General features: G+C 39.2%; 4 protein-coding genes and 1 long non-coding RNA gene across 18 annotated transcripts in view; 2 read left to right on the forward strand and 3 right to left on the reverse strand.

The window, feature by feature from the left end:
• Window positions 1-27,289, forward strand: part of ARL6 (ARF like GTPase 6) — a 51,682-nt gene extending 24,393 nt beyond the window's left edge. For 3 of the 4 annotated variants that reach the window (XM_027102885.1, XM_027102894.1, XM_027102874.1), the window contains 6 exons: window positions 1,025-1,086; window positions 1,506-1,574; window positions 5,336-5,430; window positions 14,934-15,063; window positions 19,004-19,059; window positions 24,063-24,208. In XM_027102885.1, coding sequence (XP_026958686.1) covers window positions 1,025-1,086; window positions 1,506-1,574; window positions 5,336-5,430; window positions 14,934-15,063; window positions 19,004-19,059; window positions 24,063-24,088 — 438 coding nt within the window. In that variant the 3' untranslated portion in view covers window positions 24,089-24,208. Of the gene's footprint in view, window positions 1-1,024; window positions 1,087-1,505; window positions 1,575-5,335; window positions 5,431-14,933; window positions 15,064-19,003; window positions 19,060-22,185; window positions 22,261-24,062 lie in introns of all 4 variants that reach the window. The other variant, XR_003432107.1, reaches the window with a different exon arrangement.
• Window positions 27,290-55,193: 27,904 nt separating this feature from the next.
• CRYBG3 (crystallin beta-gamma domain containing 3) lies at window positions 55,194-170,100 on the forward strand. Of its 4 annotated transcripts, XR_003432111.1 has the most exons (23): window positions 55,231-55,552; window positions 72,285-72,351; window positions 87,270-87,703; window positions 94,319-100,442; window positions 102,410-102,454; window positions 102,693-102,808; window positions 104,362-104,509; window positions 109,563-109,699; window positions 110,965-111,079; window positions 112,233-112,268; window positions 114,441-114,574; window positions 118,020-118,146; window positions 125,896-126,038; window positions 126,144-126,270; window positions 127,183-127,215; window positions 132,653-132,765; window positions 137,402-137,528; window positions 152,477-152,616; window positions 155,659-155,782; window positions 166,030-166,188; window positions 167,372-167,531; window positions 168,321-168,655; window positions 169,961-170,100. XR_003432111.1 is itself a non-coding variant. In XM_027102914.1 (22 exons), the coding sequence occupies exons 1-22, from the start codon at window positions 55,404-55,406 to the stop codon at window positions 168,407-168,409; spliced, it is 8,847 nt and encodes a 2,948-aa protein (XP_026958715.1). In that variant the 5' UTR covers window positions 55,231-55,403; the 3' UTR covers window positions 168,410-170,100. The 4 variants fall into 4 exon arrangements, 3 of the variants coding, with proteins under 3 accessions (XP_026958733.1, XP_026958724.1, XP_026958715.1); XM_027102914.1 differs by having other exon boundaries at window positions 168,321-170,100; XM_027102923.1 differs by lacking the exons at window positions 125,896-126,038; window positions 126,144-126,270; window positions 127,183-127,215 and having other exon boundaries at window positions 55,227-55,552; window positions 168,321-170,100.
• On the reverse strand, window positions 140,653-157,575 carry LOC113618799 (uncharacterized). The gene is made up of 3 exons (XR_003432128.1): window positions 156,878-157,575; window positions 153,106-153,189; window positions 140,653-141,020 (listed from the first exon to the last, which is right to left on the reverse strand). It is a non-coding gene; the product is annotated as an uncharacterized LOC113618799 (long non-coding RNA).
• Window positions 169,938-196,933, reverse strand: RIOX2 (ribosomal oxygenase 2). 8 transcript variants are annotated; one of them, XM_027102973.1, is made up of 10 exons: window positions 196,822-196,933; window positions 191,201-191,669; window positions 186,290-186,463; window positions 184,744-184,872; window positions 178,959-179,062; window positions 175,497-175,599; window positions 174,563-174,734; window positions 172,576-172,664; window positions 170,964-171,050; window positions 170,028-170,509 (listed from the first exon to the last, which is right to left on the reverse strand). In XM_027102973.1, exons 2-10 carry the CDS (start codon window positions 191,630-191,632, stop codon window positions 170,351-170,353), a joined length of 1,449 nt encoding a protein of 482 aa, XP_026958774.1. In that variant the 5' UTR covers window positions 191,633-191,669; window positions 196,822-196,933; the 3' UTR covers window positions 170,028-170,350. The 8 variants fall into 8 exon arrangements, 7 of the variants coding, with proteins under 7 accessions (XP_026958757.1, XP_026958774.1, XP_026958781.1 ...); XM_027102980.1 differs by lacking the exon at window positions 196,822-196,933 and adding an exon at window positions 196,480-196,625; XM_027102989.1 differs by lacking the exon at window positions 196,822-196,933 and adding an exon at window positions 193,349-196,413.
• Window positions 196,934-212,678: 15,745 nt separating this feature from the next.
• On the reverse strand, window positions 212,679-254,527 carry GABRR3 (gamma-aminobutyric acid type A receptor subunit rho3). Its single transcript, XM_027116784.1, is given in 12 exon segments — window positions 212,679-213,313; window positions 213,315-213,478; window positions 218,230-218,405; window positions 225,122-225,274; window positions 229,304-229,444; window positions 230,466-230,548; window positions 233,963-234,186; window positions 238,227-238,274; window positions 238,276-238,295; window positions 244,823-244,935; window positions 253,001-253,165; window positions 254,349-254,527. Coding segments are annotated over 12 exon segments (1,602 nt in total). The 3' UTR covers window positions 212,679-213,177.
• Window positions 254,528-275,878: the final 21,351 nt, after the last annotated feature.

A 275,878-nucleotide genomic window follows, 5' to 3' on the forward strand; every position in this document is an offset into this window, starting at 1 on the left:
GAGGCCGCGGCAGTGAGAGGCCCGTGAACCGCAAAAAAAAAAAAAAAAGGGGGGGAGGAGTTGAGAATAAATCCTAGGCATCTGGGTTAGAAAGTGAATGGATTTTTATTCAAAAGGAGAAAGTTTTGATGATAGAAGTATTATGATGCATTTGATGAGCTAACTTGTCCATTTAAGACCTTTTACTTGCCTGTGGGATGTGTCAGCAGGTCTCCCACTATACTCTTGCCCCCTTGTAATCTCTTTTCCACACAGTTCCCACCATGGCCTTCAAGGCCCTACCTATCTTACTTGGTTACATACAGCTCTTTCCCTCACTAAATATACTTTAGACATACAGGCCTTCTACTTTTTCTGAGTGGTGGTGAGTTCCTCCCCGCCTTGAGGTCATGCCCTGGCTAATTCCTTTGACTGGAATGTTCTTTGCCAATATCTTGTCATAGCTTTTCCCCTTCTTAACATTCACTCCTGGGTGAGATGTCCCCTCATCAGAGAGGCTCTTCTATACTAACCCTCCTCTGCCCCATTGCCTCCCACCCTCAATCACCTTTCATAGCACTGAGCACTGCTCAAAATTGTGTTCACTTGTAACTCAGTTGTTTACTGCTGTTTACCTCCTCCAGATTATAAATTCCATGAGAGCAGGGACCATGTATATTCACCATCTACACATGAGCACAGTCCTCTGTAGCATATATAAACTCAATAAGTATGAAAGATTAGAAAGTCCTATATGTGAGCTGAAGGAGACTTTTGAAACCACTTTAAGTCCGTGGTAACTTGCAGCAAGCCACAAAATGTGAATGTGAAGACACACATGCAGATTTATAATTAGTAAACCTTAAACTTTATAAAGAATTCACATGCAGTGATCTCATTGCAAAATTTATAATTTTGTTTAATCCTGTCATCTCCTTAGTGGCAGATTTTAGAACTGGAAAATCTGGGTGCTTTTTTTTTTAACCTGAGGAAAAATTCATCTTTGGTCATTGCAATTTTCTAAACTTTGTCTTCTCTCTTAAAGGCTCAATCTCAAGATATAGTTCCAACAATAGGATTCAGCATAGAGAAATTCAAATCGTCCAGGTAATTCATTTTATTAAACTTGTGATTAAGAAGTTGTGGGTGAAAAGTGATATTGGATCTACATAGTTATTCCTCCTACTCTTAGAAAAAAGTAAGTTGCTATTTCAGAAGCCCATAGATATTAAAATACTTGTACCACTACCTCTGGATTATTCTAAAGAATTTAGAGTTTAGATAAACTCTGACAACGTCACTAGCAAAGGAAATATCTTTCTTATATGTTACTAATTGTAAAATCATATTTATATTCAAAAAATTCATTCTATGGCACTTGTACTTGAAAGCTGGCCCAAGTTGAATATTGTATATTAAGGGTGGTTTCTTTGATTGAAAACAATTTAAAATTTTAAGTAAAAGTTAGACTTTTACTACCTTATAATGTAATCATGTTTTTTCATTTTGTTTGTTTTGTTTTATAGTTTGTCTTTTACAGTGTTTGATATGTCAGGTCAAGGAAGATACAGAAATCTCTGGGAACACTATTATAAGTAAGTATGTTTGTGAATGTTGGTAAACTAGATGGTTATATTTTAATAACCAGTAATGATTAGAAATCCAAATGATTACATGGGCTAGGTTGCAATGTTTATTCTTTATATAATTTAAGTATACTTCCTAATTTAAAAAAAAAGTATAATCATACTTCACATTATTTCTCAAATGCTTCAGGTTCTTCCTGACCTTGCATATGTTGTTCTGTCTGTTTTTAATGTCCTATTCTACCCTACTTCTCTGCAACTTAAGGTTAATATATTTGTTCTTTAAGGACTAGCTCAAAAGTCACCTCCTCTATGAAGGATTCCACTGTTTTGCCCAGTTATTCTGTCCCCCATGTTGACACGGTACTTCGTCCATTCATATCTCTTGAATCGTACTTATTACATCTTAAACTCATGCACCATAGCTGCCTCCCTAGTGGGATTATGAACTCCTCAAGGGCAGGGATTTTTTTTTTATTCAGTATTTCTTCAAGACCAAGTATGATTCTGGCCAGATAGATCAGTAAATACTTACTGTATAAATTTAGTTAAAATAACAGCACTAATAGTTGATCCATGTGTTCTACAAGCAATTCTAAACAAGATATCTTTAGCATGTGCAAATCAAGTGCTCACCAATTTCTTCAGATTAATAGCTGTCAAGTTGCTAGGATCCAAGTGTGTTACACTTTCTCAAGATTTGCATGCGATGTTAAAATAAATTCATTAAACTTGTAATATTGCTAGGACTTCTTCATTTAAGATGAGTGTAACTCACTTTTGGAGTCTGAAATTTATAAACAGTATCTCTTCACTAAATGCACTTTTGTTCTTATGAACTCTTGTCTTGAAATGGTGTGTGATGACTGCCAGATCAGATTTTAATTTTCATTGGCTAATTCTTTCATGCTAATGTGGGGACAAATGTTGTATTCCTTGGGTAGGAACCAAAGGAGATTTATTCCAGATATTCTTTAAATATTGAGGGCCTATTTAAATCATATAGAGCCAGAGGACCTCTGAGGTAGAAAGAGAAGAATGCTTCAGATTTGAGGGCCAGTTTGGAAAAGGAGGGGTGGAATGTTTGTGGTATCCTACAATAAATTCTCTGGGGGAAATGTGAGGCGTTTTTGTTTTTAAGGAAACCTCAGTTTTCAGTATAGGATTTTTTTATTCTTCTTCCAATTAGTAGGTAAACAATTCTTTTTTCTAAAAAAAAATGTATTTAGTTACTTTAAAAAAATGTAACATTTATTTTAATTACGGAAAACAATACTGCATAAAAAAATAGTACTTTAAAAAGGAAGCTTTTTTTCTGACTTTAACTTCTTTGTCTTCAAAATCTTTTTGGAAGAAGTTAATGAATTCAGGAGTATTATAGGTACATTGTAGGTGGAATGCCGAATATGGTTACTGTTGAGAAGTCTACAGTAATAGTAAATTTATTTCCTCTATCTCTATACTTTTCTAATTGTGAAAGAACAAGTGCATTTTAATCTATTAGACTGAAAGAGATTAAAAAGATTAAGTCTACTGTTGGCAAAAATAAGCCACTCTTGTAGTGAGAATGTAACATCTTTCTTGGATAATTTATCAATATCTGTTAAAATGAAAAATGTTCATGCCCTGCAGCCATAATTTTTGCTTTCAGAAAAGTACAGTATGACTAGGACTACTGGGCAAAGATACACAGAAAAGAATGTGTGTTGAGAATTATTTATAATGACATTTTTTCATATCAATTATATGAAGAAAAAAATTATTCTTAATAAAAGTATGTGCTTAATATATATGGAGAGAGAAGAAAATTCTTAGTAGAATATACCGTACCATTAATAGCATTTGTTTTGGGAATAAGATTATAAAGGAAGTTTAGTTTGTCATTTGTATGACTCTGTAATGTTAATTATTGTATAACTTTTGCATATTACTCTTAGAATATAAAAAAAGTAATAAAGCATAAAATATAAAGAGTGCATATTTGGAAAGGAGTTAATATTTGGAAAATATAGAAAAGCATATTTAAACATTGTTTCCTGTAAATCTCACTAATAAATTTACCATTGTTAATCTTTTGGGTATGTTTCTTCTATTTTGAAATATATAATATACACTTTACATAATTGAGAAAGTAGCCTTCTAAAGTATGTACCGGGTACTATATAGTTTTTCAGTTAACATTTTATGATAAGGGTGAATCAGGAAAAACATAGAAAGGATGTAACTCTCATGGCAGCCTAATATTTTTTCATATTCCTGTGCCCAAATTTGCTTAATCATTTCTCTATTTTTGGACATAAAGACTGTTTTCAGTTTTTGAAGATTATAAGCAGTTCTTCAGTTAACATATTACTGTATAAATCTCTGTCATACTTCATGTTTCCTTAGTATAAATTCCAGAAATGAAATTACTGGCTCAAAGTGAACATTTTTAAAGCTCTTGATAGGTATTTCCAATTATATCAGTTTCCATTTCCACTAATAATATGTGACTGTGATAATCTGCATTCATTTTTTAAATGATAGGAGAAAATGGTATTAAAAATTTGTTTTATTTTTATATGCATGTGGTTACTAATGGCATTGAACTTTAAAATCTTAATTTATGATTACACTGAGTCACAAAACACATATAAATGTCCAATAAATATATGAAAATATATTGAACTTAATGAGCAATTAACAAAATACAAAGTAAAATAATATGCTGTTAGGATGGTAAAAAATTGAAAAGAATGATAAGAGCCATGCTGGCAAGGGAGTGGGAAAAGTGCTGGTAGTAGTATAAATTGATATAACATTTCCAGAGGATAATTTATCAATGTTTATCTAAAACTTTAAATTTTGTATGTATTTCTGGAAATTTTATTCCTAAGAACAGATCTTAAAGTATCAAGAAATTTTTAAAATGTATTTAGGAGGATGTTTATCCCAAAGTTTTTCATAGTAATGAAAATTGGAAGTAACCTATGAAGTGCAAAAATAGAAGTTTGGTACAATATTCAATGACACGTCCATTATACTTTATAATCATTAAAAGAAAGATGGGAAGGAAATCAGTGATTTTTGAAATGCCACTGTGATCTGTAAGTGAATCCTTATACAATTGCAGTGGCTGGTTATCAGCTTAAAAGTCAAATAGAATAAAATAAAAGCTCTTTGTAAGTATTGTCTCAGGAGACTATTTCAAATATATTTACATATACTTATGTGTCTAATGGCATCTTAATGTAAAATGTATTTCTCACTATGGTTATGGTAAAAAATATTTGAGAAACACTGGTGTAGAGCTTTAATGTTTCATATAAAAGTAGTTCAAACTATACTGCAAAAAAAGATCAGGGAAATGTACATATATTTCAGAAAGGCAGTATAAAACAGCAGGATTCCATTTAAATACAGATGTAGATATTCATATATGAATGTACACAAAGGAAATGTTGAAAATGATTTACATGAAAATATTAATGGTTGTATCTGTGTAATAGGATTATGGTTTTACTTGTTATTTTTTAAAATTATGAAATGTCACTAAATTTACCATATTATGATCCAAATGAAAAGAAATTATTTTACATGAAATATGACTAACATGGTTAATATATTAATTACTCATATAAACTAATAAGAAATAGCACCAAAGCCTGTAATGTATAAATGGACATAGGACATGAAGACATAATACACAGGTTAGGAATTGCAAATGGAGAGTAAACATAGAAAAATGTTCAAGTTTATCTTTAATATTTCTCATTCTTTATATTATACAGAGAAGGACAAGCCATTATTTTTGTCATTGATAGTAGTGATAGATTAAGAATGGTTGTGGCCAAAGAAGAACTTGATACTCTTCTGAATCATCCAGGTACATGTGTGTGTCTTTCAGTCTGTGATGTCTGTGCTTTGGGGTCTGTTTATGTATGATGTTTTGTTCTTTGGTGTAAGCAAAACGTGTTGTTTACGCTGTGTGATCTTTTATTTAAAATTTTTGAATTTTAAAACATATTAATTATGCAGAATTAACAATATCTTTACTTGCAGTACCATATATTTTTTAAATTTCAAAGCTTTTTGCAATGTTTTTATTTCCCTGAAAATGAAAATGCCCTTTTTTTCTGATTATATAAGTAATGTGTCAATAGCAAAATATGTGGATGGACAAAGAATAAGGAAGAAAGTAAAAATCGATGTTTCAACACATTAAAATTTTTTTGGTTACCATCTTTTTACGTGTGTGTGTGTGTGTGTGTGTATGTGTGTGATCACAGCATTTCTTAGATATTTATTGTGGGAATTCTTTTAAAACAGATCTTTTCTGTTTTTAAACTACTCCCAGCCCTCTTTGAAGATATCAGTATTAACAATTTGGTACTTTTACTTTCATACCTTTATCTATATTTCATATCATATATACATACACAAACATATACAGGTACCAAAGATACATATAGTCGCCCTTGGTACCTATGGGAGATTGGTTCTAGGATCCCCAAGGATACCAAAAACTGTGGTTGCTCATGTCCCTTATATAAAATGGTGTAGTATTTGCATAGAATCTATGCGCATCCTCCCACATACTTTAAATAATCTCTAGATTGCTCATAATACCTAAGAAAATATAAATGCTATGTAAATAATGCCAGTGCATGGTAAATTCAAGTTTTGCTTTTGGAAACTTTCTGTAATTTTTTCCTGGCGTATTTTCCATTCACAGTTGGTCGAATTTGTGGGTGTGGAGTCCACGGATACAGAGGGCAAACTGTACAGGGTTGGGCGCTATGAGAATTGTCATCGTTATTTACTAGACGGGATCATTTTCTGTACACTCTTCTGCATCTTCCTCTTCTCAAATAACACTGCATGATGGAAATCCTTTCAAGTCAAATTGCATATATATAATTATTCTTTTTAATGATGCCTAATACGCCATACTGTGAATGTACCATAGTTTATTCAGTCATTCACCTGTTGCTAGATATTCTTTTTTTTCCCACAGTAAGTTTTCCAGTAGTATTGTGAAATTCTGCATTTTTAGCCTTACTCATGGAAAAACATTTTAAGTGGCCTTTGTACCTGTGGTTTTAGAAAAGGACTTCTAACAATTCTTGCTGCTTAACCATAATATCTTTGGTATTTTTATTGGACAACCTCAAGTTTATGCAAGTATTTGGGGGGGAAATTATCCAGCCTGTACTTTTTATGTGACTTTTTCACTTTTAAAAACTTAGTCTTTTATCTGGGTTGAGAAGGCACTTGATTCTACATTCCCTTTTTTGTTAATATTTCCACTTTCTCCCCCAAAAGTGTTTTGACGTTGACCAAAAAATGAAATAGTTCCTGCAAAATCTGCTTTAAATACCGTGGGATCCTTGGTTTCCTCAACTGAAGCCTTGTCCATGTATCTTTATGTACTTACTGATGCATTTATTTTACCGTTAGATTCCCAAAGGAGGAATTTCTCAGCTGAAACGTATATGAAGGTTTTTTTAAAATTGAAGTATAAGTTGTAATACAGTGAAATGCTCAGCTCTTAAGTATATAGTTCTGTAATTTTGACAAATGCATACACTCATGTAACTACATTCCCAATCAAGAAACAGAACATTTTCATCACCTCAAAAAGTTCCTTCATGCCCCTTTCCAATCAACACCCCACACCCGGAAACAGAGGAACTACTAATCTGATTTTGATCCCCAGAATTTTGCCTATTCTACAATTTCATATAAATGAGGAGAAAGGGACATACATTTTTGTGCCTAGGTTTTTTCATTCAGCATAATGTTTTGGGGAGGCACCCATGTTGTTGTATCACTTGTTTACTCCTTTTGCTTGCTTTGTAATATTCTATTATATGAATATACCACAGTTTGCTTATCCAGTCTCTTGTTGATTAATATCTGGGCTGTTTCTAGTTCAGGGCAATTATGAATAAAGCTGGTGTGAACATATTTTTGAGATATAATTCACATATAATATTATATCAGTTTCAGTTATTCAGCATAATGATTTGATATTTGTATATACAGTTAGCTCCTTGAACAACTGGGGTTTGAACTGCACACGTTCGCTTATATGCAGATTTTTTTCAAATAATGCTACAGTAGTACTACATGATTCGAAGTTGATTGAATCCACGAATGTGGAACCGCAGATACAGAGGGTCGGCAACGAAGTTATTCACAGATTTTTGACTGTGCAGGGTTCGGAGCCCCACCTCCACATTGTGCCAGGGTCAACTGTATTATGAAATGATCACTATAATAAGTCTAGTTAACATTTTTTTTTTTTTTTACAACACATAGGGTTTTTTTCATGGGATGAGAACTTTTAAGATCTGTTCTTAGCAACTTTCAAATACACAATACAGTATTACTAACTGTAGTCACCATGCTATACATTACATCTCATGAATTATTTGATGACTGGAAGTTTGTGTTTTTTGGACCCTTTCACCCATCTCAAGCTCCCTCCACCCCAGCCGCCTCTGACAACAGCCAGTTTCTTCTCTGCATCTATCGGTTTGTTGTGTTTTGTTTTCTTCAGATTCCACATGTAAGTGAGATCATATGATATTTGTCTTTCTCTGACTTATTTCACTTAGCATAATGCATTCCATTTTGTCATTTCCTATCTTGCAATGCCCCCCCCCCGATTTTGTATTAGGGCTGTAGAGACCTCATAAAATGACTTGAAGAGTATTTACTCCTCCTCTATTTTTTTATCTTTTGGATTTGTGTAGAATTGATATTATTTCTTACTTAAACATTAAAATAGAATCTACCAATGAAGCCATCTGGGTCAGGATTTTGTGTGTATGTCGGGGGCATGAATTATAAATTCAGTTTCTTTAAATGATGTAAGGCTATTAAAGTTCTGTATTTCTTCTTGCGTCACTTTCGGTAATTTGTGACTGAATTTGTTAATTTGTTAATTTATCTAAGTTGTGAAATTTATTGGCATAAAATTGTTTGTAACATCCTCTCATTATCATTTTAATGTCTGTAAGACCTGTATGATATACATATCTTCTTTCATTTCTAATAATGGCAATTTATGTTTCCTCCCGTTTTTCTTGCTCCATCTTTTAAAGAGTTTATGGTTTTATTAATTTTCCAAGAACCAGCTTTAGGTTTTGGTATTTTCCTCTGTGGGTGTGTCTTTTTTAAACTTCATTAATTTCTGCTCTCTTTTTATTAAGAACTTCCGTTTTTGTTATGAACTTTCTGTATTTAAATTGAATCTTTTTCAGATGTAAGTGGAAATTGTTGATTTTACACCTTTCTTTTCTAATAAAGCATTTTACACCTTTGTTTTATAGTAAAAGCATTTAAAGTAATACATATTTTCTGAGTATTTAGCTATATCTCACAAATTTTGATATATTTCTTTTCTTTATTATTTGGCTCAAAATATTTTCCAGGCTTAACCTTGTAAATTCTTCTTTGATGCTTGGATTATTTAGTAGTGTATTATTATTTAATTTCCCAAATATTTGGGAATTTTCTAGGTATATTTTTGTGATTGATTTCTGATTTAATTCCATGTGATCAAAGAACCTATTCTGCATGATTTTTATTCTTAGAAATATATGGCCTAACATATACGATTGAGTGTGGTGAATGTTCCATCTGCAATTACGTAGAATGTATATCTTGCTGTTCTTGGCTGAAGAGTTCTATAAATGTCAGTTGATAGTGTTATTCACTTCTTCCACATCCTTTCTTTATTGAGGTATAGTTGATGTGTTAATACAATATCATATAAGTTTCAGGTGTACAGCATAGTGATTCACAATATATTAAAGTTATGTTCCATTTATAGTTAATATAAAATATTGGTTGTATTCCCTGTGTTGTACAATATATTCTTGTAGCTCATTTATTTTATACATAGTAGTTTGAACCTCTTAATCTCCTACCCCTACCTTGCTCCTCCACCCTTCCCTCTCCTGAGTGGTGACCACTAGTTTGTGCCCTACATCTGCGAATCTGTTCCTTTTATGTTATATTCACTAGCTTGTCGTATTTTTTAGATTCCACATATAAGTGATATCATACAGTATTTGCCTTTCTCTGTCTGACTTATTTCACTCAGCGTAATACCCTTCAAGTCCATCCATGTTGCAAATGGTGATATTTAATTCTTTTTCATGGCTGAGTAGTATGCCATTGTATATACGTACCACATCTTCTTTATCCATTCATCTGCTGATGGACACATAGGTTGCTTTCATATCTTGACAACTATGAACACTAGGGTGCATATATCATTTCGAATTAGTGTTTGGGGTTTTTTTTTTGATAAATACCCAAGAGTGGAATTGCTGACTCATATGACAGTTCTATTTTTAGTTTTCTGAAAAACCTCCATACTGTTTTCCATAGTGGCTGCACCAACTTACATTCCAACCGGCAGTGTACAAGGGTTTCCTTTCCTCTACATCCACACCAACATTTGTTATTTGTGTTCTTTTTGATGATAGCCATTCTGACAGGTGTGAGGTGATATCTCATTGCAGTTTTAATTTGCATTTCTCAGATAATTAATGATGTTAAGCATCTTTTCATGTACCTGTTGGTGAGCTGTATATCTTCTTTGGAAAAATGTCTGTTCAATCTTCTGACCATTTTTTAATTGGGTTGTTTGTTATTTTGATGTTGAGTTGTATGAGCTGTTCATATAGTTTGGATATTAACCCCTATTGGTCATATCATTTGCAAATAAGTTCTGCCATTCAGTAGGTTGTCTTTTCATTTTTGTCACTGGTTTCCTTTGTTGTGCAAAAGCTCTTAACTTTAATTAGGTCCCACTTGTTTAGTTTTGCTTTTATTTCCTTTGATTTAGGAGACAGATCCAAAAAAATATTGCTACAATTTATGTCAAAGAGTGTTCTGCCTGTTTTCTCTTCTAAGAGTTTTATGATTTCAGGTAGGCTTTAATCAATTTTGAGTTTATTTTTAGATATAGTGTTAGAGAATGTTCTAATTTCATTCTTTTACATGTAGCTGTCCAGTTTTCCCAGAACCACTTATTGAACAGACTGTCTTTTCTCCGTTGTATATTCTTGCCTCCTGTGTTTTAGATTAAATGACCATAAGTGCATGTGTTTATTTCTGGGCACTCTGTCCTAATGTGGTGTATCACAAGGATCAGTGGATCCTTCCACTGATCCATGTGTCTGTTTTTTTGCCAGTACTATACTGTTCTGATTATTGTAGCTTTGCAGTATAGTCTGAAATCAGGGATCATGACTCCTCCAGTTCTGTTCTTCTTTCCCAAGATTGTCTTGACTATTCAGGGTCTTCTGTGTTTCCATACAAATTTTTAAATTATTTGTTCTAGTTCTGTGAAAAATGCCATTGGTATTTTGACAGGGATTGCACTGAATCTGTATTTTGTCTTGGGTATTATGGTCATTTTAACAATATTAATTCTTGCAATCCATGAATACAGTGTATCTTTTCACCTGTTTATGTTATCTTCAGTTTCTTTCATCAGTGTGTTATAGTTTTCTGAGTATAGGTCTTTTACCTCCTTAGGTAGGTTTATTCATAGATATTTTATTCTTTTTGATGCAATTGTAAATGGAATTGTTTCCTTGTTTTCTGTTTCTGATAGTTCGTTGTTAGTGTATAGAAATGCAACAGATTTCTTTACATTAATTTTGTATCCTGAAAATTTACTGAATTCACTGATGAGCTCTAGTAGTTTTGGGGGTGCATCTTTGGGATTTTCTATGTATAGGATCATGCCATCTGCAAACAGATCCTTGTGATAGTTTTACTTCTTCCTTTCCAATTTGGATTCCTTTTATTTCTTTTTCTTGTCTGACTACTGTTGCTAGGACTTCCAAAACTGTTTTGTATGAAATTGGTGAGAGTGGGCATCCTTGTCTTGTTCTTGATCTTAGAGGAAATGCTGTCAGCTTTTCACCATTGAATATGATGTTAGATGTGGACTTGTCATATGTGGCCTTTATTATGTTGAGGTATGTTCCCTCTGTACCCACCCTCTAGAGAGTTTTATAATCATTAATGAATACTGAATTTATTTCAAAGCTTTTTCTGTATCTATTGAGATGATCATATGGTTTTTATTCTTGAACTTGTTAATGTGGTGTATCACAATGATTGATTTGTTGGTATTGAAAAATCCTTTCATCCCTGGGTTGAATCCCACTTGATCATGATTCTTTTGATGTATTGTTGCATTAGTTTGCTAATATTTTGTTGAGGACTTTTGCATGTATGTTCATCAGTGATATTGGCCTGTAATTTTGTGTGTGTGTGTGTGCACGCGTGTGTGTGATATCTTTGTCTGGTTTTGGTATTAGGGTGGTGCTAACCTCATAGAATGAGTTCGGAAGTGTTCCTTCCTCTGCACATTTTGGAATAGTTTGAGAAAGATTGGTGTTAATTCATCTCTAAATATTTGATAAAGTTCACCTGTGAAGCCACCTGGTCCTAGATTTATATTTGTTGGGATTTTTTTTTTTTTTTTTACTACTGACTCAATTTTATTACTGGTAATTGGTCTGTTTATATTTTCTATTTCTTCTTGGCTCAGTCTTGGGAGACTGTACATTTCTAGAAATTTGTCCAGTTTTTCCAGGTTATCCATTTTATTGGCATATAGTTGCTCATGGTAGTCTCTTATGATCCTTTGTATTTCTATGGTGTTGGTTTTAACTTCTCCTTTTTCATTTCTTATTTTATTGATTTGGGCCCTCTTCATTTTTTTCTTAATGCGTCTGGCTAAAGTGGGCGGAGTCAGGGTCCAGGAGATCCTGGGGCTGTTGCCTGCCCACTGGTGGCTGAAGCCACATCCTGGAGCTAGTGCTGGCCTACTGGCAGGAAGAGCCAAGTCCTGGGTTCTGGTTACAGGGCCCAGGGGTCCCATAGCAGGTGTTGAATCGCTGGTGGGTGGGGCCGGTTCCTGACACAGTTGGGTATGGGGCCCAGGGTGTCTTGAAGCTTGCGTTCACCCACTAGTGGGCAGGGCCAGGGCCCAGCCAGTCCCAGAGCAGGGTCTGGGCAGGGCAAGGCTGAGATAAGCTAGAGAAGGATTCCAAAATGAGCTTACTGGCACCAGTGTCCACGTGGTACAACAAGTTCCCCAAAGTGGCTGCCTCCGGTGTCTTTGTCCCCAGGGTGAGCTTTACCTCTCCAAGATCAGCAAGTAGGTCTGACCCAGGTTCCTATCAAATTACTGCTTCTGCCCAGAGTCCTGAAGCCCATGAGAGTTTGTGTGCACCCTTTAAGAGTGAAGTCTCTATTTCTCCCAGTTCTCTGGGTCTTCCAAAAGTGAGCCCTGCTGGCCTCCTAAGACAAATGCTCTGGGGATTCATCTTCCCAGTGCAGGACCCCTGGGCTCAGGTGCCTAGCATGGGGCTCAGATCTGTCCCTCCTTTGGGAGAACCTCTGCAGTTACAATTATTCACTCATTTGTGGCTCGCCTACCCAGGGGTATGGGATTCGATTATATCACTACTCCACCCCTCCTACCCATCGTATTGTGATTCCTTCTTTATGTATTTAGTTGTAGGATATCGTTTCTGATATATTCTGGTCTTTTTCATTGATGGCTATTCTGCAAACAGTTGTGATTTTGGTGTGCCCATGAGAGGAAGTGAACTCCATTTTGCACCTGAGAGAGTAGAGAATAAACTGCCTGGGGACAGTCCGGGAAATGAAGGCTCTGTGCTGCGGTTTAAGATAATCATCTGGGACAAGCAGCAGCACAGCCAGGCATCAGATGTCAGGGGGTGTGGACAGGGAGCCTTTTCCTCCCACAGATGCCACCCAAAGTTGCTTCCTCATTCAGTCCTGTGGAAAACAATCACACATCTCCCACAATCTTACTGATTTTTTTTTTTGTCTACTTGTCTATCAGTTTCTAAAAGAGGGCCGTTGAAGTGTCCATTATGATTGTGAATTTATTTGATTTCCCTTTAATACTCTCAAATTTTGCTTTATGTATTTGGAAGCTTGTCTCTTAGATACACACTTAAAATTGTTTTGTTTTCTTGATTGCTTCACCTTTTTATAATTTTTAAATGCCTTTCTTTTTCTTTGCTAATACCTTTGTATATTGAATACTACTTTGTCTAATATTGGTGTAGCCATGCCAGCTCTCTTACACCTAAGCATACGCATAATATGTTTTGCAAGGCTTTTACTTTCAACTTGTTTGTGTCCTTATGTTCAAAGTGTGCTTCTTGTAAACTTCATATCTTACTTCATATCTTACTTTTCTATCTACTCTGAAATTCTCTGCTCCAGGATAAATTCCAGCTGGACTAAATATTTAAATATAAAAATTACACTATTACAGCAGTGGAAGAAACTATGGGAGAATTTTTAAATTAGAAATTTACATATCCTTTGACCCAGCAACTCCACTTCTCAGATTTATCCTATAGATGTTCTGGCCCCTGTACAAATTTTTGTATGTACAAGTTTATTCATTATAACATTGCTTATAGTTGTAAATATTGGCAACAATACAAATATATCTCAGTTGGGTACTAGATACATAAATTATGGTACGTAGTACTGAAAGACAGGACATTCACAACTGTTAAAATAATGATGAAACTGCTCTCTGTATGTACTGATATAGGATAATCTCCAAGCTATGAAATTAAGTGAAAAGCAAAAGGTGTAAAATAATGAGAATAGTCTGCTGTAAGAATAATATATAATAATTGTTTTCAAATATGTAAAATATTCATAAAAAGATGCCAGGATGCCAAGAAACAGATGATGATATGGGTTGCCTCTTGTAGAGAGGACAGGTGTATGGACTAGGACAAAGATGGGAGGGAGGAGATTCTTTTGCTGCATACAATTTTGTCTCTTCTGAATTTTGAACTATTTAAATGTATTATGTATTCAAAAGTAAAAAAAAAAATGCTCCCAAAATTGTAACAAGGTAAAAACATCTTGTTAAAGTATCTAGGTTACTTATAATGCTGCAACTAAAATATAAAACCAGGATCCATTTTATACTCCTACTTCTGTTTGAAGTTGACCTCTTTTTTTGTTGACAGTAAAAATGAAACCCAAAATGTGTGACCCTTTTCTAGGTGCTGTTCAGTAACTGTTTAATGAGCCCCCCACTCCCACCTCATCCATCTTTAGTTTACAGTTCCAACCAGAGGGCAGATAATCTTAAGAAGAGGTATTTTTAAAATTCTCCTGTCACTCAAATACATGCTTCACAGTATATGTCTTTAAATGTTTATGTATGTGTGATATGGGAAGAAGTGATTGGAAAACAATTTCATTGGATTACAGTTTTAAGGATTTGGGAGAAGATAACCCAAAAAGCTGGAAATGTGATGATAGCCTTATTTTCTCTTTTAGATATTAAGCACCGCCGAATACCAATTTTATTCTTTGCAAACAAAATGGATCTTAGAGATGCAGTGACATCTGTAAAAGTGTCTCAATTGCTGTGTTTAGAGAACATCAAAGATAAACCATGGCATATTTGGTAAAGTTTTATATTTACTTTTCATTTTATCATTCTGAAAAAAATCTCCAAACTTTAAGGGTTTTTTCCAAGCTCACTTTATAAGTGGTAGGATGTAAGGTAAAGATTTTGTTTTATAGAATCGTGGCTTGCAGGTATTCATTAATATATTACTGTTAAAACCTTTTCAAATCTTTTCAGGGATAGACAAATAAAAACAACTCTTTAAAAGAACAACTTAAACAACCTACTTACTCACCCAAGTTCAGCCACACTGATATCCTTCTGCACATTGAATCAGCCAACCACAGTCCCACCTGAAGGTGCTTGTACTTGTTACTCCCATTGTCGGAATCATTCTTTAAAATAATTTTCCTGCTTGTTATTGCACTTCCTTCAGGAAAGAGACCTCTCTTAATAACTCTGAAACATCACTATACCTTACCCCCATCTCTTGTTTTTTCCTTACTTTGCTTTACTTTTGTATTTCCTTATGACCCCTTCTTCTTTTATTTTTTGTTTTATAGTCTGTCTTCCTACACTAGTGCATTAGTACCATGAGAGCTGGGATTTCATTGATTTTGTTTACTCTGTAACCCCCAGAATAGTAATGGTACCTGCTACTTAGTAGATACACAATAAGTATTTGTTGATATGAATAAATAGAAATGCAAAAATTAATATTATTTGGACATACTAATAAGGTTGAACTCTTAAATAATTAGTGTCTGAAATTATTATACGTTGTTTATTTGGAAAGCAGTTTCTTACTAATATATTTAACTCCAGTGTGCCTTTCTACCAAAATATTCCAACAAGGATAACCAGAAGTTATATATTAGTATTTTAAAGCCTACCAATACCTTATGTTAAATTAACCTTCCTTCTAACCACCTGCTTACCTCTCCATGCTGGAAGATATCCTTCTCTTGCCATTTTTCCCCTTTTTATAAGAAGATATCTATAGAGCAAGGCTGAACACAAAACAAGGAAGTGGTAGAGCTCAGAGAAGAACTTTAAGAGCTAACCTTGGTGCTGAAAAGAGAAGAGCTTGAGAAAGCCCTTGAAACTTTTCTGTACCCAAGGCTTCATATCTCAAGTAAAACCCTCCTTACTTTGGAAATCAGAGGAAAAGTCAGTGTTTACTAAATGATTCTTGAGTTGGAATTTGAGGTTTTATGGTATTTGGTTGGTGAAGAAAGGAGGGACTTGGGGTAGAGAAATATCTTGAGATAGAACCTTTGTATTTTTGTATATCATACTTAAATTGATAACATCTGAAGTAGAATAATTTTTAATTTTTGCATTAAGTGTTGTGATTGCTTTGATAGAAAGTACAACATTCAAAACATAGGTCTAATTAGTAAAAGATGCAGTCCTCTTAATTTCGAAGTAGAAATTAATTTTACAAATGGAAAAATCTCTTTCTACTTAAAATAATTAGTAATTGAATTTTAACAGATTTATTGTGACACCTGAATATTTTTTAGTGAGAGAAAAAAGTAATACCTGATGCTAAAAGGATATGGACTTATAACATATTGCCAGTTTCTATATTACACAACTTATAGAAGAATACCAAGTTTTTCTTTTGAATTTATCTAAAATTTTGACTTCTCCTTAATTCAAACTGGACATCTCACTAAGTTCCAATTAGTGTTTCACTTGTTAAGTTTGTTTTTATCTTTTGCAATGTTTTTAAAGCATGTATGAAATTAAAAATACATTTATCCATTAATTTTAGAGAAAGAAAGTAGCACTCAGTGATGCAGAGATAAAATATTGCATCTCTCTTGTCTTAGGTACAAGTAAATTTGGTCAGTAAAAAAGAGCTCATAGAGAAATATAGTCTGGAAAATTAAAGGAAAAATTTTTTGGTTTATTTTTGACCAGTGTACTAAACATATAGTCAACTCTGATTTTCAGGTCTGATTGTGTTATTGTTCTTACAGTGTGTTCTTTGACTAAGTCCCTGGTGTGATATATGTACGTATTTGCTTTTTTACTATCTTGTGAGGGAGACAGATAATAAAACAGGTAAATAGATGTATAAAATGTCAGTTGGGAGGATGAAAAAAAATGAAGTAGAATAGTAAGAGAAAGAATAATGAATGTGGTCCCTCTCTGAGATCTAACTGAAGTCAGGGAGCAGTTCACACAAAGGTTTAGAGGAATAACTTTCCAGATAGAGAGGCCAGCAAGTGAAAAGCCTCTTGGATGAGAATGTGCCCAGTGTTTTCTAGGAACAGCAAGAAGTCCATGCTGGCTGGAACAGAGATCTAGGGGGAAATTGTAGATGAGGCCACTGAGAAATAACCAGGGGCCATGTCACATAGGGCCTTGTAGGAAATGATAAAGACTTTGGCTTTTATTCCAAGTACAAGTCTTACGATTTATTTGAAAGGAAAGGTAGAATTTAAACATTTGGGAATTATTAGGAAAAGATGCAGGGTTTTTAGTAGGGTAGTGACACCTCCACCAATGGGGAAGGATTTCTTCATGGTACTGTACTCTTGTTTGGGACTAGAAGTTTTTGATAAAATCAATACATTGATCTTACTTGATATAAGTATTTCAGTTACTGATGTTTTGCCATTAATATAGGTAATCCATAGTTTGCTTTGAATAATTGTGTATCTTATGCTGTTTGTTTCTGTCTTCCTATTTTAAAATAATTTTATGATAAGTCATATTCTTAGTCTAACAAGTAATTCCTTGGAAGTAATTTCTGTTTTGATTAGAATCCAATTAACAGCTTTAAGGTAATTGAGTACATTTTAAAATCATGCTTCAGCACACTAAAAGGAACCCTAATCATTCAGAAAATCTAATTACGTATACTAATTGTTATTATACGATTATATTTTGAAAGGAAATAACTATATCAGTAACATGTTATGAGAAGCTATTAGTCTGTGTCTTTTTTTTTTTTTTTTTTTTTTTTTTTTTGCTGTACGCGGGCCTCTCACTGCTGTGGCCTTTCCTGTTGCGGAGCACAAACTCCGGACGCGCAGGCCCAGCGGCCATGGCTCACGGGGCCCAGCCGCTCCGCGGCACGTGGGATCCTCCCGGACCGGGGCACGAACCCGTGTCCCCAGCATTGGCAGGCGGACTCCCAACCACTGCGCCACCAGGGAAGCCCTAGTCTGTGTCTTTGAAAAGGATTGTTTGATACCCTAAAAATCTTCTGCATTTTATTATTTTAGTTTATATAAGTTTTTATTATTTATAAAATAATGTCACAGTAAGGATTTAGGTTTACTCTCAAGAATGGAAAGACAATGAAAAGACCCTGTGTTCAGTGTTTTATATCCATATCTCAAATATTTAATTCTTACAATAATCACCTGAGGCCAATGGTGATATTCCCCCAGTTTACAGAGGCAGAAACTGAAGGCAGAAGAGTTAAACAACCTATCCAGGTTTTTGAAGCCAATAATTAAAAAACTATGGTTGATATCTCCTGGAATTTTTTTATTTTACTAGTTTACCAAAGTTACAATTACAGGTTTATGCCTTTTAGATATCAAACTTCATGTCAAATAAAGTCACTCCATCCTATGGCTAAATTACAACCGAAGTATAGCATTTCTAATAAATAAATGCTGTTGAATCATTGGGGCTGGTAGGGTGGTGTATTCTATAACGCTTTTCTGCTACTGGGACAATAACTCAAAGTGTATGTTTCATTAATGCCAGTCTGAGTAATATTCCTAGAATAGTAACTTTTTAGTGATACACTTTTCCAAATGTCCATATAAATTATGACTAATTTTCTCATGTCTTGCTCCTGAACACTTAGACTTTTATATCCTATATATATTCAGTTTCAGTGCTTAGCCAGTTTTGCTCAGATATGTTAGTAGAATATATTAATTTGCTATATGGCAAAATTGTAAGTATGTATTCTTGTAGTTTTATGATGTAATGAAATGGATTTTTTTTACGGATTTTATTGCAGTGCTAGTGATGCCATAAAAGGAGAAGGATTGCAAGAAGGTGTAGACTGGCTTCAAGGTACATCACAAAATACTGTGCATCTTCAGCCTTTATTTCCCTTCCATTCACGTTTTCTTTCCTTCTTTACATTTTATTTTTGTTATATCACTGCCTTTCTTCCTCTTGTTTCCATTTATTTCTGCAATCAGAAAAAACAATACAGTAAGTATCCAATACTTTGCTCCATTTACTTCAATTACATTTTTGTAAAGGATTTATTTAAATAAAGTGCTTACATCAACATGCATGACATCTCTAGAAAATAATTTTAATTTATGGCAACAAATTTCTGTCAGATCTAGTAATAGAAGCACATTTGAAGTTTGGGACAAATTTTAGACCTTACTGTCAATAACTAAAAATAAATCTTCATGGCATGTATCGTTCAAGAATCATGCTATACACCATATGTAGCTCCATTTATTCATGGCGTGTTTTTACAACTTTTAATACTCATATTTAGTATTATATATGCTGGTATTCTATTAATGTTTTGTAATCACAGTTCTATTTGTTATTCATCACAATAGCTATCATAAATTAAGATATATCATTTTTCCTAAGGTTACATTGTCTGCTAGACACAGGAATGGATTGAAGCACAGTGACCCACAGAGAGCAACAAAATGTGAATGTGAATGAAACCAAATTCTATAGGTCCTTCTTATTACAGGACCCTTGAAGATCAGGCCAAAAAATTTCCATTTTTGAGCAAAACAGTTGAGGATGATTTCTATTAGAATCTCCCTGCCCTGAACAAGGGTGAAATAACAAGAGATTATAAATTCTAGCCGTAGTCTTGTGGCCATAAATTTAATTTCTTCTACACAACCCTCTCAATTCCAGTTATTTGTGGGTTTTTTTCTCTTCTGTATGTCATAGTGGATCTAAGAGTAGCCTGCTTGTCCATACATAAAGAGACATAGTATTTCTTTGGTTCAAAGTACTAAATGTACTTCTGATAAATATTTCTATGTGTTATTAGTAAAATGTGGTGTTTTAGGTAACTGCACAGACCATTGTATTTTTTTCTCTTTCATGTTGTCATCATGACATTTACCATTAAACTGCAAAGAACCTTCTAGTTATATTTTACAATTAAGTGAAACTTAACTGAGAACCTCTAGTAGTTCTCAGAAGAGCTAGTGGGATTTTTCTGTGAACATACCAACTTCATTTCCTAGACTGTGCAAAGAAGTGGTCAAAGTGACCACTCTGGGACTGATTCCCACATAAAACAGATAGGTTACAGAGGAACATTATAGAGAAGACACTAGAAGCATATTTTCAGCCTTTACTTCTTATTTTACAAGTGCTTATTATTGTTCACAGTGGAGATATAGCATGGATGGAAACACCACAATTGCTCATAATATAGTAATTCAAAGCATAGTAACTTACTGAAAATAGGTTGATGGTCATCTGAATTTTAAATTGTAGATCTCTTTTTTTGGGGGGGGGGTGGTATTTTGTCTGTAACAATGAGGCCACTAGGTGTCAGTAACGATCCAACATCACAGTGCCACTTGCCAACTCTGGTCTTACCTAATTTTTGTGTCTTTGACTTTTCTGATCCATTATCTTTGCATCTTACCTCCCAAGTCTTTGTAAGAAGGATACTTTATAGGAAAAATTTTTGTGCCCTTGTGTTACCATATTATTTTATGTAACCTTTACAACAATTTTCTGCAAAGTAAGTAGTAGTATCCCATTTTATGTGGGCAGCGTGGAATAGTAGTAAAAAGCACTTGGGCTTTCAAGTCTAGCAGATTTATTCCACTACTTATTAATTATTAACTAATGTCTCTAATTATCTTATAAAAATAATTTTCTTCATCTGTAAAATTAAAAAATAAAATTTCAAAAATTGCCATACAGATTAAATGAAATACTGCATGTGTTAAAGTGCCTACCATAAGAAAGCACTCAAAAAATGTTAAATTTACCCTTTTACCTAACTTCTCCATTTAATAGAGGAGGAAACTTAGTATGTAGATTTAAAAGTATATCAGTTTGGTTTTGAGTAGAAGATCCTTTATTCATAATGTCTATGTAACAGTAAATAGTTTACATTTTTGATGCTCCTAACTGTCTCTCTGGATTTGAAAAGAGGGGAAAACCTATACTGCAAAATAGGTAGCAATAAATATAGGAGACTAGTCTGTGCCTATATCTGTTAACTTATTAGCCAAAAGTTTTTCTGTAAATCTGTGAAGGATGTTCTGAACTTATATCTCTTCATTTTCCTTGCAAAATTCTGAAATTTCCTAGCATGATAAACCAGAAGGCCTGTGGTTCATTTTGGACGAATTTAATCTTATTATTTTAAGTTTACGGTTGAAAAATTGTGGGTAAAACATTAAATGACACATTTTGTGCCATGATTCCATTCTCTTTTGGAAGGATTCTCAATAATTACCTATGCACTACAGCCAAAGACAAGAACCCATGAGTAGACTATGAAATATTTTTTAAAACCACCAGAGAATATACAGAAACCATTGCAGAGGTAAAGAGAGATATTTATAAAATGAAATCCTCTCATGTGACTAATGAAACTTATTCATTGTATCACTTTATCTGTATGTGAAAAGTTAATAATGCTTCCAGGTTTTAATATAAGAATTTTATAAACTATGCATATGAGTATTCCAATGAAAGACTGAGGATTGAACACACACTTAGTTTCATCCCCTCTTCAGATCTCACTGACAGTAAAGAGACTTTTGTTTAAAGCCATTTAACCCAAAAAAATGGGAGCGACAAAAATGGCAACCAGATTTTGGAAGCCAAATATCTGATGAATGTTGAATAACTTAACAGACCTGAGAAAGCGGAATTCTAAGCTAGCACTGGAGAAAGCTGGAAAGCATCCTAATTTACATTGCAGATCCCCTCAAAGGCTCAGAAATTGATGGAAATTGGAAATAAGGATGAAGTGAGACAGAAAGGAGAAGACAATTATACATCCTTGCCCCAAAAGAAGATTGAAGTTTCATTCTTTGCAGAGAGTCAAATAGTATCCCTGGACTGGAGAACACCAAGCACAACTGTATGTTGGCATGCTGACCTGAAAATGAGGAGTAACTGAAAGTTTCATACTGAAGGTTATAACCGTCTTCTGCCTTCTCCTATTTCTCCTAGAAGACACTGGCAACGGGTAGGAGACAGCAAGTCAACTTTGAGGAGTCAGACCAGACTAAGAGAAAAGACCTAAAGGTATTAACATCAGAAATTCTCAAGGAAACGGCTTAGCTAGATACACTAGACTGAAGATCACTTTTGACAAGCCTCACACATGTAACAAAATTCCAGTCAGCTTTATAGTGTTCACTCATACATATGAGAAGATAGCAAAAGATCACCAAGTATTTGAAGATCAAAACATTAGAATTATGGAACATAAACAAAAAAAAGCAGATTAGAAGAAGACTATTTAGGGAGAACATTTCAAAAAACTATTAGAGTAGCTTCAAAGAGATAAGAGAGAATGTATTACTTTCATGAATATGACAAGAATACTACTTGAAAAATAACAAAAAAAATGAGTTCTTGGAAAATAATAATAGAATAGTAGAAATGGAAAACTCAATAAAAAGAAGATAAAAAAGAGACAATCTCTCAGAAGGTGCAAAAAAGACAAAGAATGGAAAGAAAAGATAAAGTAAGGAGTCATTTTAGGAGGCTCAATAACCTAATAAGAAGTTCTAAAAGAGAGAACAGAGAAAAAAGAGGGGAGAAAGTCATCAAATAAACCATCAAACAGTATTTTCCAGAACTAAATGATGAGTTTTTAGTTGCAAGGCCCCTTGAGAGCCCAATGCAGTGGATGAAAATATTCCCACACCAAGGTGCATCATTATTAAAATCGACACTGTAAGACAGAGGAAGATTCTACAAGTTTCCTGAGAAGAAAATAAGAGGTTTCATCTAGAGGATAAGGAAACAAAGTAGCAACAGACTTCTCACCAGCAACACTTGGAAGCAATGCCTGGAAGAATCTAAGGAGAAAATAATATTCTCTGGCAGTATCAGTGTATTATAACTGTATAATTAAGACATCTTCAGCCATGTAAAGTCTGAAGAGTTCACTTTCTATACCATTTACTAAGGTAGCCACTGAGGTGTACTGATCAAAAACAAAAGAATAAACCAACAAGAAAAAAAAAATAAGGGAAATAGGAAAATCTGCACAAGAGAGTTGGGAAGGAATCCCTAGGATGATAGTGGAGATCCTAGAGTGATAATGAAAGATCTCATATGAAAATAACTGGGCAAACATGGAGAACAACTGGTTCAGATTAAATAGTTTTACACAAGACTAAGGGAGAGTTCTTTAAAAAAGTGAAATTGATTGACTGTGTATTATGCTTCATAATAGTAAAGGTTGAAACAGTGTGAGAGTAGTGGGATTGAATTAATGTTAAGTACATTTTAAAAAAAAGCTAAAGCAGGGTTGGGGATGAAGAACAATTAGTAACTGCAGGGAAAACAAAATGTAGTAGAAGAAAGGAAAAGTAACTGGGGTATATCACTCATTTCAGCTGTGAATAGCATTCATATAGTCATCCTATTGATGACTACATCACTGTGTTAGGAAAATGGGAGTATTGGTCACATGATGAGCGTGGCAGAAGAACAGTGTACAAGTGTGTGAGAACCGAAGCCCCTTATTACATTGAAGGAACTGATATTTCAAGAAGTAATAATAAAAGCATATTATTTAGAGATACACCGGTAATCACCTAAAAGGGAGTTGAAAGTAGTTGCCTGTGAAAGGAGAAAGAGGGGATGAGGCAAGAACTGCTTTTTTTAATACAAGCCTTGTAGAACTAGTTGATTTTAATTAGGTGCATGTACAATGACAGAAATACAAACTATAGTGTGAATTGTGCTTTTAAAAAGAAAAAAGCATACACATAGGTTTCTACCATGTTCTTATGGATATGTCTTGGATTACTTTAGAGAATGGGTTTTGCCCTGTAGAGACTGATAATTTTTTATTTGGTTTTTATTATCAGATCAGATCCAGGCTGTGAAGACATGAAAAGATAGTATTCGGAAACCTCAACAATTTTCAATTCAAGGAATATATATTAAGGCAAACTGAATACTTTAAATTTTTTGAAAGTTTTTACATCTAAGAATACTTGATAATCTTCTGCTTATATTTATGGACTCTGAATGAGGTTTTTAAGAACATAAGACTTCAGGTATGCTAATCTGGCCATTAATTATATAAAAACTAAATGTTTCCTGAAGGGCTCCCTCCCCAGAATTATCAACTTCTTGAAAGGTCTACATTTGATTGTAATAAGAATGTGTAAAGTCAGAGTTATCTCAGTATCTCATCTTGATTTATGATATCTTTAATGCATTTTATTTTTTTAATTGTCTTCTAAAAACTTAGCTTATGATATAACTTTGTAGTAGGATTATGCTTGTGAAAAAGAACTTTTAAATATTTATAAGGGACCATGGGTAATTAATATATATTGAAGTTTTGCTATATGTCACCATCAATAAAACATAAAATGTAATATACAAACTAGTGTGCTTTATATGCTGAAAAGAATAACGCTGTGTTAATATGGTGTTTGGTATTTTACTGTCAAACATTTGTAAATTACCTGAGTCCAAGTTAAGCTGAATTTATTTATTCAGTGAATAAAACACTGAATAAATAAATGAAACATCTCTGTACCTATACTAGTTTGGCATTGTCCTAGGCAATGGTGATACAAGGTAAACAAAACATATTCCTTATCCTCAGAGAACTTAAAATTTAATGAGGGAGAATTTGAGAATCTTTTCATACAGAGTATCTAATTTTATTTCATTGGCTGACTGAAAATATTGCATTTTAAGATTAAGAGGTATAAAAATGAATTAATGTGATTCTTCATAATTATTACAACTGACTTATTCTTTCTTCCTTTAAAATGTCTCCAGTTTACTGCAGTACTTTGTTAAAATAGACTGTGACTCACCAACTGTGTTTTTCCTGGGCATAAACTGCTACAAAAATGTTTTTTAGAATTTTAAACATATCTCTGCCATCTACTGTATGCAAATTGTGTTACTTCTCACAACTTAGAGACTGCTTATAATTGTAAACTCTAAATAGAAGCTTTCATTTTTAATTAATCACTGGGAAACAGTGGATAGAGCAATGGTGTAAATTCTGAAAATATTACATATAAAGAAAAACTGTAATATATAATGTGTAACATCATAAATATCCTTAGGTGTGAAAATGATGAAAACAGAAGACAAAAGGTAAGTGAGTAATAAAGATGTATTATGATAACTACAGTAGTGGTATGTTTCACAGAGATTTGAATAAAATATTTTTAAAACTTCAGTAAAAGTTCTATAATTCAGTTTCTCTTAGTCCAGAAATCCCAGTGCTTTCGAATTTGGCACATTGAAAGTCATCCAGAATATTCCAGTGATCCAGCATTTTAGCTAGCTTGCCAGCCTCTCATAAATTGTTTTGATGAAGATACAAAGTAAGTCTCATTAATCTAGAGGTGCCTCAAATATAAAAAAGACATGAACATGAAAACACTGTAATTCAACAAAAAAACCCTAATATGCTATAACTATTTTAGGAGGATGGAGAAAGGGGTGTTTTAAGAGAATTCAAATCCTCATCTACCGTAAGGTAACAATAACAATGATAAAAGCTATCACTATATTTTGAGCAAGATATTATTACATGTATGGGATTTTGCATCATATAATCCTCATAATAGCCTTATGTAGTAGATTCTAGTGTTTGTTTTATAGACAAGGAAACTGAGGCCTAAAAAAGGTTGTTTATGGTCACAGAGCTAGTAAATGGTGGTACTGGGATTCAGAACCAAACAGTCTGTTTAAAATGGATGATTCAAGAGCTAAGAGTATTACTGATTTTAGAAATATAGAGATATCTGCCATAAGAATAGCTAAAAGGATGGGAAAAATCTCTCACTGGGGTGGGAGACCAGGATTGGGGTGCTGGAGGTCAGGGACAAGGGACTACTGTTTTCTTCTTTTTGCTTGTTTTAAGTCTATTAACACTTCAAACTTTAAACTCTGGACAAGAATGACTATGATAAAAATAATTCTTGAAATTATGTTGATTTGTTGATTCTAAATTAGTATTCCACAAACTACAGTCATTTACACCTATGCAAATATGTAGAAGAGAGTACTAAATGCTTCCTTTGTTTTCATGATCTCCAGATCTAGTTTATAGTCTATAAACATCCATTCATACTCTACATTTTCATGTAAAGATTATGTAGAAGCAAGTTGGGCTACAGTGGTCACAGCATGCCATGTGTGCATACACTGAGGTTATTGCATTTGTATTTAACATATTATGCAATTAAAATTTATTGCATTAAAGCTCAAGCAAGTGTTTTTTTATGTTTAGACATCACTGTGTTAACAAAGTTTAGTTCATTAAGCTCCACATTTCAATGTGACACCTCATAAAATGTTCAAAAGTTAGCCTATTGTATGTTTTGCATTTAAATATTTATAATGTGGCCCTCTTCAGCCTGTGCCTTATAAATCACAAAAGAGCTGAGTTGTATATATTTTTCATTTATAGGTCGTCTGCTAAAAATTATGAATTGCCTTCTGATTACTTATTTTTTTCCCACCATATTGTGATTTCCATAAATATATGTAGTTACTCTAGAGAAAACTTAAGGCAAATACATCCTGCATGTAGCTCTGGTACATTAAAATACATTAAAAATGATTTGCTTTCTGATTTTTCCTTCTTGCTTCTTAGTTAAAAAATAAATAAAACCGATATTAAATGCTCACTTAAATGGATGTTATAATAGGTTTGTTCATTTCTGTGACTGGAAGGAAATACTTTGAGAAATGGTTATTGTGTTTAATTAAATGTTTCAAGTAACTTATTTATTACATTTTTATTGTGAATCTTTCTTATTAAGGATGTTCCTTCTGGGATTTACAAGGAACTGCCTCAGGACCATTACTGATTCTTCCCTCTGATCATTCGATTTTAATGCCACACTTGGCAGCTTCATGAACATATAGTATTAAGCTTTTCTCTGGTGATTTAGAATAAACCAAAAAGGAAAAATTTAATTCTTCACCAAATTTCAAGTCACCAAGTAATGCTAGAAGTCATAGAGGAATAGGAGGTACTTTGAAAATAAAATTTGGTTAGAAATATAGTAGAAATAATAAACATTTTTGTGGGTTTTACTATGTGCCAGGTACTTTCTAAGCATTTTATATATGTATATTACTTCATTTAATAACATAATATGTATAAAATGGATAACTAATAAGAACCTGCTGTATAAAAAAATAAATAAAATTCAAAAAAAATCATCATAACAGTTCTATGAGGTAGGCGCTATTATCTCTATTATGTAGGTCACGGGTCAGCAAACTACTAATCTGTCTTTGTATGGCCCTTGAGCTAATAATGGTTTTACATTTTTAAAGCGTTATTTAAAAAAAAAAAAAAGGCAACAGATACAGTATGTGGCCCACAGAGCATGAAATTATTTACTGTCTGGGGCTTTACATAAAATCTTTGCCGACCCCTATCATAGATGATGAAAGTGAGGCAAAGGAGGTTAAGTAACTTGCCTACAGTCCCATTGCAAATAAACAAAAGACCCCAGATTTTGAGTCTAGACTATCTGGCTCCAGAATTTGTGTTCTTAACCTCTACAAGGTTTCTTGAAAAGCTAAAGAGCATTCTAAAATGGAATAGAACAATTTGAAATTACTTCTTTCTTAAATAATTATATTAAAGATGAAAAATCAGATGCGAATAGCTGAAAAGTAATGCTCATTGAAATCCTTTTCCCCCCCCCCCCCCAGTTATATTGATGTCTTGGCCCTCTGATGTCTTTTTCCTTCCTTTTCTTTAAATGGGTGGCAACAGATGGGGCTGATTCTGAAACATCAGACATGTTAATGTTTCAAAGTTTAATCACACACAGATTATCCCCAAGCGTCTGGCGTGGTCTTCCAGATTTCTCAGTGACTTTTACCAATATTTTGAGTTAACTGATGACTAGTGTTGACAGTCTTGAAACGTGGTAAAATGTAGGCGCATTAATAATCCAATTTGTGGATATGCATTTTAAGTTGCGACCCCAAGTAACAACTATAGCTAAAAATATTTTCTTAATTGCAAATATTTTATGGCTTTGCCTCAATGTTCTAAATTTTTGCCATTTGACTATTGGAATAGCATATATCCATAAAGGCCTAGGCCCAGAAATCAGTGTGTGTGTGTGTGTGTGTGTGTGTGTGTGTCTGTGTGTCTCATTGTCTTTCGGAAAACTTTATAAACTCTTCCAATTATTTAATGAAATGTTATAATGTTACAGTAAAATATTACTGAGATAGGTTTACATTTCCTTTAATTGAGAGTAATCATTAATGTTGGAGTTAAAGCCAATTTCACATTAAGCTCTATTTAGGCTCAGTGTGTGCATGTGTGTGTATATCAGAATGTACCATCCTAAGGTCATAGGAAGCTCTCACTTCACTCATTTTAGTGATCACTAACTATTTCCCCAGGGCTTTCTTGGGAAGGTTTATAGATAAATCTTACAGATACGTTATTCTTTCTGTGTTGTAGGGTTTTTTATTTTGTTTGTTTTTGTGATGCTCTTAAATGATACGTCAGTTCTTGCCATTTCTGGAAACTTTATTATCTACTTGATAGAGTTTTTACTGCATTTTTTAGATGCTGGATTATTAGTATATTAAGTACTGTCCACTAATTCCATGAGCTTAATTTATAGATTCACAAAATATCACTTATTCCTTTTTACATTGTAAAACCCCCATACTGTGACTAATTTTATTTCATTTATACATAGCAGGACAAAATTTCTTAAGAAAAAATAAAATGATTTCCAAGACCCTGTATCAACATGGTATCTTGTTAATGTTAAAATCTGTTTTTCTAATTTGAAATATGTCTAACACAGAACTATTTTTTAAATATTAATGCTATGTTTGCTGATTAAAAAGTGTGTTGGTCTCTATAAAGGCAAGAGGCAGTATTTTTCTACTAATTAGACCTTCAGATGTAACAAGCAGATATATCAATACTTATCACAGGACTTGTCTATGTGGGAAATGGGTATAAACTTAAGAAATAGACTATAGTTCTTTCTTAAAGAGATCAGGACAATCCTGAGGCTTCGCCTCCATATCAGGAGGTCTTAGTCTTTTTTAGGAATAGGAATAGGGCTTGCCCTACTGTAGAAAAGGATTCGAGCAGCAACTTTGTCTAGGAAGCCTACAATTGTATTTCCTTTTAATATAAGAGAATTACTAGTGCCACAAAGAAGACTTTATTTACATTTAAAGATTATACAGTACTCTGTATTTAACTTAATACATCCTTATTTTTATTAGATTTATTTAAATATCTGTCTTATGTATCCTACCTTCCAGAAGGAGACTGAGGAATATCTGCATCCTAAGGTCACTTCATAATAAAATGAAAAACCGTAATGCTAAATGTCTTATTCTAAGGAAACTTAGAGGTTATTCACTTAACTCATGGTTAGTTTTTATTTTTTTCATCCTTTTTACTTTAGCCTTATTTCAAATTGTTCTTCAAAAGGCATAAGTTAATATTGATATATATGCATTTATTAAGACAATCCTTTAATCAACTACAATCAGAAAAAAATTTCATAGTGTAACTTAAGTGTAAACTCTCTAATTATAAAGGAGGTACCCAAATCCTTACCTTCTCTTCCTTCTTACAGAAAATAGTATGGAGTGGGAGGGTTCAGTGGTGCCCTGGATGAAACTCAGATCTGGGCTAACTCACAGAAAAATCATGATTTCAGATTACTTCCAAGTCCTTGTAGCTATCACTGAGTAGATGGCTCTCTAAAATTGATAGCACATTTGCTTATTCCAGTAAACCCAGGTCACAGCCTGGAAGCCAGAATGTGAACACATTAGGGATTGATGTGGCTCTGCATAATAATGTAAATCACTTCACAGACTATATTTTATTTAGAAAAATTGTTTCCCTCAAAATTATTCTAGAATTTGACTCAGTACTTATTTTAGAGACGTGTGCATAACCTTGATTTGCAAGGGCAATAATTGTGTCTTGAATGTTTGAGTCTTTACCATAATCCTTTATTGAGGAAGCTGATGCATTTCATCTTCCTTTTTCACACATCCTAGTCACTCTTGTTTTGAATATCCACTCACCACCTAAGATCCTTTTCTCTGCTGGTTCCTGTCTTAAGTGTTTTCTAAGCAAGTATATCAGTTCCTAGGGTTCCCTATGGAAAGTCTTAACATATTCTATTTAATTGAACCATATGACATTGCCATTTTGTAGTCCCAAAGCAGCTGAATGATAGCACTTTCATATGGATCAGTTAAGGTCACCTGGAAACTTCTGAACAGCTTAATTTTTCAGTAAGTGTCAAAGAAATCAATACCTAAGCAGCCACAACCTAGCCTGGCCCAAAAAAGACCTATGGTTTTTTTGGCCACAATACTTGGTAAGTTCCATGCCTCAAACCAAGCCAGTAATCTGAGGGATTTCTTAATTTTTAAGGTATATATCATTTCAGACACACTTTATGAGCCATTTCAGATTCTCTCAGACTCACCATCTCTTGTTTCAGCTGCCACTGCTTTTAGGCTCCAGCCAACTATGTGTAGGTGCAGAGCACCCTATTTTTGTTCCCATGCCCCTACCCCTACCATTCCAAAACGCACATAACCCAGCAGGGGAACCATTGACAAGTGGAAGACAAGAACTAGTGAATAAATTCTCCCCTCTTTCTATTGTTCCCATCAATCATGGACAGTCTAGAGACTCACCATCTATAGCTTCCGGGGTGATTACTGTGACTCTAACAATTAGTCACACTCAGCAGCAGCCAGCTCAGAAACACCTCACATTGCCACTCTCCTAACCTGCTTCATTCTCCTTTCCCATGACTTTACTTCCTAATAATACAGAATCTCTCTGCCTCAACAATACTTTCTGAGGAACCCAGGCTATATCCAACAATATTCTCAAATTTGCATCAGTCACCTATGGTAGAATACATGCTGAAGTTTGAGAAGTATTCCCCTAGGACTTTTCTTTCTTCATTTTTATATTTTAAATGTTTTTAATATTTATTTTATATTGGAGTAGAGTTGATTAACAATGTTTTGTTAGTTTCAGGTGTACAGCAAAGTGATCCAGTTATACAAACATCTATTCTTTTTCAAATTCTTTTCCGATTCAGGTTATTACAGAATATTGAGCAGAGTTTCCTGTGCTATACAGTAGGTCCTTGTTGGTTATCTGTTTTAAATATAGCAGTGTGTACATGTCAATACCAAACTCCCAATCTGTCCCTTTCCCCCCCCTGGATAACCATATGTTCATTTTCTAAGTCTGTGAGTCTGTTTCTGTTTTGTAAATAAGTTCATTTGTATCACTTTTTTTTTTTTAGATTCTACATATAAGTGATATCATATATTTGTCTTTCTCTGACTTACTTCACTTAGTATGTTCATATCCAGGTCCATCCATGTTGCTGCAAAGGACATTATATTATTCTTTTTAATTGCTAAGTAATATTCCATTGTGTGTGTGTGTGTGTGTGTGTGTGTGTATATATATATATATATATATATATATACCACAACTTTCTTTATCCATTCATCTGTCGATGGACATTTAGGTTGCTTCCATGTCTTGGCTATTGTAAACAGCACTTCAGTGAACAGGGGTGCATGTATACTTTCGAACCATGTTTTTCTCTGGATATATGCCCAGGATTGGGATTGCTAGATCATATGGTAGCTCTCTTTAAAGTTTGTTAAGGAACCTCCATACAGTTCTCCATAGTGGCTGTATCAATTTACATTCCCACCAACAGTGCAAGAGGGTTCCCTTTTCTCCACACCCTCTCCAGCATTTATTATTTGTAGACTTTTTGATGATGGTACTTCTGACTGGTGTGAGGTGATATCTCATTGTAGTTTTGATTTGCATTTCTCTAATAATTAGTGATGTTGAGCATCTTTTCATGTGCCTCTTGGCCATCTGTTTGTCTTCTTTGGAGAGATGTCTATTTAGGTCTTCTGCCAGTTTTTTGATTGGGTTGTTGGTTTTTTTGGTATTGAGCCACATGAGCTGTTTGTAAATTTTGGAGATTAATCCTTTGTTGGTCACATCATTTGCAAATATTTTCTCCCATTCTCTAGGTTGTCTTTTCGTTTTGTTTATGGTTTCTTTTGCTGTGCAAAAGCTTTTGAGTTTAATTAGGTCCCATTTGGGTTTTTTGTTTGTTCTTATTTCCATTACTCTAGGAGACAGCTTGAAGAAGATATTGCCGCGATTTATGTCAAAGAGTATTCTGCCTATGTTGTCCTCTAAGAGTTTTATAGTATCTGATCCTTCATTTAGGTCTTTATCCCATTTTGAATTTATTTTTTTATATGGTGTTAAAGAATGTTCTAATTTCATTTTTTTTACGTATAGCTGTCCAGTTTTTTTCCCTGGGTCTTGGTGCACACAAGACCTTGTGTGTGCCCTCCAAGAGTGGAGTTTCTGTTTCCCCCAGTCCTGTGGAAGGATTCCTGTGATCAAACCCCTCTGGCCTTCAAAGCCAAATTCTCTGGGGCTCTTCCCCCCGTTTCCAGGCCCCCAGCTAGGGAGCCTGATGCAGGGCTCAGAACTTTCACTTCTGTGGGAGAACTTCTGTGGTATAATTATTTTCTAGTTTGTGGGTCACCCACCCGGCGGGTATGGGATTTGATTTTATCACGATTGCACCCCTTCTACTGTCTCATTGTGGTTTCTTCTTTGTCTTTGGTTGTAGGGTATCTTTTTTGGTGGTTCCAGCATTTTTCTGTCAATGGTTGTTCAGCAATTAGTTGATTTTGATGTTTCCATAAGAAGATGTGAGCTCATGTCCTACTCTGCCATCTTGTCACCAGGATCCTCATTTCTTAAATAGACTTTATTTTTAGAGCAAATTTAAGTGCACAGCAAAACTGAGCAGAAGATACAGAGATTTCCTACATACTACTGCCCCCACATAACGCATATACCCTCCCATACTGTCCACATCCTGAAGCCCTAGGATTTTGAAGCACGTAAAAGTCACCCTCAAGTGAGCATAGTGATACCTTGGAAGTTCTGCCTCTGGGTAAGTTAGAGTAAGTACACTCCATCCTATCCCCACCAAATGCAGCCATAAAACCTGCATAGACCAGGTATTTGAATGCATGGTCCAGCTACTTGAGGACTCAGAGTGGCAGTCAGATTGAAGAAGACCAGAATTTAACATACCACAAGACCAACAGTGAGTTTACCCGTATTTTCCCCTTTGGTAGCCCCTCTACTTGGGCTTAAGGCTGCTTAAAACCCAGAATTGGGATTCTGTGCAGACAGAGCTCCAGAGAAAACCTAATTTTGGCTCAAAGAGTGGGAAGGGAGTCTCCTAATGACCAGCAAAAATTAAGAAAATACTCCATTCTCTTTTTCTATGTTTTCTTGCACACCAGCTCTCAAACAACCTGAGGGTGTCAGCAGCAACAACAGTGGCAGTGGCAAACCCACAGACACCTAAAATTCTGAGGAAAGGGAACCTTCGTGTACAATCAGAGGAGCTGTGGTCCCAAGAGGATGTGGTAAATCCCATTGCTTTTGTTCTCTCTGTCTTCCCACTGCTTGGCCCCAGACGGGCATATTCATAGAAAGTGTGTGGTAGAGCAGGGCACATAAAGCCTCAGCTTTCTAGCTGGGAGGTTAAAAAAAAAAAAAAAAAATAGTAGGGGGAGCCCCTGGAACTAAAGTACAGAGGAGATTGGGAGACGGAAGAGATCAGCAAAGTAACCCCATAAAGTTGCTTATGAAATCTCAGTCTTGCCCTCAGTGTGGGTCTGAGTCCAAACGGCATACACAGACTTGGAGAAGTAAACTATGACCCAAATCCAAGATTAGCCACTGGGTGGCTCACACATGGCCTAGATATGAATAAAACTCTGGAGGTTTTTGAAAACAGAAATAACATTGAACTATGACTCCCACAAGGCTGGTTGGAACTTTTGACCTGAATCTAACCAGAATGAAGGCCTGCTAAAGAAAAATTATCAATAATCTCCATAGAATTTAAAAAAGAGGGACTTCCCTGGTGGTGCAGTGGTTAAGAATCCGCCTGCCAATGCAGGGGACACGGGTTCGATCCCTCATCTGGGAAGATCCCACATGCGGCAGAACAACTAAGCCCATGCGCCAGAACTACTGAGCCTGTGCTCTAGAGCCCACAAGCCACAACTACTGAAGCCCACGAGCCACAACTACTGAGGCCTCTGTGCCTAGACCCCATGCTCCACAACAAGAGAAGCCACCGCAATGAGAAGCCCACGCACCACAACGAAGAGTAGCCCCCGCTCGCCACAACTAGAGAAAGCCCGCATGCAGCAACAGACCCAATGTAGCCAAAAATAAATAAATTTATTAAAAAACTAAAACTAAAAATAAGTAAATAATTAAGACTTAGACTCTCATTACATAATACTCAAAATGCCCAGGACAATCCGAAATTACTAAGTATACAAAACCCAGGGAAAATTCACATGGGAAAAGAAAAAGCTGATGCCAGTACCAGCATGACACATATTTGAGCTATCTAACAAAAACCTTAAAACAGCTACTGTAAAAATGCTCAAAGTAAGTTTGAACACAAATTTGGTGAAGGGCAGAGTGTACACATTTCAGAAGCTCAGCTTGAAAGCAGCCAGAGAAAATGACGTATTACTTATAGGGAAACAGCAATTTAAATGACTACTGATTTCTCATCAGAAATCATTGAGGCCATAAGGAAGTGGCACACCATTTTCAAATTGCTTAAAAAAAGAGAAGGAAGGGAAGGAGGGAGGGAGAAAGAAAGGAAGGGAGGGAAGGACTCTCAACCCAGAATATCTAGCAAAAATATCTTTTAAGGATGAAGGTGAAATAAAAACACTCAGAATAAGAAAAGCAAGAGCATTTGTTGCCACCAAAACTGCTCTAAAAGAAATGCTAAAGGAATTTCTTCAAACAGATGGGAAATCTTACCAGAAGGAAACTTAAAGAACATCTTATGTTCTTTAAAACATGTTTGACAATTGAAAACATTGTGTTATGTTTCAATGTATGTAGTTGTAACATATACTACAACCACAAAATAAAGGAAAATAAAGGGTCAAATGTGGTGCTTTTCTACTCTTGAAGCACAAAAATATTTTTCTAAGTAGACTGTGAAAAATATGTTTATTGTAATACCTAAAGAAGCCACAAAAAACTATACAAAAAAATTAAAATCATAAGTAAGTTAAAGTGAAATACTGAAATATATTCACATGATCCAAAAGAAGGCACAAAAGGGGAAGCAGAGAAACAAAATATGGAGGGAACAAACAAAACATAATTGTAGACCTAAATCTAAAAATATTAAAAGTAAGTGGCCTAAGCATACCAATTAAAGAAATTGAATGGATAAAAGCATTACAAAACTATATTTACTTGCTTACTAAGTTACTGTCTATAACCTCTCCCTCAACTAAAATGCAAGCTACAAGAGAGCACAATTTTTGTTTTATTCACTGCTGTGTGTGTAGTGCCTATAAAAGTATCTAGCATGTGGTAGTTTCTCAATAAATGAATGCACAGAGAGATGAATGGATGAACTGCAAGTAATTCAATTCAAATATAATGATATAGGAAAGTAAAAAGGTAAGAAAAAGTTTACTATGCAAACACTAATCAAAAGAAAGCTGGAGTGCCTATATTAATATCAGACGAAGTAGATTTCAGAGCAAAGAAATTTATCAAGAATTAAGATGGGCGTTACATAATGATAAAAGGGTCAAGTTACCAGGAAGACGATATTTTTTTATTTTGTTTGTATTTTATTTTATTTATTTTTTTATAAAGCAGGTTCTTATTAGTCATCCATTTTATACACATCAGTGTACACATGACAATCCCTATCTCCCAATTCATCACACCACCACCACCAGCCCCCGCCGCTTTCCCCCCTTGGTGTCCATACGTTTGTTCTCTACATCGGTATCTCAGTTTCTGCCCTGCAAACCAGTTCATCTATACCATTTTTCTAGGTTCCACATATATGCGTTAATATGCGATATTTGTTTTTCTCTTTCTGACTGACTTCACTCTGTATCACAGTCTCTAGATTCATCCATGTCTCTACAAATGACCCAATTTCTTTCCTTTTTATGGCTGAGTAATACCCCATTGTATATATGTACCACATCTTCTTTATCCATTTGTCTGTCGATGGGCATTTAGGTTTCTTCCGTGTCCTGGCTATTGTAAATAGTGCTGCAATGAACATTGGGGTGCATGTGTCTTTTTGAATTACGGACTTCTCTGGGTATATGCCCAATAGTGGGATTGCTGGGTCATATGGTATTTCTATTTTTAGTTTTTTAAGCAACCTCCATACTGTTCTCCGTAGTGGCTGTATCAATTTACATTCCCACCAAAAGTGCAAGAGGGTTCCCTTTTCTCCACAGCCTCTCCAGCATTTGTTGTTTGTAGATTTTCTGATGATACCCATTCTAACTGGTGTGAGATCATACCTCATTGTAGTTTTGATTTGCATTCCTCTAATAATTAGTGATGTTGAGCAGCTTTTCATGTGCTTCTTGGTCATCTGTATGTCCTCTTTGGAGAAATGTCTATTTAGGTCTTCTGCCCTTTTTTTGATTGGGTTGTTTGTTTTTTTAATATTGAGCTGTTTATATATTTTGGAGATTAATCCTTTGTCTGTTGATTCGTTTGCAAATATTTTCTCCCATTCTGAGGGTTGTCTTTTCGTCTTGTTTGTAGTTTCCTTTGCTTTGCAAAATTTTAGGTTTCATTAGGTCCCATTTGTTTATTTTTGTTTTTATTTCCATTACTCTAGGAGGTGGCTCAAAAAAGATCTTGCTGTGATTTGTGTCAAAGAGTGTTCTTCCTATGTTTTCTTCTAAGAGTTTTATACTGTCCGGTCTTACATTTAGGTCTCTAATCCATTTTTGAGTTTATATTTGTCTATGGTGGTAGGGAGTGTTCTAATTTCATACTTTTACGTGTAGCTGTCCAGTTTTTCCAGCACCACTTATTGAAGAGACTGTCTTTTCTCCATTGTATATCCTTGTCTCCTTTGTCATAGATTAGTTGACCATAGGTGCATGGGTTTATCTCTGGGCTTTCTATCCTGTTCCATTGATCTATATTTCTGTTTTTGTGCCAGTACCATATTGTCTTGATTACTGTAGCTTTGTAGTATAGTCTGAAGTCAGGGAGTCTGATTCCTCCAGGTCGGTTTTTTTCCCTCCAGACTGCTTTGGCTATTCAGGGTCTTTTGTGTCTCCATACAAATTTTAAGATTTTTTTGTTCTAGTTCCATAAAAACTGCCATTGGTAATTTGATAGGGATTACATTGAATCTGTAGTTTGCTTTGGGTACTATAGTCATTTTCACAATATTGATTCTTCCAATCCAAGAACATGGTATATCTCTCCATCTGTTGGTATCATCTTTAATTTCTTTCATCAGTGTCTTATAGTTTTCTGCATACAGGTCTTTTGTCTCCCTAGTAGGTTTATTCCTAGGTATTTTATTCTTTTTGTTGCAATGGTAAATGGGAGTGTTTCCTTAATTTCTCTTCCAGATTTTTCATCATTAGTGTATAGGAATGCAAGAGATTTCTGTGCATTAATTTTGTATCCTGCTACTTTACCAAATTCATTAATTAGCTTTAGTAGTTTTCTGGTGGCATCTTTAGGATTCTCTATGTATAGTATCATGTCATCTGCAAACAGTGACAGTTTTACTTCTTCTTTTCCTATTTGAATTCCTTTTATTTCTTTTTCTTCTCTGATTGCCGTGGCTAGGACTTCCAAAACTATGTTGAATAATAGTGGCAAGAGTGGACATCCTTGTCTTGTTCCTGATCTTAGAGGAAATGCTTTCAGTTTTTCACCATTGAGAATGATGTTTGCTGTGGGTTTGTCGTATATGGCCCTTATTATGTTGAGATAGGTTCCCTCTATGCCCACTTTCTCGAGAGTTTTTATCATAAATGGGTGTTGAATTTTGTCAAAAGCTTTTACTGCATCTATTGAGATGATCATATGGTTTTTATTCTTCAATTTGTTCATATGGTGTATCACATTGATTGATTTGCATAGATTGAAGAATCCTTGCATCCCTGAGATAAAGCCCACTTGATCATGGTGTATGATCCTTTTAATGTGTTGTTGGATTCTGTTTGCTAGTATTTTGTTGGGGATTTTGTTGTTGTTGTTGTTGTTGTTTGCGGTATGCGGGCCTGCTGTGGCCCCTCCCGCTGCGGAGCATAGGCTCCGGACATGCAGGCCCAGCGGCCATGGCTCACGGGCCCAGCCGCTCCGCGGCACGTGGGATCCTCCTGGACCGGGGCACAAACCTGCGTCCCCTGCATCGGCAGGCAGACTCTCAACCACTGCGCCACCAAGGAAGCCCTGTTGGGGATTTTTGCATCTATATTCATCAGTGATATTGGTTTGTAATTTTCTTTTCTTGTAGTATCTTTGTCTGATTTTGGTATCAGGGTGATGGTGGCCTCATAGAATAAGTTTTGGAGTGTTCCTTCCTCTGCAATTTTTTGGAAGCATTAGAGAAGGATGAATGTTAGCTCTTCTCTAAATGTTTGATAGAATTCACCTGTGAAGCCATCTGGTCCTGGACTTTTGTTTGTTGGAAGATTTTTAATCACAGTTTCAATTTCATTACTTGTGATTGGTCTGTTCATATTTTCTATTTCTTCCTTGTTCAGGATTGGAAGGTTATACCTTACTAAGAATTTGTCCATTTCTTCCAGGTTGCCCAGTTTATTGGCAAAGAGTTGCTTGTAATAATCTCTTAGGATGCTTTGTATTTCTGCGGTGTCTGTTGGAACTTCTCCTTTTTCATTTCTAATTTTATTGATTTGAGTCCTCCTCCTCTTTTTCTTGATGAGTCTGGCTAATGGTTTATCAATGTTGTTTATCTTCTCAAAGAACCAGCTTTTAGTTTTATTGATCTTTGCTATTGTTTTCTTTGTTTGTATTTCATTTATTTCTGCTCTGATCTTTATGATTTCTTTCCTTCTGCTAACTTTGGGTTTTGTTTTTTCTTCTTTCTCTAGTTCCTTTAGGTGTAAGGTTAGATTGTATATTTGAGATTTTTCTTGTTTGTTGAGGTAGGCTTGTATAGCTATGAACTTCCCTCTTAGAATTGCTTTTGCTGCATTCCATAGGTTTTGGATTGTGGTGTTTTCATTATCATTTTTCTCTAGGTATTGTTTGACTTCCTCTTTGATTTCTTCAGTGATCTCTTGGTTATTTAGTAACGTATTGTGTAGCCTCCATGTGTTTGTATTTTTTACGGTTTTTTTCCCTGTAATTGATTTCTAATCTCATAGCGTTGTGGTCTGAAAAGATGCTTTATATGATTTCAATTTTCTTAAATTTACTGAGGCTTGATTTGTGACCCAAGATGTGATCTATCCTGGAGAATGTTCCGTGTGCACTTGAGAAGAAAGTGTAATCTGTTGGTTTTGGTTGGAATGTCCTATAAATATCAATTAAATCTTATCTGGTCTATTGTGTCATTTGAATCTTGTGTTTCCATATTAATTTTCTGTTTGGATGATCTGTCCATTGGTGAGGTGTTAAAGTCCCCCACTATTATTGTGTTACTGTCGATTTCCTCTTTTATGGCTGTTAGCACTTGCCTTATATATTGAGGTGCTCCTGTGTTGGGTGCATATATATTTATAATTGTCATATCTTCTTCTTGGTTTGATCCCTTTATCATTACGTAGTGTCCTTCCTTGTCTCTTGTAACATTCTTTATTTAAAAGTCTATTTTATATGATATGGGTATTGCTACTCCAGCTTTCTTTTGATTTCCATTTGCATGGAATATCTTCTTCCATCCCCTCACTTTCAGTCTGAATGTGTCCCTAGGTCTGAAGTGGGTCTCTTGTAGACAGCATGTATATGGGTCTTGTTTTTGTATCCATTCAGCAAGGCTGTGTCTTTTGGTTGGAGCATTTAATCCATTCACGTTTGAGGTAATTATCGACATGTATGTTCCTATTACCATTTTCTTAATTGTTTTGGGTTTGTTTTTGTAAGTCATTTTCTTCTCTTGTGTTTCCCTCTTAGAGAAGTTCCTTTAGCATTTGTTTTATAGCTGGTTTGGTGGTGCTGAATTCTCTTAGCTTTTGCTTGTCTGTAAAGCTTTTGATTTCTCCATTGAATCTGAATGAGATCCTTGCCGGGTAGAGTAATCTTGGTTGTAGGTTCTTCCCTTTCATCACTTTAAGCATATCATGCCACTCCCTTCTGGCTTGTAGAGTTTCTGCTGAGAAATCAGCTCTTAACCTTATGGGAGTTCCCTTGTATGTTATTTGTCATTTTTCCCTTGCTGCTTTCAATAATTTTTCTTTGTCTTTAAGTTTTGCCAGTTTTATTACTATGTTTCTCGGCATGTTTCTTCTTGGGTTTATCCTGTATGGGAATCTCTGCACTTCCTGGACTTGGGTGGCTATTTCCTTTCCCATGTTAGGGAAGTTTTCAACTATAATCTTTTCAAATATTTTCTCGGGTCCTTTCTCTCTCTCTTCTCCTTCTGGGACCCCTATAATGCAAATGTTGTTGCGTTTATTGTTGTCCCACAGGTCTCTTAGGCTGTCTTCATTTCTTTTCATTCTTTTTTCTTTATTCTGTTCCACAGCAGTGAATTCCACCATTCTGTCTTAGAGGTCACTTATCCGTTCTTCTGCCTCAGTTATTCTGCTATTGATTCCTTCTAGTGTATTTTTCATTTCAGTTATTATGTTGTTCATTTCTGTTTGTTTGTTCTTTAATTCTTCTACATTTTTGTTAAATATTTCTTACATCTTCTTGATCTTTGCCTCCATTCTTTTTCCGAGGTCCTGGATCATCTTCACTATCATTATTCAGAATTCTTTTTCTGGAAGGTTGCCTATCTCCACTTCATTTAGTTGTTTTTCTGGGGTTTTATCTTGTTCCTTCATTTGGGACATAGCCCTCTGCCTTTTCATCTTGTCTGTCTTTCTGTGAATGTGGTTTTTGTTCCACAGGCTGCAGAACTGTAGTTCTTCTTGCTTCTGCTGTCTGCCCTCTCGTGGATAGGCTATCTAAGGCTTGTGCAAGTTTCCTGATGGGAGGGACTGGTGGTGGGTAGAGCTGGCTGTTGCTTTGGTGGGCAGAGCTCAGTAAAACTTTAATCCACTTGTCTGCTGATGAGTGGGGCTTGGTTCCCTCCCTGTTGCTTGTTTGGCCTGAGGCGACCCACCACTGGAGCCTACCTGGGCTCTTTGGTGAGGCTAATGGCAGACTCTGGGAGGATTCACGCCAAGAAGTACTTCCCAGAACTTCTGCTGCCAGTGCCCTTGTCCTCATGGTGAGACACAGCCACCCCCCGCCTCTGCAGGAGAGCCTCCAACACTAGCAGGTAGGTCTGGTTCAGTCTCCTATGGGGTCACTGCTCCTTCCCCTGGGTCCCAATGTGAACACTACTTTGTGTGTGCCCTCCAAGAGTGGAGTCTCTGTTTCCCCCAGTCCTGTTGAAGTCCTGCAATCAAATCCCGCTAGCCTTCAAAGTCTTGATTCTCTAGGAATTCCTCCTCCCATTGCCGGACCCCCAGATTGGGAAGCCTGACGTGGGGCTCAGAACCTTCACTCCAGTGGCTGGACTTCTGTGATATAAGTGCTCTCCAGTTTGTGAGTCACTCATGCAGCAGTTATGGGATTTGATTTTATTGTGTTTTTGTCCCTCCTACCATCTCACTGTGGCTTCTCCTTTGTCTTTGGTTGTGGCGTATCTTTGTTGGTGAGTTCCAGTGTCTTCCTGTAGATGATCCTTCAGCAGTTAGTTGTGATTCTGGTGTTCTTGCAAGAGGGAGTGAGAGCATATCCTTCTACACCGCCATCTTGAAACAATCCTCTATTTGTACTCATTCTTCAATCCAACTCAAGTTCTCAAATCAATAATGAGTCCTACAAAATTTGAGACATCCCTTTTTCATTTTCCTATGACTCATACTTCTTTCTTCCTGGCAGTTTGTTGGGGTGGGGGTACGAGGAGGAACTCTCCAAAATCCGGAACTCCACACCGAGAAGACAATAATTTTAAATGTGCATTCACCTAAAAAACATCTTCAAAATACTTGAAGAAAAATTGACAGAGCTGAAAGAAATAGATCCACGGTAATAGTTGGTACTTCAACACATCTCTGTTAGTAAGTGATAGAACCTGTAAACAGATGATCAGCAAGGTTATAAATGTCATCAAACTGCTATATTGAAATGACATTTATAGAACAACACTCAATCCAACAGCATCAGAATAGTACTTTTTTTGAGTGTATAGGGAATGAATCATCAAGATAGACCGTATCCTAGGTCATAAAACAAACGTTAAGAGACTTAAGACAATTGAAACCATTACAAAGTATGTTCTCTGACCATGAAGGAATTAAATTATAAATCAATGACACATTTAAAAATCTCTAAACACTTAGGAATTAAACAACACATTTCTCAACAATCCATAGTTCAAAGAGGATAATTCAAGGGAAATCAGAAAATATTTGTAACCAAACAAAATGAAAATGCACCATATCAAAATTTCTGGGATGCAACTAACAGCACTCCAAGGGAAATATATAGCATTAAATATATAGCATTAAATTAGAAAGAAATTATTTCAAGACAATAATCTATGCTTCTATGTTAAGAAAATTGAAAAAGACAAGAAAATTAAACCTAAAGCAAACAGATCAAAAGACATAATAAAGATTAGAGAAGAAACCAATGATATTGAAAAACAATAGAGAAAAATCAATGAAACCAAAAGCTGGTTCTTTGGAAGAAATAAACTACCATAGCTTTGAAAGGGGTTCTAGGCCCCTCACATATTCTCTTGTTTTCTGATCCTGATTTAGTTATTAGGTAAATCTCACTACTAGAAATAGAAAACACTTTATATGATAAAATCAGATTTTTGATGCAACCATGGGAGATTGAGGGATATTTTTCAAGGCCTTGACCAGCCATGTAAATCGAACTGTTTAGAAGATTGACTTAAGAACTGGAGACAGATAGTAAACAGCAGCATTGAACTATTTCTTATTCTGTGTTTTTGACAACTTGTTGTGTGTAGATATCTATGTAAATACACTATGTATGTATGTTTGAATCAGGACAGATTTAGGACTCTGAGAAGCTAGATAATTTTTCACAAAATTAATTTAAAAGAAGATTCTTTATATTTCTCCTTAGAAATTATAACTTATTAATACAAGTGATACCCTAAAGTTTCATAAAGCATTCATTCTCTGAAAAATACCAATACCTTTTAAGCTGTTAATGAGGTCTCCAAAATGTTTAAAATTTCATGCTTTTTGTTTCACATATGCACATTTTGGAAATCCTGGATGGTTATATTACAACAGTACTGATAATAAGTTTCATTTTCTGCTGTTAAATAAAGACCAAATGACATCATTTTGTACCCTATCCTAATATTTTACAGTAGGGTATGTAAAGAAAAGTGGGAGAATTGAGTAATCACAGTATTCACAATTATATAAACATGGCAAAATCAAAAGAACTTATCCATTATAATCAATATTCCATTCACTTTGCAAATAAGTATAGTAAGAAGATCCTATCTTTATATGTACCAACTTGCATGAGTTCATTTAGCCAATCAAAATAAGATATCAGGAATTAAAAATGGGTTCATTGATGGGACTTCCCTGGAGGTCTAGTGGTTAAGACTCTGTGCTCCCAATACAGGGGGCCCAGGTTCAATCCCTGGTCAGGGAACTAGATCCTGCATCCCACATGCCATAACTAAGAGCCCACATGCTGCAACTAAAAGATCCCACGTGCTGCAACTAATACCCAACACAGCCAAGTAAATAAATAATTTTTTAAATGGGTTCATTGATAGCAAAGTAAAATAATGACAATAATACTGAATGCAAATTATGATTCATTATGCCAATAATCAAATTGATAACGATTAAAATATGAAGAAGAGATATAATTTCTTCTCTCATGTCCCTCTTACAGTCCATCAGCAAATCCTGTTTCAAAAACAAAATCCAGAATCTGACCTCACACCCCCTTCACTAGAATTTCTCTAGTCCATACCACCATAGCCTCCTGTCTGGACCTCTAAATTCACTTCCTAGTCACTCCACTTCCCTTCTACCTCAACAACAATGTTCTCCCTTCGCAGCAACCAGTGTCTTTTTTCTTTTTAAAAAATAGAACATATCACTCTCCTATTCTGAACCTTCCAGTAGCTCCCCATCACATGTAAAATAAAATCCAAAACTTTACCAGGGCTGACAAGGGTCCCTACCTCATGTGTTCCAGCTACATCTTTAGTCTCCTTCCCAATAATTTGCTGCACTTCAGCTTATTAGTCCTCAAATGAGCCAAGCCCATTCTCTTCTCAAGACCTTTGCATTTGCTCTTCCCTCTACCCAGAATACCTTTCCCTGGATCTTTGCATGTCTCACTCCATTTCATTCAAATCACTTCCTCAGAGGTTTCATCTCTAACTATCATATTCAAACCAGCAAATTCACCCTCCTCTATTCTCTTCTCCTGCTATATTTTCCTTAAAGCACTTTATCATGACCTGATATTATTATATATATTTCTGTATTCATTGTTGGTCTTTTACACTAGAACATAAATTTCACAAGTGCAGGGAATTTATTCACACCTTACATTCCAAGTGCCTAGGACACTGCATGGTATATATTGTGCCCACATTTGTTAAATGAATGAATATGTAAGCCAATATTATATGTAATTTTTACCTGGTCCACAGATTTTGGGGGCATATTAAATAAATTTGGAATGTTAGTGAAGGGTTTTTTTTTAATTTTATTGAAGTAGTCTTTATTTTTGTAAAACAGAAAAGAATAAAGAATAAAACAAGCAAAAACACCAATTATCCCTGTACCCAGAGAGTGTTTGTTAACATAGAGAAAAATTATACATACATAAGATTTTTCAAAAATTAACAGTACAGAAATGTAAATATTAAACAATGTCTCTCTTACCCACCTCCATGGTTTCCCCCCACCATCTCTCTCCCAAGAGATGTACCTATCACATATTTCTTATGTCCTTACAAAGAAAAGAAATTAAATTTTATGGCATATATAGATCCTTTGAAAATGTATACACCATATTGTTACTCTTTATCTTCCTTTAAAAATAAAATTAATAGTTAACTATACTTACTGGCATTTTCCATTTCATCTCTATTCTTTTTAATGGCTGCATAGTTCTTTGTTAATATGTACCATTATTTGTCTAATTTGTCCCCTTAAACATCTCCATTTTTTCTACCACTTTTTGTATCATAAGCACTGTGGCAATGAATTTTTTTTTCTTTGCTTAATATTTGTAGATTTTTTTAAGTTTATTTTTTATACAGCAGGTTCTTATTAGTTATCTATTTTATACATATTACTGTATATGTCAATCCCAATCTCCCAATTCATCCCACCACCAACACCCCCACTTTCCCCCCTTGGTGTCCATACATTTGTTCTCTACATCTGTGTCCCTATTTCTGCCTTGCAAACCGGTTCATCTGTACCATTTTTCTAGATTCCACATATATGCGTTAATATACGATATTTGTTTTTCTCTTTCTGACTTACTTCACTCTGTATCACAGTCTCTAGTTCCATCCACATCTCTGCAAATGACCCAATTTCGTTCCTTTTTATGGCTGAGTAATACCCCATTGTATATATGTACTACATCTTTATCCATTCGTCTGTCGATGGGCGTTTAGGTTGCTTCCATGACCTGGCTATTGTAAATACTGCTGCAATGAACATTAAGGTGCATGTGTCTTTTTGAAATTATGGTTTTCTCTGGATATATGCCCAGTAGTGGGATTGCTGGGTCATATGGTAATTCTATTTTTAGTTTTTTAAGCAACCTCCATACTGTTCTCCATAGTGGCTGTATCAATTTACATGGAATGTTAGTGAAGGTTAATATTTGATTATGTTAGTCTAAATAAAATATTAAATTATTCAGTGATTAGCTATTTTTATTTTTATTTTTTATTTATTTATTTTTTTGCAGTACGCGGGCCTCTCACTGTTGTGGCCTCTCCCGTTGCAGAGCACAGGCTCCAGACGCGCAGACTCAGCGGCCATGGCCCACGGGCCCAGCCACTCCGCGGCATGTGGGATCCTCGCAGACCGGGGCATGAACCTGTGTCCCCTGCATCGGCAGGCAGACTCTCAACCACTGCGCCACCAGGGAAGCCCAGGACATCATTTTGAAAACATACTTTAAAATGATTCAGGGAATAAAAAAGTTCTTTGTACTATTCTTGTAGTTTTTCAATAAGTATGAAATAATTTCAAAATAAAAATTATCTTTACATAAAAATAATTTTATACAAAACAGTAATATAGAGTAAGTGGCATTTTACATAAGAAGAACCAGAATAGAATATAGTAGATTTGAATAATTAATTTTCAAAAAAGAAAGTCTAAAATTGGATAACATAAAAATCAACGGCCTGAATATGTTGACAACTGCAAACAGTATGGGAAATGTGAATATATTTATTATATGAGTTACAGATCTCTTGAAATTTGTAGATATACTATTAGACAATACAGCACTGCTGCCAATTTTTAGAGGAAAAAAAACACTTTAACCACTAATCATAAACATGGACCAGGTGACTTCCTGGATTTCACAACAGAAATAATAACAACCTGACAAGTTAGAGTGAATTCAGTGAGAAAGGCAATTTACAAGAATGCCAAACAAATGTCAAACTGTTTTGGTTCTTGTATACACTTGATTTTGGTCCTAAATTAGATATTTGGTTACTAGTAAGACTTCTCCATCCTGATTTACTGGTCTAACCTGTCTCAGTCAGTAATTGGCAGATATAACTCAGATTATGTAAATCGAGTTAGGATCAGTGCAGCAGTCTCTCTGCTTGCATATTTCTCATACTTTATTATTGTCGTCTACTTTTTAATTATGCTATTATTTTAAAGAATGAAGCAAGTAGTTCACTTAAAGGTAGTTTCATATTAACATACCAAAGCCCTTGAATATCCTTATGTTATACATATTATTTGATGATTCACAATGTAGTAGCACCCACTGACTGTAATGCCTCCTCACCAAATCAGATAGCAGATATTAATTATATGTCTATTGTTGGCCCAGTGTTGTATGCACTCCTGTTGGGCTTTGATACTGCTTTCTGACAAGTGCGACATTTCTAATATAAATGTTTCAACAGGTGTTTTAACTGGTTGTGGTTGCAGGACTTTCTGATCCATGTTTCTGGAGCCTGATTTGTGAAATCTATCCCTGACCTCAAGTACAGCCTGCCCAAGTGATACAGTTAGACACTTTCTTCTCCCCTTTTCCCATGTACGTATTTCTCACTTTTCAAATCTATCACACTGTCCTGTGATTTGTAACTGTCACTTAGTTCTGTTCTCCTTTTTTGAGACAATGTCTTGAGGTGGATCACATTCATATTCCAATCGCCAAACGCAGGGCCTGGAACAGGTAGAATGTTTATTGAACAGGTAGAAGGCCATAAAATAACTTTGTAGATGGGATATTGGTTTCTGGTTTTTCTTAATATATATTCCTCCCACCAACTTTCCTAATCGAGTTTGAGGCAGCTAACACTAGAAGAATGACTACTAGGTCAGTGATCTTGATTTAGACTCTATCTAGATCTTTATTTCAGAATTTTCCATTTTCTTATTTTTTGTTTTGTTTTTCTGAAATGTAGACTGATGAATAAACTTTTCAGTAAATACTTAATTTTTAAAAATTTCTCTGTCTACCTTTCTTACCTACTAAGGAAGAGTTTTCCAGTAGCTACTTTTTAAATTTTATTAAAAGATGCTTTTTATTTCTAACCTAGATTGTGTTTTATTTAAGCTGCAGAGACTACATATACCTACAGAATGTCTTTAAGTGGTAGGAAAAACTAGAATGAAAGTGGCAGAATTTAAGATGAATAAGTTAATTTCCATTCCCCTCAGACTGCATATGGTTTATAAAGTTGTGGTGTGGTCAGCTCTTTCATTTGATGATGTACATGACTGATCATTTGAAGTGGGGTTCCTGTTGAACCAGATAGAAATGGAATCATCATTTCTGGAGTTACTTAAATTAAGACCAACTGTGAAATTGATAAAAAACAATTTGTTCATTTGATTGTCTTCCAGACTTGATAATTCAAAGTCATATGTCAATATATTCACCTGTAGGAGAAATAAACCAAATGACTTATGATGGAAACTGACTACCCAAAAGTACTTATTTGGAGAGTTGGAAGAAAGAAAAGTAAAGTAGAAGATAGGATGTAGAAATGAATGAAACTTAAGAATGGTTGTTAATATGAAATCAATTATAAGAATTACCTTTTTACTTTGATACTGGAGTCAAAATATTCCTATTGTAACTTCTTCTGTTTTACCTTTTTTTCATAGGTAACTCCTTTTACTATTTACCAATGAAAAGTTGATTGGAAGAGGTGAGGAAGGAATTCAGTTGCTAACACAGACTGATGGAAATATTTGATGTAGGCTGCTTTTGTTCATTATTTGCAAAACCAATTAAGTTACAGTTTGATAAATTTTTAGAAATTTTTCATAATGAAAGTGGAGGCATTGAGAATGTACTTACTTCATTTCTAAAAAATCAAAATTGTATCCTCTATAGTAACACTTGATTTTATAAGCTCCATATGGATTTTTAACTACATTTAGCAATCTTTTTAAGTGAAATTTCATGAAAATTTGTTAATGATATTATTACTTCATAACGGACTATGTAAGATTTCCATAGGTAAGTATCAGTACTTCATCACTCCAGATTATAAACAAAGTGAATAGACATCTAGTCCATTCTATACAAAGAAAATTCATGTAAAGGAAATGATGCTAATCTCAATTTTAGATTAGGTAAAGTCCCCATTTGAAAACTGTGGCTTATCTTACGTGACAGCATGTATCATTTCCAGCTGCTTTCTCTCTCTAATCAAAACATTTGCTCACAATAACAGCTGCCTCTATGCCTTGCTTTTAAACCATTTGCAGCAAATCAAACTGGGAACATGTCCATAGTAAGAAAACTCAGGATTCTGGGATATGTCTGTTCTCCAACTTCAAAATAAAAACAACAAGAAAGCTAATTCACAAACCAATTATCTTTTTCCTCTGAAGCTTTGTTTCATGAGCCCTAATAAACAAAATTTACAATAAACACTAAAATAGTACAGTCCAGAAATTTATAAACAATTGTTCTTTTCAAAATAAATCCATTTAAAATTGTATATCAGATATGTACAATACAGTGCATAACTTCTGTACTCATCAATTATTTTGAGAAAACAATATAGGAACTGAGTTTTGCAAATAATAGTAAATTATTATTCTGAGCCATTATCTGTGTCATCTGTATGAAGCTGCATTACTAAAAGTTAATAGTCTACATATGACTTTATATTATAGATAGCTTTTGACTCAAACAAAAGATATATCAAACTGAATTGGTATGAATAACTATTTTGGAATAGATTTTATAATCTATGTTTGCCAAAGAAATCCTTCTTCTATTTATATACCCTTTAGAATACAGTGGTTTGGTATTAGCAAATTTTGCACTGTTTTAGATGAAAATATTTGTTAATGTTATAATTTTTTAAAGCATTCATTTCTCTTCATAAGTATCATCATCAATTTCAAGGGAAGAAAAGTAAATATAATTTAGGTCAGACTAACACATCTTAATTTAAGCATTAAAAGATGTGTGTTTGAAAGATGTCAATCTCCACATGTTCTGGAAATAAAAACCAGACAAACAATACAACAGAACTTCATGCATCCCATAGAAATCTGAATAACCAATTACTTAAAATTTTACCATCTGCTCTCATTGAAGCAGCAAGACTGAGGCATTTTCCCGTGTTACAAACCATGATAATCAGAATGTAACAGAATGAGAAATGCTAACATCATTTTCCCCCCTTCCTTATTTGCTGTTGTGTTTCTTAATGAAAACCTGGGCTATACAAAGGAAAGGGGAGGACGTTCCCCCGCCCCATCTCCTAACTGAGGGCTTATACCAAGTAATAGCTTTCTACTGCCCTGGGCAGCGTGACATTGCCTCATTTGGCCAGCTATTATTCTAGGAGGCAGCTAGTGAAGTGCCCCGATCCATCTGCTTGCTTTTCATGGACTGGTGCTTTCCTTGATGTTGACAGCTGTCTTAGTATTCCTGGGCCACCTGCCACATAGTAAATACTGTGCTCCAACATATATACAGAAGCTTATCCCTCTGGTGGACTTTTTAGAACAAAAAGCTTAACATTTCTAAACTACACTTGCATCTTTGTTGAAATGCTTCAGAGTCAGCACTTTGTCTTTTCTCATACTTTTGAGGAATACAGTGCTTGTGCATTGGGAATGGTAGTTCAGTTACAGTGTGATGAACTTCAGCTTTTCTCAAACATCAAATAAGTATTGAATTGCAGACCTTTTGTGGAAGTCATGGTGGTCACAGGAGGCAGAGGGGAAAAAAGTTATCTCCTCTAGTGAGCCTTCCTGGAACCTTTTAGACTAAGTTGGGGTCCATCCTATTTATACCCATAGAAAGATTTTCCCTGTCCTACCTGCTTTGCTCCTCCATTTACCCCATCAGACTTGCTCCTTGAGGGAAAGCACTGGTTTTTATTCATCACTGTATCTCTAAGAATGAGTGTGTATCTGACACATGGTTGGCACTCAAGGACAGACCAAGGTTTTAAGGTACGTGAAGATTTTTGCAATTTCTCTTTAAAGAGAAAGATTTAAAATTAAAAATAAAAATTAGATATAAAAGTGAATGAAGCCGCAACTACTGAAGCCCACGTGCCTAGAGCCCGTGCTCCACAACAAGAGACGCCACCGCAATGAGAAGTCCGTGCACCGCAACAAAGAGTAGCCCATGCTCGCCGCAACTAGAGAAAGCCCGTGAGCAGCAACGAAGACCCAATGCAGCCAAAAATAAATAAGTAAAAATTTTTTAAAGTGAATGAAAAAATAAATCATACAAATTACCAATTTTAAAAGGTTGGCTAATACTACAAATATCACGAAGTCTAGAAAAACAGTATTTTTTCCATTAACTGCCTGGTATACCTCTATAATATTTTTTTCTTATACCTTTGTTAGTATACTCTTTGATAGCATTTCATATGACAATGATTTTCTAGTGTCATTTTCTGTACATATAATGGAAAGAGAATTCAGTCTTTCCTCAAATTTGATTGAGTGTATTATTGATAGAAGGGCCAGGTAAACATACAACACTATACACTCACATACACACTCATTGTTTGTGGTATTGCCACAGGTTTTTGCCCTACAAACAAAAATTCTGAAAAATTCTATTTTACATGATTTTCATTTAAAAAAAGTTTGCTGAATTTATAATTATAAAAATTATATACACTCCATTATTGAACATATTACTGTTATGAGAGAAATTACATCAATTAGAAGTGATTCTTTCTGTTCTGGTTTTGTCTTCTGATGCCTGAAATAATTTTCTACAACTTACCTTTTGCTGTTGTATATTTTGAATCTTGTTTCACCTCCACTACCCACACATATTTTCAGTGTTAGGGGAATTAGGATGTGTTTATGTAGTGATAATGTATCCTGGGTGTAATGCTTGGTGAGTTGCACAATGGACAAATTGGAATTTAAGCAGTAACAACTATTCTTTGGAGAAGCTGACAACCAAAAAAATATATCCTACTAAATCCAAACTGAATGTATCCCCAGCGCAAATTTCCCAGCAGATCCCAAAGTGCCCCCAATAACTCCAATACCAACTGACTCTAGGCATAAGGTGATGGAGGGAAAATCCAAGTGGAAAGAGATTGTGGTCTTAATTGCAGTTTAAATGTTTGCTTTTGTAAATTTGTAAATTTCATAAACACACACGACCAAGTGATCACATTCCTGAGTTCACACTGGAAGAGACCGTACCAGTGGGATGCCCTGAAGCTTCAGCTTCATCAGCTTCACAGTAAATGTGCTTCTACTGCAGATACTCATTAAATGTCTTCAGGAAAACTGAATGAACAAATGAAGGCAACTGTGCTAAATTAGCATCTCTAAGATCCTTACAACTCTAAAATTCAACTTTTTTACAGACTTCCTAACGTAATCTTAGAACTTAGTATTCAGAAATTTGTTATTATGAGTTTAGAATAGAAGAATGGAGGACATCTAGGAACTGATAAGTACTTGAAAAGTAAATAAATTAAAATTCAGGAATCATTAATTTATGGTTTTAAGCTAATTTTTCATAGACGAAGTTTGCCTTAATGGAGGCAGGACACCATGTATACTTACCTTACAATTCATTTAAATGCTTTGTTCTACCACAGGCTGGAGATTAGAATATCGTTAGACATTGTTTCCTTCGTGAAGTAGTTGCTTTTGAGGAAAAAAAATATATACATAAATATTTACAAAATATAAATATAAATATTTATATATATATCATGGGTCTGTATTGGACCAACTGTTCATTTTAGGGGCCTCTAATAACATTTATATTATCTTATACCTTTGCAAGCTGTTTATTAATAGAAGGGATTCTAGCTGGATGAACATTAGCATTATTTCTACTACATATACTATCACCACCAATACTATAAAAAGTTTCTATATGAATGAAGGACTTTACCCATCATGATTCTATGCCTTCTCATTTACCAAGGATAGTGGTTATTGAAAGAATATGACTATCACAGCATTCTCCTTGACAACTATTTTTTAGAGAAATTCCTTTCTTTAAAAAAAAGCATTATTAGATAAAACCATAACTCGGTAATAAATCTTACTGTGCCCAGTAAGTTTTTATCCCCAGAAAGACTTCCTGAAAATCTACCCTCTGGGTAGGTATTAGGGTGTAGGGCTTGCTTTGGTCAGTACAGTACAGTACAAGTGGTGGACACATCTGGTAGTTATTTAACATTCCTTTGGGGAGATTAATTCTCTAGCCCTTCTAGATGGAGGGAATGGTTTGCTTCATACTTTCTTTGCTTTCATATTCTCTGGGCTTTCTGGTAAGCTGGCCTTTAATGGAGATTCTTCCCTAAAATAATAAGGCTCGAATTGGGAATTTTACTTGTCTTATTCTAGTGTATTAATCTAGCTTTTCCCTTTTTTCTCAGACTCACAGAGAGGGAAGAAAGATTTGCAAAAGAGAAGGTGCTGACTAGCACTTTTGATCCCAGACGATTCCAATCTTGAGGGATCATCTGGGATGAACCCAGCAGAAGGAAACTAGACTGATTTGACTTTGGTAGGTTAAATTGAGCCAGAACAAATTAGAGTGATTGGTTTTGGGCTCTGCTGCAGTTAGTAGGGGCTGGAGTGCTGCTGCGAGGCAGCTGTGGTGTGGCAGGGAGGCTCAACAGCCATCAGCTGGTGTTGAAATGACCTGGGGTGTATAGCCATCCAATCGACTCATCAGCAACCTTCTCTTCCTCCAGGACTCCAAAGAAAGAGGGGGGATGACCCCAGGGTACCTTCCTGCCCCTCCCCCAAGTCAAAACTGCCTTGGACATTTCATTTTTATCTCATTTACCTGTATAACATTTTCAGTGAACAGGTATAGGATGTTCACTTTTCTGATTTCTACACCCTCACAGGGGCAGCTTAGCTTTAAAACAAAACACCTGCGGTGTATGGGCCCCTTGATATTTTCTCTACTAGCCACTAGGGTATAAAAAACTAAAAAAAAAAAATCGTGCTACTATATTAGTGAAATAAGTCAGACATAGAAAGACAAATACTACACTATATGGATTCACTTATATTGATGAATCTAAAAAAGTCAAATCCATAGAAGCAGAGAGTGGAAAGGAGGTTGCCGGGGGCTGGAGATGGGGAAACAGGGCGGTATTATTCCAAGGGTACAAAGTTGATGTTATGTAAGACGAGTAAGTCCTAGAGTTCTACTTACAGCACAGTGCCTATAGTTCACAATACTACATTGTATGCTTAAAACTTTGCTAAAGGGCAGATCTTACGTCATAAGTGTTTATAATAATAATAAGTAAGAGGGTGGGAGGGAACTTTTGGAGGTGATGGATGGTTTTATGGCATAGATTGCCATGATGGTTGCATGGTGTATATTTATCTTCAAACTCATCAAGTTGCATACATTAATTATTACAGCTTTTTGTATGTAACTTCTTTTAAAAACTGAGAAAATCCAAACTACAGTATTTAGACATATTTAAAAGCAAATCTTAAGGACCTTTTTTGGTCTCCAGATTTCAGTGACGTCTGTGTAATAACTACAAAATATTTGTTCCAGCATTTACAAGTTTGAATTACACTTGTTTTTGATCAGTGACGTTTTGCAAGAGGGTTCGCCGGGGAGTAGTATGTAACACGGAGTGTGAGAAATACCAAAACACATCTGGGTTAGCGTAAGTTACTCCACACAGTAGTAAGCCAGCCGAACAAGAAACGAGTTGTTGACAGATCTAGACCAGGCACCTACGGAGCCCTCCACTTCTAAGACTCGGCCACGGGGTAACCTCATCTTCTGCAGCCCCGGGTAGCTGTTCTAGGAACAGCTGTTAGTTAGCTGAAAGGCAGCCCAGGCCATTCTGGTACCGCAGTTTACCAGGTGTGTTCACAAACTTTAGTTAATGAACTTCTTTCAAAAGTCTGAAAACTGTTCCGTCCATTGGCTGGAAGATAGAAAAACAAATCAGTAATAGGAAGGAAAATTTGAGCGAAAAGACAAACGGGCTGGAGCTCGTTTGGGCGGGAATCCCGGAGCCGGGCGTAGCGGGGTTCCGCGTCCCCACGGGTCTCAGGCCAGCACCGGCAGCGAGGGCCCGGCCGGCGGTGGCGGACGGCCGCGGGGCCCGGGCTCGGGGCGGTGCCGCGGCCTCTGGCTCCTCCCGGGGGCGGGCGGGCTGGGGGCAGGAGGAGGAGCCGCCGCACAGCGCAAGAAGTAGCCGCGCTGGGAGCGCATCGTGCCCGCGCTTCTCCTGCCGGAGATGGACTAAGCCGCACAGCCCGCCCGCCCGCGCCGAGTCAGTCCTGCCCTCGCCGGGTCCCGCGGCGCCGGTGTCAGGGCGCAGGACACCGTCTCACGCGTTCCCCGGGGACGGCCGCGGACCGGCTGCCGCGCCGGGGAGATGTCCGGCGGCCGGAGGAGGGGCGGCGCCCCCTGGCACAGCTTCTCCCGGTTCTTCGCTCCCCGAAGCCCTTCCCGGGACAAGGAAGAGGAAGAGGAGGAGAGGCCGGGGACAAGCCAGCCGCCCGCGCCGGGCCGGGGCGCAGCCAGGTGGGAGCTGCGGGGGGGACGTCGGGGGGCCCTGCGCCGACTCGCGGGACGGGGGGCTCCTGGCCCCGGTGTCCGCAGCCAGCCGCTCTCGGCCAGGCTGCGCTCGCCACTTTCTGTTCCTCCATTGCTCAACTTTCGTCCTTCTCGCCCAGTTTTCTTGCCGCATCGCTTGGTTTGTTAAATCCGGGTGAAGTTCGTGACCCGAGGCCGCGCCAGCCCGCGGGGCGCTCTGCCTCCCCACCTCCCCTCCCCGGATGTGATTCGGTTCCCGTCCCACAGTCGCGTCTGCTCTCCAAGTTCTGCGGCAAAAGCGAGTCCCCCGGCGTCCTGCCGACAGTAATGGGAAACAGTTGTGAGCCCAGCCATCCGCCAGGGCAAAGAGGGCGCGATCCGAAAACCACTTCTGTGGGAAAGGTAACGCTTTGGAGCGCCACCCCCTTGGCTGGGATTTTACCATTTTATTCATAGTTTCTCAAAATGATTTTTTTTAAAAAAAGAATGGTGATGCTGAGTTCCGAAGACTCCATCAAAATATAAAACCCTCGCTAGGCTTATTTACCATTGCCTGACATTTAGATGATGCCGTCCTTCTTTCCCATGTCTCTTCGGAAACATCTGCCTCAAGTTCCCAGACAGATTCCAGAAACCAGAACTCGAGCTGTCTTGGTTTCAGTAATGAAAACTTGCCCCTTCTCTGCAGTCCTTTTTCCTTCTCCACCTGCTGCTATAAAATCGAAATTAAAAAAAAAAAATTCATGTCTAATAAAACTACCTATTCCTGAGTCCTTTCATCTGAGTCCCGAGGGAGGAAGAGGGGTTAAGTGATATACAACTCGCTGTTTTAAACTTTTGATGGCAAGAGAGGCTTACTGCTCCGTCTTCCCCCAAATCGCACTGGAAGATCACTCATGTGATTGGAAGGACGCTCTCCAGAAAGCTGTGTTTACTTCAGATGTTAAAGCCTTCGTGGAGGCCTTCAAAGAAAAATGGATAGGAAACAGAACTGTAACTGTGACTGAGCTGATTCCATCAATATTCATTCAGGTCTTGTGATTTGATTCCAGTCATTTATGTGTTCCTCAGTTTCCCTATTTGTGAAACATTTCCATTTTGACCATCTGTTAATAAAATGCCACATCTTTCCAAGAAAGCTCCTATATAATATTTGGAAAACTTCTCCTGGGAAACTTTAGCTGTTATTGCCCTGTTAAGAGAAAATTTAAAATTCAGAGTTACACAGTAGTTAAAAATAGTTTTGAAGTCTGACAGGGCTCAACCAGAATGTCTGAATGCTGGTGTGGGCAGACAGCCTGTGGTGCCTGCCATCACTGTAACAGCACTAACAGCCTTGGATAATATGGAGGCAGTGTTTAAAAGAAATCCCAAGTAGACTCAGCAAAAGTTGGAAACTTGTGTCAGTGTTAGCAGGAAATAGGCAGGCCAATTTCAGGTTTATATCAGAATTGTCCTGAAACCCTGCCTGCTGCCCTGCGGTCTTTGGGCTTTTTAGGCACTTCTCAAATCTCTTTTCTCTCTGGAGCTAACCGCTACAGCAACTTGTCTCTTGTCTTCTTACCACTCCTCCATTCTCATCTCCAGAGAGGCACACACTGTGGCTTTTTGACAATGAGAAATTTAATTGTGCTTATATGAACACTAATTGTGTCCTTATCTTTTTTAGAACTTGCCAGATGTTAAGGGGATAGCAGATAATCCTTTGTGTGGGTGTTTTACCTTTTAAATGAGTTTAAATCTTTCTTTTCAAGGATATAAACAGACACAAAGCGTTTATTGAAAGTTTAATGAAACTAACGGAAACAATGTCCTAGTAACACAGCACCTGGTGTTAACAAGATTGGAAACAGAATTGCGATTTGTCACTGTGATCTTATTTCAAAATGAAGGGGGTTTTGGCTGTTTATTTTTAGAGGCAGTAAAAGCTTTTGGTTTTATTGGGAGCCTAGTTTACCTTTTGTACTGGTGATTTTAGATGCAGGGGAGTCCGTTCGGACACGAGGGGCTTGGTGTGGTAGGGATGTAAAGATGACTGAGAAAAAGGTCCTTTCTCTCAAGGAACTGGGAGAAGGGAAGAAGACCACTTGAAAACAGTCATCCTACCATCTATGGTGTGTCTGGCCCATTACAATTGACAGAGTACTTTTAATAATATTACACTTTGAGGTTGGACAGACCTGTACGATCAGTATTTTCATTTTACTATAAGAAACAGTTAAAGAAACTTCCCCAAAGTCACACAGCTGCTTTTCAGTTAATGAACAAGTATTAAGTCCTATGCAGTGCCTGCAACTCTGAGTCCTCTTAACATACATTAAGTATTAATCCCTGCATTCTGACTTTTCCATGTACTCAAAACAAAATGCATTCTCTCAAACTTGGGTTGTATAGTCTCTGTTTCTGCACTTCCAGTGTTGGCTTACGTGAATTTTGTGATGTAACTGTGTGTGTACAAACAAATGGGACATAAATTCCTTAAGAACAGAATTCCTTAACAATTTCTTAAGAACAGAATTAAAAATTAAACACAAACGTAACCACAAGACCAATAAAAGTAAAATTTACAGCATTATCCTAACAGCTGTTTTTTGGCTACTCACAAAATGCATATGGTACCAACTGGGACAAACACAAGTTTTTTGGGGGTTGCTAGGATTCTAGCACTGTGTACCATGCCATGATTCAGGTTGTCCAATATTTCCCTATTTGAACCATAGGAAAACTTTTGCTTTTATGGTGTGCTGTTAAGTTATTTGGGCATCATTTGCTGTGAACACATCATTTATATATTGTGTTCACTGCTGTTCTCATTAACCTTCAGCAGTTAAAGAAGGCCTGTTTGCATCAGCACTGTTGTATATGGGAATTCAGGTGTTGGCAATGGAATTACATTTCGGTACTTATGTCTTAGGTGGTTGACCAGATCCAGGAAGTGTTTATATTAATTTGTTTTAGGTGTTATAGAGATGAAAACTGCAACTGAATTCAATTCACTGCTATAATGTTTAGCCCAGTTTATGAGCATGCAGTGAATGGACTCATTAGAAGTGATAGGGGAGAGCAGGGAGGGCTTCATGGTGGAGGTAGTTTTACCTGGGCCTTCAAGGCACTGGTGTTTTCCACAGGTAGAGAATTTAGCCACGAAGAGAGAAATAGGGAGTGGGTCTTCTAGGCTGAGCAAAAGCCTTCAGAGGTTATGATCTCTTGGGGGCTGTATACATTAGTGGGGCAGAGTGAAAGAGGCGTTAAGAAAGCTAGATTAGTGCTGGGCCATAAAGAGCGTTTGGCTCTCAATTTAAAGCTTAGAGAATTTTTGTGAAGGTCTTTCAAACAGATACTGCTAAACTGAAATTTGGAGGATACCTGCCTTCTAATTTTTCCCACTTTGAGAAGATGATTGCTCAGTTTTGTTTCTTTGCTATATCACACATGATGGACGTGTTTAAAATGAGCTCTGTACAGCGTTCATAAACTCGGGAGGGGGATAGTAAGGCGAGAACAGCATTTATTCAAGGGCCCACTGTGCACTTCCTCCCGGGCTGGGTACTTTTACTTGCATTGTCTCATTTAAACGTCACCCTCAGCCTGGAAGGTTGGTATGCTTATCACTATTCTGACAGTTGAGCACACTGAAGATGATAGGGTTCTTAGGCGTGGACACTGTTGGCATCTTGGGTGGAACAATTCTTTGTTGAACTGGGCTCTCCTGTGCTTTGCAGGACATTTGGCATCTGTAGCCCCACCCGCTAATTGCCAGCTGCATCCTCCGGTCATTGGGAGAACTCGAAACACCTCTACCTGGGTGGGTGGCAGGGAGAGTGATAGCACTCCCAGTGGAAAACGATTTACTCCAAATCATGACAGGAGTAAGTTTCAGGGGTGAGATTTGGAATTGGGTCTCTCTGACTCAGAAGCTCTGATTCTTTTTCCACACCATTCTGCCCGCCACCCTGCTGAACTGTGCTCCTTCAAAATACATCTGAATATGTAAGTCAGTTGGACCTTTCCTTCCTTTATTCCAGAATGGGTAACGCTGTGGCCCATTTCACATATACTCTTTTTGGTTGTTCCTTTGAGCGTCCCAATATAGTGCTATTGATAGAAGGTAAGACAGGATCACTAGACCCAAGGCAGGGCTGTGTCTCATCTTGGTGTCCCCTTTACCTAGCTCAGGTGAGGGAGTGAATCTCTGTTGATGGAGCATTAAAGCACTTACTACTGGCTTTAAGCGAGGGTTAGTACACTCCTACCCTTAAAGTGGGCATTTTGAAACATGGGGGGACCATAAAGCTCTCTAGACAGAGTGTTTGGCTATTGATTTAAAGTTCAGAGAATATTTGCTTTGCACCATGGCTGAGTGTGATTGATAAATGGGTAGAGCCAGGATGCTAATGGGATGCAGTGCAGGAGATAGTCTCATAAAAAATGTCAATAATGCCCCTGATACCAGCATGAGAACTGTTGGCCTTCAAGTTAAATGTTGACCACAGCATCAGTTATGTAAGGAAAAAAAGCTTTGTTCTCCGAATTTTTATGATGATTGAATTTTCATTGATTTGAAAGCGCTATAGAGAATAATTGATAACTAGTTTAGTGGAATAAGAGATACCTATGTGGTGTTGAAGGACCACATCTGTAGTTCATGCCTGCAACAATAAAGATGACTGGGGGCTTCCCTGGTGGCGCAGTGGTTGAGAGTCCACCTGCTGATGCAGGGGACACGGGTTCATGCCCCGGTCTGGGAAGATCCCACATGCCGCGGAACGGCTGGGCCCGTGAGCCATGGACGCTGAGCCTGTGCGTCCAGAGCCTGTGCTCCGCAACGGGAGAGGCCACAACAGTGAGAGGCCCATGTACCGCAAAAAAAAAATAATAATAAAAAAAAAAAATAAAGATGACTGGAAAATTCCAGAAGTCCTCAGCCCTGTGTATTTTGTGAGAATCTTGAGCTTCCAGGTTAATGGAAAGCACAGAACCTACCTTTGGCAGTGGATTAGAAATATAGACTGTTTTATGGTATTGAAACCATACTTTTTTTCAAGTGAGATTTCTGACTTTTGGGCTTAACAGGGTGTCTGCCAGATGTCTACCTTGGGGATTCTGTTTCTTGCTGAGGAAATTCCTTGAAAGCTAACTCAATTGTACACTCTAAACGGGTTCGAGTTGCAAGTGTACCTCAAATTGGCCTGCAGTAAATTTAATCAGCACTTCTAACTTTGAAAGTTCTGATTAAACAAACATTTTTGTTTTGTTTTTTTATCTCAGTGGAAAATACGTAAAAAGGATAATAGCACATTCTGTAAAGTAAGAGGAAAATAATACTCCCTCGATAAAATATTTTATCTCCTAACCAGAGTTTTGATGAAATACACTGATGTGCAGATATACCAGAAACGCCAGTACAACTGTGGTAGCAAGAAAACAGGTTGACAGAAATTGAAACTGGGGAAAGTAATCCAAGCTCTCTACTGAAAAGAGAGTATCGGCATGAAGTAAAAGTTAGTTCTATTTTTTTAGTCTGTTCATTCCATAAATTTGAGTGACTGCTACTTGTTGAGTATGTCGCTAAGGAGTGGGATACAAAGATGAATGAAAGACCAAAACTGCCCTCAGAGAGTTCCTAAATTAATGGAGGAGATAAACATGTATGTCAGTATTTTCCAGATGAGCTCATTATGCGCCAAACAGGTATTTGGTGTGTGTGACATGTGGTTCAGAACGCATGTACTGTATCACGAGGGTCAAACATTGTATGAAGACTTTCTCATACAAAGTGACCTCTCGCTGCTCTGAACTTCTCTCTGAGCGTGGTTTGATGAGCAGCCTTGGCCAAGGCAGACTAGTGGGGAGATGTGGCAGTAACTATACCAGCAGGGATGGAAGTGCTTTCCCTCAGTCCCGCCTGCTCCTCCTTGACTCAGCAAGTCTTAGATGGAGGCAGAAAAGCGCATCCTTTCAAAAGTCAGCATGCCGGGCTTCCCTGGTGGCGCAGTGGTTGAGAGTCCGCCTGCCAATGCAGGGGACACGGGTTCGTGCCCTGGTTCAGGAGGATCCCACATGCCGCGGAGCGGCTGGGCCCCTGAGCCATGGGCGCTGAGCCTGCGTGTCCGGAGCCTGTGCTCCGCAACGGGAGAGGCCACAACAGTGAGAGGCCTGCGTACCGCAAAAAACAACCAAAAAAAGTCAGCATGCCAAGTAAGCGGAAATCCCTATACAAAATGGCTTGGTGTTGATAGAGAAATAAGTTGAAGTTTTGTGACCAGAAATAACCAATTCTTAATGTTTATTTGTCAGTTGTGAAGGCCAAGTACTGGTACAACTCCAGCAGGATTACCTCTCGGTGTTTAACCCCTGGGGGTATGTAATTGGAAATATCCCAAAGCAGGGAAACAACTGTTTGCTTAGTCAAGTGTTTCTTTTTGCCTGACAGATTAATGATGACAAAACTAAACTACCCTTAACCGGGAGATTGGGATTGAAACATATATACAGTAATATGTATAAAATAGATAACTAATAACCTGCTGTATAAAAAATAAATAAAATAAAATTCAAAAAAAACAAAAACCTAAATCACCCTTAATTGAGGCCCTAATAAGATCTAAGCCCTATGGTTGGGGCTTTAAACATATACATTCACTTAATCCTCAAAGCAACCTTATGAGAGAGGAATCTTTACTCCATTTTACAGATAACATAATTTAAGGCTTGGAGAGGTCCAATAACTAATCAAAAGTGTCAACATCTTGTGGTAGAGTAAGGAGTCGAATTTTCCTTCCTGAATTCAAAGCCTACAGCATTATGTGACTACATCCCCTGCTTAACTTGGGAAGACCCAAACAGAAGGCAGGCCTTAGAAAATGGTATTGAATGGCAATAAAAGACAATGGCATGCAGCTGGATGTCTGTCCAGATGGCCTGGATCAGTGCTCTGTACAATAAAGAATTTATGGTCCTGGAAGTTGAGAGAGGAAAATATATACACTTATACAACTTATAAATTTATATTTGAGCACGTAAAAAGAGTCAATCTCCTTCGGAAAAGATACAAATTAAGACTAGCAAGATACCATACTCCACCTGTTTGATAATCAAAACTTGAGTTTGTTGGGAGGAACTCTCATACACTACTAGTGGGAGTGTAAATTGATACGCCACTTTGGAGGGCAATTTGACAAGTTCTATCAGTATTACACATTCACATACTCTGATTTAACAGTTCCCTTCTAGGAATTCCATTGGGTGTATACAGTTTGTAAACAGGCCAAAAGTTGCCTCTACAAGTTTAGTCATTGCAGTGTTGTTTTAATTAGCAAGAGATGAAAAGTAAAGTGTAATCCCATCAATAGTGGACTAATTGGTAAATCATGGTATATCCATGTAGTGGAATATTATACAGCTGTCAAAAAGAATGATAAAGCTTTTTATATACTGATAAGAAACTGTCTCTTAGATACATTAAGTAAAAAATTAAAAAAGCAAGATATAAACCACTGTGTATAGTATGCTCCTGTTTGCATATGAAAATGGGGGAGTATGAAAAAAGTCTGTTACTAGTATTGTGTTAACTACTTAGGGAGGATGAGAGACTGGGTGAATTAATGAGGAACAGGAGGGAGACTTTTCATTTTAGACCTTCTTATACTTAAAAAAATTATGTGAATTATCTATTTCAGAAAAAAAAGACTGGTTATGACCTAGTGAATATCTCTGTATAAAAGAGGAAAAAAGAGAGAGAATTTATAATCCTGAGTTGGCAAAAATTCTCCAAAGAAAGAATGAACTCCATTAACTTGTTCAAGTGAGAAAAGTTATGATTAAGGCTATAAGTAAATGGAATATTTATAATGGAGAATAATTAGATATTTTGATACTTTCTGCAGGTATGAGGAAGGCTTATGTATTATTAGTCTGCAATGTGAAACTGGGTGGAGTTAACAGAGCATCAGAAATATCAACTGCGCTTCCCTGGTGGCACAGTGGTTGGGAGTCCGCCTGCCGATGCAGGGGACACGGGTTTGTGCCCCGGTCCGGGAGGATCCCACATGCTGCGGAGCGGCTGGGCCCGTGAGCCATGGCCGCTGGGCCTGCGTGTCCAGAGCCTGTGCTCCGCAGCGGGAGAGGCCCCAGCAGTGAGAAGCCCGCGTACCGCAGGAAAAAAAAAAAAAAAAAACAACTCATTTTTGTGAGATCACCTAAATCATCTGCTTTAAGTAGCAGTGTGACTCTGGGTAGTTCATTAGCTCTCTGTCTTTGATTATAAAGCGAGGGAGGTGGCCCTCATTGCTAAGGTCTCTTCCAGCTTTATCGTGCCAGCCAAAACTCCATAGGGTAATAGGTGTGTACAAAATAAAGAAGTATGCCTTATAGATTAGGAAGACTTTTGTTTTACTGGAAAGGTTACATATGAATATGCATTGGGTATTTCCCTCTGTGGTTCTAACATTTTCATCAGTTGATTTGAAAACCTCACCAATGTTTTAACAAGAATTCATTTGGTACCACTTGTGCCAGGCCCTGTACTAGCCTCTGGGAATCCAGTGCAACATGGTCTTTGGTTCAAAACACTCCTGCAGTTTTGTGGGGAAGGCAGACATAGCACAAATCTTTCTTTCCCTCTTAAAATAAGTACCAAGGGGGCTTCCCTGGTGGCGCGGTGGTTGGGAGTCCGCCTGCCGATGCAGGGGATGCGGGTTCTTGCCCCGGGCCGGGGGGATCCCACGTGCCGCGGAGCGGCTGGGCCCGTGAGCCATGGCTGCTGAGCCTGCGCGTCCGGAGCCTGTGCTCTGCAACGGGAGAGGCCGCGGCAGTGAGAGGCCCGTGTACCGCAAAATAAAAAAATAAAAAAAAAAAAAAAAAAAAAAAGTACCAAGGTGTCTCACAGGGCTGTGGAGGATTTAACAGGGGTAGGCCCATTCTTGAGACTCTCTTCTTAGAGGAAACGGTTTTAGTCTCGTTTAAGCTGTTTCTTCTGGCCTTTCTGTACATGTGTCTATTTACTATTCTTTCTTGATTTGTAAACTTTAGACAGTTTATATTGATTTCTGATGATGGTAGATGAGGACTTAGCTATTTTACACCTCTTCCCACTTCCCTTTATTCATTCAGTCAAAATAAGTGTTATAATTTTGGGACTAAATCAGAAGTCAACCTTTCCATGTATATAAAATACAGTTTTGTTTAGAGTAGTACAACATGCTTTTGAAGGAGCACACCTTTTATATTTTCTTTATGACAAGTAGCGCAAATGGTAGTGCCAGAAATGACATGAAAATGGTATTTGAATGCTCTCACAAATACTAATTTTGTGTGATTTCTACATGATATGTTAGAAATTTCTCCTTTACTCTTTGTGCTAAAATTTATACAAAACATGGATGCTACCTTAGTGGCAGATCGTAATTTTTTTTATAACTGCCATGCTTATGACAAGGAATGAAATACTTTGAATTTTAAAGTTTGATAACTGGGAACAGGTTGGGTGAGATGTAAACGCTCAGCTTTTTATTGTCTTTGTTGTCAGAGCACGAAGGATCATACCCTGGCTGGAGGGGTGGCATTGTGCTGTATTAGTCAAAGCTGAAAATATGTATGATAATTTTTTTTTTTTTTTTGTGGTACGCGGGCCTCTCACTGTTTTGGCCTCTCCCGTTGCGGAGCATAGCCTCCAGACGCGCAGGCTCAGCGGCCATGGCTCACGGGCCCAGCTGCTCCGCGCCATGTGGGATCTTGCCGGACCGGGGCACGAACCCGTGTCCCCTGCAGCGGCAGGCGGACTCTCAACCACTGCGCCACCAGGGAAGCCCAAATATTTTTGATTGTTCCATTGTTCTAGGTAGGCAGATAAGGATATTATTTGGCAATGTTGTATTTATTATGATACAGAGAAATTGCCATTATGAAATATTTGTACTGTTAGTATTTAGTTATTTGTTTACTTTAAATTTACTAGCATTTTTCACTAACTTGTTTTTGTGTTTTAAAATCAACTACAATACTTGTCTTTTCTTCCTTTTGATAGTAATATATGCTTTTCTAAAACAGCTCTGAAATTATAAGAAAATCAAAAATTAAAAAAGCACAGCTCATACATAACCCTATCCACCTGGAGACGAGTACTGTTCTTCTAGATCATTTCCTATGTGCTTATCTACATGTATACATATTTTTAGAAAAAGTGAAAGTTCTCTTCAGGATTTTGAAACCTGAATTTTTTTTTCACTTAACAATGGTGCTTTGTCATTTCCTACAATAGTACATATACTTTTACAAATTATAAAGATAATTTTAACCCTTTAAAAAATCTTAGATGGGTCATTGCTTTTCAGAATCTAGCTTGAATATCTAAATGTGTCTCTGCTTACAGAGGGTTTGTATTCCGATGGGAAAGTTATATAGATTTATATATAATGTTAGCTTTGAAGTAAAATAAAGCCGGGTGAGGGAAGAGGACGTGATGGAAGTAGTGGGTCTGTAATAAGGTACAGAGAGGATGGTCATGAAACGCCTCTCTATTGGGTACCATTTGACCCAAGACCTGCATGACATTTGGAAGTAAGGACATGAGCAAATCAGAGGAAAGGTCTTTCCAGGAAGAGCGAAGAGCCAGTTTCAAGGTCCTAGGGCAGGACCATGTTGGCACAGATGCCAGAATAGGCAGAGACCACAGAATGGAAGGGAGCCAGTGGCCAGTTGAGGTAGGTCTTGGTAAGGAGTTGAGATGATGAGATTACTTTTTTTAAAAAAAGGAATCACTGAGGCATGGGTTTATATGTACTAGTATGTTTGTATATTCTCACACAGTTTATCAGCTTATTGGTATCCAGAAGACTTGACAGAGGACGAAGAGTTTGAGTTGGAGGTAAGGTCAGCCTTGGTCGGCTCTGGGAAGGCCCAGTCTCACCTGTCCTTGCATCTCCAGTGCCCCTCCCTCAGGGCAGTTTGTTGAATGGTACACGAATGGATGTCCCATTTTAGACAGCAGCTAGAATACTGCTTTGAGTTCATGTCACAGCAAAAGTTCAGGGTATTGATTCTTTTTTTTCTTTCTTATTTATTTATTTATTTGGTTGCACCCGGTCTTAGTTGCGGAGGGGTATTGATTCTTGTGATTTGGGTCACAAATGTTCAGAATCTGAAGGGTATGAGGAAGAAGACTTTGGGAAAATAGAGCAGTTGCTGATGTCATGTGTAGCTGGACAGCTCAGGTCACATCAAACAGACTGAGCTTCTCTATAGCCTGTGATTAAACTGTAAGTATGGGTCTTGTTTTGGGAGCATGTGATGGGAACAGGAAGTAAATAAGCTTCAAGGTGGATACATAAATTATAGGAGAGAGTTGACATTATGGGGAAAGGACTGTCAGAAGCTCTAAGACTGCAAAGCCATGAAGCTTCATAATCATATCTATTACCTCTCCTCCTTGCTCCCAGTTTCTCTCCAAAGAGTTCTGAAATTTAGACGCCAGATGTTTGGGCTAAAATACATGCTGTTTGTCTTAAAAGTGCAGCATTTTGTTACCTTTTAATTTGAAACCCAGAAATAGCCATAACCACCTGTTTTATATTCTGTTAATAGTCATTAAAAAAAATACAAGTACTACTCTACTGCTGGCAGTCACTGTTTATGAATGGGGTTGTTTGGAAATTGTCGGTGTGGAACTGTCTTAATTCCCATAGAAGCAGGGTTGGAGATGCTGGGTGGGATTCCAGGCCAGTGCACAAAAGTCAGTCTAATCCATAATGTACCTGCAGTATAGCAGTGCACAAAGAGAACTCTAGAGCTTGTCGTGTGAAGATGTGTTTCTAAGATCCCCAAGGTAGTGTAGATGCCCCAAGGAATGAGCAGACCCTTTGGACGGTGTGAGGGTGCTATATTTAAGGACCCAAGTGAGGGATGAGAGGGAACAGTCCAAGGGAATAGAGGACAGACCCCGGCTTGGCCTCAGTCACTTTGAAATAAGGGACAGTAGAAGTTTCTGCCTCCTTTGTGATGCCCTGATATCAGTTTTGACTGAGTTGGTTTCTTGGTCACAGTCTTTTTCTTCCTTTACCACAGAAGCCTCAAGGTTAGTCTCCCTGTTCCTGTTTCCCCTCACTCTGCTTACTGAAGGATCATGTGGGATTTTAGATATGGCAGAGTGCTGAGCTGACACTTCCAATGTACATACTTGAAAAAATCAGATCCAGAAAGAAGCATTTTGACTGAAGTGCCTTTTGTCCCTAAGGTGCCATCCCTGAAACAGACCTATGTCCGTTTTGTTTTATTTTACGTCTGGCATAAAGTAAGTGGTTGCTTAATGACCGTAAGTTGGATTCCTGGTTTTCAGACATGGTCTAAATATGTTTGCTTCAAAAATGAGGAGCTTCTGTGTTGCTTTGACCTTGATATTTATCTGGACCATTTTGAAAGAGTAATTTCCAGAGTTCTGTTAGCTAAGTAAGATGAGGCTATTAAAATTCAAGGGAGTCTTATTTGTGCCTACGTGTGATTATGATTACTGCCCCTCACCCCCGGCCGTGAGCAGAATGTGTGCTTTCTAAAAATACTGCTGTTGAAATAATTCCCGGGTCCCAAAGGGGGTTAAATTGTGAAAGAACAATAGGAAAGGCTTGTCGTCTTTCTTAACGTTTGAGATCATCTGAATTGGAAATGTTTCTCTTTCTCTTGTATTTTTGAGAGGCTGAGAGTACCACTCCAAGTCTTTCGAGACTTTTCTGTTAATGTTTCTTCTTCTTCGTCCTCCTCCTAAGTTGACATCTAAGTATGCAGTATTTTGAGTGTCTTTATAGATTCTCTTCTAACTTTTTTGTGTTTTGTTTGTAAATCAATTGGAAATACCCTTGTTGCTATTGAGTAATTTTCTTCTCACAGCCCTACTCCCCTCTTTATACCTTTAGAGAAAGATGATGCAGGATGAGAGTGGATGGTACATGCTCTCAAGAGACTTATACTAGTATTTCATTAAGGAAAAAAGACTAATGTGTATTATTCCATTGTTCCCAAATGGAATAGTGTTTTCTGATTAAGCACACATAACTGGAGACTGTTTAATATCAGTTATTTTAAAAATTCATTTAACAAACAATATATGAGTGCCTTCACACTGTCAGGCACGATGCTAGGCTCTGGGATACAACCATGAATGATATCGTTCCTGAGTTAAATGAGTTCAAGTTCTAGTTCGACAAATGGACAACCAGCCAGTCATTACCAGCAGAAATGTATGAGGGGTATCAATGAGCGCAGTGGAAGCACAAAAAATACAGGTTAATGGACTTCCCTCGTGGTGCAGTGGTTAAGAATCTGCCTGCCAGTGCAGGGGACACAGGTTCGAGCCCTGATCCTAGAAGATCCCACATGCCGCAGAGCATCTAAGCCCGTGCGCCACAACTACTGAACCTGCGCTCTAGAGCCCACGAGCCACAACTACTGAGCCTGCATGCCACAACTACTGAAGCCCGCGTGCCTAGAGCCTGTTCTCTGCAAGAGGAGAAGCTACCGCAGTGAGAAGCCCGTGCACCACAACGAAGAGTAGCCTCCACTCTCCACAACTGGAGGAAGCCCGCGCCCAGCAACGAAGACCCAACACAGCCAAAAATAAATAAATAAATGAATAAATTTATTTAAAAAAAATATAGGTTAAGCTAGAACTAAATTGTAAAGGATTAAGAGTTGGACAGGGTGGGGCAGGATGTTGCAGGCAGGAGAAGAAAGTGGTTTGCTGGCATGTGAATTTGGTGCATTCTGAGAATGGGAATTAGTTCTATGTGACAGGTGTGTCTGCGACCAGGAAGTGAATAACTTTCTATATCTATATTAAGGACTCTTCATTTTATTCATCAGCTGATGGAGATTTACTGAAGGAGTTTTTGAACAGAAGAGTGTCATGGTCAGATTGAAAATCACTTTGACCAGGAAGAATGGATTGAAGCAGAGTGATCCTGAAGATGTCTGAAGATGTCAGAGACAAATGAAGAAGGGACTCTAGTAATCTAGGAAGGAAGTGGGGAAAGCTTATCTGAAGCAGTGATTTTTATACTTACCCCAAATTTTAAAATATTTGTTTTAAAATTCAACACATTTTAAAATTTTGATTTAACAGTAAGATTAGTGAAACAAACATAGAATGTAAGTTTCAGAAAGTTTTACGAGTGTCAAGTATTACTTCTTTTGGTGATTTCAGCTTTAAATTCTTCAGTTGTTTGCGCAATGCAAAATACTTATGTGCTGACTTAACAACTGTTTTTCTGGTATTTTGTGTGTGTTTATAGTGTGGAAATGATTATAGCTGCTTGAAAATACTGAGTTCTGCCTTAAATCCCATGGACGCCGAGCTGCATTTTCTGCAGAGTTTTTGTATTGGAAAAGACACTTTTGCCATTTTCATTTACAATTTCACTAAGGCAGTAAGTTTATAGAATACCCTGTAAACGCTCTAAATAAGTATACTTTCAGAAATCTTGAAGCAAGAACTAGGATACTAAAATGCCTATTGTATGTTTAGATAGTTTTTAGGTCATTCAAAATAGATTGTAGTTAGAGAATACACTTATAAAATCACCATAATCAGTAGTATTCATGATTATACTCCAGATTTTTATATCATGCTCTTTTTATGTGTATTCTGCCAGTCTCTTCCTTGATTTGAGCTTAAATAGACAAGTATTGACATTTAATTTAAAAAACCTGAATTGTAAATAACCTTGTGGCAAAAGATAAGCCTAGTAAAATAGGAAAAAAGAGATAAGAACCCACTCACATTTAAAATATTAACCATCTGAAACATTCTTATTTTATAGACATGTACATGTATATAGGTTACAATTCTGTGTTGTGCATTATTTTTTCTACTTTTGTTCCTGTTTTTTCCTGTGGAATTTCCATGTGTTAAACACATAGCTCACAGATTTATCTTATTCACATGCTTGCTTTTTCCTATTTGGCATTTAAAAGGCTTAAGACAATGGCTGTTTCTTGTTGGTCCTTGTATTCCTGCATAGAGTCTGAGACTAAATGAGATTTTAATCCATTATATTTTCCAGGTGTTCATGATCTTTTTATTCGTTCCTTCTGTTTTTGGGGTTTTTTTTTTTTTATCATCACTTGTTGCCTGGGTAGTCTGCTCAAGTGCACTGGATTGTATGGATAGAAAATCTAAGTAGCACAAATGTGGCCTCTTTGCATCCTGATGTGAGCTATCGACCCCCTCCTCCTTTCCATTCCCAACCTCCCCCCCACCCACCCCCCGCCAGTCACCACGATTCCATATGTTTTCCCCCACCCAGTCATTCTCCTGCCTGAAGGCTTCCCGGTGCTTCTCACATTCTGTAACTGGTCCTCTGGTCTCATTCTCATCTTTAGCAGGATTACCTCTGCCTGTCACAAGATCCTGTGCTCCCGTCTTTTTTTTTTTTTTTTTTTTTAATTATTTTTGGCTGCCTTGGGTCTTCGTTGCTGCGCGGGCTTTCTCTGGTTGCGGCGAGCGGAGGCTACTCTTCGTTGTGGTGCGTGGGCTTCTCGTTGCGGTGGCTTCTCTTGTTGTGGAGCACGGGCTCTAGGCGCGCGGGCTTCAATAGTTGTGGCACGCGGGCTTAGTTGCTCCGCGGCATGTGGGACTTCCCGGACCAGGGCTCGAACCCGTGTCCCCTGCATTGGCAGGTGGATTCTTAACCACTGCGCCACCAGGGAAGTCCCCTGTGCTCCAGTCTTATATTAAAAACAAACACACAGAACACGGTTTCCCCAAAATGCCGCATTCTCTATCACCTCCTGCCTTTGTACCTCCTCTGTGGGCACTTGACTGAGCAGGCAGAATCACTGCCTCTTGTTTCCTCTGTGCTCTATGGCATTTCTTTCATTCAGCAGTTGTAACTTGTATCAAGTTGTATTATTTGTTTGTTTGTGTATCAGTCTCCCCTACTAGACTTTTTACAAAGACCCTGACGTACTCCTTCTTAAATCCACAAGGCCTAGCACAGTCCCCAGCACGTGGTAGAGTGTCATGATAACCTTTAGAGTGGAGCTACTCAATTTGTCTAGGATTATCAAAGTGTGAAAAGAAAATAATATGTAAACATAGAGACATAAATATTTAGATCTAAAATGTACGTGTGCCTAATAGGCAAAATAGGTTATTGCGACATCTGTGAAGGTATTCCAGACAGGACAATTAGAAGTGACTATCTGGAAAATCAGAATTTTAAGGGGCCATCTGGGACACATTTGGGGTTAGATAAACCTGCATCTATTTTGAGTATCCCCAGAATTCGCTAGATGACCCTATACATTTATAAAAATTTGCTGAGTAGAAATATATTCCAAATAACACTCAACATAGGCATCAAAAAAAGATTAGACTGTGGAGAACCTTAATAGAGATAAAATCAAAGAATGGTAACACTTTCCAAGATTATGATAGTTGTACACGGGTGCTCCTTTGTTCAGGTGCATCGTTAGTGTGATGCTGGTCGTCCGCATAAGAAAATACAGCGCAGAATGGACTCACAAAAATGTCTGGAGTCTAGATGAGCATTTTCAAATGTGTGTTTCAAGTGTAGAGACTCCTATCAACATCTTTTTAGTATAACACTTTGTATATGAATCTTGAGTATTTCAGATATAAAGGACCTTTCAGTTTTTTCATTAAACCCAGAAACTGTATGATTTTAGTAATTCTCTTTTAATTTCAAAAGAAACTGTGGTTTTTATTTTTCAGTGTTGAAAATGAGCCCATGAGCACAAGTCAGAAAAAGGAAAAGGTACTTTCATCAGAAGCAGTAAAGGTATAGTTTTAAATTAATATTATTTTATATCAAGCAAATATGTTTCTTAGTTTCTGCTGTTTCTTATTCTTTTAGATTCTGTCATCTCATTTTACGTTTCAAAAAGAGCATAAAGTCTTATCACTTTATGTGGAACTCCAGCCCAGCTCTACTGGACATTTGCATCTTGGGGTGTGGGTAGGGGGAGAGGACTGAGGAGAGACTTGAGGCAGTGGTGCTCTCACCCCAGCCTAGCCACTAACCAACTGTGAGGCCTTCAGCTGAGGCATTTAACTTCTTTGTGTCTTGGTTTTCTAATCTGTAGATTGTATCATCTGACCTCCACAGTCTCTTTTCTCTAGGAACTTCTTTGATTTATGTTGTGTTTTCTCAAATGTTTCTGACAACTAAGAGTGCTTTTGAGGGCGTAGAAGTTAAAGACATGTTCGTACATGTCATTAGTATGTGATGATATGTTTGTCAGCTCATATATGAACTGGCTTTCCCTGCATCTACAGGACAAGCATGGAAAGAGTATAAGGTACACTTCTACGCAAATAGTTACTGAAAAGTGTGGTTAAAAATCCTGGAAAACCACTAAACCTTATAACATTTCTTTTTAGTCATAAGTGATTTTATAGAAATTGGATGTTTATGTTGTTTGGGGATATGAGGCCAGGTATGTGATCAAGTTTTGGTAGCTGTCTCCCATTCATGGAGTTTGGTCCCAGTTACTTTCTTTTTAAACGATTTGTGACAGTCAAGGAGAAAGCTTGTGCTTTCCAGGGATTTCTGGGTACATTAGCTTGGTCAGTGGAAGGACCAGAAAGTCATCTTAATTCTTCCTTACTGATATGGGGACTCTTAAACATTATATGAGATCCAAAGACCTTAAATATGGTAAAGATAAAGCTGTGTTCCTTCTTTATTCCCTCCTTCTCTATCATAGTTAGCAATATAAATATTTTTTGAAAGAAAAAAAATCAGAATCTGATTTTTTTTTATTTGTTTGTTTTGTTTTGTTTTGTTTTGTTGCCATACGCGGGCCTCTCACTGCTGTGGCCTCTCCCGTTGCGGAGCACAGGCTCCGGACGCGCAGGCTCAGCGGCCATGGCTCACGGGCCCAGCCGCTCCGCGGCATGTGGGATCTTCCCAGACCGGGGCAAGAACCCATGTCCCCTGCATCGGCAGGTGGACTCTCAACCACTGCGCCACCAGGGAAGCCCTGATTTTTTTTTTTTTTAACTTTATAGAAAGAAAAAAATCAGGATCGCCTTGCTTCCCTTCCCTTTCTTCTTCCTTTGTGAATTTGGCTACTAAATCCTGCTCCCAGGTTTGATAACACCTCCTACCTATTCTGTTTCAGCTAGTCGTTAGCCAGCTTGCTGGTTCACCACTGCATGGGCTCTGTAGCTTTCTCCCTCTTGCTCAGTTTTCACATGTCCTGAGATGCCTTACTTCAAGATTTTTGCTTGAATTCTGTAAGTGCAACCTTGCTCTTGAGTTGCTTCACAGGAAGTACGTATGTTACTTCTGAGATCTCAGACTTCACAGTTGCTTTGGCTGCCAGCTCCTGTCATTCTCTCTCTTAATCTCTCATTGCCTCTGCACCCACCCTTGAGCTTCAGAGAACCTTCATGTTTTCCCTGCTCTCTTCTCCTCTCTTGGTCTCTACTTGTTTGTCTACTTAGCCTGGAACTGATATGTAACACTCAGCTATTAATCTCACTGAAAGAAACAGTCTTCAAACTTGGCCCTCAGACTTTAATTTCCAGTAGTCCTGCTTTTTCACCTGCAGAGTTCTGCTCTAGAAAGTTACATCTTTGTGGCTTCAGTGTCTATGTGGTGGCAGATATAGTGGCTGGGCCTCCATGATTATGATCTTTTCTATCCATTCTTAGTATCTTGGTTTGAGTGCCCAGGATAATTTCAGTTTGGGATTTGGGCCCCCAAGTAAACAGGGCTCATGTTGTGAAACTGTTTCTCTTATGGTTTAAACGAGACCTATAGGATTACTTATACATGGGCAGTTTTGTTAGCCCATGATAGAAAGGGCACCGTGGCACTCTCACTGGAGTAGTGTAAGCATTTTGGACCATGTAACTGCTTTTTTTTTTTTTTTTTTTTACTTTCTGGAAATTATTGGTAGGATTTCCTCAACCTCGCTACGCAGACCCAGTTGTTCTGGGACTTACTGCTGCCAGGCATCAAAAATACTTACATTTTGCAGATTATATTCCATTATAAGTTATGACCAGCTATTGGGTATAATTCTCTGTGCTATACAGTAAATCCCTGTTGCTTCAATTAAAAAAAGGAAAGAAAAAAGTACATATTTTGATAATATCAATAGTCAGATGCATACCTAGGGGGAAAGAAAGGTTAGCAACAATATCTATGATCTTATTATTTTAAGTAGTCTCATTTAAAGTTTTTTATTTAGCAATTAGTATAAAACACGCATTTGCTTTCTTTGTAACGAATGGTTTTCTGAAACAGCACTCCACTGTAATGTGACATTTCTTGCCGTGCTTCCATCTTCTTAACCTGGATTTTATGATAATGCCTTCCATGATAAGGAAAAATGAGTACCATGTTTCCTCTCTAGTGTAAAATGTAACAGATTTATGTATAATGAATGTTTTTAGTGCATTGCTTTTTGTATTTGACCTTGAGATACCAAATCAAGATACTGAAGATTGTTTTGTTATAAATTTAAGCTACAAAAAATTAAGTATATTTTTCAAACAGCTAGAGACTATAGAAGCTTTATATTATCTTTGGACATAATTAGATTCTTAGTTCTTAAAATATCACTTATACGCTATACAAATTTTGCTGTTTTGATAACATTGGAATCTGTTTCTCACATGTGCATCTACCGTTCCACTGAAATATATATTTCTTCTATATTAATCAGTTTTTGTATCTAACTGGCAAAATTCCAGCTATTTAGTCCATATTCTATGTTTATTTCTCTATAGGGAATGTAGATTCTTGTCTTGCAGCCTTAGACTCTTCCTGTGCTCATGTCTACTGTTATTTAAAAGAGAGGGAAGGCATGTTATGATGCCCTGCTCCCTTCTGCCTGTTTCAGAGGACTATTCATCCCTTCCTGCTTTCCAAGGCTAAACTCCCTAAATTCCCCTGCTGGTGGTACTGGTCTCTAATTTCCCACCTTCTTTTGGACTTCGCCTTGCACTGCATCCATCTCTCCATCTTCACTGGCTTCCTCTATTTCTCTCTAAATATATAAAATTTTAAAAAATATATTTTTTCCTTTCATGGGTCTGGATTCCTTTCAGGCTATCATTTCATTTTACCTGCTACCTTTAACTCAAAGATTTCTTATGAAAGTTTGTCATAATCACTGTTTAATTCTTAATGCTTTCTAATCTGACTCCGGTCTCCCTCCTGGTTCCCTTAGACATGGGAAAACCAGTACTGTGCCTGCCATACATTGTCATAGTTGTTAAATGAGTGAGAGTCATTCCATGAAACCCTGACCTCTTGCTAACCATCAGTGGCCTTTTCTTAGTTCTTATTTAACCAGTTGAGACACTTGATTTTCCAAGTGTTGTCTCCTTTCCAGAAAGTCTCTTTTTTATATTTGCACTTATGATATTGTACATTCTTGTTTCAATTCCTGCCTCTGGCCATTCCCTTCTGTTTCCTTCACTGAATTACTAAATTACTTTTCATGTAGATGTTTCTCAAAGTCCTCGACCCTCCTCAACATCAGTCTTTCAAAGCAGTATTTTCCAATCTTATTACTTCATCTTTTGGCTCTCAGATCTCTACCCGACATCCCTCTTGAGCTCTAGACTTGATTGTCAGAGTTCCAGACATTTCTACATGGATGGCCTTTGATACTGCAAATTCAGTCTGCCCAAAAGTCTCAATATTTTCAGAGATGTTCTCTCTATATAAATTTGTTTGGGAGATAGAGGTGTTGGGAGGTAGGGAGGATTGTTTAACGGCTTGGGATGGAGGAAGAGCCCTGGGGGTCAAGTACTCCATTTGGAGATTTTCAATCAAACTCTGCTCTTAATCCCACGTCTCATATTGCCCTAAGTAGTACCTAGTCTCTTCAAATCCTGAGCTTTTCCAGGTGGTCTGCTGACAATCTGTCTGTAGATTGTTTCCCCCTTATGATCAAAGTTCCCTGTTGCAGACACTTGGGTGGAAGCTTCTTCTGGGCAATTACCATGCCTTCATCTGCTTTTGCCTTCTAAACTTTTTCTGAAATCTCTTATCTGCTAATATCTACTCTCTTCCTCTCCTTGTATTTATAACTTAAAAAAAAACCCCTTTACTGTCATTTTAGAGTGTTTTGTACAAGAGAAGAAATCAGTGTGTGTGGTTTATCCCCAGTGTTAATCAGAATTTTTATCTCTCTTTCTTTCTATAAATTTATTTATTGATTCATTTATTTAATTTTTGGCTGCACTGGGTCTTTGCTGCTGCACGCGGGCTTTCTCCAGCTGCTGAGAGCGGGGGCTACTGTTTGTTGCGGTGCGTGGGCTTCTCATTGTGGTGGCTTCTCTTGTTGCAGAGCACAGGCTCTAGGCGCACGGGCTTTGGTAGTTGTGGCTCGCAGGCTCAGTAGTTGTGGTGCACGGGCTTAGTTGCTCCACGGCATGTGGGATCTTCCCAGACCAGGGCTCGAGGCTGGGTCCCCTGCATTGGCAGGCGGATTCTTAACCACTGTGCCACCAGGGAAGTCCAGAATATTTATCTCTTAATAGTTGAGGAAAGTGAATCTCAGATTGTCACTTGACAAACTCATACTATTATTGAGAGGAGGCAGGAGAATTCAGGTGCAGTTCTATACCATACTGCTTCCCATTTGTGAACTTAATTTGTAAGGTATACTTATAAACTAAATTTACCAAAAAGAAATCCTATTAAAAATTAAAAGAGCTGTGGCGGTAAGTCTGTTTTCAGAATGAGTCATGAGCTAAATAAAATAAATTAAATCTGAACCATAGGTTATAGATTTTCTAAACCAGCCCTAAATAACTTGATTATTAGGCCTGTTCTCAGTAGCTTGGCATCTGCTTTATGTAAAGTTTAACTCTTGCCCCATTTTAGAATTGTTGCTCATAACTGATCATACAACATTGGTGAAGGTTCTGGTATCTTTTAAGAGATGTCTGGTTGCTATATGCCTATGATGTTTCTAGGGACAACCGAGGAGTATCAATCTAGTGCATATTACTGTTAGTTGTTAATAATTCATAACCCTTATTTTTAATATTATCATAAATAGTTTACTAAAAAGAACCACGCTTGTTTTTATTGTTGCCACTGTTCACTGATATGTAAAAATGGAAGAATTGTAGCTCAAGAGTATCTCACTGAATAAAAATAGTCACAAATTGTTCCTTATATGAATGCCTATATTGAGGGTACAGTACTGTTTAGTAAGATGAATATATTAAATTATGCATTTGTTTATATTTTGATTCGTGTAACTCTTATTTCCTTATTGGTCTTTTTCAACTCTTTTTTGGCCAGAGGTGAAATGGTAGTCAAATTTAAATATATTAAATGTTTGCATGGTTAGGAGAAATTTAATTACTGAACTAATTTTTAAAAATAAATTATAGCCTTAATGCATGCTTGCTGTCCTTTTTTTTCTCAGTGATACAAATAGCAATATGACATCAATTTAAAATCAAGATTAAAAAATTTTTCTTTTTCAAACACGGGAACTCTCTTTTCAAAAATTTCAACTATAGTTGGACTTGGAACCCCATATGTAAACAGATCCAAGCAATGCTCCCCTGTTGATGATGGGAATGAGTAGCCTGGAGCCTCAGAGTCAGCCGCTGTTCCCTTCCTCTGCCAGCTATGGCACCTCCTTGGAACAGTTTTAAAATTACATGTGCAGTGATGGAAAGAACACAGTCTTTGGAATCAGACCTATCTGGGCTTAAATCCCAGGTCTCCATGTGGTAGCTTTCTAACCTTGGAAAATGTACTCAACCTCTCTGAACTTTGGTTTGCTGCTCTGTAGTGGGAGGTGTCAAACCTTATTTTTTTTTTTTTGCGGTATGCGGGCCTCTCACTGTTGCGGCCTCTCCCGTTGCGGAGCACAGGCTCCGGACGCGCAGGCTCAGCGGCCATGGCTCACGGGCCCAGCTGCTCCGCGGCATGTGGGACCCTCCCGGACCGGGGCACGAACCCATGTCCCCTGCATCGGCAGGCGGACTCTCAACCACTTGCGCCACCAGAGAAGCCCCAATCCTTATTTTATAGCAGTGTTTTAGAATTAACCGAGATAACATGTGCTGCACTGCACGATACCCAACACAATTTAGGTATTGAGGAAAAGAGCTGTCTTCTTACCATATGCAGTCTGACGACAACTTAGAATCTAACTCTTTGCTTAAGAATGGTGCTGAGGGCTTCCCTGGTGGCGCAGTGGTTGAGAGTCCGCCTGCCGATGCAGGGGACACGGGTTCGTGCCCCGGTCCAGGAAGATCCCACATGCCGCGGAGCGGTCCCGTGATCCATGGCCGCTGAGCCTGCGCGTCCGGAGCCTGTGCTCCGCAACGGGAGAGGCCACAGCAGGGAGATGCCCGCGTATCGCAAAAAACAAAACAAAACAAAACAAAAAAAGAATGGTGCTGACTTTTTCTGGGTGAATTGTATGGAAATCAGCTATTAGAAACATTGATTCTCTGTAACATTTGAAAAGAAGGCATGCATGAACGTATGTATGCACACTGAACTTTAGCTAGAACTCAAAAACTCTCACCCCTGATTGCTTCTATAAAGACTGGGTGCTGTCAGCGTGCCTGAAGTGGAGATTGCACTGCATGTTACTGCACCATTCACATGACCAAAGGGGCTGCCAGCGCTTAAGCCTGTTGATATGGCTGGTGCTGCTCTGGGGCCTTGATATCTCAGAGTTCTTGGATGTTGAATGTATTGCATGGTATCTGGTTTGATTTGCAGCGGCTCCAACCTCTCATAGACCTGGAATAGTCCTACTCTGTGGTGTGGTGGCGTACCTTAGGAAAATGGAAACTGGGGGTGAAGGGTCATGTACGTACTCTAGATTTTTTGTGAGTAAATTTGCCTCCACAGGTGCCAGATACTGATTTGAGAGCTCCAAAAGGCTCTCACAGAATTTAAAACATTTATTATTCTTGCCCAGTGTTTTCGTTGGAGAAGTGTTTATACCATAACAAGAAGGAATGGCTTTCCCCCTACGCTATGCCATCTTGTTCTTTTCTCTTCTCACCTTACACACCTGCCCTGGTTGATTTGATTTTACCTACATCTTAGCCAATGACAAAAATCACATCTGTCCCTCCAGCCCAGTGTGTTCTCCTGAGCTTCAGGGTGACGGAGCCAATTCTTTGATGGACCTTTCCTGTGAAGGTCACTGAGTATGAGATTTGACTTACTCAAAGTTGAATTCAGTGTATTTTATCCTAATTTCCTTCTGTTCCTGTACTCCCTGTCCTGCTGAAAGGTGCCGCCAGGTACCCAATCTTGGTATCAGGGAATGATTCTGCCAAGTAATGTGTTGTGGCCAGATATCTTAGGAGAAAACTAACTAGAATTGTCTAGTAAGCAGCTGGGTTTAGTTTATGAATGCCAGATTTTGGTAATTGTAAGTAATCTAGGTAATAGTCCTACTCATGAAGTAAGCATGAAGTTGTTTGCCCTAACCTTGTGGTGACAAGGAAAAATAGGATGTTAAGAGTTGTTTATTGGAAGAACACACACACACACGCACACACGCATATACGTAGGCAGTCTCCATTCTGAAAAACTTTTGAGTTGTAGTAGGAATTTCCCAGGCAAAGAGGGCAAGGGATAAATGGTCTCAGCAGTGGTAATAGCTTTGTGCAAAGACATACCTGTAGTAAGAGAAAGAGGAAGCAAGAGGGGAGGGGGGAGAATACAGGCTCCCATGCATGCCTGAGACCGCATATGGTGACATTAGGCATTGCGAGTGACAAGAGATCGAATCAAAGAGGGGCTAGACCCACCAAGACCCTAAATGCCATGCTAGGGAGTTTGGATTTTATCCTGACAAGGGTGCACAGCCAATGGAGGCCTTTAAGGATGATTAGATTTGAAATCTTTTAGATTGCTGTGGCTTTTGTCTGGAGAGCAGACTGGGGAACTTTAGGAATGGAAGCAAGGAAACAAGTCATTCATTGCTGGCAGTGTTCTAGGAGAGAGGTCATGGTGTCCTGATGTTTCATCTGACTTTTTAACAAGTGGGAATGTTAAAGTTTACAGAAAATGGAAGAATGGAGACACAGCGTGGTTAAGTTCAGTTTCGGATGTATTGAGTTTGAGGTGCCAGTGAAGCATCCAGGTGGGTGTGGATGTTGGGTTGATCGTTGGATATACAGTCTGAGTTGAGAATACAAATCTGGCAATCATCCGATTAATCTGTGAGAAATGAGACCTCATAAGAAAATCATGAAGGTAAAGCAGCCCCGGGCTGGAAGTTGGAGAAACATGACATGTAGGGAATGGCTAGAAGGATGTGAACTTGAAGGAGATGGAGAGAGAGGAAGAAGGGAAACCTCAGGGTGATGTCATGGAAGCCAAGGAAGACTGGTTTTCAGGATCAGATTGAGTCTCACCTCCTGTAGACGCATCATATGAGACCAGGGCAGAAAGAAAGTACATTGAATTAGCAAGTAGGACAGTGTCTCTGAGAGATCGTGGTCAGAGCACAACTGGGGCAGAAGCCAAATTGCAGGGGCTCAAGGAGTCACTGGGAGGAAAGGGAAAGAAGATGGTGAGGGTTGGTGACTCCTTTTAAGGAGGTTGGTAGTGAAGGCAGAGGAGAAGGCTGTCCTTGGACTTAGACTTTTGAATGGTGGGCTCGCAGAAGGGGCAGACGAGGAAGTGGGGTTCCTTAGGAGACATCAAGTGTTATGAAGTGGTGCCCTCGTGGATCCTTAGAGGAGGAGTCCTTCATCCCTTTATGCTGAGGGTGAGTGAAGGAAGTGGGACAGATGTGCTGTGAGGCAGGTAGAGGAGGGGTGGAGGCAGGACCATAGGAGAGCATCTCCATGAAGTAGAAGGTAGGTGCCTCTGCTGAGCGACGGATGGGATGGTGGAGGGGGTGTGGCAAAGGTTTGAAATAGCTGCTGTGGAAAATGGGGACTGTCGCAGACTGATTTCCAGCAGAGGCTGTAAATCGTAAATTATTGGCAGCCTACATCTGCGTAGTTGTGCATGTCCCTGTGGATTTTTAGAGCAAGATGCATTCACTTATGAGGAAAAGGTAAAACTGGAATCTTTCCGGGTGGGGATGACCAGAGAACAAGCAAAAGAGGCTCTGAGGGTGTTAGCCATATTTGATGGCTGGATAGAAAAGATACGAAAATTTGCGGGAGCTGAAAGGGACAGAGTGAGAGAGGCCAGAAGCTGTGATGAGGCAGGAGGACATTGTGTGGTGGGTGCACCTGGGACAGTGGGTTAAGAGAGCTGGAAAGATGATAGGGTGTGAACACTTGGGAATGCCTGAGATTGAGATTCACAGGCTGGGTGATTATGGGTAAAGACAAGGGTCAGGGGTTGCCGAACAGTGAGGTCCAGCAGAAGTGGAGGTCATCGGAGTTGAGGACGCTGACACAGGTCAGGGTGTTGTAAGGATTATCCCTGCTGTGTACAGTGAAGGCAGAGCCTGAGGTGGGCGGATGATCAAGCCAGGTGCTTGAGACGCTAAAGGAAGGGCCATCTGGCTCTTCACTATTTCTCATCAACAGACTCTTCGTTTGGTGACACTCTCTACCGCTTGGCCTTCTTGACCTTGTTCCCTGTGCCAGTCACCATGTTGGGACAGCACCGGCCACCTGTTAGAGGCTGATGAAGGAGGTGACAAACTAATGCCAATTAGACCTGAAAATAAGTTCTCACATCCCTAGAATGTAGGCTCTGTGAAAGCAGGGCTCTTGGTATATTTTTTTTCACTGTTGGATCAACGCACATAGAGTTGTATCTCGCTGTTCATCATTTATATAAGAATGAATACCTTAACATTTGCATTGACCCCGACTGTTCCTTGGAACACCTAGTCTCAGCCTATTGCTGCATTCCCCCAAATGCTCTTCCAAGTCTTCTCTATTTGGGGAGCTCAGATCCCAGCTCCACCTCTGTGTCCCTTCTTCAGCGGAGCATCTCTCCTCTCGCTTTACTGAGGTCAGAGCCACTCGTTGGACCTTGCTCATAGTCTTCTCCCCCTTACAGAATTGCTCAGGCTTTAGCCACTTCCTTATCACTGTAGCTGGAAGAGGAAGTGCCCCTACTCAGCTCCAAAGCTCATTCCTCCCCTTTATTAGAAGTATTAGAGACTGTACTGGTGTCTTCATCTCATCACCTTCTGCTTTTCTTCCTCATATCCGTCATCCTTCTGTTGTACAGCAGTTACTCCCTTCCCCCCAGGTGTAGAGCTGAGCCACAAAACAGGAACAAAAAGTCATTTCTGCTGTCTTGGACCTTAAACTGTCACCTTTTTACCTTTCCTCTAGTTAAAAAAAAAAATCAAAAGTGTTGCCTTCTATTGAATTATTTACCGAGTGTTTCTATCTCTTTGCTCTGTGTTCACTGTTTAACACCTTGCGTTTGGGGCTGTACTCACAAATTCCTGAGCTGTTATGACTATTTCTCCTGCATTCCTAGGGCTTTTCTATGGTCTTCATTCCTTCGTTTATTAGTGCAACAAGGATTTAAGCACCCCTTATTGTCAGGCACATTTCAAGGTGCTAGAGACAACAGCAATGACTAAAACAGACAAAAAACCCTGCACGTGTGGCTTTTACTTTCTAGAGGAAGAAACATTAAATAATATGTGTGTGTGTGAGATGTGTGTATTTGATACTAACAAGTACAAAGGAGAAAAGGCAGAGAAGGAATGTAGGCCGTTTCAGAGTGGAGGAGTTTACTATTTTAGATAGAGTGACTGGAGAAACTTCAAATGGAGATGACAGTTAATAAAGGTTTGAAGGTGGTAAGCGGGTGTGAGTCATATAGCTCTGTGGGGGAAGAACATTCTAGGCAGAGAGAAGGGTGAATGCACAATTCCCGAGGGATGAGTGGGCCTCATGTTTTTTGGGTTTTTTGGGGTATTTTTTTTTTGCTGTACGCGGGCCTCTTACTGTCGTGGCCTCTTCCGTTGCGGAGCACAGGCTCCGGTCGCGCAGGCTCAGCGGCCATGGCTCACGGGCCCAGCCGCTCCGCGGCATGTGGGATCTTCCCGGACCGGGGCACGAACCCGTGTCCCCTGCATCGGCAGGCGGTCTCTCAACCACTGCGCCACCAGGGAAGCCCGGGACTCATGTTTATGAAGAACAGTGAGGAGGAAAGTCCTCATCTTTCTTGACCTTACAGTGGCGTTTGGCATTTGCTCCCCTTTGCTTTTGGAAATATCCTTCGTTGTTTGCCTTTGGAGACCAGCATTCTGGTGGGATGACTGTTCCGGCTTTGGCCTTCCCCATCTCTTTCACTGATTTTTTTCTTCTTTGTGCCTGCCTTTTAATCTTTTTTCCCCAAGGCTCTTTTGTTGGTCCCCCTTTCCCCTGAACACACTGTGTATCGCCAAATTGTGTTCTTAACTGTGCTCTGACTGCTTCACCAGGGGACCACGGATTCTGCATGTTTGACATCTAGTTTGTTGCCTCACCTCCCCCAAACCCCACAAAGGCTCTAATCTCACCTTTCCTTCTATTTCCCATATCCATTTTTGTCTTAACTACTTAGATAGTTTCCCAATTTAGAAAACTTAATCATCTGTGACTTTGTTATCTCTCACCCTCCACTTCTAATTGGTCATCTTATCGACTTCATTCTCTATCCTCTGTGCCCCAGTCTTCTTCACCCACAGCCCTGCCGTAATAAACGTACTTCACACTTCTGTGTGCTCGACCCAGGCGCTACCTTCTGTGTTGAATGCTCTTCTCACCCTTCAGGAGCAAGCTCGAACATCACCTCTGTGTAGAGAATTCTCCCCATCCCCAGCCAGATTAATTTTGTCTTCCATTGTGTACATATCTCTCCCTTGCCCCACCCAGTGATATAATGATGAGTATCTTGCTGGACTGTAAGTTCCTTGAAGCCACAGCTGAGTATTATTAATCATTGTTCTTAATGCTTTCCTGTGTTTCCCTGTATTGGGCACATAGCAAAGAGAATAGATAGATGGATGAATTTGGACCTAAGGACACTGCGTTACAACATATTGAGTATGAAGGGAAAAAAATTAAATTCCCAAGATACATATGCCTTCATTAGTAGCCTTTATATGTTACATTCGGAATACCAACATCTTTGAGGGCAACTGGAACCGATGTTTTGTTAACGTTTGCTTGAATCCTGAGTGCTTTCATTCTAGTACTCGTTGGAACAGTGGCAGACAGTACTATTGGCAGGTGACATTGGCCCTAGCTTGTGGCAGGCTGAACTTCATTGTTGTCTAGGCTGAGGTCAAAGAGCAGCTATTTTATATCAAATTTTAAGATGTAGTTATATAAATACTGGGTTTGTTGTGTTAACTTTGAATAGCAGTGCTCTTTCGTGCTAACTTTTGTCTCTAAATTTAAATAGTTTTTTGGTGGTGTTGTTGAAGGTATTTTAATTACTGATACAAATTTCTCACAAGGTTAGTAGGCAAAAATTAAGCAACTAAGACATTAAAATGCTCTTAAGATACTGGGATTCTGGAATAGCAAAGAAGTGATAATTGAGGGGAAAGAGAAACAAGTGATTTTTTAAAATTTTATATATATCATTGTAAAAGCGTTAAATGAGAAGGCTTTCACTAGTTTAGCAAAATGTATTTTCCTTGTTGAGACAGCAGTCCATTATATTTTGAAAGGAATCGTCAAGTAAAAATAATTGAGGCAGTGAGAGAAATAGTATTTTTGACAAATTATTTGTCTTGAGATTTTATGGATGTCAAAAAATGTAATTTCCATGTTCTCTAAGTTTTCCTTTTTCAAAAACCATTGCCCCAATTTTATAGAACTCTTTTGTGACTCTCTAAAGCATTTCAGGAATATTTGTGTTATTTTAGTGAGCAGCCTGTAGTTCCCGTTCCTCGGGTAGCCTCCCAGGAGGAGTGATGATACTCGTTGCAGGAAACAAATCACTGTTCTCTTCGTGCTGCAGTCTTGGTTCATTTTGAAGCAGGAAGAAATATTGTGGGTGGCCATTACAACAAATTAAATGGAGTAGTTAAAGGCAAAAAATATATGTCTTTCATACACACCATCACTTTCAAAATGTCAACTAGCATATTTTCTGCTGCTGTACCGAGAGGCCATCTATGCTGTCAACGCGAGGAGAGGGCGCAGTTAATTTATAGGGCGGACCCCATAAAGAGCAGGAGGCTGGGTGGATGAAGTGGAGGCGCGTGGGATTGAGATGCCGTTGAAACCAGTAAAAGGCGAGACTTTGAGTGCCTCTGGAAGGCTGGTGCTACTCTAAACGTAGAGACTCACAAGTTATATTAAGGACGTAACACACAGAAAAATGCTATGCTGTGTGTTTACTCAGAAATATCCCTGACTTCTAAGGTGGGAACAAACAAAAAATATTGTTCGCTTGAAACTAATTTCCTGGGTTAATGGGTTCTAAACATTTTCTCAACCCTCCATATGCCAAATATTATTAGTGGTTAGTGGAACACTCCTTTAAACTGTTTTGAATTTGGATTAAAACAGGGAAGGGGGGTGAACAAATGACATTATACTTATGATGTTCTTGGCTTCTTGAAGATCAGCTTCTTACAAAACGTTTTCCTGTGAACCTGCAGTGGCCTAAGGTGGTCTCACCTTGGTGTCCTGATATTTTTCTGACTCACACTTGAGCTTTCCTTTTATAAGGACTAGTGAGTGTGACATCTGACACATACTATCAGACCGCATTCCTTTCACAAGTAGGTGAGTGAGCGTGTTGGGAAGGCAGGCTGAGCTGGTCCCTTGGCCTGAAGCTAACGCAGCTTTAGGGAGGAGTGTGCCCTGGAATGCCAGCGCGCGCTCGGATGGAGCAGCTCCGTCTCCTCACACAGAGTACGCGTGAATGGGAGCTTGCTTCACTAGTAGGTTAATTATGAGCAGGTAAGATGCACCCCTGAAAGTGTTTAACGTCTGCAAGAATTCCCGGTGCTGCCCACCGTTTGCATTAGTGCACATATCAGGGCTTTGTGTTTTACCTTGAAGAGTCTGTAGCGGGCTTTTCCTCTAAATTGATACACCATGTTGCTGTCTTTCCTCATCTTCCTGAGGAACAGTTTTCCACCATGTGGCAGCTTCAGAGGTTAACACAGTGCTGAAATGATGAAGTCTATTTAGGTGTTGTCTGATGTACCGAGTGTGTGAAAATACTGTCCATTAGCTCTGTAATAATAAAAGCTAAATTTAAACACCTCTGAGGTCTGCCATGATCTGTCCTTTTACTTATCTCTCCATACTTAACTTTTTGCTCTTCTCATTTTACACTCTTACCTCCAGTCCTTTTAAACTCCTTAGAAGCTGACACCTCTCTAAATGCACAGAGACAGGGAGAAGAAGCAGGGAGCGGAGAACAGAGAGTGAGGGAGATGCACAAGCATCACATAGGCACTTTTTAGGTCTCCTTCAGAGGACACTTCCTTTAGGAAGCATCCCCTGAGTTACCTCCTCTGCTCTCTCCACAACCAAATCTGGACTGGTTACTCCTGGGTCCCCATGTGGGCTGTCCTTCCCCCTTTGTGACATTTACTATATAGCTTTGTTAAAGTTGCACTGACGGTGCCCTTCAGTAGCTTGTAAACTACTAGGGAACAAAAGCCATCTGTCTTATTCACAGATGTATCCCTGGCATCGGGCACAGAGTGTGTCATGTAATAGGTTATCAGTTAGCCTATGTCATTTTTTAAATGATGTTGCTTAATATTCTCTCTTTTGTTTTCAAAGATTCCCCAAAGTGAGGACAAAAGGAACCATGCTGAGAAGCTCATCACTCTTCCAACACAGGAAGATTCCAAAAAGCCAAATGACCTTTCCGGTTCCACTTCAGATGCCAGAATGGGAGAAAGCGATAAACAGCCGAAAGAAAGCTTTTTTCAGTTTCTTGGTAACTTATTCAACATCTCAGGAAAATCATCTCTTGGTGAAGCCAAGCAGTCTTCTTTCAAAGATGAACATGACAAAACTGAGAAAGACTTACGAAATCCCAGTGACCATCCTGATGAAGGGGTCCAAAGGGAGAGGGCTGTTGTCAGTGGCTCCCTGGGAACCCTGGCACTTCCAGCAGAAGCACAAGAATCCAACTCAGCTGAACTCTCAGATGCCTTGTCTTTGGATACAACACAAGACAGTGAACAGGAAACCAGTGATTTGCTAAGAAAGTAAGTTTAAAATCTACTTATCTAAAAAAACTGACCTTTTGGACCTAGCTTTTGAGCCTTAGTTCTACTACTGTTAAGTAAGGGGATTAGAAAAAGTATTCTGTAATGTCCCTGCTACTAGGTGAAAAATTATATGATTCTGTGTACCATACACATATCTAGGGCCCTTTGAGCTATTTTAGGGGGTGGTACTAATACCTTTTAGGTGCTAACTTTGTCATAGTAAACGATTTATTTCTGATTTAAGACTTCCTTAAATGGGAGTGTTTTCTGTTGTCTGAATTCTTCTGTAGTAGGACAGGCAATGTGTTCAGTATCTGCATTTTGGGAACAAAAATAATCCTACGGTTTGTGTTCACGTTCCATCAATATCTTTTCTTTGTGGAATCCAATTAAAGGGGTTAAGAAAAGAAATTAAATTGACTTTATTTATGGAATTAGCCTTTTGAACCTTTCCCACAGCTCCAAGAAACAAATCTTGAAGAAATTTAAGAAGCACTTCACCAACCCTTTTTTCTTTCTTTGATTTACAAATGGGCACTAACTTGTTTTTCTTTGACTCAAATGAGCTAGAAGGAACATTTTCTATCCAGAAAATGTTTGTAACAATGTTGAGTCCATTAGACATTTTGTGTAACATAAAAGTATGCATTCATAACTGATAAGGATCTGTTTTATTTTATTTTTAAAAATTTATTAATTTATTTATTTTTGGCTGCATTGGGTCTTTGTTGCTGTGTGGGCTTTCTCTAGTTGTGGCGCGCAGGGGCTACTCTTTGTTGCAGTGCTCAGACTCTAGGCACGTGGGCTTCAGCAGTTGTGGCACAGGGCTCAGTAGTTGTGGCGCATGGGCTTAGTTTCTCTGCGGCCTGTGGGATCTTCCTGGACCAGGGCTCGAACCCGTGTCCCCTGCATTGGCAGGCAGATTCTTAACCACTGTGCCACCAGGGAAGTCCATGGATCTGTTTTACTGATTTTAATTTAAACTCTACTTGAGAATTATTTTTGTTCTTTGAAGAGTTCATTAATACTATAGTCAGATGACAATTTAGGACTATGTGATTCTTTATAGTTTCAAAGAGTCCTCATGCATGTGATTTCAGTGAATTCCTCATAGTAAGCTTTTGAAGTAGGGGTAGGCACAGACCCATCTTACAGTTGTGAGAACTGAGACCCCAGATGGATTTGGGTTTGCCCATCAAGAGTGATGAGGTGGGGCTTGCCCTACCAGTTGTTAAAGTGTACTGATAAAGCTACGTAAATTGAAATGATGTAATACTGGTGTAATATTTGCTAGACATTTATATGGAACAGAATAGACAGTCTAGAAATAGACCCTTGTGTATTTTGTGATTTGAGCCCTTGAATGTGATGGCATTATGTATTCTTGTAAAAAGGAAGACTTGGGGAAATGGGATAATAATTTGGAGAAAAAAATAAAAGCTAGATACTCATCTCATTTTTACATTAAAATTAAAGTGGAATAAAAATGTTTAAGAAACATACAAAACTAAAAGCAGCTAAATGTGAATTATTCTGGTGAGAAACAATTTTCTAAGCATGATAGCAATGGAAAGTATCAGGAAAGAGAAGATCAGTAGATAGGATTGCTTCCAGTTTTCCAACTCTCTATGATAAAAACTGTGAACAATGATACATTAAATTGGCAAATCAGAAAATTATATACAAAATTTGTATGTAAATAGTATATACAATTATATGCAAATATAATCATATAAATATACAAGTCAAAATTTAGACAAGTTATTACCTATAATTTGAAGTGTTAGAAAAAAATCCTTATCAAAAAGCATTGTAAATGATTTCATCTTCACTTAATTAAAAATAATAAACAGCTGTGTAATTGTTTTTATGTACCGTTGAGTATGCAAATTTCATTTTTAATACCAATAAAGCCTTTAAGTAAACCTGTTGTGCTAACACTTTTTAGATTACTTTCCATACATTAACTCATGCTTCTCGTGTAATTTATGTAGGAAGCTACTTCACTGTTGGATTGAAATTCTTTAAAAAGTTCTGCAATTCTTACATTTTCAGCAAATTCATATCCATCATGAGAAACTCTTCTGTCAAAACTTTATTGTGCTTTTTAAGTAAATGTCTGGTTTTGCAGCTTTTCTTTACATAAAATAGTTAAAAGCCTTCCCTATTGTGAGAGAAGATATTCTTTTTAAAAAATTATTTTTATTTTATTTGTTTTGGCTGCATTGGGTCTTTGTTGCTGTGCGCAGGCTTTCTCTAGTTGCAACTAGCGGGGGCTACTCTTCGTTGCGGTGCGCGGGCTTCTCATTGTGATGGCTTCTCTTGTTGCAGAGCATGGGCTCTAGGTGTGTGGGCTCAGTAGTTGTGGCATGTGGGCTGTAGAGCACAGGCTCAGTAGTTGTGGCACACGGGCTTAGTTGCTCCGCGGTATATGGGATCTACCCAGACCAGGGCTCGAACCCGTGTTCCCTGCATTGGCAGGCGGATTCTTAACCACTGCACCACCAGGGAGGTCCCAGAGAGAAGATATTCTTTTTTAAAAAAAATAAATTTATTTATTTATTTTTATTTTGACTGTGTTGGGTCTTCATTGCTGTGCATGGACTTTCTCTAGTTGCAGCAAGCGGGGGCTTCTCATTGCGGTGGTTTTTTTTGTTGCAGAGCACGGGCTCTAGGTGCGCGGGCTTCAGTAGTTGTGGCTTACGGGCTCTAGAGCGCAGGCTCAGTGGTTGTGGTACACGGGCTTAGTTGCTCCGTGGTATGTGGGATCCTCCTGGGCCAGGGATCAAACCCATGTCCCCTGCATTGGCAGGCGGATTCTTAACCACTGTGCCACCAGGGAAGCCTGAAGATATTCTTCACTATGTAATTTGAAAGGAAATAAATCTTAACACTAAAAATGTAGCTTAATCATACTTACTAAAAGTGAATTAGATATACTGAATACTTTTGCTCTAATGCTATTATTTTCAGGCTGCCTTTATAGAATTTTCTTTGAAGAATGACACATGTCTTTGGTTGATCTTTGTAGTATCAGATGCATTAAGTTTATCCAGGATAGAGTACAGCCATATGTAGTACTTGGAGGCTTAATAAACTTGCACATGATAGGTAGTTAGGTTTGGGCTGAAATGCATAAAACCCTTTCCAGATTTTAAATATGTATGTCTATTCCCTTAAATAGTTGAAATTTCTAGATATTTTACTTTTTTCTTAGTGTTGTTTGGATCACATACCTCTACTTATATTGGATAAGCTACAGATCCCATGCACAATTACATAATACATGAAATGAATATGTTCTTTATTCAGTTTGTGAAAATAAACCTTTTTAATTTTCTATCTTTAGTTTATTTGTAAAGTTATGTATTTTTGACATTTCCATTTTCTTTCTATTTTCTGTATTAGGGAAAATCTTAATTAAAGGACAGTTTTATGGTCTTAATACTATTCAGTTATGAAGACTCAACTACAACCTGTGAGAGAATGTTGTAGAAAATAGACTATCTCGGCATGACTAACCCTTTACAAAGTGTGAGTGTAGCTCATCAGTACCTGAAAGGACTAATTATAATACATGAAGCTAAGCTTGAAACTTTGATGTTCAGTGCTTTAAACGTGATAGTATAGTTGTTTAGTATGAAGGGTACATATTTTAGTCACAAGCGTATAACATTTCCACCTAGGGTGCTAAGGGAGATTATTTCATTAGAAATTTATACTGGTTCATATAAATCAGTTTAATCATTCTAGTTGACAGTAACCAGAAAGCTCCCAAGATGGGAATGGAAAACAATTATCCGCGCCCCACCCCCCCAAAAAGGACTCCAAAACTACCAAAAGGCATTCTTACAGTGAACTGAAATTTTTTCTGGAGTGGATTTTTCTCTGTGCTTTATTTTAATAGAAGTTCTTTTAGAGCAAAAGTCGCATTATTGGATTGATGTAGAATAAAACACCTTGACGTCTCGTTAGGATGGAGTTGGTAGTAAGAGAACCTGAGTTTACTATACTTGAAGAATAACTTCTGATCCTTATCTCTCGAGTCTTATTTCTTCGGACATCATGTACATTTTGGTGATCTTTTAGGGAAAAAAAAATTTGCAGCCTTGAAAGTAGGTTTTAAGTATAAAATTTAAAAGCTTTGAAAGAAAAATCAAACAATAAAACTTCTTGTCATCTGTTCATACTTCTGGATCTTCGTGTATTGTTCTGAAAGGCTCTTGTATTTTCTGAATAATTTATGCATTTTGATATAGGATTTTACCAATAACATTAATTTACCTATATGTATTTTTTCTTCTTGTATGTTTTCTTAGATAGGTTCCCTTATCCAACTTTTAACTTTGTTTCATAACTGTCTTTGATCTAGCCTGAAATTTGTGTAGTAGCTAAAATCACTTCTCCAAGGCAAAGCTTTTCTCTATACATCTCCTGTAGCTCTTTTAAAATAGACAGTAAAATGAATGTAACTAATACAAACTTTTACAATAGTGGTGTGGTAGGATTTTATAGGCCAGCAATTACATAGATTGAAATAAATTATTTCAGCTAAAATTCAAGAACTACGTTAAGGGGCACAGTTAATTGAGATTTTACTTGTCAGAGGTTTACTTTGTGTTTTGTCATGTGGACAAACCTAGCATTCTTCATGGTGTTGCTTTAAAGTTGGGGAGAGGGCTTCCCTGGTGGAGCAGTGGTTAAGAATCAGCCTGCCAATGCAGGGGACACGGGTTCGAGCCCTGGTCCGGGAAGATCCCACATGCTGTGGAGCAACTAAGCCCGAGTGCTACAACTACTGAGCCTGTGCTCTAGAGCCCGCAAGCCACAACTACTGAAGCCCACGTGCCTAGAGCCCATGCTCCACAACAAGAGAAGCCACCCCAGTGAGAAGCCCACACACAGCAACAAAGGGTAGCCCCTGCTCTCCGCAACTAGAGAAAGCCCGTGCACAGCAATGAAGACCCAACGCCAAAAAAAATAAATTTATTAAAAAGTTGGGGAGAAAATACCTCATTTTTAGATACTGGAATACTGATAACTGGATTTCTTAGTTATTCGTATGGGTTCTATAATGTTTTGTTAATTATATGTTTAACCTGAAAAAGTTAGAGCATACATCAAGTTTTTCTACCATACATTTTTGTAGCTGGGACCCTAAAATGTAACTAGAGAGCAGAATTGAAAACACTTTAGTATCATTTATAAGGATTAAGACAGAAACAAATTACTTAGCGTTTAGTATCATTGCTTTACTTAGCCATTCATTAATTCACACAAAGTTATTAAACATACATCATTTGCCAAATCTTATGTAGGTCACTTAAAAATATGAAAATGGGGCTTCCCTGGTGACGCAGTGGTTGAGAGTCCGCCTGCCGATGCGGGGGACACGGGTTCGTGCCCTGGTCCGGGAAGATCCCACATGCCGCAGAGCGGCTGGGCCCGTGAGCCATGGCCGCTGAGCCTGTGCGTCCGGAGCCCGTGCTCCGCAACGGGAGAGGCCACAACAGTGAGAGGCCTGCGCACCACAAAAAAAAAAAAAAAGAAAGAAAATGATGAAGATGTAGTGCCTGCCTTCAAATAGGCACTAGGTTAGTGGGGAAATAAATCAGTGCATATATCTTTATAATCTAATATGGCAAGTGATGTGCTCAGGCCCCTTTGTCCCCACAGATCAGAGGCTAACTGCCCGTTCTAGCAGTAACGGGGTCTTGGGGTAGGTTTGCATTGGGGTTAACTTGGGAACTGAGTCTTATAGGACAGAAGCTTCTGTCTGGGGCTGGAATTGAAGGGGAGAGAAAGGTGTGTGTTAAGGGCTGTAAGGCAGCATAGCATAGCATAGCATAGCATCAGAGCTCCCAGGGGTAGATTCTCCAAAAGAAGTTAGATGCTGAGGACATCAGGAACTTTATGCTAGGGTTGAGAAAAAGTAGGGAACTTGTGCTAGAAACCTTTTTTTGATTTCTGCATTCACCCAGCCAGTTTAATACTTACTCTGCTAATTGAAGAACTTAACAGGAGAGAGGATTTTTAAGGGAATTCTGTCATTTATTGACTTAAGTATATATTGAGTGCTTACTGCAGGCTAGACATCTTGCCAGGTGTTTTCTTTACAACTTCTCTAACTCTGTGCTAAAAGTTGCTGTCCCAAATTCACATCTAAATAAAGGAAGAGAAGCTCGCTATGATGCTCTGATATGGTGGAGAAATCAGTGATTAGCCATGAGGTACCAGTATGAGGCTCAAAGGCAATGTGGTTCCTTCTAGTCAAAAACTCTTTGGAGATCAGAGCTAGAACTCAAGCCTCAGGCTTGTCAGCCCACGTTCTCTCCATTAACCACCGTGAGAGAGACAGACGTAATCAGGTGAGAGGGACAGTTCTGAGGAGCTCAGACATTCATGCTGGTTGACACTTATGTGCTGCTGGTCACGTCTATATTATGCTTAATAAAGATAGGTTGAACTAAAATATTCTAGGATTTCCTTCCCAAGTTTGGACATATGAAGAATAGGAGTGTTTGAAAGATATACTTCACTATGATTTCTGGAATTACTGTTAAGTGTTACTAATTATATTTCCTGATACTCTCATGCTATTTCTTTTTGCAGACAAATGGATGGTAAACCAGAGAGGCCTGTAGTAACATATGCCACGTACCGAGGCCCCAGACAAATTAGGAAGTATTTGAAGCAGCAGACGGCGCTGGAAACCTTGAATCCCTTAGACAGAGAAAATGAAAGTTCCGACTCTAGTACGAGCACACATATGGGCCTTGGAAGTGAGATAGAGGCTGGGATGGTGTCATTGTCATCAGCTAGCACAGACGTTTCTGTGAAAGGACAAGTGCTTAAAGGCCGGATAGAAGACTCTGATTATAATAAAATAAATATCAACCCAGAAAGCCATTCAACAAACAACCGAGAACTGTCTAGCACTGCTTCTTCTAGGGATGTTTTAAATAAAAATGATCCTGGGGGACCTGAGAGAAGTCGGTCATCCCGTTCTGAGACTAACTCTAGCTCCACTGATGGAGAATTTGACTCACAGCACCATTTAAGTTGTATACCAGTTTCTCAGACTGACAGAAATTTGGTATGTTCAGCATTGTTTACAAAAAGTAACAGTAGCAAAATTCCTTGCAGTGCAGACTTGCAGAGGACAGCAACACCAGAAACTACGGTAATAGAAAACAGCTCGATGATGAGTGATGGGACACTGGTGCAAAGAGAGGAGTGTGTTGAGCCTGAGAACCCTGCTGTTTCCGACTTCTCTGGTAGTAAATCTGATGGGAGTGACACTACCAAACGTGGAAATACAGATTTGCCAAGTCCAAATAAATCAATTAGGCGTCAAGCTCTGCAGTGGCCAGAGAGTAAGTGTTCTGACAAGCACACCGAAGGTAACTTGTCAAAGCACGCTGCCAGTCACACCAGCAACATTGCTCTCCAGAGACATGCTGTAACAGACACAGAACTTGTAAGTGAAGAAAACAGATTGTCTGCCCTGGACACACAGGAAAATTTGGCTCCTACAGAAATCAAGCAAGAAACAGAAAGCACCTCAGTTGGTGAACCCACAACTTCAAGTCATGGAAAAGCTCCAGAAGATAGAATCGAGTCATTACCCAAAGGTACTGACAAGTTGTTGGTAACAGAAGCCAAGAAGCTTGTTAGGCCACATAGCAAAATGCCTCCCATTGTTAGAATGAATGAAAAGGATGCTGCCTCTGTACAACACACCAGTGAATTAGCCGTTGTAGCATGCTTAGAAAATAAAATATCACCTGAACTGGATAGAAATCACATTTCAGGATCTATTCTTGACTCTCAGAGTCGTCAGCAAGCCAAAGCATCACCTGATGCCAGGACATCTCTTAACCTTGACCATAAAAAATCAGATTTCAATACTTCATCTCCTACCTTTGTTTCCCGAGCTGGCCTGCTGAGCAGGTTGGATATTCCTGTCTTAAAGAATGAAGGTTCCTCTGTGCTCGCTGAAACTGGGGATGTCAGCAGCATTGGTATTTCCCATCAGCCTCGTAAGTGTCAAGAAGAAAATGTGGCATATCATGCTGAGGCCACAGACAGGAAGAGTCTCCCTGCTTGCCTTCATCCTGAGCGTGCATCTGCAATTCCTGAGTCCAAGGAAGTTCTTCCTGACAGTGAAAAATGCCAGTTTCCACTAGGTCTTGAAGCCAGTGACACCCACTTAACTGCAGTGGACTTGAGCTTTGAGTCCGAAAGCCTCTCTAAGGACCACAGTTCCACTTCATCTCAAGACCGTGATAAAGCAGAGTTCATGCTGTCAAACGCCAAAGCAAGTCAGGGCACTATAGGCAAGTCTGATTCTCTTTTCTCCTTGGAAACCAAAACTGATAACCTTGCAGAAATGTTGTCAACGTCTGAAGTTGACAGTCAGGACAGTGTTCCTGTTGGGTCACATTCTGGAAGAGGAAAAACTCTAGGTCTCTCCAAGATATCTGTTCCCCAAACAGAGCCCAGAGACACTTCTCAGGATACAATCTCTTCTCCACTTGAAATTACAGATGAGCCAGCAAGTCCTCTTTTATCAGAATTGACTTCCCTAGAAGTTGAACAGGACAGAAGTTTTCAGTTAGTGGGTCATAAAGAGATTAAAGAGAAATATTCAGATGCCAGCCTTAAAGAGAATCGCCAAACTGAGGTTTCTCCTTCTGCCTCCAAATATCAAGGTACACAGGAAGCAGAGGTGGAAGCCTCAGGTAATTCTGCTCTTCTCCAAAGTAATATACTTGGGACTTTACCTGCTGTTCATGATGGAAAAGTCACTAGGCAAATGGCACAGAACTGTGAAGCCAACACTTCTGTGTTTCATCAACCTTCAGTTGTCTGTGGGACCAAAAAGATTTCTGGTTTTTCAGAAATGGCAGAACTCAGTTTAACTAATACTTCCCCCAAATTCCAAGAAACTGACAGCGCAGCAGTAAATGCACCTTTTCTGGGCTCTGGTGTGAGTTTGGAAAAAAATACGTTTGCATCTGAGGATTCAAATTTTCGTACTCATCCTTCTGTGCTGAGATCAGAAAAGAGAGCCTCATCTCACAGAAAGAAAGAGGGTGCTTATCTCCTAAGTGGTGGTATTGATGGCGTGGCTTCTTCCTCCAGTAACTCTGAAGAAGTTAGCATGGTTACAAGTTCACAGAATCCCCCAAAGGATTTTAGTTCTGTAAAAGTTACCATAGATGTCCCACATGAAGGTGCCTCCTTGACTAACCTGCTGTACCCTGATAGCTCTTATTTGGAATTTGAAACATCTCTCCCAACAGGGGCAGAAGTCACCCCACTTCAGGACCATTTTGGGGATCATACTGGGATGGTATCAGTTGATTTCCCAACTGCTGCCCAATTTGACAGTCCTATGGAAGCAGAGACTGGAGCAGTTGCTGGGGCCCCAGCGTCAGTTAACAGCTCAAGCCAGCAGTGTTCTGAAGCATCTGCTGAGCACATAGAAGCAAGGAGGAGAGCACGTGAGCAACTTCTGGACCTCGAAAGTGGTTTATGTAAAAAGGCTGATACATTGATTGGTGAGATCTTTAATTCTGTCAGGGAAGAGCTAAAGTCCAGACACACAGTTGGTACCTGCCAGGAGTATATAGCCGTAGGCGGCATAATGAATCCAGGTACCCTAAAAGAAGACATCCTTGAGAAAAGCCCATCAGAAGTGACACTGACAGGGATCCAGCTGACAGAGCATTTGGAAGAGCAGGCCGTGGAAAACATGTCTGAAGTCCAAGGGGAAGAAAAGGCTTGTGCTTCACCTATGGTTGGTGAGAAGAGTCTCCTTTTTGATTCTGATAGAATGAATGTATCTTGGTTGTTAGAAGATCAAGCTAGGGAATTAGTCAATGAGATTATTTATTCAGCCCAAGAAACCTTAGCAAAGGATGCTCAGGATACCCGGGATTCTGAACTTCAGGCTAATACTTCAAAACTTCTGAACAGTGATAGTGTTAAGCCGCTTGATATGGTAAGGGAGTTCTTGGTGTCAGAACAGGCAGTAAATCAAAGCACATGTGAAATTAGTGAAAAAGTATTAGGTAGATTCTTTGCTGTAAGTAACTTAGTTAGTGACGCAGAGTCAATTAAAGGAAGAGAAATTGTTCTCTACCAAAAATCCCCTTTTTCAGGAAATAGAGGTGGACAGTCTGATAGTATAAACTTGCAGGAGTCAGACACTGTTTTACTAGCTGAAGACACGCCCCATACAGGGTTAGATGATAAGTCAGAAGCACATTCGTTTCTCAACGAGGACTGTAAAGAGAAAATGGAAATAAAGGGTGTTGATAATCACAAAACTGAGACAGAGGAAAGAAGAGCTCTTGTATTAAATTTCACATGGCCTCCATTTGTGAATGATGACATCCATGTACCTGGGACATCTAAAAGCGGTTCGTCTGATACTCTTTTATGTATATCTGAAAAAAGCTTGCCAGGACGTAGTAATAAAAGTGTACCCCTTGCAGTGTCAGAAGTAGGGAAAGTACACAAGAAGGATACTGAAGTAAATGTAGGAAGAATTGAACTTATACCTTCCATGGTAGAAATGGGAAAACCAAATAAGAAGGATGCTGAATTGAATATTATGAAATATGAGGCAGTCCCCCCTATGTCAGACGTGGGAAGAGCACATAAAGAGGATGCTGAATTGCATACCTCGAAAACTGAGCCAGCAACTGAAATTCTTAAAATGAGAGAAGCATACCAAATGGATGCTGAGAGGTACATTGAAAAAACTGAGGGATTACCCGCCATTTTAGGAATGGAAAAAGCTTATGAAATGAGGGATACTGAAGGGGATATTGGCAAAACTGACATAACACCTGATATGTCAGAACTGAAAAATGTCTACCAAAAAGATGCAGAGGGAATCACTGGAAAGACTGAAGTGATACCTGCTACGTTAGAAATGGAAAATGTTTACCAAAAGGATGCTGAAGGAGATGTTGGTAAGACCGGGATGACTTTGGTTATGTCAGAAATGGACAATTTCTACCACAAAGATGTTGAGGGCACTGCCGAAAAGGTTGAAATGATACCTGCTACACTAGAAATGGAAGATATTTACCAAAAAGATGCTGAAGGAAAGATGGACAAAACTGAGGTGATGCCCATTACATCAGAAGTGGTAAATATCTACCAAAAAGATGGTGAGAAGATCACTGGAAAGACTGAAAGACCTATGATGGACGTGGAAAACACTTACCAAAAGGATGCCAAAGGGGTTATTAGGAAAACTGAAATAGTACCTCCTTTTGCGTTAGAAGTGAAAGAAGCACACAAGAAGGCAGTACCTGCTTCCTTAGAAATGGAAAAAGCATGTAAGAGAGATGCAAAAGAGACAATTGGAACGATTGTGTCCATGCCCTTTAAGATAGACATGGAAAGAACATCCCCAGAAAATTCTGATGGGACTGTCAGGAAACATAAAGTGTTGTCCACAGTGGTAAACCTTGAGAAAACATACGGAACAGATCTGGAATTGCCTGTTACACAAGAAGAGGCCACGCCTCCCATATCTGAAGCTGAAAAAGCACCCCAAGAGGTTGCTGAAGGGAGTGGTGGAGAAATGGGGAAGGAACCTACTGAAATGAAGGCATGCTTGACAGCGTTTGACACTAGACTCACCGCTTTCAGGGGTTATGAATCACCTATGCTAAGTAAGGATTATGAAGGCTACCCAGCCTTAGCAATGCCAGATTTTCAACCCGAGGCTACCATAGGAAAGCTAGACAGAAGAACATCTGTTACTGCAGTACATAAGAAAATAAGAGATCTAGATTATGGAGATGAAAAGGAAGAGCCTAACCTAGCCTTCGTTGCTCAGGATGAACAAGAAAGTTCTTCCTTTACTATATTATATGAAGAGCCTCTTCAAGATGAGGACAAGTATGCTACTGCAGAAGTAAGAAGAACACAGTCCCTCCTGACTCCTGACACATCCACCAACAGCATGCCTGTTTCCGCGTGTGAAAGGTCTGAGAGTAGAACTGACCTCTTCCATCATTTTGAAAAGGAAACTAAATTAGGTGAGACATTCGATGATGATAGTTCAGAAATGATCTTATCAGTAGAGGCCAAAAGGTACAAGATTTATCCCTTAGCTTTGTCTCCCATTTATGAGGATGACAGCTCTCAGGAGGACATTCTATCCAGCGAAATCTCACCTGGCCATCGTGGCTCCACGAAATCGAGAGAGAGTGCAAACCAGTCCTCTTCTGTTTTATCGCTTCTCCAGTCAGTATCGGAGCGTTTAAAGATGAATTTGGATGAAGATGACAGATGGAGGGGAGGGGAAGAGGAGAAAGAGGAGGAAGAGCCATTGCACAAAGGAAGTCTGAGAGCTAGAAGGCGGGAAAATGTTATCTTCAAGCTGCCAGATTCTTCTATCGCATTTTGCCCTGATGATGACCAGGAAAGTACTGGGGTTTCTAAGAGTTCTTATGTGATGTCAAATGAGCCTACTACCTCTAATCTGCAAATTGGTCTGTGGCCAGAAAAGGCCTCATTTCTACAAAAATCTGACCTTACTTCCAAACTACATTCTTCTTTAAAGAGTGCTTATCATCAGTATTTGCAGACTTCCAAAATCCGTTCCTCAGAAAAAGGAGCCAGATTTGGTGGAATTTTTCAGGAACCGGTGTCAAAATATTGCTGTGCTCGAGACACCTCAGGCCGATTAAGCTCGTTCACAGAGGTGAGTTATTTTGATTATTAACTAGTGAAGTAGTGCTTTGGATCATGAAATGATCTAAAAGTTTATTAAGAAAATCAGTGTTGGGCTTCCCTGGTGGCGCAGTGGTTGAGAGTCCGCCTGCCGATGCAGGGGACACGGGTTCGTGCCCCCATCCGGGAGGATCCCACAGAGCGGCTGGGTCCGTGAGCCATGGCCGCTGGGCCTGTGCGTCCGGAGCCTGTGCTCCGCAATGGGAGAGGCCACAACAGTGAGAGGCCCGCATACCGCAAAAAAAAAAAAAAAAAAAAAAATCAGTGTTTTGAGGTTGTGAAAGATTTTTTTAAAAAATACCAGAGGTTACTTTGTTCTTTGAAGTGTATCATAACTCATGAATTTTAGCTGGACTGGTATATTTGAGAAAACAAAATTGCTTCATCAGAATTTAAAAGGCATAAGAGAGAAGCAAGTTATATCCCAGTTCTTTGCTAATTTTTAGTTTTCAAACTAAATTAAGTGACAGCCTTCTGAGTTTCTCAAGGTACTGTATGTAGAAAACTTGTCACTTGCTGTTGAGCTTATGTGTCTCAAGAAAATATTTCACGATACTTAAAAATACTTTAACTACTTAAAATATTTTAAGTCTTTGCTTGACAACAGTCTCTCACTGTAGTTGGTCTTCTTCTTGTTCATACATAGCAGGGCAATGAACAGACTAATTCAGAGAAAAGGAGATGAAAACATTATAGCTGGAAAATGTCTTGAAATTCAGTTACACTTTTCTTCAACTTAGAAATATTTAAATGTTTACTATAGACTATTCATTGAATATGGGACATTCCTTTTATTTTTTTAATATATTTATTTATTTACTTTTGGCTGCTTTGGGTCTTCATTGCTGCGTGCAGGCTTTCTCTAGTTGCAGCAAGCGGGGGCTACTCTTCGTTTCAGTGCACGGGCTTCTCATTGCGGCGGCTTCTCTTGTTGCGGAGCACAGGCTCTAGGCACGTGGGCTTCAGTAGTTGTGGCACGTGGGCTTCAGTAGTTGTGGCTCGTGGGCTCTAGAGCGCAGGCTCAGTAGTTGTGGTGCACAGGCTTAGTTGCTCCGCGGCATGTGGGATCTTCCCAGACCAGGGATCGAACCCATGTCCCCTGCATTGGCAGGCAGATTCTTAACCACCGCACCACCAGGGAAGTCTCAGGACATTCCTTTCTGACATTCCAAGATCATGGAACTTTCTCTAGGATTCCCAAGGACTGTATCTGTACTTTGAATACCCTTAGTAGCAAGTACTAATACTTGAATACCAACCAATAGCTTGCAAGGCAAGGTCCTTTTAAAAGAAAGCTTGGTATTTGAAGAAATGTTTCTTTAATGGTTCCTGGTTTCCTACTAAGTCAAGTGCAACCTCTTCACTCTATGACGAGTTCCCCAAGTCTTGTTTGCTCAGCGTTCTCTCTTTGTGCGCTGGTTCCACGCCTTGTAAGAGTCTGCACTTTTTCTCAAGATGGTCTCTTCCTGTAATTTTTTTCTTTACTACCTCCACACCAACCTGCCACATTTTTTCACTTACTGAAGTCCTGTTTTTCAAGGTCTGCTCCATACCACTACTTCACACAAGCCTCTTGGGCACCTTCTTCTGCCATCACCTCACCTCCATGCTGGTGCCATTTCTCTTGACTTCCATAACTTGGCATTTTGATTGTATTTTACCTGAGGGTTTAACTTAATCCCCCCACCTAGAAGAGACATGGGAATGTGATCACCTGTTTCCCCTTTCTAAGCTATAAACTTCTTGAGGGCAGAGACAAAGCTTTATTTTCCTTCGTATTTACCTTTATATCCCTTATAGTACCTAGAGGTGCACCTTGTAATGATGCCCACTAAATAAATATGCGATAAATTGGATCTGTGACCACTAAGAAAGTGAACTGTATATCTTTCTGTTTATGTTTCTTAAGGCTTACTTCTTCCACTTTTATTATTTCAGAATGTTGACAAACAGACTCTGAAGTGTAACCCAAGACCTGGGAAGGTAAGCACAAGTTTCTTAGGTAGACTAAAATAAAAGAAGTAAGGTTACTTTTACGTTTGGGAGTTTAAAGTAAGTACTTTTAACTGACTTAGAACATGATTGTTTTACTCAAGGGTTTAGCATCTAAAGTAATATTTTTATATATTTAGGATGTTTTATTTTCTACATTCTAGGACATTTTGGAATTTTAAATGCATTCTTAAAATTAGTTATTGTGCCTACTTACTGTGTGTTGCAGCTGGTTATCTATGATCTCCATGGAAGTAAATATAAACAAGAGATCTACTGTAATATTCCCGATGCTACATCTTGGTCCTTTCCGAATGGGGTACTGATAAAGGTTGTAAGGGGCTGGTAAGAGATCTCTTAAAATTTATAGCATTTTCCCCCTAAATTAAGTGTTTTCTTGCTGTTTATGCTTTATGTTTTTTGTATTGAGGTCACATTCCTTTTCCTCTAGAATAACTGTTTGAAACGTTATTTGTATTTTATAACTTAATTGTTCTCTTTATTTACTGTGACAGAAAATATAGGTTGTTTTTAGTACTTACAGCCTGCAGTAAGTAGTAAGTCCTAATATATACAGTATATATAATCAGTACCATTTTGTAACTGCATTATTAGCAGGATAGATTTGGCAAGTTTAGTTGAAGGCTTCAATTGAACGAAGCATAGCTTTGAAAATGAGTTCAAAATTTGTGGGACACTAAGGAATGTGAAGGCCACATGCTTAAAGTCATTTGTATCGGGCTTCCATGGTGGCACAGTGGTTAAGAATCCGCCTGCCAGTGCAGGGGACATGGGCTCGAGCCCTGGTCCAGGAAGATCCCACATGCCGTGGAGCAACTAAGCCCGTGCACCGCAACTACTGAGCCTGCGCTCCAGAGACTGTGAGCCATAACTACTGAGCATGCGTGCCACAACAACTGAAGCCTGTGTGCCTAGAGCCCGTGCTCCACAACAAGAGAAGCCACCACAATGAGAAGCCCACGCATTGCAGTGAAGAGTAGCCCTCACTCTCCACAATTAGAGAAAGCCCACACACAGCAACAAAGACCCAATGCAGCCAAAAATAAATAAAATAAATTTTTAAAAAGTCATTTGTATCACTGATCTGCTCAAGAAGTGAAAGATTCTTTGTATGGTGTAAAAATGATGGAAAACCTCATTTGTTATTATGGACCATGTCCCCTGGACATGTGGGGGCCAGAGTTTCTTTGTCCAGTGTTTGCGTTACTCACTGGTCAATCACGTTAAAGCAGTGTCGTGTAGTGTATCTTCATGTTATAAAATGAGACACATGTGCTCTATTGTCCAATGACAGGAAAATTAGGGTAGAAGTGGAATTTGGAATTGTTAAGCTATTGTTTTTTTTGTTTGTTTGTTTGTTTTGTGGTACGCGGGCCTCACTGTTGTGGCCTCTCCCATTGCGGAGCACAGGCTCCGGACGCGCAGGCTCAGCAGCCGTGGCTCATGGGCCCAGCCACTCCGCAGCATGTGGGATCTTCCCAGACAGGGGCACGAACCCGTGTCCCCAGCATTGGCAGGCGGACTCTTAACCACTGTGCCACCAGGGAAGCCCCAGCTATTGTTTTTAATGTAAATGTGTATACAGCATCTGTAAAGTGTATGTATACATAAATATAGGCACAGGCATAGACTGTGGTGCTGTGTTCAGGAAGTATTACTTCCAAGTTCTGTGCACTTTTATTCTTCACTCTTTGCTTATCCTTACATTAGCATATTTATCATTGTTTCAAAATAGGATTATATGCTAGTAGTGGAAAATAGCCCAGATATTAAAATTTAAGTAGAGAAGATGGTCTGTGAATTATAAGTATCATTTGTTTTATGCCTCGTTTCTTAGAAAATTAATTATAACTGATCATGCTTTCATATGTGTTCAGCTGGATTTTATATGAGAAACCACATTTCCAAGGTCAGAAATGTATACTAGAAGAAGGGGAAAAGGTGTTAAATCATGACTGGATCCTCCAGAACAGAAAGCATCCACAAAGAAACTTTGTATTGGGGTCTATCAAACGTGTCGTAAAGGTAATGGAACAGTTGATTTTATCCCTATTTTTTATTTTATTTTGTTTGTCATGTAGTAAAGCTGTACTTTGGCCCAGCAATGCTAGGAAATGGTTGCTAATATTTGTGCTAATTTTATTAATCTTCATATCATATTGATAATTTTTTGACCAGATATGTATAAAGTGTTAAGTGAATGAAAATTTAAAATATTACATGTAATCTGGCACATAAAATGTTACGTTATGTATATGTATTTTTAATAGTAGTAGGAGTATACCATCCAGACATCTTTAGGATAAGATATTTACAAATATATCTTTTTCTAGTGTAGATTTCTATTCCTCATTGTAGCTGTGTGTGTGTGTGTGTGTGTGTGTGTGTGTGTGTGTGGTGTTTATGAGAAAGGGGGAGAGAGACGAGTGTTAGAAGAAATTAGAGAAGGAAGGATGGGGAGAGGAAGCGAAAAAGTGTTGCTTTTTTATTTTCTGTTTAGAAAATATTATTTAATACTAAGATGAGGAAGGTCTTGCCACATAATGAAACATTTTGTGGGAAGTGCCTTGGTGGTTTAGAGGAGGGATGAGTTAGTGATAATGACAGAATTCTCCCATGTATTCTTAAGAGTTCCTTCAGCAGTAATGTAGTACATGATTTAGCGCAGTGACTCCTGTGACAGTCATGGACATATATGTTTTTCAAATTATGGAGATTCCATTTATATGCTAAAAATGTCTAAATTGAAGTGGACCCTATCATGATGACTTGAATCAACATTATTTAACCTTGATAGTTGCAGATAGCATATAGAAAAATAAGAGGACATACAGGAAAACTCATATTATCATAAAGGAGTGTCTGCATGAATTAATACCTTCTGCAAAACTGTTAAACAAACCTTTGTCTAACAAATGTTTGTGTCTTCTTTTGGACCCAATACTGTGATAGGCACTGGGAATAGAAATACAAGTGATGTACGGTCTTGTACTTCAGATTGCTCAGAGTCTAGGTCAGAGACAGCTGAATCACATGACCATATGATGTGAGAAGTACTATGCAGGGCCCTACAGGTGCTCGAAGAAGAGGTACCTCACCCGGAGGAGGTGGTACCTGATTGGCATCTTGACTGAGTGAACAGGAGTTAGGCAGCACGGGAGATGTGAGGGAGTCCCTAACAGAGCCACATGTGTCAGATACTGAGGTGAATGTTGGTGGCTTGCTGGTACTTCAGGGAGATTGATGGCTACAACATAGAGGGCAGTGTTCGTTTTCATTGAAGAATTTAATTGCAAGCAGTTCAGCTCAGCAAGCAGCATTTGAGTGCTCACATAATTAGCTAACTCACGAGAAATTCCTTGAAACAGATAATTAGTTTGTAGGTGGAATCTTCTAAGATTTAAATAATGTGTGGTTTTGTGCCTGCCTTGTGAATGTCAGGCACTGTGCCAGGCATAGTGGGGGAAAAAAAAAAAAGATGAATAAAGTATTGTAAGCAGCAACCTCCACCCAGAATCAAGCAACAATAAAATCAAACAAAACTGCAATCTGTTGAGCCTGGGTATATAAATGGGTATTTGCACTTCCGCCATTTGCTTCGAATATATTATCAGAAAGAATAAGTCATACTTGCATTTTTTTCTTCTTCCACTGTTTGTTTGTGGAGTCATTTTTTAAATTGCAGTGTTAGTGCCCGCTTGTCTTGGACATGCTCGCAACTATTAGTGAGGAAGGAAAATAAAACTATTGAGCATTGAATGGAAAAAGCATTAGCATTGTTCTAAATATTTTACAAAGCAAGAATCAGGCATCAAACTGCTTCCTTTCTCCCACCTTGTCAAAATTCTGCCTATCGATAGCTTCATTTTCCTGGCAGCCATTCCAAATTCACCTAGGCCTACGCCAGCTTTAGCTTGTTTCAGCATCTTTTAGTGGCTCTAATCTGAGTAGTCAAACTTTTAATGTTCTTTAAAGAAAATACTTTCATGATGTCTTTGTTTTGCCGTGAATAGATAGAGCAAGTAACAGAAGATACCATCAGTCATCAGCAGTTGTAGATTCTGCTCAAGGGTCATCTTTGCCCCCAGTGGAAATAACTGGAGGTGGGGTAGCAGTGCAGTGAGTCTTGAGTCAAGTGCTTTCTTTTCTCAAACAGAAAAAAGGAATATTGCGCATTACTCTGTTTATTACGCATTTAATATTCATTTTCAAAGAATGACGTTTCCTTCTTTCAGAAGTTACTTAGGTTGTGCCCTCATTAATGAGCTGAGAAGAGAGAGATCTGTTGTTCGATCAGGGACTGGAGGTATTTCATGTAAGGTGGAGGCAAGTTTTTCTTACTGTTTTTGTAATTCATTCCCACCCTGTTTCTCTCCTATAGCTTTGTCTCCATTCCTACTAGTTGCTTTAATAGTCTAAGCTTGTAGATTTCACCAAGATATTATAAAGTATATCATGACTAGAAAAGTCTGGGAGGAAGCCATACAAATTCTACCAGGAGTAAACTGCTTCTTGTTGCTAGGTTACCATAAGGCGCCCTTCAGTTGCTAGTGTTTACTGCCTTTGTCAAGAATTATACAAATCTTGCAAAAGACATTACTTCTGTGAATAGCCACCGTGGAGAAAATAGAACTCATCAGTGAAACCTTTTTCAGTCAACTAGAGAAAAAAATTTGTCCTCTAGTAAAGATAGTTGAGAGCATAAGCATTCTTATTTTTATTTTCAATTTTTTAGCCATCATTATGCTTTTTCCATTATCTGTTTCCTTCTGTGTTGTGGTAGACTCATGCCTCTTAGCTTTTTCCCTTTTAAAATACACCACCCAAACATTGTTTGTATAACACAATGCAGAGGAAACTTATTTGTGTGAGACACTTAGTTATGTATTCTGTTACTGTACCTCAGATCCCTGGGGGAACATTAGTATGGCAGCATTTTAAATAATGTTACTAGAGCTCTATTTTTAATAGCAAACAAAAGAGTCTTGAAGATTGACAGGTGACTTCTGGAGATTTCTGGCTGTTTTTTAAATGAAACTTTAGAAGGAAATATACCTTTTATACTTTAAAGGATATTTTAGGTTATACCTTTTTACCATACTGCATTTTAGAACTAACTTTCTGAAAACAAGATATATCAACTTGCTTGCTTTTACATATTAATAAGAATGATTAAGAACGATTAATAAGAGAACTCAGTTTGAAGAAAGATTAAAAAATCAGAAAATTGCAGTTTTAAAATTGCAAAGCAGATTATAATAAAAATATAATTGTTTAATAACTGTCACCTCTAATTGTTATTGCATTTACCTATTTTATTAAAGCACAATCATTTGAATTTCACAATGTCTTGAATAAGAATTATGCTACTGAAACTTGAGTTGTGTAATTAAACATTCATGATTACTGAGATAGATTGTGTGTTCAGACAGAAGCACATCTGTAGTTTTAGAGAAGAGAAAAATAATTGTGGTTTTGATTCTTTAAGAAATGATAAGGTTTTTTTTTAATTAATTTATTTTTGGGGGGTCTCTCCCATTATTCTTTTTTTAAATTTTTTAATTATTTTTTAACATCTTTATTGGAGTATAATTGCTTTCCAATGGTGTGTTTCTGCTGTATAGCAAAGTGAATCAGCTATACATATACATACATCCCCGTATCTCCTCCCTCTTGCATCTCCCTCCCTCCCACCCTCCCTGTTCCACTTAGAGGTGGTCACAAAGCACCTAGCTGATCTCCCTGTGCTCTGCAGCTCCTTCCCACTAGCTATCTATTTTACATTTGGTAGTATATATAAGTCCATGCCACTCTCTCACTTCGTCCCAGCTCTGTTTTGAGTTAGGACTTGACTACCGAAAACAAACTTATGGTTTGCAAAGGGGAAACGTGGCTGGGAGGGATAAATTAGGAGCTTGGGATTATCATACACACTACTGTATATAAAATAGATAACCAACAGGGACCTACTGTGTAGCACAAGGAACTCCACTCAGTGTTCTGTAATAACGTATATGGGAAAAGAATCTGAAAAAGAATGAATATATATATATATATATATATAAAACAATCACTATGCTATACACCTTAAACTAACATAAGATTGTAAATCAACTATATTCCGATAAAATTTAAGAAAAGATTTTCGTAAGTAATAATACAGACAGTCTTTAGTTACAATAAGGGAAACATTTACCAAGGTTAGAGAGGCCAGAAGCAGAGGTAGTATGGATACCAGTATGACTGAAGAGTTTTGGGGAGTTAGTATAGCTCACTGGGTTGTTGCCATATTATAGAAAGGAAAACAGAAATATAAATTTGAAATGCTTGGGTCTTGAGCCAAGGATTATGATGAGGGAAGTGGTGTTCTCACAGGCCCAGCTCTATAAAGAGTAAGCTTACTCGACTGGTGGCCTAGGCCCATAATCAAAGTCTTGGCCTTGATGAAGAACCTTGACAGTGGAAATTTTAAAGGAAAGTTTGACAGGACATGGTGACCGTGGACGTGTGACGGAGTATAGGTTCAAATTTCATAATGCCTTTCTTCTTCAAACCAACTTGTACTAAAGAAAATAAATACCACAAGTAGGAAAACATTTCCTTTGCCCTCACCTCTAATTCCTATTTCTTTTGTCAATGTAAATTGGATAACATGCTGAGGGAGCAGTGCCTCTCTGTTATTTATTTTTTATGTTCCCCATGAGATCAGCTTTTATTTAACTCCCTTCCTCCCTATGGCTTTGTTATGCTTCTAAGAAGGAAGGCTTACAGACCCTTGGCACTCAGATAGTTTGGTAAATCTGAACCTTGGTTAATGGAGCAAGACTTTTAAAAACAAAGGAGAGAGAATTGGAGTAATACTTTTTCAATCAATAATATTTATAATTTTCATGTTATCAACGTAACTCCTTAGAAAAATTTATTTTAACAGACTGGTAAGGAGAAACAGTACTTCCTTTAGGCTGTTTTTGGATAGAAATTCAACTGAACAATGAGAATAATTGTAACTGCATGTCCAGGGTGTTGAGAATACTGGAGTGTGTGTCTCTAGATATTTCAAAGCCAATTTTTTTTTCAGGATTGCAGCATTCCAGAGATAGAACTTTGCCCACAGTCTGACCCAGCATGTTGTCCTATCTACCTACAGCAAGCAGTCCCCAATTTGGAAGAGCTGAATATCCCCAAATCTGTGTCTCTTACTGTGAAGTCAGGAGTGTACGTATCCGTTTCTCTTTATTACAGTGATTGCTGGTTACCAAAGTTAACTTTTTGTTTAATGTTTCAGTTGGTGACATACACATTTCTGAAGTTTTAGTTAATTTTACTGTTTATACTTCTGGATACCCAAGGAAGACTCTTGCAGGGATTAAAACAGATTCTGTCTTTTTTCGGATCCAGTTAAGTCTTTGGTATGTGACTCACAGGAGCAGATACAGATTCTCAGACGTAGTTCTTGATAGATGCATCCATTGTCTTTTCATCCACCAGACTGTGGGACTGAGAAATAAATACATGTCCCTGGCCTAAAGTTCTGGAGCCTGAGCTATTTGTAGAGTGTCTCAGTGCTGCTAGTTATTGAGGGCCTTGTAGGACCAGGGACATGGCACCTTTTTCTTACTCCTGTATTCCTGGAAGACAGGTAGAGTGCTCTCATGTCATAAATGAGGAAATTAAGTGGCTTGTCCCAGGCTACCAGTTGGTAGGCATTAGATTTGATACTAGGCCTTTCTGATTCCAAAGGTATCTTCAGGACTGTGGATCTAAATTCAATCTTAATTCAGTCCCAGATTGGCTTAAATCATAAGGTTTGTGATGTCTGGTTCAACATGGATCCTTCTCTCTTTCAGTATTTTCATCTGCTCTGGAGATGGTTAGTGTCGAATTTGGGGGTCACTGTTGGACATCTTTCTTCATCTCCCCCAAGTGTAGATTAGAACTGTTGGGCAGACCCAGTAATTGACATGATCCTGAGAAATGTCTGTAATTATCAAGTTTAGCTGGTTGCTAAATGGGTTTTTTAGGAATCTTATTTCAAATGCTGTTCCTGAGGCAGCCCAAGAACTGATATTCTAAAACTGTGGGTCAAAGGTATAAAACGCTTAGTGGAATCCCTACCTCTTATTGTCCTAGTTTAAAAAAGAATGGAATATAGTGGAATGGTTTTTATTTTTCAGTTACATCCTAATTGTAATTGTTTCACACCTTTTAAATATTGGAAAATTCTAAAGAAAGCAATGCCAGTGCTTGGAAAACATATAATAAACTTAGGATAGTATCTGAATGTAAGTACTTAACAACTTGTTAACTCATTGTTATATGCTGTCTGGCAATGTCACTTTGAGTGTGTTTTACTAGTGTAATTCTGTGACAGAGGTTTCTTTTACTTTTTGTAGCTTTTTTTTTTTTTAACTTTCAACTCTTACAGAACCAGATTAAGGTATTCCTATTATACTTTAACCAACCATTCATTTCTTACTTAGTTGGCTTGCCTACCCGGATATTAATTTCAAGGGGCAAGCCACAGTTTTGGGGGAAGACCATGGACTCTCTGAGATTTCTGCAGCAGAAATGAAATCATTGCATCCACTTCAAATGGTAAGCATATTTAAAAAGAAGCATTTTCCCAAGTATCCATGAATTCAAAATTAAGATAGCTCTGATGATTGGTCATGCATCTCGGTCTTGAGAAATGTATATGTATACTACTGAATGGGCAAACTATTCATACATTGTATTTCTGTTTCTTTCAGTGTGTGTGAAAATATTTTAATGTCTTCTAGAAGACAGATGTCTGAATTTACTTTGTGCTAAATTTATCACAATACAAGCAGTTTCTTTTTAGTAGTAGTCTGAAAATTTTGCAAACTTTAAAAAGTTCTGAATTTGTTTTTTTGATGCTTATTAGAAAATTGCTTGTTGGAAATTATACTCTTCCATTGCAGTAATGAATGATAAGTTCAGCATTAATAATAAATGGGCAGTTCTGTCAATGGTTGCCTTCTTAAAAGTAATAAATGCCTGCATTAATGATTTATTTTGTTGCAAACATTTTTACTTGAGGGGCAAACTTCAGTTAAATGGTACTATGTGATAAACCATTATGGTTGTGCTATGCCTTTAAAAAAACAACAGGAAAAACTGAGAAATTTTAAGGAATATCACAGTGTGGCGTACCATTGGAAACAAGGAAATTATAAACTAGAGCTTTTGTGAGGAGTGGGTTACCTTTTATGCTCTACACCCATGTGGTCACAAAGATAGTAAGTGTGATACGAAGTGTTGATAGAACTTGGAAGAGGAAGTGCTCTCTCTAATGTAGAAAGCCCAAGCAATTGTAGAGAAGAAATTTAGTATTATGTGGTTTAGAAATGCACTCTGCCAGATGAAAGTTTTAAATCTACTAACAGCTCCACTGTTTTGAGACACTCTGCTGTGGGGTTAAATCTTTAATTGGTCACATGTACTTAAGCACTAAAGTTTGGTTTCCTTCCTTGCAGTGGTTATACTCTAGAAAGTATCTTTTAAGATTTCTTACCCCATCTACACTGATGTAGAGTAGTCTGACTTGATTTTGACCACTGTAGAGTTCTCTACCTAAATTTCTAAATTTTAAAATACACAACTTAAATTTGACTAGTATGTAATCTTCACTGATCAGATTTTTATATAACCTACATACATCACTTAGTTACTTTTGAGTACTTTAAATATGTGTATGTCTAATATTAAAATTTCTTGTCATCTTAAGGGTGGACTGAAAGTGGAAATGCCTATGAACTTAAAGGTGAGTCTTAAACACACTTTGGTAGCAGGCTAAAAAGTTTGAGTATTAATCTTTAAGTATTTTGGACTATTAAAATAAAAAAATGATTACCTGAACGTATGCTAATAATAGCTAGCTAATGCATATTGGGGTGGTGGGAAGTGACTGCACACAGTGGTTGCTGAGAGCCCAGGCTTGAATGAGGAGAGGGCTCAGTATGCAAAGGTGGAGGTCTGTTCTGACAACCTAGTCAGACCCAGTAAGTACCTCCTAACAGGGTGGAAAGATGATAGGTTTGATATTTGTTTTGTGGAGTGGTTGAGGTGACAGCTAGACATTCAAGTGGAAATACCTGGCAGACATTTGGGCGTGATGCTGAGGATGGAGATCAAGGATGATGGAAGGAGGTGTAGGCAGCTCCTATGAGGGGATGTCAGTTTGAAAGTGTGAGTATCTGAAGGGAACGGTAGAGGCAATGAAACCTGGGGTAGTAATAATGCCAGGATTAAGTACGTTTTGGGAAAGGAAAAGAAATGGAATTAGAAAATTATGGTAAAGAGAGATAGGAAGAAAACCTCTGTTTAATTAAGTTACAGCCTTTCCAGAGACAGGCAGGGAGACAGGGATTCATCCTCCTCTCCTCCAAAACAAGGCACAACTCCTCCAGCTTTCCCATTTCTGGGCTTCCTAATTTGTGGAATTGACTACCGTTCTCTCAATCACATAGATGGAGTTTTTTAAAACTTAGTATCTGACTATCTCTAATACACCTTGGCTGTATGTTGGAATCATACATGTGTGAGTTTTAAAAACATACTTATGCCTGGGTTCCACTGGAAGAGATACTTTTTTTGGTCTGGGGTGTGGTTAAAATTTTTCAAAGCTTCTTAGGTGATTCTAACATACAACCAAGGTTTCGAACCAGTGACCTAATAGTTTCAGAATTAGTTGTGACACAGTTAGTTGTGACACTCCCTGAGTGATGTCTCAGTCTCCTTGTCTGCTGAATGAGAATTTCAGGTGCGACAGGCTGGGAGTCTGACAAGTTGTAGAGGTGTATGAAAGGAATGGCTATCCTAGATAGTCACAATTTTCACGTTGTTGGGTGTTGGCTGATGACTTACTCATCAAAAAATTATTGCTTCTTACTTAGTTTGAATGTGTTCAGCATATGTAGCATGTATTAAACCCAAATAATACTTCATCACTTCCAATAAACACTCTGAAAATTTAATACGTAGAAAACAGCAGGAACAGTACTACATATTTTTTTCAGTCTGTATAATGTTCTCAGTTTGTTTTTTGTTTTTTTAATAAAGAAGCTATAGCTTGCTGGTTCAGTGTGTCTAAGCATGGGTCTTATTTGCCAATTGTACACAAATTATGCCATTAGCCATAAATAGGACCAAGTGATAAGAGTGTGAATAGATGAGCGCTGTTATCACTCTTATCACTTTCCTGTACTAAGGGCAGCTTGTGTTTGGGAAGTAAACAGCATCAGAATGGTAGAAGAGAAGAACTTGTACCAATCCAAGTTTGAAGTAAATGAAATACTAGAAATCTGTTTCCTACTACATTCCCTCCTCCCCCATTTGAACCAAATATCCAATAAAAATACCAAAATTCTTTCAATCATTTCAAACTTTTAGGAAGTTTTGTATTTAAATTCAGGAATTTGCATATCTAATTCTTCTCAGTGATTAGTAGTGACCATTACAAGCAGTGCTACAAGAAACAGCATGTTTTCTCAAACCAGTAGATAATTTGTCATTATGCCCTGGAACCCCTAGAGAGTTTTTATTTCTTATAGAGGACATTAAATAACTGTAAGGCAGGTCTGTATCAAATTTTGAACAGAGAGAAAAACGTAGAAAGATAATTCAAGAACCAGTTATAAGACAGTTTACTCCATGAGATGGTCCTAGGATTTGGGTAACTAGAACAATGTAATCATACTTGAGTATAGTGATACGAGAGAAACATATTATCAAGATGTTTTAGCTTTATGATGATAAAGACTCACATATTCCTTGTGAATGTCAGACAGCGTGCTATATTTTGAGTATGTATTGATGAAGAAAATGGACAGTGGCCCTTAATTCAGGCTGTGGCCTTTAGTGTCACTTAAGTAAATTAGTATGTATCTATTCTAAAATATGAGCCTGCTGAGTAATTTTCTTTCATATTTTTCAGGTTATTATTTATGAAAAACCTCACTTCCATGGACAGGCCAAAGAGTTTAGTGAACATGTAGACTCTGTCCCTAATTTTTTAAAAAATGATGTAGACTTTCATGGAATTGGATCAATGCGTGTCATCGGTGGAGTGTGAGTGTTATATTTTCAATATGTGACTCAGTTGTCGATTTTTGAAGATCGGCACAAAACACGTGCTAAGCAGAGCAAAAACAACCTACCTTAGTCTAAAACTATACATCCCTTCTGAAATGTGGGAAATAAAAAATATTAGTTACTGACAGCTTCCTGTGAACTCTTGTTAGTATTAGAGATTTTGAGATAGATTAAATGAAGAAAACAGTTTCTAAAACTTAAACACTTAGTATTTCTAAACACAATATAGAAGATAAGAATTGCAAGATAAAATTATTTTTTGACAGATCGTGCACATGAATGAGAGCCCCAGTTTTTACCCCCTGTTCTACCTTAGTTGACTTTCTGTGCTGAGGATCTTGGCAGTGAGTCCTCCCTCATTAAAGAAGTAGCCTGGATTGTGTGTTTACGAAGTCGAGGATTCTTGACACTGGTTATCCTCTGGCCCTGCATTGTTTTAAGAAAGCTCCCTAAGAACTTCTAAGTACAAACCCAAGTGTAACCATCATGCTGCTATCCCAGTCTCAATCGGCAGTTACTGGGGCAAGAACCCCAGAATATCTATGACTGCACCTGTGATGTGCCTTTGGATCCTGGCAGGTAAAACCATAGAGAAGAAGCCTTCCTCATAGCTTATTTGCCATTGTCAACTCAGTGCTAGAATTCCTTCAGACCCATTGTGTTAGTCTCTCTGTTGATAGGTTGGACTGTTTGGAATGATGGTTTATTTTAATTTAAACATCCATATCTCGTATTATTTGCAGTAATAACATCATATAACTTGTTCATGCTATTCTAGCAAAAGATGCTGCCCAAATATTCTATTCATAGAAGTTAAATAACTTGTTTAAGATCAGTCAAGGGTCTACATTTAGAGACTTAACCTTTGCAATTTCTGACAATAAATCAAGCAATGGCCACACTAGCCAAAATGGAAATATAAGAGAGTATGCGATGCATTAGATATGTAGGTCATGTCCATAATTAGTCTTGTTACTTACCAGGGTTCTTGGCCTCTTTAATCAATAGGAGGCTGACAAGAAATTCAGGCAAGGCTTCACTGGGGCCCCTGCTGTAGCAGGGGGGGAGAGAGAACAAACAACAAATTCCCTTTCTTACTCACTCCCTGAGCGGGTGGTGAGCTTGTTCCTTATATGGCGTGAGGGTAAGGGTGTGTCCAGGGGTTGAGCCCGAGGGGTAGCTTAGGTAGTTTGCCCACCCCTTAGGTGGTGGTGTGTGCAGGGGGCATGGGCAGTGCCCTGCCTTTGCTCCAGGCACTTCAAAAGTGGCAGTTGTGTTTTTTGGTCTCTTTGTATCTTTTGTTCAGAATTTTCCCCAACTGCACATGTACTCAGTTATTTTTAGTCCCATATAGTTTCTTTGTATTTTGTTGCTCCAGGAGAGGTTTGTTCAGGTGCAAGCATTGCAGCACTGCAGCAAAGGGTCCCAGGTTCCAGCCTGAGTCTGACATATTAGTAATCAGCTAATTCCTTATCTTTGAATTAAAACATTTTATTAGAGGCTTGAAAAACACAGCTCTTTTAGATAAACAAATTTTTATTGTGTTGTATTTAGTTACAGTGTTCTCTGATCTGTGGACACACATGCTTCTTGTTAATCCTGATATAAAATATTTTTTGCCTTTTCTTTCCTTTAGGATCTGAATGGTTTTATCATTAACTATATAGTGATTTGCATTGTTATTTTCTGAGTGTATTTGCAGTTATTTTATAAAAATCTCAAAATATTATGGCTGGTAAAACAGTATACACACTTTCATTTTTTATATGACACCTGCAGGAGAAAAATGTGATGTCCTAATTTAAAGGTGAACAGCTGACTTCGTTAGTTTTTCACAATTTCTACTATTTTTTTGTTTTGTTTTACTGCTTCTCTATTTCATTATTTTCACTTTTAACTTTTGAACTTTATCTGTAAGTAATAGGAACTCTTCCTCACCTCTGTCTTGTCTCGAGGAGTCTAGGGAAAGTGAGGTTGATGTGTCTTAATTTTTCTCAGATAACATCTATTTTTAAATATCCCAGATATATAAATTGAATACTAATCAAAACTTTATCTATTGAGAAAAGCTGGGCAGAAGATTTTTGAACTGTCATTATGTAATAATTGCTGATCTGTCCTTTAATATTAGATCTTCTATATCATATTATTTTTCCCATTCAGGTGTATTAAAAGCATGTTTCGAATAGCTACATTTATGTAAACTTAGAATTTGAAAGTTCTCGTGTGAAATTTATTTTCACATAATAGTTTAAGAATAAAATAATGTTAGTTTCTTTATATATTACAAATGAATGAAGACGTATAAAATGTTTTTTCCAACTCATGTGGACCCTTACCCTGCCATATGCACTAAGGAAATTGGAGACAGGTTCATGATTACTGAGTGGCTACTGTTATTTTTGTACCCTATGAAAACGGTTCTTTGGAATATTTTTTGTATCTTCCCAAAATAATTGTAGTCAGCCCTACCTGGCTTCATTTTGTCAAGCTCCAGAATTCAGAGGTCCCTAACCCAGGAGCCCAAAATAGTCGCCCTTGAAATCTGCCCCATTGGAGGGGGTCCCACTCTAGTTACACAGTGCCAGCTGAAGGCAGATTTAATCAGGTCAACGTGTGTTTTGAACCATCTATGCCCACGTTGCGTTAGCTACTGTGGATTGCTCCAAATAAAGGTAAGTTTCCTGGAGGACTAATGACTAACGGTGTTTATCAGTGTTCTGTACTGATAATTTTAAAAGTCAAGAAACCTGTGTCCCTGGAAAGACTGCCACAGTGCTTCCAGTTTCCATTATCACCACTGATAAACTAGTGGGAGCAACATTTCCTACCCATACATATTTACAGGAGTCTTTGTATATACTTAGGCCACGAGGGCTAATACCAGCCCAGTCGCACTTCCCAGTTCTTGCTTGCTAAACCCACCTGTAATGTGTTTCAGATCTGAAGCTGGTGACGGGTTCCTTTGATTTAAACCCTAAATAAATATTTAATATAGTAATCATTCTGGGGTTCCAGCAGAGCTTAATCAGAAAAATAAGACTGATTATCTTTGAATCTCAGTGTGGGCTTGCACTATTTCTCATTGGCTATTTGTGCTTTCCATTCGTTTTTACTCGGCAAACTATTCTCCGACCACGTTGAGATGTAGTATCGGGTCATGCCGCAAACATTTAATGAGAGTTCCTCTGTTGCAGTTCTACAACAGTTAAGCTTTTGTTGGGAAAAGCCTCCAAACTATAAAAACTATTGATCCATGAGGCATACACCATTTGTTTGTCTCTGTAAACGGTAGCAAAATAAACGTGTTGCTTTTTAAAATACGGTGATGGGCAGCTCGGTGCTTTATGATGATTTCCTCTCTTGCGTTCTTGCCTGCAGTTTTATCAATGACTCAGTTGGATGTCCTCTGTATTTCTAGGTGGGTTGCCTATGAAAAAGAACATTTTAAAGGCCAGCAGTTCTTGCTTGAAGAAGGAGATTTTGAAGACAGTAGTGCCTGTGGGGCGTTAAGTGGTTCCATCTTGTCTTTCCGGTACTTACAAGCTGTGAGTTAGCCTCCTTGTTCTTAATTTTCTTTTTTCTTTTTTAGCTTTCCATGTAAACTGGATATGACCTCTGGTAGAACATAAGATTATAAAATGTTTCTAATACCTGAGAGCATTAAACTGAACGGCTTATGTGACTTGCATGCCTTTCTTAACTGCCATGATTAATATAGACTATTTATGTTTCGTTTTCATCCATTGATTCCATAATCGTTTTTGACCACCTGCTTTGTTAGATGTATTGTGTCAGGTGCTGGAGATATGGTGGCCAGAGACTCAGTCCCTGCCTTCGCAGAGCAGGCAGTGATAGGGTAGATAGCACCTATATAAATGTTTGATACTGTTTGACTATGACTGGATTAAGCACAGAGTACTCAGGATACCCAGAGAAAGGTCAAGTACTTCCCCTTGGAAGTAGAGAGGAAAAGAGGGCAGCTGAGTTGAAATTTCAAGTTTGAGAGTTAGCCAAGTGAAGAAATTTGGGGACAGGGTGAAGAGGCAAGACAGGTGTTTCAGCAAGAGGTTAACATATAAAAAGGCAAGGATGTAAGCCAGTGGTTCTCAGCTGGGGGTGATCTTACCTAGGGGGCATTTGGCAGTGTCTGGAGACATTTTGGACTGTTATGACTTTGGGGCGGGGGGGTGGTATGGCATGCTACTGACATCTAGCGGGTAGAGGCCAGGGAGGCTGCTAAACCCCTGCGATTCACTGAACACACCACCACAAAGAACCATCAGCCTAAAATGCTAATAGTGCTGAGGTTGAGAAACCCTCATGTCAGTGAACCTGGTGTGTTTTGGAAATGCAGCAAAGTCCGGATATTAGGCAGAACTTTGGGAAGATGAATACAGAGCCAGATAACGAAGGGCCTTATATGCCATGTTGAGGAGCCCACACTTTTTTTCTTGACCTTCTTGGCATGAGGTGAAGAAGGTAAGTAAGCCTGGAGGCAGGAGGTCTAGAATGTTCCAGGACTCCAGGCGGAAGCTGATGTTAGAGAGTTCTGCAGGATATCAGGGCTACTCAACTGTTGCTCATTTTTCTGACCAGCTCTGGAGACTTTTTTGGTGTGCTCAGAGGGGCATGTTTTCTCATAATTCAGGAGTTATACCACCGCAGTGTATTTCCAAAATAATCTTTACCCATATAAACTCTAAACTATCTGGCATGGCCTCCAAAGCCTCCTTTAGAAGGAATTGATAATGAAGTGAAGGGTGATTATTGGGTCCACGTGGGCTTTGCATGAGCACAGGGGTTATGTGCTCTGTTCCTTAAGTTTCTGTCTGCCGGGGGCCACCAACACCACTGGTGCAAACCCTCACCTGTTCAGGCATGAGGAGCCCAAATGGGAGAGAAGCAGCACAGGGAACAGGAGAGCTTTTTTTTGTTCCCATGAGTGATCATTGTTAGTAAGAAAGTGAGCTGGAAACCGGTTCTACCAAAAAGAAATGTAACACAGTCCACTGAAGATTGGGCACTGAGTTTGCATGAGCAATGGATAGATAGCTTTTGAGGTATTTAGTTCACAATTCTAATGTACAAGGGCCACGGGTTTCCTCTACATAGCTACTCCTTACTTGAGCACTAAAAGGCAAGCCAGACAAAACACAATACAGCCTTTTTTTTCTTTTAGGTCATTGTGACCACACGCGTCGAGGAAGCTAAGGGTTGTGATTCAAAGCATCTTCCACCTAGTATTGAGTAATTTTTAAAATTTTCCCTCCTGATTTAAAAAAAAGAGTTGGGTGGAAGTGTTGCTCCTAGAAATGTTCAGCAGTGAATATGATGGTATCTTCCAAAGATGACTATGACTAAAACAAGCAAAACACAAACCAAAACCCCAAGATTTCACTAGTTGAACTCCCCCAATAGTAGAAAATGTAAAAATTAAAAATACTGTATAACTATGTAGCTAAAATTTTAGGAGATATTTGATATAGACAGTCTATGATAAAATATATTGGAAAAATTAGCAGAGATTGGCATGTCAATTACCTCTGCAAACAAAAGTTTTGGGTATTTACAAAAATGATGACACAGTTTTTGTACAAATAAGTACGACTTTCCTTCAAAGAAAATCTTTTTAAATTAGATTTTAAAAAAATTAGGACTATGGGGCTTCCCTGGTGGCACAGTGGTTAAGAATCCGCCTGCCAATGCAGGGGACAGGGGTTCAAGCCCTGGTCGGGGAAGATCCCACAGACCGCGGAGCAACTAAGCCCGTGCGCCACAACTATTGAAGCCCGCGCCCCTAGAGTCCGTGCTCCTCAACAAGAGAAGCCACTGCAGTGAGAAGCCCACGCACCGCGACGAAGAGTAGCCCCCGCTAGCGGCAGCTAGAGAAAGCCCACGCACAGCAACGAAGACCCAACACAGCCAAAAAAAAAAAAAAAAAAAAAAAATTAGGACTAGTTTACCTTGTAAAGATGTTAGCATAATCCTCATTATAATAATCCTAACATTTTCAGGTACTTATTAATGGCTTTACATGCATACATGCACTTAATCTTCACAAAAATGAAGAGATAGAGACTCACGATTCCCATATTATAGATACAGAAGCTGAGGATCTAAGATGTTCAGTACTGTGCCCGAGTGTGGAGCTGTGATTTGAGGGGCAGTCTGTCTTACTCTAGAGCCCATGTCGTATTACCCATTTTCCTTTATTACAGAATGATTAGAGTAAAAAATTTAAGCACTTCAAGAGTAGAAAGCTGGAATTTCATTCAGCCAAAGGATTATTAGCATTTCATTTGTAGCTATAAATATATAGTTACTCTGCAGACTACTACACATGTATAAATATAAATAAATATTTACATAATTTTCAGATTATTTATAATTTAAATGTATGTTCACGAAAATGTTTTCAGATGAAATATTTTATACTCTCCAGGTATAGCATATAATTGGGGAGGAGTTCTTTTTTAAAAACCACTTTATTGAGGTATAGGTGACATGTAAAAATCTGTACATATTTTTTGTATACAACTGAGGAGTTTGGGAATAAGTATACACCCATGAAACCATCACCACCATCAAGGCCATAGACATAGCCATCTCCTCTCAGAGTTTCCTCGTGCCCTGTTTATAATTATTATTGATGTTTTTGTGCTGTAAGACACAACATAAGATCTACCCTCTGAAAATTTTAAATATATGATACAGTATTGTTAGAAATAGGATTTAAAGCTCTTGGGGTTGTCACCTATGTCAACCTATGTGATTAGCAGGCAGAGTTGATGTGAGACATCTTTTCCCCATGTAGACTCTCAGAGGTCTCTCACCTGGGAAGAGTGAAGCACTGCATTTAAGATCTAAGCTGAAATAATAGAAAATAGAGGACAGAAAAGTTGCATAACACAATGCAGTCTTCTAACATCCTGGCTGTAGTGCGTGGAACACTCTGGATCTGCGAAGGTCAGATTCTGGATATGTTCCTTAGGGATAATGTGATCTGTGTCATGGATTGCTTTGGAGAGGACAACCAGAAATGTGTTTCTAATTCCAAATGAGTCAGGCAGATATGTTGACTTGGAGTTGATTACTTTCTAAAGCGAAAAGGACCAGAAGGAATATAGCAGTATTTAGACTCCAGGGATTAAAGAAGGAATTTTTATTCCTTGGTTTCCTCTATAAAACTTTCTTGGGATGCTTGTTTTTCCTCAGTTTCATACTAGCCTAACTTCTGGATTTGCTTTTGATATGATTTTCAGACTTGGGGCCTCTTTTCAGATCTCTGAAACCAGGTGGTGTGCAGCAGACACTGTTATGTCTCCTAAATTAATGGATACACCAGATCCCAGCTGGTGTCTCGTATTACGCTGCCCACCCTGGGGGGTTGTAGCGTAAGAGTTCCAGGGCCCAATGAGCTGAGGGATTTTATGGAATTTAAGAATAATCAAATTACTGATCCTTAAGACTTATTTTTGGTCCTGAAGCAATGGCTCATTAGCTTGCTCTAACAGTGGGGAGTACTGTACCTGAAACCATATTAGACTACCCAGATTTTTCATTGGATTTAAGTTCTTTAAAAATACAAAACGGAGTACAGATTTGAGGTTGTTACATCATTATTCATCCTTCTGGAGCAACAGAGCTCCACTTAAATCTGTGTGACTTTCAAAGTTATTTGATAAATTTAAGTATTATGTAATTGTGCTTATAGTCAGAATGATAATAACCTAGAATAACCTAGTAACCTCACAGGACTTGTGTCCTGTGGCAGTCACCTCCTGAGCAAGGCAGTTAGAAGTTTTGGTTTTTTGTTTTTGTGTTTTCTGGCATATTTTATCCCATACTTTATACATGTGACCCTTGAGATTTAGCCCCAGATGAGTGGATTTGGCTTGGAGTTAAGAACTCTGACCAGCAGGGACACCATATTGATGGCAACTAGTCAACTGGATCAGATACTGTATATTTGGTAGGTTTGAGTGAAAAATGCAGAGGGGGTCAAAGACCGAAGCCTGGCTCAGAAACATACTTAGAAAAAGATGGAAGGCAGAAGCTACAAGGCATGAATACACAAAAGCAGGAGATTAAAAAAGAGAACGATGTCACTTAGGAGTCTCCTGTGGCCTTTGGCCACGTCTCTGGGAATGGTAGCCAGAGTAGAAAGGACACAAACTCAAGCCACATGAGTAAATTTATTTGTGAACCCATGTGCTGCCAGCACTTGTACTCGGCACTGCGTCCTGTGGCAGTGGGTCCCTCCTCCTCTGCTCAGCTCCCGGCTGCATCATTGCCAAATGGCCTTCAGCCTGCTTCCCAGCTCACCCTCCTCACTGCCGCCACTCTCCCACGACCCACACAGTAGGCTTTGTGCAAATCAGTGCTCAAGTAGAGTCCATGACACCGTAACACAAGTGATTTCTCAATGAAAAGGCACAGTCCCAGCACATGTGCACATATCTGTGCTTGTCTTTGTCCCGTTTCACTCCAGCGTGACGCAGTGACCCATGGTTTATGTCAGCTTATCCCCACTCAATTCCTACAACCCTAACAGGGAGTAGAGAACAGTTGTAGGGGCAGAGGAGATAAAAGCAGAGATGGAGCGTTCCAGAATCACCAGAGTATGGGAGGAGGGGTCCACGTGTGAGAGCTGCTGAAGACCTGCCCATTGTCATGGGGCCTGACTTGGTCGGCAGCTGTGGATACCAGTTCCTGACCAGGACCCAGATGGGCGCCTTCAGTTGTCATTACCGCATTGTATTCTCACAGCCGCCTGGAGCTATTTACACACTTTCAGGTTGCAAGAAACAGAGGCATGTTCGTGTTCCTTGGATGATGGAAGTTTATGTTGTCAATATAACCAGGTTTGTTGATGTGGCGCCCAGGCTGTAAAATGTCATTGGGGAGGCTTGTCCTGGACACCTTAAGGCAAATCTCTTCTAGGATGTTGAAGCCTTGATTTAATATATGTATATTCTAGATTTGTATCTGGAAAATGGCAGATCTATATCTGTAACAAGATAGATATAGACATCTGTGTATATGTGCACGTATATGTATATATATATGTGTATATATACACATATATATGTAAAATAAGGGTTTAAGGGGAGCTCAAAAGAGATAACAAGTGCAAGTGTTTTGAAAAGTGTTCTATTAATAAAATGAGGGATGGTGGGAGTCATGAAGAGTCAATCCACCCTGCTCCCATTTTCTTGAGAACCATGAGAAAGTAATGAAGGTGACAGGTGTTCTCAGGTTGCACATGTTTACTCTCAGGCAGGAATTGAGAACACGAATATGGGTTAGAAATTATTTTATAATAAAAATTTCTGGTAAAAAGCCTTTATCTTTGAAAATTTCAAATGAAATTTGACCCAGCTGTGTTAGCAGTTTTGAAATCCTTCAAACTTGACAAGTTGTAAGTGCAAGGGAATTTGTTTTTAAATGTATTTTCTTTCTCTCCTCATAGGTGCTTTGTTTTTATTGGACACTGTTTTGCTTGTTCATGTAAAATGAATGGTTATACTAGAAATCTTAGATAATATTTATAATAATAATCATAATGAGAAATTTGATAGTGTTTGAGATGTATAGAAGCTGATAACTTTTTTCCATAGGTCTAAGACTTGAGTTACAAACAATGAAATATAGTAGGCAGAAAGGAAGAGTCTTTGTTTTTTGTTTTTTTAAAAAATATATTTATTTATTTACTTGGCTGTGTCAGGTCTTTAGGTACAGCACGCGGGATCTTTAGCTGCGGCACGTGGGAATCTTTTAGTTGGGGTATGCAGGATCTAGTTCCCTGACCAGGGATTGAACCGCGGCCCCCTGCATTGGGAGTGCAGTTTTAGCCACTGGACCACCAAGGAAGTCCCTCTTGTTTTGTTTTTTTAATGCATTCTGTATTTTCCATTTAAAAATATACCTATTATAAAGTTTTGAAAAAAATATAGGGTAAAATTGTTCAACTTCTGGACCCAAAGTTAACCAGTCTTGGTATTTTCTTTTTTTTCTTCTAGTCTTTTTTTGATGAAAGTTGGGGTTTTTTTGAGAACTTGTAATCTTACCAAGTTTTTAAGTTTTAGTTTTTGTCCTACTGTTTCATCCTTACATTTATATCTGACAGTAATTAAGAGTTTAGAGTAGACAAATGGACAGATTTGGACTCAAATTCAATCTCTGCCACTCAGTAGCTGTGTTATATCAGGCAAGTTACTCAGTTTTGTTAGCTGTAAAATGGGAGTGATAGTAATATAATCACATTGGAAATAAGGCATGTAAAGCTCCTGGCCACTAGTAAGTGTATGATATAATTTTTAACTGTTAGCTTGTTAAAAACTCTGCTTAATTGTATTTATTCCATCAAGCAGTGGATGCATAAAGGTTTATGTTTGTAAATCTTTGGGGCATTTACACTTTTTACAGCTTTTCGCTATGATAAATAATTCATCTTTGCATATAAATTGGCTATCATTTAGTTTTAGGAAACTTAAGAAAAAAGGAATTTCAGACTCAAAGAATGTAATCAATTTCAGTCTTTTAAATATATATCTAAATTATTTTCTAAAGTAGCTGTAAAATTTATATTTCCACCAGGAACGTTCCCTGGTAAAACTGGGTTTTTAGATCTTTCTTAACTTAAAAAGTGAAATTGTATCTGTTTTAGTTTGAATTTCTTCATTTTTATGAGTGAAATTATACATTTGTTTGTTTTTAACATTAATCTTTTTTGTGAATTATGTGTGCCTTTTGCTGATTGTCAAGTTGGGTCTTAGAATCTTTCTGTTATTTTTGTTTTAAATATGCCGTCTGACTATACAGAGATGTCCTCTGATTTTAATTTTTAAAGACCAATTTTTTTGTCAAGCGGATTTTATTTTTTCTGTTACATTTAAGCTCATAAAATCCTCTCCCACAATGCCCACAGTACATTGTGTGTTTACTTCTTGGTTCATATGGCTTTTGCTTTTTAGGCATAAGTGAGACTTTAGTTTCCTTTACATTTAGTGTCATATGTGATAGTCTGTAAGTCCTGGCAATTTACTAACTGTTGACTAATTTCCAATTTCATAAAAATGTGTTTTCCTGATTAAAGTAAATTCAGACTTATTTTTTTTCTTTAAAGTATATAGGAGTAGTGACTATTAAAATTGTTTTCAGTGCCATTTAAAATTCTTCCTGGATTTATTTGTGTGAAAATCATCCCACAAGTATGTGAAAATTTGCTAAAATACAGCAATCGTAAAACAAAATACCATTGTTCTCCTAAACTTTCCTCTTCCTCCTTTTAGAATTTCATAGAATCTTCTATCACACTGTTTGAATCTGATCTAGAAAGTGGAAAGTTTATTGACATTACAAATCAGGAAATTTCTGACTTAGAAGAAATGGGTTTTGGCAGTGAAACAAGATCCATTCACGTTAAAAGTGGCGTGTAAGTTGTCTCCTATTCTGAGAACCTAGAGCTTCTTTGGTGTTTAAAATTATTGGTTGCTCGATTCTGTGTCACCTCAGTTCTTTTTACTTTTTATCCTGCTAGATGGGTTGCCTACCAGCAGAAGTTCTTCTGTGGAGAACAATACATTTTAGAGAAAGGGAAATACAAATGCTTTTTTGACTGGGGAGGATCAAATAATATAATCATGTCAATACGACCTATCCAACTGGTGAGTTAAATGTGAACATAACCAATGCCAGTGACATGTAATGGCATACAATTGAACACATGGAACAGGCTTTTGTAAAAGTGGAGCTGTTGGATTATTTTGTATGTATCTATAGAGAAAATGAAACAGCATATGGATTTCTGCAGATTCCATAGAGAGCTAGTAGATTGGCATTAGCACCTCGATGAGTAGGTACTCTGTAATTTGATCAGTTCATTCAGTAGCATTTATTTAGTGCCTTTGCTGTGTCAGACAGGGCTGATCACTGGAGATGAAAGATGAATAAGACTGCCCTGTCTCAGTCTCTTAGAGAAGACAGGCATATGCACAATTGCTTATGGTATGACTAGTGAGGAAATGAAGTGTGTAGGCAGTGCTGAGGGACCAGGGGAAGGGAGAATGGAGAGCCTGGGGAGCTGGGGACCATGCCTCTCCTCAAGAAGAGGATGCATTGAGTCATGTCTTAGAGGATAAAAGCAATTTTGCCAGGAAGGGAAGTGGGGCAGAAAAGGCAGTTCACCAAGAGGGAATCATCTCCTCATGTGCAAAATTACGAAGTTATGAAAGAGTGTGGCCAGTGTGGTTAATAACAAACACTGCAGAACAATAGGGTGCCCAGGAGATGGTGACGGGAAAGAGAATGGTGGCAAGTTCAGACTCTGTCTTTCTGATGGACTATTGGGGCACATTTTTCTTCTAGCTATAATATTACTCAAAATGAATTAGTAATAAACATTAAAATTATTATAAGCTAATTTAGTAGGTTATATGAGGGTCCTAACCAGTTCAAGGAATCTAGTAAATTGGTCAGACCATATATTTTTTCATTTTTCAAAGGAGATTTTCAGCACTTTCAAAGACAACTGTGATTATACAATTATAATTTTTAAAATGTTTTAATATATGTTTCAGGAACCACTTGGGATAAATGAGCCTCCACATTTGGTATGTTTAAAAATATTCTTAACTTATAATTGTTAAATTGTGTACTAAAAATGTATGCCCTTTCTCTCAAGTCTATCCCTTTCCCTCAGATAACTTTTATGGGTCTGTATGGCAGGGCAGTTTCTGTTGTCCTAGGAACCTGTGAGCACAAGAGTGCCCATCTTTGTTACTGATCATATTGGCCTGGATTTGTCACGGTTCCTTTCTTTTTCTCCTACTAGCGCTTCAGCACTGACCACTTTGGGTTCGTCTTGAACCTCTGCCACTCCTTCCTTCCTGTTGCCCATCCATTCTTCAGTGTCACATTCGTATTCAGCACAGTACGTTATGCTGACTGGAGGAGCAGACTTACCAGGGAGAAATGGCATGCTTATTATGTAAATGTAATTCTAATACCTAAATCACATATTCCTTAAAAGCACAGATAAAACTGCAACCCCGCTCCTTTATTTCTAGTGTGTTAATGGTTTGAAGGATTGGGTAATACTCTGGAGCCTAATGTTTGTTTATTATCCATTGAGGGCTAGAAATTGTGCTTATTTAATGCTTCTGATAACTCTGTGAGGTCAGGATTTATTCCCATTTATTAATGAGAAAGCAAAGATTTAGAATTTAAGTAAGCATCATTTCACACAGCTAGAAGTAGCAAAAGAGGCATTTTCTTCAGTATCTAATTCCAAGATTTTACGTCAAAGAAAGACATATCATGATATGAGCGGTACAACCACAAAAGAAAGGGGATGAGTTACAGTGCTTCCTCTGTCTCATTTTAAATAACCAATTTAGAAAAATTTCTTCAGAAAACCAAATACAATGATTAATTTTTAATATTTGACATTTGCTAGTTTTACATAAGGCTGAATCTTTTTCTCTGAGTGTGTATGTTTTTCGTGTTCATGTCAGTGTTTATATATTTCAAATCAGCTTAGTTTAACTGTGATTCTGTTCACAATGCTTCCAGGTTTTATTATTTTCCGATTAGCTCAGGCCTATTGGGAACATTTCCTCTCTGAATATAACTCAGTTGCTGTTCTGGAGACACTTCCTGCCAGCTCTTTATTTTGAATCTTAGAAACCTCTGACTGTGGACTTTCAAAGCACTTTTTCACATGCATCAACACAACCTGAGTAGATAAAGAGGTAAACCAGGATAATTCCAAACTGCACATTCTCTGAGTTTTAAGTGCAGATAAAAAAATCACATTCTTTTAAGCTCTGTTTCTCCCCCTCCTACATCCCTGTTCTTTCTTATGAACTTCCTTGTTTGGGGCAGATTGCTCAGAGGATTTACAGCCCAACTTGAAGAGAAAGTAAGCAGCAGCAAACACCCAGTGAAATTGGCCCTGTTTAATTTTCTCAGTATAGCTCAGCCACTGCCTTGTGAAATAAAGGTCTCTGACTAGTGTATGACAGCTGGATATTTGGTAACATGCAGACAAAGCCTCCTTAGTTTACCCAGTATCGAAGCCCTTATTATTTCCATTGGACCAAATATTCAGAAAGTTGTGCTTGTTTTCATTTACCCAAATAAAAACAAACAGATCTTGGCTGATAGTCTGCTTCCATTCAGTAAGCGGAAGGTATTTTCTCCTTCGCAAGTAGTTGTGATAGGTTGACGATGCAGAAGCTGTGTTCATTTGAGGTAGTTAATTTCCCTATCTAAGGTATAAGGAGGAAGTTACATCTCGAGTTCAAGTCAGAGAGGGAATTCCTGTCTGCTGGTGATTTGAAAGGAAACCTCAAGCCACTTAAGGGAAAAGCCAGAAGATATATGTGTGTAGAAATTAATATATAGCATGAGAGTTATGCTAATAAAAATAGTATTGCTGATGTGTAAGCAGATTATGGTGATATATGTCTTTTTTGGGACACAGAACACCACCTTTTATTGAGAAGATTATTTTTTCCCGTGGCTGAAGATTGATCACCAAGTCTGATTGCCAACTCACAATATTTGATACAGTGACAGGACCATTATAGAGTTCTTCATAGCAGCTGGCATTTTATTTTTGTTTTTATTTTTTCCCAAACAAAACAAGCAGAATGTGGATTATGTTCAGAATGTCCTCATCTCTCTCTTTTAGCAAGTCCTGAGTATCAGAAATCTCACTAGATTAAATCTTATAAAAGTGAGTTTCGTTTCCAGAGAGGCTGTAGTCAGGCATCCATTCTCTAGAAATTCTAACTAGTTCCCCACTTTGACCCAACCAAGGACCTTTCTTTCCTGGAATCTTTTAAAAGTCCATTTGCAAATATAATTAGAAGTTTGGATTTCTTTAAGTACTGAGCCCTCTGTTCCATTTTATACATGATTCTAGCTGAGAAAAAGCAACTGAATATTTTCTTCTATTGGATAATTTGGCCAAATTGAATTTTAGAGTGATCACAGGATCTTTAACAGTGGTGGTTACTGTTATCATGTATGGAGGAGAAGTAAACAATAGTTTTAGTCAAATATCAGTAAGATTCAAGAGCAGTAGAGGAAAACATTTTTTTGGTACTACGACCAGATCATTTTTATAGAATCCAGAGACCAGAAATATTCAGGAAGTAGTACTTATCTAAGTAAAGAAAGCCTTCTATGAGTAAACAGGGAAGTAAGATTATTATTGAATATGTAATGAATGTGAAAACTACATAGCACTGCATTATGAGACAATGTGATGTAATGGAAGAGTGGAAACAAAACTGTTCTTTGTTTAACAATCAGTACATTTATTTGAAGGAAGTCCAAAGGGCTGCAGAAAGTCTGGTTTAGACAGGATAGAATGTTTCTCAGAGAAATTATTTTAGCATTGGAATAATAAAATTACGTTCAGAAATTATTCTGATATTGTGGAATAAATTGAGAAAGCACAACTGTTGTTCAGTAATTAAGTTCTTGAGGTTTTAGTTTGTCATATTGAAGAACTATTACATCCATTTCTATATATCATAAATGAAAAGTACATAGTAAACAAAGGATCTCTACAAAATTTTCATCACAAAGAGGTGATAATATCTGCTTCAAAGGGTAGTTCTAAAGAAGATAAAAGATAGATATGTGAAAAGGCACCTTGGAAACCAGTGATACACTGTTGTTGTTTTTTTCTTCTTCCATACAGTTCCATTTGGTGCTGGTAGGGATTAAGCCATGCTCACATGGCACGGAGGAATGGGCATAGTTCGAAATAAACTCATTTCTTGTTCAACTGACTATTCATCTGTGTTCTAAGCCACCTATCCGAGTTGTTAATTTATTCTCCATTAACCTGGAAAGGAAACCAAAGTAGTGAGTCATCCAGCTAGCTTTTCACAGGACTTATTCTCACCAAGGTACTGCCACTTAATTTCACCAAGGGTAGAAACCACAGATTAATTATTATAATTAGAAAGTGCAGAGTTGGTTTCGGGTGGTCCATCCTCAGAACATTATTATGAGAATTATTCTGTTCTGAGGCATTTGTAAGGTACTCAAGAATGAGGGGTTACTTTTCTGGGGTTGGACAAATCCTGAGTGAACTGTGTATCAATACCATATCTCATTTGGGGGGTAAAAATAAACTCAGGTCAGTATTAAGTCCTTTTTTAAAATTTGGGTAAAGAGTATTTTAAATCATCAAATCAAAACAGTACTTCATGGCAGAGTGAGTGTGTGTATGTGTGTGAATTTTAATGCTTCTGAGTGTGACAACTGAGACTAAAAAGTAGAGGTGGCTGTTACATACATCAACTGCAATATGATTAGCTTGCATCGTCAGTTGTCCAGGATTTGACATTTCACGACTTCATGATGAAATACTGAAGTGTAAATCTTAGGCTCAGCAATATGAATATAATTAGTTCAACAAACTGGGAATACACGTAGTGAATCAGACAACCGTGATCTCTGTTCTCATGTGCTGTTTCTGATCCATATTGTGAATAAAGATAATATTTGCCTGTAGGAGAAACTACTCCACATTTTTGGGAGTTAAATGTGATTTACTTTTTAGCCTCATGTTTTATAAACCTTTAAGTTAAAAAACATAGTCTGAAAAACCACTAACTAAAATATATGCTCTTATCAAGGAATCCAGGGCAGTTTGCCTGGACATGTAGAATTGTTCTTATACAGGGAATCAGTCGTTCCAGAGGTTTGTATTGTTTTGGACTTGCGTTTTCTTTCTATCCCCTGTATCCACCAAAGGACCATGATGTAGGAACTTGATGGATCACGCTTCCTTAAGGCAGGGAGTCCCTTGGTGTTTGAATGCTCCAAATAGAGCCTCGTTTCACGTTAGGAAATCGTATTGTGCAAAAGCCCCGGTTGGTCGGGGGGAATGGGTTCTCTCGGCTTTCTGGTTTTGGCTTCGCTTTGATATCAGACCTAGCAAGGTCAGAGCAGAATGAGCTAGCTAAGAAACAATTCCTCAGAACTCAGAGACCACCCGTCTCTAAGAGGACCCTTGGGACAATGAAGCTGAACATCAACTGCTCAAAGAAGCCTTGTTCTCCAGGACAGCCGTGGCGGGAGAGAGGGCGGTGCTGTAGATGATCATGATGCGCTCTTAGCTGCGACGCAGGCCTCTTGGTGCCGGGTGGATCTGTGGGCCATGTTATTTCAAGGCTCCACTGTATCATGAAATATTTATAGGCCTCATTCATTTTTTCTTACTTATTGGAGATCCAAGGCCACTAGTGTTGCAGATTATTATATCTCTGGTCTAAAGGGAACTAGAGTTGAGACTTCATGAATTTTCCTTGACAAGAAGGACTAAAGCAGAAATGTACTTATATAAAGCTGTAAGCTGTGCATTTAAGGTACTCTTCAGTAAACTGGAACCTGTAAGCTGAAATATATGGCACAGACATCTTTCTTCACCATAAATCTTCCACTAATCCCATCATTATTGTCTTCTCTGCCATCTGCTCCTATGGTCTCACAGTCACCCTCATGCTCTCTTATGAGCATGCGCTTGTGCTTTCTCCGTCTCCCTTTTATTAACTGTGGATCAAGAAGGCTTGGGGAGAGAAAAGGCATAGCCACCACACCTCATACCACTCCAAACCGCCTTCGTGTTTAGCACTAAATTGCTTCTTATTTTACACATGTAGTCTCACCACAGGGGATAATAATTGCTTGATACAATGGACAAGGACCACATTTTAGTAGAGGAGGGACTCTGATTTACTCTTATAGGTAGAATTATTTTCCAGGCCTCTGTGCCCAGCATCTGATGCAAGAGATGGATGGAAATGATAAATAAATCTTGACACTTCTGGCAAATACGTAAGGGGAAAAAATTGAGTTTAAGGAGAATGTCATCCTTAACATGGATTCCTTGTTAATAAATAAAACACGAGTCGAGTATTTTGCTGAATTCTTGTAAGTACATGAAATGGAAGGTTTTCATTTGCTTTGTGATGATGTCAAGCAACTGTTTTCTGTTTCATTGTTGTGTTGTTGCTCTTATAGCTCAAAGCATTCAGTAAACCAGGGTTCCAAGGTGAATGTATAGATTTTACCAAAGAAATTTCGGATTTGACTTCACCATTCACGCCATGTTCTTTTAAAGTTCTTCGGGGTTGGTAAGTATGCTTATGGAGTGATTTCTGCTGTTGTTTACATAACTAAATTGCTTTTAAATTTGCAGAGATTTAACTTTATTTTTTGCGTATACAGTGAAATAAACATATTTAATCATTAGTCAACTGCTAATTTGCCTATATGATCTTTGCCCAGCTTGTATTACAAGCTACTGTGAAATAGAATGCTGATTAGCCAACATTGGGAGCATTTTTGGTGGGTTTTTTTTTTCTCATCGTTATCTTAGATTATTTCCTAAATGTTTTGAATGTTTATATTGTGTGTTTACTGTGTAGTATAATAGAATGCTATAAAAATTAGCATTTTTGTCCAGATAAGACATATTATTCCTAAATTTAAAAAAATAAATAAAAAACTTTTTGTTTGTTTAAAGTATTCATTGTCCCCATTTCACAGATGAGGAGCCCTGATTCAGAGTTAGTTTCCCAAGGTCACACACCAAATGTCAGACCCAGGATTGTTGGGCCGTTTTGTTTTTTTTGTTTTTTCCTGTGTTCTTCCAACTGTGGCAACGTACTGGACCTTTCTCACATGTATATGAGACTGTATGTGATTCTCAACTTATATTCTAACATATATTCCTTTTTTTTTAACATCTTTATTGGAGTATAATTGCTTTACAATGGTGTGCTAGTTTCCGCTTTATAACAAAGTGAATAAGTTACACATATACACATGTTCCCGTATCTCCTCCCTCTTGCGTCTCCCTCCCTCCCATCCTCCCTATTCCACCCCTCTAGGACATATATTCTATGTATCATTTTTTATTGTGGTACAATATGTATAACATGAAATTTATCATTTTAGCCACTTTTAAGTGTATGTATCTTTACAGTGGCATCTCTGTATGTCAAGTATGTACCTAATAACTCATCAAAGTCTCTCTTCTCCCTTCAAAATATATTGTATTCATCCGTTCTCCTCCGTTTCTCTTGAACTGGTAGAGGGCTCCTATCTTCCACTTGAGGAATTTCAGTCCCCTAATGAGCCACACTCCAGTGTCATCTTTTTGTTTTTTAATTAATTAATTAATTTTTTGGCTGCATTGGGTCTTCGTTGCTGTGTGCGGGCTTTCTCTAGTTGTGGCAAGCGGGGGCTACTCTGTGTTGTGGTGCGCGGGCTTCTCATTGGAGTGGCTTCTCCTGTTGCGGAGCACAGGCTCTAGGCACGCAGGCTTCAGTAGTTGTGGCACACGGACTTCAGTAGTTGTGCTCATGGGCTCTAGAGCACAGGCTCAGTAGTTGTGGCGCACGGGCTTAGTTGCTCCGCGGCACGTGGGATCTTCCTGGACCAGAGCTTGAACCCTTGTCCCCTGAATTGGCAGGCAGATTCTTAACCACTGCGCCACAAGGGAAGTCCCCCAGTGTCATCTTATTTCCAGTGTTTACCACAAACCAATCATAGCGCAGTTATTTGTCCCAAAGTCCAGCTTAATATTTTACTACTCTTCTTTAAATCCCACTCATTCTCTAATACCAGTCAGATCAAGTTCAAACTTCCTTTTCCAGGATTTACCATCAATGAGTCTCATTTTCCATATCCATACTCCATTTTATCCTGTACTATCCTCCTTTCCTCCTGTCTTTGGGCGTTTCCTCAGCTATGTGTTTTCCTCCTTACCATCTGTACCAGGGGTCAGCAGACATTTTCTGCAAAGGGCCAGGTAGTAGATATTTTCAGTTTTGTGGGCCATACAGGCTTTGTCCCAGCTACTCAGCAGTGCCACTGTAGCACCAAAGCAGCCATAGGCAATACATAAACGAATGAGCATCGCTGTGTTCCAGTGAAACTCTGTTCATGAATGTTGAGATTCGAATTGTATATAATATTTGCATATCACAAAATCTTCTTTTAATTTTTTAAAACCATTTAAAAATGCAAAAATCAGTCTTAGCTTGTGAGCTGTTGGAAAACTGGCTATGAGGTGGATTTGGCCTACATGCTGTAGTTTGCTAACCCCCGCTCTGTATCAAACGTGGTAAGTTTCAGGTAAATCTAGCAGATGTTATTTGGTTGGCCTACACACTGTTTAAAAAGTTTTTGGGGGACTTCCCTGGTGGCGCAGTGGTTGAGAGTCCGCCTGCCGATGCAGGGAACGCGGGTTCGTGCCCCGGTCCGGGAAGATCCCACGTGCCGCGGAGCGGCGGGGCCCATGAGCCGTGGCCGCTGAGCCTGCACGTCCGGAGCCCGTGCTCCGGAACAGAAAAGGACACAAAAGAGGAGGAGGCCCACGTAACGAAAAAAAAAAAAAAAAAAAAGAAGTTTTTTGTATCAATACTTAAGTTTAGAATATTTTTCAGAAGAACCTGTTTTTCATCTTCCCTTTAAAAATCAGAAGATTTGGAAACTCTGGGGAAACATTCACCTTTGGTGATAATTAGCTGGTGTTGAGTAGAGGCATATGTGCTCCCCAGTGTACCACAGGATATATTGCCAATTTTTTTTTTTTTTTTTTTTTTGCGGTACTCGGGCCTCTCACTGTTGTGGCCTCTCCCGTTGCGGAGCACAGGCTCCGGACGCGCAGGCCCAGCGGCCACGGCCCACGGGCCCAGCCGCTCCGCGGCATGCGGGATCCTCCCGGACCGGGGCACAAACCCGCGTCCCCCGCATCGACAGGCGGACTCTCAACCACTGCGCCACCAGAGAAGCCCTGCCCATTTTTTTTCATCTGGTACACTAGTCATTTATATTACGTGCCTGACCTCCTGCAGGTACGTAAGTTCGTGAACCCTGCTTAATACTAACCTGCATATATGTTTTTAAGGTTCAGTCCATCCTCATTCCCTCTGTTAACCTTCTTGATTAACCCTAAATAAAACAGTCTTTTCCCTTTCTGATTTCCTATAACTCTTACTACTTTGAACCTCTCTGTATCTGTTACTGTTCTTATACTTACTTCCAAGAAGGATATGAAAGTTTTACAATGTGAAAACACATAAAGTAGGACACAGTTAGTTAAATAGATTATCTGCAACTTAGTGAGAAATATGTATATCAAGGGCCTGAAATAGTCTTGTTCCTAGTATTTGAGTTTTCTTCTCTAAGAAAAAAGGAAGTATTTTGCAAGATATAGTTTAAATTTTCTGATAAAAGGAAGCACTGAAGTTGTTTTTGGAGGGGAATGTTTTTGTCCTAGACACTGAAGTCTAGGACAAATTAGTCATATGTGTTGCTTCATGTAGGAAATGTATATGTTATTTACTTATAAATAAATATATATAATTTATACATATTTTTCAGTATAGTGTGTGTGTGTGTGTGTGTGTGTATATATATATATAATTTATATACACAGTTGTCCCTTGATATCTGTGAGGGATTGTTTCCAGGAGTCCCCATATATACCAAAATCTGTGGATGCTCAAGGCCCTTATATAAAGTGGCTGACGACAGTCGGGCCTCTGTATCTGCAGGTAGGAAACCTGTAGATACAGAGGGCCAACTACATACAAAATGTACATTTTATTTACATATTTTATTTAGATTTGTGTGTAATTTATTAAACTGTAGTTTTAATAAAAGAATACAGGAACCATGGTGATTGTCTAAGTACCAGGGATGCTTCAGAGATGAGGATTTGAGCCCAGTTCACCACTATGTAATCTCAAGCAAATTGGACCATTTCTCTGAACCTCAGTTTCCTCCTGTGTAAATGTGGGCTAATAACAGTACTCACCTCAAAGGATTCTTATAAGGACTAAATAAATAATGCACGTAAGGGCTTAGCTGCATGCCCAGCACATTGAAAAACCTTTCGGAAATATTGGCTATAAAATGCTTGTTACGTCGGAGACGTGGCAGTAAATTTTGTCACAGAGCATTTCTGTGGTTATCTAAAGTTAACCTCGTATAGCTAGAGCATGGTTCTGGTGATCTTAAGATATAGAGCTAGAACTTAAACACACCAAAGCTAAAGTAGTAACAGTCAATTAATTTCTCCCTTGTGCCCCTTCTTTCCAAAATGGCATGTCTTAGCCAAGCTTTTGATGAGTGCTATATTGAAGATAATTTGCTATGGAAGATTCTAAAGGGTTCATTTCTTTTTAAAAATCTCCGCTTGCTATCAGCTATGCAGGTGACAGGTTTTAAATACTGTTGTGTGATTTTTGGAGTCTAGCTTCTAACTCAACCTAGACTGAAAGCAAACTCATCATTAAATAAGGATACAAATTTTTGTTTTCCTCAAAAAGAATTTCTAATCTGTTAAAGTACTTAATAATTACTATAATTTGATCCCAGGTTTTTATACTTGAAAGCACTGAATGAAGTTAATGTCTTTAGCTTACAGCAGATGTTTTATTTCAAATTTATTTAATAGTTGGGGGAATCTTGGGCAAATCACCTAACTTTTCTACCTCACTTGTTTCTACCTCATAAAGTAATGAGTACGTGGTGAAATAATGCATGCAGAGTACCTAGTCTGGCACATGGTAAGCAGTCAATAGGTGATAGTAGTAGCTTTTTTTTTTTTTTTTTCCAAACCGACTCTGGGTATTCGCTGCTGACCAGCACCAGGAGTTTTATGTCTTGCTCCTACCCTGGCTCCCACTGCATGATGACGAGTCAGACTGCCAACTGATGCACTTTGACTGAATGTTTCACTGCTTGTTTTTTCAGCTGGCTCCTGTATTACCAAGAGGACATTTCTAATCATCAGTGTGTGTTAGAAGAAGGGCTGTATGCTGACCTTACTTCCTGTGGCTGCCCAACATCTAGAGTCAAATCCCTCAAGCCCATTGACTATGTAAGTACTTCGCTGATGCATATTTATAAGACTTTTTCTTGTCCAGTTTAATTACCGTGAATGATAACATGAAGTTGGAAGAAATAATACAGGGAAAATATAAAAATTTAAGTAACTTGCTTGAAGATTGTAAAATTGAGGTTCACTCATGAAATCCAACTAATGAAAGATTGATTTTTTTTTTTTTTTTTTTTTTGCCGCACCGCGCAGCTTGTGGGATCTTAGTTCCCTGACCAGGGATTGAACCCTGGCCCTCGGCAGTGAAAGCACTGAGTCCTAACCACTGGACCACCAGGGAATTCCCAAGATTGATATTTTTCTTCTTTCTTTGTTTTTTTTTTCATCAGAATGCAAAATTTAGGAAGTAGAGTAATATAGCCCTGAGCTTAAATGAATACTTTAACGACTTTGGGTGACACTGACAAAGTTACTTAGTTTCCTCATCTATAAAACATAGTAGTACTTTGTAAGGCCACTGGGATATTAAATGCGATGGTGCTTGTAAAATGCCTAGCACATGGTGAGCGCTCAATAAGTATTAGCTGTTAGTATCGTGACTGTAATTGGTAGAGCTGCTTAATAAAAATAATAACCTGATCATTTTATTATTCTGCTAGATAAGTCACATGACAGCTTGTCTGCTACTTAGGTTTGCAGTGTTACTTTAAGTCACGGAACACCGTTGGTATTGATTTCAAACCTTGTTTTGGGGGAACTAGGGCTTTCCTGCCTAGAGTGTGCAGAGTTATCTGGGTCACCTTGGAGGCTTACATTTATAGAGTAAGTAATTTTACTCGTTACTATCATATTTACTCAGAATTTTAAGTGTGAGAAAAACAGGGTAGCTATTCTGGGACATTGATTCCGGGTCCCTAGTTAGTAGTGTCTTTGCAGAGGAAGTAGTAAGGATCTGGAATATTTTTAAGATGTCTAGTTATGATGATTCCCTAGGAGCATTTGGTCAAAGCTGAGATTTACACAATGATGACTAGAAGCCCAACATGGTGACAGGAGTGACTCAGTCAGGTCTTTCAACCAGAGCTGACTCCAGGAGTGATGATCATACTCAGGATCTTCGATCCCAACCTCAGCAATGTAGTCTTTTTTTTCCTTAAGATTTATTATTTATTTATTTATTTTTAATTTTTTAAATTTTTGGCTGCATCAGGTCTTAGTTGCGGCAGGTGGGCTCTTTGTTGCGGCACACGGGCTTCTCTCTGGTGGTGGCGCACAGGCTCCAGAGCTCATGGGCTCTGTAGTTTGCGGCACGTGGGCTCTCTAGTTGAGGCGCATGAGCTCAGTAGTTGTGGCTCATGGGCTTCGTTGCCCCGCAGCATGTGGGATCTTAGTTCCCTGACTAGGGATCGAACCCGTGTCCCCTGCATTGTAAGGAGCATTCTTTACCACTGGACCACCAGCGAAGTCCCAGCAATGTAGTCTTATTTCAAGGCATTCCTGGAGAGAGTATTCTTGGTATCAGGGTAAAAATAGAGTCTTGGCTGAGGAACAAGAATAAAAATAGAGGCTCGGTCTCTCTTAGTGGCCTTTAGACACCAACTTGGAAAGACTAAGTGGCTACGATGCTTCCTGTCTATTGGAGGAAAACTGGATTTAAAAAAGAAAAAAAAAAGAATGTGTTTTGGTCAGTCTCTCCAAGTATTGATAAGGCTGAAAAAGGCATGGGAAAGTAGTCTGCATTTACTGGGAAGGGAACTTTTTAGCAATTTTTAGTGGTCAAACTAGCAGACAGATACTTAGGTGCTCCAAATGAATGGTATTACTATTTTTGTTTGAGGAGTTACATTTCTTCCACATTCATGAAGTCAAAAATAAATAGTTAAAATTAGGAGTAAAAATACAGACAGAGAAAAGAAACATCTCTACATAAGTTGAACTATGCAGTTGCATGTCCCTGGTTTGGTCCTGTGGAATCCAGGCAGTGTAGATGAAGGTGCCTCTTGGAAAGGATTTGAGAGCTACAGCCTTTTCACTTCGAGAACTGATTAAAGAGTGTATTCAGTTTATGTAAGGAGAGCATATAAGTTTTCTTAATGCCTTTACCAGGTATGTTTTGAATCTCTGAAAGGTCTTTGTTGAAGCCATGTTTAGGCAGTAGGTTTGGTGGTGAAATGGAAGGAATATGAGGTGACATTGGGCATCCCAGTAAAGATCTGCAAGCTGACCAGGAGGCAGCCTCAACAGGTAACATTTCCTTGGTGAAGTCAACCATGCTTCACCCTGGTGGCCCTGAAACCCTGAGTTGATCAGACCTAGGAGATTGATAGGTGAACCAGAAGGCCAACCTGGTAATTTTGTAGGAGGTGGATTCTAGTAACTAGAATACTTGAGAATTCTGTCCTGGGTATTTTTCTGCCTCTCTGGAAGAACCCAGGAAATGGAATTAGTCATCAGACATTTTAATATTTGGATAAAATTAGGTAGATGTCTTGAGTAGTTTACCTAGGCTAATATTCCCCACAAAAGAGACTCCACCACCCCACCTCCCCAGTTGTTTGTATTCTCCAAATTCTGTGTCTCCTTTCCTTGGAAAATTCTAGACACACTGTGTCTATCCTGCTTCTCTGATTACTTTCACAGCCCCTGTCCCCCTACTGTGTTCCCACTTAGGAACTGATACGCCTTTTTCTATAGATTGGTTAATACTACTGCCTATGCCACAATCCAGTGTGATTCTGGATTCATTGTGGGAAATGTTACATCCAGTTGAGTTAACTTTACATATATATTAGCTAAATTTTTTCATTTTTGCTTTTATTAGTTAAAACTGCAGAATTATGAGGGTGTTGCTTGTAGTTGGCATTCCCAGACATGCTGGGACTTCTAGTGCTAAAGTGTCATAATGGTATACTATTGAGGAATCCTAACACTTCATCTTCATACAAGATCAGTATGTCTTGCAAATGACAGTTTGCTCCAGGCTGATTTCTATCTGTGCAGACATATGTTACATTCTAGAGGTCCATGGATGCATAATTTGCAGTCATTTTACAGCGAAAGGAGCTGCGAGCATAGTTTACAGTTCTGCTTTTCACTAGTGTGACCTTGTACAAACCACCTAATTTATTTTGACCTCAGTTAACTCATCTGTAAAGAAACTGTTAGAACAGGTATTTTTACATCTTTGACAGCCTCCACTTCAACAGAATAAGTATCCTGGGCATATTTCTAATTGGACATGAAAAGCAATGTGTCCAGCCTTAGGCCTCACATGGTCTGAGGGAATAAGATGGTATGTTAGCTTTCAATAAAGTTTTGCCAAATAACAGTCCCCAGAACAGTTGGTGAGGGGCTAGAGGTGAGTTGGGAACATTAAGTAAAATGTTTTTTAAGCATTGGTCTAGTAGTGTGTGGGGTAACCTGCTTTTGTTGCATTTCCATGGGAGCAGCAGTCTTCTCATTACTTCTTTAGTGTCTCCATGGTGGCTTGGCATGGAAGTTGGCCTCCTTTGAAGTATGATCCAATCCTGGTAGCTATAAGCAGGCAAAGCAAAAGAAACATTGTAACAAGAGATTGTAGAAAAAGTTCAAATGAAATTTATGACTGTGATGACATAAATGATCTTAAAAGGTAGAATAAGAATTGGCAAGACAATAATTCATTCTGTGCAAGAGTAATGAATAAGGGAGGGGTACAGCTATAAATAGATGACTGTAAATCCAGCCACAGATGAAAGGAAGCAATGACTTTATAAAGTGTAGGGGAGTTTGGTTACTTTTAAATTTTCAGATGAACTCATATATAGTTAATAGCAGTAACTACTGTGTACATTTTGAACATGAAGGCCAACAAAAACCTACAGTAAACATCATACTTCCAAGTAAGATATCTGAAGCATTTCCTTTTAAATTCAGGCAGAAGACAATGGTCTCTACTATCACCACTTCTATTCAACATTATTTTGGAGTCCTAGGCACTTTAATAAGATTAAAACCACAAAAGGTATAAAGGAAGAAACAAAATTGTCAAGAATATCCACAGACAAGTTATTAGGATTAATATGAAATCTTTAAAAGTTGCCGATTACAAGATAAATAGCAATTAAAATATAGGATACTTAGAAATAAATCTAACATATGCAAGTAAGTTCTTTATGAGGAAAATTGTTAAAACTTTCTTGAAGGACATAAAAGATGGAGAGAGATTTTATAGATGAAAAGACTCAATATTGTAAATATTTTGGTCTTCCCCAAATTAATAAAATTTCAGGCAGAATGCTTACAGAATCTTTTGTCTTTTGCAGGGGTGGTGGTAAGACACGATGAGCTCCTTCTAAAATTAATTTGGCAAAGATAGGGATTCAGAATAGCCAAGATTATTTTTAAGAACAATAGGCAGGATCACTTGTCCTACCAAATACAGATATTGCATTATTCATCAGTAATAATTAAGGTAGTGAGTATTGGTGCAAGGAGAGACCAATAGAAGAGTGGGATAGGAGAGCATAGAAACTGACCTTCATGAATAATGGAATTTGGAAGGTGACAGAAATAGCATTTCAGTGGGACTATTATGAAAGACAGTTGGCCCTTTACATGGAAAAAGATACCATTTGAATCTTGCTTTATTCCAGACACCAAAAATAAACTCCAGATGGATAAAGGGCAACCTAAATGTGAAAAACAAACCTGAATGAAATGTACAGTGCCGGGCATATAGTTAGTAATTACGTAATATCTTTGTAAGGTGACAGATGACAACTCGACTTCACGGTGATTGTTTTGAAATGTATAGAAATATTGAACTACTGTATTGTGTACCAGGAACTAACATGGTGTTGTAGGTCAATTATACTTCAAAAACAAACAGACAAACAAACTCATAGAAAAAGAGGTCAAAAAAGAAAAAAGAGGTCAGATTTGTGGTTAACAGGGTGAGGGGTGGCGGAGGGGGAATTGGATGGCAGTTAGTCAAAAGATGCAGACTTCTAGTTATAAGATAAATAAATACTAAAGATGTAACTTGTAATATGATAGATAGAATTAACACTGCTATATGTTATATATGAAAGTTGTTAAGAAAGTAAATCCTAAGAGTTCTCATCACAAGGAAAACAATTTTTTCCCATTTCATTTTGTATCTATATGAGATGACGAGTGCTCACTCAACTTACTGTGGTCCTCATTTCACAATGTATGTAGGTCAAATCATTGTGCTGTACACCTTAAACCTGTACAGTGCTGTGTGTCAATTATGTGTCAATAAAACTGGAAGAAAAAAACAGAAGAAAATATGGAAAACTATGCTAATGATATTGGAGTAGGATGGATTTAAATGCAAAACATACAAGTCAGTAGTAAAAGGCAAGCGTATCAGTTTCCTGTTGCTGCTGTAACAAGTTACCACAAATTTAGTGCTGAGGGGGCTTCCCTGGTGGCGCAGTGGTTGAGAGTCCGCCTGCCAATGCAGGGGACACGGGTTCGTGCCCCGGTCCGGGAAGATCCCACATGCCACGGAGTAGCTGGGCCCGTGGGCCATGACCGCTGAGCCTGCACGTCTGGAGCCTGTGCTCCGCAACCAGAGAGGCCACAACAGTGAGAGGCCCATGTACTGCAAAAAAAAAAAAAAATTTAGTGCTGAAAACAACAGAAATGATCTTACATTTCTGGAGGTCAGAAGTCTAAAATAGGTCTTACGGGGTCGGCAAGACTGCATACCTTCTGGGAGACACTAGGGGCGAATCTGATTCTTTAACTTTTCCAGCTTCTAGAGGTGCCCAGCATTCCTTGGCTCATGGCCCTCTTCCATCTTCAAAGTTTATCACTTCAATTTCTGTTCTCTATCCTCTGTCTCTGACCCTCTTATAAGGACCTATGTGATTATATTAGGTCTATCTGGATAATCCAGACAAATATCCCCATCTCTAGATTCTTAACTCTTTTTTGTGTGTGTGTGTGTGATACGCGGGCCTGTCACCGCTGCGGCCTCTCCCGTTGCGGAGCACAGGCTCCGGACGCGCAGGCCCAGTGGCCATGGCTCACGGGCCCAGCCACTCCGCAGCACGTGGGATCTTCCCGGACCGGGGCACGAACCCGTGTCACCTGCATCAGCAGGCGGACTCTCAACCACTGCGCCACCAGGGAAGCCCTAGATTCTTAACTCTTAATCACATTTGCAAAGTCCCTTCCACTATATCAGCTAACATATTCATAGGTTCCAGGATTAGGATGCAGACCTCTTTTTGGATGGTGGTGGGGGAACTTTAATTATTGAGCCTACCACAGCAAGCCACAGACTAGAGAATATATTTTCAGCCCTTATAAGCTACAAAGGTTTAATGTATAGAATATAAAAAGAACTCTTTCAAATCAATTGAAAAAAAAAAGAAAAACCTATTTTAAAAATCAGCAGAGACTATGAATAGCCAGTTCATAAATGTGAGAAAATGGCTAAGAACATACAAAGGATGTTAAACCTCACTAGTGATCCAGTAAATGCAAATTATCAATAAAATAGTAATTAGGTAGCATTACCTTACTTTAGATACAAACATTGGAAGATCTGATGACACCAAAGTTTAGTTTAGTGGCAGAGAAGTGGGATTATTCGTACAAAGCTAGTGGAAGGAGTATCAGTTGCTATGAGGGAAAAATAAGGATGTTTGTTGCAGCATTGATGGATGAAACAAACTATAGTACAGCACAATCATAAAAGGAAATATATTAACTGAGGTTCATGTGTTACTAAGGATGTTACAGTAAGATATATTTCTGTGAAATTTAAAAACAAAGGATGTGTAAAGATTCACAACTTCATCATAGTGGTTACTTCTAGGGAGGGGGGAAAATTAAAATTCATCTGTACATGTTATGATTTTACTTGTTTATACAGTTTGATATAAATATAGTAAAATTCAAATGTATTACTTCTGGGTGCTGGATACATGATCGTCTAGATATTATTTATTCTTTTTTGAAATGTATTATAACTTTTTTTTTAAAGGAAGAAGACCAGTCAGGAAGGTAGGCCTGTGATGAAACTGATTTTCTAAGCCAAGTGAAAGAGGCTCTTATGAGGGGCATTATAGTTCACTGGAGAAGAGTTTGGTTTGAGAGTCTGACAGACCATTGCTTGTTAGCTGAGTGACCCTGGGCATGTTTCTGACCACTCTATGCCTCAACTTTCTCATCGAATAAAATGAGGATTATATGAGCTAGTGCATATGAAGCCTTTAGCACATGAAAACACTCGATAATATTATAATAGCTCATAGACAAGAATTCATATTTGTTGTGCAACATCAAGATTTGATAAGACTGAAAGTATTTATGTGATTTTGTTTTAAATGGGCCAAACTTAGAAGATTCCAGATTAGAGTCTCATTAGAGATTTATGAGCTTTCTATTAAATTTTCATCACTGCAGATACGTTTTTGCCAGCACACTGTTTGGTATTTCTCTGGATTGGAATGGTATTTGAGGTGCACATTATGGTTACTTTCCTTGAATTCAGTCTAGTTGTTCTTAGTTTTTTAGCCATGGTTCACTTGGCAAAGATTAGGGTGAAGTGATATTGTTGGGCTGTACAGATATGGCTGTTCTTAGTGGCTGTTTGCTAGATATTTTAAAATAAAATAACATGTTATATTTAGAGTCTAACCAACTAACATTATCCTAAGGTAATATCAACACCTTTTCCATACAAGCAGTGATTTGAAACTCAAAGAACTATACAATGCTAATGTACAGGTTTTTTTTTTTTTGTATGTAAATAAATGAGCATGTTTATTGCCCAAAGGGAAAGAGCCAGGAAAAAGTGGAAGGTGGAAATGTCAGAGACAGATGATATGGGACAAAAGAATTCCCCTGGACTTGGCAACTGGAAATACCTGGAAGAGTGAAGATCTGGTTAAGGCAGATAAGGATGTAAAGTGCTGAAAAGCAATAGAGATGATAGTAACTTTGTTACTCTGACAGATGAGGCTGCAAAGCCCTTTGGAGATCAGAACGTGAAGGGCTTTGTATACCATGAAAGGAAGTTTTGGACACTTCCTGTTAGAAGTCAGAGCTCAAGAGCTTCCTTCCATCTCAGCGTTTGAACTTGTTTAAGTATCCCAGGCACTTGGCAAATTATCTGGCGTGCAAGAAAAATTCAGAAATGTTTGCTAAATTGAATAATTTCTTCTTTCTTCTAAGCAATGAGAAGTAAGGCAAAATTTTATCAGATGCTTTGTTTTTAGTATTAATAGTCAATAAACTTTCCAAGTAGTTTTCACCTCTGTTCTCACTTCCAGAATGGCCTCTTTTTCTCCAATAAATGTGGTCTTTGAACGGGATGTTCCCTTTCATTATGTTTTTGTCAGAGGTCTCTCTTCCACCCCCGCCAACTCCCCCCTTTTAGTCTAACACAGACTCTAACTAGAGATATTCTGTGTGATTACACAAACCATGCTTCTAGGACCCCAACATATTTCCATTTCAAAAATCTTTTGACTGTGTGCTTTCAAGTTATAGTTTATGTACTCCCTGGAGTGAAAGATTGAAGTCTTGGTCTCATGTTGACACTGAGCTAACCAATATAATTCAATATTTGCTTCGTCTTTAAAATTAGGAAAAGACCATTTGACAGACTTCATTCCACCTTAAAGACTTGCTATATGGATAAAAAAATAATGAAAAAATGTATAAAGTACATATATTCTCTTTACCATCTTGCAAACTCATGCAATTGGTGATTAGGGAAACTAATTCACCCCCATTGTTAAATACTATTCAAGTTCATATTCAAGTCTGTATAGTTTTAAGAAATGTCAAAAATTAGTAGTTAGATTTAAACATTTTATCCAATATATATTGAAGATATGTTGATATAAATGTAATCCTTCTAGCAGAGTACCTGTACCCAGGTCTCAGAGCTTCAAATTTAGATGGTGGACGCACTTGCTAAGTTGATGGGATAGGTAAGAATGGGGTCATAGATATCACCCAGATGAGCAACATGAAGTCAACTGCTTCAGATAATGTCACACATGCCAATCAAAAATATTCTACATGATAAAATTACTTAGAACATTTTAGAACTATAGTAGAGGGGTTAAGAACACAGCCTCTGAGGCCATTCTGTCTAGTTTCAAATGCCAGCTCTTTTATTTACTGTGTGTGACCTGTGCCTTCATTCTTCATCTGTAAAGTGGGGATAATAATGGTACCCATGTCAAAGGAAAGTTGCATGGATTAAAGGAGTGAATACAGTTCTACAATTCCTAACATGAATGTATTTTGGGATTTGGAATTTTTCATATTTTTAAACAGTAATATGGTTCATAGGTAGCATATAAGACAATAACCCCAGAAAGGTTCTGGGCAACACCCCATAATTAAACACATTTCTGTTGCTGTAGCAAAATATAATCATGGCTACACAAGTTGGATAAATATTATAAATAGTTTTCTACTTATTCAGATCAGATTTTGTTGCCAAATGAATTCGGTTAAAAAAAATCAGGATATATGTATATGTATATATACACACATGTATATATACATATATATATCCATCCATTCACAATCCCTTCTATATAGTTTGTGTGTGTGTATGTATATATGATGCCCAGCACATATTAAGTGTCATGTATGTTAGTTCTTACTATTACTATCATTTAAAATATTATTTTCGTTGATGGAGTGATAAGTTTTCTTTTCATTTATACAGTTTAAGTATTCTTGTCCTTTCTTAACCACAGCCTCCTTTTAGAGGCTGTATCCTCTTTGCATGGCTTAGACTTCACCCAGCAGGAATGTCCTGTTGCTGCTGACACCTAAGAAGAGCCTGTGGCCCCAAATGGCTGGCTGTCTTCTAAGTTAGCATGGACTGAGGCCAAGAGATTTGTAGAGCTCAAATTGTAATTAAGTTCTGGTGGTTTCTGTTGTCCTTGGAAAGTTCAGATTACTCTGTCATCTTCAGTTTTAAAGACTGTTAATAGTGTATATATACTCTTGCTACTTTCATATTTGGAAAATGTATCAGAAAAATAAGATTTTAACATAGTTCTTCAGTGCTCTTTATTTCTGAATGATTGCCTTCCTAACCTTTAGGTACATTTATAAATCGAGTACATTTATGAATTTAAGTACAGTTGACCATTGAACAACACAGGGGTTTAGGGGTGCTAACCCCCCCGTCTCCACCCCCTATAGGCAGTGGAAAATCTACGTACTGCTATTTCTGCCTCAAGACAAAGGAATTGATAAATGTCTCACCCAAGGGCAGGAAGGTGAAACAATTTGGATAGAATCAGGACTCGAACCCAGTTCCTTTGATTCCATATATTGTGATCTCTAATGAACACAAACTTTCCCCAACACTTAGTTAATTTAAAGAACTGTAAAATGAAAATACAGATACTAAATTTATTGGGAAAAAATCCACGTTCGGGTGGATCTGCACAGTTCAAACCCATGTTCAAGGATCAACTGTGTATTTATAAATTAAGACCATTTAAGTAAAAATAATTTAAATAGAGAAAAGTCAAGTTAAATATATATCTCAAACCTCTAAAGACGGACTGACTTTAAGCTTAGAAACAATAGTTGTTGGCAAATGAAAAGTTTGATAGATGGGACCACACGATGATATCTCGTTGTTGTTAATGGAAAGGAGGGAGGTTTGTCCTTCCCTGTTAGTCATATTTCCTACTTGGTTAATGCAGTTGGTTTGTGTTCTTTGCCCATTTAGGTACTGGGTCTCTTAGAGGATCCTTACTGATTTATGTAAACTTGTAAAAATATCTTCAGTCATTTTCTGCAATTTTTTTCTCAGTCTTCCTGCATGATCATTTTTAAAACAATTTTTGAGATCCCCTCCATCAGATTTTGCATTGTTATCGTAAGATAAATTTCTAGGTCCAGAATTGCTAGATTGTCTTTGAAATGGGGAGTGAATTTGATGCGATGTGAGTGATAATGGTAGTCTTTTAAAAAATGCCTTTGAAAAAAATAAAATAAAATAAAAAACACCTTTGTGGACATTCCACAAAAGGAAGGTGAAAAATGTACACAGGACCTATTTTCTTAGAATATCACTTAGCATTTAAGTTATATCCTCACATAAGATTTTAATTTTTCCCTGTGGAATATAAAAGAGTTACCTCATGTCAGCGTTAAATGCCTGTAATGTAAGTGCCACTCTTACCACAGCAAACTCTTTCCTGGGGAGAGTGTTGCTGGTGGTTGATCACGAGCCCAGTCCAGGCTCCTTGCCTGTCTGCCCTTCCTTACTAATTAGCAACTCAACAAGTAGAGGTAAGCTGAAATGCTTCTTCATTAGCTTAAGGGAGAGAATGTTGGGAAAAGTCCAGCAATAAAGTCAGGGGCTTATCTGTGGATTTTGACTGTCCACTAATTTTCGGTCACCAGTTTTAGTGGGTAATTTAAAGGCTGCTATTGGCTGCATTTCTAAACTACTGCTGTTCTCGACCCTCCTATAAGGACATTTCTTCTATAAATTGTTGGCATGCTTCCAGTTTTTATTTTGCAGATAGCAGAAGAGAAGCCTGATCTGGTCTGCAGTCACTCAGGAACCTCAGTGACTTGAGATGAATTTCCATTCCTGACCCAGTTTATGTTGTTTACTGAAGGAAAATCAGTGCTCCCGGGCAGTCTTTTTATGCTTAGCTTACTGTCTCACTGCACACAGTGACGCTTACCTTCTTTTCCAGCATCCTCTAACCCCTCAATCTGCACTATCTGATACCATAGCACTAGCCACATGTCGTTTTTTTTTAATTAAAATTAAATAAAACAAATTCACTTTGGTCACACGAGCCACATTTCAAATGCTCAATGGCCATGTATGGCTAGCAGCTACCATACTGAAGATACGGATATACAACATTGCTGTCGCTGCAGAAAGTTCCGTTGGACAGTGCTTCACACCTTCCGTGATCCACAGGCAACCTTTGCCACATAACATAAAGAGAAAATTACAACACGTTTTACCTATTTTAGAAACCTGGAAATTTCTCGGTATTCTTTCTCTATCTTTCCTTGTATTTCAGAGGTAGCATATTTCATCCTTTTCAAAGCGATCCTTTTCCTCATGGACTGATTCCAGTCAGGGGTTCTGCACTGATGGGACAGTGGATTGGACCTCCGCCTTCTTCCCTAGAACCACCCCTCTTGTCTTGCATCATTCAGATTCTTCCCGTTATGCTGCCACCTTCCACCGTGCCTGCCACGTGGACCAGCCGCCGATTTCCCTCCTCTTTACCAAACTGCCCTAAAAAATAACCTGTATGCCGTCTACAATCTCTTCCCGCTTATTCCTCAGCCCTTTCAGCCTAGATTCTGCCCCTCATCTCCTGCATGTGGCTCAGTGAGCTCTCTCATTGGTTACCAGCTGCCCCCTGGTCGCCAAACCCAAGCAGCCTCATCGCAGTCACCCTCTTCCTTGACATCGCAAAAGTATTTGATACGGTGGCCAACTCTTCCTTATAATTTTCTTTCTCCTTTACTTCTGTGATATGTCCTCCTTGGTCTCCTCTCTCCTAGTTCAGTCACCTCCACAGGCCTGCCTTTTATCATCACCCGCTTCGTTTGTCAGTGCAGTTCTGTCCTCCTGTCATTTCCATTTTCTTACCCATAACTGGCTCCAGTTATTACCCAGATTCTGAGAGTTCCCAGATTATCATCCCTACATTCGATCTTCTCCCTGAACTCCAGATCAGAAGGTCCAGTGTTCATTGGACATTTCTGTTAGGATTATTCTGTCTCTATCTCAACCTTCAAACCTCCAGTTCTCAATATAAGTTCTCAGCTGCGGGGCGTATTTCCTCTCCAGATTTTCTTATAATTAGTGTTGACTCTTGAACAACATGGGGGTTAGGGGTGCCGACCCTCCGCACAGTTGAAAATCAGCGTGTGCCTTTACTGGTGGCCCTCCATTTCCGAGGTTCCACATCCAAGGATTCAACCAACCTCAGACTGTGTAAGACGTATTTATTGAAAAAAATCCCTGTACAATTGGATCTGTGCAGTTCAAACCCTTGTTGTTCATGGGTCGACTCTGTACCACCGTGCCCCCAGCCCCACTCTCGCACATGTTTTTTCTCACTTTCTCATTCCATCTGTTTGTCTCACTTGGTCTCTCTCATCACTGCGATAGTTTTTCTGGCCATCCCTTATTCGCCAATCCTAACCTTCCAATGCCCCCCACCACCACCACCACCTCCTGTTTTAGGTCTGACTCTTCTTCTTTGGCCTGGAGGATTCTTCCCCTGTACTGATACTTGCATTCTTTCTTTTCTTCACTCATGTTGTTGCCAGATAAGTTTTCTGAAGTCCATTTAAAGAAAAATAGGTGCAAACACATTTACATGCAAACATAGGCATAATAATTACCAATTTAAATTTTTGAATAAATATTTCCATGGTTCAAAAATCCAAAAGGAACCAAAAGGCATGCAGTGAAAAACTTGGCTCCCACTTGGGCCTTTTATCTTCTCAGATCCTAGTTTCCTGACAGACACATTCGCCATGGAGTAGTTTTATATTGATTTTTTTAAGGAAAATTTTAATGTGTATAAAGCACATGTTATATGTGTGTGTACATAAATTTTCCCTTCTCTACACAAATGGCAGCATAAGAAATATGCTCTTCTGCACTACTCTTTGTCTTTGCCACTAAAGAACATATCTTAGAGATCTTTCATAACAGTCTTATTCTTTTGTACAGCTGTATAGAATTCCTCCACAATTTACTTAACCCGTGCCCACTTGATGGACATTTAAGTCATTCTCCATCCTTTGCTATTCCAAACACTGCTGCCAGGAATAACACTTTGATAAGTCATTTTGCTCTTATGCAAGTGTATCTGCAGGTCACTTGTGAGAGCTGGTCGTTGGACTGTTTATTTACTGTTCTCTGAACGTCCACAGTCCCTGTCCCCAGTGCTCTGCTTCTCATGTACCAACTTACACATAGTTCAGCCCCTTCCTACTCCTCTGCCCAAAAGCCTTCAAGGACTCCCTGTTGGCAATACATCTGTCTCTGCCCTGTCAGTGTAAAGGAGAAGCAGGCAACTCAATACACAGTAGCAAACAGTGGGAGCGCCCGGCACTGTTTCTTGTTGGACTCTGTGTTCTAGCTACATAGGTCTACCTGCTGTTTCCCTAACGTGGCCCGTGCCTTTCTGTCTCCCTTCTCTGCACAGAGTGCCTTCCCTTTATTCTCCGTAGGCCTCTCCAGATCCATGGCATCTTTGGAGACTGAGCTCCTATACCACCGTGTCTGTGAAGCTTGATTCCTGCACCCTTCTGCTAAAAAGAGTCTGGGCTTCCCCTGGGTACTTTCATAGGGCATATCCTTCTCTGCCCTGGATTACATTCCGATATCCGTGCAATTCTTCTAGTTTAGCTTCTAGTTAGTAATGCCCCAGATGTAAGGATGGTGACTTGTTTTGATTTCTCATCCCCCAGAAGTTGCCTAACATGGTGTCTTGTATATACCAATGAATGAGAAAGAGCAAAGTTGACTCTATTCTTGTCTGACGTGAGGGTTGGGGGAATACTTAAGAGCCTAGAGCCAAGAAGTCTTGTATTCTCAGTGACTGCTCCTGTGACCTCCTGGGAAATGCGAGTTCTGTTCCATTCTATGTTTATTCTATGGCCAGCTAAAAGCATTGGCAGGACCAAAAATGCGGTCTGTATTACAGCACAACCAGACCTTAATATGTGATTGGAACCAGGTCTCCATTTTTATTATGACAGCGAGACTCCTTTTTTAAAGCTTCAATTATTTACAAAAAAAAATGAATAAAAATTATTTATGGAATCTAGTCTCACCACTGCAGCTTTGACTGTAAGGCCATTAGAGGGTAGAGCAGTAAACTGCATATGAAACCATGGATCCAGGGTACCCTGAGTTCTAACTGGGATGTCACTGAGGTGTGGCCACTGTGTATGGTGATGTTTTCTCTTTTCTGTGCTGTTAGGTTTTCGAAGAACCCTCCATTAGCCTTTTTGCTCTGGAACATTGTGAGGGGAGAGAGTTACATCTAGAAGAGGCTGTGAACTCTGTTCTCAACAAGGACCTGCACTTCTACACCCAGTCTGTGTGGGTAAAAAGTGGACTGTAAGTATGGGACAAGGGCCTGGCCTGCTTCAGTCACTCTTGTAGGACAGAGTTGCACGGTTGCTTTTTATTCCCCCACAGCTGCTGTTACTTGGTCTGATGGTACTCTTACTCCTTCTTTTCTCTCTCCATGTAATAATAGTAGTTTCTCTCAAATAAGAGAAGACAGTGGACTGTGTCCGTATGAAGTAGCAGGCAGTGGTCTGGGAGAAGAGCCTGCTGGGAGAGAAGGGCTGCCACGTGTTCAGAACATGTGTCCGAGAGAAGGTGGACCAGATGACCGTAACAATTTGAGCCCACTTTCCTTTCAGAAGAAACCTAATTAAACCAGCCACTTTGACTGGTTGAGACCATTGCCTGCTTATGACAAGTGACTAAAACTAATAGGGTTTTTTTGTATTTTGATTTGACATCTTGTTTATTCTAGAGCTGTTTGCTCCAAGGCAGTTATTTTCAGGCTGGGTGTCCTGGCTGACCCAGCCCACCTACCAACGTTGCTGTTCATTCAGGATGTCAGTCAGGGTGGATCCAGATCTTGCAGGGCCTGCACTTTTACAATCTAGGGAGATGACTCTAAGAAAAGAAATAAAAAATGATGGGTATGAACTTCATTAGGTATGAACTTGCAAATTTATTCAGAACAGAAATGGTAAGTGGCCTGCAAGGGAGGGGCCCTGAAGTTGAAGCTCTAATGCTTCCTAGAAAATCTACATCTCAGGCCGTTTCTGAGAGTGGCTGTCAGCCTGCCCCTCCTCCTGTACCTTTGGTGTTTAGGTATCAAAAGTCATCTGAAAGAACACACATTGCTCTCAATGATTAATATAAAGATGCCTATTTTTATGTCTTATGACTTTGAAATTGTGTGATAATCAACTCTCCTTGTTAAACTATCTTGGGGATAATGAAAGACAAAGCTGAGACTATAAGTTGATTTGAAAACTGAGTTACCTATTATAATAAGTGGTTTCTGTATCATTCACGTGTACAGCAGTTTAAACTTTCTTCTGCAAAGCATTTCACATGGTTTGACGTTTATTAAACGTAAATTGCTTTACTCTAAGCATAATAATCCCTATATTATATTCCAGTATATCCTTTACCACTTAACTAACTCTGAACTGAATTCTACATCCCTGTGAAAGTTAGGACTTTCACAGCATTTTTTTTAATAATAAATTTATTTATTTTATTTATTTATTTTTGGCTGCGTTGGGTCTTCATTGTTGCGTGTGGGCTTTTTCTAGTTGTGGCGAGCGGGGGCCACTTTTCCTTGCGGTGCACGTGCTTCTCATTGCAGTAGCTTCTCTTGTTGCGGAGCATGGGCTCTCGGCGTGCAGGCTCAGTAGTTGTGGGATCTTCCTGGACCCAGGGATCGAACCCGTGTCCCCTGCATTGGCAGGTGGATTCTTAACCACTGCACCACCAGGGAAGTCCCTTACAGCTTTTTTATACGTTTCTTTTCTTTACATTTCTAAGTGGAACTGATAGTTACTGACTCACTTCTGGAAATTTCTCACGAGCTTATTTCACTCTTTTGTAGAAAACTGCTGCCATTTTACCGTAACATTCTTATTGCTTCTCTTTAGTTTATTATGTACCTCCTCTCACTGTTCTGGATTCTCTGAAAGAGAATTGGTACCTGGAGTAAGGACTAGTGAAGGCTGTCTGAAGGTATTCCTAGGCCACAGATGGCTCCCAGAATGCCACTTAATGCACAGCCAGCTGCCCTCAGTGACAAGTTTTGTTTTGTTCTGTTTAAGCCCTGTATTATGCCACATCTCTGATCTGTGGTGGTAATGGGGGCCAAGTTAATGCTTTTCAACTGTGAAATTCATTCGATTAATATATAATGAGGTATAGTTTATTGAAACCTTGCCTAGGTTTTATAACTGAGACATCCCTGCCTGTCTAAAAAGAATCTGCAAAGCTGGAGAGGTAGCTCAGCCCCTCCATGGTCATGCTGTCCTGACTCTGCACCAATCTGATGGTTTATTTAGATTGTGTTGGCAAGAAGGGGTAGAGGGAAGGTCATATGCCTTGTTCATCCATTCATAATTTAGCCAAGCCTGATCTTGGCTGTGGAGAGCAGGAGGCTTCATCTGAACCAAGCAAGGCAGCCACCTCGTCTTCATGCCTACTTTCTGAAAGCACCGTATGCCATGACCTGGAGTCTGCTGAGAATTTCAGATCCTCTTGGCAGTCCCAGCTTATTCTCCTTAGCTTGATAACCACCTCAAGCAGGGCTCAGCAAACCTTTTCAGTAGGGGCCAGGTGGTCTTTTCAGTTTGTTGGCTATCCTGACTCTGTCACAAGCATTCAACCTGCCATTGTGGTGCTGAAGCAGGCGAGGCCAATCCGGAAAGGAATGGGCGTGACTGTGTGCCACTGAATGAGTCTCCAGGCTCCAGACACTCACCTTGAGGCCCTGCGCACTTTGACACCCTGTAACTTGGCCCGACTTGAAGGCCCCTGGGGTACTGAGCAGTATTTGCAAAGGAGCTAGACCTTGAAGTAAGGGTTCAGACCAGATTTCTGTGGATAATTTTAAGTAGCCCTTGCTGGGAGTTGTTGTGGAAGGAGGTGTGTCTGCAGAGGTCACCGGAGCTGTCCAGAGAGGCTGTGAAGGATGTGGGACAGTGAGCCTAAGAGTGGAGAGGAAACAGGTGGTTTTTAACTGGGTGAGTAGGGAGGAATTACGGTCTATCTCTGAATGTTAAAATGTTAGGGAAAAAAACTTGGTATCATCAAAGGAACAAAGAATTCTAAAGCTGGAGGGAACCTTGTTTTGGACGTAAGAAAACCAGATTCCTGATGAATCTAAATCTTCTAAGCCACAGTCCAGTGGGCTTTCTCCTTTCTCCTAGTCCTCCCTGCTTTTTCCGTTAAAATATACAATTGCGCAATGCTTTTTCTTAAAAACAGTCTACAAACCTGGAGGTTTTAAAGAAGGAACCCTATATGGTATAGTAAGAGGTATTTTTGTTAAGAGATTGCTTTCTGTTTTAAGCATCCCATTTTTTTTTCTTTCCGCTTCTCGTATAGGTGGATAGCTTATGAAGGATCCAATTTCTTAGGAAGACAAATCCTACTCAAGCCTAATGAGATCCCGAATTGGACAGCATTCAGTGGATGGAAAACAATTGGTTCCCTCCGTCCTATGAAGCAGGTAAGGAGAAGAGAACCGTACGATCCAAAATAGCTCCATTTCTTAGTAGAAATGTCAAAACCCACAGCATCTGAACTATGGACTGTTTAATTTAGTTTGTCATTTATGTTGTAGGAGGATCTGATTAGGATGGGGATTTTATAGATTTTAACTAATTCATAAAATTGTACCTAAGGTCAGCACTGGGTTTTAGCTTTGAGTCCAGAGTCCTATTGACCTTGTTGCCTTTTCATGGGAAAATAAGTATCATAAGCTCTGTGGCAAGCCGTGGAAAGAAGAATGAACTCTGAGAGTGCACTAGTTTTACTTCCTAAGTACTTGGCTTTTTCCCCCCACTTATGTAATACTCAGGATGGATCCTGGCAATTTAATTAACATAGTATTTATTGCACACCTACTGCTTGTCAGTCTTCTATTCAAAAGCTTCCCACTGTACTTCGGATATAGTCTAATCTCTTCAACGTGTCCTATGTGATCTGGCTCCCCCTGGCTTCTCCAGCCTCATCTCTCATCATCTCCCACTCACACGCATGGCTGTCACATGCACCAGCACACAGAGTGTTTTCCCACGCTTAACACAGGCTCTGCCCTCTGTCTAGAAGTTTCTCCCCCCATTCTTTGCCAGGCTAGTTCTTACTTCTCCTTCTAAGTTCATCTGTAGTTTCAGGTCCTCCAGGAAGCCTGTTTCACTCTCTCTCTAAAACCAAACTACATCCTTAAAGACCTGGTTCTTTTTCTACAAGACACTGCCTGCAGTTTGTCATGACACAGTTGTTGTTGGGCTGGGTGCTTTCTCACTCTGCTAGAAGCCCTGTGAAGGCAGGGGCTGTGCATACTCTACCCTGTCACAATGTCTGGCACATTGTAGGAACTCAGGGACTATCTGTTTAATGAAGGAATGAATGTATAAATGGATAAGTGAATGTTTGACATTATGCAGGAAAATTATGGAATATGTATAGGGGTAGACATGATTTTGGCCTTCTTGGAGCTTACATTTTTGTTGGGTAAAAAACATGTCCAACTCAAAGCAGTAATATAAACTGCAAAATGGGGAGGGGCCAAGATGGCAGACTAGAAAGACCCTGAGCTTACCTCCTCTCACAAGCACACCAAAATCACAACGATCTGCAGAACAGCCATTGATGAAAAAGACTGGAACCTACCAGAAAAGACATTCTATAACTGAAGACATATAGAAGGAACCACAACGAGTAGGAGGGACAGACTTGCAATATAATCAAATCACATACCCCTGAGTGGGTGACCCAAAACCTGGAGAATAATTATATTGCAGAAGTTCTCCCAAAGGAGTGAGGGTTCCTGAGCCCTACATTGGGCTCACCAGCCTGGGGGTCCTGCACCAGGAAGATGATCCCCCAGAGCATTTGGCTTTGAAGGCCAGTGGGGCTTAATTTCAGGAGCCCCACAGGACAGGGGAAAATAGAGATGTCACTCTTAAACGGTACAAGCAAAATCTCATACACAATGCCCAGGGCAAAAGCAGTAATTTGATAAGAACCTGGGCCAGACCTACCTGCTGGTCTTGGAGAGCCTCTCAAAGAGGTAGGTGGCAAACGGATCAGTGAGCTGGAAGACAGAGTAGTGGAAATCACTGACGCTAAACAAAAGAAGAAAAGAGAAAAAAAAAGAGGACAGTATAAGAGCCCTCTGGTACATCAAGCACACTAATATTTACATTGTAGGGGTCCCAGAAGGATAAGAGCAGGAGAAAGGGCCTGAGAAAATATCTGAGACATAATAGCTGAAAACTTCCCTAACCTGGAGAAAGAAATAGTCACTCTAGTCCAGGAAGCACAGAGAGTCCAATACAGGATTAACCCAAAGAGGAACATACCAAGACACATTGTAATTAAAATGACAAAAATTAAGGATATAGAGAGAATATTAAAAGCAGTGAGGGAAAAGCAACATATAACATACAAGGGAACTCCCATAAAGCTATCAGCTGATTTTTCAGCAGAAACTGCAGGCCAGAAGGGAGTGGCATGATATATTTAAAGTGATGAAAGGGAAAAACCTACAAGCAAGAATATTCCACCCATCAAGGTTCTTGTTCACATCTGATGGAGAAATCAAAATCTCTACAGACAAGCAAAAGCTAAAAAGAGTTCAGCACAACCAAACCAGTTTTACAACAAATCTTAGAGGAACTTCTCTAGGCAAAAAAGAAAAGGCCACAACAAGAAACAAGAAAATTATGAAATGAAGAAGCTCACCGGTAAAGGCAAACAAGCAGTAAAGGTAGGAAATCATCCCCACACAAAGCTAGTAGGGAGGTTACAAAGCAAAAGTAAAACCACCTCTATCCACAATAAGCAGTTAAGGGATACACAAAACAGGTGTAAAACATGACATCAAAACAGTAATCATAAGGGGAGGAGAGTACAAAGAGAGGCTAGTTAAAATGCACTTGAGATTAAGAGATCAGCAACTTAAAACAGTCATTTATATATATAGACTGCTGTATAAATACCAATGGTAACCATAAACCAAAAATCTACAACAGATATACACACAAAAAGGAATGCAAACATAACACTAAAGACAGTCATCAAATCACATTAGAAGAGAACAAAAGAAGAAAAAAGGGGAGAAAAGGGCCTATAAAAACAAATCCAAAACAGTTAACAAAATGGCAGTAAGAATATACATATCGATAATTACCTTAAATGTAAACAGACTAAATGCTCCAACCTAAAGACACAGAGTGGCTGAATGGATACAAAAACAAGACCTGTATATATGCTGTCTACAAGAGACTCACTTTAGATCTAGAGACACATACAGACCAAAAGTGAGGGTTTGGAAAGCGGTATTCCATGCAAGTGGAAATCAAAAGAAAACCAGAGTAGCAATACTTAACATTAGACAAAATAAGACTTTAAAATACTGTTACAAGAGACAGAGAAGGACACTATATAATGATCAAGGGATCAATCCAAGAAGATGACATAACAATTTAAATATATATGCACCCAACATAGGAGCACCTCAGTATATGAGGTAAACATTAACAAACATAAAACAAGAAATTGACAGTAACACAATAATAGTAGGGGACTTTAATACCCCATTCACATCAATGGACAGATCAGACAGAAAATCAATAAGGAAACACTGACCTTAAATGACACATTAGACCAAATAGATTTAATTTATATAGAGAGAGCATTCCATCCAAAAGCAGCAAAATACACGTTCTTTTCAAAGTATACCTGGAACATTCTCCAGGATATATCACACGCTAGGCCACAAAACAAGCCTCGGTAAATTTAAGAAAATTGAAATCAAGTATCTTTTCCGACCACCATGCTATGAGACTAGAAATCAGCTGCAAGAAAAAAACTGCAAAAAACACAAGCCTGTGAAGGCTAAACAACTAAACAACCAATGGATCACTGAAGAAGTCAAAGAGGAAATCAAAAAATACCTACGGACAAATGAAGATGAAAACACAACAATCCAAAACCTATGGGACACAGCAAAAGCAGTTCTAAGAGGGAAGCTTAGTGATACAGGCTCACCTCAGGAAACAAGAAAAATCTCAAACAACCTAAACCTTATGCCTAAAGCAACTAAAGAAAGAAGAGACAAAACCCAAAGTTAGTAGAAGGAAAGAAATCATAAAGATCAGAGCAGAAATAAATGAAATAGAGACTAAAAGCACAATAGAGAAGATCAGTGAAACTAAAAGCTGGTTCTTTGATAAACCTTTAGCCAGACTCATCAGGGAAAAAAAAAGGGGGAGAGGGCCCAAATCAATAAAATCAGAAGTGAGAAAGAAGTTACAGCCGACACCACAGAAATACAGAGGCTCATAGGAGACCACTACAAGCAACCATCTGCCAATAAAATGGACAACCTGGAAGAAATGGACAAATTTTTAGAAAAGTATAATCTCCCAAGACTGAAGCAGGGAGAAATAGAAAATATGAACAGACCAATTACCAGTAATGAAATTGAATCAGTAATTCGAAAACTCCCAACAAACAAAAGTCCAGGACTAGATGGCTTCACAGGTGAATTCTACCAAATATTTAGAGAAGAGTTAACCCCTATCCTTCTGAAACTATTCCAAAAAATTGCAGAGGAAGGAACAGTTCCAAACTCATTCTCTGAAGCCAGCATCACCCCGATACCAAAACCAGACAAAGATATCACACAAAAAAAGAAAATTACAGGCCAGTATCACTAATGAACATACATGCAAAAAGCCTCAACAAAATACTATCAAACCAAATCCAACAACACATTAAAAGGGATCATACACCATGATCAAGTGGGATTTATCCCAGGGATGGAAGGATTTTTCACTATCTTCAAATCAATCAATGTGATATACCACACCAACAAATTAAAGAATAAAAAAAACATATGTTCATCTCAACAGATATAGAAAAAGCTTTTGACAAAATTCAACATCCATTTACAATAGAAACTCTCCAGAAGGTGGGCACAGAGGGAACGTAACTCAACATAATAAAGGCCATATGTGACAAACCCACAGCTAACATTATACTCAAGGATGAAAAGCTAAAGAAATCTCCTCTAAGATCAGGAAAAAGATAAGGATGTCCACTCTTGCTGCTTTTATTCAACACAGTATTGAGAGTCCTAGCCACAGCAATCAGACAAAAAAAAGAAAGAAAATGAATCCAAATTCGAAAGAAGTAAAATTGTCACTGTTTGCAGATGACGTGATACTATACAAAGAAGATCCTAAAGATGCCACCAGAATACTAGAGCTCATCAATGAATTCAGTAAAGTTGCAGGATCCAAAATTAATATGCTGGAATTTGTTGCATTTCTATACACTAACAATGAACTTTCAGAAAAAGAAAGTAAAGAAACAATCCCACTTACCATTGCATCAAAAAGAAAAAAACACCTAGGAATAAACTTACCTAAGGAGGCAAAAGACCTGTATTTGGAAAACCTTAAGACGCTGATGAAAGAAATTGAAGACAACACAAACAGATGGAGAGATTTACCGTGTTGTTGGATTGGATGAATCAGTATTGTTAAAATGACCATACTTCCTAAGGCAATCAACATATTCAATGCAATCCCTATCAAAATACCAATGGCATTTTTCAAGGAACTAGAACAAATAATTTTAAAATGTATAATGGAAACAAAAGACCCCCGAATAGCCAAAGCAATTTTGAGAAAGAACTGAACTGGAGGCATCACACTCCCTGACGTCGGACTATACTATTGTACAAAGCTACAGTAATCAAAGCATTATGGTACTGGCACACAAACAGACACATACATCAGTGGAATAGGATAGAGACACTGGAAATAAACCCATGCACCTACAGTCATTCCATGACAAAGGAGGCAAGAATATGTAATGGAGAAAAGACAGTCTCTTCAATAAGTGGTGTTGGGAAAACTGGAGAGCTACCCATAAAAAAATCAAATTAGAACATTCTCTAACACCATATACAAAAATAAACGCAAAAGGATTAAAGACCTAAATATAATACTGGATAGTATAAAACCCCTAGAGGAAAACATAGGCAGAACACTCTGACATAAATCACAGCAATATTTTTTTGGATCCATCTCCTAAAATAAAGGAAATAAAAGCAAAAATAAATGGACCTAATTAAACGTAAAAGCTTTTGCAAAACAAAAGAAATCATCAGCAAAACGAAAAGGCAATCTACTGAATGGAAGAAAATGTTTGCAAATGATATGACTGATAAGAGATTAATATACAACACATAAAAACAGCTTGAGTAGCTCAACACAAAAAACATACAACCTGATTTAAAAATGGGCGGAAGAACTGAACAGACATTTTTACAAAGAAGAAGTGCAGATGGCCAACAGGCACCTGAAAAGATGTTCAGCATCACTCACCATCAGAGAAATGTAAATTAAAACCACAATGGGATATCACATCACACCTGTCAGAATGGCTATTATCAAAAAGAAGACAAAAAAGAAATGTTGACGAGGATGTGGAGAAAAGGGAACCCTTGTGCACTGTTGGTGGGAATGTAAATTGAAACACTAATTCAAAAAGGTACGTGCACCCCAATGTTCATAGCAGCATTATTTACAATTGCCAAGATATGGAAGCAACCTAAGTGTCCATCAACAGATGAATGGATAAAGAAGACATGATGTGTGTGTGTGTGTGTGTGTGTGTGTATACACACACACACACGATGAAATACTACTCAGCCATACAAAAAAATGAAATTTTATCATTTGCAGCAACATGGTTAGACTTGGAGGGCATTATGCTTGGTGAAATGTCAGAGAAAGACAAATACTGTATGATATCATGTGTGGAATCTAAAAAATACAACAAACTAGTGAATATAACAAAAAAGAAGCAGATGCACAGATACAGAGAACAAACTAGTGGTTACCAGTGGGGAGACTGGGGAGGGGTAACATATGGGGGAGGGGGAGTAGGAAGTAGAGACTGTTGGCTGTAAGATAGGCCCAAGGATGTATGGTACAACACGGGGAGTACAGCCAATATTTTGTAATAACTGTAAATGGAAAGTAACCTTTAAAAGTTGTACTAAAACTTTTTTAAAAAATTAAAAGCTAGGGGCTTCCCTGGTGGTACGGTGGTTGGGAGTCTGCCTGCCGATGCAGGGGACACGGGTCCGTGCCCTGGTCCGGGAAGATCCCACATGCCGCGGAGCAGCTGGGCCCGTGAGCCGTGGCCGCTGAGCCTGCGCATCTGGAGCCTGTGCTCCGCAACGGGAGAGGCCGCGGCAGTGAGAGGCCTGCGTACTGCAAAAAAAAAAAAAAAAATTAAAAGCTAAGAAAAGTGCAAAACAGTGTGTAATCATCTAAAAGCCACAGGCAATCCCTGATTCAGAGGAAGGAAGCATGAACATGTGTAGGAGTGGTGGGAGGTTTCACGGAGGGTAGGAACCCATGCTAGGCTTTAGGGGTACTGTGGCCAACGGATATGCCATTGGTACTTCTCTGAACCCTTTAGAAACACTTTCACACTTGATTCCAACAATAGTCCTTTAGGGTAGGAGTTATTACAGTTGACTCTTGAACATGGGTTTGAAATACATGGGTCCACTTATACTCCAATTTTTCCAATAAATACTACAGCATTACAGGACTACAGTGATCCAAGGTTGGTTGAATCCACAGATGTGGAACTGAGGATACAGAGGGCCGACTATAAGTTATGCTCAGATTTTCAACTGCGCAGAGGGTTGGTGCCCTTCACCCCTGCATTGTCTAAAGGTCAACTGTATTCCTGTTTTCTAGAAGGAAAACTAAGGCTGAGAGAGAGAAAGCAAATTGGCAAAAGTCATCCAAGTGTCAGAACCAGGATTTGAACCCATACCTATTATGCTCTAACATCTGTGTTCTTAAAACAACCACACCCTACTTTCCTCCAAAATAAGAGAAGCATTTACAGTGTGGTACCATATACTTCAGGCACTGAGCGAGTGTAGGTAGCATAGTGGGTATAAATGCCGAGGCTCTGATTTTCAGATCTGACATATAAGTGGTAAGTAAATGGTAGCCAATAAAGTTACCCTAATTATTGGTCTTGCTGCCCCCTTCTCTCTCTTGCTCTGTCACACACACACACACCCACCCCATGCTCATCCCTACCACTCTGGTTCTGTTGGTTCAAATCCTAGCTCTGCCTCTCAGAAGCAGTATGACTTGGGGTGAGTCATTCATTTCTTGGCACCTCAGATTCCTCACTGGTGAAACAGTGATCACATTGCTTACCTCTCAGTATCACTGTGAGGGTTAAATAAGAGTCTGACACAACACGTGGCTCATATTGCTGTGGTAACACATTTATTTTGAAAGGTTCTTTACTCACGATGTCCTTTGAGAGAACCAGAGATGCCCAACTGAGGGATACTAAACATCAGTGCACTTTCTTGGCAGAGTGTGTGGTACAGGATTTCCTGACCCTCACATCTTGCTTATTCCTCAGTCCTGTCACATGGGATGATGGGTAACCGCCCTGAAAAGCCGTGGGGAAAAAGCACGGCTGAAGTGGGATTTCAGTTTAGCTTTTACCGACTATATGATAACGCTTAATCCCATGTTGTTAGAAACTTTAGAAGCCAAGTTGGATGCTGAGAACATTTCCCTCACTTTTGAAAGGGGGTTCCTTGCTGGGGAAGGATGTCCCTGCCTATTGTTCAGGGCCCTGAGATAAAGAATAGCTAGAACAGTGTCCTCTGATTTTACGTAGTTTTTTGACAATTAACATTATATATCATGCTCCTTGCATTGTGCTTTGGGAAATTATTCCTGGTTAAACGTTTAATTTCAAAATAATATTTAATAGATTATTTTCCTTTGTTTATTTAGGCCACAGCTTTGAAACGCAGCAAAGGAATTCTAGGTTTCTAAAACAGTATCATGGGTCCTATTTCTTTTTTGGTAAAGCTCTTGGCACTGCTTTAGTTTATATTCTTGTTTAGAAATTCAGGAATCATTAAAATGTGATCCTCTTTGAGCTTGGGAATTAGGAAGTCACTAAGGTAATTATCTGCATATCGGTGTTTAAATGTATAATTACAGAGGAGTCAGACTACAAGTGTGTAAAAAGGGTAATTAGTACCTTGCTTGAGTTAATGGATTAAAACTGTGATGTTTGGTCCTAACATAATTGGAACTCTGTCATCTGTGAAGGTCACACCTGTTTTCTTATATATATAAGGTAAGGAAACTGTAGCAAAGAATGTACTGAAGCATCCAGAATTAATTGCGGTGGGAGATTTATAGAATTATATGATTTATAGACTTTTGAATTATAGGAGTTTACCTAATGTTGCACTATGAATGTGGAAGTAGTGGTTTGAAACACTTAAAACATTTTGCCTAGTAGAGGTCTTTTTCACCTGCTTTGAATTACCAGATTAAAAAAAAAAATGTCTTTCTATTTGCTCATTTAAGTGTTCCGAATGTTTATTTCCTTAGGAAGGCAAACTTTAACTGGTCTCATGTTGACCCATCTTAAGTTTCAAAATAGAATATTCATTGGTGGGTTTACCATGATACCTTGTTGAATTTACCCAGCACTTACATTTCTCAGAGTGAAAGTGCTCTTTTGTTAAATCACAGATCATGTGTTACTATTATTTGACAGGGTTGTAATTGGGATGCCAACACCTGACCCAAGGTGGGGATGTTGGGTGTCCTGTGTTATATTACATTAAGACTGGAGGCCTAAGTCCTGGGGCTGAAAGAATAGTTTCTGTGGAGCTTCAGTCATGTGCTGTGTCCTCCTGTCATCTTATTTCACTGCCACTTTTGGAATCGGTCTCATTCCCTGTGTCTGAGAGTAACTAGTGCATTTCTCAGGCCTTAGAGCATCAGGGTGAAGAGGGAGTGTTTTGGTGCAGACAAACCTGGCTCTTCCTTGTCTGCGTCACCCTTATTTACAAAAATGCGGGTCATAATTGTACTTTCTTGAGGGGTTGTTCTGGTCATTAATTCTGACTGTGGCCCAGAAACCATTTAGGACTAAGTCTCAATAAATAATAACTGTTACCCATAGAGGCAAGTCCCAGATTTAATATTTTATTTGCAAACATCTTGTATATATGCCAGGCCCAGGAGATGAAGTCCTCTGTTACCCAGTTTTTGAATACCTACATAGTGATCACCTACATGCATGGTCTCTTTCCTTGACATATTAAGGTCAACAAAGTATAAACAAAGAAATTACCAGTGCTACTAGGGCCCTCAGCTACCTGGGTTTTTCAAGACCTCCCATAGCATTCATTGGGCACTGAATCATAGCTCAAGCCAGTATGTCTGATGATTGTACTGTCGCTGCTAAGTTGTTGTTACATCCATGTAGGTAGTACCCTGCCCTTATTCCTACTCCTCTGCCTTCCTGCGGCCAGCTGGAACATAGTAGTTAGTGAATGAACCTCATTAAGTGCCAAATTCTGCACCGCCCCTTGCCATAATGGAGTGCGGGTAAATGCAACTATTACCTTTCACCCTTCCAAAAGAGTGTATTTCAGAAAAAATATAATAGAGACTGTACAATTTAAGCTGTGTGCCCTGTGGTGTAAGGATCTGTTAATAGAAAATATTAATTTACACACATCTGCTAAAGTGAAACAGATATAAATAAGCTAAATTCTGTTACCTCTCACATCCCCCTCAAGCTGTCCTTTGGAAAGATTGATTTCCAGATTCAAAAGGTTTTTTCAAAATGTCTCTGTTCCTCCCGTCACAGCCTGCAGTGTACATAAGAATAAAGAACCGAGCCCAGGACGAGTATCTGACAGTCACCGGAAATGTAGCTGACACAAGGGCAACATCTGTGTGCCTTTCTCCCTACAGTGGGAAGAATACCCAGATCTGGCACTACTGTCGAGGACTCTTTAAATCCAAGGTAACCAACCCCACTGATAGTATACCCCGCTTTTCGGTCTTTGGTATTTTTCGTTTGGAAACCAAAATCTTGCCAAATCAAATGGCATGATAAAATAATGCAATTCCCTATCAACAGTTTTTTGCATAATTATAAGAACATTGACATATATATTACTGAAGCATCTAGGTGAAATGGGCTTAGAAACTAGATTTTCTACATCAAAAAATTCTCTATTTTAAGTAAAAAGTAAGATTAACACATACTATGGATATTCCTAAATGGTTTTTTTAAACCAGTGATAAGTCACTGTACCCAAATGGACAATGTGCTTTTGTGAGACGTTCCTTACACTCTGCGGCCCAGATTAATTTAGCTGTCTTTGTGATTCCAAACATGTTGAAGCCTCCTCATCTTCAAAATATACAATGAAGGTAGAGCTGCTGTTTTTTGGAGGAAGCTTAGAAAATAAAACTTAGGTTTCTTTGTTTTTCTGCAACCCTTCCATTATGTTTGATGCTGTGGGGAATAAGACACCAGTTTTATTATATCACCAGTGGATTATCGACCATTTTCTCATGCTTCAACAAAAATGAGAAGCACTTAAAAGTAATTATTGTCTGGGTATCTTGCACATCACCCAAGGTTTTTTTGTTTTTTGTTTGTTTTTTTTGCGGTGTGTGGGCCTCTCACTGCTGTGGCCTCTCCCGTTGCGGAGCACAGGCTCCGGACGCGCAGGCTCAGCAGCCATGGCTCACGGGCCCAGCCGCTCCACGGCATGTGGGATCCTCCCGGACCGGGACACGAACCCGTGTCCCCTGCATCGGCAGGTGGACTCTCAACCACTGCGCCACCAGGGAAGCCCACCCAATGTTTTTGTAAGAAAAACAGGCTCGACCTTACACATTTAAGCTAACAGGGATTCAACATTTAATTGTAATTCAACAAACCTTTGACCAATGTTGTCAGATCCAGACCATCCTTTTAAAAACAAGTACCTCTAGTTCAGTATGTTTATTTCCATACCATCTCCTTCCTTCAGCCATAAAGAAGACTTAAAAAGTTGACTGAATTTATAATTATGCTAGTTTTCTTTTGAGATTAGACAGTCATGTCTCTGATCTGTTCACATGAAAGAAAAGGGGCCCAATCCAATTGATTTTAGTAAACACAGTACTGCCAATTTATTTCTTGACCCTTTTAGGCCAGTGACACATGTCTCGATGTGATTGGTGGTCGAGACGTACCTGGAGCTAAAGTTGCCCTATGGACTGAACATGGGCAGTTCAGGCAGAAATGGAGACTGAACAAAAATGGGACCATCAGCTCCTACCTCAGTGACCAACTTGTCCTTGATGTTAAAGGTAGGCCTGTGATGAAACCCAGTGTTCTGTGTCCTTGGATATTCCTTTTAAATTCCAAGCCTCCTCCTCCTTATGGGTAAAAGAAGTCCTTATGCATAAGGGAAATATTAAATCATTTTAAATTATGCTTGAGAAAGTCGAGATATGCCATTTTAACAAAACAATTAGCTATATACGGATCAAGAAAAAGCCTAAGGACCAAGCCTACAAAGGTTTTTGTTTATCAGTACAGCTGTAAAATTTTCATTTTCTACATGATCTTTGAGAACATTTCTAAATTTGAAGCATCATCAACCATAAGATGTCATCCATTTCCTAAAGAAATATTTCTCACTTTCTGTTGTGCATTGCTGTGGTCCTTAAAATGTATGGTCCTTTAAATTTATCATTTAAACTTGTTTTTGAGTCCAGCCAAGGTCAGGGCCAATATTATTCAGTGCTGTCGCTTTAATTGAGTTAGTCATAGCCACTCTTGGTGTAGAAACTAAAACCCAGTACCTGCCGCTGAGCTAGAGCACTCTCAGAGCACTGTGTTAAGAAACCCATTGTCAGGGCACACCGCTTATGCAAACATCTATTATACCACTTAGCTTTTCAATCAGTCATAATGTCTGATTTGAGGTGAAGAATAGCTACGCCCGTTTAACCTGTTTCCCATTTCAGACCGCTTTACAAATGACATATTAATCTACCCCAACAGTGAGTGGGCTGAGCAAAAGCCTGTGACAACTGAAATTGCTAAGCACCTGTGTGAACAAATAATCTTTCCTTTTGGGATTTCTGTTTTAGGAGGAAATTATTATGACAAAACTCATGTAATTGTAAATGAGCCCCTGGAGGGAGAAGAAACACAGAAATGGGACATTGAAATATTGTGAGAGAATCTGCAGCATCCCTGAGAGAGAGCAAGGGGAGAAGGACCCTCATGCCCCGTGAAAAGGAAGCTACCTGTCCTCATGCTTCTGGGATCACTGAGCAGAATGAACTTCTTCCCCAACCTTGAAGACTATTGTTGTTAACCATGGAAAAGCTCAAAATATTCTTGCCAGTCATCCAGTGTTCCTATGAAGAATGCGTTAACGATTTCTGGGAAAGGTTCTACTCCTGCTTGATCTCCAGCTTCGGTGAGCAAGCTTCTTGAAGTCTCTTCTCTCTCCTTTCCACCAAACACGAATCCTATCCCTGATAGCCATTATAGGACACTGGTGATGCTGTCATCCTGTGTTAATTAACCTCCTAGTAGATGTGTGTGTGAATGCAAGGCACAGAGAAGCAGAGTCCTATAGGTCAAGTCATACTTTTAAAAAGACGAATAATATTTTTAGCAATATCTGAAAACATATTTAATAAACCTTACTATTAAGCTGCTGTATTAGATAAACATTAAAGGTTCCCTATTGAAGCTTTTATAACTGAAGCACCGTAAGTATTCACACTTGTAACTGACCCCAGGGAGGGGACCTCAGCTTTGTAAGGAAAAGGCTCAAGTACAGGAGTGTTTTCTGTGGCTGTTGTTTGCTCGGTCCTTCAAACTAAAAAAGCACAAGTAGCCTGCGGCTGTCCTTGCACTCTAAGTATTAACAGAGACACCCTTCTGGGTGACAAGACTGTAAGTAACCGGGGCTTACCTATCCTGGTTCTGAGACCTCACCTGATCTACCCTCAAGAAGTGTTTATAAAGACTCTGTCACCTACGTGTAAGAATAGTCAAATTTTTCTTTGCCTGAAGTAAGGGGAAATTTCAGATGTTCAAATTAAGACCAAGTAGTATCTGATCCTTGACTATACCACTTTACTTTACAAAATGTGACAGAAAACTCAGTTTTTCACTCCCATTTTAAATAGCTTTCATTCAAGCAAAATCAGGTAGGATAATGTCTTTGACTTAGTTTCAAGTAATCATTACCACCATCACTATACAATTCTCAAGCATTTTTCCCTCCTGAGTTGGTTTTAAACTTACATTGAGACAACTGTTCCCTTCATCCCCAACTTTTGCCAGAAAGCAGAAAAAGGTCTGCTCTATTTTTATATACAGAAAGATTAAATTCTCCAATGATATTTTTAAAAATATCAACCTGTATGCACTTTAGAATGTTAACAGTGAACTGTTTAAACTCAAAGACCCACTATTTTGAGTATTTTTTATAGACGTGGTCTTTCCATGTAAATATTATTGTGTTTTTTTTTTCCCTTCCCTTTAATCTCAGGCTCTTTTGTCATCTTTCAAGCAACATCTGTAAAACTATTTTATGCCCACAGATGTGAGTGCCTGTTAGTGTGGCAGTATTATTTAATGAAATTGATGTTATAAGGTAACTTTATTTTAATGGGAGGCCTTGTGTGTACACAAAGGTAGGTATGTATATTTTCACTGTAAAAAACCAAGTTAAAAAATTCTTCATGTTAATTGTTTAAAATTTTTCTAGAGCCAGTGAGGCTCTTTAAAGAAGTTGTTTCTTCCAAAGAACAAAGACAAAGCCAGGTAACGACATGTAAATTTAAATGATACATTTATTGAGCTGTGCCTTTTCTACCACACTGGATTAAATAAACTTGTCAAGAAGTACAGTTTTTGTCACCTTCTGGGACATTTAGTAATTTGCTGTTCTTTCTTCTATGTACCTCTGTTAGTACACATGGCCAACTGGTCACCTTTAACAGGTAGGTCTCATGTTATGTTATTAGATACACAGGTAAGGAAAGTTACATTCATTATGTCCTTGGTTCAAAGCAACAGGGGCTCCCTAGCATGTAAATCTTTGCAGAATCAAGTGTCTACTATTTTATATATACATATTTAAAAAGAAGCAAAGGCACTAGACTACTTGGATTAAACATTCTGTCCAGAGGGCTAATACCAGGCTTTGCTTTTCCTCATCTGTAGTAAGTTTCAGGTCCTTGACAGAAATAGCTGAACTGTTCCAAATTTGCTTCAGTGCATCGATATGTGATAAAGGAAAGCGAAGTCCATGAGACTGAAAAAAGATAAACTATTTAGTCACTTAGGTGGCATTTTCCATAATTTCTCAATACATCATTATTGATATCCTTCACAAGTATGAAACTTGTTTCAGATAAGCTACTTACAAAAACTATGATAACTTATGAAAGTTGCTAATTCCCATATGAAAACTCAGACTTCATGAAAGGTATTCTATTTTATAGAGTAAGAAATATTAATCCTTTGAGAAATGCTTCACATTTGTTACACCTTTCCCACAAGGCCACAGGTCCTAGTATCTTTTAAAGTGGGTACATATATCACAGAAATGTCTGACTTAATCATCCCTGTGCAAGGGCTGTCAATTTGTGAAATGTGAAGTCCACACTGCAGTCATAAAAAAAGGTCATTACCCATAAATCAAAGGTAACAGATTCTTCCCAGCCACCAAATCGCAGGAAAGACATGCATTTTAGGTTGGAACAAACCTCTGTTTCCTCATTTCCCATCATGTGTGTGTCTCTCCTATTCTTTAAGGAATGATAGATGTAAACCATCTTTTCTCGAGTTTCATCCTTAAAAAAAAAAACACAGCAAGTCGTCAACACCAAAATATTGAGCACTTCAATACTAGGAGGGTTTTCCAATAACAAAGGTCAACACCAAGAAAAATCTTAATGCCTCAGTGCTTAAGTGAAATTTATTGAACACTAAAGAAAGAATCCTTCTGGCAAAAAAATTATGAGATACAGATAAATATAGATATATACACACGCAATGTAGAATATACGTATTTCATTATAGTGCTCACAGATTACTATTTGTATGCAGCAAATAACCACTCGTCATTTTTCAAAAAGATAACAGCATCTTCAGAAACGACCTAATGAAAAAGCAACCATTTATATATCAACTTACCAATGAAACATTCAAGTTTTTCGTTTCATCATACCTGCACTATCTTTTTGCATCAGAAAAATTTGACATTCCTAGGTATACATAAATGGACAATTTATGAACACCACAGAGTAAATATTAATTCCTAAGAAATACCAGCTATGTGATCTATAAAAACTTCTATTCCATGTATAGTAAAGTAGGCTCCCGAATGGTCTCGACTTCCCGTCCCTCTCCACCCACCATAACACAGTGCAGTTTATTATCTCTTCCAGAACCTTTAGAAATTCCTTGTCACCTCTCACTCAGACGAGGACCCAAAGCCTTAGCCTGAAATAGAACGCCTCAAACTGATTGATTGGTTAGCAGAATAACTAGGATTTTCTTTTTTTAAATGGGGATGTGGGAGTATATACTTTTTAGGTTTTATATATATGTTATAAACCAGTCTTCTCCAGGGCTGGCCCTGATGGCTGGAAAAATAGGGTTCTGGAGACATCTCGGTGCCCCCCGACTCTCATCCCCTCCAGACATTCATTGGACACCTCCCAAGAAAGCTGATTAGGAGGAACAGGGTGAAGCCACAGGGCATGGGAGAGTTCCCAAGGGCTTTAGGGTTGTGTGGGGTGCTTTCAAAATAAATGCAGAGGCTCCACACCAGACGAAGCCCAGGAACTTACAAGTTCTAAAAATTTTCCAGTTGACTGTAATCAGCCAGTTTGGGGAACCACTGGGCTAGGTGGCAAGGGTATGGAATGTAGATTTTCCTCTCCATCATCTACAGAATAGAGAGTTTTCGAGAAGAACCATCAACAAAACCATATGTAAAGGCAGGTCTGCGCCGTATACAGGATGGGCGAGGGACTGAGACAGGGAGACGCATGAACGGGGTCTGTGGCCATCTAAGCAAAGGCAACCTGGCCTGAATTAGGAGACAGAGAACAGACATTTAATTACTAATTAGAGAAAAGAAGGAGGGTTCTGTGGGGCCGAAGACAAGCCCTCAAATGCCCAACAGGCAGGAAACCTTGGAACCATAACAGTGAGATCTGGGCATGATCTGATCTAAAGAGATGGCGTTAAGCTGTGAGGAGGTGGATGCCCAAAGGAGGAGGGCAGGGCCATTTGTCAGTCTGATAACCTGGGGCCTGTGATGGAAATGCCCTGAGAAGAACGGAACCCCCTTCCCCTCTGGATACTCACGGATGGGTCCTGATCGGGTCCTACAGTGAGGACAACGTGGTCTCTAAATTGCAGCCTCACAGTGCTGTCCAACCCCGGTAACCGTCCACCTGGAAAACCCAGAGACAGGGAAAGCCATCTTTCAGAGAGGAAAGCAGCAGGCTCAAACCTGCTTGCAGGAGCAACTATTTAGGAAGTACACTTAGTAACAATTTGCAGGTGAATCCAAATGTGGGGCGCCCTCTCCAGCTCAAGTATTCGCTCTCCCTGACATGTACGGTGATCTGAAAAGTGTAGCTGACATCTTGATGGAGCTCATCCTTATACTGAAGACACACATACAGACTTCGTTGTTATTTATCTAACTAAGTTCATTTAAATAGTTGTCACCAGTACCCAGGGAGCACATACTATCACAGTACAGACAGGGCCACCATGCCTTCTGCACAGAATGCTCTCACGTCTCCAGTTTCTCTCCCCTGCTTGCTCCACATGTGGACTCTGAAAGGACTTCCAGAACTCAAAGTGCACCACCCCTCCAATTACTAGTTCTATGACCATGGCAAATTATTCAGCCTGTGTAGGTCAAGCACAGTGTCATAAAAAAGCCACCTAATAAAGTCCACAGGAAAAACTACTCTTTCCTAGATTGGATTTAACAGTGAAAAAGCAGCCACTACAATCAGACCAGCCTTACAGGGTCTTCTGGCTGGAGAAAGAGTTGAGGGATCATAACTTTATTGACTATAAGGACTAAGGCAAGGAAAACTCTGGATAACATATCCTGGGCCATAAGCTGATACTCAGAACACTGTTCTGCTAAAGATTAAAATATGTGCTGGGAAAACATGTGCTATTTTGAGTAGATGCTATCAAAAACAAATTTTAAACTCCCCCCCCCCCCCGAGACTATAATAAAAATGTACATAGAATCAGTGTTAGAAGGGACCTTGTACAGTGTGTATCTCAGTGGTTCTCCACTGGTGATAAGGCTTTTATGAAAATTAGTGAAAATGAAACTCTCCCTGTACCTGACTAAGAGAGAAGGAGCCTGAGAGCCAGCCTGGCACTCGCGGCTGTGTCTCCATGTTCTCCAGCTGAACACAGGCCATTACACAGAACCCCGATATTAAGCAAGGCCACGCTGTGACTGAGAGAGATCGAGACAAAACCAAGACCACTTCATCATCAGGTCAGAACTCAGGCCAAAGCAAGGACACTGTCCACACCACAGAAGTGACCAGACGTGCCCTATCCTGGTTGACCTGAGTGACTGCTGCTGCTGCTCTACCAGCTGTCACCTTGGCTTCATTTCACTCCTCCTGCTACTGGCTAAGATTTACAGGAGACCCAATCCGAGAATCCCTTTTTCCCGACAGCATTCAATCCCGAGCAGAGCCCTGCTTCCTTGAACCCTCCTGAAAATCACCTAACTCAAACCCAAATCCTATAAATCCTTTCCAACATCCTTTTACCGAGGTGCCTACAGTCCCCAGTGGTGTGCTCTCTTCCCTGTTACAAGTCAATAAACCCAGCTTTGTCCGACTACAGGAGTGTGGTGTGGTCTCTGCTCCAGAACACCGGTATCACCATCCACCCAGAAGTCTATCAGTGTCATCTGTACCTGACACCTGTCACAAAATAGTCACCTGGGACTTGGGAGAAGGTCTGATAATCTTGGGCATTCTGGTAGTTCCCCTGCTGATGGCAACATTTTACCCATCCCTGGGTTAACTCCAACAAGATTATTTCAATGTTCAAGTTCTTAAAACTTCCTGAAGATGATGAATTCCAGAGGGGCCCTAACCACACATACTCCTCACCCCAAATCACAGGGCTCTCATTCCCCATCAGGCTGCATGTCCTGTCCAACCTCACACTAAGGATAGGCCCACATTAATCCTCAAATGCTTCATACATTCCATCAGCTCAAAGAGGTGCCCACCCAGAAAAGCTCAAAATAGCCCACATTAGCCCGACCACCTAGAAGAAAAGAGCAAAGCTCTACCTGGTGTTGAAAGCTCTGCTCCATCTCCCACATAGTACGGTGGGAGTCTGTTCATAGCAAAATCCTTCTTCATGTCTGCTGAAAGCAGTTCTCTGGTGCCCTCCAGCCGGTCTGCAAGCATCCTCAGAAAGCCACTTAATTTTCTTGTTGCAACGGCTGTGGTTTCCACCTGCTAGAAACACAGAAGTGAGTCCGGGCCCAGACTCCAGTGACCTTACTGCCCAGGTCCCAGTCTCTGGAGTAGTCCACTGACCACCATCACCCAGGGCAGACGCAGATCCACGTCACTCCCTTAAGAACCGTATCCCTTTATTTCCTCATAACCACTGTTCATCTTAAGCTGCCTACCGTTTGCAAAAAAAGATCAATTTTCAGGATGTTGCCTGAAAAGAGGGATCCCTGGGAACATGGCACAGTCTCGGCTTTGCCTTTTGAAAAGCAAATCGCTGTCTAAGGTGTCTGCTTCAGACCGCAAAAGCACCCTCTGCTCAACTCAGCACTGATGCACTCAGCTTCTCAAAACTAGCCAACAGGGCTGCTGTTTCAAAGGTAAAACCAGGACGGACAGGAAAGCCAGGGAGCACACCAAGGCCAGGCTCTCCAGTGGGTCTGTCCTAACTAGTGATCTCACGTGTGCTCAGGCTACAGTTCCCAAGCCAGGTTAGTTAGTCATTCAACCACTGATTCAGCCAGAGCTCCCGGTGCCTGCCACTGCCGCCATGAAGTACAGGAAGCGGGCCGTCTGCACAACACTGTTGGTCCTTTGGGCGGCATGCAATGTGCAGCACTCCATTTGTTCTGCAAACCACCGTGCCCGGGAGAAGACGAGCTTGGCTCGCACGGGGAGGACTCTGGGGTCCCGAGGAGGGAGCCACAGCTTCAGCTGTCCTGGGCCGTGGTTACCCCGCCTTTCCCACCTGCCTTTACTCCTTACCAGGAGCAGCTGCCGGGGTATGCCGGCCCGTAGCTCTACGTCTGCCTTTGCAGTATCAAACACGAGCCCTGAAATGGTGTCCAAAAGGAAATCTCCCCATGAACTGGAACGTGTACCAAGAAAAAAAAAAAAGAGTGAACACATAAGAAATGTGCACAGAACACTGATTACTAAAAGCCTAAAGCTACAAACTGTCACGCCAATTCCCCTGCCCTGACGTCCTGAGTTCCACTAATTTCACATTACTCAGCATAAAGACTTACGGCCTTCATCAGTCAGTCTTCCCTTACTTCCCATCCCAGACACTCAGGTGCAAAATTAAAGGTGGGAAGCTAGGCTTCCTTCATGATTTGTCTTAAATGTAAAGATACCAGAGAATTAATTACAGACTGTCATAAAGTAGGAAGTTTAAGGGACCAATTTTTTTTTTTTTTAATGTTTTCAACTATGTAACACAGAGCCTTGAGGAGAGCTTTGCAGGAAACTTTAACCCTCAATCATTATAGGACCTAAAAAGATTTTTATGTGTAAAAAATCCAAAGCAACACATTTAGGGTAACAGCAAGATCCCCGGACTGTGTAATCATCTGAACAGTTAAACACTACATTTTCCTTTGTTCCTTGTAAAAATTCCTCAGCAAAATATCCAACATCAACAATTTCAAAACAGTTGATTTTGCAACTTGTTAAACCCTGGCAGTGGTTTTACTGGGGTATGAGATAGAAGCCAGAGGCCAAAAATACCATCTCGGGACGAGCATCAGTGTTCAGTAGCCTCTGCTTTCTCTGGGGCATTTAGAATCGCTCGCTCCTCAATGTGTGCCAGTGTGAGAAGCACACGCTGTGGGGCTGCTCTCTTTAAACACTTCTGAGCTGTTTAAAATTTTCCTCTGTGTCACCAGCAGATTTCAAATTGCTGGCTGCATGCAAGATGGAAATTCACAGTATGACTTTTGCTTCTCACGCAGTAACAAAATTAACACTTTTATGCTTCCCTCCTGGAAAAGTGGCAAAAGAGGACAAAAGCCACATGAGACACTTCCCCCAAGACGTCCACTCCTCCGTGGTAGCCTCACCACTTGTGACATAATGCTACACCCAACCTCATACCTTCGATTGAACTTCGACCATAGAGACCTTTCAGCAGCATGAAATAATATCGTCCTTTGAAGGGTCCCAGGTACAAGTCATGCAGCAGCAGCTCACAGAGGAGTTTAAGTGCCGTTAAATTGAGCTCTGTGTTCTTCTAGGAAAACGGATCTTGGGCCTTTCCAAAGTTTGGAAATGACACCTCTGGAGGGGTTCACTTTGGTAAAGCAGCCAAATCGACAGGCCACTGTCTCATCCAGCTGGCCCTAAATGTTCCAACGACGCTACCCTTGACAGGGGTTAGGAAAAGGCCCACAGGCCTTAAGGAGCACCAGGACCAAAGCATAGGGACACCTCTGGGGAGCGATGGTCCTCGAGTTACATCTGTCCCGTTCTAGCACCGGCCCCCCTGACAAAGGCCCAGGTCGGCATCCAGCTTAGATGCACGGGTCACGGTGCCTACCCACAGCCCCCAGCAGGCATCCTCTGTAACTCAGACCTCTCTTCCCCAGCCCTGCTGCCTGCAGAGGGGGTGGGTGGGACCAGGGAAGGCTACCAGTTCATCCTGGGGACTGGGAAACAGCGAGTCAGGCACTCAGTGGAAGCAAAAGCTAATAGGTTCAACGAGATCGAGGGAGGTCAGAGAAGTAACTGAGGATGCCTTGTGATGAGCCAATGTGAGTAAATAGAAACCGAGGAAGGAAAACAAGGGAGCGAAAACCGATTACTAGGAGACCAAGAGAAATGAAAAAGAGGGAGAATTAGAGAAAGAGGGAGCAGCTGAGTAACCTCAACGGCGGGACACCAGAAGATGGACATTCATGGGGCCAAACTATCAATATGTGGCTGCCGAGGCCCAGAGCTGCTTTAGTCCAGAACGAACTTCTGGTTCAGCCTCCCTGCAGCCTGCCCTTCCCCAGTTCCTATGACCCACCCCCTCAGTCACCTCTGTTCTTCTCGAGCTGCCCTCAGAGACCGTTTCTCGCTATGCAAGGCACCTAACCAGTCACGGTGACAAGGGCATTTTACATAAAGGAAGCCCCAAACAAGCTTTAGCTTCTACTTGTGGGCAAAGAGAGCCTAACTTCAGGCCAGACTCCAGCTAGCTCCTCCTGTCTCTTAAACTCAGGGGGTTCACTTCTCGCTGAAAAGCCACATGAGGAGGCAGAAGAATGCTTACTCACTTGTTCTGCAAGATACGGCTTTGAAGTTAGGAGGCGACTGGCTGTCCCTCAGGCCGGGAATATCCTCTCCTACTCTGACCTCCTGACCCACTTCTACTTACTCCTCCTGTAAATCTCCCTCAGCTTGGGTGTCAAGTCATTTCCAAAGCCTTCCCTGAGGCCCCGGCTTAGCTAAGTGCGTTCCTCTGTGCTCCCAGAGTCTCCTCTGCAAACCTATGATGGGATGTGTCACACTGTTTGGTGACTACATGCCTATCTCCCCTCCTTCCACCACTTCCAGAGAGTAAGTTCTCTCAAAGCGCCTTCAGTCCAATGCCTACAATCTCAGCAACTAGCACAAGGTGTAGTGCTGCATGAAGAATAAATTAATGACTGGCGTTTTTAATGGGACCTGGACTACTGAGGTCGCTGCTACCAGGAAATGACTCACTGGGCACTGCTGCCCTGGCCCTGTCACGTGACGAGGCACTCGCTGAACTGGAACACGGTTTTAATTGGAATTGTTTTTAGCACGTGTGCTTTCAGGACTCACTGTTCCAGACTTCCTTTCTGACTTTAATTTCATGAACTGTAAAAAAAATGGAAGCCTTAAAATAGACCCAGAGGTTTCAATGGATAGAGTTTCTGTTTGGGGTGATGAAAATGTCTTGGAAACAGGTAGTGGTGACGGTTGCACAACAGTGTGAATATAGTTAATGTCAGTGAATTGGACACTTAATGGTTAAAATGGCACATTCTATGTTATAAATATTTTACCACAAGCAAAACAAAATTTGAAGGGGGCGGGGAGGGGGAGAGACAGAGACAGAGACAGAGAGAGACAGAGTGGGGAAGGGAGGGAGGGAGGGAGAGAGGCAGGGGATAGGGGTGTGGGAGAGAGACTACAAGCCCAGCCTGGCAACACGAACACACTGCCACACCCACAGCTATGCTTCTATCTTCCCAAACCATGGGAGACTTTATTTGGGCAACTCCCAGCATTCTGTGGAGTCAGGGTCATGACAGGCCAGGAGGAAGCCTGAGTGAGTCAATGGCACAGGTAGGACGCTGAAGGAATAGGAAGTCAGCCGGAAACCCCGGGGCCGGGTAAGGAGGAGAGAAGCAGCTAACTCCCTCACGTCTCCTGAACACGCCGCTGTGGCCACAGCTCGGAGCTGTTGGGGACGCAAGGCTGCAGGTGAGTGCTCACCTGCTCTGGTAGGTGCTGATGGTCACGTGCGTGGAGTGGGCCAGCCCTGAGGGAGTGTCCGCCTGATGAACGGTCCCTCTGGGAAAGTACAGCAAGTCTCCTGGCTAAAGGAAAAAAAAAAAGGGGGGAAGGAGTTAGTAGAGAGGATATCTTCTCGTTCTTCTGGAAAGGCTGTGAGTTTCAGTTCTGCATTCTAGAAACCTCTATGGGTGATTCGAGCAGTGGTCTGCATGCCGTTCTCTGTGGTATCCACCCGTCTAGCTCTGCTGTGTCTGTGAACCTGTCACCATGAACCCCAATCCTGGAGAGGCTTCCAGAGCCTGAAGTCACTTTCTTTATTCATAAGCTGAGACCAGATACACCTGAAGCCACCCTGGGATCAAGGTGACAGCCTGTGCCTGGGAAGCCTGCTCCCGCCCTCCACACCCGTCAAGGGGAGCGGTGAGGATAGGAGCTTTAGAGCCATACAGAGGCTACACTCCCTGGCTGTTGGCCCCAGCAAATTACTTAACCTCCCGAGGCCTCAGTTCCTTTATGTGTAAAATGGAAGCCATCGCCCCAAATCTCACAGAATTATTTTGAGGATTAAAGGAAAAGAGTTCTTGGAGCTGCCTTCCCTGGCGGTCCAGTGGTTAAGACTCTGCACTTCCAATGCAGGGGCCGTGGGTTTGATCCCTGGTCGGGGAATTAAGATCCCACATGACGCACGCGAGGCACGGCCAGAAACAGAAAGCTCTTGGGGGCAATGCTGGGCAAGTGGCTGTGGCTGTATTATGATTCTTATTGTACCTGCCAGTCCCTGAGAGTCTGTGAGCTCTTCCAAGCAGGGTCCATATCCATCTTGTATCCCCAGGGCCTAAACCACCTAAGCATCCAGCACACACCAGAGGCTCAAAAGATGTCTGGAAGAATGGATGAAAAACCCTGTGACCCTTCATTTGAACCTAAACACTACACGTAACTAAAGATCAGTCCCTTCTCGGGCAGGTGAGCCTCCTCCACCCTGTCCTATTTCTTTCCCAAGCCACGGAACAGATATATTTTCCCCAAATCACTACTGCCCTGGAGCTTCCTCCTCCCTAGTCCCAACCAGAAAAAGAACATTCTGTATAAGCAGTTGCCTGAGCAGAGGAGAGGGAATCTTGGGAGTCGCTTATCTGCTCTCTACAGCCCTGCAAAGCCTTGTCTCACTGGTTAAGAGCATGGGCCCTGGAGAAAGAGCTCAAGAAATATCAGATTAAAAAAACTTCTCTTTTTAATGTTAAGTGCATACATAAGTAATTATATATGTACTCATAAGAGCTATCTTGCCCTGGATAACACCAATCTGACAGGGAAACTAGTACTTCCAGTAAACAAATGCATTACTCATAATTACAGGTATCATTTGTGAGAGTCTGTGGGCCAGCCCTGTGACTGAGGCCCTCACGTACATATTTCATCCATCCATTCATTTATCCATCCCACAAACACCTGATTAACCCTTCCCTGCCCACCACCCACGCCAGGGACCTGTGCTAGGCACCGGGGGAGAGAGCACTGAACGAAACAAAGACCTGCCCTGATGGAGCACATTCCAGAAGAGAAAAACATTTGAGAAGGGAGAAGGTACACTAGACAATGAAGACATTCTAGTGGGGCAAGAAGGATAAAATAAAGCAGCAAATAAGTAATGTCAAGTGATGGCGAATGCAAAGAAGACAAAAAAAGCAGAAGGAGGAGGAGGGGAATGATGTTGATGGAAGTGGGGGGTGGCGGGGGGTGTCTGGGATTAGAGGGGCTATTTGACCCAGGATGGTCCATTAAACCTGACCCTGCTAAGGTGACATTTCAGTAGAGACTTCAGGAAACGAGCAAGCCAGCCATGCAATGACCTGGGGAGAAAGGATTCCAGGAGGAGGGAAGAGCAAGTGCAAAGGTCCTGAGGTTGGAACGTGCCTGGCAGGTTGAGGGGCATCGGTTAGGCCAGTGTGTCAGGAAGGTAGTGAGTGAAGGTGGGAGTGATGGGAGGTGCAGTGAGCAGGCAGCAGAGGGGCCAGGTTACAGGGCCTTCTAGACCATTTTAAGGACTTCAGCTTTTTTATAATGATAAGACAATTAGCCATTTGACATACCACTGTCCTGTTTCTGTTTATTCTGAAAGAACTAGAAAAGCTAATTTTTTTAACCAAGAAAAAAAATATTTCTGGCTTCAATCCAAAGGCTACATAAACCAGCAGCATAAAGCCTTGAGAAAAGGAGGATTGGGTATAAATGAGTTCCATTTTCATTGTCTTTAATTATTCCATTGATATTAATGCCTTTGAAAATATACACAATGGTAATGAATATGGTGGTACACTAGGATGTTGAAAAATATTTTAAAGAAATTTTATTATAATTTTCCATTAATTAGATCATTAAAACTTACTATGCTATCAATTTTCCATTTAAGTAATAAAGTATTGATTATTTTTTAAAAAAAGGACTTTGGCTTTTATTCTGGGTTTAACGGAAAGACAGTAGAGGTCTGGGCAAAGGGTTCAGGGATCACAAAAGGATCATCATGGTTGTTATGTCAGAAACGTCTGCAAAGGGGACACTAGGTAGGAGGCTTCTGTATAAATCTATGTCCAAGGATTTTGCCCCAAACAAGTAGAAGAAGGGTGACACATTTGCAGGGAGAAGGAGGTTGGGGACAGGGTAGGACACGGGATTTTGGTTTGGGGAATATTAAATTTGTGGTATCTTTTACATTTCCAGGGAAGACATTAAGTGGGCAGCTGGATTATGAGTCTAGAGTTTAGAGATGTGGGCTAGAGATCTAAAACAGCGTTTAAAATACATCAGTGTAGAGGGTATTTGAAACCTTGGGAGGGGATGCTGACTGATCAAAGAAGTCCAGGAAATGAGCCCTGTACCCCAAATTAGAGAAGTAGGAAGACTGAGGACAAAACAGCGAAGGAGAATGAATAGGACAGTCAGGAAGGTGGAGAGAGAACCAAGAGAAGGTTGCATCCCGGAAGCCAGTGGACAGGGTGGAAGTGACCCACTGTGTCAAATGCTGACGACAGGCAGACTAAGAGGGGACTAGGAGTTGACTGCTGTACTTGACAACGTGGAAGTACCCTTGAGAATATTTCTAGAGGAACAATGGGGAAGAAACCCTGCTAGAAAGGGTGCCCAACAGTGGGAGAGTCGAGGAAATGAAGACAGGCCATTATGGCAGGGTCTCCAAAAATGTCTACATCCTAATACCTGGCATCTGTGAATACTTAGGTTACACGGACAAGGGGAATTAAGGCTGCTGACGGGGATTATTCTGGATTATCCACGCAGACCCAATGTAATCACAAGGATACTTAAAAGTGGAAGAGGGTAGGGCTTCCCTGGTGGCACAGTGGTTGAGAGTCCGCCTGCCGATGCAGGGGGACGCGGGTTCGTGTCCCGGTCCGGGAAGATCCCACATGCCGCGGAGCGGCTGGGCCCGTGAGCCGTGGCCAATGAGCCTGCGCGTCCGGAGCCTGTGCTCCGCAACGGGAGAGGCCGCAACAGTGAGAGGCCCGCGTACAAAAAAAAAAAAAAAAAAAGTGGAAGAGGGTATTGGAAGAGAGAACCAGAGAGAGGGCAGCATGAGAAAGACCAAGCTCCATGTTGCTGGCTTTGATGTCGGAGGGAGGGGCCGTGAGCCAAGAGATGTGAGCAGCCTCCAGAAGCTGTAAAGGGCAAGGACACAAATTTTCCCCTAGAGCCTCCGGAACGAACACAGTCCTATTGACACCTTGATTTCAGCCATGTGAAACCCCTTTTGGACCTCTGAACTGCAGAACTACAAGATAATAAATTTGTGTTGTTTCAAGCCATAGAGTTTGTGCTAATTTGATAGGCAGCAATACACTGACATATAGCCATCACTTCCATGGAATTTCACTGTAAAGGCAGCATCAAAGTAATATTTTTAAATCTTTACAACCTACAAGATAAACATTATGATCTCCATTTTAACAAAGAAGAAACTGAGACAGAGATCAATAACTTGCCCAAGGACATGCAGCTCGTTAAGTGACAGCAGCTGAATTCAAACCCAGGTTTGTCAGATCCCTAAGCCACAGAGATGTCTATCCATTATAGGGGTGGTCTTCACCCCAAGACCTCAGGTTTGGCAGACGTACAAGTCAGGCTGCCACTTGGGTAGGAAGGAAGAGGGGTGAGGAGGGCTCCAGACTGCTCATCGTAGCCCCCAAGCCCACCCCCACCCAGAGCGACTCAGATCTTCGATTTCATACACTGGGCATTTATGCAAGATTTCATTTGAAGAATTCCACTGATTAAAAACTCAATAGACATACAACTTGAAAATCCCCGCAGGACACAACGCTGTCTTTCTCCTTCCAGGAGACTCAGGGCTTCTCCTAGTGAGCTGGGACCAGGATGGGCATGAGCAAACCAGGATGGGCATGAGCAGCGTGCAATGCTCCGTCTCCTGCAAGTCCCATGCCCTCTATGACCACCATGAAGCCCGACCTACTCGGGCAGGGCAAGTAGCCAGATGTCAGTCTGGGTAACTCAGCCCTGGCCTCAGAGACCATGGACAGCTTAGTCTTTGGCTTAAAAATAATCAGCCAAGAGCGGGGTTGGCAAACTCTCTCTGTAAAGGGCCGGACAGTAAATATCTGTGGTTTGTGAGCCACATGGTCCCTGTGGCAACTAGCTGACTCTGCCCTAGACAGTACATAAGGAATGAGTGTGGCTGTGTTTCCATAAACTTTATATAGAAAAACGGGCAGCAGGCCAGACTTCTGGCCTATGGGCCATAGTTTGCTGATTGCTGACCAAGAACATAAAAAAAAAAATGAAGAACGGTACCTTTATTGTTGTATTTATTCAAGTCCCCTATAACACAGGCACCCATCCTAAAAAGGGAGATTGTTTCTCCCAGTTATGGTAGGCAGGCAAAGATCTTAAAATCAAGAAAGAGCTATGAGGCCCTGAGTAGGAATTAGATACTAAGTATAACGTCAAGACACAAGAAATACAAAAACAATAACCATATGCAAGTTTGGTTAGAATCTTCGGTATGGTTTAAATTACCTATTTTCTTATTACCACTGAAGGAAATTAAATTTTAAGTTTCGTAGGAAAAGGTATAAAATTTAATTATGCAGCTATTCTTATCCAAGATTTTTTCCTCAACAACCCCACCTGCTGGGGATTGGCTATGATCCCATCCAGCTAACTGCTCAAAGACACACTTTCTCAGCAGCAAGATGCCAGCGAACCAGCACATGGCCCAAGCCACCTGGCTTCCTGGGGAAGGCCTCCTCAAGGGCTTTCGTGCTCACTATTCTTCTGGGTACTATATGCAGGCGGAAGGGAGAGCACAGAGTCTACTGCACAATCAGGAGGAAAAGGGGTCAGACTGGAATTTTACCAACAAAAAAAACTACTGGGTCCCTGGCCGTGCTCTGCTCAAGCAGCCTACGACCCAGCGGTGACCACTGGCCATGCCTTCCACTTTTGCTCTAGAGAAGTCAGTGGTTACTGAATTCATAATTCATTCCTGTTGCACTTGGATTATAGTTGGAGACAGGTGATTTGGAAAATGAACTTAACATTTCCTCAGCTCACTTCCGCAGCTAAAAACTACCAAATGTCCTTTAAGAAGCCCCCCCGCCCCACCCTGTGCTGGCTAGCTGGAATGAGAGCCACTTGCCCCCAGCCTCTTGGGTACGTTTGCCGGGGACCATTACACAAACCTCAAACCAAACCTGTCTCAGGAAAGGCACCCACAAAAGCAGGCCCGTACCTTCAATGTGAACTCGTATGCTGGCCTCCCGATCCTGTCCTCAGCCTCCAAGCTGTACTCCCGCGCCAGGGGCACCGTCGGGTGGTACAGGCGCCAGTGTTTCTCTCCCTCCAGCTGCAGGATGAAAACCTACAGGAAGCACAGGACCCCGGAGTGTCAGAGAGCCTCCAGACAACTCATGAGGCAAAGTGCTTCTAGAGTGTTAGCCCTCTCAGGGCTTAGATGAATCACAAATTTCAGATAAAAAAATAAAAATAAAAGATCACAGATACATTTCACTATACACTTAAAGTTGCCACTACTGGTATTCACTTTTAAAAACAGGTAATCGTGAAGTCTGACACTGGAGGGCTAGTCATTCTTTTCACTTTCATGAAAACCTCACTGAGTTCTTTATATCCCAATATCTATCCCACTATCTCATTCTTTTAAATCTTCCATCAGGCAGCTGAAAGCCCATAATCTCTGACGGAAAAGCCAAGCTTCAGATATTACTGAGTGTCTAAAATCCTGAATACAATCCTTGGCACATAGGAAAATGTCAAGTTTTTTTATTCTTCATTCAACCAAAGATATTTTAAAGTTCTGTTAGAAATATATATTTTTAAATGTATTTATTTTATTTATTTATTTTTGGCTGCGTTGGGTCTTCACTGCTGCACGCGAGCTTTCTCTAGTTGCAGCAAGCTGGGGCCACTCTTTGTTGTGGTGCGCAGGCTTATTGCGGCTTCTCTTGTTGCGGAGCACAGGCAATAGGTGTGTGGGGTTCAGTAGTTGCAGCACGTGGGCTCAGTAGTTGCGGCATGTGGGCTCAGTAGTTGTGGCTCGCGGGCTTAGCTGCTCCGCGGCATGTGGGATCTTCCCAGACCAGGGCTCAAACCCTTGTCCCCTACATTGGCAGGTGGATTCTTAACCACTGTGCCACCGGGGAAGCCCTATTAGAAATATTTTTTTAAAATTTTTTTGGAAACTGTATTGATATCAAATTGCTCTCAAAGGAGGGGAAAAAAAGAGGTTTTTTACTAATAACTCTGTGTTCACACATTGTCTTGGTACAAAAATAAAACTATGAAATACCTAAGCCAAAGGGTTAACTCTTTTTGGCAGCCACATGAGAATGAAATCAACACTTGTCAAGGCGCCAGTGCTTAAGTGAAACCATGACCTTCATTCAAGCTGCCCCAAGATCTTCACAAATGGAAAAAATATATACTTTTGGTAGCTACAGAAAAAGGACAAAAGAAAGCAGATGTAAGAATTACTTAAGACCTCACCTTATTAAAGACCATACATTATAAAATTAAAGAAAAAGCCAATCACACTTTTCTGTAGAAAATTCAAAAAACACCTATTTCGGAGGAATGTGTGGCTCTTTATATTAGTAAATAAACAACCTCCCCTTTCTGAAGGAGCAGGAAACCAGTTTGATGGGATTAATTTTGGCCCAACATCCCGGTGACTGAGGTCAAGCTCTGCAGAGCCCGCACAGGAAGAGTTGGCAGAGACCCGGCCCGAGAGCTGAACTGAACCCTGACAACCCACTAACCCGGGCTGGCAGCAACTCGTCCTCCCGGAGCCGAGCAGTTTCCTCCCCCCTCACCTCTACGTCATCATAATGGGGCGGCAGGCCCTGAGAACCCGCAGGGGTTATGTATACATTCGAGCCAACCAACGAGCCAAAGTAGCACTCCAGCTTCTCCTGGATCCTCCAAAGCTCATCCTTTAAAAAAAAAAAAAAAAAGATGGAGGGGAAAGAGGTGAAAAATACATTAGAAACAAGGAATATGTTCTTATGCGCTCAGCAAGTCTTTATCGCACAGCTATTATGTTCCAGACACCTGGAATTCAACGGTGCCCAAGCCAGCGCCTCTGTCCTCAGGACCCTTCCGTCCTCGTGCAGAACAGCACAGAGAAGAGGCAGCAGCAGACGAGACTGGAGAGGCAGGCAACAGGGAGTCATAGGATCTTAAGCAGGACAAGGACAGGATCCAACGCACACTTATAAAAGCTCACTCAGGCTGCGGTGTGGGGAACTGATCGTAGAAAAGCAAGAGAGAGCCGTGGGGAAGCTACGAAGGCAGCAGCGTAGGCTGGGAGTGAGCAGGGTGGTGGGCGAGGGAGAGAGAAATAGAAAAGTCGAGATGCGCTCAGAAAGCAGCACTGACGGGACATGCTGATGGCTGGGGTATGGGAGTGGGGAGAATAAATCAGAGAAACATTCTTGGGTTTTTGACTGAGGCAGTTAGTCAGCTCCCAGTTCCACTGAAATGGGAAAGATCTGCTAAAGAACAAGCTTTCAGGGGGGAGAAAAGAAAAGCCGCACATTAGCAGTGTTAAGTGTGAGCTGCTAAGACCGCCGTGTGCTGGCTGGCTAAGTCTGAAGTTCTGGCAAGACGAAGAGCTAGGGGATACATCTGGGAACTGCCTGCACAAAAGGGTACTCAGAGCAATGGAAGCAGAAATGACTACCTAGGAAGGGGGTACAGACAGCGAAGGGGTAAACAGGGTCGAGGAATGCTCCCTTTCTCCAGTCGCTAATCAGCTCTTCAGGGCCTAAGTTGAACTGAGGGGCCTAGAGAGGAGCCACACATCCCTGCAAGGAAGAAACCTGACTGTCCCGAGGCAGGTGAGAGAGGAGAGGCAGCAGTTAGGCCACGTAGGTATCGGCACTTCCTATGTGCCAGGCACTGTTTCCAAGTGCTTTCCTACTTCAGTTGTACAACCCTCCCCGCCACCCCGTCTCATAGGGTGGGTCCTACCAATGAGGAAATGCCAATGAGGAAACGGGCACGAGAACACACAGCCAATGAATGATGGAGCCAGGATTCAAATCCATGCAGCCTGGCTCCGGAGCCCACACCTTTAACCATGACTCTATATTGCCCCTCTAAGGAACTACCTTAAAGAAGTCACCTACCAAGAACACTGCAGAGCCCCTTCAAGCACATGCATATACAGTGCCTGCCACACACAAGACACTGAAACATCGAAAGTATCTGCTGAGTAAACCAGTGACCACAGCTTGGGAGTCAATCCTACCACTGGACGGAAAAACACCAAAAAATAACAAAAAAAACTACAGTATTAAAAATGCCAAGTGGGAAAGAATTGGGTCAGCATGAAAAAAGCTTTGGGAGACATCTTCAGTATAGACCACTGAACTTCTCTACTTACACATCTCAGGCAACACAGGAAGAATGATTTTATGGCATCTGAATAGCTCCCGAGAGTTAAGAGATCTCCCAAGCTGCCTAATTTATACCTGGGAGGGGCCAGCAGGACCTGGCCCTGTAATTACATTTATACAGTAACTAGAACCAGTTTCTCTCTTGCTCTTTCTCTCTGTCTCTGATGGCCTGAGAGGTGTTTCAGGACCATATGGGTGACTTTATGGCCCCCAACTCAAGCTTCTGGGTCTGTAATTGAGGAGTACATGTCTCTTTTCTTCTTAAAAGTTACTGAAGGGCTTCCCTCGTGGCGCACTGGTTAAGAATCTGCCTGCCAATGCAGGGGACACGGGTTCGAGCCCTGGTCCGGGAAGACCCACATGCCGTGGAGCAACGAAGCCCGTGCGCCACAACTACTGAGCCTGCACTCTAGAGCCCGCGAGCCACAACTACTGAAGCCCGTGCGCCTACAGCCCGTGCTCCACAATAAGAGAAGCCACCGCGATGAGAAGCCTGCGCACCACAATGAAGAGTAGCCCCTGCTCGCCGCAACCAGAGAAAGCCCGCGCGCAGCAACAAAGACCCAACACAGCCAAAAATAAAATAAAATAAATAAATTAAAAAAAAAAAAAGTTACTGAAAACCCCATCATTTGTACAATTTTTCTATCTCTCCTGGAAACAGAACCTTTAGCTTCTCAATCTGCCCAGTGTGGCCCACTAGAAAGGGATCTGGAGTCAAATCACCACCGACCAAGTTGTAGGTACAAGTCAGCTTCTTTATTTGCAAAGGAAGACTCCCACCCTAAGACTGTGGGAAACAGCATATTTATCTCAAAGCCTATTTACATTGCAAAGCAATGTACAACTGTTACAGCTTCACCAGTGCTGACTCTGGCACAAACAAGGCTCCTGAAATCTGTCTCCTTTGACTCGTGACTCCCAACTATGTCTGGAGATGCCAAGGAGGACCCCAGAACAATGGGAAAGGGAAAGGGAAAGAGGAGGCTCCTCCTCTCTCCACTGACCTATCTGCAGGCTCAGCTGAACACAACAGCTAAGACCAGAAGCCCACACTCACACCTAAAGGTGAAAGCAAACATGCCCAAAGCCCTACTACATTTCAGTTAATATCTTTAGATATATGGTTAGGAAAATGCTTTAATTTTGGAATCAGAAGTCCTTACTTAGTAGCTATGGAAAAGTCACATCTGTGAACTCGTTTTTTCCATGTAAAATGGAGACCACAGTGATTGCCCCAATTATTTCAAATGTCTGTTGGAGAGTGCAAAAGTGAACACATGTAAATATCTGGTAAACTCATCTGGACTCCTGATACACGGATTACCCAGAGCAGAGGGGGAACAACCCACCACTCTCTGGTTACCTCCTTACTCATTTCCAGACAAACTAGAATAATAAACTGTGCACACGGTGTGACCTGATAAAGAAAGGGCTGACTGTTCACTCTGATAGTCTCTCAATCTGGCCAATGAGGAACTGCCTCTATACTTTCTCTACCCTGATACCAACATATCCATTAGTAAACACACACACAACACTAAATCTGGTCACAATATAATACTTGGAACCCAGCTTCTAGTGTAAAAGGGTGAGCTCCTGAGGCCTAACAGATTTCTCAAGTCCTCGTGGTGGAAAAAACCAAGCAAAACAGGATACATCCTAGTCTAGCCCGGGGGCTGCGTTGAGATGGGAAAGCTCATCCTTCCTGCTTTAATAAACATGGCTAGAGAGCTGAGTCAACAGGGCAAAGGAAACACAGTCTTGGCCACTTGAAACTGGGGAAGAGGAACATGCAGCACTTAAGCAGACGAGCAGAGAAGAGCCCAAGATGATTCTACAGCACAAAAATGACAGCCACAGAGGACACCACACATATGCCAAACAATAACTTTCTGCTGGTCTGTGAACAAATTACATAATCAACATCAGTGATCTTTTCTATTCATACTTCTTAGGTGTCTAAAAACCACTCTTTTAAAAAACAGTGCTGCTTCTAGCTAAGTAAAGAGTCAAGGACAAGCTCAGAGTGAAGTACCTCCGTGTCCATATTTTCTGAATACACATCATGACTTGGTCTGCAAGTGATTTATAAATTCCTTTTGGGTGCTAGGGACAAAAGGCTGGCATTCAAAGGACATTTCAACTGCTCATGATTGCCTCACTCCTTTGGAATGAGTGCTTGTACTGAAAAGTCTAAGAGTACTTGTACTTTATCCAGAGTACAAATAGGTTCAGGATCCTGCAGACAAGAAAGGGAAAGGCATTCAACAGATGAGAGAGGCCTAATGGATCTAACAGGGCAACTCGAGTTCCGTCGTGAGAAGCATTACTGGTAATTGATGACAAAGTCCTAGGAGCCACCACACAGCCAGAAGCCACCCGGTCAGTGTGGAACTTCACGTGCTGCTCTCCTCCTCCTAGGCTGACATTTTGATTCAGCCATGGGTCACAGAAGGGCATTTCTGAATGGGGATAAACTTTATCTAAAACTCAGAATGGGCCCTCAATTGTTCTGGGCCACCTGTCACATAAAGATCTCATGCCTCTAAGAGCAGATTAGCTCATCCTAAGTCTACATTTTATAAACAGAGAAACTGAGCACAGAGGAGGCAAATTATTTCTCAAATGTCAACCACTGATGCAGAATAAAAGGTTAGCCAGTCTTCCCGACTTGCAAATCCAACCTACCCTCCACCTGCGAATGCCCCCCCAGCAGCAGTTCCAGGACCCTGCCCCTCAGTGCCAGGCGGGCTACTGTTAATAAGGGTGAAGTCTCTTTCTTAAACGTGCCTCTGGTGCCTATGTGGTCTGGTCACTGCTCAGAAGCCTCTACTTAGGTAGATGTAGGCAGTAGAGGGAGGCAACTTTAAGGAAAAAATGATCACCTTGACACTATCGTGCCTTAAGTTACAGTGAAGGAACAAGCCAAACAGAAATGTCTACCATGTGTCAAAACATAAACCAGCCCACGGAAATGCTCCTGGAGGTGTAACGTCACTTTAACAAACTTTATAAACCTGACGTATAATTTAGTTTTTGCAGCTCACCACGTCCAGCCTGAGTTGTTGCAGATTCTAACAGTTTAGCCAAAAGGGAACATAAAGTCACTGAAGTTGTAATGCATTTGAAGACCAAACAGGTGCTACCTCTTCCCAAACTGGCAGCAGCCTCATCATCATCAAAACAGATTTACCCCCGAGCTGATCTATGGCCAAATGGTAGCACTTTAATACACACCAGGATTCTGCACTGGGGAGAACCTGTTACCTTAAATCTCTGAGGTTGGTGAAACTGAATTGTTGCCCTTTTCTGATCAAAATCTTTTCTCAGCTGAAGAAAGTGCACTTTGCCATCTTTATTTAAAACCTTCTTCTTCCCATTGACACACCGGCAGACATTTACGTCTCTTCCATAGTACATACCCCGGCTGCACAGACTCTTCAGATCTGAGAGCCTGAACAGGGACCGGTAATATGTGGCCAGCACAGGGTCATCTCTCTGGATAAGAAGGGGCTTCTGCTCCCAGAATTCCTTGAAAAAAGTCTCTGTCTTGACGGGCGAGATCAAACTTTCAAAGAGGCCACTGGGACTGTCAAGGTTCAAAGGGGAAGGCCCACCAGCTGCCTCCAGCTTCACCTGCTTACAGGGAACAGGCCCCTCTTCCTTCCCATCCCCTGCAGGCTTCACTTTCTTTGGCATCGTTGTCTTCAAGACAAGGCAGTGAGGAAAAGCAAACCTGCCAAAAAGAAGAAAACACTCGTGATTAGGCGTCCCAGTTTCGGTGTCAGAGGATCTCATACACACAACTTGCATGACTATTAGGCCTTTGTGCGAACTCTTCCTAAACCAAGGCCATTTCTACCAGAAGAAGATACAGCCTGAAGCCAACACCATTTCTTCCAGGATATGATTCAGCCTCAAACACTATGCAGATCACATATTGGCAGAAAGGAAGGCGTGTTTTTCTTGTACACGAGCACTAAGTCGTGGAATTCATCACTTATCGGAAGGTATAATTATCCCAAATTAAATGATTCAACGATCTCAGCAGTTCCTAGTCACAGTTTTTAGCCTGTGGCCACTGACACAGCAAAGTTGAAATCTTAAAGTTGGCTTTAATCAGCACCAGATCCCAAATCTAATTAGATGCACTCTGAGTTATAAATACTTGACTCAAGAGCTGCCCACGGCCAGGTGCTCCTCACCAAAGCACTACCCCCAGCTGCTGTCCTGGAGGCCACCTGGGCCAGAGGTGCCACCTGACGGCTGGGGCAAGAAGATGCCTGCTCCCAGGTCCTTAACCACCTGAATTGCCTCACTTCCAAACCTCAGCTTATTCCTAAAAATTGCCACTTTATCAGAAAAATTAAAATAAAGCAGAAAACTAATTGGGGGCTGAAAGTGAAGGGTAAAGATAGTTATATCTCAAGGCTTTTAAAAGCTCTACCTTTTTAACTAAAATAAGACATAATAAAATGGCAACGTCATTAACTTCTAACAAAGCTCTCCTCCTTCCAGCCTTCACGTGCACACACATCCCCTGGGCGCCTAGGGCTCGGGTGGGACTTGAGATTCTGCATGTCTAACAAGCCCACAGGTAGTGACGCTACTGCTGGGCCACAGACCACACTTGAGTAGCAAGAGAATTGACTCCCCTGAGTATTGCCAAAGGTCTCTCAGAACTGCCTCAAATCACAACTGTCGTCACGTTTACAATGCAGGTGTCCTGCATCTGGAGTTCAAGAATGTATGAATTTAAATTATATGAATTTCCTGAAACTGCAAAATGCTATTTTAAAATCAATTTTTTTTCTGGGAAAGGGGGTAGGTCCATTGCTTTTACCAGATTTTTGAAAGAGTCCCCATCCCCAAAAAAGGTTAAGAACCACTGTGCTTATAAAAACCAATTTTTCCCAGAGACCAGTAACTTATTTATAAATGTCATGCTTTTCTATTTTGTTGGGCTATCAGAATTGCAAGCACACTGTTTTCTGCTCTTTTGTCATTATAACTAAGCTGTATTTCAGCTACACTATAGACTGAGTAGAATTAATGGTCTGGCCTGGGAAGTAGGCACCTGAACAATGTGTTACACATTGCAACAACTAACTTACAAATTTATAATTGATAAATTCAGAATAAACCTAGAAAATAAATTTAGAATTAATCCCTCTGTCTAGTGTACCCTGACCATTAGTCACTTAGTGGCCGTCTTGGAGATCAGATTGACTGTCCTAGTATCAGAAAGCTTGTCTTCCGGTGACCCTTATTTTACTTGATAATGATGGCCCCAAAGTCCAAGAGTAATGATGCTGGCAATTCGGATATTCTCTTACTGTGCCTAATTTATAAATTAAACTTGGTTATAGCTATCTGGGAATAGGGAAAAAGCACAGTATATACAGACTTCCGTACCATCCACGATTTCAGGCATCCACTGGGTGTCTTGGGACGTTGTCAGCCGTGGATAAGGGGGTGCTACTGTTTAAAACTCTCTAGGGGCCTCATTTTAGCTTCTAAATATTGTACCCACAAATAGCTCAGTTCCTTCAAAAGGGCCAATGCTTTGGGCAGGAAACACAGGTCCATAGTATAAAACTAATACAAATTGATACTAAAAGCTTGCATTGAAGGGGTAAGGGCTTAAGCTTTTTTCTTAAACTTTGGGGAAAAAAACTTTAATGTCTTAGGATATATCATCAATGAGACACATTTTCTGAAAATGTTTCTTATTCTTTTTAAGTTAAACAGACCAGCGTGCTTTCTCAACTGAAGAATCAAAGCTTCAGTGAGACAAAGTACTGCTAGTACTTGGAGCCCAGAAGTGATGAAGAAATACAAGAGATACGAAAACAGATTCAGTAGACAGCATTGCTTGTGCAGAAAAGAGCCACCTGCTATCCTTTGAAAGGTCAGCATGTGGTGGATGTCAGGTCTGGGAACTTAGATTTCAGATGTGTTCCCACCACCATTAACTGAAAAGAGGGACTCACTGTGTCTAAGCTGTTTGGACAAACAATGCAGGTTATACTGAACACCCGCATTCCTTCTGGGTGTCTGGAATTTTGATACATGCCAGCCAGAAGGTCCTACATGATGAGCCCCCAATAAAACCCTGGGCACTGAGTGTCTAATGAGCTTCCCTGGTTGGCAGCATTTCACACATGTTGTCACAACTAGCTGCTGCAGCAATGAAGCACTTGGTCTCCATCTGCTGTAATAAATCAGCTGTGAGTCCTAGCAAATCACTAACCCTGGGGATGGTGTTGGGGAAGCGGGATACAATGCTCACATTTAATTGTTAAAAACTGTTAGGTTGCCTCAGAAGGTTTGCATGATTAAAGGTGTTTATTAATGGAAAAGTAATTTCATATTCAGCTACACATTTCTTATCCCTTACAATTGGTCAGTTTAAAATTTATTTAAGGGATGGGAGCAGCAGGAAGATGCAAACAAAAGGCTTGTTTTCCTTAAGCACAGTATATGAATACAGTATAAGCATATTCACCAGGAAGTGTGGTGAAACAATGTGTGCAAAATACTTAAGCCAAAAATAAAATCACTTGAAGCATATTTCCCATCTACAATCAGTAACAAAATAAATCCCAACAGTGCATAACGAATGCTTTTGTTAGACTATGAATTTCACTACTTTTACTGCCAAAAGTTACATCATTTATTGTTTCTATGTGTTCATTTTGAAATGATTTGAGGCTCAGTTAATTGGAACGTAGATTAGTGGTTATTAGGCAAACATACTATTTCTCTGATTCTCACATTGCCCATACTGTAAGACAACCATTCTTTTTAACAGCTTTTGGGAGGTTGAGAGAACAGATGACATACTCCACCACATTAAACTTACAAAATAGTAAGCTGCATCACAATTTCAGAAACATTAAAAATGAAAAAAGCAAAAAGTGTGTTTTGTAATGTTAAGAAATATAGGAACTAAACAAGAGAATGCTTTGTCTGGAAAAGTACAGCCAACACTAGCCTGCCTCTGAATCTCACAGACCACCCAAACAGAAGTTAAGAGTAAATATTTTCATAAGCTACAGGGGGAAAAAAAGCAAGCGTTTAAAAAGCAATTGTTTCCAACTTAAGTTGACCACAGCATTCAAATGTAAAAAGATTAAGTTAAAAGATTCAAGGTTCATATTTTACTAACTGCCCACAGATGAAAACCAGCAACTAATCTAAACAACTTTGAAGGATTAAACTCCACAAGAAAATCAATAGTGATACCCATTCTACAGGCAACAAATACAAACAAAGCCTTTATATTTTTAAGTGTCCTAACTTCCTTTTCTATGGTAATATTCACTGACCAGAAGTCTTAACACAGAGCAACTATCTGCACATTTTCAGAGCCTAGCACAGACCAGGGCACATAGGAGGTCCTCAATAAACATTTGCTGAATTTTTTTCCCCTTTTCATCTTTTGTATACAATTTTAGAGGAAAAAAATCTCAAAAGCCTTACACAAAACAGAGTTAGGGGAAAACAGATGGTTTGTTCAGTGGGGATTATTCTTGGATGGCAGCTGTAGCTTGAGTATTCAACAGTACGGTCAGAGCTGAAAGGCACCTTAGCCATCAGAGGTCATTACCAACCAGGAGAGGGAGGTGTGTCTTTATAAGCTCCAGAGCTGTGTTTTACAAAGTGTAGTCAAATCACCAGGAAAGCTTGTTAGTATGCAAATTTATGGGCCCCACATCAAACCTACTGGACCAACACTTCTGGTAGCTGAGCCCAGAAATCTGCAGTAACACAGTTTAAAAGAAGTTAAAAAAGAAAATTAACAGTTCTCAGCAGGAGAATTTTAGATCCACTAACATAGAGGAGGATCATAGGCAAACTCAGCTCAGTTAGACACACACAAACTGACAGAAACGATATATTGCCTGTAACAAGTTTGCCTAGGCTGACTTAAAATATTTCCTTTGGGCCCTCATTGATGTTTACCAGTTCAGAGAGGGAAAAGTGGTTCTCCTGTTGACCTAAAGCTGTGATTGGCACTTATCTTTTTAATTCTATTTTAGAAATAATGTATTGAACCTCATTAAAGTATTTTAGTAACCCTGAGGTTACAAAGGATGAGGGCAGAGAGGCAAAACTATCCAAGCGATGGTGTTAGAAGCTGGATAAATCAGGCTTTTCCACTTAAAGATGAGCCCAGTGAAATCAAAGGCCCGGCGCCGAATTTACAGCTGATTATTGGAGTAATCAGAGCCTGCCACTCCCAGGCCAATACTTCCTTAAAACACAGTGAACCACCTGGTCTCATTAACCTGATGGACAACCCAACAGTCGAGCAGCCGTTCTAGAAATATTCGGTGACAAATGAAAGAAAGGGAGGGTAGAATGTCATTTTAAAGTTACGGTGGGGAGAGAAAGACGCAGCTCTCCCGCCCGCACTTCAGGTTTTGCTGCCATAAAGCCGGTCTCCTAGGCCCGCCCGGCCGCCCGGGAGGACAGCCCACGTGGCGCTCCCATACAGCCCGCCGAGCGGGGCCAAGGCCTGCATCACCCTCCCTGCAAACCTCCAAACTTTCCGTGTGCTCGTCCCGTCTCAATACCACCGGCCGAGCACGTGGTTACTCTTGGTGCCCAGGCCATCCGCAATCCTGGGCGGCACCACACCCAGCGTGTCCACTATTCCAGTGCCCGGGATCGTCGAGCGCGTCGGCGCGCGTCCCCCGTCCCGAAACCAACAGAGCCCGCTGGCCGTGGCCCGGCCTTACCGAAGCTCTCGGCCCGAGCCCTGCGGTCCCCCCCCCCCACCCCGACCTTGCTCCATCCACACTCGCGCCTGGACGCCCGGAAGTTGAGCACCACCCCACATTGCAGTGGCGGGGACGGAGAGCCGAGACCACTCCACTCACCGGTCTCTGCGTGGGGCGCGCGGCCGCGAGCCAAGCGGGCGGCGGCGTGGGTTGGGGGCGGGGCAGCGCAGAGCGGCGCGACGTGAGCACGCTCCGGCGGCCCCTCCTGCTGAGCGCCCTTCTCCCCGCCCGCCGCCGGCCCGCAGCGGGTGGGAGGGGGCTTGCTTCTAGCTCCGGGATGCAGGGGTATGTTGGGAGTTCAAGCCCGCACATTTTCTTCTCTGGTGCAAAAAGAAATAAATGAGGGTTTTTCTTGAATTGGGGCGGGATGAGGCTCAGGATTTGGGGACGTGCTCTAGTACCGCACTGTTCGTTTAATGAATGGAGAAACTGAAGCCCGGAGGGAGTAAGTGAGCTGCCCAGGTTTAGGGAGCTAGCGGTCCAGGTTCTCCATCGCTGTCCTTTGGGGCTCTCTGCTACACTGTGCTGCTTTGTACTAAGTCAACTATAATTACTATCGTGTTGCTCCCGGAGAGAGAATTAATCCTGATTTTAAAGGATGCTGGAAATTCTTGCTACTGTGCCTGTAGAAGAAAAGAGTAAAAGTAATTATTTGAGTAATTTCGGCCTAACACTCTCTCCTTTTGACTCATTATCAGGACTTTTGGGTGGGGAGGCTGGCTGAAAGGAGTTGTCAGGGGATCAATTGCTCACCTCTGCTCTGGCATGTGCGTTTCATAGCTCTGTACACAGGCAGAGGGGTCACAAAGAAAGTCCTTATTTCATTCTGTTAATATGATTGAAACCAGAAGCTCTTTCTGATGATCAAGGGACACATGAGCAAATGGGAACAAAGTTTACCCTTACCCAACACTTGTCCAAACTAACAATAATCGCAGCCAGTAACGAATATTTCTAAAAATGAATGCATAAACTGTGATGAAATAATTTGTATAGGAGTAAATCTAATGGGATTTTCACTTGAAATTTCACTTAATGCCCCAAAACAGGAGACAATCATAATACTTTTGTTGAGCACCTACCGTTTTCCAGGCACTTTTTAAAATATGTACTCAAACTTACTAATCCATACAAAAATCTATGAGAAGGATGCTACAGTTATCCTCATTTTACATGTGAGGAAAATGAGGCACCAAGAGACTAAGTTATTAGTCAAAGGTCACAGAGTACACGGGTCAGAATGGCCATCATCAAAAAATCTACAAACAATAAATGCTGGAGAGGGTGTGGAGAAAAGGGAACCCTCTCGCACTGTTGGTGGGAATGTAAATTGATACAGCCACTATGGAGAACAGTATGGAGGTTCCTTAAAAAACTAAAATTAGAACTACCATATGACCCAGCAATCCCACTAGGGGGCATATACCCTGAGAAAACCATAATCAAAAGGAGTCATGTACCACAATATTCATTGCAGCTCTATTTACAATAGCCAGGACATGGAAGCAACCTAAGTGTCCATCGACAGATGAATAGATAAAGAAGATGTGGCACATATATACAATGGAATATTACTCAGCCATAAAAAGAAACGAACTTGAGTTATTTTTAGTGAGGTGGATGGACCTAGAGTCTGTCAGAGTGAAGTTAAGTCAGAGAGAGAAAAACAAATACTGTACGCTAACACATATATATGGAATCTAAAAAAAAAAGGTTCTGATGAACCTAGGGACAGGACAGGAATAAAGACAGACGTAGAGAATGGGCTTGAGGACATGGGAAGGGGAAAGGTAAGCTGGGACGATGTGAGAGAGTAGCATGGACTTATATACACTACCAAATGTAAAATAGCTAGTGGGAAGCAGCTGCATAGCACAGGGAGATCAGCTCTGTGCTTTGCAACCACCTAGATGGGTGGGATAGGGAGGGTGGGAGGGAGACGCAAGAGGGAGGGGATATGGGGATATATGTATGCATTTAGCTGATTCACTTTGTTATACAACAGAAACTAACAACACTGTAAAGCAATTATACTCCAATAAAGATGTTTTTAAAAAAAAAGTTCTCAGAGTAATAAGAGGTAGAACCAAGATTTTAATCTAGTCAGTCTGGCTTTAGAAGAGGCTTTCTTAATCTGGGCATTACTGACATTTGGGGCCAATAATTCTTTCTCGTATGGGGCTGACCTACGCATTGTAGCAGCACCCCCAGCCTCTACCCTTTAGATGCCAGTAGTGCCAGCACCCAATTTGTGACAGCCTAAAATGTCTCTAGACCCTCCATAATTTCTCTGTGGGGAACTACTGTGTTAGTAGTAACCCCTACCCAGCTTTTAACCTCACACTATGCTGCAGTTACATTCCGCACTTCTCAAGAGGAGGTGCTCAACGTTGCCCTATAGGACTCACTAAAATAGGTTCCATGACCATCACCCACATTCAGAGTATGTAAAGAGAAGACTGGAAATTGAAGGGCAATCTGTGGCAGTAGGGAATATATGGGAATAGAAGATCATCAGACTAGTGGAGATTGCTGTAGCATTTCTCCTCCTCCCCCAAGCCAAGTGACAGGGACTGCAGAGCCCATCAGAGAGAATGGGGGCATCTGCAGAGGAGTACCTGACCTGCTGCTTGCTGAGCTGTGAACCTTCTGGTCTGTGCTGGGGCTGCTATCAAAGAAGAGCCCGGTGTAGTTACAAAGTTCTTGGATCCCTGAGACATGGCTGTGGGAGCTGGGGGATGGTTTGTGGACAGAGACAAGTGGCTGCTTCTTGCTGGGAGGATCCTGAAGGAGGTGGTACTCTGAGGCCAAAAGGCAGCATGAGGCAACTGCTCTAACACCCTTTGTCTTGTCAAGGACCCTTGAGTATCCTCTGGGTGGAGGGGGTGCTGTGGAAAGTATCAATACTTGGGCTTGGTCCATCGGGAGGTACCCTGCCAAAGAGAGTGACATAGCAGCTGATGAAGGCCAAGCATTAGGAGGCAGTGGGGTCCACTGGCATGGACAGGAAAGGAGGTATGGGGCCACAGGAGGTCAGTCAGAGATCTCAAGTTTAATTTTAATGCAGCCCAGTGTGTAGACCTCCAAAAGAACCTTCACCTGCATCCCTTGTAAACTTCAACATTTGAACACCCGTTATCAAGGCCAGCTACATAATTGGTGGGGCTCAGTGTGAAATGAAAACGTGGAGCTCCTTGTTCCAAAGGTAGGGGAAAAGTGTCATTAAAGGTTCTAAGGGGGCTTCCCTGGTGGCGCAGTGGTTGAGAGTCCGCCTGCCGATGCAGGGGACACGGGTTCGTGCCCCAGTCCGGGAAGATACCACATGCCACGGAGCGGCTGGGCCCATGAGCCATGGCCGCTGAGCCTGCGCGTCCGGAGCCTGTGCTCCGCAACAGGAGAGGCCACAGCGGTGAGAGGCCCGCATACCGCAAAAAAAAAAAAAATGTTCTAAGGTATAAAATGGTTCCTTTCCTTTGCAGCCTCTCTCTTCACTATGATGGTGGTGTTTTCAACTTGCTATTTAGTGTCATGCTCTAGGGAGCACAGGAATACTTGAAAGGTGAGTGCAGACATTCAGGAGCACTGGAGGGCCCTTCCGTGCCACTTGGACCCGTGTATGCACAGGAGCACCTGTCCCACAGGCTGTCGAGGTCTCCCATCTGCTGAACACACCAAGGTGCTACCTGCCCAGGGCGGTTACAGGGTGTGGGATGTGCGCCCCGACCCAACCCACCCTGCATCTGTGAGGCTTCAGACAGGGGCAGAGGGCAGCCGTGGGCTTCGGGCGGGGCAGGGAGAGGGGGCCAGGAAAGCGAGGTCCAGAACCCATCTCACAGGGAGGGAGGCAGAGCTGCACAAAAGACTTCACTTAAAAATCAAATTCAGATTACATTATTAACAACTATAAGATAGCAAATGCAGAGCATTAAACTCCAAGGGTGAGGCCCTGTGTGAGGGCACTGACTGCACGCCCAGGAAGCAGACCCTACCTGCCAACCAGAGGACATCAACAAACTCAGCTAAAATACATGTCATTTCAGTAAAAGATTTGCCAACTCTTTCCCTAAGCCTCCCCGTCCATTCCTTGCCCCTAAAACTGGTGGAATGGAGGAGGGTGAGAGAGAGGTGTGAATTAAAGAGCAGATTCTACGTTCTTCCTTGGACCATTTCTTCAGTTCAGGGTGCAGGCCTGAGCTGGGAGATGGGAAAACAGACTTGAATCAGTCTAGGCATTATAACTGAAAATTATTATCATTGTTATCAAAGTGAGTATTTTGTATGTATGTATGTGCTTGTTGATTGATTGATAATTCAAAGTATCAAAAAGCAATGGGATTCACCTGAGAAGTCAGCAAGGGGCAGAGAAGGAATAGCTAATAAAGCATGTTTGACAATAATTGATGAAAAATACAGCCATTTTCTTCCTGTACCTCCAACAAGTTCCAATTGTTTCACATAAAACTATGGTTCAGGGATATGATAAATGGGTAACAAAGTAAAACTCACCGGAAATTCTCCACCAGTAAATTCACTGCATAAAAGGGGTAAGTGATAAAGTCATGAGAGAGTAATTTGAAATGGGTTATTTGTGTCAAGATGGCATATTGATTACTTAGTGACCAATATGCAATTTAATTGCTTTGATTGCCCAAAGACACACCATCTTTTGTACAAATGAGCAATAGTCATCTGATTGCATTAATCTAGACCAGGATATTAACCAAAATAATCAAAGTAATTAATTCTACATTCAAATCCAAATCTTTCTCCAAGATATTTGGGACTTTAAGGAGTTTGTTTTGTGGATCAATCCCATTTTTAGCTTCCACCTTGGTCTTTCCTTTGCCTTATTTTTCTCTCCTACTTTAAATTCATATTATCTTTATAAGTCGTATTAAATTATTTGAGCTCATTTTCACAAAGCTTTCTCTTTCTTTTCTGTCTACCTGAATTGCATATTTATTTAAAAGCTGTTTATCAGGTCCTGAGTGAGCCTCCTTTCACCTTGATTCGCCATTTAATTTAAATATGACCTCATCCAAGATACAACCTAATTAACAAAAGATATTTTAAGCTATTTTGGGATAGTGTGATAGCTCTAAAAATGTACTTGATGAGTGGGTTTATGTTTATAACACTTCTTTAAAGTGCAAAATGCTTGAAACACCTGCATTAACGTTCTCTGAAGAAGTAAGAGAAGAAACAAATATGGGTGCAACACATCCATCCTTTGGATGCCTTGTTCAAATAGTCTGCTTGGAAATATTAGAACTTATATGTCACTTTTAAAAGACAGTCTTGTATATCAAACCTCAGAAAGTCTTATTACTTCACACTAGCTTTAAAAATAGTTGGTAATGACACTGTAACTTCATCTATTGATACTTTTGATTGCGTAAGGCAAGAAGTGATCAACTAGCAGCACAATTTTGTAGAAAGCCTTTGAAGCACTCTTGTATGAATAAGTTTCTATAATGAATTGTATTGATCCTAGGTTTAAAAGTAATAGTTCATCCTTCATATGACCTAACTGATAATAAAACATAGTTCAGTTTTTCCTACAACAACTTAAGTATCTATATATTGAAAAGAAAACTATGGTAATTTTTCCCAATGACCGTGAAATCTGTCATCACTTGGCCCCATCAATGACCAAAAAGCATTATGATTCAGCAGTGGATTAAAATGGAAGAACAACTGACAATGTTGAACTTTTTCTGAAGCCCCAGTGTTCATGGAAAGCACAGCAAAGGTTGAAAAATCCCCCCACCATTTTGTTTTCTGAGAAATGGTAATTTTGCTCTCATATATTCTGAGATAAGACCCACCGCTACCCTTCCCCAGTGGATCTGACTCCCATGTTTAATATACCTCTTTGGGTTTCTCAGTCCCCTTCCTTTACTTTGAGATGTTCCTAATTATGAACATCCTTCCTGTTGCAATAGCCTGAAAAAATCATCTCCTTAATTATCCCATGCATTTTGTCTTGCATAACTTCTTTTTTAAATTTAATTTTATTTATTTTTGTTTGTGTTGGGTCTTCGTTGCTGCGCGTGGGCTTTCTCTAGTTGCAGCGAGCGGGGGCTACTCTTCCTTGCGGTGCGCAGACTTCTCATTGCGGTGGCTTCTCGTGTTGCGGAGCACCAGGCTCTAGGCTCATGGGCTCTAGAGTGCAGACTCAGTAGTTGTGGCGCACAGGCTTCGTGTCTGCGGGGTATGTGGGATCTTCCCGGACCGGGGGTCGAACCCATGTCCCCTGCAATGGTAGGCAGATTCTTAACCACTGTGCCCCCAGGGAAGACCCATAACTTCTTTACAAGAGGAAAATAAAAGTGTTCAAGCTCTTCATTAAATCCTGGGAAGTCAAATTGCAGTTGGAAAGTGATATGACTTTGAAATTAGGCAGGACTTTAAGTTTGATCGAATGTTTTAAAACAATGTTTACAAGGGAAGAGTGGATGCCTCCATTCACAAATGAGGTAGTTGGAGTGTAACACTGACTGCTTTGCCTAAGGCCCCGCCAGGAAATAACAGTAGCACCAGGTATAGAATTGTAGTTGAAATAGCAATTTCCTTACCACCGCTTTCTTTTGCTTCTTTAAGGATGTTACTTAATTTCATTGGAATTTTGACCTTCAGTATGGTAATCGAATTAGATATAATTATTTTCCTCATAAATCTTCATGTTAAAAAATTATATGTATATATATGTGTGTGTATGTGTGTGATTTGAACAGGCTTATGAGTCGTACAAAACAAAATGAGACCTTACACATTAAAACTAACCCACCTGCAAGGATTAAGACAATGTAACCATAAATTATGATTTTGTAGCAACTCATATACAACTATTTACAATCTGTTATTCTTCTACTTACAAAGATGGTTTGTTGTGGGAATAGCAGTCATGCAAGGAAGCAGGATTTCAACAAACAGGACTGCTTTAATATAAGCATTTTATACAATGCTGAAACATCTTTTATATAAAAGGAATGCCAGTGGATATATATTCATATATATACATGTATGAAGGCTCTGCTTTGGGGGGAAAATGAACTAAAAAAAGTTCCTTTAGTTACAGTAATCTATACTCCAGAGCTTCTGGACAAATAGGCAAGTCTGACATGGCAGATTCTAGTAGCAAATAGGGATTCTTATAGAGAATAAATGCTGAAATTTGGATAGGGCTAGAAATTTCATTTGTTTCTAAAATAATTTCACGTCTAAATATTCTCTATGTTGCTAACTGCAACCCATTATAATGGCACACAATGGGAAATAAAGCAGATGTCCCACAGGAGGAGATGGGCTAAGTAAACCACAGTGCACTCATTCAGTGGGCTGCTCTGCAGGTATAAAAATTAGTTTGCAGGAAAAAATGGCATAGTTGTCTATGGAAAAAAATTAAACAAATTGAAAAATATATTGTTTATGATCTAAGGTAGAAAATCTGGCTACAAATGGCACGATTTAGACACATTTTCAAGTAGAATGTATGTTCAATAAGTCAGGGGGTGTTCATCTTCAGTTACTGTATCCCCAGCAGTGTTTAGTATGACATAAGGGTTTACATTAATATATGAAGATATATACAAAATGATTTCATTAGAAAAATATATGTTATGCATAGAAAAACTCTAAGAATATTCATTAAAATATGAACTATTTGAGTGGATTTTTTTTTTTTGGCCAACTGGTATTTTTAATTTTTATAATGAAATTGTATTTCTTTTGTAATCAGAACAAAAACAATAAACTTAAGTTAAAATATATCTTTTCATAGGTTTTTCAGAGCGGTCCTTATAAAACAGTCCTGATAAAATAGCCCATTTCTATATTTAGGCAGTTTATAGAGTTGGCTGGCTCTTTCTTAATCTTGGAAAGCAACTTATTTTCTGAAATCTTCACATTTTATCCAAGTTTATCCCTCAGTGAACAATCACACACAGTCTGTTCCAGATTGTAATCAATAAATGAAGTGGAAATCACAATGAGATAACTATTATATGCTGTCTGTCACTCACAGATTTCCCAGGTAGCTGTGATTTCATTCTTCATGAAATAAGAACCAAACCAGGAATGTTGTTGCTCCCCAGCAGAAACAAAGCTCACTGGAACAGTTCTGTCCTCACCATCTTCAACAAGCCACTGATCTGAGAAGAAAATGAGCTAAAATCCTAGGAGCTTATTGTGAACGCTCTAATTAATGTTCTTGAGCAGTAAATATATTCTAGACATTTATTACTGAAGAATGCAATGACTGTGTTTCTAGACATTAACAAAAGTTACGTTTGCTTGGCCAACAATTGTGCATTAATGCCCCTCAAGAGGAATGCCGAGTGTATGTGTCCTGTAATAGAGACCCATTTTTCTGGGCTAGATTGCCAAATGTATAAATGATGCATTTAAAATTGTGCAATGAATACGCCCAAGGGAAGTGTTAGCTGTCCTGAACGTTATAGATCAAATGGAAGAAAGAAAGCAATGTCTGAAAAACTGGAGACTCAGAAGAAGGGAATTGTGCAGATTTATTCTGTTCATTTGCAGATTTGTCTTGTCTTTTTTTTTTTTTGCATCGATTATATACAGAGTATATCATATATCAGAAGTAGAAATGTTAATCCAACTGTAGTATTTTGCTTAAATAATAGCTACAAATTCCCAAAGAACCACCTAGGATATTAATCTGTTCTAGATTTTGAAAATATAATCCTAGAAAATTTTACCCCCTTTAAGTCAAGCTTAAAAACTATTAAATGAATACTTATAAATTGTATTTATGGTTTATCCAATTAAACAGAGAAAGTTTCCAAATAAATTATATTAGCTCAATTTTGGACAGTTTCCTAGAAAAATATAATCCTTGGAAAGTTTTGAAATAACTGAAAAAGTTGTATTAAGAAAATAGAATGAAGTATCCCAGAATTAGCCTGCCCATGAGGGAAGTCATAACAGAGAAAGAATTTGCCTTTAAATCTTTTGCACCCAAGAGGAAAATAAGTTTCTAGAACAGTATGTTATTCACAATAGAGAACCAAAACCAATGTTATTGGTAAACAAGCAGGACGTTATTTGTCTCTTCACCTGGCATGAAATAATTCAAATCATTTTAGTTCACTTTATGGTAAAATAAATGGCAAGACCCTGAAAGTAATACACCGTTTAATTTATTTCCCTTAATTCAATCCCAGAAATCAAAATAGGATGGGAAATATTTCATACTTCCTATCAAGAACTTATCTCTAAATGGAATCTTTTTCACAAATACTCAACACAAAAGCATGCAAACTGTCAATCTACAAAATGAATGCTGATCATTGGAGGGTTTTCTACTTACCAAACATTTATTTAATACCCACTTGACCTGATTTACTTGGTTCAACCAAAGTTACTACAGATTGCTACGGGATACATAAATTTCATTCAATTTTTTCACTCAATACCAGGTCTGTAAGCATCTTCAGTTGTTTTTAAATTGAGAGTCCTCATCCCTTCATGGATGTTTTTTCCCTTCTTTTGATATCCTCTTTTCAGAACCCAGGTAGCGTAGTGTATATACCTCTATTTTAACATCCATTACATTTATTATTTATTGTAGCTGCCATTTCACTGTTCCTACTATGCTGTGTACTCACTGATGGCAGGAATGTCATTTTGTATTCATTTTTTAGTGCATAACACCAAATAAAATACCTAGTACATGTAGGAGGTCAATAAACATTTGGTGAACAAAGGTAACTAATTAAATACCTCCAAAAAGCTATGAAAGCTATAACTACGAGATGCTACTATTGAAGATTCATGTATTAATCTCACATTAGGATGGGAAGACTGAGTGATGTTTAGATTTTTTGTCCCCCCTTGGTGTCAATAACATATGAAACTTAATAGTAAAATAGGATGAAAGACTTGATTGGAGGTGGAAGAAGGAGGCTCTTCATGGGAATCTCAGCTGTGTGAGTGACCATGGTGCCACCTTGATGCTGATAATTCTACCTCAGAGGGATTCAGCACTGTTAAGTAATCTAGCACTAAGGAACAGACTCTCCTGGAATTATTGTGATAGTCCAGCTTTATTCCTCAGTTAACTGCAGACAGTTTACATTTAGAAAGCAAGGAGAATCTAAATGAAGCATTTACAAAGCCCTTCCCTATGGAAACTGTATTTCCATACTCTGCATGCCTATGACTATTATTTTTCTTTAAATCTTTATTTGAGTATAATTGCTTTACAATACTGTGCTAATTTCTGCTGTATAACAAAGTGAATCAGCTATACGTATACATATATCCCCATATCCCCTCCCTCTTGCGTCTCCCTCCCACCCTCCCTATCCCACCCCTCTAGGTGGTCACAAAGCACTGAGCGGATCTCCCTGTGCTATGTAGCTGCTTCCCACTAGCTATTTATTTTACATTTGGAAGTGAATAAATGTCAATGCTACTCCGAGCTTAAACTTTCCGCTCCCCGTGCCCTCAAGTCCATTCTCTAGTAGGTCTGTGTCTTTATTCCCGTCCTGCCCCTATATTCTTCGTGACCATTTTTTCTTTTTTTTTTTTTAGATTCCATATATACGTGTTAGCATATGGTATTTGCTTTTCTCTTTCTGACTTACTTCACTCTGTATGGTAGGCTCTAGGTACATCCACCTCACTACAAATAACCAAATTTCGTTTCTATTTATGGCTGAGTAATATTATGTTGTATATAAGTGCCACATATTCCTTATCCATTCATCTGTTGAAGGACACCTAGGTTGCTTCCATGTCCTGGCTATTGTAAATAAAGCTGCAATGAACACTGTGGTACATGACTCTTTTAGAATTATGGTTTTCTCAGGGTATATGCCCAGTAGTGGGATTGCTGGATCGTATGGTAGTTCTATTTTTAGTTTTTTAAGGAACCTCCATACTGTTCTCCATAGTGGCTGTATCAATTTACATTCCCACCAACAGTGCAAGAGGGTTCCCTTTTCCCAACACCCTCTCCAGCATTTATTGTTTGTAGATTTTTTGATGATGGCCATTCTGACTGGTGTGAGGTGATACCATATTGTAGTTTTGATTTGCACTTCTCTAATGATTAGTGATGTTGAGCATCCTTTCATGTGTTTGTTGGCAATCTGTATATCTTCTTTGGAGAAATGTCTATTTAGGTCTTCTGCCCATTTTTGGATTGGATTGTTTGATTTTTTGATATTGAGCTGCATGAGTTGCTTGTATATTTTGGACATAAATCCTTTGCCAGTTGCTTCGTTTGCAAATATTTTTTCCCATTCTGAGGGTTATCTTTTCATCTTGTTTATGGTTTCCTTTGCTGTGCAAAAGCTTTTAAGTTTCATTAGGTCCCATTTATTTGTTTGTGTTTCCATTTCTCTAGGAGACGGGTCAAAGAGGATATTGCAGTGATTTATGTCATAAAGTGTTCTTCCTATGTTTTCCTCTAAGAGTTTGATAGTTTCTGGCCTTACATTTAGCTGTTTAATCCATTTTGAGTTTATTTTTGTGTTTGGTGTTATGGAGTGTTCTAATTTCATTCTTTTACATGTAGCTGTCCAGTTTTCCCAGCACCACTTATTGAAGAGGCTGTATTTTCTCCATTGTACATTCTTGCCTCCTTTATCAAAGATAAGGTGACCATATGTGTGTGGGTTTATCTCTGGGCTTTCTATCCTGTTCAATTGATCTATATTTCTGTTTTTGTGCCAGTACCATACTGTCTTGAATACTGTAGCTTTGTAGTATAGTCTGTGGTCTGGGAGCTGATTCCTCCAGCTCCTTTTTTCTTTCCCAAGATTGCTTTAGCTATTCTGGGTCTTTTGTGTTTCCATTCAAATTGTGAAATTTTTTGTTCTAGTTCTGTGAAAAATGCCAGTGGTAGTTTGATAGGGATTGCATTGAATCTGTAGATTGCTTTGGGTAGTAGAGTCATTTTCACAATGTTGATTCTTCCAATCCAAGAACATGGTATATCTCTCCATCTGTTTCTATCATCTTTAATTTCTTTCATCAGTGTCTTATAGTTTTCTGCATACAGGTCTTTTTCTCCTTAAGTAGATTTATTCCTAGGTATTTTATTCTTTTTTTTGCAATGGTAAAGTTTCCTTAATTTCTCTTTCAGATTTTTCATCATTAGTGTATAGGAATGCAAGAGATTTCTGTGCATTAATTTTGTATCCTGCTACTTTACCAAATTCATTGATTAGCTCTAGTAGTTTTCTGGAAACATCTTTAGGATTCTCTATGTATAGTATCATGTCATCTGCAAACAGTGACAGCTTTACTTCTTCTTTTCCAATTTGGCTTCCTTTTATTTCTTTTTCTTTTCTGATTGTGGTGGCTTCAACTTCCAAAACTATGTTGAATAATAGTGGTGAGAGTGGACACCCTTGTCTTGTTCCTGATTTTAGAAGAAATGGTTTCAGTTTTTCACCATGAAGAACGATGTTGGCTGTGTGTTTGTCATATATGGCCTTTATTATGTTGAGGTAAGTTCCCTCTATGACTACTTTCTGGAGGGTTTTTATCATAAATGGTGTTGAATTTTGTCAAAAGCATTTTCTGCATTTATTGAGAGGATCAAATGGTTTTTATCCTTCAGTTTGTTAATATGTTGTATCACATTGATTGATTTGTGCATATTGAAGAATCCTCGCTTCCTGGGATAAACCCCACTTGATCATGGTATATGATCCTTTTAATGTGCTGTTGGATGCTGTTTGCTAGTATTTTGTAGAGGACTTTTGCATCTATGTTCATCAGTGATATTGGTTTGTAGTTTTCTTTTTTTGTGACATCTTTGTCTGGTTTTGGTATCAGGGTGATGGTGGCCTCGTAGAATGAGTTTGGGAGTGTTCCTCCCTCTGCTATATTTTGGAAGAGTTTGAGAAGGATAGGTGTTAGCTCTTCTCTAAATGTTTGATAGAATTTACCTATGAAGCCATCTGGTCCTGGGCTTTTGTTTGTTGGAAGATTTTTATTCTTTTTTTTTTTTGGCGGTACACGGGCCTCCCACTGGCGCGGCCTCTCCCGTTGCGGAGCACAGGCTCCAGATGCGCAGGCTCTGCATCCACGGCTCATGGGCCCAGCCACTCCACAGCATGTGGGATCCTCCAGGACCAAGGCACGAACCCACGTCCCATGCATCGGCAGGCAGACCCTCAACCACTGCGCCACCAGGGAAGCCCTGTTGGAAGACTTTTAATCACAGTTTCAATTTCAGTGCTTGTGATTAGTTGTTCATATTTTCTATTTCTTCCTGGTTCAGTCTCGGAAGTTTGTGCTTTTCTAAGAATTTGTCCAATTTTGCCAGGTTGTCCATTTTATTGGCATAGAGTTGCTTGCAGTAGTCCCTCATGTTTCTTTGTATTTCTGCAGGATCAGTTGTTACTTCTCCTTTTAAATTTCTAATTCTTTGATTTGAGTCTTCTGCTTTTTTTCTAGATGAGTCTGGCTAGTGGTTTATCAATTTTGTTTATCTTCTCAAAGAAACAGCTTTTAGTTTTATTGATCTTTGCTATCATTTCCTTTGCTTCTTTTTCATTTATTTCTGATCTGATCTTTATGATTTCTTTCTTTTTGCTAACTTTGGGGGTTTTTTTGTTCTTCTTTCTCTAATGGCTTTAGATGTAAGGTTAGATTGTTTATTAGAGATTTTTATTGTTTCTTCAGATAGGATTGTATTCCTATAAACTTCCCTCTTAGAAACGCTTTTGCTGTATCCCATAGGTTTTGGGTCATCGTGTCTTCATTGTCATTTGTTTCTAGGTATCTTTTGATTTCCTCTTTGATTTCTTCAGTGATCTCTTGGTTATTTAGTAGCGTATCATTTAGCCTCCATGTGTGTGTATTTTTCACAGATTTTTTCCTGTAATTGATATCTAGTCTCAGCGTTGTAGTTGGGAAAGATACCGGATATGATTTCAATTTTCTTAAATTTACCGTGGCTTAATTTGTGACCCTGGATATGATCTATCCTGGAGAATGTTCAATGAGCACTTGAGAAGAAAGTGTATTCTGTTGTTTTTGGATGGAATATCTTATAAATATCAATTAAGTCCATCTTTTTAATGTATCATTTAAAGCTTGTGTTTCCTTATTTATTTTCATTTTGGATGATCTGTCCATTGGTGAAAGTGGGGTGTTAAAGTCCCTTAGTATTATTGTGTTACTGTCGATTTCTCCTTTTTTGGCTGTTAGCATTTGCCTTATGTATTGAGGTGCTCCTATGCTGGATGCATAAATATTTACAATTGTTATATCTTCTTCTTGGATTGATCCCTTGATCATTACGTAGTATCCTTCTTTGTCTCTTATAACAGTCTTTATTTTAAAGTCTATTTTGTCTGATATGAGAATTGCTACTCCAGCTTTCTTTTGATTTGCATTTACATGGAATATCTTTTTCCATCCCCTCACTTTCAGTCTCTATGTGTCCCTAGGTCTGAAGTGGGTCTCTTGTAGACAGCATATATACGGGTTTTGTTTTTGTATTCATTCAGCCAGTCTGTGTCTTTTGGTTAGAGCATTTAATCCATTTACATTTAAGGTAATTATCGATATATATGTTCCTATTACCATTTTCTTAATTGTTTTGTGTTTGTTTTTGTAGGTCTTTTCCTTCTCTTGTGTTTCCTGCCTAGAGAAGTTCCTTTAGCGTTTGTTGTTAAGTTGGTTTGGTGATGCTGAGTTCTCTTAACTTTTGCTTGTCTGTAAAGGTTTTAATTTTCCTTCAAATCAGAATGAGATCCTTGCTGGGTAGAGTAATCTTGTTTGAGGTTTTTCCCTTTCATCACTTTAAATATTTCCTGCCACTCCCTTCTGGCTTGTAGAGTTTCTGCTGAAAGGCCAGTTGTTAACTTTATGGGGATTCCCTTGTATATTATTTGTCGCTTTTCCCTTGCTGCTTTTAATATTTTTTCTTTGTGTTTAATTTTTGATAATTTGATTAATATGTGTCTTGGTGTGTTTCCTCCTTGGATTTATCCTATATGGGACTCTCTGCATTTCCTGGACTTGATCCACTATTTCCTTTCCCACGTTAGGGAAGTTTTCAACTAAAATCTCTTCAAATATTTTCTCAGACCCTTTCTTTTTCTCTTCTTCTTCTGGAACCCCTATGTTTCGAATGTTGGTGTGATTAATGTTGTCCCAGAGGTCCCTGAGACTGTCCTCAATTCTTTTCATTCTTTTTTCTTTATTCTGCTCTGCAGTAGTTATTTCCACTATTTTATCTTCCAGGTCACTTATCTGTTCTTCTGCCTCAGTTATTCTGTTTTTGATTCCTTCTAGAGAATTTTAAATTGCATTTATTATGTTGTTCATTATTGTTTGTTTGCTCTTTATTTCTTCTAGGTCTTTTTTAATACTTTCTTATATTTTCTCCATTCTATATCCAAGATTTGGGATCATCTTTACTATCATTACTCTGACTTCTTTTTCAGATAGACTGCCTGTTTCCTCTTCATTTGTTTGGTCTGGTGGGTTTTTACCTTTCTTCTTTATCTGCTGCATATTTCTCTGTCTTCCCATTTTGCTTACTTTCTGTGTTTGGGGTCTCCTTTTCATAGGGTGCAGTTCGTAGTTTCCATTGTTTTTGGTGTCTGCCTCCAGTGGGTAAAGTTTGTTCAGGGGCTTGTGTAGGCTTCCTGGTGGAGGGGGCTGGTGCCTGTGTTCTGGTGGGTGGGGCTGGATCTTGTCTTTCTGATGGGCAGGGCTGCATCCAGTGCTGTGTTTTGGGGTGTCTGTGAACTTAGTATGATTTTAGGCAGCCTCTCTGCTAATGGGTGGCGTTGTGTTCCTGTCTTGCTAGTTGTTTGGCATGGGGCATCCAACACTGGAGCTTGCTGGCCGTTGGGTGGAGCTGGGTCTTAGCGTTGAGATGGAGATCTCTGGGAGAGCTCCCACCGGTTGATATTACATGGGGCCGGGAGGTCTCTGGTGGTCCAATGTCCTGAACTCGGCTCTCCCACCTCAGAGGCTCAGGCCTGATACCAGGCCAGAGCACCAGGACCCTGTCAGCCACACGGCTTCTGAAATGTAGTCACGTTCACCATTTAATTTGCAACTCCTTGTAGAAAAATAAAGACTGCAGCCGGGCAGCGCTCTCTGTCTCTGTCTGTCTCTCTGACTTGCTTTCTCTCTCTCTGTATACGGTCCAGATGTCTCAGTAACCCCTTACTGTCGCAAGGCTGTGTCCTTAAGGCAGCTTCTGGTGTGGGGGAGGCTAGCAGAATGTCGACTCTCATTGATGGAGCCAAATTCTCCTAAGACCTTAAACTCTTTCCTAGATGTGAATTAGTTAACTTTCAAATCTTCTTTGGGCCAAGAGAAGTGACTGGCTGACTCCAGTGTAGTCTAGTACCATCCAATTTATAGTTAAGAGTTGGTGGTTTTTATTGTTGTTTTTAACATAATCTGACTCCAAAACAAATTTTATCAACTGGGCTTTCCTCTTCACACGTAAATACTCCAGTAAAACAAATTAAATGTAATGTACACAATGGGAAATAAAATCCTTGAATAGGTGTCAATGACATGGTTGTTCTCCAGAACGATTCTACCAACCTGCCCTCCTAGTGATTTTCTTCTTTATCAGAGGTGAATCTGTGCTGAGGTTGCCTGTGCATCTTTCTTGCATGGAGTCCTCTTCTGAGTGTAGAGAAAAGGATGTCTGGTCCGTGTCAGTTGTACTGTCATGGTAACAACCATCGAAGGCCATGGCTTGAGCTGCATCAATACTGTACATTCCAGAAATCTGACAAAAAGACTTTTGTTAGTTAGTCATGAATATGGTTTTAGGAGTTGGAATTACAGTAAAAATCTAAACAATCAGATTTTAAAAATAGTTTCAATAAATACTAAGAATGTTTGCTTATTTTAAAGAATAGAATTCTGGTTTTGCTTCTGGTGTCTGATGAAAAGTCATTTTCATAATAAATGGAAAACATCATCTTAGACATCCATTTTTAATAGGGATTTAGAGAGAGAGAGATTTGAGCATTATACAAATAAATGTATCACAACTATAATTGTCAATGTTTTCTAATTTAGTCCAGGCCTGACAGACTGTTACACTCAATGTTTTTTTCCACAAAAGGGAACATTGTTTCAAGTTTTCCTCTTTGTTTCTGAGTAGTATGAATTGCTTGCCCTAAGTTTGTGTGTTGAAATTGAATATGATTTATCAGAAGAGCAATATAAGCAATTGGACTTGTTTTTCAATGTATTTTTCCTCTTTAGAGAAAACATAGCAGTACGCCTAATCAGTGTGGGGTTTTTGTCCCAAAACAGAACAATATCATCTGGTGATCCATTTTTGCTTGAATTTGGGGTGGAGATAGGGAATGATTTTAGCTGCTCCTTTAAAATGCAAATTGACCAAGCCTTCCCACTTTTGCTGAAAAGTACCTTTAAATGCTACTAACATAGCTCAATTAAACAACTTGAAATTAGTGTATTTTTTTGAAGGAGTGAGTTATCAATGCTTTCTGGCTCCATTGCTTGACTGAATCTAAACCACTGTTTTTCTTTAAGGTTTTACTCTGCGGGAGATAGTGGTTCTCCCTGATACAGAGCTGTGTCTAGGAAGCAGCTGTTACTAATTGCTTTCTGAGAAAACAAAATTTCTTTTTGATCTCTAGGGAAGCTAAAAAATGAACAAATATGGACAGGCTACTACTGGATGAAAGTATTCATTATTCAAATTGGAGGCTGCAGAGTAAATTCTGCCAAAATGTGTATGTGGTTCAATACTGACTCAAAAACCTAATATTTTACTGAATTCAAGAGACATAAGGACTATTTTGTGCAGTCAGTAAACTAACCAGGGACCCATACTCGAATTATGTTGTCCCTTTTTGTTTTAGTTGTAGAAACTTCTCATAGTAAAATGAAAATGGGTAAAATAAACATGAAACGACATTGAGACTGAATTACTAACCAACAGCCAATAATAACACTTATATCCAACTCTGGATCTGAGGATAGAATAACTATATACGGTCTCCTTGGTTTTCTTTCTCCATTATGATAATTTAGATCTATAAAATTGGTTAAACCTTGCAGTGCACAATTTACCAGTAGGCTGCTAATGTCCACAAGTTTGTAAGTTGGTTGTTCCAGTAGAAACAGTTTTAGAACTGGTCTTTAATTTTTCACTCCAGCTTACAAATAAGCACAAAGCTAAGGCATATTACATCTAAAGTACAGATTTGATGGTTTTAGACTGAGCTCTAAGTCCTAGAATTGGGAAAACATTTGGATGAAGAATAAGAAAGAAAATAGCTTCCTTTCTCCTTTCTGGGCAATGGTCAATGCTAGGGACAAATTTTCCATGGACCTTACTGTTCTCCCATCTCTTGGTATCTGGGGGTGGTTGGGACGGGTGTGTGATGGTGGTGATCGTGGTGTTGGAAGGAAATGAGCTTTGCTTAACTTCATGATTTCATAGGGAGGAACTCCATAGCCTAACATTCCTGGTCTTTCTCATCATCCCTCAATCACTCTACCCTAGGGGTTTGGAAGAAGGAACTGGCATGTGTGTTTTTAGTCCTTTTGGAGTCACTTTAGGATCTGCATTGGTGTCCAGGTTTGTTTTCTGAAATGAGGTAAAGGAGACTGTCCTCACAGGGAAATCCTGAATTGTCTAGCTTTGCCAGTGACCAAGAGAGTAAGTACACTGAATACAGCAATGAAATATTAGTGGGACCCCCTGCTCACAGATCTAAGGCAATTTCTCTAAACTGTTTTACCAATAACAAAAGTAACATTATCACATCCATCTGTCTGGCTCCTACATCTCTCTCTCTCTCTCAGACTGGTTTCCCAACTCACATACAGAGGGGAGAGGTATCATTGATTAGCCCCCAATCCTACAGATGTATCTTTTTTCCCTGCATCTCACCAGAGCATCCCACCCCTTTAAAGATCTCTCATCTCAAACAGCCTGTTCCACTATCCCTTTCAAAACTGCTACTCCTTCAGAGAATATGCTCTGGGCACTAATCACAATAAGAACATAACATTTGTGTAGCACTATATGGTATGCAAAAATGTTAAATGCATTTGTTATATCATTTGATCTTCACAACAGCTCTGTGAGGTAATAGGGAAGAAATTCTACCATTTTGCAAATGCAGAATGAGGTTTAGGAGACAGCCTGGCACACGGAGCTAGGATATTAGGTTTGGCATCACTTCTGACTCCAAATCTGTGCTCCTTCATTTGTACCACAAACATATGAAGGGCAAGTAGGACATTTCTTTGAGATAATTGCACCTTTGAAGGAGAATGCATAGAATGGTGGTTTCCAGAGGTTGGGAGGAGGGGGAAATGGGGAGTTGTTTAATGGGTACAGAGTTTCGATTTTGCAAGGTGAACACTTTCTGGAGATTGGTTGTATGGCAATGTGTATACTCTTAATACTATGAAACTGTACACTTAAAGACAATTAAGGGCTTCCCTGGTGGCACAGTGGTTGAGAGTCCGCCTGCCGATGCAGGGGACACGGGTTCGTGCCCCGGTCCGGGAAGATCCCACATGCCACGGAGCGGCTGGGCCCGTGAGCCATGGCCGCTGAGCCTGCGCGTCCGGAGCCTGTGCTCCGCAACGGGAGAGGCCACAACAGTGAGAGGCCCACGTACCGGAAAAAAAAAAAAAAAGAAAAGAAAACAAAAACAATTAAGATGGCAACTTCTATGTTATGTATATTTTACTACAATTGAAAATAAAAAATAATTTTTAAAGTGAACAATGCTTATTAATTCAAAAGGATATCTTCTGGGGTACACAGAAGACTGTGAACAACCCGATCAAGTGAAAAAAACATGCAGGTAGTGTGAGCACATGTGCTTTGTGGTGGGGTGGGTGGAGGTGGGGAGTCAGAGGACTAGCTAGAGGTGGCCGAAATTACTACAGTGCCTCTGTCGTGGGTTCACCACTCCCCACGTGAAAACAAAACAAAACAAAATAACACAAGAACAAAATTCTTCTCCTCATCACACATTTATCTCTTTCACTTCACAGCTTATCTAATCATGGCTCTTCACAGTGTGGCTATGGACTGGCAGCAGCCAGGGCTTAGAAATGCAGACCCTCAGCTCCCACCCCAGACCTACTGAACGAAAATCTTAACAAATCCCAGGTGATGCGTACATGCCGATTATGGCACACTCGTCTAAAAGCTCCTGATTTTCTCACGCCTGCGTAGCGGTCACTGTGGGTATGTATGTGACAGAGACTCATACTTCCATGCTGTCAACAAAAGAAACTAAAGCATCTGCAATGAAGCAAAATCAGCTTCTATTACGGCTTTGCCTCAAAGGATATGAAATAAAAGACTGAAGTGGCATTACAGGAGATCTGAACTGCGATTGCAGCTCTGCTGGCTCTGGATCTTTCAGCAAATCACCAGAGATCATCACCTCCGCAAGGCCTACATCATGGAGTTGATATGAGGGCTCGGTTCCAGAAGAGGATATACAGATGCTCTGAAAAGTATGAAATACTCTCACTAGAAGTATAAGTAAATATTAAATAATGTTTTGGGTGTGTATAAATAGTCATGATAAGAATTTCGTAAACCGGTGTGAATATATCACATTAAAATTGCACATATATATATATATACACATATACACACACACATATATATAGCAAACAAATTAATTTGATCAGTTAGGTTTCTGAAGTAAAATATCATGTGTCAGTTCTCGTAATAACAGGAAGTTGGTGCCCCACCCCTTTGTGAAATGAAGCAGGGAGAGAGCAATCTATCCAGATTGAGAATGTCACAAGGAACAGGTGATTAACATTTAGGCCGAGAAGGTACCTTATTCCCAGTACACTGTGAAGAGAAGAACCTTCCCTCGTGCTCTACCACTCTCCCGAGTGACTAGAAAAGAAAAATAAATCCTAGCTCTTGGTGGAGATCGATCATTGATTGGTTGAGAGCACAGCCTTTGGAGTCAGGGTGCTGCAGAAACAAATCCTGATTCCTCTTAAGCTGTGTGACCTTGGTCAAGTTACTCCCCCATCTGCTCCTATTTCACCTCCGTAAAATGAAGGTGATCAAGTACCAACCTCTTGGAGTTACTCTGAGAATTAAAAGACATAATATGTTGGATGGTTAGCACAATGCCAATATATAAGAAACACTCATTAAATGTTAGCTATTATTATTATCATCATCATCATCTACTTGAAAGGATGTGATTTGTACATCAACCCCTTCTTTTCAAGGGTTAGAGTCAGTGGAGGGGAGCACACTGAGAGAAATTCCTCACACAGAAAATCTCTTGGCAAAGGTGAATGAGGATGCTGAGGAAACCAGCCAGCACAGAACAGAAAGAATAAAGCTCAATATCAAATTGTCATCACCCCATAAACTTGCATCTTGCCAAGGCACATGGACTTCACACAAGGGTCGCAATGCTGTCAGGAGAGGGCATAGATGAGGGTAGTCTTTTTCACATTCCGGAAAGGATACAAGTCAAAAGAAGGCAGTACCTTCCCTGTCTTCACTGTGGTGAGGTAGTTCAGGGCTGCGTACTCAAGGACTGACAGGAAGACAAAGAGGGAGCTAGCCCACAGGTACACGTCCATGGCCTTGACGTAGGACACCTGGGGCATGGAGGCGCATACCCCAGAGAGGATCGTGGACATGGTCAGCACCATGGTGATTCCTGCCATTTGAGAACAGTGATGAGTTCAGTGACATAACCATTCAGCTCCAGGTGCTGGTGCTGGATGACACCAGGGGATACATTTCCAGATTGATACCTGGTGATCAAAGGCGTGTGTGTGTGGACGGAATCCCAGCATGTTAACCTAGTACACGGCTTGAGCCTAAGCAAGAAACTCTGCTTGGATTTCTCTTTCCATCTCATTTTCTCACCGTCACCTCCATTGTCTGTGACGTCTCCTTCCCTCCAGCTAAAGTCTCCACGGAGTCAGACTTGTCTTTAAGGATCCACTGCTTCCCACCCTCAGTTGGGCCTCTTCTAACCATCCCAGGAAGGTAATAATGTATTCAAGTTTTAAAAATTCTTCTGAGAAAGAAATTCTAAAACCATTTTCGCTACCCTTCCCCATCATTTCACAACTTCTACTGTTCAGAAAGCGTCTTCATGTCAATCTTTCATTTGTCAGGGAGTGATCTTTAGCAGTATTAAAGATTGCTTTCTCTGTATTTTTCTTTCATATAGAACACTTACAAGCCATCGTTATTGGTATCACTTTGCCCCTGGTTACTGAAACTACAATTCAGTTGAGATTGAGAACGGAAGTGTGTTAGTGGAGGCTGGGTTCAGTGTAAATATTTACTAAGCAACTGCTAAATGCCACTTACTTTCTGCGCCTCCCCTCCCTTTCCCTTGTTGTCCAGTACTCCTACCACTTTCCTTCTCTTCCCTTCCTCTCCCTGACCACTGCCTTCCCCTTCCCTTTCCTTTTCTTCTCTTCCTTTCCCTTCTTTAATCCCTGCCATGGGCGTCAGAGGTAACGAGATCAATGTTCTGGGGGACAATGGAGAAAGAGGTGACTCTGAGACTTCCTTAATAAAATGCCAGCCTTGGGGAGGGCTACTCTGTGTCTACACTAATTTCTCAGAGGCATACTGCAAGAGTACTGCCTGGAGAGAAAGTAAAGCATTGTAAATATTTGAAATGTACACTGGCTGGCATGGTTTTATTTATTAACTTCCCACCAGGGGAGTGCAGATGGAATCCTTAATGATTTTTATAAGTTGTGAGGACACTTTAATGTTAACAGACAGAGTCCCGAACAGCAGGAGGAGCGCTGCGATTTACTCCTAAATGTACAGACACAGCATGTGGACAGCTTTCACCCGCACGTTTCTACCTTTTCAACAAATTCTATAATTCTGCGAGGTTCTCCTCTGAGGGAGGCCCGTATCAAAGACAATGACAGTGCTACAGAGCTACTCAATTTCAAATTAAGTTTTTCCTTTGGATGACCCAAACCAATGCAATTTGGCAATTTGATAGTCACCATAGGAGGGCCTGGAATCTCACCTTCACACTGCTTTGAACTCCAGAATAAGAAACCTAAAAGCTTCTCTAGCACTTACCATGAAATGCAGGCCACTGACCCACTGAGTCTCAGGTTTCCCCAACAATGGTAATATCAATAATCTGCGTCTCAGTGGAGGCTGCTTGCATTCCTTGCTACATAAACATGGAGATGTGAACTTTTTATTAATGGATCAGGTGTATGTATAGCTGAAGCTGAGATTAATAAATAAAACTTGCTTGCCTTTATTGAATGTTTACCCGCCACAAACCTAGGTAAATATTAACCACATGTTGCAGAGGAGAGTGGCTAATGAGCCTGAGTTTGGTCAGGAGCAGGACTGAAACCTTTCTCTCTGAGTGTAGAACCATGCTCTTTTCATGCAAACCTGTGGCCTCTCATTCTGAACCTGTAGAGGAAGCTTCCTTTTGTTTTGTTTTGTTTTGTTTTTTTTTTCGGTACACGGGCCTCTCTCTGTTGCGGCCTCTCCCGTTGCGGAGCACAGGCTCCAGACGCGCAGGCTCAGCGGCCATGGCTCACGGGCCCAGCCGCTCCGCGTCATGCGGGGTCCTCCCGGACCGGGGCACGAACCCGCGTCCCCTGCATCGGCAGGCGAACCCTCAACCACTGCGCCACCAGGGAAGCCCTCCTTTTGTTTTTAAGATTATAAACCAATTTCTATATATGGAGTATCTCTGCGACAAGATGCTGTAAAATTGAGTGTAGAATTATGTCAGGAAGCATGAAGGTACTTTGTGCTTTACAAGAGGCCAAAAGTCTTACTCCTGTCAGGATTTCCCTGGTAAAACCGTGAAAACTGTGAAAATCCTAAATGAACATTCCTATTTAGGAATGTTTACCTCATTTGTTCAAAAATGTTGAAATGTTTTCTCTTACTGGTTTTCTAAGATATGGAAGAGAGAACTTGAATTTTTTTCAGTGAACAGTAACATGAAGCTTAATGGACAAAATAAGGGTTTAGAAAAACACACAGATACATGCTCCTGTCATGTATTTTAAATTGATGACTGTTGGGTCAATAAAAGGGAATTGCATTATCTATATTTGCCAGACAGCAATAAACTAGCAGTCATTTTCTTTAGAAAGGTGCTTAGTCCAACTAATTTTTGGTAGCTTTATTTATTTTTAAACCAGCATTCCAAACTTTCCTCTTTAAAAGGAGCAAACAGAGAGAGGGAGAGACAGGGAGACTGGGGAGAAGGGAATGTAGAGTACAGGGAGTAAGGGGTGAGAAAACTGATATATAAATTCCTAAAGCAATAGGACTTGGAGTGAGGAGTATTACAGCTACATTAACCACACTTGTCTTGAGCCACCCCTTAGAAATACATTAACCTTGACAAACTGTATTCATTCCAAGCCCATTAAAGTTAACATCCCAATAAAGGAGTTTTGAATTATAGGAAGTGACCATTTAGTCAAAGAAAGGTCCTGTGTTGGGATTAGAGGACTATTTTCCCACCTACTGAGATTGCTATGCATAGTGAGGAAAGTGTTAAGAGGCAATAGTTAGTCTGGCTTCTGGGACTCAACTTCCCTGAGCCTCGCAGTTTCACTCACCATATTAATTCTTAAGGACACATATGAGATCCAAAGAGCCCTGCAGTTAGGGGAGAATTATTCATCTAGCTTTGTGTTTCATTGGCTATTTTTTGCCATATATGATGGAGAGGTTCCTTGACCTGTGTGAAAGCAGTAGGGCCTGCAGCCGTCACTTAGAACTACTGAGTCAGTTCACCCCTTCAGTGGCTGTGTGGTGGGGAGCTCTTTTGAAGGAATAGGTGTCTACATTCATCTTTAAATGAGCAAAAATATTTTCCCTGTAGGCCTAGGCAGAAGAAAAATATTAAGTGATGTGAGGGAGAGAAACACAGGCTGGATATCCAAATACCACTCTATGGCCAGAAAGTAACAACCATTATTCCACAAAGGTGGTGCCAGAGCCCGTGGCACAGAAGTTCTAGTTACTTCTATAATGGTAAAATGAATAGCTCCTAAGTATTTACTTTTCCAGGTATACGGGATATCCTCTGTTAGACATTTTGCTTTATGAATGACTACATGCCTGAAAGTTTTAGTTGCCTTTCTCTGTCATGTTTATTTCCTGATAAATGACCCCATTACTTCATACATTGTACATGAATGGCATACCCCAGCAGAGGGGTCAAAACAGGAACGATGGAGACAAGGAAAGAAGGAGGGAGGTAGAAAGGAGAGGAGAACCCTCCATGAGGGTTAAAACATCCTTGAACAGCTTGTAATAGCCTCACACCAGATCGAATAGAAACATAGAATGGTATTTTAACCCATTACACATTCCAAGTTATGACAGCTATTGTCTCTTATGAGAAGTGCCTAATCACAATTGATACTTTTGTGCTGTTCAGCTTCCACTGTTCTTTATCTGAAACGTGACAAATGTGGAAGGGTCTTAACCAGCAAATGATTCATCCTCAATCAGCAAATGAACCCAAATGTGGAAGAGTCTTAATGAATCATCATTGTTTTCAGTTAGTAGCTAAAATACAGTTATTAAAAACATGGTGGGCTAAATACTGGTAGTTTAACAACTATGTATTGAGCACAAAATATGTGCAGGACACTGTGCCAGTCACGTAGGGACAGAAAAGAGGATAATAATGATCCTTTTCCTTAAGAAACTCATATTCTAATAGAGGAGACAAGATGAGCTACCAACCCATCCCATAGCCGAACATGAAATAGAGGAAGTAGGGGTCTCAGGAGAGATACAAAGTGCTATGTGGTCCAAAGATGGGAGAGACCATATCTGCCTGGAACCAACAGTAAAGGCTTCTGGCTGTATAGAAATGGCTGAATTTGACAGAGAAAGACAGGTAGGGAGGCCATTCTAAGCAGAGTGAGAGCCAGAACAAATGTATAGAGGTGAGATACGCAGATAGGCATGAGGGCCTGTTTGAGAACATTGAACATTCAAATTGGTTGAAGCTTATTAGGGCTAGCATGTTGAGGCAGGAGTATGATTGAAAATTTAGCAAATAAAAATACAGAACACTCAGTTATATTTCAATTTCAGATGAACAATGAGCAGTGTTTTAGTATCAGTATGTCCCATACAATATTTGGGATAGACTTAAACGAAAACATTATTTGGTGCTTATCTAAAACACAGATTTAACCAAGTGTCCTGTATTTTATCTGGCAACCCTCAAGGGACACCTTGGATTCCAAGTTGAGTGTATTTACTCCAATGGCATTTGAGATGAGAGTATTGTGATCACATTTGCGTTTTAGAGATATCACTCTGGTCATAGGGTTGAACTGGGGCAAGAAGAGAAGGAGGTGAAATAAGCTATTACAAGGCCTCTGCAAGCCCAAACTACATCTTTGTACAAATTAGTAAGAGGTGCCCGTTCCTCTGGAGGACGTCACCCCAAACCATGTCCCATGGAACTTGGGCTGGATTTCTGCTCCCTACTCCTCACTGGGTGCACTGAAAAATTAGGAGTTTGGGATTCACAGATACACGCTACTATATATAAAATAGATAAACAGCAAGGACTTACTATATAGAACAGGTTACTATACATAATATCTTGCAATAACCTGTAATGGGAAGGAATCTGAATCACTTTGCTGTACACCTGAAACTAACACAACATTGTAAATCAACTATACGTCAATAAAAAAAAGTTTTTTTTAAACAGAGGGCAAAAACAAAAAACAAAAAAACAACAGAGGGCAAAGTATCTTTGAAAGAACTTGAAGGTGGTAGGAAGGAAAAGCCTGAGAGGATAGCGGTGTTCTAGGAATACTACAGTTCTATTAAAAAGGAGAGGGACACTTCTTATTTGTATATTATTTTACATAAATCTGCATAGCAATTTCCTAACCCTGAGGAATCAGATGTAGACGCAAGAAGCACAGAATTTCAGGGGCGACTTAAATGGATTTCAGTGTTCTCCATTCACCCACCCTGCCCTGGAACCAGCGTTTACTGCTGTCATTTTCAAAGTATAAGAGTTGAGCAGTCAGCTTCAGGGATCCTATTGAAAATCATATCCATAAACCTTTAGAGACTGAATACCCTTCTCATTCTGTCTCGAGGGCTGGAAATAGGCCTTTAGTCTCCTCTTTTGGGTCTACACTGCCCTACTGCGGTCAGGGCCAGGCTGCTCTGATGTGAAGGAACAGCTACAATAATTTAATTACTCATTCAGATAGTATGTTTCCTCTTGAAGACATTCAAGCCTCAAATGCTTGTAGATTGAAGCTTTTAAGCTTTTAATCATTCAGATAGTATGTTTCCTCTTGAAGACATTCAAGCCTCAAATGCTTGTAGATTGAAGCTTTTAATAGGGGAAAGAGGTGAACAAATTATTAATATTAATGACGATTTATGTCTTTCAAATGATCTTTTGAAGTATGCATATAATTTGTGAACATTAACTTAGAAATCACCCTTTCTGGAATGAATTGCGTGATAATTACAATGATTATGAACCACTTATGACAATCTTCTCTCTAGTTAGAGCATTACAGGTGAAAGAACAAAATCAACCAAAATGATAGAGTTCTGCCCCAAACCAGCTAAGAAGGCAGGTGGGATTGACTCTTGGGTTCCCACTAAGTAACATGTTATCTAAGTGCTTAGCTTGGCAACTCCACTTTGTAAGGACTCAATAACTGCTAAGTGAGTCTGAAATCATTCCCATAAATCTGTATGTGTGACAGTGGCAATATAACATATGTAGATAGAGGAGATAATATACCTGTTAATGAGGCTGGACATGTTTCTCCACCTGAAATCTCTTGCCCACTAATGTGTCACCATACCTAAAATTCCACTGCAGCTGATTCTGATTTTAGCGTTTAGATTACGCCCTAATTTCTAACTAGTGCTCATGTTTCCAAATTCAAACATCCCCTTCTCCAAGAAGTAATTTATTAAGGTACCAGTAGTATAGTGTGAATTGGTTTGAATTGAAATCTTCTGTGATGTACGGGTTTGTCAGGGGAAGTGAAATGAACTTGGGCAAGGGATAGGGAGGTTTTCCTGAAAGGGAGAAGAGAGACATTTATAAAGTGAGGCTGTTTATGCTTCATAATTTCACCCTCTCTCCTTACTATCATCCAGCTTTGGTCAGTTGGTGCAGCCTTCATACCTAATGTCTGGATTCCCGAGGAAAGAGTCCAACTACAATTTGCCCTTGAGGCTGTCAAGCCAAATACTGTAACCTGAGCCCACATCAGTAACTATCCCTACTAAACCATCAGTCTCTTTCCCTCTCCACTTATCACCCTTTTTATTTACCTTCCTCGACATTTCTCCCATATTAACATTTCACAAAGGTGTGGAAAGACTTACCCAAGGAAACTCTTGCAGGAACAGCTCTCTGGTCAATCCAAAATGAAACCCAGGAAAGCATTACCATCAATACAGCCGGGAGATAGGTTTGAAGCACGAAGAAGAAAATATGCCTCCTTAGCACAAAGTTGATGAAAAGCCTGTTGTACCAATCTGTGAGAAAAAGCCAAAGTTTTCATCAGAACAGGCTTCTTCGCGGAAACCCCACACTTAGTGAAACAACCTGCTTCTTTAGACTCCAAGCTCTTAGGGAACATGGAACTTAACACACTCACCCTTGTTTACCCAGCATTGGCATAGGACCTGGGCCTGGCACTCCATCCAATGTTTGTTGAACTAACTGAACTGCAGTCTGTTTAATTATCTGACTCAAAGATCCTCCTTTAAATTTCATACCTGCTGTTCAGGGATGAATGGTAATTACATTTTATGGGATGGCCTTTAAAGACCTTTCTCCAAAATAGACTGTGTTTGCAGTGTTTCTGCAGGTGAGAAAGTCTTCAGTACATGGCTAATGACTGATGCAATAGCCAATACACTATTTATTAGCTATAACAAATGAAATGAAATATTTTATGTGAAGGAAAAGATTCACAGTAGCTACTAGGTCACTGGATTCCAAGTTAGGATCCAGACAGCTAGGGATTCAAAGAAGAGCTAGGGGGAGGGAGTATCCGTAAACTATTTTTTATTATTTCAAAGTTTCACGGGTACCATTAATTTATCTATGAGAAGTCTGCCAAAAAGTAGCCAAATGATGTTCTTTTGCTTGTTGTTGGAATTATATAAACTCACGTTGGTAATATTGACTAATTTGTGCTGATCAAAAGTACAAATTGTAGTCACATCCACACACATTTTGTTCAGGTTTCCCTTTTCACATTGGCTGCAAGGAAGTTTAAAGCCATATTTTTGGACCATCTATAGGACTTCTCTGAGTGCCATTCTCTAATAACCACATATATTCTATAACATAACTTACCCTTGTTTTACATTTTTCTTTCTCACACATTTCTGATTCATATCATGCTTTATTTCACAATAGCTGTGATGTCAATCTTATTAAACCTTTTCTAAAATAAGGCAGTGAATAATGAAATGATAAAAATGAAAGTATATCTTTTATAAATAAGTGGTAAGATTAATTTTTCTATGATAAATGCAGTTTACTTTGAGACAAAATTAATCAAATCACAGAGACTATAGGTCAAAATAATAAATAAAACTAAATCATAGATGTTGCAAAAGTGGTAAGATTAATTTTTCTATGATAAATGCAGTTTACTTTGAGATAAAATTATTCAAATCAGAGAGACTATAGGTCAAAATAATAAATAAAACTAAATCATAGATGTTGCAAAGTTGGAGAACTCTTCTACTTCCTCAGTAGTAATTTCTTAGGTAACTCAAGATGGCAAACCTATTTAGACAGATTAGGTAAATACTTAGGCACTTAGTCTAAGATGTACTCCTAGTCAATCCACACCGAATTGGCAGACTGCATGCCTAATATTCTACTCTTTTTTTTTTTTTTTTTTGCGGTACGCGGATCTCTCACTGTTGTGGCCTTTCCCGTTGCGGAGCACAGACTCCGGACGCGCAGGCTCAGCGGCCATGGCTCATGGGTCCAGCTGCTCCGCGGCACGTGGGATCTTTGCGGACCGGGGCACGAACCCGTGTCCCCTGCATCGGTAGGCGGACTCTCAACCACTGCGCCACCAGGGAAGTCCAATATTCTACTCTTAATTAACTGCTGGTTACCCTTCTCTTTCCTACTCGTTCTGAGTTTCTCTCACCATCAGTTGATACGTTTCAGGAACACCAAACAATTTCATTACCAAGGCTAATAAAAGATACACTACATAGTGCATTCTAAGGTCAAAATATACATTTTTAAAGCTACTCATTGTCTTGTATTACACATGTCACAGTCCACTTCATTATGGTTTGCAATTGAGAATTTTGATTATGGTTGCAGAGTGAAATAATAGCATCTCTGACGTTATAACTTCATATAATTATTGTGAAATTAAAAGAGATAAGGAAAAGCTGTGAAAGTACTTCATAAAGAAAGACATTAATGCATATGGTTTTAAGTCTTGAAATATATTTAGGTAACGAGGTCCTTTCTTTACTCATAATTTTCTGAATTTTTTTTTTTTTTCCAACCCAGCAGGAGAAATGTTGCTCTGTCTTGCTGTTCTTCTGGGAAGGGGAGACTAGGGATGGTTTTGTTGTTGAAGCTGTAGCCAGGAAGAGCTCCCTTTACCAACCAGGAAAGGTAGTGCTGCTTTGAAAAGTTGTGGAGCCCTCATTTTGGGTAGTGCAATAAATAGAGTGTGAGTCCATTTTTCATATTTGACTTCTGATAACTTTCTAGCCCCACTTCCCCTTCTGTTCCACACCTGGGCAAGCTAGGAGGAAAGCCAGATGTTACCTCTTTGGCACTGGTGGGAAGATCAAACCATGCAAACACTGCACCATTTAAGGGAATCCTCATCCTAGCCCCACTTTCTAACCACCATAGAACCCCAAGTCAGGCACCCTTTTCTGTTCTCTCAGACATTTTCAGACCTTCTCAGGAGCCTGCCCTGCTCTCTCTAGAAAACCTCATTATGTGAGTAATAAATCTCTTTATACCCTTTTGGCATGTGTGTGGCATCACAGTGACGTACTTGATTGATTGATTGATTGATTGATTGATTCAGCTGCTATTTATTGAGCACCTATCATGTGCCAGGCACATTCGAGGTAAACAAGAGAATGGGGAAGAGATGGTGAACAAGGCAGACAGATCCCTGCACTCTTTCTAGTCAGGCACTCAGACAATAAGGCAGTCAAATAGAGATGTATTTCAGGACATGGTTAGTGATGTGAAGACAAGTACACATGGGGAGTGGTGAGGAGGGAAGTCTATTCTAGATAGGATGGCTAGGAAAGCATTCTTTTTTTTTTTTTTTTTTTTGGGCAGTACGGGGCGCTCTACTGTTGTGGCCTCTCCCGTTGCGGAGCACAGGCTCCGGACGCGCAGGCCCAGCGGCCATGGCTCACGGGCCCAGCCGCTCCGCGGCATGTGGGATCGAACCCGTGTCCCCTGCATCGGCAGGCGGACTCTCAACTCTCAACCACTGCGCCACCAGGGAAGCCCTAGGAAAGCATTCTTTGAGGAGATGATATTTGAACAAAGCTCTGAGCAAAATGAGGAAGCTGGTCATCAAAAGATCAGGGGAAAATATTCCAGGCAGAGAGAGAAAAGGCCAAAGCAGAAACCCTGCAGATGGAATAAGATGGGTGTGTTTGAAGACACGCAAGAAGTAGGGAGAGGGGGCAGGGGTAGTTGTTGAGAGCCTTAGGCAGAGAAAGATCATGTAGGGCCTTGCAGGCCATGGTGAGAAGCTTAAATTCTGCTGTAAGTTTGGTGGAAAAACACCAGAGGGCTTTGAACAGAGAAGAATTGTGCTGTTTATGTTTTCAAAAGAACACTCTGTCTGCTGTATTGAGAGTAGACTGCAGGGGCCGAGAGGAAGCAAGGCATCTAGTTAGAGGTGGTTATATCATGAAGACAGAAATCTGCACATACGGTCCCTGACTTAACACGATTTGACTTACAATTTTTTGACTTTATGATGGTATGAAAGCCATACACATTCAGTAGAAACTGTACTTCCAATTTTGAATTTTGATCTTTTTCCCGGGCTGGCCATATGCTCTTGTGTGATGCTGGGCAGCCGCAGCGAACCAGCCCCCAGTCAGCCCCAGATCACAAGGGCAAACAACCGATACACTTACAACGATTCTGCACCCAGACAACCATTCTGTTTTTCACTTTCAATACAGTATTCAATTAAATTACAGAAGATATTCAACACTTTATTATAAAATAGGATTTGAGTTAGATGAATAAGTGTTCTGAGCACATTAAAGGTAAGCTAGGCTACTTATGATATTTGGGAGGTTAGGTATATTAAATGCACTTCAACTTATGATGGATTTATTGGGAGGTAACCCCATCGTAAGTTGAGGAACACCTGTATTGGAAAGGTAGAGGTGGCTGCCTATAAAAGAAGGATGATGTTATTGGCCAAATGGGATGCTTGTTTGGACTTGGGTCTTTCCACTCATACTTTGCCGACAGTAGATGCTCAATAAATGCTGATGAACTGTCCACATAAAATACGGTACCTGTGCTGCTATAGAAAGCAAATCCACCGGATGCACCGAATTCCTCGATGAAGAACTGAGAAAGCGAAATATGCTCGTCAGTATTCAGGGACTTGTTTCCATGTTTCCAGTACAGCCTTAGATCCTCCTCATTGTAGGCATCTAAGACAAGAAATAACATTCTTTTTACTGGAGTAAGCTCTTGTAAGTTCCATGAGGTCTATGACCATGTTTTATACAGTTCTGTATCCCTGGGGTCTTGTCCAATGTCATGGCTCTGAAATATACGTTTGCCAATAGACTGATAATATCCACATCTTCAAAAAGAAAAAAAAACCTCCAAAACTTAGACCCCGATTACTGGCATAGTGTGGCAGCTTTTTCTGCGCCCACGTGACGCATTAAAACTCTCCTAATAGCTGTTTCCATGTCTGTGTGTACTGTGATGTCACAGCACCGCCTTTCCCTCACAGGTCTGATGCCAAGTCTTTAGGCCCCTTTAGTTTTGTAGCTCTATTGGATGAAATTCCAGAGTGAGCTGGGCTTGTACAGAATTTTCTTCTATAATCAAATACTATTATAGAGAGTTTCTAATGGATTTGGGGAGGAGCATCTATGTAGGAGACATCCATTGAGATTCCCAGCATTTTACCCACATTATGGAAAACTGCAGTCAGCTTTTAAGATACCATGTCAAAAATAGCTGGTGGGTCAAAGTAATTGACAGGGAGCTGGCTCAGATGCCCTCTGACAGGGCTTTGATTAGGAGGTTTAAGTCTAGAGCTGGGTTTTTCCAGGGAAACAAAGCATACTTAATGGAAGACTGGGATTTATACGGGAACATAAATGGCAGAGCTTTCTAAATCTGCCAGTCTCTGTTAATAGCATTAGCAAGAATACAACTTTTTAGGGAGCTATTCCTTTAAAATCATTGTGGAAACTGCAGAATATGTAGTTATCAAAGCACTTTTTCCCTTGAATCTTCTATCTTCTCATTTGAGAGACAATTTGCCATCATGATTCTTACTAAAAACCCAACCAACCAACCAACCAACCAACCAGCTGTTTTGGACAAATATATTTATCAAGATGTTTACATGCTTGTTAAGAGTATGCTTATTTATATGCAAGTAGGTGATGGTGTGTTCAGACCACACATACTCCATAGGGAAGTAAGACTTACAGCTTTCCCGTTCAAGGGAAAAATTTTGAGTGTCAAGTGGAAACCTGCTGAAATCCATAAAGCACATTGCTGTAACAGTTATCCTATAGCAAGAATGAGAAAAAGAAAACTGCAGATCATTTAACCACATGGTCAAATAAGCAATGCAGCATTGAAGCTCTCTGACACTTTTGAGTGCCTTTCAAGACTAATGCAAAACAGGTGTTACCATCTTCTTTCCAAGTAACCCATAAGGAAGCAAACCCAGGAAGGTAGGTGATTTGCGTAAGACACAGTTAACGAGTGAATTCCTGCCCTAAAAATTGCTTCTGATCTCACCATTTCCTGCGCAGCTTCCTCTATATTTTCTGGGTGTTTTCAGAAAAACACACTTCAAAGTGAGAAGGCTTTTAAATAGATTTAAATATTTTCTGCTTTCTGGAAGATGCAAACTTAAATAGTTTCCAGTAATAAAGAGCTGGAATGGTGGTAATAAAAACCTATGAGTAAAGGTTTCTTTCACAAAGCAAGTTTACCTGAGGAAATTATCTTTCCAGGAGTGAGGGGAAAGCCTGGAGCATTTTCAGTTATAGATCTACGTGCTATTAAGCATGTAATTCAGGTGCTATTAAGTGAAAGGCTTGCATACTGATGAGGACTGCTTTTTCAAATTTTATGTCCTTTTAGCTTTTCCTGGCTTCAGGCAGAGGCTGTTGAACTTTGGTACCCGCAATAGCAGATTGGAGGTTCCTTAAAAGGCCCCTGAGCAAGTCTGCAAAAAACAAAGGCAACAGCTGGTCCTACCGATGGTGTATCCAAGTTAATCAGAGGAGTAGAACCATTTTATCTGCCGGGGGTTGAATTCTACTGTCAATAGTCATGCAGCCAAATGCCAAGCCAGGGAGATGTCTGGATAACTTTGTGTCACAAAACATATTCATTTTGGCATCTTCCTTGTACTTTAAAGCTGGAAAGGACTTCTGAAATCTTTGAGTCTACTTCCTTCAGAGTACATACGAATAAATTAAAAACCAAGGAGATTAGGCAGGCACTATTAAAGAAAAAACTATGCATGATACTTGTTAAAGAATGGGAAGGCAGACTCTATTTAGGAGGGCTACTATAATTATTTTTTTAATGAGTAACAAAGATTGGGCTCAACTCCAAATATAATGAGTGGGAATTTATAGTGAAGGAAGAGGGAGTGGGGTGGAGGTGCGGAGGTCAGTGGATGAACAATTACCAAGAGGAAACATCAGGGCTTGGGGGATTCTGGCTAAATGGACCTAACAGGATTCTTGCTGAAGGGGGGCCAGGGTGATCAGATATCAGCTGGGGGTTAGGGGGTGGATGAGGAACCTCATCAGATATGGAGGGTGATCAGATACTGAGAATAGGGGAGCAGGGCCTAGGTGAGAAGACGGTTCAGAGGAGACTGAGTAGAATTTGGTCAAAGAGAGAATCTTTGTCAGTAGACGGTGTCAGAACCAAGCCTGAAACCAGGTGACTGGCTGGGCTTCAGCTGGCTCTGCTGTCAGCTGAAATAGCTGTGCAGACAACAGTTTTGAGTCCTTCTGTGTTGGGGGATCTCCAAGACCAAGCTCAGGTTCAATGTTTCACTAGAAGGATTCACAGAACTCATCAAAGCTGTTATACTAACAGTTAATGGTTCATTGTAATGAAAGGATACCAGTTAAAATCAGCAATGAAATAAGATGCATAGGGTAGGTTCCAGGAGAGACCAGGAGCAAGTTTCCAGCTGTCCTGTTCTAGTGGAGGTATATGGACAGTGCTTACTTCTCCTAGCAATGATGTGTGACAACATGCACGGACAATTGCCAACCAGGGAAGCTACATAAGCTTTGGAGTCCAAAGTATATATTAACTGAAGGTTGGTCACATAGTTATGGCTGACTTTAGCTCCTCCAGAGATCAAGTTGATACTGTGTGGCTCAAGGCCTCCGGGTAAACAAAGACATACTTATCAGGCAGGATATTCCAAGGGCTTGTAGGTTATTTCCCAGGAACCAGGCAAGAGCTAAATCTTTCTTTGGAATGTGCAGGGTAAGGATAATCCCCCGAGTTAATTCTCCAGTGGATATCGTCTCATCAAAATAATTAATTTAAATCAGTTGATTCCTTGGCCAGATGCTGCCAATCGGCTTCTGATTCCTAGGAACGCTTGATTCCAGTACTTATTAGAGTCCTATGTTACTTCTGATTTAAAAGTCCTATGGAAAGTAGTATTTTCCTTTAATTTCATTTTTTTTAAAAAAAAAGCATATGAAACGTCTGGTAATAGCACCTTTGTACTAAAGTGAGCAAGGTGTTTTTAATGAACAAAAGAATCTGTATTGGTTTCCTATTTCCATTGTAACAAATTACCATAAACTTGGTGGCTTAAAACAACAGAAATGTATTCTCTCACAGTTCTGGAGGCCAGAAGTCTGAAGTTAGTATCACTGGACTGAAATCAAGGTGTTAGAAAGGCCCTGCTCCCTCCAGAGGCTCTAGGGGGGAAGTTCATTCCTTGCTTCTCACAGCTCCTGGTAGCTGCCAGCATTCTTGGGCTGGTGGTTGCATCACTCCAATCTCTGTCTTCATGGTCACACTGCTTTCTACTCTTCCATGTATGTCAAATCCTTCCTCTGCTTTTCTCTTACAAGGGTACGGATGATTGCATTTAGGACCCATCCAGATAATCCAGAATAATTCCCCTATCTCAAGACCCTTTATTTAATCACATCTGCATAGATCCTTTTTTTTTCCATATAAAATAACCTTCACAGGTTCCAGGGATTAGGGCATGGATAACTTTTGGGAAGCTAATTTTTTTGTTTTTTTTCAGTTTACTACTGAATCCTTCTGGGATTTCTAAGACATAAAAAAAATGAATTGCTTGGATTTACCAAACATTTTTAGGATTACCTATGGTAAGCCACTCAGTAAGCACAGGACTCAGGCTTAAAAACATATGGTATATTAAAGATGGAGGGATATTATAGCATAGTGTCAGAACAAATGTTTTAAATTAAAAAATTTTTTTCATTTTCAAAATTTTTTAAATGAAGAAACTAGGGGTAACTTGGATGATGACTATATATTCCTGTGAAAAATGAAGGAGATAGTTAACAAAATTATTTAGTTGATCCAAGATTCCAAGACTGCTTGCTGGGGTGCAGGGTGGGGTGGAGTTGGTGAGGAGGAAAAGTAGTTTTGTATACTTATAAAATTGTGGGCCAGATTCTTAAGGATTTCCATAATTCAGCTCCACTCTGTCCAACCTTATTTCCTATCATTCTCCAATACATGCCCAGAGTGGGTACAGTTAGACTAGGAAACCATTCTTTAAAACCTGGAAGTTAGAACCAGGAAAAATCACATCTTCTGCTTGTGTCCCAAGCTCCAGCATTACTAAATACAGCAATATTGGGAGTTTAGCCTGAAGTGAGGCCCATCATCTTTGGTGTAGATGGTGTGGTATAAGGAAGCCAAAGGCAGTAGACAGCCCTCCTTACCTGACGCTGAAGAGGACATTTCCATCAGGGTGTACACACAGCATGATGTTCTCCACAGTTGTATCATGGATGAAGGATCTCTTCGAACGGACAAAAAAGATATCAGGCACCCAAATCTTTTTGATTCATCTGTGATCAAAAGTCATGCTTTTGTTGGTTTTGCTGGGAAAGGCAAGTCTTTCATCTTTCCAGTAATGCCTGAGATAAAAAGTCATTGTAAAGTCCTAGGTAGAGAGAAAAAGAGACAAGTCAAGGTGAGTAGGAATATGGTTCAGGGTGACCAATCAATACTATTAGTCTCGATTGGTTTCCATGGGTGTTAGTGACCTGTCCGTGAATAGCTTATATTTTCAGGTAGATTTAGAATGAAGCAACTGAGCTTCAGTCACAGAGCCTCTCCCTCACCTGGACTCTGGTGAATGTGGAGAGTTTCTGAAAACCATCAAGTATTCAAGTTGGTGAAGGGAAACAGGTTATAACTGGGAAGCATTTCTACCTAAGCACTCTGGTAAATCACCTAAAGAGATCTCAGAAGAAAGGAACCTGAAACTCCATGGTCTGGTATTTTATTTTGATTTTTTTCTCATTGTAAATAAATATTCACTTTTGTGATTGATTTTGTATCCATACATTTATATTGTTTTAAAGAAGCCCTCCCCAAGTTGAAAAAACTACAGTCCCACAAAAACCTGGACACAGCCTTTATTGGAGCTGTTAGTGGAAAGCATGTTTTCAGAGGTTCTGAAAAAGTGACAATGATCTCCCTCTTCTTGAGAGACAGAAAGAATGCCAGGAGATGGCGGTGCTGGAATTTTAGTGTGCAAAAGAATCACCTGTGAATTCATTAAAATGGCACATTCCCCAGAAGCTAGTTCCCAGAGATTCTGATCCAGTATGGCTCAGGTATTTGAATTGTTAATGTGTATTCCAGTTGTAAGGAGGTAAGGATGAGGGGGAAAAGCTATATTAACATTATGTTAGCAGAAAAAAAAAAATGGTTAGTCAATAATTTTAGTTTTATTTGGCTCTCAGATACGACATTAAATATTTTGTTTGAACAGAAATTCTCCTATCTTCGTCCAAGTCATTGGGTGTGGGCAACGACAACGTGTTTTACATTTCCCAAATGCTTACTTCACACTATCATTTATTGCCCAACAACACTCCTATTTTTCTTGAAATAACACGTATAATAGAACTTTGACATTTATTACACAGGCAAAGAACAAATCTCAGTAAACCACAAATAAGTCATCAAGCAATGATGAGCTCATTTGTTTTTCTTAGGATCAGAATAGAGGTACATTGTATTATTGCTCTGCGTTAATCTGGGAGCATCAGCCCTGTGTAATTTTGGATTACAGTGAGGGTGAATAAATAGAATGGTTCATTCATTACTGTAACACTACTCCACAGGGAATCCTGTGGGTTACTGCATGGATTGCTTTAATGAGCATATATTTGGTTTTAGATGCTCAGTCTGATCAGAAGGGCACTGGGCAAATACTGAGCCTATGAAGTCAAATGGCAGACATTGGTATATACATGTCAGTGGTACATCAGCATCACCACTAGTTGGCACTATCATGAGAAGTGGGCTGAACAGCCTGTTTTGAGGAGAGCAGGACAAAACTAAAAGGGATCGAAAGTGAATTCAGGGTGGGACAAGGGAGCATGGGAAAATGATAAATGAGAAGCAAAAGAAGCCAACACTGGAGATCACCGATGATTTTTTCAAATTAGGCATGGAGAATGCAGACCAGTTTTTGCTGATACTGAGTACTAAGGCTGAACTTATTCAGGAGAAAAGGATGAGGTCCAGTTTTGGGGGCTGTGGAGTAGACACAACGAGATTTTTAGATGCAGACTGGGTCATTCAGGTATCACTTAGAGATTATGCCAGGAGAGGCGAAATGAGAGCCTGCTTCTGGAGCACAACAGGCTCAAGAAAATGTCACTAAAAGCCACTTTTGGTAAGGGAAAAGCCAACGCTTTCTAATCAAGGCATTTTTGAATAGTGGGTACTAGTGGTGCTATTCCCTCTGGGAGTAGGGTGCTTAAAATGAAGGAAGTTTCATTTAAGGTTTGATATTGAACTGAAATAAATATTAAATTAGATAATGACAAGGACTAGAAGGACATTAACTGAAGACTGAAACCAGATGTTGGGCCATAGAAGATCTTGTTTAGACTTTTCTGGAATTTTTATGTGTCCTGTAATTTTCATTTAGTTAGCATTTGGATGGCAATGACTAGTTGAAGGAATCACTATAAATAAAAATATTAATTAAGTTTACATATGAAAAGATTATTTGCTCTTTCAATTTTAAGTGATTTATATTTTCTAGGTCCTGCTTCCTTAAGAGATCCCTACTTTATTCTTTCTCTTTCATTCTCTTCTTTTTTTAAAAAAATTATCTTTGTGGTAATTGCATACTAAAAATAATATGTAGAATCTAAATTTCAATACTTAATTCTATGAAAAACACTATATATAAGCCACAGTTCATATATCAAAAATACTTTTATTCCAAAAAATATCTCAAAGCAACTTTCGAAAATTTCACAAGAACACACATGTAAAAGATTCCAGAAAAGGGAATAAAATGCAAGGATTAACATACATGAAATGACCAGATTAGATAAACAACAAACTAAATCTTTCCAGATGGAAAACGGAGTTTGAAACTAATTCATATCTTCTCTATTCATGGAGGGGGTATTCCCTGGTTTTATTTTTATCACCCTCTAGCCCCCTGCAAAAACCAAGCCTCCATATTCAAAGTAGAAAATGAAAGACAATAAGCGTTTGGCTAAGAGTTGCAACTTCAGATGTCTCCCTGGATCAGGACCTGGCAGGAAACACCAATGAACGAAGCAGGATGAACCTAAGAGGAAAGCCAGGCATGGGTTCCAGGGCAAACTGGAGGGCACAGGCCCTACCTAACGGCATTCACAAACTGTCTAAAACTTGGGGGGAGGTAGGAACAAATCCAAAACTGAAACCACAACCAAAACCAAAACATGTTCAAAGCTGCATCCTACCAGTGAGTACCTGTTAGGGCCCTTGTCATTAATAGTTGCACCTAGTGTAATGTTGATAGGAAACAAAAGAAAGACAACTACAGGAGATGATGGAAAAGACAACACAACTGAAGAGAACAAAATTAGATGGAAAGAGTGATTCAAATATAAGAATATACATCACTTAGGTAAGAACAAGGAAATGGACGTTGAAAATTTGAAACTATAACGCACTTTTTATTTGGCATAGAAAAATATACTAAAATGGGCTACACAAAGCTCTGAGACATTAACAAATTAACAGAATAGTAGTAGGTAAAAAGGAATTACATCAATAATGTATATGTTTGTGCAAGTAAATATTATTCTTAAAGTACCTGAAAAAAGCTTAAAATTACTTAAATGAAACACAATTCTGGTAATTATGTAGACTCGGTAGTTCTAAAGTGGGAGTAGAGAAAATGAAATGGAAAAATTATGGTAGGGGATATTAAAACATAAATATAGCTAAAATGGTAAAACTGGGTTAGGGGGAATGGGGAAGAGGAGACAAAAAAGCAAAGCATATAAAATGGCAAAGGAAACAGGAAAAGGCTAAAAGGAAAATGATAATAATCAATCAGTTTAAAGTTTTAAGTGATGGTGGTTTGCAAGTACTACTCCATAAAAATGACAAATATTTCAGTGCAAAAATAAAACAAGGGCAGTCTCTTCTGGATTTCTAGAAACTCTAAGGGAATGGACAAACTTTTCTTAATTTAAATTTTTAGTCCTATGAGTTTAAAAAATCCTTTGTTCTCTGCTATTGTTTTTCTACAGATAAGCAAAGTTAGTATGAACTGAAAACTCTGGAAGCATTCTATCAACCCAGATTCAGGTGTTTATCATTTTGTGGGTAGGGACTCATGGTTGTGACTTCATATTTCACATATATTATGATCACCCTTTCTTCTTGTGCAATTGTTTCTGGTTCATGTCACATAGCTAAATATATCATGTCCTTCAGTGCTCCACCACTGTAAAGCCATTAGAAGGAAAAGAGAAGAGGAGGAAAGGAATGAGAATTTTAATCAGAGGTAGAAAGTGGTGGATAGAAGAGAGTAAAGCAACTTCAACTTTATTAAGCAAAGTAGGAAAAATAAGTAACATACATAATTAAGATGATTTATTAAAACACCAGTGATTTTGACACTATTGAGACTCTATCCTTTCAGAAAAAGTATCTCATAGAGAAACTTACCATGTTAATCTCTGAAATGCTGTCAATGCTTTCAACTTGGACATCTATAACCCACAGGCACTGGAGATCCTTCAGAAAGAAGAATGGGTAATATAACGAGGAATCAGGATTATTTTGGAAACATTTAAAGTGGAGAGAGATCAATGTTGCAAATGAATTATTTTTCAAGTTTTAACAATAAATCTCTCCATTGTCTATTGATATATTATTACACATTCAGGGAGTGGATGTAGTCATGGAGTTCATGACTTTGGTAAATATGGGAGCCTTTCCTCCCTTGCCAAAAATTCAGCCTTTTTCACTTGGGCAGTGCATGGCAGGCTAGAGGAACACACTGCTAGTACAGTGCTACACAGGGATGCTGCACATTCAGAAATGTCGCTACCCAGATCATCAGTAACCACAACCTGCATTTGGGATAAAGCAAATATCCTTTGAAATGTGTGGCTGAGAGTATTCTGAAAGTCAGAATTGGAGCAACTTCAGACAGACAAGTGCTGAGACTGGTGTGCCGTTGGGTCTCACAGAATCAGGCTCATGCACCCAGAGAACAGACTGAGACCAAGACATTTCCTTGTTACACCTTACAGAGGGTTTCATCTGTTCCTGTGTGAGGGGATGCTGATGTTAATAACTTCATTATTTAGTATTGTGTATGAAATTTGATGTATATATATGTTCAAATAGTTTGTATATTTATACATATAGTCTTCGTATGTTTTCTTTCCATGGTGACCAATTCTCAAACTTTATAGTCCCGAGTTAAAAAATGCTTTCAACTGTTGTTGAAAAAACAGAAATCTTGCCTAGATGGATCCCAGGTGGCTGTTTCAGTCAAGATTCTGGGATTTAGAAGGGACTGGCCAGAAAAACTTCCTTCCTTATTGTCTGGATGTGCTACATGTGACATATATGTGCATATAATTTAATAAGGCACCTAATTATTGTGTTTTAAATGCACACTATAAAACAAGATATGCCTCGCCAGTCCCTGTGCACCCTCTATGACCCCCCTGCCCCATTAATTGGCTGATGTTACCTTCACTTTATCGACCCAGATTCCCTCTTCTATTCCATAAGTCTAAACCCTCAATATCCTTCTTTACTTACAAGGGTATCAGCTGGCCAGGCACTGGGCCTGTCACTAGAATATATTTCTGTTTCAGGCTTTAGGAATACCTTACTTGCACCTTAACCACCAACTACTTCCTGTCATTGGACCAATTACTTCCTGTAATGTTAATAATGACAATTCTATTAAAATTTTGTTTAATGATAATTATGATTAAGCATTAACTTGGGAACAGCTCAGTATTATTCCTTTATCAGCTTTAACTCTGGTGCTTTTATTTTGTTTGGTTGTCTTTTTTCTTTAATTGGTAGCGCTATCAAAATAAAAAAATCATGGAAAGATCTCATCCCTGCCCCTATCTGGCCTTTCAGGATGAGTAAATATTCCCATTAACTCCAATACTCCAAGGGACTGAAGGGATTGGACAGGTCTTGGACAGGGAGCAGAATGTCCTGGAGAAAATTCTGGCATTAGAGTCCAGACCAGAGTTTGAATCCAGCTCCATGACTCACGTGTGATCTCGGGTCAGTAACATCTCTAAGCTTAGTGTCCTCAGCTATAAGATCCAGTAGTAGTACTCACCTTGGAGACTTACTGAAAGACTAGAAATAATATACAGTAAACTTAATTGATACTCAGTAAATAGCACAGAATAAATGTTACTCTTACTGCAATTCAGCAAAAATGTGAAACTGTTCCTAGGACTGCAAACCACAATTCCCAATCTTACACTCAAACATTTAGACAATCAGTCCACTCTTCACTAAAAAATGATCCAGTGTTTCTTACAGAGAGCTTATTTTAGGATAAAACCTGAACACAACTTGGATTCAAGATCTCATGACTTGTAAGTAGGACCTATTTACTGATGACTATCTCTGCAATCCAGGAACAGTCTTATAAAGCCACCATACAAGGACATTCATGCCACCACTGGACAAGCACTGGGCCCTCGGGGTTGTTTGAAGGCTGGACTGACAGTGGGGTAATAGTATGGCTTGTCTCTTAGGAATGGGTTCCTGGAAACATCTTAGATTTCTTCTTTCTTCCCTCTCATTTTTTCTATTCTTGTGGGGATCTTCCATCTCAAAGGAAAGTGTTTGTCTTCAGATGCTGTCTAACCTCATTTTTGTCTCCTTTGCATTTGATGCCCAAGTGTACTTTCTCCTGGGTCTAGGCCTCTGTACTCTGGTTTGACATTCTGAGGACAGAGTGGAGGGTGAAGGCGTGTAAAGGCAAGGTGCAGAATCATAGAATTTTGGAGCTGGATAAAAGCTCCAAAGATCATTCTTTTTGTAAAACAGGAGCTGAGTCCCAGAGAAAAAGTGGCAATAAAGCAAAAACAAACCAAACCAAAACAAAAAAACATGAAATTTGTAGCCACGTAAACCCGAGTTAAAATTAAATGTCTGGGGCTTCCCTGGTGGTGCAGTGGTTGAGAGTCTGCCTGCCGATGCAGGGGACACGGGTTCGTGGCCCGGTCTGGGAAGATCCCACGTGCCGCGGAGCGGCTGGGCCCGTGAGCCATGGCCGCTGAGCCTGCGCGTCCGGAGCCTGTGCTCCGCAACGGGAGGGGCCACAACAGTGAGAGGCCCGCGTACCACACACACACACACACACACACACACAAAATTAAACGTCCGTAAATCCTTAACTCCTCTAAGCCTCAGTTTGCTCATCTGTAAAATAGGGGAAATAAGTATATGGTATGTGCCTAATTGGGTTGCTGTGAAACAAAATGAAAAAATGCATGTTAAGTCCTTAGCCTAACCTAACATTCAAATGTCTTAACCAACTTATTCAGTATCTATTTGATGTGTAATACATAGAACACGAAATATAACACTTTCATAAATACTCTTATTAATTCTCTGTGTAAAGCATTTGGAATATAGTAAAAATTAAATGACTATTAACTATTACAGTTAGGTGTTGATTTCCCAGGATCACTAACTAGGTAGTGGCATAGATGTTTATACTGCTTTATAAATATATATATAAAGCTAGATCATCGATCTGGTTTTATGCATGCTGGAATAAGGAGAGCTAAATGAAAGTTATTCATCTTATTTGTGAGGTGCATTTAAAATACTTTATATATTATCTAATGTTATTATTATAGCCACTTCATTAGTTAGCTGGGTAGAATCAATCTTAACTCCATTTGATATGAGGGAACTCATGCTCAGCAAGGTTGAAGAGCTTGCCTGCAACCTAGAGCTGTTTAATGCAGGAATACAGCCAGGTCCCTCTGGCTCCCAATCTGGTCCTCCTGTGTGAAAGCAAAGACTACACAAGCGGCTTTTAGAGCTTTAGCTTTTGTTTTGACTCAGTAGTCAGTATCTAGATGCTGAATTGTTTTCACTTTAAAGAAACAAAGAAATCATCAACTATAAAACTAAAACCAAAAAACCCCTTAGTTATGGGAGATGTAAAGGGTAGGGAAAGTGTAAATAAAGAAAATGAGCTGCAATTTATAACCCAAGTTAAACAAAAAGCTCCCTTAAATATGTATCCTCCTTTTCCACATAATGAGTCAATTAATCTTCTAATGCTTTATACAAGACACTGCAGTAGCAGCTGGTTTTAATGTTAAGGCTAATTAGGAAAACATTAAGGCAAGAGAAGTGCTGAAGTTACATTTAGCTCAAGAGGAAAGAAGTATGTGTGTGTGTTTGTGTTATGGACAAGTATAAAGAAAGAGAAGATAAATTTAAGCCTGTCTTTTATATCCTGCAGGCTGATTTTCCCAGGAAGGCAGGCTTGAGAGAACAGAGAAGGGGTCACCTGTATAAAAAGTGGTTCTGACCAAGACAAGAGAAGGTTAAGGATTGTATTTCACAGGGCTACCAGACTGACATTTCTGACTGAATTTATGGATTTTTCTGCCTGAACTGACTGAACACACAAGCCATTTGGATACCATTTAGCCCCAGTCCATGATTGTCAGAAAAATTTCTTAATCGTGGGATGATTTGCCACCTGCCACTAAATAGTACATATAAATTGCATTTTTAATACCCCACAAAGTAGCCTCAGGAAAAAAAAATGTTTTAAAAATTCTTAACATGTATCCCTAACAGATCAAGAGAAGTGAAATTTTAAGATCAGTTTTATGGTTTTCTGAGGGATGAGGATGATATATAGGAGGGAGAATGGAGGCATAAATGCTTTAAGATAAAAGTAGAGGGTCGGCTCTTGGTAATCTATGACAGTGCTTGTCAAATTGTAAAGCGTATTCAAATCACCTGGAGATCTTGTTAAAATGCAGATTTTGATTCAGAAAGCCTGGGGTGGGGCCTGATCTTCTGCATTTCTAACTAACTCCCAGGTGGTTCTGCAGCTGGTCCTTGGACCACTTTGAGCTACAAAGTGTAGCGTGCTTGTTTCAAGGTCCAAATTCAAGGACGGTAATTTTTCTCTTAATCTTTCTGGCTTTCAATGGTCTAAAATAGGCCCATAAAACCCGTTCCTCTAGGATAGTAGTTCATTTAATTGAGGAACCTAACCTGACAGGAATTAGGGCAGCTTTTTGAATCGGTATTGAAGAGAGTACATCATTTTGAACTGCTAACCGCTACTCGGGAGAGGCCCATTCCAAGCCATTCCTGTGCGTCTGGAGCCCCCTAATGGCTCAAAGGACCCATAGCCCGGCAAGTTTAACTTTGTAAGATTTTCCCCAACTAAACCATGAGAGGGAAAAGATTTTAGAAACTCTTTATAGAATCATAGAGACCAAGGTGCAGAATACCCAAGTAAGAGTTGTAGAGTATATTCTCCAAACTTTGGGCAAAACTTTGGGGGAAATAAACGGTCTGTTGGGAATGGTAGTTAGATTTCGGGCATCTTTTGGAGAATTGTCATCCTTAATGACACATCTGAGAAGTAGTGATGTAAGACAACAACAGCAAAAAACCAAAAACAAAAAAAAAAAAAAAAAGAAGATTAAAAAAATAGACCTATAATTAAAAAAAAACCAAAACAACAGAAACGCACACATCTTTAAACCTGATTGATTTTGAGGCTTCTAAAAATCTTAAATTAGGTTCAATAAGTGTGAGAAATGCTCTGGAAAACAAACAAATTCTACTCACCATGATTTAATCTGTTGCTGATAATCTAATTCAGTAGTTATCACATGTGATCTCGGATCAGCATCACCAAGGAACTTATAAGACGTGACAATTGGTGACCCCACTCAAATCTACTGAATCGAAACCTCTGTGGGGGAGGCCCAGTAACCTGGCTGTTAAGGAGCCCCCAGGTGACTCTGATGCTTGCTAAAGTTTGCATCACTAACCTAATGAAATCAAAACCATACCCTTAGAACTGCGACCCAATGGATTCCAGGAAATGAGGACAAAAACCAAACAACCCTCAACATAACAGCTACCTGATGTACTTTTAAATTTTCCCTGTTAACAAATGAGTTTTCTAGGGTACCTACACGCCTGTTGTGCTTCCCTTTGTCATAACCACAACATGATGAGTATCAAGTTCTCCTCACCCCACGCTGAGTACTTGAAGCATTGGTTATTTATCGAAAAGCGGTACCTGTTCTACTGCTGGGGGATCCTGCCTCCTCACCACCACGCTCACTTCTCTCACCTCCATATCTCTAGCATGAAAAGTTGTCAGTTCAGGAGTTGTGGGTGTGGGAGACCTTAGGTCAATGACAGGAGAGTCAGGATGGATTTAGCAGTAAGATGGAGAGTTCAGTTTACCTTGTGGATGTTACCACATCCTGTGCATCTCTGGGAAACTTGGTACCCTCAGTGATGCAACTACATGCACAGTAAACAATCTGACGGGAGGAAAGGCTTTCTTACAAGTGTATCCTTCTAATGTGGTTTGCTTCTGTTCTCATCAGCCATTGCATCTTGGTTCCACCACTTACTGCTTTTTTCATGGCCTTGAGAAAATTTCTTGACTTCTCTAAGCCCCAGTTTCCACACTGGAATATTAGGGATCATGATAACGCCTACTTCATAGGGTCACTGTGAGCGTGGAACGAGACAGTGCATTAAAGGGCATTCCAACATTTTGATCACTTTTTGTTGCTAGGAGTAAATAAAGGAAAAATCCTCAGCAGAGGTGGTTCGAGGGAAGCCGTGGCGTTTGGCAGACTAGTTCTTCAACAAAAGCCAGGCATTGCAGCTCATAAGAATGTTCAACAAGACTTTATGAATATTATCATATAACCCAACTTAACAAATTTTAATTAAAACAATATGTTGCTGTATGGGCAAGGTATATACATTCACTATTTTTGAACACACACTATTTATTAAACACACTATTTATGATAATGTATATAGAAAAAAATGAGTCTTTTTGGTTAATTTAAAATGCATAAATTATCAACTGTTCTTATTCAAGAGAAGATCATTGTAAAAGGTTTTTCGTTTTTTTTAAATTGGTGGTCTTGTGTTTTGGTCTTAATTCCTTCAAATTTTCAACTCAATTTTTTGACAGTGCAATGGACTGTCAAAATGACTGTGAGTTTTGTAAAGATAATACTCACCTCCAAATCCGGGTCTCACTGCAGAATTCTGGTCCTCTATATGGAGAAGTTGCTAATACCTCAGGGGCCACACTTTGGCACTGTCATCATTCCTCATTCTAGTTTCTTGTTTGCTGTACCTCCAAGGGAGAAAAATGTTTCTGAGATACATATGCTTCTGGATATTTTGATTTAGGTTAGCTTTCTGTGTTCAACATGATACTCTAAAATATACACATAAAAGCTCATTTTCTCAGTTCATATTACATATAGCCAAAGATCTGCCAGCATTTATTGTTTAGTATCCAAGGGTGGGGCAGGTAAGCAAATCTTGGAGCACCTAAGATGATAAACTGAGTTTGGATGTGATCCTGACAGGCAATGTTTCTCAGAATGTGGGTTATAGTAGGAAAACCTGGTTACTAGCACCTGGGTGGAGGTGATCAAGATTCAGATCCACGGACCCCAACCCAGATCAACTAAACCAGAACCAGAGGAAACAGGGCCTAGGCATCTGCATTCAATGTGCTACCTAAGTGATTCTTAGAGTCACTGAAGTTAAACTACCTCTTGCACTAAGACAGTAAAAAAAAAAAAAACATGAAAAATTGTAGACTGATGAAAATAGTGTTTTACAAAGACAGAATGTGCAAAAATTGTGGGTGCTGGTTGAGATTAGAGGAAGTACCCCTATGGCAGGTTCTGGAACCTGAGAGAAGGCGATGGGCATGGATGGAGAGGAATCCCAGGGAAAAATGGATGATCTGACAGCTGATTGGACCTAAGGTCAGGTCCAGCTGTGAAGCAGGTGCAGCCTATTTTCATCTGCAGTTTTCTAGGGCAAAGGCAAAGTGTGTGGCCTCTCCCTTGTGTGTGGAGTCCTGATCTGGGAGTGAAGCCCGTTCCTCCCTGGGTCTTTGAACTCTGGCAAGTTACTGGGCCTCCCTGACTCATTTCCTGTGCTGTGACACATACCTCCCAGACGTATTCTAAGTGTGGCGGCAGAATATCTGTGGAAGCGCACACAGCTCCTCTGTATGTGACATGCTGCTGTCTCCTCATCCCCAGTGCCCGAGACCTAGTTCACTGCCTCTTCCAGAAGAACGTTCCTGTCACCATCACCGTCATCACTGTCAGCAGTAGCAATAACACAAGACACTGAGGGGTCTTCTAGGTGAATTCTAGTTACTCTGAATTCCTGACTGACTTTTGCATTGATACAATGCAAATGTTTCTTCAGGAAACACACGTAAAATCTTAACGTAAGACTCATGAACGCAATTTCCTAACTCAATAAAGTGACTTTGATTGTGGGAATTTCACATCCTGAAGCGGCTGGTTTAAGAAATATGTCCAGGCTTATGGGCACCTCAGATCACCTAGTATGGTCTTCAAATAGAGAAGTTTCTGGCTGAAACCCTCAGAGATTTATGTATGTATTTTTGCCATTAATAGAAATGGCGAAGTTGGAGGAACAAATCTGTTTTGAGTAGAAGACAAATGAGTTTGATTTTAAACATAAGTCATTTTATCCTATGAATAATTGAACACATAGAACTATTTCTTCCAAGGATCTCTTAACTAGAAAACTTCTTTCAGGGAGCTAGGATGAACCATTTATTGAAAAAGTAATAGCAGCTAACTTTTATTAAATGCCTACTGTGTTCAAGGCCCCCTACCAGATGTTTTGTAAATACTATCTTTGGGGTGCATCTGAATCACCAGGTTTGCTGGGGCCCATGCCCAGATTTTCTGATTCCACAGTTTTAGGGTATGAGAATTTGCATTTATAACAATTTCTCTGGAGAACTACTGGTCTGGAAAATAGCAGACATTTTATAAAAGCTAGCTAGTTGTTATTATTTTATGAAAAGTGGCATGTAACCTTGGGTGGAAATTCATGGAAATTTGTGAACTTCTTCAGTAATATACACAACAAAACAGCAATCTCTAATACTCTTTTCAAAAGCATACCCCTCCATGAGATTGGTAGGGATAAATCTTAATTAAGAATCCCCAGAACAATGAACATGCAGCCTGCTATGAAAGGCACTCTTGGCAGTACCTGAAATCACACACACCTTTTTTTACCTGAGGGCTCTTCTGATGTACAGTGAGATGTCCCATCTTTATTTATTTTTGACTTTATTTATACATCTACTTCTCAAAATATTTATACATCTACTTCTCAAAGAGGTTTATGTGGCTTAGATACCCTCTAAAAGAATTTTGAAAACCTCACACATATTTAAGTAGACACCTACAATTTTTTCATCATAAAAGTTAAAATTACTTAAATATTGATAATAATTGAAAATAAAACATATTCCTCCTTTTAATGTATCCAATGAACCTAAAATACCCACTTTATGCATTTTAAAATACATGAATAAACTCCTCTTTAAAAACCAGAAGTTTTATCTCATTCCTTGTTTTCTTGGAATTTGTATTTTATTTTATCTCCATTTTATTTGAAAGTTCATTCGGGTTTTTCCGTAAGATGTTACGGAAAAAGCCGAATGAACTTTTTGGCCAATCCAATATTTCCTTCATTGAATTTTATCACCCCATCATACTTCTTTGCAAGAATATATGTATACATATTGAAATCATCTTTTTTAGCCTCTGTGACTATTGCAAATGGAGCAAAACATAATGCATATAAATGTTGATAAATACTTATTAAAATTATGAATTAAATTTTATAGGAAAAGTATTTCTTAATAAAGTGATGGTACATTTTCCCTATTTTGTGTATCTGTATATGGATATTACTTATTGCACTTGTTATTTCTTGTCTTTTTGATAAAGCCCTTCTAATAGGTATGAGGTGATATCTCATTGTAGTTTTGATTTACATTTCCTGATCCTACTTTTCACTTCTATAGATGAAAATATTGAAAAACTTTGTTGATATATATGTAAGTACATGGAATTGCAAGAAATTTTGTTTCAGGAATGTAACTTAATTATTTAAATTCCTTCTTATTTTCCAAAATTCACGTTGTGGTCTATCATCAATTATTTCTAATGATTTGTAACCTGACAAATTAATTAGGTTATTACTTCAATATTGATGAACACAAAAAAAAAAAAAGAAAAGAAAAAAGAAAATCACGCAGTTTGGAAAAGGATGTGTTATTTAAAGTAAAGTCATCCATTACCTCAACAACAATATCTGTAAAGGCTTCTTTGTACCTGGGAGGATTTTATACACTGGTGTAATACACATAGTTAAGATTCAGGAACAGGGAGAGGCATGCCTTTATTTTGCCAAATGGGACAGAGCAATCATTAAAGGGAGGCTACAGAGAAGATTGCAGGCAAGTTTTCAGGAGGATCAGTTTTAGGAAAGAGGTCAGAGGAAGTCAGAGATCCAGAAATAATTATTTTAAAACTATCCATGCCCACGTGCCCCTCTGATAGCTTGCATGTACCCTAAGGGGAACATTATACTCTAGGAGTATAAGTGCCCTATTTGAAGACCTCTGGCTTATTAAAAAAAAGACATATATAGAAAGGTTAATAAAATGAAGACTGAAATAGAACAAAGGCAAGAAAAGTAAATATGCTTAATAAGGGGATTAATTTATGACAGAGAATCAGATTTAGCTCAGAGCTTTCTGGCCTGATTCCATATATGTATAATTTTAAGCCCCTTTGTCTTCTGCCCTCTTCCCTTTCCTAGAAAAAATGATTTTGTTTTTAGTAGTTACTGAAAGAAATCTTTTGGATGACTTCTGTCTGAGAAGAGGGTCTTCTAGAAGGCTAGGTGCCAATGGGATAGAACAAAGAAATCTCAACTCATGGAAGAGTCTTGCATCATTACAGCATTCTTAATCTTTATAGCATTCTTAATCATTACAGCATTTTTATTCTTTCCCCACAAAGGAAGATTATGAACATTGTTTGAGAAACAACAGGTAAGGCTCGGTAATAGTTATCACTTTTCTTTTTGAGTTAGAACCTTTTTCTTTCTGGATGAAACAAAGGAACCATATTTTTATGTTCCCCCTTCTTGTCAGTATCAGAAACTTTACTATAATTTTGTCACTAAGAAAGTGTGGGTTCAGGGGGAAGGAAGGGCTGGATTTTGAGTGGTTTCAGGGGAATAAAGGGGTCTTTGAGGAGGATATACTAGGCAGAGAATTAAAAAGTACCAGAACTGCTTGAGGAAAAGCAAATACATCCAACTCATTCTGATACATTAGTGTTTAGTCAGTGGAAAGACAAAAACTCATTTTAACTGAGTCATACTCAGCTGGTTGCTTTACCAAACTGCTTTCCCAAGGGCCTATATAGTTGATTAGTTTACTAGGATCAGGACTTGGAAACGACTAGGCCTGACTAAATAGACTATTTACCCAAGAGAGGCTATAATTAAGAAACATATTAAAAAATATTTAATCTAGAGAGTTAACAGTGAGATAACAACTAAAAGTATGAATGCCATTTTATACCTATTAAATGAGCAGAAAACAAAAAATTTTAGTACCCAATGCTGCTAATAGGATGAAATAGAAATGTTTATACTTTGTGTGTGGCAATATACTTGTAAAGCCCGTTTAGAAGTTGATTTTGAGAGCTACGAAGATAATTCACATCCTTTGATGCCAATCCAAGGAATGCAGTAAAGCAGTCAGAAGGAAAATCAGTTGATCCAATTTTTGATCACAAAGAAAACTTTGATAATTCTGGATCCAATGTTTATTTTTAGGTCCCTGATGCTTTTGAGACTTCTTAGAGAGGACATGGTGCATTATACGGAGTGAATCTTGTGGCTTCGACTGAACTGCCCTTGAACTCATGACTCTAGGAATACACACTTGACTTTAGTCAACAGCCCGTTTCTTATAAAGGAAAAATCTACACGGACGAGCATTTCTGTGGAAGAGCCAGCCAGAGAGAGTGCCCCACTTGAGACACGACAGTTTCCATGAGTTAACTTGTGTCTCTATCAAATCATGAGCTCAGTGAGGTCTCAGTTTCCTCATCTGTGAAATGAAGAAATTGGACCAGATTAGGAGCTGGTTTGCAGACATTTTTTGGATAGCCCATATGGTGTATTAAAGTGGAAAATTTCACAGGAAAATCTGAATTTTTCTCTTGAAAAATCAGAAAATCTGGCAATACCAGGCTCAAGTTGTCTTATAAGAAGTCTTGACCTGACCAGCCTCTGCCCCCAGAGGAGCATATAGCCTGTAGTTGCCGCAGTCTCTGCCACTCCCTTTGTTATTTGCAGTAGCAGTTGAATTGGCAATCTCTAGGACCCTCTTGGCTTCTACATTAGGTTCCTGGATGTGCTGGTAAATGTTTAAGTGGCTCCCCTGGAAAAAAAAGCCCTATTTGTAGTGTTTGTTGATTTCCATGATGTAAATACTGCCACCATAGCTGATTTCAAGCTACAGATATGACAGAGATGTGTGCAGCCCATAGTGTAGTATAGTATAGTAAAGTATAGTTTTGTGTATTATAGTATACTACAGTTTATAGGATAGTATAGTACAGTATAGTGTAGTATTCTACCAGGCATAAATAGATATAAATAATGGAGAACAATAGACAATAGCGACATGTAGTAAAGTAGTTAGGAAGTGGTGAGATTTAAGTATTTATTACCTTCGTTTTAAAAATAATTTATTTAATTGTATATTTATATAATTTAATTTTTAATAATGCTTATATTTAACAGCCTTAAAATTTAACAATTGGCTCTTGCAAGCCATTCTGCACAGACATTGGCACTCTGCTGATTATTCTTAAAGCCAGAGACAGTGTGTTGTTCTTAACTCTCAACCCAGTACTTGTCATAAAAAAGGCACTCAAAATAAATTAACACCAAAGAATGAATAAATACTCAGTGAGTCTAGATGCCTAATCCCCTTTGCATCCCTTGAGAGCCAAATCTCTCCCCTAGGCAAAACAGGAACATTTTCCCCTGCCATACTTAATTTATTCACCAACTCTTCCTCTCCCCTATTTTGTCTTTAAGAAATAAAGGAAATGTTTGGATGAAAGATTTTTAAAATACTTCGATAAAAAAGGGAATCTTTGGGCAAAAAGTAAGATTATATTCTGAATGAAAAAGGATAATAGGAAAGGATTTAAGGGCCTGATTGTAGGAAAACTGGCTCAAAATAATGTACATAAATGTGAGTTAATATATAAAGATATACTTCCTAATTTTCAAAGAAAGATCAGGCCTTTCTTCCATGTTCATTCTATTAGTTCTCTTGCATTATGACAGAGTGGATTGTTCATTCATTCATTCATTACTTATTTAATTGCCGATAATCAGATTGTGTGTAGGGCAAAGAACCTCACAGCATTTATTCATATATTAAGGTCTAATGTATCCTGGGCTCTTTACTCTAGAAACTATCCTATACAGTAATTTCAGTATTTTTGTCAAAATGCCTTAAAATCTTCATGAGAGAGTGCTGAGCGACAGCTCAGAAACAGGCTGGCTGAATTATTCTGTTCACTGGGGAAAATGCCTGACTCTCATCCTAAGTGGCTGCTTCTGAACTAGGGTCTATGTTTTACGCAATCCCTAGTGTCCTAGAGGATTTTTCTTTGAAGAACAAAAGAAGCAGATATAAATTTTAATGAATCATGTTGTAGCTTATCGCTGAAAGGGGTACCTCACTTAGGTTATAGAGAAGTGAAAACAAACATGCTTGGCCCCATGGAGTAGGAAGCCCGGGGTTACCTCTTCATTTAAATAGATTCTAAAAATGAGACACCTATCATAAGAGAGAAATTCCCATCCCACCACAAAGAACAGTGTTCTCCTCTTGTCCCTTAAATGACACCTAAAAAATACACATGGTAGGTTTTTCTGCAGCAACTCTTCCACCGAGAGTGTGCTGGTGAGATTGATGAGTTCCTATGACCATCTCCCTTCTTATCTGCACATCCACCAAACAAACTGGACAAACTTCCTATTGTTTGAGTTGTAGATGATATTTTAAGCAGTCTCTATTTGTTTCAAAATTAGATAAAATATACTACTAAAATAGACTAGATGTTATAAGCAATCTGAAAAAACATACAGTTTGGTTGTATAGCCCCACATTTCCCAAATATTGCTTGCCCAATTGCCTTGAAGAAGACTCAAAGTGTTCAAACTGGGCAAGATTTCATAGCATCTCAGATCTGCGTGTGGGAGCAGAAGCCTGGAAGGGGAGTGTGGGATGTGGTCCTTGATTTTTAAGAGCAGAGCAGGAATTAGGTATCTAGTGACCTCTCCTCCCCTCCCCCCATACCTCTTTTGTTTTTGGTCATTAAACCTGAGGCTTCAGAAGGATTTATTAAATTTTTATGTTCTTTCCTGATGTTATAGTGAGTGCTTCATAAATATCCAAGATGTGAGGGCAATCTGGCTGAAACAAAAGTTACCTCACTGATCGCTAAGGTTGGCTGGGTGATATCACTCACCTTTATTCCTCAATTTCTCCTACTGGGTCTTTTTGAGAATCTTGTGCTTGGTGAAAAGGAAAGACTTTCCCTACAACAGGAGGTCATTTCTTGGTTATTAAAGGGTAGTAGGGTGACTAATCGTTCTAGTTTGTCTGTGACTGAGGGGGTTCCTGGGACTTCTAGTGCTAAAAACCATGGAACCCCAGGCAAATCAGGATGAACTGGTCATTCTAGTAGAGAGCTATGCCGCTTCACTAGCAGGTCCAAACATACTCTGATTATTGATAAGATAATAATGATGATGTATTGACATTCAGGATGATATTTCAAAGATGATTTTCAAAATGGAAAATGAATTTTAAAAAACAACAAATGGCTTTAATGTCTTTCAGTACTGTCTGGTCGATATACAGAACTATACACTCTGCAAGTACTTGACATTAGAAATTGGTGCTTAGACTAATTTCTACTCAAAAAATTTTGAAGGAACATTAAACTCATGTTGTTATTGATAATAAATGCATTACTCATTGGAGAAATACAATCCTTGAAAGAAGATTCATACATGAGCCCTTTAATGTTTTCTCCAAAAATAAGCAAGCAAATGCCAGCAGAAACCCCAGATTCTTCTCTTTCTATGCTAATTAGAGGTGATTTATTTTGATGGTTGAATGCTATCTCTAGAGACAATCACTGCCACAAATACGTGCTACCATTAAAGATATAGTTCTGAGGCAGGTGGTGAGAGAAACTGGGACTACACTATGGATATCTTACCGGGTCGGCTTCACTGAAGAGAAGCAGCGCTGGTGGGGCTTCTTGATTTCACCAGCAGCACAAGCATTTGACATCAGTGTGATCCAGATGCAGGTGAAGAAGACCAACTGGGAAGCTGGGATCACCTCTGCCGAAAGAAAGGAATGTAGATGGATGCAACCAACGCTGTTACCAATATTGCTTCTTCACGTGTCTTTTAAAAAGTAATTAGAGGGGCTTCCCTGGTGGCGCAGTGGTTGAGGGTCTGCCTGCCGATGCAGGGGACACTGGTTCGAGCCCTGGTCTGGGAGGATCCCACATGCCGTGGGGCAACTAGTCCCGTGAGCCACAACTACTGAGCCTGCGCATCTGGAGCCTGTGCTCCGCAACAAGAGAGGCCGCAATAGTAAGAGGCCCGTGCCGCAATGAAGAGGGGCCCCCGCTTGCCACTAGAGAAAGCCCTCGCACAGAAACGAAGACCCAACACAGCAAAAATTAATTAATTAATTAATAAACTCCTACCCCCAACATCTTCTAAAAAAAAAAAAGAATTGAGATAATGTAAATCAGACATCAGCAATCAAAATCTAGTCAGAAAAGGGTGGGAAGAGCAAATGTGAGATGAGGTGGCAGGAGTGAGTCACTAAAAAAAAAAAAAAAGTAATTAGAGTGCCAGGTAAAAAGGTATCAAGGAAAAAAAGAGAGACATTGTTTTCAATGCTGTGCCTTTTGTTTTAGTAGGTTAAATGGATTGACATCATTTACAGGCAAACATCTGTCTCGATCACCAGCAATTTAAGAAAAACAAAGCAGATTTTTTCATTTTGTTTCCATCCTTTAGTCCCTCTTTCCAGGGAAGGTTCTTAGTGGGATGCTTGATCCCCTACTCAATAAACTCCCAGCTGCAGTCCTCCGCAGACAAAGAAGTGAGATTAGGCATTAAGTCCCCTTAATCCAACACAATATCATTTGAATATATTTAATGACTCAGCAAAATAATATGCTTAATGAGAATAAAGATGATTAGTTTAATTTTAGTTATAGTTTTAAAGATCCTTTCCTTTATCTCATGGCTGTTTTTTTAATCCAGAAAGGAATCTTCCCCTCTCCAAATGCGTACAGATTGCCGGAATACAAACAAACTTAAATTATTATTTTATCAAATAAATAACCATATTTTAAGATGATGGTTTATTCCATTGATATAAAAAGTAGTTCAATTTAAGGTTTAATGTGGTGAGCAGCCAGATAAATAAAAAAAGAAATTAGTCTTGGGCAGTGGGTAAGGAATTAAATTATGGCCACATCAGCTCCTAAAGGTACTTTGCACACATCGAGTAGAAATATTCCCTCCATGTATGCAAAGTACCAGTGAATGGGCAGGTTAGTGAAATTCAGTTTCTCCAACTGAAAAAGCACAGGGTGAGCAATCCAGCGACAGCTGACCTGTTTACTAGGACTTAAGAAGAATGCTGTTTTCTTCCCAGGGATATACTGTGAAGGAATTCTTAAATTTTCTCGAATTGTTTTGTCTCCTTGACACCTCATATCCTGTGTTATTGCTTGATGGTGTTAATTTATTTTGATTTGGGTGATCTCTTCTCTTGGCCCATGCATATCCTCCTATGTTTCTTTGGCATGTCTTTCCTCTTTAAAATATGTGTTTAATATAAAATATTATAAATATTAAAATATTACAAATACACAGAATGATGTAATAAATACTTACCTCTCTCTTGATCCCCTATTTAGTGTTTATCATTGTATACAGTTATACTATTATGTATATTATGTACAGATTTTTTGCATATTTCAGAAAGTTTAATAAAAATGGTGTTAAATTATACTTTTACCTCTGCAACATACTTTTCCTCTCCACATTATGCTTAGATTTATTGTGTTGATAGTTGCAGTCCTAGTTAATTTTTGAGTGCCATACAGTAGCTCACCGTGTAGATAACTAACATTTTATTTATTCTTTTGCTGATGGGCATTATTTCTTATTTTTCAATGATAAACAATCTATTATAAGCAAACCTGCAGTGAATTTTTGTCAATATTTTCTTGCTCTCATACATAACAGTTTCTCTAGGGTATGTACCTAGGAGTAAAACTTCTAAGCTGAAGAATTTTCACATCTTCAAATTTATAGGAAACTACCATAATGGTCCTAAACATGACTGTGCCAATTTACAGCCCCATTAGAAGTGAATGAGAGCCCTCATTTCTTAAAAATTTTTTTAACATTAATATTATCAGGCTTTTAAATGTTACCGAATGCAATCAATGTTGTAGTTTTAAGTTTAATGTCCCTAATGGCTAGAGAAATTTGAGCATTTTTTTTTCATGTCTTTCTGGGCCAGTAAGCTTTCCTCTTCTGCAAAGAACCAGTCAACAGAAGAAATGTGAGGAAAGTTGCTGGTCTTAAGCTACTTCTGGAGGATGCCACCATGGTCAAAGTTTGTTTTCTACCCTAGTGATCTCATGAGATCCAGGGCCCTGACACTTGACCCGAGCACTCTCTGCTACCTGGGCCTGTTCTCTTCATTAAGTACCAGGATCTACACCAACATTTCCCAAAGTAGTTCTTGGCTACACTGGAGATGTTTTGTGAAAAAACATTCTGTGCCAAGTGAGTCTGGGAAACACTATACAAAAAAAATTTTTGTGTGTGGCTGTTTACCAATAAAATTTGTTTGTTGACATTTGAATTTCATAGAGTTTTCATGTATCATGAAATCTTCTTCTCTTTTCTCCCCCAATTAAACACTGTAAAAACCATTTGGTGGGATGGATACAGCCCACGGGGCATAATTTGCCAACTGTGAGTCCCCAGTCTAGGTTGGGGATTCACAGTTCACATCACACGGTTCAGTGAAAATGCTCTCCTCCTTCAGCAATGGGGAGGATGTGAGTTCAATGGTCTAGCCTCAGTGCTTATCTTACTAGATCTGCTGGCAACAGTGACACACCTGAGCTCTCCCTACTTGAAATATTTTCTTCACCTGCCCTCTGGGATACTGGACTTGCCTGTTTTCCTCTTACATCTTCCTCATTCCTGCTCGGTTCTATTATCTTATCTCCCTTCCTCTAACAGATTTCGCAGTACTCGAATGGCCCTGTGCTCGGCACTGCAGTGCTTTAGTACTCTTCTTTCCTACCAACTCACTCATTTTGTGATCTCAGCCAGTCTCAAGGCTTTAAGAACTGTACATACACTCCCAAATTATATAATCAGTCCAGGCTTTTCTCGCAGAATTCCATCTCATATTCCTATGGTCTCAATATTTGTGTCCCCCAAATACAAATGCTGAAATCTTAACCCTCAAAGGTGATGGTTTTAGTAGGTGGAAGCTTTGGGAGGTGATTAGGATGAAGCCCTCAAAAATGGGATGAATGGTCTCATAAAAGAGGCTCCAGAAAGATCTCTCACCCCTTCCACCATGTGAGGATAAAACAAGAAGTCTGCAACCTGGAACACAGCCCTCATCTGACCAAACTGTCACCCTGATCTTGGACATGAACTGTGGGAAATAAATTTCTGTTGTTTATAAACTGCCCAGTGTGTGGTATAGTGTGATAGCGGCCCAAACAGACTAAGACGCATATCCAACTGCCTGCTTACTTGGATGTCTGATAAGTATCTCAAGCTCAACATGTCCAAAAGTAAGTTTGTTAATATCACTCCCCCCAGCCCACCAATAGCCTTCTCCATCTCAACTGATAACAACACTGTCCATTCTTGACTCCTGTCTCTGACATTCCTTGTCCAGTCCACCTTAAAAATACAACCAGGATCCAAATGCTTCTCACCAGCATCTCAGCTACTACCCTGGCCTTTTAGTCATCATCATCTGTTGCTTGAATTATTGCGGTGGTGGCCTGTCTCCTTGCTTGTTCCCTTGCCTTGTTTCAGTTAATGCTGAACACAGCCACCAGCGATCCTTTAAAAATATAAGTCAGGTCAAGTAACTCCTCTCTTCAAAACTCTGCAATGGCTTCTCCTTTTCTTCAATTTGAAAAGTCTTTACAAAGGCTAGGAAAGCCTTACCTAATCTACAGTTCCCTCCTCTTCCTTGCCTTCTCCACTGTTCCCTCCCCCACCACTGGCTGTAGAAATACTGGCCTCTGTGGTTCCTGGAACACACCAAACACACTCCCACAGCAGGGTCTTTGCACAGATTGTCACACTTGTCTGACCCACCCATCATATAGATTCTGACCCACCCAAGGATCTATATGACTAATTCCTTTAACAAATTTAAATCTTTGCTCAAATATCGTTTATTCAATGAAGTACACCCTAACCCCCCTTTAAAAAATGCAGTATGCTCCCTTTCCTTCAAACACCTGTTACCAATCTACCATATACTCCACTTAGCATGTTTTATACAATTTACTTATTATAGTTATTCATTCTCTGTCTAATCATGCTAGAATGTAAGCTTTACAAGGAAGCATTCTTTGTCTGTTTTGTTCCCTGGGGTACAAAATTTTGTTCCCTGGGGTATCCTAAACACTTGTAACCATTTTTGGCATATAATCAGTGTTTAATAAATATTTGTTACATTAAAAGCATCAGAAAAAATCCTGTTTAGTTCTGCTGGATTGTGTGTTTCCCAAGCTAGGCTGACCTCAGATCTCCATAAAAAAAAAAAAAAAATCCACCAGACTTACTAATATTCCTCAAAAAAAGTGCTCCTCCAGAGCACCCAGTTTGGGAAATTCTGATTTATCAGTTAATCTGTGCTTTACAAATCCTCCGTATCAAAATTCTGTGTCCTAGCATCTCATGACTACTTTTTTCTTTTTAACATCTTTATTGGAGTAAACTGCTTTACAATGGTGTGTTACTTTCTGCTTTATACCAAAGTGAACCAGCTATACATATACATATATCCCTATATCTCTTCCCTCTTGCATCTCCCTCCCACTCTCTCTAACCCACCCCTCTAGGTGGTCACAAAGCACCGAGCTGATCCCCCTGTGCTATGCGGCTGCTTCCCCCTAGATATCGGTTTTACATTTGGTAGTGTATATATGTCCATGCCACTCTCTCACTTTGTCCCAGCTTACCCTTCCCCCTCCCCATGTCCTCAAGTCCATTCTCTAGTAGGTCTGCGTCTTTATTCCTGTCCTGCGCCTAGGCTCTTCATGACTTTTTTCTTTTTTTGATTCCATATATGTCTGTTAACATAAGGTATTTTTTTTCCTCTTTCTGACTTACTTCACTCTGTATGACAGACTCTAGGTCCATCCACCTCATTACAAATAACTCAATTTCGTTTCTTTTTATGGCTGAGTAATATTCCATTTGTATATATGTGCCACATCTTCTTTATCCATTCATCTGTTGATGGACAATTAAGTTGTTTCCATGTCCTGGCTATTGTAAATAGAGCTGCAATGAACATTGTGGTACATGACTTTTTTTGAATTATGGTTTTCTCAGGGTATATGCCCAGTAGTGGGATTGCTGGGTTGGATGGTAGTTCTATTTTCAGTTCTTTAAGGAACCTCCATCCTGTTCTCCATAGTGGCTCTATCAATTTACATTCCCACTAACAGTGCAAGAGGGTTCCCTTTTCTCCACACCCTCTCCAGCATTTATTGTTTCTAGATTTTTGGATGATGGCCATTCTGACTGGTGTGAGATGATACCTCAATGTAGCTTAGATCTGCATTTCTTTAATGATTAATGATGTTGAGCATTCTTTCATGTGTTTGTTGGCAATGTGTATATCTTCTTTGGAGAAATGTCTATCTAGGTCTTCTGCCCATTTTTGGATTGGGTTGTTTGTTTTTTTGATATTGAGCTGCATGAGCTGCTTGTAAATTTTGCAGATTAATCCTTTGTCAGTTGCTTCATTTTCAAATATTTTCTCCCATTCTGAGGGGTGTCTTTTCATCTTGTTTTCCTTTACTATGCAAAAGCTTTTAAATTTCATTAGGTTCCATTTGTTTATTTTTGTTTTTATTTCCATTACTCTGGGAGGTGGGTCAAAAAGGATCTTGCTGTGATTTATGTCATAGAGTGTTCTACTGATGTTTTCTCCTAAGAGTTTTATAGTGGCAGGCCTTACATTTAGGTCTTTAATCCATTTTGAGTTTATTTTTGTGTATGGTGTTAGGGAGTGTTCTAATTTCATTGTTTTACATGTAGCTGTCCAGTTTTCCTAGCACCACTTATTGAAGAGGCTGTCTTTTCTCCATTGTATATTCTTGCCTCCTTAATCAAAAATAAGTTGACCATATGTATGTGGGTTTATCTTTGGGCTTTCTATCTTGTTCCCTTGATCTATATTTCTGTTTTTGTGCCAGTACCATACTCTCTTGATTACTGTACCTTTGTAGTATGGTCTGAAGTCCAGGAGCTGATTCCTCCAGCTCTGTTTTTCTTTCCCAAGATTGATTTGGCTATTCGGGGTTTTTTGAGTTTCCATACAAATTGTGAAATTTTTTGTTCTAGTTCTGTGAAAAATGCCAGTGGTAGTTTGATAGGGATTGCATTGAATTTGTAGATTGCTTTGGGTAGTAGAGTCATTTTCACAATGTTGACTCTTCCAATCCAAGAACATGGTATATCTCTCCATCTGTTTCTATCATCTTTAATTTCTTTCATCAGTGTCTTATAGTTTTCTGGATACAGGCCTTTATCTCCTTAGGTAGGTTTATTCCTAGGTATTTTATTCTTTTTGTTGCAATGGTAAATGGAAGTGTTTCCTGAATTTCTCTTTCAGATTTTTCATCATTAGTGTATAGGAATGCAAGAGATTTCTGTACATTAATTTTGCATCCTGCTACTTTACCAAATTCATTGATTAGCTCTAGTACTTTTCTGGTAGCATCTTTAGGATTCTCTATGTATAGTATCATGTCATCTACAAACAGTGACAGCTTTACTTCTTATTTTCCAATTTGGTTTCCTTTTATTTCCTTTTCTTCTCTGACTGCTGTGGCTAAAACTTCCAAAACTATGTTGAATAATAGTGGTGAGAGTGGACAAGCTTGTCTTGTTCCTGATCTTAGTGGAAATAGTCTCAGTTTTTCACCATTGAGGACGATGTTGGCTGTGGATTTGTCTTATATGGCTTTTATTATGTTGAGGTGAGTTCCCTCAATGCCTACTTTCTGGAGGGTTTTTATCATAAATGGGTGTTGAATTTGGTCGAAAGTTTTTCTGCATCTATTGAGATGATAATATGGTTTTTAATCTGCAATTTGTTAATATGGTTTATCATATTGATTGATTTGTATATATTGAAGAATCCTTGCATTCCTGGGATAAACCCCATTTGATCATGGTGAATGACCCTTTTAATAAGGTCCTGGATTCAGTTTGCTAGTATTTTGTTGAGGATTTTTGCATCTATGTTCATCAGTGATATTGGCCTGTAGTTTTCTTTCTTTGTGACATCCTTGTCTGGTTTTGGTATCAGGGTGATGGTGGCCTAGTAGAATGCATTTGGGAGTGTTCCTCCTTCTGCTATATTTTGCAAGAGTTTGAGAAGGATAGGTGTTAGCTCTTCTCTAAATGTTTGATAGAATTCGCTTGTGAAGCCATCTCATCATGGGCTTTTGTTTGTTGGAAGATTTTTCATCACAGTTTCAATTTCAGTGCTTGTGATTGGTCTGTTCATATTTTCTATTTCTTCCTGCTTGAGTCTCAGAAGGTTGTGCTTATCTAAGAATTTGTCCATTTCTTCCAGGTTGTCCATTTTATTGTCATAGAGTTGCTTGTAGTAATCTCTCATGATGCTTTGTATTTCTGCAGTGTCAGTTGTTACTTCTCCTTTTTCATTTCTAATTCTATTGATTTGAATCTTCTTTTTTTTCTTGATGATTCTCACTAATGGTTTATCAATTTTGTTTATCTTCTCAAAGAACCAGCTTTTGGTTTTATTGATCTTTGCTATAGTTTCCTTCATTTCTTTTTCATTTATTTCTGATCTGATCTTTATGATTTCTTTCCTTCTGACAACTTTGGGGGTTTTTTTTGTTCTTCTTTCTCTAATTACTTTAGGTGTAAGGTTAGGTTGTTTATTTGAGATGTTACTTGTTTCTTAAGGTAGGATTGTATTGCTATAAACTTTCCTCTTAGAACCACTTTTGCTGCATCCCATAGGTTTTGGGTCATTGTGTTTTCATTGTCATTTGTTTCTAGGTATTTTTTGATTTCCTTTTTGATTTCTTCAGTGATCTCTTGGTTCTTAAGTAGTGTATTGTTTAGCCTCCATGTGTTTGTACTTTTTACTGATTTTTTCCAGTAATTGATATCTAGTCTCATAGCGTTGTGGTCAGAAAATATACTTGATATGATTTCAATTTTCTTAAATTTACCAAGGCTTGATTTGTGACCCAAGATATGATCTATCCTGGAAAATGTTCTATGAGCACTTGAGAAGAAAGTATATCCTGTTATTTTTGGATGGAATATCCTATAAATATCAATTAAGTCCATATTGTTTAATGTATCATTTAAAGCTTGTGTTTCCTTATCGATTTTCATTTTGGTTGATCTGTCCATTGGTGAAAGTGGAGTTTTAACGTCCCCTACTATGATTGTGTTACTGTTTATTTCCCATTTTATGGTTGTTAGTATTTGCCTTATGTATTGAGGTGCTCCTGTATTGGGTGCATAAATATTTACAATTATTGTATCTTCTTCTTGTATTTTTCCCTTGATCATTATGTAGTGTCCTTCTTTGTTTCTTGTAATAGTCTTTGTTTTAAAGTTTATTTTGTCTGATATGAGAATTGCTACTCCAGCTTTCTTTTGGTTTCCATTTGCATGGAATATCTTTTTCCATCCCCTCACTTTCAGTCTGTATGTGTCCTTAGGTCTGAAGTGGTTATCTTGTAGACAGCACATATATGGGTCTTGTTTTTGTATCCATTCAGCCAGTCTCTGTTTTTTGTTTGGAGCATTTAATCCATTTACTTTTAAGGTAATTATCGATATGTATGTTCCTATTACCATTTTCTTAATTGTTTTTGGTTTGTTTTTGTAGGTCTTTTCCTTCTCTTGTGTTTCCTGCCTAGAGAAGTTCCTTTCGCATTTGTTGTAAAGCTGGTTTGGTGGTGCTGAACTCTCTCAGCTTTTGCTTGTCTGTAAAGGTTTTAATTTCTCCATCAAATCTGAATGAGATCCTTGCTGTGTAAAGTAATCTTGGTTGTAGGTTTTTCTCCTTCATCACTTTACATATGTCCTGCCACTCCCTTCTGGCTTGCAGAGTTTCTGCTGAAAGATCAGCTGTTAACCTTATGGGGATTCCCTTGTATGTTATTTGTTGCTTTTCCTTTGTTGTTTTTAATATTTTTTCTTTGTATCTAATTTTTGATAGTTTGATTAATATGTGTCTTGGTGTGTTTCTCCTTGGATTTATCATGTATGGGACTCTCTGCATTTCCTGGACTTGATTAACTATTTCCTTTCCCATATTAGGGAAGTTTTCTACTATTATCTCTTCAAATATTTTCTTAGTCCCTTTGTTTTTCTCTTCCTCTTCTGGGAGCCCTATAATTCAAATGTTGGTGTGTTTAATGTTGTCCCAGAGGAATCTGAGGCTGTCCTCAGTTCTTTTCATTCTTTTTTCTTTATTCTGCTCTGTAGTAGTTGTTTCCACTATTTTATCTTCCAGATTACTTCTCCGTTCTTCTGCCTCTCTTATGCTGCTATTAATTCCTTCTAGAGAATTTTTAATTTCATTTATTGTGTTGTTCATCATTGTTTGTTTGCTGTTTAGTTCTTCTAAGTCCTTGTAAAACGTTTCTTCCATTGTATTTCCAAGATTTTGGATCATCTTGACTATCATTACTCTGAGTTCTTTTTCAGGTAGACTGCCTATTTCCTCTTCATTAGTTAGGTCTTGTGGGTTTTTATCTTGCTCCTTCATCTGCTGTGTGTTTTTCTGTCTTCTCATTTTGCTTAACTTACTGTGTTTGGGGTCTCCTTTTCTCAGGTTGCAGGCTCATAGTTCACATTGTTTTTGGTGTCTGCCCCCAGTGGCTAAGGTTGGTTCAGTGTGTTGTGTAGGCTTCCTGGTGGAGGGGACTAGTGCCTGTGTTCTGGTGGATGAGGCTGTGGATAAGTGGATCCACCAGTGCCTGTGTTCTGGTGGATAAGTCTTTCTGGTGGGCAGGTCCACATCTGGTGGTGTGTTTTGGGGTGTCTGTGGCCTTATTGTGATTTTAGGCAGCCTCTCTGCTAACGGGTGGCGTTGTGTTCCTGTCTTGCTAGTTGTTTGGCATAGGGTGTCCAGCACTGTAGCTTGCTGGTCGTTGAATGGAGCTGGGTCTTGGCGTTGAGATGGAGATCTCTGGGAGAGCTTTCACTGTTTGATATTACGTGGAGCTGGGAGGTCTCTGGTGGACCAATGTCGTGAACTTGGCTCTCCCACCTCAGAGGCACAGGCCTGATTCCTGGCTGGAGCACCAAGACCCTGACATCCACACAGCTCAGAATAAAAGGGAGAAAAAAAGAAAGAAAGAAAGAAAAAAAGAAAATAAATTATTAAAATAAAAAATAATTATTGAAAATTTAAAAAAATTTAAATAACAAAAAAAGAAAGAAGGGAGCAAACACACCAAAAAAGAAATCCACCAATGATAACAAGTGCTAAAATCTATACTAAAACAAACAAACAAACAAAAAACAGACAGACAGAACCCTAGGGCAAATGGTAAAAGCAAAGCTATACAGACAAATCACACACAGAAGCATACACATACACACTCAGAAAAAGAGAAAAGAGGGAAAAATATGTATATATCGTTGCTCCCAAAGTCCACCTCCTCACTTTAGGATGATTTGTTGTCTCTTCAGGTATTCCACAGATGCAGGGTACATCAAGTTGATTGTGGAGATTTAATCCGCTGCTCCTGAGGCTGCTGGGAGAGAGTTCCCTTTCTCTTCTTTGTTTGCACAGCTCCCGGGGTTCAGCTTTGGATTTGGCCCCACCTGTGCGTGTAGGTCGCCTGAGGGCGTCTGTTCTTCACTCAGACAGGATGGGGTTAAAGGAGAAGCTGACTCGGGGGCTCTGGCTCACTCAGGCTGGGAGGAGGGAGGGGTATGGAGTGCGGGGCGAGCCTGCAGTGGCAGAGGCCGCCGTGACGTTGCACCAGCCTGAGGCGTGCCATGCGTTCTCCCGGGGAAATTGTCCCTGGATCACGGGACCCTGGCAGTGGCGGGCTGCACAGGCTCCCAGGAGGGGAGATGCGGATAGTGACCTGTGCTCGCACACAGGCTTCTTGATGGCGGCAGCAGCAGCCATGGAGTCTCATGCCCGTCTCTGGGGTCCGCGATGATAGCCACGGCTCGCGCCCATCTCTGGAGCTCGTTTAGGTGGCGCTCTTAAACCCCTCTCCTCGTGCACCGTGAAACAAAGAGGGAAGAAAAAGTCTCTTGCCTCTTAGGCAATTCCAGATCTTTTCCCCGGACTCCCTCCCAGGTAGCCGTGGTGCACTAACCCCTTCAGGCTGTGTTCACGCCGCCAACCCCAGTCCTCTCCCTGCGCTCTGACCTCCGAAGCCCGAGCCTCAGCTCCCAGCCCCCGCCCGCCCCGGCGGGTGAGCAGACAAGCCTCTCGGGTTGGTGAGTGCTGGTCAGCACCGATCCTCTGTGCGGGAATCTCCCCGCTTTGCCCTCCCCACCCCTGTTGCTGTGCTCTCCTCCATGGCTCCGAAGCTCCCCCCCTCCGCCCCCCCGCAGTCTCCGCCCACGAAGGGGCTTCCTAGTGTGTGGAAACCTTTCCTCCTTCACAGCTCCCTCCCACTGGTGCAGGTCCCGTCCCTATTCTTTTGTCTCTGTTTTCTTTTTTCTTTTGCCCTACCCAGGTACCTGGGGAGTTTCTTGCCTTTTGGGAGGTCTGAGGTCTTCTGCCAGCGTTCAGTAGATGTTCTGTAGGAGTTGTTCCACGTGTAGATGTGTTTCTGATGTATTTGTGGGGAGGAAGGTGATCTCTGCGTCTTACTCTTCCACCACCTTGAAGCTCCTCTCATGACTACTTTTGATGACTACTAAACTTTTAAGCTCATAATGAAATATTGATAGCTGATGAAGGGTAGGCAAGACAGCAAGCAGGTATTTCTTGTAACAATACTTTGAGCGGAAGGAATGAAGCACTAAAGTAGAATTTCATCCACCTGTCAGGCAGGCAGTGGAGCTATTCTGGGGGACATATGTTTTTCATGAATGTCTGGCAGGTCATATGCGTCCTCACCATCACTTAATCATATCAGCGTGCCCTGCAGAAATGACACACTGTAGAAACACTGTAGAAATGACCCAAATCCATCTGACCTCTTCATTGAATCATCTTTGCTAGAACAACTATCCATATCAACATTAACATTAAGGGAGGAGTAAACGCAGTTTAAAACTTGTTAGTTATGAATTTTAAGTCTGCATAAAAATAAAAATAAGGCAATGGCCTAGGATACAAAGAGTTGGCTCACAGAAGGTCTTGGGGTTTCAATTCAATCACAGTAAGACATCTGTCTCTGTTGTTGCTGAATCTGTTCCTTATCCCTTTAGTGCTTTCTTTGCAAACCCAGTAAGCTTCTCAAAAAAAGAGCGGAAAACCACATCTGTCAAAATTAGAAAGTGGTAACTACCAGGAAACAAAATAATCACAGGGTCACTGGAGGCTTTGTAAAGGTTGAAGCTCTCCCTCACGTAAATTGCCTCCTGTTCACCCTCCTTCCATTCTGATGACGTCAGCCAGTTTCTATTCCTTTGGCAGGGAGCCAAAGGGAACACTTGGATAGCAGGGCTGTGTTCTCAATATTCATCTTGGGATATGCAGCTATTTTGCTTACAAAGAGAAAACACAAGGTAAGTGGAGGTCTTATTTATATTGGATCAAGAACATCTGACAACAACAATAACGAATTCCAAGCCTCCACAGATTTCCCCCTGTGTCCGCATGATGCCAAGTAGGCAAAATATCCTGAGTGGGAAATTGTAGAGTCATAGAATGTTGATATGCAAAGATCTTTGGAGATCACTTAGATTACCTACATCCTTCTCTTTTTTTGTATATGGGGAAACTAAGACTGGAGAGAGTAAGCACACAATTCATTTGCTTTTTTTTTTTTAACATCTTTATTGAAGTATAATTTCTTTACATTGTTGTGTTAGTTGCTGCTGTATAACAAAGTGAATCAGCTATACGTATACATATAACCCCTTATCCCCTCCCTCTTACGTCTCCCTGCCACCCTTCCTATCCCACCCCTCCAGGTGGTCACAAAGCAGCGAGCTGATCTTCCTGTGCTATGTGGCTGCTTCCCACTAGCTATCCTTTGGTGCATTGGAAATGCAATATAACATGGCCATGTCAAGAGCAGCCACTAGGAGGCATTTGCTATCCCTCCAAAAAACCTTGCTCTCACTCATAAATGGTGTTTTCTCTTCCGTTTCCCAGAATTACCAGAGCCCCGATAGAGCATCTTTCCAACCCACTGCCCTCTTTCATTCCCCTCCCACTTCATTCCTGAGTCACAGAATCAACAGTGATGGGAGCGGGGACTCCACGTTAGTGGAAAGTGGGTGACAGGAATGCAATCTTCATCATAGTGTAATAATACAATATAACCACGAGATGGCAGCACAGACTACACAATATTGTTTAAGCATTCTCTTCCTTATGAAATGAAAACCACAAACTAAATGATTAGCACTTATGATACTGCAAAATTAAATGGAAAGATTAATAATATAATGCCAAGATTCAGGCAAAAAGAAACTCCCTTTTATTCAGGAAAACGCAATTATTTACCTTGCGTGAAGATTGAACACTGAGCATATTTTAAAGCATCTTTTTTAGATATAAGAATAGCATCGTTTTATCTCTGGGAACGCTAGGCTATAGAGGTGAACACTGGAAAAAGAAACTTTCCAGAGAAAGACAAATATCATATGATATCAGTTATATGTGGAATCTAAAAAGATGATACAAATGAACTTACTTACAAAACAGAAACAGACTCACAGACATAGAAAACAGACCAAAGGGAAAGGGGGGGGGGGGCGTAAATTAGGAGTTTGGGATTAGCAGGTACAAACTACTATATATAAAATAGATAAACAACAAGGTCTTACCATATAGTAAAGGGAACTATCTTCAATATTTTGTAATAAACTATAATGGAAAAGAATATGAAAAAAAAAGCCTATATATAGGCTGAATCACTTTGCTGTACACCAGAAACTAACACAACATTGTAAATCAACTATACTTCAATAAAAATGAGACTTTCCATCAAAATAAAGTGCGTGTCATGAGTAATGTATTGAAAGGACATGGGATAAGGAGCTAGGAGACAGCTCTGGGATGGGATGTGGCACTTAACTGTATGATATTTAGAAAGCTTCTTAACCTCTCTGGGCTTCCATTTCCTCTTCTGTATTCATTAGGCAGATGGATTTAGATGATTTCTGAAATCCCTGAGGAGGCAATCAAATATAGTGGTTAAGAATGTGATCTTTGGCAACAGACTTCCTAGGTGCAAATCCTAATTCTTGCACTTACTAGATGTGTGAACATTGGCAATGGCTGGATATTTTTCTCTGAGTCAGCTACTTCATATGTCAATTCGGGATGACATCACTAGGACCTATCTCTTAGGATTATAGTCAGAATTGATGGGATAATACCATGTGTTTAACACAATGTCTAGTACATTGAAAATACAAAATTAACATAATTGTTAACTGCCAATCTTATTCATCTTTATTAATGTAGTCTTTGCATTTCCAACATCATGACTTTGATCAAAACTACCAGCATTCCCCTACTCTTCCAGTCTTGAAATTTTGAAGTCATCTTTGACCCCCTAACTTTTCAAGGCTTGAATGTTTTTGTTTATTTGTTTTTTTCCTTCAGAACTTTTTTTTTTTCTTTTTAGTTCCCTTGTCTTCCCAATGCCACTAGACTGTTTTGCCTCTAACATAAATAAATACCTCAATCAGCCTTCTTGCTGCAGGCTTTCTATTTTACTCTCTTCCATTTGCTTTTGCCAGATTTCTATTAGTGATACTTCTTTTTTCTAACTTCTTTTCTCTGGTTAAAATGTTTTCATATTGCCTATAGGAGAAAGCCTATTCTGTTACATTGGCCTATGTTACTACACCTTTGCAAATACTGTCATCACTGTAGCTTTATTGTAAATAAATCTTAAAATCCTCCAACTTCATTCTTCTTATTCAAAGCTGTTTTAGTTATTCTAGTTCTTTTGTTCTTCTGTATAAGTCTTACAGTCAGTTTTCTACATCTACAAAATTCTGCTAGGATTTTGATTGGTATTGCATTAAATATGTAGGTCAATTTGGTGAGAATAGACATCTTACGTTGAATCTTCCAATCACAGAGCATGGTATGTCTCTACTTAGGTCTTTTATGACTTCTTTCAATAGTGTTTTATAGTTTTCAGCATCTAGATCTTGTACATATTTTATTAGATTTAGTGCCTAAGTATTTATAATTTTGGAGTTATTATAAATGGCACTGGTTTTTAAAATTTTGGCTTCCAATTATACATTGCTAATATATAGAAATATAATTAATTTTTTCCTCAATTAAGAAATTGTGGGAAAATACATAACATAAAATTGATCATCTTAATCATTTTTCAGTGAACAGTTAGGTATGTATTAAGTACATTCAAATTATTGTGCAACCATCAATACCATTCATCTCCAGAACTCTCTCCTCTTTTGTTTTTAAGACAATTTTTAAAGAGCTGTTAACAGTTCACAGCATTTAAGTTTCCTCCATATCTTTTCATGGCTTGATAGCTCATTTCCTTTTAGCACTGAATAATATTCCATTGTCTGGATGTACCACAGTTTATTTATCCATTTACCTACTATAAAAGACATCTTGGTTGCTTCCCAGTTTTGGCAGTTATGAATAAAGCTGCTGTAAACATCTGTGTGCAGGCTTTTCTGTGGGCGCATAAGTTTTCAACTACACTGGGTAAATACCAAGGAGTGTAATTGCTGGATCATATGGTAAGAATCTGTTTAGTTTTGTAAGAGACCACCAAACTGTCTTCAAACGTGGCTGTACCATTTCATATTCCCACCAGCAATGAATGAGAGTTTCTGTTGCTCCACATCCTTTTCAGCATTTGGTATTGTCACTGTTCCAGATTTTGGCCATTCTAGTAGATGTGTAGTGGTGTCTCATTTTAATTTGCATTTCCCTGAAGACATATGATGTGGAGCATCTTTTTATATGCTTATTTGCCATCTGTATAACTTCTTTGGTGAGGTGTCTGTTAAGGTCTTTGTCCCATTTTAAAAGTGGGTTGTTTGCTTTCTTTTTTTATTTGTTTGTTTGTTTTCTTATTGTTGAGTTTTAAGAGTTCTTTGTATATTTTGGACAATAGTCTTTTACCAGATGTGTCTAGCAAATATTTTTTCCCATATTGTAGTTTGTATTATCATTCTCTTGACATTGTTTTTTTTTTCAATATTCAAATTTTTATTATGTGCTTGATGAAAAATTAAAGAACACATTGCTTAGTGTTACCCATAACTTTTTTCACACACACTGTATTTTATTTTTACAAGAGATAAATAAACTGACACCAAGCCTTGTAAATGGATGACCACAACAATAGCAACAATGATTGCAATTACCAAACATGAAACACACTCATACTACTGACATTGTCTTTTGCAGAGCAGAACTTTTTAATTTTAATGAAGTCTAGCTTGTTCTGTTTTTTGGTTTTTTTTCATGGATTATGCCTTTGGTGTGGTATCTAAAATGGCATCGCCATAGCCAAGTCATCTAGGTTTTCTCCTTTGTTATTTCCTATGAGATTTATAGTTTTGCATTTTATATTTAGGTGTGTGATCCTTTTTGAGTTAATTTTTGTGAAGGGTGGAAGGTCTGTATTCTGCTCGTTTTGGATGGCATGTCCTATAAATATCTGTTAAGTCCATCTGGTCTAATGTGTCATTTAAGGCTGCTGTTTCTTTACTCACTTTATGTCTGCATGATCAATCCATTGATGTAAGTGGGGTATTAAAGTCCTCTACCATTATTGTGTTACTGTCAATTTCTCTGTTAATATTTGCTTTTTATATTTAAGTGCTCTTATATTAAGTGCATATATGTTTATTTATGTTATATCTTCTGCTTGGATCAACCCCTTTATCATTATATAAAGCAGTTCTTTCTCTTTTATTACAGACTTTGTTTTAAAGTCTATTTTGACTGATATGGGTATAGTTACCCCAGCTTTTTTTGTTTGTTTTTTTCCATTTGCATGGGTTGCCTTTTTCCATTCCTTCACTTGCAGTCTATCTGTGTCTTTAGCTCTGAAGTGACTCTTCTGTAGGCAACATATAGATGGGTCTTGATTTTTTTTTAAATCCAATTGGCTACCCTGTGTTTTTTGATTAGAGAATTTACTCCATTGACATTTAAAGTAATTATTGATAAGTATGTACTTATATCCATTTTGTTATTCGTTTTCTGGTTGTTTTTATGGTTCTTCTCTATTCTTTTCTTCTTCTTCTAGTCCACTCCCTCGTGGCTTGATGATTTTCTTTAATGTTACGTTTAGGTTCCTTTCTTTTTATTTTTTGTGTATCTATTGTAGGTTTTTAATTTATGGTTACCTTGATGTTCATATATATATATTGACCTATAACTATATCTACTTGTTTAAAATGATAGTCATTTAAGTTCAAACACATGCAGGGATTCAGGTCTTCCTACTCCACCATCTTGACTCTGTCTCTCAAGCCTGCTTTTTATTGTTATTTGTTAGCAGTTCTAAATGATACCAGTAATAGTATGCTCCTTCATGAAAAAAATATTTTGTTAGTCTGTTTGAAACAACTGCAGCCATTACTGTTAAGTATTACACATATGTATATAAATTTAAATTAGCATGTGTTATTAAAGAAGCATTAATAAAGAGTACATTCTGTTTAGAAGTTTATTCAGAGAACTTCCATTTAACAGTTGCTCTAGACGCATGGGAATTCAGCTATTTGTACTCATTTTAAGAATAAGCTTATATAGAGATATACCATGTTCTTGGATTGGAAGAATCAACATTGTGAAAATGACTCTACTACCCAAAGCAGTCTACAGATTCAATGCAATCCCTATCAAACTACCACTGACATTTTTCACAGAACTAGAACAAAAAATTTCACAATTTGTATGGAAACACAAAAGACCCTGAATAGCCAAAGCAATCTTGAGAAAGATAAACGTAGCTGGAGGAATCATGCTCCCTGACTTCAGACTATACTACAAAGCTACAGTAAACAAGACAGTATAGTACTGGCACAAAAACAGAAAGATAGATCAATGGAACAGGATAGAAAGCTCAGAGATAAACCCACGCACATATGGTCACCTTATCTTTGATAAAGGAGGCAGGAATGTACAGTGGAGAAAGGACAGCCTCTTCAATAAGTGGTGCTGGGAAAACTGGACAGGTACATGTAAAAGTATGAGATTAGAACACTCCCTAACACCATACACAAAAATAAGCTCAAAATGGATTAAAGACCTAAATGTAAGGCCAGACACTATAAAACTCTTAGAAGACAACATAGGCAGAACATTCTATGACATAAATCACAGCAAGATCCTTTTTGACCCACCTCCTAGAGAAATGGAAGTAAAAACAAAAATAAACAAATGGGATCTAATGAAACTTAAAAGCTTTTGCACAGAAAAGGAAACCATAAACAAGACCAAAAGACAACCCCCAGAATGGGAGAAAATATTTGCAAATGAAGCAACTGACAAAGGATTAATCCCCAAAATTTACAAGCAGCTCATGCAGCTCAATAACAAAAAAACAAACAACCCAATCCAAAAATGGGCAGAAGACCCAAATAGACATTTCTCCAAAGAAGATATACAGATTGGCAACAAACACATGAAAGAATGGTCAACATCATTAATCATTAGAGAAGTGCAAATCAAAACTACAATGTGGTATCATCTCACACCAGTCAGAATGGCCATCATCAAAACATCTAGAAACAATAAATGCTGGAGAGGGTATGGAGAAAAGGGAAAACTCTTGCACTGTTGGTGGGAATATAAATTGACACAGCCACTATGGAGAACAGTATGGAGGTTCCTTACAAAACTACAAATAGAACTACCATACAACCCATTAATCCCACTACTGGGCATATACCCTGAGAAAACCATAATTCAAAAAGAGTCATGTACCACAATGTTCATTGCAGCTCTATTCATAATAGCCAGGACATGGAAGCAACCTAAGTGTCCATCAACAGATGAATGGATAAAGAAGATGTGGCACATATATACAATGGAATATTACTCAGCCATAAAACAAAAGAGACTGAGTTATTTGTAGTGAGGTGGATGGACCTAGAGTCTGTCATACAGAGTGAAGTAAGTCAGAAAGAGAAAAACGAGTACTGTATGCTAACACATATATATGGAATCTAAGAAAAAAAAAAGGTCATGAAGAACCTAGGGGTAAGATGGGAATAAAGACACAGACCTACTAGAGAATGGACTTGAGGATATGGGGAGGGGGAAGGTTAAGCTGGGACAAAGTGAGAGAGTGGCATGGACATATATACACTACCAAACATAAAATAGATAGCTAGTGGGAAGCAGCCGCATGGCACAGGGAGATCAGCTCGTTGGTTTGTGACCACCTAGAGGGGTGGGATAGGGAGGGTTGGAGGGAGGGAGACGCAAGAGGGAAGAGATATGGCAACATACGTATATGTATAACTGACTCACTTTGTTATAAAGCAGAAACTAACACACCATTGTAAAGCAATTATACTCCAATAAAGATGTTAAGAAAAAAAGAATAAGCTTATAAAAGTTTGAAATTACTCAGATTGAAGTTTTGTCTCCAATCCCATTGGTATTACATATTCTTATATTTAAATGTTAGATTAAAAATTAATAATGAGAACACATTGACTAAAAAGACAGGGAGAATTTAAGTTACTTTAATTATATCATTGTATGGGAATCACTTGAAAATTCTATCTGTGTTTAAAATTTACAAAAATGAAATAGCATGCTAATTGCAAGGTAGGATATTTTTGTTTGCAAAGTGTATGTTTTAGTTCTTCCATCAGCTATAGCAAAGATGTCGATGACTCTGGTTATAGGTCTATTGAATATAAGTGTAAAAAAAAGATAAAAATTTGGAAAAGCATTGGCAAATTTGTAGAAGTTGAGTCATAAGAACAGAAACTAATATTAATTATTTATTATGGTGACAGAAATGTAAATGTATATTCTTTTAAACATATAAAAATGTGGTTAAAAACATTAATCTGTTGCTTTTTCATTTTTATGCTATAATATTTTATTTTTTACTGACATAATGTGAAATTAAAGAAAATTTTTATTGCTTGTATTCTTTTCTGACCATTGTTATTATTATTTTATTTTGTGATTATTACTGAGAGTACTTCTATCATATAGAGGAGGCATTGTTAAGAAATTTTCAACTCCATCTGTCAAATAAGCTTGTTATGCCACTGACCCTGACTACCTTACAAAACAGCAATTCTAATCTATTTCTAGGTGAAAACCTAGGAATAGAAAATGATTGCACATGTCCACTGAAAGACAAATTCATAGCTAGCTTATTTACAACCAAAGCCTGGAAACAACTCAAAAGTCTATCAACAGGAGAATGGATAAACTGCGGTGTTTAAGAAAACAATGGACTTCTATACAACAGAAAGTTGATTAAACTAATGGTACACAATGACATGGATGAATATAAAATATTATGTTGAGTAAAATAAGCCAGATACAAGAGTACTTCCCATATTATTTCATTTATAAAAACAGGCAAAAATGCTGTGATAAAAAGAGTCTACGTTAATAAAACATTAATGTAGTATAAAAATAATAGCTTAATTTTGCTCTTGATAAAAACTATTTTCTCCTGACTGTGTTTAGTTCATACTCTTGTTTTCTTTCAGGTGTAGCTAAAGAAAAAGTGAAAGACTGAATCTGTTTTCCATTAGACTCTGCTTGGACAAATGGCTATAGGATTCCTCTTACAGAGCATCCTGTATCCATCTGCCTGCCTCCTGAGACATGTTCCTTAAAATTTCCTTATGATCATACTTTGTATACATTATTGTTTTAAATGATGAGCCAGTGAATGAGTTTATGACAGTTTAGCAAGGCTGCTACTATTCCTAATAACCATCAGTGACTGTGAGTTGAATATGTATGAAGTGACAGAGCATAGGGCTTGGCATATGGTAAGTGCTTAAATAAATAAATTCTTGATAAAGGAAAAATATAGTCCTAGTTGTTTTAAATACACTGATGTAAGATTTATACACAGTATTACCATTTTCCTCATATGGATATTCTTTTATTGTTTTTGAGGTCTGACACAACTGTCTCTATGGTAGCAAATATGAACTTGGTGTTTGCTCTCTAAAAACAAATGCATTAATGAAGAAATTGTACATGACACCAATTTTTTCAAATTTCCAAAAGATAATTAGTTTGAGGAGACTGGCTACACACATCCATTCAGTTTATAAAAAGCTAACTGCAATTCTTTCCTAACAAATATTTCTCTTGCCTTCCTAGAGTCCCGTATTTCAGCAGGTGTTTTATTTATATTGGCAAGTTCTCCATTTTTGTCTATATTAGAGTATAGTATAATCAATCCATTAAATATCATTAAGCTATTACAAAATGTCTGCTAGGTACATAATTTATATAATTGGAGTAAATGGCCTCTATGCAACATTTATAACAGGTCACTAAAGCAGAAGAGGAGCCAATGTTACAGAGATTTTTTCACATGAGATTGTCATTCTCAAACCTCAGTGAGCATGAGGCCACAGGTATTGGCAGACAATAGCCAATATTTAATAATAAATTAAATGGAGTATAATCTATAAAAATATTGAATTACCAGTTTACCCCTGAAACGAATATAATAATGTAACAACTATACTTCAATAAAATAAATAAATATAATCCCTATAGGTTTTTCCCTTTCAGGTGATGTGTCTCATTTACTCCACAAAAATCACTATTTTCTGGTCTCTGTGCCAACCTGCAGATGGCATGAGCTAGAAGTAAAAGTTGTTTTATGTAAAAAGTTAAACTGTCATTGTCATAAATTAACAATATCTCAATTTTGCTCACCCCAAATACCATTCCCTAACAAAAGAGCTTGGCTGCTTTACTTATAAACAACTAGAATAACTAACACAAATAGTTAAACTTAATATTTAAGGAGCCCTTTCTACCTGTGAAGTACAGCACTAAGGCTTGCTGTTTGTCCTCTCATTTGATTCTTGTAACAGTCTTATAAGTGCACATTATTTACTTTCTTTCAAAATGAGGAAATCAAGGCTTAGGTAATTTAAGTTGTTGATCATAGTTTTAGAGGCAAAGCCAGTTTTGATCCCAAGTCTGTCTTTCCAAAGTCTATGCTCTTAATCAACTTCATTACTCTTCCTTTCCATGTCTAGAAGTAGACTATCACATTTTAGTGAATTCGTACCCATTGTGAACCTTGACGACATAAACATAGTTTCAATTGTTACAGCTTACTTTATGATATAGTGCAATATTAGGCATGGAACATCTCCCATCTTTATTCTTTTTGTAAAATTCTTTTGACATAAAAAAATCAATTTGATTCCTGATGAATTAGAATTTACTAATCAAACTACCTCCCAATTATTTTGTTTGAGATTGCATATAATTTATATATTAATTTTGTAAAATTAACAACTTTACTAGATTTCAAGTCTTCCTAAGACTTGAAATGATTAATTTTCATACATTAAACAAATTTTTATGCCTTTCAGTAGATTTACATTTCTGACAAATACATTAGATCGGACATATTTCTTACTAA

This window comes from Aethalodelphis obliquidens, unplaced genomic scaffold (genome assembly GCF_003676395.1).
Source record: "Aethalodelphis obliquidens isolate GAN/ISIS:26980383/991018 unplaced genomic scaffold, ASM367639v1 scaffold1, whole genome shotgun sequence".
Lineage (NCBI taxonomy): Eukaryota > Metazoa > Chordata > Mammalia > Artiodactyla > Delphinidae > Aethalodelphis > Aethalodelphis obliquidens.

Coding starts and splice junctions, on each gene's coding strand:
- CRYBG3 (XM_027102914.1), top strand. CDS start 55,404: ATGTCCGGCGGCCGGAGGAGGGGCGGCGCCCCCTGGCACAGCTTCTCC. Junction 114,575..118,019: donor ATGCGTGTCATCGGTGGAGT/GTGAGTGTTATA, acceptor CTGTATTTCTAG/GTGGGTTGCCTATGAAAAAG. Junction 167,532..168,320: donor ACTTGTCCTTGATGTTAAAG/GTAGGCCTGTGA, acceptor TTTCTGTTTTAG/GAGGAAATTATTATGACAAA.
- RIOX2 (XM_027102973.1), bottom strand. CDS start 191,632: ATGCCAAAGAAAGTGAAGCCTGCAGGGGATGGGAAGGAAGAGGGGCCT. Junction 179,063..184,743: donor CATACGAGTTCACATTGAAG/GTACGGGCCTGC, acceptor TTTTTCCTTTAG/CCAGGAGACTTGCTGTACTT. Junction 172,665..174,562: donor AGCAGAGCTTTCAACACCAG/GTAGAGCTTTGC, acceptor TGGGTTTTCCAG/GTGGACGGTTACCGGGGTTG.